Below are 258,478 nucleotides of genomic sequence, written 5' to 3' on the forward strand. Positions count from 1 at the left end.
TGGGGGTGTCCACCCGCCTGGACACTGGGGAACCTCTCCCCTCGGCCCCTCTCCCCATCCCTCGATCACGAGGCTCACAGGGGAGCTGGCTCGGCGTGGGGGGGATCTCCTTGGGGCAAGAGATGGCCTAGTTCAGGGGCTGCTGAAAACCCCTGGGGGGGCAATCACTGCAGGCCAGGCACAGCTCCCTGCCCCTCTCACCAGGACAGCTCAATGCCCTCTACCCTGCGCCGGGGCTCGCTGCGAAGGGGGCAGCTTCGGGCATCGCAGGTGCCCTGGTCAGATCCAGTCCGATGCCCTCAAGAACTGGCCGGGGGGCCCCAGTCCCTGGCGGTGGAGATGAGGGGGTTGAAATGAAGGCTGGTACCATCCTGGTGAGGGACGGGTGTGGGAGCTGGAGGGCTCGTCCCCCCAGTCGCCAGCACCCTTCCCCCCCGTGCTCATGGTTATGCAGCGGCTTGTCTCCGCGCCGACCCAGCTCGCGGCTCTCGGGTTGGCCCAGCTCGAGTGGAGGATGGGACTTTGCAGCCTTCAGTCTCCCCCCTTCCTCAGGATCAGCTGCAGTGCCAGTAGGAGCCCAAGGGCCTGGGGGTGTCAGAGCAGACGGACCTGGGGGTGCGTCCGTCCGGCACCAGATGGCATAGCCTTGAGGATGAGTCTTGTCCCTGCTCCTGCTATCCCTCCTGCCCCAGGACAGACCCCAGCTGCTCTCGCCCCACCCCACACCCTGTCCTGTGGGGCCAGGCCCCTCTGGCTGGAGCCATTCTGCCCCAGTCCCCTTTGTTTGCACCTCTCAAGGGTCATTACTGCTTCCCGCCCAAAGTCTGGGCCCCTCCTCCAGCCTGTCTCCCCTTCCTACGGGAGACTGCACCAGGGCTATCACATGCCCATCACCATGGTATCCAGGGGCTCTCTGGACCTTCCTCGCAGCTTAGCACCCCCAGCCCTGCTGTCTCTATTGCACCGCGTGCATGGCCCAGCTCTTCTGGTGGGCTGGGGGCCCCCATACCCGCCATGGCCCAAGCTCCTGCAGCACCAAGCCCGGATGGGAACTGGGGAATGACGACGAGAAAGACAATGGCTGCGGCAGCTCAGGGCAGCGCCACCAAACAGCTGGAGGAAGAAGACAGTTACCCGTTCCGTAACGTATTCTCATGTCCATTCCACGCTAGGTGTGCGCTCGCCACATGCACCGGTGCTGGACGTTTTTCCCTCCGCGCTGTCCATAGGGGACCAGCTCTGGTGCCCTCTGGAGCCCGCTGGCTCCCCACACCCTCAGTTCCTTCTTGCTGGGAACTCCAACAGAGGGGCAGGAGGGCAGGTCGTGGAATGGACATGAGCAGCACATCTCGAAGAGCACCAGTTACAGAACAGGTAACTGTCTTTTCTTCTTCCAGTGCTTGCTCATGTCTATTGTAAGCGACTCCCAAGCAGTGCCACCAGAGGCGGGAAGGCGTTCCCCGTTGCAGTCCTGCAGATGGTCCTGGATTGTGACGTGCGCCAGGAAGGCCACCGAGGACACTTGAGCCCTGGTCCAGCGGCCCTTCGCTATAGGCATCAGGTCCAGATGCAGGTGGAGATCCAAATCGAGATCCTCTGCGAGGACACCGGGAGGCCGTCATCTTTTCCACTGTCAATGAAGAACTGGGTCGGCTGTGGACGGGCTTGGTGCACTCCAGAACACATGGGCGCACTGGACATCCAAGGTGTGCAGCCGCCACGGTGGAGTGCAGCTTCAGACAGAACACAAGGACTCATAGACTTTAGGGTCAGAAGGGACCAACATGATCATCTAGTCTGACCTCCTGCACAAAGCAGGCCACAGAACCCTACCCATCCACTTCTATAACAAACCCCTAACCTATGTCTGAGTTATTGAAGTCTTCAAATTATGGTTTGAAGACCTCAAGCTACAGAGAATCCACCAGCAAGTGACCCATGCCCCATGCTGCAGAGGAAGGCGAAAAACCTCCAGGGCCTCTGCCAATCTGCCCTGGAGGAAAATTCCTTCCCGACCCAAATATGGTGATCAGCTAAACCCTGAGCATGTGGGCAAGACTCACCAGCCAGCACTCAGGAAAGAATTCTCTGCAGTAACTCAGATCCCATCCCATCCAACATCCCATCACAGACAATAATAGATAATCAAAGATCAATTGCCAAAATTAAGCTATCCCATCATACCATCCCTTCCATAAACTTATCAAGCTTAGTCTTAAAGCCAGATATGTCTTTTGCCCCCACTACTCCCCTTGGAAGGCTGTTCCAGAACTTCACTCCTCTAATGGTTAGAAACCTTTGTCTAATTTCAAGTCTAAACTTCCTAGTGTCCAGTTTATACTCATTTGTTTTTGTGTCTACATTGGTACTAAGCTTAAATAATTCCTCTCCCTCCCTAATATTAATCCCTCTGATATATTTATAAAAAGCAAGCATATCCCCCCTCAGCCTTCTTTTGGCTAGGCTAAACAAGCCAAGCTCTTTGAGTCTCCTTTCATAAGGCAGGTTTTCCATTCCTCAGATCATCCTAGTAGCCCATCTCTGAACCTGTTCCAGTTTGAATTCATCCTTCTTAAACATGGGAGACCAGAACTGCACACAGTATTCCAGATGAGGTCTCATCAGTGCCTTATATAACGGTACTAACACCTCCTTATCTTTGCTGGAAATACCTCGCCTGATGCATTCTAAAACTGGAAGATATCCTGGTTGACATGAAAAGGGGACACCACCTTTGACAGGAAGGCTGGATGGGGCTGCAGCTGGACCTTGTCCTTGTAGAATACCATATACGGTGGCTCCGAAGAGAGGACCTTAATCTCGGCTACGCGCCTTGCAGAGATAATAGCTACAAGGAAAGCCACTTCCCATGACGGATGGGAAATGGAACAAGAAGCCATAGGATCAAAGGGTGGGCCCGTGAGCCTAGAGAGGACCAGGTTGGGGTCCCATTGGGGAACTGGGTCCCGGACCGGTGGGAAGAGCTGCTCCAGGTCCTTTAGGAACCAGATAGACATCTCATGCGAGAACACCGATTTACCTGGACACGCGGGTGGAAGGCTGATATGGCTGCCAAGTGCACCTCGATGGCTGAAAGCACGAGGCCTTGGTGCTTTAGCTGGAGCAGGTAATCCAGGATGGGCTGCAGAGACGACTGGTCGGGGAGATGCTACACTTCGATGCCCAGCAGCAGAACTGCTTCCACTTTGCCAGGTAAGTCGCTCTGGTGGGGGACTTCCTGCTTTCCAAGAGAATCTGCTGTACATGGCTAGAGCAGGCCTGTTCCTCCAGGTTCAAGCCGTGAGGTGAAGAGAGGGAAGGTTCGGGTGCAGGTACCAACTGTGGTCCTGCAAAAGCTGGTCCGGGCGGCTGGGCAGTGGCCAGGTCCATGAGCGTGTCAAACCAGTGCTGGTGAGGCCATGCCAGGGTGATCATAATGACTCACGTCTTGTCCCTTTTGATTTTCAATAGGACCCTGCTGATCAGCGGAATCGGCAGGAATGCCCACCCCCAACAGGAGACAGGCATCGGAGAGGATGCTCCTGCCGAGGCCTTGGAGACCGCAGAACTGATGACGCTACCTGTTCTGTCTGGTGGCGAACAGGTCCACTCGGGAGCCCCCTGCTTCTGGAAGAGCATCCGGGCAACCTCCGAGTGGAGCAACCACTCATGGTGAGAGGAAAAGGACCTGCTAAGGTGATCTCCCAGCATGTTGCGGCCACCGGGGAGATGCAAAGATTCCAAGTGGATCACGTGCTGGATGCAAAAGTCCCACAGGCATAGGGCCTCCTGGCAGAGCACCGACGAGCATGCTGCCCCACCTGTTGACATAGAACATCGAGGCCATGTTGTTCATCAACACCTGCACTACCCGACCGGACAGCTGGAGAAGGAAGACACTGCAGGCTAGGCGGATGGCCCTGAACTTCCTGACGTTTATATGTAACACCGGCTCCTCTGGAGACCATGTCCCCTGGTCCGCAGCATACTGAGATGTGCTTCCAACCGAGGATGGAGGCATCCGATATCAGGGAGACCATGAGCGGTGGACTCTGGAACGGCACTCCTTCTGGCACCACCCCTGCAGAGAGGGAAGTACCTTTGGCGGGATCGTGATAACTATGTCCAGGTGATCCTGGGACGGGGAATAGTCTGTGGCTAGTCACAGTTAAAGGGGCCGCAGTCTGAGCCTCGCATGGCAGACGACCTAAGTGCACGCTGCCATGTGACCCAATAATCTGAGGCCGACCTGGGCCGTGGTGAGCGGGTGAGATGAGATGCTGGCAATGCAATCTGACATCATCCTGAACCTGGCCTGTGGCAGAAACACCCTGGCTTGGGTAGAGTCAAGCACCGCTCCAATAAACTCTGTCCTTTGGACCGGTATTAACGTTGATTTTTGCTCATTTATCAACTGGCCCAGAGTGTGGCACGTGGTTTGCAGCACGGTGACTCTGTGCTGGAACTGGGTCCTGCAGTGGCCCTTGATGAGCCAGTCATCGAGGTACGGGGAAATCTGGATACCCCGATGTCTGAGATAAGCCACCACCACCGACATGCACTTGGTAAACACCCTCGGTGCTGCTGCTAGGCCGAACGGGAGCACTGCAAACTGGTAGTGGGAGGTCCCCACCGTGAAGCACAGAAAATATCTGTGTCCGTGGAATATCGAAACATGAAAGTAGGCATCCTTCAAATAGAGGGCGGCGTACCAGTCTCCCAAATCCAGGGAAGGGATGATGAAGGCCAGGGAGACCGTGTGAAACCACTTCTTGAGATATCTGTTGAGGCCTGGCAGGTCTAGGATGGGCCGCAGACCCACCTTGGTCTTTGGGATTAAAAAATAGCAGGAGTAAAACTGTGCCGAAGTGGGAATGTTCTAGCTGTGATCTGTGAATGCTGAGTGGGGAGTATTGACCTGGGAAGGTTGCAGGGGAGTTGTGCTGGGACTGGCTGCCTTGGGAAAGGGAGGATACCTGAGCATGTAACCTGAGAGCCCAGATTGGGGGTTGGAGGCCAGGAGACACCTCTGCCCTGACACTGAACAAAGGACACACAGGCTGGGAGAGGAGCCGGGGAAAGGCCAGAAAGGAGATAGCTGAAGGGAGTTTCAGTCTGGAGCTGGCTGGGAAATAAAGAAGGGCTCCCCAACCAACAGGGCTGTTGCCTCCCTGGGGCCCCCAGATGGACCTAACTAAAGGAGGTCCTGTTGTCTGTAACGGCAAGACCTGCCTTGGACTGTGATCCTGTCATCTAAATAAACCTCTGCTTTACTGGCTGGCTGAGTCACGGTGAATAGCAGGAAGCCGGGGGTGCAGGACCTTGATTCCCCCACACTCTGTGACAAAAACCCCTTGCACCTTAAATACAGCAGGACTCCTCCCATGGGTCCTGCCTGCAGGAGGGTTTGCACCTCCTGAGCGAGCAGACGCTCATGAGACAGGTCCCTGAAGATGGATGGGGGTGGGTGGGTGTAGAAACAAACTGGAGGACATGCCCCCACTCCACCCCCCTGCTACTGTGCTGAGGACCCATTGGTCTGACGCTATAAAGGCCCAGGCAGGGAGGAAGGGGGCAGGAGGCTGGAGAATAACAGGGGAGCAGGATCCAGGACACAGTCTGGAAGGTTGCCCTTGAGCACTGTCACAGAGCATGGGGGAGTCCGGCCCTGCACCCCTCTTCCTGGAACTCACAGTGACTCTCAGCCAGCCAGTAAAACAGAAGGTTTATTGGACAACAGGAATGCAGGTTACAGCAGAGCTTGGAGGCACAACCAGGACCCCTCAATCAAGTCCTGCTGGGGCTCAGGAAGCTTAGTCCCCAGCTTGAGATTCCTTGAATTCCAACCACCCAGCCCAAAACCGAAACTAAACTCCACTCCCTCCAGCCGGCTCCTTCCTTTGTCCAGCTTCCCGGCAAAGGTGCTGACACACCTCCCTGCTCCCTGGCTCAGGTTACAGCCTTAGGGCTTGTCTACATCACAAAGTTGCAGCGCTGGTGAGGGGGTTACAGCGCTGCAACTTAGGAGGTGTACACATCTGCAGGGCATCACCAGCGCTGCAACTCCCTGTTTGCAGCGCTGGCCGTACTCCCGTTTTGTCTCGGGTGTAGAGGATCCAGCGCTGGTGATCCAGCACTGGTAATCAAGTGTAGACACTTACCAGCGCTTTTCTTGACCTCCGTGGAATAAGCAGGTATCGCAGCATACCTGAGGATACCTCTCTGGTAATCAAGCAGGTCTCCTTCCCCACGGTTTGCTCCTGTGTTCTCCAAATCCCCCCCCAAGCGGGTCTCCTTCCCCGCGGTTTGCAGGGGGGTTCGGGGAACGCGAGAGCAAACCGCGGGGAAGCAGGTCTCCTTCCCTGAGGTTTGCTCTCGCGTTCCCCGAACCCCCGTGCAAGCAGGTCTCCTTCCCCGCGGTTTGCAGGGGGGTTCGGGGAACGCGGGAGCAAACCGTGGGGAAGGAGACCTGCTTGCACGGGGGTTCGGGGAACGCAAGAGCAAACCGCGGGGAAGGAGATCTGCTTGCAGGGGGGTTCGGGGAACACTGGATTAAACCGGGGAAGGAGACCTGCTTCCCGGTAGGTTTGCTCTCGCGTTCCCCGAACCCCCCTTGAAGCTGCCCAACAGCGCTGCAGTGTGGCCACATCTAACACCACTTGCAGTGCTGGTTGCTGTAAGTGTGGCCACTCTGCAGTGCTGGCCCTATACAGCTGTACTAATACAGCTGTAACAACCAGCGCTGCAAAATTGTAGATGTAGACATACCCTCAGGTCCTAGTCTCTCACCTAAAGACATCCCCGGCTCTCCCATCCCCCACACAGACAGGCCTACTCCATCACATCTCTCCCACCTTTGAGACTGAACTGAGTGGGGTCACTCTGCCCAGTGACCTGGGGAAGTTCAGGGCCCCCCCTCCGGGACAACGCGTCCGCTATCAGGTTGGCACTTCCTTTCACATGGACCAGGTCCATGTCATAGTCCTGCAGGAGCAGGCTCCACCTCAGGAGCTTGGCGTTGGCTCCTTTCATCTGGTGCAGCCAGGTCAGGGGAGAGTGGTTAGTGTACACGGTGAAGTGTCGCCCAAAGAGATATGGCTCCAGTTTCTTAAGGGCCCACACCATGGCCAGGCATTCCTTCTCGATGGCCACATAGTTCTGCTCCCGGGGTAGCAACTTCTTGCTCAGGTACACGATGGGGTGTGTCTCCCCCTTTTCATCCTCCTGCATAAACACCGCCCCCAGTCCCGTGTCTGAGGCGTCAGTGAACACCATAAAGGGCTTGTCAAAATCTGGGTTTGCCAGAACTGGGCCACTAACCAGAGCCTCCTTCAGCACCCGGAGAGCCTGCTGGCACTGCTTGGTCCAGATCACCTTGTCTGGCTTCCACTTCTTGCACAGCTCAGTGATGGGGGCGGCTACGGCACTAAAGTGGGGCACGAACCTTCGCTAGTACCCCGCCATCCCAATAAAGGCCTGGACCTGCTTTTTGGTTTGGGGAACGGGCCAGTCTCTGATCACCTCCACCTTGGCTGGTTCCGGCTTTAGGCAGCTGCTCCCCACCCGATGGCCCAGGTAAGATACTTCAGCCATCCCCACCTTGCACTTCTCAGCCTTTACGGTTAACCCAGCCTCCTGGAGTCGGTCCCGCACCTGTTTAACCTGGGACACGTGGTCCTCCCAGGTCCGGCTAAAGACGCAGATGTCGTCAATATACGCCAGGGCAAAACTCTCCATCCCCCTCAGTAGCTGATCCACCAGGCGCTGGAAGGTGGCCGGCGCTCCCTTGAGGCCGAAGGGCAGGGTCAGAAACTCGTAGAGCCCCAGAGGGGTGATAAAGGCCGATTTCAGCCTGGCATCTGCGTCCAGCGGCACTTGCCAGTAGCCTTTGGTAAGATCCATAGTGGTGAGGTACCGTGCACCTCCCAGCTTGTCTAGGAGCTCGTCAGGCCTGGGCATGGGGTAGGCATCAGATACGGTGATGGCATTGAGCTTTCGATAGTTCACACAGAACCGGATCGACCCATCCCTTTTGGGGACCAGCACCACTGGCGAGGCCCAAGGGCTGGAAGATGGCTGGATCACCCCCAAAGCCAGCATGTCCCTGACCTCTCTTTCAAGATCCTGGGCAGTTTTACCAGTGACCCGAAAAGGGGAGCATCTTATAGGGGGATGTGACCCGGTCTCCACGCGGTGGACAGTCAAATTAGTGCGTCCAGGCTGGTTGGAAAACAGCTGTCGGTACAGATGCAGCACCCCTGTGAGGGCTGGTCCACACTAGGGGGGGGAAATCGATCTTAGCTACGCAACTTCAGCTACGTGAATAACCTAGCTGAGTCGAATATCTAAGACCGGATTACTCACCCGTCCACACGGCGCGGGATCGATGTCCGCGGCTCTCCGTGTCGATTCCGGAGCTCCGTTGGGGTTGATGGAGTTCCGGAATCGATATAAGGGCGCTTGGGGATCGATATATCGTGTCTAGATTAGACGCGATATATCGATCCCCGAGCAATCGATTTTAACCCGCCGATACGGCGGGTAGTCTGGACGTGGCCTGATTTCAGCGTGCTGGGCCAGGGTCAGCTGATCAGAGAGGGGAATCGCCTCCAGCGGGGACCCAGCTTTTGTCCCAGGGAATAGATCTACTAAAGGGTCAATCTCCCTGCTCCTCCCAGTGTCCACACACGGCCAACACCACATTCCCCCTGTCATAGTATGGTTTCATCATGTTCACATGGTACACCCGACGGTGATGTGCCCGGTTTGACAGCTCCACCACATAGTTTACCTCATTTAGTTGCTTGACAACCTTGAAGGGCCCTTCCCAGGCAGCCTGGAGTTTGTTTCTCCTCACGGGGATGAGAACCATCACCTGATCCCTGGTGGCGAAGGCGCGGGCCCGTGCCATGCAGTCATACCAGATCTTCTGCTTCGTCTGGGCTCCGGCTAGATTCTCCCTGGCCAGGCCCATGAGCTCAGCAAGTCTTTCCCGGAAGGTCAGGACATACTCCACCACCGACTCTCCATCAGGAGTGGCCTTCCCCTCCCATTCATCTCTCATCAGGTCCAGGGGCCCCCTTACCCATCTTCCATATAACAATTCGAAAGGCGAAAACCCAGTAGACTCCTGGGGTACCTCCCTGTACGTGAACAGCAGGTGAGGTAAGTACTTGACCCAATCCTGCGGGTGCTGGTTCATAAATGTTTTTAGCATCATCTTCAGCGTCCCGTTGAACCTTTCCACCAGCCCGTTGGACTCAGGGTGATACGCTGAGGCCCAGTTGCGCCGGATCCCACATTTCTCCCACAAGCACTGGAGCAGGGTCAACATGAAGTTGGACCCCTGGTCCATTAAGACCTCCTTGGGGAACCCCACCTGGCTGAAAATTGTCAGCAGCGCAGCTGCCACGGTGTCTGCTTCGGTAGAGGACAAGGCCACCGCCTTGGAGTAGTGAGTGGTGAAATCCACCACCACCAGGATGTATTTCTTCCCCGACCAGGTCGTCTTGCTGAGGGGTCCCACTATGTCGATGGCCACCTTCTGGAAAGGCTCTTCTATGATGGGTAAAGGCCTCAAAGCCGCTTTTGCCTTGTCCCGGGCCTTCCCCACCCTCTGGCAGGGGTCACAGGATTGACAGTACTGTCGGACATGGGTAAAGACCCCAGGCTAGTAAAAGTTCTGTAGCAGCCTCTGCCTGGTGCGCCGGATTCCCTGGTGCCCTGCGAGAGGGATGTCATGGGCCAGGTACAGCAGCTTGTGGCGAAACTTCTGGGGAATCACCAGCTGCCTCCTGATCCCCCATGACTCTACTTCCCCTGGGGGAGCCCATTCTCGGTACAGGAACCCCTTCTCCCACATGGCCTGTACTGCACTGAGGTCAGCCCGGTCCCTGGGCTTCCACAAGGATGGATCTTTCTGCAATTCGGCCTGGAACTCAGCAGCTGGGACAGGGATGGGGACCTGCTCTCTCTCGCTGGCTGGGTCTGAGGCCGCAGCCTCTCTGAACCGTGCCCCTGGGCGTTCCCTCCCCACCAGGTTAGGGTCCTGCGCCTCAGGCAAGGTACCTTCCCCGTTGTCAGGGCGCAGTGCCCCTCGCCGACTCTGACTACGAGTCACAACCAGGGCACCCCGGGCGTTACTTGGCCAGTCCTCCAGGTCCCCCCCCATTAACATTTCTGTGGGCAAATGTGGGTGTACCCCCATGTCCTTGGGGCCCTCCTTGGCCCCCCACTTCAGGTGTACCCTTGCCACGGGTACCTTGAATGGGGTCCCATCCACGCCCCGGCACCATCCGATCTGAGGCCACCACCTCAGGCCGGGCCAGTGTCACCTCTGCGCCCGTGTCCCAGTACCCAGTGACCTTCCTCCCATCTACCTCCAGGGAAACAAGGCACTCTCTCCAGAGGGGCAGCCCCGCACCCACCCTGTAAACCAAAAATTCGGAGCCTGGAGCATCCAGCCCCCCAGAGGAGTTTACCTGGGGCCCTGCTCCCTCCTTCGCAGGTGGTACGCGGCCAGCCCCCCTTTCCTGCGAACGCTGCCCCTCGCCCACTGGGTCTCTACCAAGTTAACCCGGTGTGGGATCGGTCTGCTCAGTCTGTCCTTGAGCCTGGGGCACTGGGACCGTATGTGGCCCCTCTGGCCACACTGATAGCAGCTCATGTCCCATTGGTCCCCTTGAACTGATCGGTTGTCCCTGACGCTGGGCATTCCTCTTGGGAGGGGGTTCTCCCTATTCCTCCTTTGGGAGGTCCTAGGATGACTCTCTCTCTGCATCGCGGTGGGCCTGTTCCTTTGAGACTCCTCCCTGCCACCCCCCGACCGGCTCTTCACAAAGTCATCGGCCAGCCGCCCTGCATGTCGCGGGTTCTCTGGCTTTTGGTCCCTCAACCACAGCCTCAGGTCGGATGGGCACCGCTCACACAGTTGCTCCAGTACCAGCAGTTTAACTACGTCCCCTTCGTCTGGGCCCCATCTGCCCACTTGCTGGCATATCCCTCCATGCAGACGGCTAGCTGCAGATATGAGACCTCAGGGTTTTTTTACTGACTCCGGAACCTCTCCCGGTACATCTCAAGAATCAGTCCAAACTCGCGCAGCAGGGCCTGCTTGAATAGTTCGTAGTTCCCTTTCTCCTCCTCTTCCAGCTGGCGGTACAATGCCACGGCCTTGGGGTCCAGTAAGGGGGTGAGAACCCGGAGCCTGTCTGCCGGAGCTACCTGGTGCAGCTCACAGGCCGTCTCAAAGGCATCCAGGAAGTCATCCATGTCCTCCCCCTCCTTTTGCTGGGCCAGGATGCACTTCTCAAAGCTTCGTGCAGTCCTGGGCCCACCCTCACTCATCGCAGCTGGGGGCCCGCTGCCCCTCAGCCTCACCAGTTTCAGCTCATGATGACGCTGTCGTTCTTTCTCCTCCAGCTCCCGCTGTCTTTGTCTCTCCTCATGTTCTCTCTGTCTCTCTTTCTCCTCCCGGACATGTTCTCTCTGTCTCTCACGATCCTCCAGCTCTCTCAGTTTTAGTTCTCTCTCCCATTCCAGCCACTTCTGCTCCATGGATGCCGAGCATCGCTGGGAGGATCCTCTGCTGGCCGGGGGGGTCATGGTGTCCTCGGTATACACTGGGCTCCTCCCCGCCCTTCCCCTAGGCCTAGGAAAGGGGGGTCTTGGGAAGCCCTCAGCCGCTGGCTGACCACTCCCAGTAGGGACAGACACTGGTGCCTGCGCTGCATCTGCCAGGCTGCTTCCCTCAGAGACAGGGCTCCGTTCATTCATGCGGTCTCCCTGCTCCAGCTGGGCAATCAGCTGGTCCTTGCTGAGCCTCCCTGGGCGCAGCCCCCTCTGCTTGCACAGCTCCAGCAGGTCACACTTGCGCCGCTTGGCATACATCTTCCTGCTGGCCACTCACAGGCCGGGGTGCTCGCCGCTCCCCACAGTTTCCAGGGGGACCCCTAGTGCACCAGCCCTTCTTGAGGTCACCACCTCTCTGCCAGGATCGAGCTGCAGACTCCTCCGCCCCTGGGACCACTCGCTGCAATCCCCCGGGGGACCCTGTTACTGCAAAGTCCTTCTCACTGGGCACACACTCCCAGGGGTTAATCACCCCTAAAATCATCCCTTCGTTTTACTGCTCTGTCATAAACAGATAGTTAAGGGTTAATGTCTCTTTTACCTGTAAAGGGTTAACAAACAGGGAACCAGACACCTGACCAGGGGACCAATCAGAAGACAAGATACTTTCAAATCTCGGGGGAGGGAAGTCTTTGTTTTGTGTTGTTTGTTTGGCTGTTGTTCTCTCTGGGTTCTGAGAGTAACCAGACGTACCTACAGGCTCTCTAATTTTCTGTTCAAATAGTAAGTACAAGTAGAAGGCAGTTTAGTCTTTTTGATTGTTTTCTTTATTTGCAAATGTGTATTTTGCTGGAATGATTTTAATGTGTATTTGTGCTGGGGGGAAGGCTTCTCTCTAGTGTCTATAAGCTGAAAGACCCTGTAACCTTTACCATCTTAATTACAGAGACAACTTTTACTTTTTTCTTTCTTTTATTAAAAACTTTTCTTTTTTAAGACCTGATTGATTTTTTCCCCTTGTTGAGGCTCAGGGGAATTGAGTCTGTACTCACCAGGGAATTGGTGGGAGACAGGGAGAGAGAAGGGAGGGGGAAAGGTGGAATCCCTCTGTTTTAGATTCACGGAGCTTGAATCTGTATTACCTCTTTGGGGATGGGAAAAGAGGAGGGGGGAAGGTGCATTTCCCTTTGTTTTAAGATTCAAGGAGTTTGAATCACAGTGATCTTCCAGGGTAACCCAGGGAGGGAAAGCCTGGGAGAGGCAATGGTGGGTGGAAAGGGTTTACTTTCCTTGTGTAAGATCCAGGGGGTCTGGGTTTTGGGGTCCTCTGAGAAGGTTTTGTGGGGACCAGAGTGTACCAGGCACTGGAATTCCTGGTTGGTGGCAGCGCTACAGGTTCTAAGCTGGTAATTAAGCTTAGGGGGATGCATGCTGGTACCCCATCTTTTGGATGCTAAGGTTCAGAGTGGGGGTTATACCATGACATGCTCCCCAGTCCCTTACTGCAGGAAGCGCCATCCACGGGGTGCAGTATCTCCTGCCGCTGCCACCAGTTGTCCCGGAGTGTGGGGAGTCCGGCCCTGCACCCATCTTCCTGGGACCCACAGTGACTCTCAGCCAGCCAGTAAAACAGAAGATTTATTGGACAACAGGAATGCAGGTTACAGCAGAGCTTGTGGGCACAACCAGGACCCCTCAATCAAGTCCTTCTGGGGGTTCAGAAAGCTTAGTCCCCTGAATTCCAACCACCCAGCCCAAAACCGAAACTAAACTCAATTCCCTCCAGCCGGCCCCTTCCTTTGTCCAGCTTCCCGGGCAAAGGAGCTGACACCCCTCCCTGCTCCCTGGCTCAGGATACAGCCTTAGGTCCTAGTCCCTCACCAAAAGTCCTCCCCGGCTCTCCCATCCCCCACACAGACAGTCCCTACTGCATCACAAGTGCACCCTCAAAATGCCTGCTTCCCCCGTTGACTGCAGGTGGAGCTCGAATGAGCAGAGGAGGCCGACTGGTGACCTTGCCGGCACTTACAGCTCTTGCTCTTCTTACAGTTGGGCTGCGGCCAACGTTGGCTACCAAACCTCTGGCTCTGTCGCAGCTTGAATCGCTTCCTTGCCAGCCCAGGGTGCGCAGGGCTGCCCTGGAGTCTTTCCGACCAGGCCGTTTTGTGTCTGTTTGCTCAAGGAGCAGTGCCAGGCTGTTGAAGGGGAGGTCCTGGATCGACTGCTGAACCTCCGCTGAAAGGCCCAACGACTGAAACCAGGACACCCGCCTCACGGAGATGGCCGAGGCCTGGGCTCGGGCTGCAGAGTCTCTGCATCTGAGGCCGCTGGGAGGGCTGCCCTGGCCACCACTCTGCCCTCATCCAGGGTGGCCAGGAATTCCTTCCTGGGCTCCTCTGGCAGCGAGTCCGAGAACGTGGCCATGGACTGCCAGAGTTAAAGTCAGAGCAGCCCAGCAAGGCCTGCTGGTTGCCACTTGCAATTGGAGGCTGGAAGCTGAATAAACTTTTCTTCCAAAATAATCGAACCTCTTTGCCTCTTTGGTTTGGGTGTCGGGTTGGCCCTGCCTGTCACGCTGCTTGACTGCGGACACAACGGGAGAGCCTGGGGCAGGATGCGTGTACAAATATTGGCACCCCTTAGCGGGGACATAGTATTTACACTCTGCCCGCTTGGAGATGGGGGGCAGTGACAAAGGCGCCTGCCACGGGGTTTTTCTGACCTTTGCCACCCCCTCATGTACCGGCAATGCCACCCTGGCTAGGGCTGCCGACCTTAAAACATCAAAGAGGGAGGCCAGGGGCTCCGCCAACTCCTCGGCCTCCAGCCCCAGTTTGAGGTGACCCTCTGTGAGCCTTGGCATCAGCCTGGGGGACCGGATGAGAGGACCCCGTTATCACCTCATCAGGCGAAGATGACGATGAGGCGGATATCAACCAGTCTGTCACCTCTGCAGCCTCCATTATGGTAGCCTCAGGCGAGGCTGGGAGACCCTGAGAAGCCCGCTCTATACCCACATCCGAGTCGGGGTGGGGGGGTGGGAGACTGTCCTCGACCTCTTGTCGGATGCACCCAAAGCCGATCTATGTCCCTGCGATGGCTGGGGAAACCCCAGGGGTTCGAGATGCCCTGGGACCGGCTGCTGCCTGAAGACCATGCTACCCCCGCTGGTCCTGCGGGGAATGCCGGTGCCCCTGGATGGGTGGTCCTGGCCCATGGGCAGGCTCTCTTCGCTGCTGGAGCCTGAGGAGGGGGATACGTGTCTGGGGGAGCTGGCCGGTGCTGAGGCCGCCTGCTCACCTCGGTCTTGTTGGTGCCGACCCCAGACCTCCGCTGAGGATCTGAGCGAGGGTGATGACTCTTAATGCTGCAATCCTGGTGACTGGCGGTGGCATTCGGCGAATCAGCGATGGTAACCCAGCAATCTACGCCTGCCGGGTAATGAGCGGTGCAAGACAACTGCTGTGTGGGGGATTGAAGGTGCGCCCAGGACGACCCATAACAACGCTCCAGCGACCGGCGGTGGGGCTCCAGGGCTTGGGCGCTCCCCGTACTGAGGCTGTAGGGACAGGTGCTGCCCTTCCACAGGTCGGTTCCCACCCACTGCTGATCGTTGCCTTGAGCCCGAGGACCATTGCCTGGAGTCTGGGAACCGACACTGGGATCTCTGGCCTGTGGGCCGACATGTGTCAGTGTCTGGTAGCTCTGCGCAGGCGAGCGCTGGTGGGACACTCCCTGAGATGAGGAGTGGTGCCACACTCATGGGACCGTTGGAAGGGCCCTGAGGCAGGTTTACCCCTCGAGCAGGGCACCTCATGGCCGGCGTGGGTGGTACCGGTAGGGACAGGATGGCCTTTGCGGCCTGAAAGGCCTCTGGTGTGGACTGCACCATGGGGTGTCGGGCGCTTCCAGGCAAGGTGGGCGGGTCAGGGTATGGGCTCACCCACTCAACAGGATCTGGGGCCCAACCGCTGTCTGGAGAGGAAAAGCTGCCCCTCGTGGGTCTTTGCTGTCCTCCTGCCCTCTCCTTCCCTTTGTGGGACGCAGGAGAACGTCCCCTCCCGGCCTTTCTTTTGCTTTCCAGCCAGTGCTGGGGTTGATGCCGGTGCCATGCTCCACACCGAGGTCACAATGCTGGGGTGGAGTCTGACCTGGTCGTCCCCAGGGCCGGCACAAGGGCTGACTCCATAAAGAGCCCCCAGAGACGAGTGTCCCGCTCCTTGTCGGTCCGCGGTTTGAAATATTCACAGATATGACTTGTCGCTAACGTGAGTTTCCCCCCGAGCACTTCAAACAGCTCTTGTGGGGGTCCCCGACTGGCGGGGGCTTCTTGAAACAGTCACAAGGTTTGAAGCCTGGGGATCAGGGCATGCCCCATTCCTAGGCTAAGTCCCGTCCGGGAGTGCAAACTAACACGAAACCACACTGAGGGACCTAAAAAACTAACAACTATAAACAGTGATGTTCGCAACGAGCAGTTGAGAGGCGGAAGCTTGCCGAGGGAAGGCAGCGTTTCAGCGCCGACACTGGTGGTAAGAAGGAACTGGTGGCGGGGGAGCTGGCGGCGCCCCTCACACCGGCGCATCCACGCGTCACTCGAGGGTGCCAGAGCCGGTCCCCTACGGACAGCGCTGAGGGGACAGCGTCCGGCACCGGTGCGTGCAGCAAGCGCACACCTAACATGGAATGGACGCGAGCAAACGCACAAGGAAGCGGATGTGCTGGCCACTGGCACCGCTAACCCTCCCGGCTCACCCAGGTGGGCGGCTATGCTGAGGGGCATGGTTCCTTGGCAGCCAGGCACGTGAGCCAGCAGCAGGCCCCAGCCTCTCGGCAGTCGGAGCAGCCTGCCTGCCGTGCTGGCTCCTGCACGGGCGCATTTCCCGGCACGCACCACAATCACCGTTCTCGGCACAGGGCGGGTGGAAGATGGAGATCCAGGGGACGGGCAGCCTCCTGATGTGCTGGCAACCAGGCTGGGCAGGCCCAGAGCTGTTTGATCCTTCAAGGCAGGTGTGGCACCCCCAGCACAGAGGGGCCCTGTCCCCATCAGACCGTACCCAGGTTCCCGCTTCTGCTCAGAGCGTCTGCACTAGTCCACCTGCCTGTTTGGCTGCTGCTAGCTCTGCTCCTGCAGGCAGCTGGGTGGATTCAACTCCATGTGCCCCACCCCATGTGCCCGGCCCATCCTGGGCCCAGCCAGACATGCCAACCCCTCTGCCTGCCCTGGCTTGCAGCAGGTCAGGGCTTGTGCTGGTGCAGACAATTCTCCTGGAGCAACCCTCCCATGGTGCTGGCTCCCTATAACCTCTCCCTCCCTCTCCCCTTCCACCAAGGCTTCCAGGAAGGCCCTTCCATGTAGATACGGCCCTGCCCTCATCAGCATCTGCTCTGAGGCGGTCGCAGGGCTCTCCTGCCAGTTACCCGCTGCTGGACATGAAGTCTGGCTGCCCGCTGGTCCGCGGTGGGCACCAGGCCTGACCAAGGGGAGAGGGTCTGGCCCCAGCTGAACTCCACAATGGGCAGTGCCTTGGGCTGTGCCTGCACGTCCAGGCCGTGCTCCCATGGGCGAGCAGTGCAGGCCCCAAGCCAAAAGCCCACTCTGTTATTTGCCTGAGGTGGGAAGGCTGAGCTGTCCCCTCTGCCCGGAGATGGGGGGGCCCTGCCAGCCCAAGGCACCCCGCGATGGTGGAGGGCAGCGAGCATCACCCCTGCACCGCAGAAGGGCCTGGGCTGTGGGGGGCACCAGGAGCAAGGATGGTCTGCAATCGCTGGTGTTACATAGAGACACAAACCTTAAAAAGCTGCTGCCCGTAGCGATGAAGCCAGCAAGTGAAGCAGCCATGGGCACGTGCCCACTGGCACTCCCTGTGCGTGGGTGGCTGGGGGATTGCAGTGCAGAGCGGGAGAGGTGCCAGTCTGCAGGAAGTGCCGGAGTGGCCCAGTGAAGGCGAAGGGCTGGCTCAGCACAACACCCTGCAGCCCACGGAACCTGACCCACAGCCCCAACGGCTCTGGGGCCGGGGCAGACGCAGACCCTCGGCCCTGGGGTTGGGGTTTGGGTTCTCAGGGGGCTATTTGTCATGCCTGGCGCTGCCGGACGGATGCTGTAGCGGGGCTGTGTCGCTCAGGGGCACGCTGAGCTGTGATCCCTGCAGCACAGCCAGGCAGGTGCCGCTACTGCAAAGCTGGGCGTTCATGGGGGTCGCTGGGGGGAGCTGCTGGTCTAGCTGCAGCCAGGCTGGCGCAGCCCCTGCCGAGACACCGCCCTCCCTGGGGCTGAGGATCCCGTCCCTGTACGGCCACCGGTCCTCCCGCAGCGTGCCTGCCCCGGGCCATGGCACCTGGCAAGGCTTGGGCAGAATGCGAGGCCAAGCCATTTCCACGGCACAAGCTGGAGCTGCCATGTCCCTGCCGGAGCCAGACGCCAGCAGCTCGCTGAGCCTCCAGTGAATGTTGTAACCGGCCCAGCCCTTCTCCAGGGTGCAGTCCCTCCAGCCCCACACGCCCCCAGAGCTGGGGGAATCCCAGCGGACAGTCTCCTCAGGGAAATGGGGTCGAGCGGGTGCAGCCCGTCACTGCTTCGGGGGGCTATGTACAGCAGGAGAGCGCTCCAGGCGATGGGTCCACATGGAGGGCATGGATGAGAGTAGCAAGGCACCAGGCAAGGCATTTCAGGGGGCTCCCTGGCTGGGTGCAGAACAGGAGCCCGAGAGGAAAAAGCTGCTTCTTAATCCTGCGCGCGGGGCCAGGCCCTCAGCTGGAGTCGATGTGCAAACTGGGCTCGTTAACAAGGCCGGGACGTCTGGCTACCGCTCAGCAGTGCCGGAGGCAGGGTAACCCGATAAGGGGGATGTGCCACCCCGGGCAGGCCACAGAGCAGGGTCTGTGGGGGACACCTGCCTCCGGAGCTGAGCGGCTTTTGGAAAGAACAGCCCAGGACAGCCTCAAATGAAAGTCGTTTTTATTGGTACCGTACATGGCCCCAAAATGGCATAAACGAGGAAAAAGAAAAGAAAAGAAAAGAAGGCAGGATTAGAGTGTGCCATATTATGGTGCCCGGGGTGAGGCGGGGCAGGGCGGGGGTTCATTACGACTGCCCAGGAGTGAATGGGGCAGGCGGCACATTACGGCTGCCCAGGGGGTGATGCGGGGGACACATTGTGGTGCCCAGGGTGAGGCAGGGCAGGGCGGGGGGCTCATTACTGCTGCCCAGGGGGTGATGCAGGGGGCACACGTCACCATTTCATGCCAAGCCACAGCAATGGGGAGGTGAGAGATCCCCCACTCACCCATTTCCCTCCCCAGCCTCTGTGGACAGGCTGGTCCCAATGCTCGAGAGCCGCCCCCCCCCCCCCCCCCCAAAGCGTCCAGGCCTCCTGCTTCTCTCTCAGCCTCCCACAGGCCAAGGGAACACTGACCTGGGGCGGCCCCAGGCAGAGGCGCTAGCCGGGCACCTCGGTGGGGACATGCGCCGGAAGGACACCAGGGCTGCCTGGAGTCTAAGCCAGGTGCCCCGAAGGGGGGGCTTTCCAGTGACCCCACCCCAGACAGAGAGCTAGTCTGGGCCGTCAGATGGGAGAGGAAGTGGGGCCCAGGATGGGGGAGGGACGGTGCCACCCTCTGAAGGACACTGTTCCCACGCGAGGGGCAGCAGTACAAGCAGTGTCGACGGGGCTCAGATCTGCCCCGGGCCTTTAGCGGCAGGAGTCCCCGGCTTGGGACAGTGCAGGAGCCGGGCTGGGGACGCGCAGAGGAGGAGACCCCGGCACCAGGGCCCTCCTGTCCCCAGCCTGCCAGTTCTAGGCCCCCAGCAGGCGGGAAGTGACCCGAGAGCAGCCCGAGGGGGCAGGAGACGCTGAGCCCCCATCCCCAAAGGGGGCAACCGAAGGGACCCACAGTGGCCGGCCCCCTGTCTGGGTGACCCGAGAACAGGGACCGGGGGGGCACTGCCACCTGGTGTGGTGCAGGGGCGCCCCCTGGTGGTCACTGGGACCCGAACACTGCAGGTTGGGCAGGGAAAGTCACTGACTCCGTCTCCCAGCCCGGAGCTGGGGCCTGAAACCAGCCTTTGGCCAGTGGCTGGCACCAGGGCATGGGGGCACCTTGGGCTGTTACAGACCTGCTGCCACGCTCCCCAGCCCAGCCCGCAGGGCACCCCTCGATGGCACCTGCTCTACCACGCTCTGTGCAGGGAGGGGTGGGAGCAGAGAACACCCACTCCACCCCCCTGCCCACCCATTCGTGGCCCCCCAGGCTCAGCGGCCCTGCTGTAGCTGATCTGCCCTGACCCCAGCCCGGCCGGGTGCCCAGTAATGCACCTGGCCATACAGAGCTGTCCCACCGCAGGAGTGTGGGCGGCCATCACCTCCCCTGTGCAGAGTGCTGGGTAACCACCCCGAATCGCCTGTCCCCAGCCCCCACCAACGCCCCGGGGGTGAACTGGTAATGGCATCCCCTTCCCCCTGCCTGTCCCCACCCCCTGGCCCAGCCCTGACACCCACGAACACCCCGGGGTGAACTGGTGACAGCGCCCCTTTCCCCTGCCTGTCCCCACCCGACGCCCGCGAACGCCCTGCGTGTGAACTGGTGACGGCGCTCCCTTCCCCCCGCCTGCCTGCTCGGAAGAAGCCGGGGAAGGATTTTCCTTTTAAAAATCATCATTATTCTTCTGGTTTCCCCTAACATCAAAGGAGGCAGCTGCTCTAGTAAGAACACATTGAAAGAACAGGATCATACACCGTCTACAGCGCGGAAATGTACAAGCACAAGGTACACAAACCGGGGGGTGGGGACTACAGCACACAAGATTTACATGGAGGGGGTGGGGGCTCCCCCCGCCCCTGGAGGGATTGGAAAGGAAGTCTGCAAAGTCTCTCCTGGGTCTGAAGCTCTCTGAACGGTATAAAACACAACTCCCAAGGGATCTAGAGGCCTGTACAAAAATCAGGGCAGGTCATGGGGGGGGTGTCAGGGTGAAGGAGTGTGGGGGAGGGGGGACTTTTTTTTAAACTTACAATTTTAATATTATTTTTAAAAAAACAGTTGGGGGGGCCCAGGAGCCCGGGGCCGGGCCAGGGCCCAGGCCGACGCACACAGAGCGAGAGGAACAGCAAGGAAACGGCGTGGACTTGGGGTGCTTTTCCATTTCGGCCTCTGACCCCTCCTCCCTTCCCAGCCCCAGGTTTAAGGGGATTCCTCTCCATGGCAGGTTTCTATATACACAACGCTCCACCTCGGCCTGAGGGAAAAACCTCTCCCAGCCCTGCCTGACTGCCACCTCCCCAGCGGCCAGAGGGGGGCACGACAGGGACGAGCCTCCCGAATGGCTACCTGCCCCAAAGCCCAATCAACCAGCCCCGCGTAGGGGATGCTTGCAGGCTGCACCGGGCCAGCTCAGAGGGGGACGGGAGAAGCAGCCGCTTCGTGGGTTGTGGGGCTGGAGCAACGCACTCACTTCGCTCCACATCGCACCCTGCCTCAGTGTACCGCGACTCGGGGAGCCCCAACCCTGCTCCTCGGGCGCTCGCCGGCTGCTGGTTTCCCTATCGAAGGAGGGGGTCAGGTGGTAACGGGCGGGAGCTACGGAAGCAAACCCCCCTCTCCCCAGGGCCGGGCTCCCCCATTTGGCAAGGGCAGGCCAGGGAACATGGGCTGGGGGGTGGATACAATGGCCCCAGCCCTGTGTGGGGGAGAGCGGGGGCCCCATGGGAAGGCAGGAGTGCAGAGAGCGGGGGTTGGGTGGCTGGCAGGGCCGGGGGCCCCATGCCCTGGTACCAGGCGGCACCGATCCGCTTCCCAGTCCCTTTCCTTGGCAACCGTCCGGGTGGCTGGGCCTGGCCAGCGTGGGCTGGGCGGCGGGCGGGCGTTACTGGGAGGCCTGCGACGTGGGGTTCTCCGACTTGCTCTCCTGGCTGGAGGGCGGCTTGCTGTTCCAGGGGCTGTTGGCGCCCAGCGCGGGCGAGTTGTTGAAGCTGTCCTCGTCGTCGATGCCGTTGGCGGCGTCGAACTGTGTGTTCTCCAGCCGGGTGATGAGCCGCTCGTCCTCGTCCCCGAACTCGCCCCCCATCAGCGTGGGCTCGCCCACCACCATCACATCCTGAGAGGGGAGACGGTCCCGAAACATAATCGAGGCGGAGGCAGCCCCGGCCATTGGCCCGCTCCCCTGGGCCCCCCACTGCCCCTTGTCCCATGCCGGGCGTTACCTGCTGGGCCGTATGACCTCCCCCCTCCCAGGTCACTGCTCCGCTGCGGGCCGGGATCCCCATGCAAAGTGGAATCGCTGCACATCAGCAGGACCGGCCCAGGACCAGCCTGAGATCCCACGTGGCCACGGCAGGACGGGAGCTCTGCTCAGCGCGTCCCCCAGCTCAGGCCTGATGTGGGGGAACTGCCCAGCGGGGGCCGGGACCTGGCCGGTCCCTGCACATTCAGCCCCCTGGAGCTGAAGCCAGGGCTCTCCGGGCCCGGCCTGGGCGAGGGCTCTGGGGGCGACTCGGCTGGGCGAGGGCTCTCTGGGGGCAGCTCGGCTGGGCGAGGGCTCTCTGGGGGCGGCTGGGTGAGGGCTCTCGGGGCCCGGCCTGGGCGAGGGCTCTGGGGGCGGCTCGGCTGGGCGAGGGCTCTGGGGGCGGCTCGGCTGGGCGAGGGCTCTCTGGGGGCGGCTCGGCTGGGCGAGGGCTCTCTGGGGGCGGCTCGGCTGGGCGAGGGCTCTCTGGGGGCGGCTCGGCGAGGGCTCTCTGGGGGCGGCTCGGCGGGGCGGGGCGGGGAAGAGAAATGCAAACGGGATGCTTACAGGTACCTGACTGGACAGGGCGAAGGTGCTGGCCGGACTCTTCTTCTTGCTGTTGCTGTTGTTCGCGTTGCCGCCGCTGGAGCTCATGGTGCTGCCCCCCGACATCTTCCGTTTCCGGCGCTTGCTGGGCTGCTGCCGCGCCGGCTCAGCTGGGGGGGAGGGGGCTGTTAACCAGGCTGGGCTGGAGTGGTAGGGGGGCCCCGGCCCTCCCCTTCGCTGGCTCCCCTGCCCAGCCCCACTGCCCAGGGAAGGGACGCCCAGCCAGGGGGGGCCACAGAGCGAACCGGCCCCCCTCCCTCCCAGGTGCTACGGGCCCCGGGGTCTCACCTGGCGGCGCCACCATCCGCTGCCACTTCTGGAACAAGCAGGTCTTGAGGCAGTCGCGGGGGCTGAGGCTGTAGGTCTTGTGCCGCGACATCAGCTCCTGCATCGGCTCCAGGATGACGCAGAGCTGGGGGGGGGGCGGGAACTCAGCATCCACTGCACAGCGCGATGCCACCACAGCGGCTGAGCCCGCGCCCCCCGGGACCCTGGGCACAGCCACAGAACCACCCCCCCACCGTCACACAGTACCCCACCCGCACCCCCTGCCCTGCCCCAGCCCCACGTATCCCCTCCGCCAGACCCCCCAGGCAGGAGCTCCGGACCGTCCCCCAGTCGGGTGGGACCCCCCCAGGGCAATAACAGGCCACCAAACACTGGGGGGGGTCCTGGTAGGCATGACAGTGTCCTACAATGTGCACAGCTCATGAATATGCATTCCATATTTGCATAAATACTCCCCCACCCCTCCAGGTCCTCCTCTCCCCAGCCAGCACCCGTCTGCCACCGTGGTGTCTGGGCTGGGGACTCCGCTCTCCAGGCAGGACTCCCAGGGTCGCGGGGCAGAGCCCTAGAGCCGCCCCCCAGGGCGATAACCACAGAGCCCTCAGGCAGGAAGAGTCTTGAGCCCCCTGACAGAGCCGCCCCCCCCCCCCCCCCCCGCGCTCCGCACACACGTACCCGGAGGTAGTTGAGGGTGGAGTTGGACAGCCCGCAGCGGGTGATGTTCTTGGACAGCTGGTCCAGCATCTGGGGGTCCTGTGCCTAGAGAGCAGGGGGACAGGGACACCTCAGCCGCGCTCGGGCTGGGAACAGCCCTCAGACAGCACAGCCTCCCGCCCCTCGAATTCTGGTCAGCCCAGCCTGGTCCCCTGCAGATTCGCATGGCGAAGAGACGGCTGAGCAAGCAGCGTCACAGCACCCGCGCCCACGGCCTGGGGTGTGTGTGTGTGTGGGTGTGTGTGTGTGTGTGAGGAGAGAGCCGCACCCCCTGGCCCCAGGGACTCCTGCCCCCGGCCATGCCGCAGCCCTGCTGAGGCCCTGGGCTCAGCTGCACGCCCTTGGCACAGACCCAGGCACTCACATGCATGGCGAGGATGCTGCGGGGAATGAGCTCCCGATGCTGCCGGATGCTGAAGTGCCACGTCTTTATCCTCATCATGTCGTCGAACATGAACTCCAGGTAGAGCCGCCCCTCCACGCACACCTGGGGGGGCAGGACGTCAAACCCAAACACCCCGAGAGCCGGCTGAGTTCCCTCGACCCCTCCCGGCTCTGATCTGCTATCCCCCTCCCCGTGGATAAACCGCACCTGGGCTCCCACCCGGCGAGGGCCGGTCAAGCCTCCTCGCCCATGGTGCCAGCAGACAGGCCTCCGGCTCTGCCAGCCTGCAGCCCCAGACAGACTCCAGTGCCCTGAGCCCATGCGGCTGGCAGCTGCTGGCCCCCCTTGCACAGCGCCCACCTCCCCTTCGCCCGAACACGCTCTGACCTGCCAACACCTCAGGCTGCAGGGCAGGCAGGGGCAGGCACAGCCACACGGGGTGCCCAGGCTGGTACCTCGGCGGCTCCCAGGAACCCCCGATACCCTCCTGCACTGGTAAGTACTCGGTGGCTGATCGTCTCCCGAGGGCCAGCACCGCCGCGGTGCCCAGGGCCACGCCCTGGAATGGGCTCTCCAGCCCTGCAGTACCTGCGTGAACATGGGCTTGCCGTGCTGGGTCACCATGGTGCACTGGTCGCAGTCCAGCGAGACGAAGTTGTTGTGGAAGGACTCCTTGGGGTGCTTGAGGACGTAGTACAGCTCCGTGGCCCCCCCCTCAAAGATGCTGCGGAAGTAACGGGGAATCAGAGTCCGGCCGATGGCTGCAGTGGGGAGGGGAGAGAGGGAGGAAGAGAGTCAGAGCCCGGCTTCCCTGGAGCCCCAGCTGGCCAGGCGCCCCCGGCTACCGCCCTGCCACCCCCCGGCCTCCGGCGCAATGGGCCAGGAGCCAGGCACTGAGGAACCCAGCTCACACAGCAGCCGTGGGGCACAGGGGAGCTGCTCTGAGAGGTGTGGGGCGGGCAGCCTACAGGACGAGACAGCCCTGTGGCAAGAAGCCACCCTAGGCTCCCCGCCACTGGTGCCACTTTGCCCCTGTCCCTGAGGTCATACAGGCAGGGTCCTCGCCCCCCATTCATGGGACTGGGGAGGTGCCCATCACTGTGGTATCGGGGTCTGACAGAGAGCTCAGCTCTACCCCAGAGCCAAGCCCAGAACCAGCCCCAGAGAAGCTCGATACAGACCCAGTGCAGCCGCTCGGGGCCCCCAGCCCAAGGACCCGTCCAGCCCGTCCAGAACTCGGCATTGCAGATCGGCTGTAAGCCCGTCCCCAGCTTCGTCGGGGCGGGGTCCCAGCAGTGCCCAGGGAGCCCGGCCCACAGCCACTCACTGTATCTCTTTGGTCCATCCTCCAGGCAGAAGGTGATCGTTAGCATAGCGTCGTCCTCGAAGAACTCTGTGGTGAAGGCGTCCCACCAGAGATTGTCACATTCCTGGGGGCGGGAAACGGCGCAGGGTCACGGAGAGGGGAGAGAACCCGCCCCGCCGGGGGGCCTGGGACCCTCCATCCTGGCCGGGCTGAGACAGGGAGCTGTAAGGCCCCCGGGCCCTGGCCAGTCACTCACGGGGTCTCTGCCAGCGTAGACACAGGCTGTGTGGCCACGGCCAGCAGGCAACACTCCACCCTGAGCCAGCCCCCAGCAGGAGGGAGCAGGGCCAGTGCAGAGGGGCCGGGAGCGGGCGTGAGGCTACCCAGGAGCACCCAGGGATCCCACACTCCCCCTCCCCAGCCCCGTCACACACCTCTGTCCAGTTCTGCAGCCGCTTGTTCAGCTCGAATATCCTGTAGTCGGTCTGGTTCCCGTATGGCGTGTGCCTCCTGCCAAGCAAGTGCAGCACGGCCAATCAGCGGGGCACGGCCACGCCCAGCCCGCCCCTGCGCTCCCACCCCGCACTCCCAGCCCCTGCCCCGCCCGCCCCTGCGCTCCCACCCCGCGCTCCCAGCCCCGGCCCCACCTAGCCACCGCGCTCCCCGTCCAGTCCACCCCACCCTCATGTTCCCGGCCCCGGCCCAGCCCGCCCCTGCACTCCCGCCCCGCGCTCCCAGCCCCTGCCCCGCCTCGCCCCCGCGCTCCTGGCCCCGGCCCCGCCTCGCCCCCGCGCTCCCCGCCCAGTCCACCCCACCCTCATGTTCCCGGCCCCGGCCCAGCCCGCCCCTGCGCTCCCGCCCCGCGCTCCCGGCCCCGGCCCCGCCTCACCCCCGCGCTCCCGGCCCCGCCTCGCCCCCGCGCTCCCGCTCCGCGCTCCCAGCCCCGGCGCTCCCCGCCCAGTCCACCCCACCCCCATGCTCCCAGCCCCGGCCCAGCCCGCCCCTGCGCTCCCAGCCCCGGCCCCGCCTCACCCCCGCGCTCCCGCTCCGCGCTCCCAGCCCCGGCGCTCCCCGCCCAGTCCACCCCCACCCCCATGCTCCCGGCCCCGGCCCAGCCCGCCCCTGCCTCACCCCCGCGCTCCCCGCCCAGTCCACCCCACCCCCATGCTCCCAGCCCCGGCCCCGCCTCGCCCCCGCACTCCCAGCCCCAGCCCCACCCCACCCCTGCGCTCCCGCCCCGCGCTCCCAGCCCCGGCCCCGCCTCGCCCCTGTGCTCCCGGCCCCTGCGCTCCCGCCCCGGCCCACCCCACCCCCCATGCTCCCGGCCCCGGCCCAGCCCGCCCCTGCGCTCCCGCCCCACGCTCCCAGCCCCGGCCCCGCCTCACCCCCGCGCTCCCTGCCCAGCCCACCTCACCCCCATGCTCCCGGCCCCGGCCCAGCCCGGCCCTGCGCTCCCAGCCCCGGCCCCGCCCCAGCCCAGCCCGCCCAGCGCTCCCTGCCCCGGCCCAGCCCGCCCCTGTGCTCTCTACCCCCAAGCTTCCCGCCCCAGCCCCGCCTTTCCCCCGCGCTCCCAGCCCTGGCCCCGCCCCACCCCCGCGCTCCCCGCCCCCGCACTCTCAGCCCCGGCCTAGCCCTCCCATGCACTCCCCACCCCCATGCTTCCTGCCCCAACACCAGCCCCGCCCCAGCCCCACCCCGTGGTCCCCGTCCTGCACTCCCTGCCTCACCCCCGCACTCCTGGCCCCAGCCCCACCCCCACGCTGCCCGCCCTGGTCCCAGCCCGCCCCCATGGTCCCCGCCTCAGCTCACCCCCATGCTCCCTGCCCCGGCCCTGGCCCCAGCCGGCCCTGGCCCCAGTCTGCCCTATGCTCCCCACCCAGCCCCTGCGCTCCCCGCCCCCATGCTCCCTGCCCCAGCCCGCCCCATGCTCCCCACCCCCTGCCCGCCCCCACACTCCCCACCCCATCCCCACACTCCCTGTCCCCATGCTTCCTGCCCCAGCCCGCCCCATGCTCCCCACCCCACCCCCAACACTCCCTGTCCCCATGCTCCCCGCTCCTGCCCCAGCCCGCCCTGCGCTGAGTGCTCCCGTGCAAGGAGGGCAGAACCGGGCCTTGGGGCACAGCCTGCCCCAGGGTGGCCCCTACGCTGCTCAACCCCTGAGCGGGCACTGATGTCCCACAGCTCGTTTAGCCCAGGGGGCTGCATGGGGCTACAAGCCAGCTCTCCCCTCTCGGCCCCAGGTTGGGCGGCACTGACAGGACTCCTGCTGCCTCCCACCCCCAGGCGGGAGCCCCTCCAGCGTGAGCAGTGACCCCCGGCCCCCGGCACGGAAGCTCTTACCCTATCCCGGGTTCCAGGTACGTTGGCGGGTACATCGGGGTAGGTCTGCGGAGAGAGGCACCGACAGGCAGTTAGGGCAGGTCCCCATGGAGCCTCAGACATAGTCTGTGTTGTCACCACAGCCCCTGCCCCCCGAGTGACAGGCTGCCCGGGGCGCTCTGCCCCCAGCCTGAGCTGGCAGCTCTCTCTGCAATGGGGTAGATTCCCCCCACACAGGGACCCCGAGACCGGCCCGGAGCAGAGAGCAGGCTGGAGGCACCTCCTGCCCCAGGTGCCCACGGGAGGTTCCCTCCAGTGATCAGGTGCCATGGGAGCCACCTGGCCAGAGCGCGGCGAGGGAAACCCAGGCCCGGCCGGGGGCAGGGCAACAAATGGACCCCGAGGATGAACCCCAAACACACTGTGTGACCCCCATCGGGGGGCAGGGGAGGTCGGACCTGCCCGGACCCACTGCTGCTTTACACCAGGAGCTGGGAGCCAGGGAGGAGGTGCTGGGGCATAAGTGCCAATGGCTGCCCCATTGCATTGTGGGGAGTAACCCACCCCGGTGCTGCCCTTCGGCTGAGCCTCCTCAGCTCCCCCCAGAGCCCAGGGGAGTCGAGGACACCTCAAGGATCACTGGGTCTTCCAGGCCATTCATCCACCTCTCAGGGTGTGACGTTATTGATATAAACTGGAACCATATAGAACATGGTTTGCAATCAAGGTCCTGTAGTGGCACCAAATCCTATGTAAAGGGGGTCATATAAGGTGTCTAAGACCAGGTTATGGGTTGCTGGTTATGATTATGCTGTCTGTATGTCTGTATCATTATGTAGTTGAAGTTATAAGTATTGGCTGTATACTGTCTGTATTTCAAATTGGTGCTGCAGTTCTGGAAAACACCCCAGACAAGTTGGTGTTAGCTCTGCTCAGTCTGCTTGATGGCCCATTAAGGACCATCAGCTACACAATTGACCCATTGAGAGGAGGCAGATACGCCTTGTGACTCAGCAGGGTGTGCAGGGACTTGCCCATGTGACTCCAAACTCCATTTTGCTGTAATTTTCCACAGTAAGAACAAAGAAGTGTTCTTACACCTGGAAAAGCCTATATAAGGCTGATGCCTCATCTCCATCTTGTCTTCAATCCTGCTTCTTAACCTCTGGAGGGACTTTGCTACAAACTGAAGCTCTACACAAAGGACTGATGACCCATCCCAGCGGGGGATGTTCTCCAGACTTGATTTGAACCTGCAGTTTACTCCATCATTGCTACAAGCCTGAACTAAGAACTTTGCCATCACTGTATGGAATTGATTCCATGTAACCAATTCTAGCTCTCAGCTCTACCTTTTTCCCTTTATAAATAAACGTTTAGATTTTAGATTCTAAAGGATTGGCAACAGCGTGATTTGTGGGTAAGATCTGATGTGTATATTGACCTGGGTCTGGGGCTTCGTCCTTTGGGATCGAGAGAACCTTTTTCTTTTACTGGGGTGTTGGTTTTCATAACCATTCATCCCCAGGACGGGTGACACTGGTGGTGATACTGGGAGACTGGAGTGTCTAAGGAAATTGCTTGTGTGACTTGTGGTTGGCCAGTGGGGTGAAACTGAAGTCATTTTTGTCTGGCTGGTTTGGTGCCTTAGAGCTGGAAAAACCCCAGCCTAGGGCTGTGACTGCCCTGTTTGAGCAATTGGTCCTGAATTGGCACTCTCAGTTGGATCCTGCCAGAACCATGTTCTATATGGTTCCAGTTTATATCAATAACGTCACACAGGGCTATTAACCCCCCGCCTGCTGCCCGGCACCTCAGCCTGCGTGTTCCTGGCTGCGCCACATCGGCCCTGCTGCTTCGAAGGACGGGGGAGGCCCTGAACCCGGCAGATAACTGGCCCCACCGCTGTCACTCACCCCACATCTCGATCCAGCATGGTGCCCGGGTGGAAAGGGGGGAAGGCGTTGCCGTTGGGGGGCTCCTTTGGCGAGTACAGCTTGAATGACTTAGAGGAACAGCCTGGTGGGAGAGACAGAGAGAGGGGGGAGCAGGTCAGTGGGATCCACAGCCCCCAGCGCTCGGCATGGGACAGAGTGAGCAGTGCATATTGCAGCTGGGCCCCGGCAGGATCGGGCCCATCCAGCTAGGCACACCCCCCCCTCCCCCCCGGCACTCTGAGCCCTGCCGGCGGTGCAGCCGGGAGGGGCTGAGGGACTGGAAGGAGCCCGCTCGGAGCCAGGGGCCAAGGACACGGGTCTCCTCAGCTGCCCTCCGGTCCTGGGAGCTCACGGACCCAGCCGTGTTTGGGGAACCTCATCCTACTCTGGGGGCAGCTTCGCCACCTCTGCAAACTGCCCCAGAGCTGGGCATCATCTCTGCACAGTCCTCGGCTGAGGGGGCGCTGAGCCATGGCACACTGGAGGCATAATGATGGCACCAGAGCGGGAGCCCAGGGCTGGGCTAGCAGGGGCTGCGGGTCAGGACTGAGGGGAACCGGCAGAGCTGGGCAGGGGGGAAGCAGGGGGCTGCAGGTCGGGAGTGAGGGGCTCCGACAGAGCTGGGGAGAGGGGGGGAAAATAGCAGGGGGCTGCAGTTGGGATTTTTGTTCCCTTTCCAATCCCCTCAAGGGCCCTGCGTCACAGCAGCCCCAGAGGGCCAGGCACTGCTCCCCACACCGCACTGACACTGTGGGTCCAGCAGGGGTCACTGGCGAGCCCAGCTCACAGCCTAGGCTCTGGCCGGTCCAAAAGAACCAGCCCCCATTCGGTGCCGCCAGGCTGGGGTGGGGCACAAGGGCCAGGATCTCCCCCCCCACCACCCTGCTCCGACAGGAATGTGAGCAATGCAGGGCAGCGTGGGGCACGCCCGCCCCTCCGGTCCCTGTCTGGCAGCAGGCAGAGACAGACCAGTTTGGAGGGGAGGGGAGAGGTGGGGAGGCTGATCCTGCCCTGCCTGCCCTGGAGCCAGCGTGTCTGGGGCCTGGCTGGACCTGAGACTCCCAGCTCCCTTATGAACACCTGGTGCCGGGCCCCGGACAGGCTCAGGGCAGAGACAGCAGAGATCAGTGGGTGACCACAAACTCAGAGGGGTCTTTGCATCTGCACAGCATTGGGGGCAAAGGGGGGCCAGGCCGATCTTGGGCCATGCTGGCTCCTCTGGTGGGCAGGGCCAGGGTGGTTCTGGGACGGACAAGGGGGAGCTGGGGGGGGTCCGTGCAGGGCTTGTTGGTCTGGCTCGGAAGCTCATGGGTTCCAGACACCGGGTCAGTAACTACTTAACTACCTCCTGCCCCCGACTGATGAAAATCCTGTGCCTTGCTCTTTGCCTGGTACCCGATTCCTGGGTGAGGGGCTGCCAGAGCTTTGCCCCACATGGACTGGCCCAGCCAACATTCCCAGAGATCCCTCTGCCCCCTCCAGCCATGGGCGCTGGGGGGATGGGCTGGGCTCTCTGGCCATTCCCACACTGATACCAGCACCCTCTGTCACCTGGCCGGTCGGCAACCCCACACGCCAGCTCCGCCGACAACCCGGCCTGGTGCCCACTCAACCAGGGCCAGCCTGGCCTCGCCCAGCACCCCCAGGGCAGGGGCTGGCAGGGCCACGTGTCCGATAGACCCAGGTAATTCATCCTATCAAAGCTGAGCACCACTGGGATCCAGCCTTGGCCAGCGTGGGGAGCCCCACCAGGCCGTCCTGCCTGGATTGCGGGATCAATGCCAGAGTGGTCTCTGCCCGCTGCCACTCCTGCAGCCCCAGCAGGACCTGATCCCTGGCCCAGCGCCGGGCTCGGCACGCCTGCTCCCCCAGGAGCAGCTGGAGCCAAGGAGGCATGTGATGTGGGGAGGGAATTCTCCCTGGCCCCGTCACTCCCATCCTTGGCTCCCTCTGCATGCCGCAAGTCAGCAACTCCACCCCCGCAGCCTCTCCCCTGGGCACAGAGCCAGTGGCATGGATGGGAGCTGGGAACAGCCAGGCAGACCCGGCAACCTCCATCCGCACAGGATCATCCTGCCCCCTGGAACTGCCGGGGCCACAACCTCCATTGGGGCTGCTCCCAAGAACCCTCCTTGCTGCCTGAACGACCAACAGCGGGGCTGTGAAAGCTTGGGGAGCAGCACGGGGGTGTCGGAGCTGCTGGAGGGCCCATCAGGCTCCCCCAGTGTGAGATCAGCCACTGACAAGTCCCGCAGTCGCCTCTGACCACGAACGCTGCAGGAGACGGCACCGCAGAGCGATGCAAAGACGGAGCTGCTCCAAACAGAGAAGTGCCCTCGTCGCAGGGCTGCACTGAGAACGGAGCCTGAAACTCCTGGACCAAAACAGGGGTGTTGGAAATATGAATGGTGCATTTGCCAAGTTGCCAAGCAGCCAAGGTCTCTGTACCCAAATTGCCCAGTGATTGCCCAGTGCTGGACCATATCACCACTAACATCTTCAAGGCGAGATTCTTCCCATTGCACTTCCCAGTCCACTATCCATGTTCAAATCAGACACTCCTGCAGCCACAAGCGCCCATCTCACCCCGCTGGCCAATCACCCTGTTAACTCTGGTGCTTACTGGAGGCCAAACAACGCAGAAAGCCACATGCCAGCGCCCCCGTCTCCAGCCTGCTCCACTCCTGCATCTTCACTGCCTCCTAACCCCTCGGCTCTGTGCGTGCATGAGAGAGCGAGACCCCCACGCCCCAATCACTCCGTCATCCTTACTGACCGCTCTCCTCCTTCGGAAAGCCCTCGGCCACTAAAGCCCCTAGGCTCTGAGACCCACAGCGACGGTTCCATCCCCCCGTTTCACTACAGAGCTGTGGATGCTAAAACAAAAGCACTTGGCCTGCGATGAATCACGACACCTCGTGGTATTTCCTCTCCCCACAACAACAGCACAGTTCCTGGCTGCTGCTGCCTGCGTCTGCAGGAGCGCAGAAAGGATCGTGTCTGGATCAGGGCCCCTCCGTGCTGGATGCCAGACTCACACGAGGGAGACGTGGCCCAAGGAGAAGTGCTCAGTCACGTTTAGTCAAACACCACAACACTCTCTCAAACTGCAGACACACGCGTGGTATCTCACCAGGGTTTTGCCCTCATGCACTTACACTATTTCTGCTCTCATCGTGGTCTGGTGCCTTGTGGCTGATTCAGACTTTTCCCTTGGCAAAGTCCCAGGCACGGATTTTAATAACTGTCATCGTCTTTACACGTTCTCTTTTCAATTTGCAGCACAGACTCCGGAGGTGCAGTCTGGGGACGAGGCAGGTAACTTAGCTGGAAACAAGGGCAGCCCGTACACACCAGCATGTTTCCCCTTCCCTTGAATCTGTACTTAATCTGTAGTAAATGACGCAAGAAAAGTTCACATATGTGACTTACAAGGATTGTGCAGGGCACACAGGACCTAATCCCAAATCCATGAAGCCAGTGATTCCCCCTGACTTCAATGGGCTATGGACCAGATCCACACAGAGCCGTATGCAGCACCAGAGGATGCAAACCGTGCATCCGAAGTTGCAGAAGAAAATGTAATAGATGCAGCATTCTTGTAGACTGCACATGTACAAGGGGGCAGAGTTAAGGGTGCGTCTGCAACGTCAACTCTTGCCTTTCCTGACTTTGATGTGCCTAGCTGTGCAGTTGTCAGGTTAATTACACCACTGAGTTTGCGGCAATATTTTGCTTCTTTATAATCTATAAGCAAGACCTGAAACCTGGGGGCTTTTCCACCTTAGAAATCCCTGGAGCATCAGGTCCCCCCTTCTCCCTGCAGTTCATTCGGACCCATGGAGAGGGAGCTCCCTCCGGACCAGACGACATGAAGGGATTTGCACTAGGGTAACAAACGGCTGTGAAACTGAAGGAAAGAGTTCCACCCGTGCCAGCCCCTATTGAAACCTGGGTTTTAAACCAGTTTGAACCTCACTGGTATCACTGGAGTGTAAGTTAGGCCTGGTCTAACCTTTAAAAATTAGATCAAAGCAGACACGTAGCTTAGGGGTGTGAAAAATTCACACCCCGAGCGCTGTCATGAGGCTGTCCCAACCCTGGGTGCAGATGCAGAGAGGCTGACGGAAGAATTCTTCTGCAGAGCAGATACGGCCTCACGAATTTCCTTTGATTCAAAGAAATATCCACTCAGTCTCTATTTATCCCTTTAAACTTTCCATCTCTTTAACAAGATCCATGCTCCAAGTCTTGGCCGATGGTAGCCGCAAGAACCCTATTAGACACCCCCCTCGAAGAGTCTGAGAGTTCTCACACCCCGTTCCACCCCGCGCGCCTCGCTGAGCCCTCTCCGAACCAGAGTGCTTGGGACAGGATCCTGTTGACCATTCAGCACCACGCACGGCTACAGAGCTGAACCAATAACACTGTTGTGCTGTTACACACTCGAAAAATGCCCTCGCCAGCAGCCAGTGAGAAAACCTTCCGGGGAGCGGGCAGCTTTCCTCTTAAGAAAGGGGTTTTCACCTTCGTGGCAGCAAAGAAAACCTTCCCTGGGTGACCTGACCCAGCACTGCCCTCCTGAGTCTGCCACCAGCACATCTCCGCAGAGCAGCAGAGTACGATTAGCAAGACTTCGGCCGCGTTCCCTGCTGCTGTTTTGAGAGTCCCCGGCTGGCACCAGCAGGGAGGCTGTGAAGAATTGCATGGCTGCTGCTGCCTGGGGATGGCTGGAGCATCGTTGGGAGCAGAACCCAGAACCCCTAGGCTGGGGTGGCGGCACGAGGGAGACTCTTCTCCCCATCAGGGGGCTCTGCATAGGGGAGATGAGAGAGCCGGGGGCGTGTGGATTCCGTCAAACCCCCACCAGCTGGATACGGACACCCCAGAACAGGCACAAGGGCGGCACCTGTTGGGAGCCATCCGAGCACTTTCTTCTGACCCCAGCAGCTGGGGGGTTGGGCTGGATCAGCAGGGCATTGCTCACTCTCCTCCCACTTTGTCTGGCGTCCTGGTCTCTGGCTAGTGGGGGTCAGGCCTGCCTGAGTGTGCTAGTGGACTGCACCATTCAGAACTGGCTGGAAAGGCAGAGAGATCTGCCCAGCATCTTCTCCCCAGCTGGGTCTGGAAACACCAGCCTGCTGGCAAGTCCAGCTGGGCACCCGCCCAGCCCATGGAGATTGCAGATCCCAGCATGCAGTGCTCCAGTTTGAGCCAAGCAGTTTTTATTTGCAGCAGGGCAGGGTGTTGCATGCTGGGACATGTAGTCTCCAGGAGCCACCTCGAGGACAGCTGCCCAAGCGCCAGCGCTGTCTTCCTATCAGGGTGACGCTTCAGCCCCTCGCCGTGAGCTCTCGGTGAGCGGAACTGATGGAGCCGGTACGCACCCGGTATGCACCGCCTACTGCGCCGAGATGGGACATCGCTGGACGTCCTGAGACTCAGAGCGCTTGGACAAAGCTGCAGGTCGGGGCACAGGGTGAGCTGCAGAACGGGACAGCACGGACTTCTTCAACAACCCGACCCTTTCATCTCACAGCGATGTTTGCTCCAGGAGCCCCGGCCCCGACTCGGCAACACCAAACAGAATCCAGAGCACAGAGTTCAGATTCCACTTCCAGGAGCAATGCTTACTTGGTGGGAGTGACAAAAATGACAGGGCACCCTATGGCCGATGTGTGCAACTGCACGTTCCTATCTCACTCTCCGCTTCTCTGTTACACTGCTTTGGGTCTTGTCTACATGCAGAAGTGGTGTCAGTTTAACTTAATTTGTTCCTGACCCACTCTGGATTATTCCAGGTTAGCTTCAGACCATTAGGAATCAGTGTAAACTAAACTGAAATCAGCCGCTCTTGAACAGAAATCAGAGTGCGCACGCAGGGGTGTGCACTGGGTAACTCAATCGTTACAAGTCACACTAGACCTTAAATCACTGCAGCTCGCCTGGCACTGCATCTGTCCAGCCCTGCCCAACGGGGCCCTGGGCTTGACTGGTGCCTCTGGGTGCTACTTTGACACAAGCAACAGTTTGGGGGCTTCTGCTTTCAACAGAACACAGAGCAGCTTCCTTCGACGTCCACGTAGCCAGGGCAGAATGACTCCTGGGGCGTCGCTCCCACATACAGGACGCTCAGGGGGTCACGACCATGGCTGAGGGACAGAATGTTAGCCCCACATATTACTCAGCCACAGGCATTCTCTCAAAGCTCAATGTGTGCCATGACAATCCCTGACCATCCCTCTCCCCAGGGCCTGGAAGGGCCCGTGAACAACACCTGCCTGGTGGGTTTCCTCGCTGACCTAACACCTCTGGGATGCTGCTGCTCGGACAGCGTCATTTCATTCACAACACAGGACTGTGATTATTAATTACTGGTGTTACGGTAGCACCCAGGAGCCCTACTTCCCATCTTGTGTGCAGACCCTGGCTGCTCCCTGGATACAAAGGCCACTGTTGGAGCAGGTGCATAGAACTTACGGGATACTCTAGCTACCAAGCTACCACAGGATACACAGGCCAGCCGGATAGAGAAACCAGGTGTTGCTCCTCAAGGCATCCTGGTCAGCACAGCCTTCAGAGCTCCCCGGGGACAGCCAGCACTGGAGCCCGCAGCACTGCTATTCTCTGCAAGTGCTCCTGTAATATGCTGCGCTGTGCATGCACAGAGATAATGTGGTCCCTGCCCGGAAGAGCTTACAGGCTCCTGCAACTTCCTCCGATGGGCGTGAGGACCGACTGCAAGAGAAAGGGGCTTGTCACAGGATAGTGGGTCCCTGGGGCAGACCGGGCCCAGCTCCGGGTCAGAGCCAATGAAAGGAGGCAGGGGACTCCTGGGGCTAGAGCGGCCTATCAGAGGGCAGGAAGAGGCGGTGCGAGTGGGGCAGGCTGCGCCAGGCGGGAGGAACCACAGAGCAGTGGTGGGTCTCCAGAACAAGGAGCCAGATGCTCGGGAAGCAGCCCTGGGGCTGGGGATCCAGCTGAACCAGCGGTAAGAAGGGAGCTGGCAGGACTGGGAAGTTGCAAGAAGCAGGATTACCAGAGATCCCAGGAGGGACGCTGAGAAGCCCCAGACCAAAGTGTGAGCTGAGGGCCAGTTTTGTCTGTTATCTGCTTGTCTGGAAAAATAAACTGACTTAATGGAGAGCAGGCGTGGCAGCGAGGGCTTGTTACGCTGGGGAGAAGCCCTGCCGGGCTGCACACAGCGCAGAACGTGGGAACTGCAGTCAGCCCTGATCCCACAGGAGACAAGGTGGCTCTCTGGTGCCCGGGGAAGAGGGGGGAAACAGAGGCATGGTGCCACAGAGCGACCTCTGACAACGAGGGGGTGCTCCCGTACTCCAGGGATGAAGAAGGGAACCCAGAGGGTGAACAGGGATGCATTCTGGTCTAAACAATCTGCTCCTCTGATCTCCTGCACAACACCACACGCTCCCCGCTCCTGCGCAACGGAACAAGCCCCTTGACAGAGAGAGACAGAGACATGTGGTCCATAAAGCTGAGCTCGGGACTCGAAGCCAAGGACGTCAGCGTTTAATTCCTGTCTTTGCCAGGCATTCAGCATGTGGCCTTAATCAAGTCACTTCACCTCCGTGCGCCGCTTTCCCCACCTGTGAGTCAGGCTGCCCAAATCATGAGATTTCTTTCAAAATCTTTTCATTTGCTTTCGAGTTTCTGAGCCTTTATGGTCACACTTGGGTCACAGCCTCAGGACGTCCTCTGCCCGTTCCCACAAGGCCTAGTAATTTACTGTAACAAAAGCCAAGGTTTGCCCAGAATCTCCTGACTCCAAGAGCTGGGCCTGAGAAAACCACCAGAAGTGCCAGACTCGAATCAGATGAAGAAAGCTGACAACCCCGGGAAACTGACCCGCTCTGCAGGAGAAGCAGCAAAGACTCTCACAAAGCAAACAAACTAGAAAAAACAGCCACTTGCTCCTCTGCCCTCTCCACTCCAGGCAGGGTCTGTTGAGGGGACCCTAGCTTGTACAGTGCTTTGATTGGGAGATGCACAGATCTGGGGAAGGGCGAGCGAGGAGAGCAAAGATCAAATGGAAGAGGTTACAAATTTCCCACCCAGGCCCCAAACGCTGGCTGGCAAGAGCAGCTCTGGCTCAGAAGGCAGAGCAAAGAAAGTCTCCCCAGCAGGGACAGCAGGAATCTACGAACAGTCCAACAAGCAGGGGAGCTCCCGGTCTGGGTCCCAGAGAGAGACCCACTGAAACTACAGGGCCAAGTCACAAGTCAATCACACAAGCACTGAGGCAACCCAAATACTGTGGGTTATCTCCCCACCCCATATATCTGTAGCACTTTCCATCTACCAAGTCCTGGACAAATATTAACCAGCCCTCACACCTCGCTGCCAGGGAGCTAAGTATCTCGGGGATTTGTAGGCACCTCTCGCTTCACTGCTGCACACAGGAGAGTCAGAATTACCCAGTAAAAGTAACAATAGAACTCAGGACTTCCTACTCCAAAGGGACCTGAGACTCTCCTTCAGCTACCTGCAGTACTGGGCCCATGACACACAGCAAGGCAGGTATCTCTGTGCAGTAGAGTGCAGTGGTGACACAGGCACCTCAGCTGGGTCATGGTGATGTTATTCCCATCTCACAGGTGCAGATCGGACACAGGGCAACTCCCCCAAGGACATACACCCAGGGACTGAACCCAGATCCCTCAGTCCATGGCCTGACCCATAAGACAGCCTCCCTCCCTCCCACCCTGACTCCGAAGGGATGAAGAGAGACCTGTATCCCCGGCGTTCACAAGCTGTGGATCCACAATGCACTTCGTCCCACCCCCACTATTTTAATTCCCAACACACTGCAGCTTTGGGGGCTTAATCTGAAACAGATTTTTTCCAGGAATGATCCCAGCTACACACAAAGACCCCCACTTCTGTGGGCGGGGGGAGGGGCAGATCACAAAATGGGTTTGCTATTTTAAATCAGAAAACTAGCTCCAGCGCCCAGGGCTCAGCCTGCCCCACACAGGGTGCAGTACCCTGGCAGAGCAGGTATTAGAGACTGCACTCGTTACACAGGACGAAGTAACAAACATCCTAGCTCCCACTAGAAGGCGCGAGAAGACAAGTTATAAGAATATGACAGGGGAAGTAGCATGAACTGGGTTCGGGAGCCAGATCCCCACGTGGGATCCTGGGCAAGTCACTTAATCTCCCGTGCCTCAGTTTCCCATAATCCCATAATTGTCTAGGCTGGGAGCTCTGCGGAGTAGAGACTCGCTCTTACTGGGTCTGTCTACGCGGCAGTGCAAGCCCTGGGTTAGCAGAGCTCGAGGGAGCAGACCCTGGGTTTGTTAACCTGGGGCGTGAGCAGCTTCACTCCTCTGTAACCCCAGGTGTGGAACTGTTGAGCCCAGACCCCAGCCTGGGGCTCCAGCGTCTACACAGCGTTATGCAGGGACAAGTCTAACCACCCACATCCCAGATTTCCCAGCACCCTCCCAGAATGGGGCCACTCGAGCCCTTTGTGCGTGGGGCAGCGCGGGAACACAGCTGGCCCGAGGACAAAGGGAGTCGGCCCAGGGCATTGTGGGATACTTTCAGCAAACTCCCAGAGCACGGGTCCAGTGGGGCTGCGTCTGCACTGCAAAGCAACAGGGCTTGAACCCTGGGTCCCGGCTTGACTTGGGGTCGGACTCGCCGCCCCCATGAGGCCCTGGGTCCGAGCCTGGGTTAGTGTGACTGGCGTGTAGGCGGAAGAGGAGCTCGGTTTGAGGCTGAGTTTGAATCCGGAGCTTATGCTGCAGTGTGGACGTGCCTGTTGTGCATAGGTACAGAGCCTCCACATGCTGCTGTGAGAAGGGAACACCGGCTCACCTCTCAGGAGGGTCATCTCCAACCTTCATCCCTTTGCTACCGGTCGCCTGAGCTGCGCGCTGATTGTTGCAATGGGGGTATTTCAGGGGAGACTGTCCGCACCGCACAGCTCACATCACCCATACTGTGGTACAGCCCCGGGGCCCAGACCCAGACCACGACCTCAGCGCGCCGGGCGCTGGACAGACACAAGAGCAAACAGACCCTGCCCCCCAGACTTTACAGTTGAAGCTATGCTAGACAACTGGCCAAGACCTGAGACCACTGCTTAACACGCTGGCCCATCCTTTCTCATTGTTTTCCTCTCCTCTCCGGTCTGCCTGCACCCACCTGTTGTCTCCAGTCACAGGCCGTACAGGCGTCGGAGCAGAAACCATCCTGTGGGGTCCCACTCCACGAATCCAGCACCCAGGCGTTATGGCTACGCAGTCAATACAGGATTGGAGGGCAGGATGTTAGAGGGCGTTAGCTAATGTGTTCAAACTCGCCCACACGTGCTAGCTGGCAAGCCTGGGAGGAGTGGGGGGTTCACATTCAACTCCACCTACTTGGCATGCAACGCTACACAATCTGCTCCACACTGGAGAGTTACAACACTAGCTGGAATTCGGCAGCTAGCACCTAGCGGGATTCACCTGGAGTGCAACTCCCTGCTACAGTGCAGTGTCTTCCCCACCCAGGCAGCTGCTCCGTGGGGGTGCCCTGGGCGAGACTGTTCAGGGAGCACCCTGGGGCTGCGGTACCGTATCCAGGGCTGTCACAACGGGTGCTCAGACAGAACGCCACCAGCCTAACATTCCCACACATGTTCATTTCACAGCAACAGATGTAGGATGATTAGACTCTGCACCGTGGTAGCACCAGTGAGCCCCCATCCCGGAGCAGAACCCCACATGCTGAACAACCACAGAACAAAAAGACAGTCCCTGCCCCAGAACTTCCCGTGTAACCAGCGAGCAGGATTTCCAGCTCAGTGTGGAGTTTCTGGGGCTTGGCCGGCATCAACGGTGGGTTGCCAAACACCCCTTCCAGCCCTGGCCGCAAACAGCGGAACCGTCATCTCACATCAGGTCAATGCTTCGTCTATTTATTATCAGTACAGTGGTAGCCCCTGGGCCTCCTGCCATGTCTGATCCAGCCACTGGTCCATCTAGTCTGGGATCCTGTCTCTGACAGCGGGTGCTTCAGAACCGAGAGTGAAACCCCTTTAAGGGAGGATTCTACAGTAACATGGCTCTGGGGCCAACAGGTGGATGGCACGAAGCCTGGACCCAGGGGTTTCTATCCCTGACACATTGTACTTGATAGTCCCTGTGGACACTGGGCCACCATATCGCAAGGCCTGCCCCATCCCCGCACACATGGGGAACAGGGGAACCCTGCAATGTCCTGTACCAAAGGGCGGGGGGAATGGGGGGGCCCTGACAAAGCCACAGGGCGAGCAGGAGGGGAGTAGCAAAGGGGGCAGCCGGCCAGGAGGAAGGAGCCCAGAGGGGTACACGCGCGGGATAGCAGCTGGGGGGTACAGCAGATGGGGACTGAGGGGGGCTGAACAGGACAGCCCTTGTCCCCACAGGAGGCCAGGGAGCTGCTGTCAGTCCCTCTCCCCTGAGCCCTATAATTCACTTCAGAATTTAAAACACAAAGACGGGGGGGAGGGAGCAGGGGATGCCCCCCTCCAGGCAGGGGGCTCAGCACAGAGAAACCCCAGAGAACAGCCACTGTCCCACCTCCAAACTTTGCAGAACTGAAGGGGGGGGACCCCGGGGCCCAGGAACACGGAGCAAGTGGGGACACGGGGGGGGGGGGTCTCCGGGACATGGACCCCCGGACTTAGCGGTAGATCTGCGCCATGGAGGAGTTCCCGGGGCTCGGCCGGCCCACGTACGGCGGGGCCACGGACTCGCCACGCCGGCCCCGGAGCCCAAAGGCTGCACTTGGCCAGAACCGTCCCGGGGCCCCCGGCTTTCCGAAGCGGGACGCTGCAGCCCACGGGGCCGCTCGCCCGTGGGCCCGGCCCGCGCCAGCCCGACTTACCCAGGAGAAGAGCCGGGCTCCCGCCGGGGGGGTGGAGCGCAGGGACCGGGAGAAACTTAGCGCGCCCCGGCCCCGGGCCCGCCCGCCCCGCCGCCCATCGGCTGCCAAGTTCCCCGGGCCGGAGCCGAGCGCGCAGGGCTGCCCACGGAGGGCCGCGGGCGCGAGTGGGGCCGGCCGCGTGGGGCGCCGGGCCGAGCCTGCCCCTTCCTTTGTTCGCGAGCTTCCCCGGGAACAATGGCTGCTGCCGCGGCTCGCCTGCCAGGCCCTCGGCGGGGGGATGGAGCCGCCTCCGAGCTCCGCACACGCACAGACCCACCCCCTCCCCGAGCCCTCCCGAGAGAGGCCCCGCCGCCGCCCGGGAGGCGGGGCGCGCCGGGCCGGGCCGGGCCGGGCCGAGCAAACAAAGGGCAGAGCCGGCCCGGGGCTGGGCACCCCCCTGATGCGGGACCAGCCCCCCCCACTGCCAGCAGCTAGCCCTAGCCCGGGCGCGGGGGGCTCATGCCAGGCAGGGCCAAACCAAGAGCCAGACGGCCCCAAAACCCAGGCACCCGGCTTAAAAAAATCACCCGGCTTTTCAAAAAGAAGAAACACGGGGCTCGGGTCTCCAGCCCGTGTGCCCTGCCCTTTTCCAGCGGCTCTGGGGGGCGGGCCAGGACCTGGTTCTCTCCTTTTTAAAGGCGAGCGGAGGGTCTCCCTCATTCCCGTGCCTCCGGGAGCTAGGGCTTTACGCCACCCACAAAACACCACCAGAGGCGGCACTGCTGGCTGGGTTCTGGCCTGGGAGCCAAGGATCATGCTCAACGCAAGCAGGGGCCAGATCCGGCCAGCCAGGGCTCCAGGGACATTCCAAGGATGGTCTGTTTGTGGTTGCCCCAGTGACATGCCAGGTGCTTCCCACCAAGATGGAAACAAGTTGCCCCATTGTACCGCTGTGCCTGCCTCCCCGGGGGGTGGCACCAGTGTAACTATCGGTTTACATCGGTACAAACCCGGCTCGTAGCCCAGGCCGAAGGGGAGAGAGGCAGGGAGACGCCGGGCATGACTGGAATCACAGGGAAAGTGGGGCTTTAGGAGAAGGCAGGATCTTGGTGTATGGGCCCAGGGAGGGCTCCCCCGCCTCCCCTCAACTGCTATCAGTCTGGAGCAGCCACATTTACATAAAAAATAAATAAATAAAGTGAGGGCTTTCGGAAGCTTTTCTGAGATGCGGGTGGTTTGGGGATTGAATAGAAAAGGCCTTGAGAAAATAACAATCAATCTGATCACATACTAACCGGCACACGCGGCCTGCCGCTCTGGGACAAAGCTGGGACGGAGGCTGAGGAGGATCGGGGGTGGGAGAGGAGTAGCCCCTTTAATCTGTGCTACTAATATGGATTTTTAACAAGGGAGGGGCCTGGGCTGTGAAATTCAGAGCCGGGCTCCCCCAGCTGCAGGGGTGTTCAGCAGGGTTGTTATAACAAGAGCAACAAGCTGGGAACAGGCTTTGGCTCCCCACCTTATGCAGGGTGATGGGCTGGACCCATCGCTGTTGGTCCCTGGAAGACCCACTCATGTACCTGAATTTCCTGCTCTGTGCAGGAGCTCAGATGAGTGGATTCCTTCCCCTCTCCATCCTGCTCCTGCAGCACCTCCATTTCTGTCCCGCTCCACACACCAAGAGGGGCTGGAATGGCTGGGCTGCAGAGATGCAAAGCACTAGGAAAGAGCAGTCTCCAAAAGAACCACCCCGTTCACTTCCTAACCCTATTTCGCGTCAGCCAAGTCAGTCTGGCTGCATGTGGCAATTTTACACGGTTAGAAGCAGCTGCCATTTTATGAGGCAGGGCAGATGTGGTATGATCCAGAGGAGACGCACACACTGTGCTCTCTCCTGGAGACTTTGCTTTTGTTCTTTCTTCTTTGCCTCCCCCCCCCCCCCCCACTACATGGAAGAGTCATTCATACTGTGCTGCTCCAGAAAACAAATAGACACAGCCAACCGCCAGCACTTAAAAGAAATTAAGTCAGGCAGTAAAAATCATGAGATTGGCTTATAAATCATGATTTTAAAAGTAATGCGTTTTGCGTCTTTTATTTGCCTTTGAGGTTCTGAGCATTTAGGGGTCTTTATTACAAGCTCTTCTCTGCAACCAGGAGGGCCAGGAACTTCCTCCTAACAAAGAAAGACAACTGAGGTTCTCACATCACAGTGTGACTCCTCATTTCTCTGGGCGTCTGCACGAAGCAGGGACACTGGCTGCATGAAGTGGCCAGTGGCTCATTTGTCCCTGCACCAGTATAACCCCTCCCCGCAGCAAACCTGTTTCTGACAAAGCCACAGTCACGCCCAGCACACCTGCCAACCATGGCTGCGCTGGGGTATTCTGGGGTACCTCTCCCATCGTGCCCTGTGTAGGAGCCGGGCCAGACACTGAATGGAGGGAAGGAGCGGGGGGGGACAGAAATGCAGTAACTAAATGCGCCTAGCTGCCTGCACATATTAAAGAGAAGCCACCGATCATGGTGGCGAAGCTCAGGACCCCGCACCAAGCGCTGCAACCAGCTGATACAACCCAGGCCTGGGAACTGCTGCTCTGAGGCGATAAGACACTCCCGCCCCCTCGGTGACATGGCTGAGCCGGGCCGGGCGGGGCAGGGGAGTGTCACTGTGGCGAAGACAGTTGCACACTGAGCACAGCTGGCTGGGAAATGGTTGTGGGGTTTTCCCCCCAGAGAAAAAGGAAAATTTTTTTATTGTTTCATTTTTTTCTTAAGTATCAGAGGGGTAGCTGTGTTAGTCTGGATCTCGAAAAGCAGCAAAGAGTCCTGTGGCACCTTATAGACTAACAGACGTCCTGGAGCATGAGCTTTCGTGGGTGAATACCCACTTCGTGGGATGCCGGATGTATTCACCCACGAATGCTCATGCTCCAGGACGTCTGTTAGTCTATAAGGTGCCACAGGACTCTTTGCTGCTTTTTTTTCTTAGATTTTTTTCAGCTTTCCGCAACCAGAAATCACATTTTTTTCCTATTTGAAATTTTAAAAAGTTGGTTTGTGGTTTCTAAAACCCCAAATATTTCCAGTTTCTTGACAAACATCTCTTTTTATTTTTTCAATGGGAGTTTTCATGAAAAAACTCCATTTGGTCAAATATGCAATTTCATTTTGAAAAACACACATTTGAATGGAACTTTTTCAGCCACCCCAGTGCTGAGCTGGGTTATGACGCTGGGGATGGGGCTCAGTGAATGTGAATGGGAGCTCTGTGCTGTACAGTATTTTGGCTTGTGGTACTGTGAGACCCCAGCCCAGGTTGTCTTAGCCTCCCTCAGGGCCATGCTGAGCCAGGCACTTTGCAATCTAGAAGGCCAGGTCCCTGCCCCACGGAGCTCACAGCCCAGATGGACAAGATGTAGGCAGGAGAACATACCATCCCTGGTGTCTTGCTAATGGCACACGTATTGTACTGAGTCTCTCCCCCCGAAATCCCCACATCTGTACTGCTGCTGCTTCACGGAAGGGGTGCCAGCACAGCGGCAGGCTGTTAAGACATCTGTCTGTCTACAGTACTTCTGGCAGGCTCATCACTGAAGTGTTGTCCACCTCAGGCAATGCAGGTGGTAGGAAACAGCAACCCTCCAGTGGAAAGCACGTGCACAAACCAACCCCCTATCACACATCAACAATCCTGCTGTTGCACACACACGCCCTGATGTTATCAGCTTCACCCAGCTCCCTGTGTTATGTCACAGCCACCAGCTGGGCTGACACCCAGGCCCTCTGAATCAGCACCGTAACAAAGGCGAGGCAAAAGAGGCACTTGCCTCGGGTGCGCAAAGCGGAGGGGCGCAGCTCTACCGCGATCAGCCACAGCTCTACCGCCACCACTTTTTTGGCGATGATTTGGTGGCAGGTCCTTCCCTCCAACAGGGACTCAGGGACCCACCACCGAATTGCCGCTGAAGACCCTGGAGCCGGCCCTTGCCTTGGGTGCAAAAATTCCTTCTAACGGCTCTGCTCTGGACTCGAAACATGAGTCTGCACAGCCAGAGCTAAAGATCTCAGCTCCTCACCTGGGGGCCAGAACACCCCTCATGCTCTGCCCTCTGACCCCAGCATCCTTCTGGAGTGTGGGCAATAGGGCCCCCTCCTCCCCCAAGAGGCTGGAGCAGCAGCATCGGGGCGCCTTGTCCTCCCAGGAATGGTAATTGGGTGCCACTCCCATAGGTCGCAAATGGGGTCCCTTCTCTTCTGCAGGGAGATAGCACTGGGGGACCCCAGTTCTTTCACATACATGCCAGCATGCTGCAGCACCTCACACTTCTCTGTCCACCTGTGTTCCTCCCCGCCCCAAGGCAGGCACGAAACAACGCATGACCCCATGCGTGCAAATGCAGCCAGCCAGGCCCTCTCCAAGTAACACATCTCTGCCGTGGTACCCACAGGAGACGCACGACTAACCCCATGATGCAGATGGGTTGCTCGGTGCATCCTCACCAGCCTGCCTCTGGAATTAACGCCCCTCGTGGCCAGCCAACTCGGGTTCACAGGGACTGGGTGGTGGGGCTGTATAACTAGGACCCTGCGAGGGGGGAGGGTACCACAGCTCAGGCTCCAGCCGAGCCCAGATGTCTACTCAGCTCTTCAGACCCTGCCAGCCGGAGTCAGGCCAGCCGCGGTGGTTTAACTGCAGCATAGACGTACCCACACAGCCCACTCCCACTAAGCCGGTGAGATTCCTCACATGGGCCCAGGACCACCCCTCTGGCACAGCCACCCCATGACTATCCCACTGAGCCCCATGCAGAGCCAGCCAGAAAGTGGAGGCAGTATGGGGGACTCCCTGCCAGGAGCCGGAGGAGGCTATCTTCCCGGAGGACATCAGCCAGGGCAGGGCTTTCTCTGCATCTGTGAGATGCCCAGCACAAGGGGGCCCTGACCTTCGCAGCTACACACTTCCACAGCACACACACCCAGTAACAACAATGGGTAGGGGAAGGCAGATAAGTATTCAAACTCATCTCCCATTTGTTCCCACGTGTTTACACGCTCTTTGTGCTAAGTGGGGATGCGGACGTAGACACCTGAGCTCACCCACAGCTTGGCTGCTGTTGTATTTTCAAATATTTCAAAATTGGGCAATTTCCCCTCTTATAAGATCTAGCCGGGCACCAGAGACTCCAGCGCCCGTGTGACGATCACACGGCGCAGAGAGACGTGCACGGCACATGCGCAAATGTTCGCACACCGAGCTCGTGAAGGCCGGTGCCCCAGGCTACCCAGAGGGAGCATATCCCTGTGATTCCCCCAAAGGCTCCGCTGCCAGTTCCGCGGCCTTGGTGGCTGCTCACGTGGTCCTGCCCAGCTCTGACGACAGCGGGTCCACGTGGCTGCAGCAGCCCCAGCTGTTTATGGTTATAGCTGAGTTAATAATTAACTAGGCGCTGGCTGGAGAGGGAAGGCTGGGATGCAGCTGGGGAGGGGCGTGTCCATTCCCTGCCTCCTGGGGCCCCTTCTTGCATTTACAGGGTGCAGCCCAGCAGGGCCCCTTCACTGTGAATCCCCCCCATCTCTGGGGCCCTGATCCCACTTTTGTCTGCGACCCCCCAGATCCCTCCACAGATTGGCTCTGCCCTGAGCCTTCTGGGTGTGCGGGGATGAGGGGAAGGGTCTCCGAGCCGGCGGTGTGGGGCTTACGGCTACTGAGCAGCCCAAGTGGCACCCAGGCCCAGTCTGGGGCTGAGAGACAGGCAGCAGCTGGCAGGGGCATGTCGCACACACCGGCCCAGGGAAGACCCCATAGAACACGTCAGGTGGCCAGCTGGGGGGACTCAGGCCTGTTTCCAATCCCGAGGCCAGCGTGTAACAGCCCTGGGAAGCAAATGCCTCCGTGTATCTCCACCGCTGCCCAGCCCTGCCCCAGAAGGGCCCTGCTCTTGTGGGGTCTCCTTGGCCTCGCCAGTGAGCAGCCAGCCGAGGCCCCAGGCAGCTTCAGTCAGGGGCTTCTTGTGATCTGGTAGGAACTGAGCTGAGACCCACCAAACCCACTGTACACGTGGCCCGGCTCAGCCAGCCAGCTACTGGCAGCTCCCTGGCACTGCTGGGTGGGGAAGGGCGAGCCGGAGGCACAGGGCTGACTCGCTGGGCAGCATTACAAATTCTGACCCTGTTGTCTGGGGTAGTTTGTGTCTTCCAGCCCAGGGAATCCTGGGTGGCACTCGTTCCCAGGGGCTGCTCCCCCTCACAGCCAGACCTGAGGGGGACTACCCCCCAGCAGCATGGGATCTCCCTAGTCCTATGGAGTCCTGCCAGGCCCTGACCTCTGTTCTGCTGCACCCTGCCAGGCCTTAGTACAGGCAGAGCAAAGCCAGCTCTGTCCAGGTCCTGCCCTGCAGCCCCCCGCTATTCCAGCCCCCGATCCCCCAGGAGGAACTGGAAGTGCCCCTGCATGCAGCACCCTCTCCCCTCGCACACCAGCCGTGTTGCACGCACAGAACAGGGCAGCCTGTCAGCTGTCGCCCTGCAGAGTCCCTGCCCTGGGGACAGCCAGGGGGCCAGGGAGTGGAGAACAAAGTCCCATCCAGCAGACCCCAGGGGGCCAGAGAGGGGGACTATGGACACCCATGTAGGAGCTGGCCCAGCCTCCTGCCCCTCCAATGGGCCACGACCCGGCCCGATACAGTACAGGGCCCCCCCTCACACTTCGCTCAGGGCTCGTCTCACAGGGAGTAACCACCTATCACAGGTGTATGACGCCTCTCAGGCCAAAGCCCTTCACAAACCCTACACACGCAGCACTGCTGAAATGCAGCCACCTCTGGGGTGGTGCACAGCGAGCAGCTGCCACCAGCAGGCTGCATGAGTGGGGCTATTCTGATGAAGGAAAACCCCTGCTCCTCCCAAAAAGCACCGCCAGGATTTTCCAGCCCCAGGCAGAGCAGACAGGGCTTTGGTTATACCCACACTGCAAAGCCCCAGGCACCAGCCTGCACCAGGCACGGTCCTTAGGCTGGAACGTCAGCAGCTGACCGCCGTGTAATGCCAGCTGTGCGTGACTCCGGCCCAGCCCCGTGGGGCTAACAGCTGGCTGCTCACTACTGGCCACAGGGTCTCTGGTGTGTGGGGCCAAAGTGGCCCCCTTGGGCTGGGAGCTGCGCAGATGGAGCCAAGCCCCAGCCTCTGCCCCCGCAGTCAAATACAGTAATCAAAGGCCTGGCGTCCTTGCTGGTACTGGGTGGGGGAAATGAGGGAGCCTGGCGGAGAGCTCAGCCTGGGACTCCAGGGACTTCAGCTAGTCCAAAGCCTGATGCTCCGGATTCCCAGCAGTCCCCTGCAGCCATTAAGGCAAGTAAATTAATACGGGAAAATACCCCACCCCGAGCATTACAGTCCATCAATGCCTGCAGCTGCTTCCCCGCCTCGGCTCTAAACACAGGCCTGGGGATTTATCGATCGAGTCCCAGCACATTCGCATCATGAAACTCCTTTGGCTGAACTAAAGAACTCAGCCCCAACCCCAATCACTCCGCCACCCCGGCCATCGGGGGCCCCAAACAGCCAGGGCAGCGAAACGCCCCTTCCAACGGGACTGGCCTGGACAGCCTGTCCTCTCCAGCCAGGCACAGCCCCAGACACGGTGACCCGCACGTCCACCGCTACCGCCAGGATCAGTGAGCCTAGGAACGAAGCTGCCACGCGCCCTGGGCTAGCACCACCTGGGCCAGGCCTCAGCACCGTACTGCCCAGCATCCCAGGGCCCCCTCGCTGCACAGTTCCCAGCATGCAGTGCAAGGTATCTGGTGTGAGGGCAGGCCCTGGCTCCTCTGAGACGCCCCGTCCTCCCCCACTGTGTGAGAACAACCTCCCGCCACTGCTGTCCCCCACCAGACCAGGGACACCATTGACCGTCAGGAAAGGTACATGAGCATGGGAGACAGAACTGTTACAGAGCCAGGGACAATGGAACTCACTGCCACAAGAGAGAGGAGATACTGGGCCTCACGACGCTCAGAGCGGGACTGAGATTCTTCACACACACACGCGCACACACACACACACCCCCTGCAAGGACACACAACACATGGCACAGGCACACACAGACATTCAACACACAAACCTCACTCACATTAAAAAAAAAAATCTTCCTCCATGACTCCCCCAAGCAGAGAGATTGCTCTGTGGGGAGGGGGCTCAGATACTGCAGGGCCTGGGATCACATAACGCACCTAGACAAACGTGTCGCTGCGAGCCACCCCGGCAAGCAAAGCACATTGGGCTCACCAAGCTGTTAGAATTCTTGGAGGGGGTCAACATGCATGTGGTCAAGGGGGATCCAGTGGACATAGCGTACTTAGATTTTCAGAAAGCCTTTGACAAGGTCCCTCACCAAAGGCTCTTAAGCCCAGTAAGCTGCCATGGGATAAGAGGGACAGGGCTCTCATGGATTGGTAACTGGTCAAAGGGTTGGAATAAGCAGTTTTCACAGTGGAGCAGGGTCTCCCAAGTACCTGTACTGAGACCAGTGCTGTTCAACACGTTCATAAACAATCTGGGAAAAGGAGTAAACAGCGAGGGGAGCAAAGTTTGCAGATGATACAAAACTATTCCAGATAGTTAAGTCCCAGGCAGACGGCGAAGAGCTACAAAGGGATCTCACAAAACTGGGTGACTGGGCAGCAAAATGGCAGATGAAATTCAATGTTGATAAATGCAAAGTAATGTGCATTGGAAAACACAGTGTCAATTACACATACAAAATGACGGGGTCTAAAATAGCTCAGGAAAGAGATCTTGGAGTCACCATGGACAGTTCTCTGAAAACATCCGCTCAATGGGCAGCCTCAGTCAACCAAGCGAACAGAATGTTGGAACCATTAGGAAAGGGAGAGATCAGAGAGAAAATATCATAATGCCACTATATAAATCTATGGTACATCCACACCGTGAACACTGCGTGCAGTTCTGGTCACCCCATCTCAAAAAAAGATATATTCGAACTGGAAAAAGTACAGAGAAGGGCAACAGAAATGAAGAAGGGTATGGAACAGCTTCCATAGGAGGAGAGATTGAAAGTCTGGGACTGTTTAGAAAAAGAGACGACTAAGAGGGGATATGATAGAGGGCTATAAAATCATGACTGGTGTGGGGGAAGATAACACACGAACCAGGGGTCACTCAATGAAATTAATAGGCAGTAGGTTGAAAACACACACAAGGAAATTCTTTACACAGTGCACAGCCAACCTGGGGAACTCCTCGCCAGGGGATGTTGTGAAGGCCAAAATATAACTGGGTTCAGAAAAGAACTAGATCAGTTCACAGAAGACAGGCCCAGCAATGGCTATTAGCCAAGATGGTCAGAGATGCAACCCCATGATCTGGGTGTCTCGAAATCTCTGTTTGCCAGAAGCTGGGAATGGGCAACAGGGAATGGATCACCTGATGATTCCCTGTTCTGTTTACTCCCTCTGGGGCACCTGGCATTGGCCACTGTCGGCAGACAGGACACTGGGCTAGATGGACCTTTGGTCTGACCCAGTCTGGCCGTTCTTGTGGCTTCACATCGTGCTCTGCAGATCATCAGACTCAGACTGTGTCAAACCAACGGCGGGACCAAGCTGCAGGGCTGAGGGCTCTCAGCTGAGAATTTCCATCCCCCAACGTTCAGAGGAAGGGTCTGTGAACTCCCTTTGGCCTCTGCCATGGGGGTGGGTGGGGGGGAGCTGCTGTTAGAAGCTGGGGAGGAGGGAATGGAGCCTTTTTATGATCATCTATTTGTATTATGAAAGCCCCCAGGAGCCGCAGGCCATGCCAGGCACTGCACAGACACACACAAAGACAGTGTTTCTCACAGAGAATGACTCATTCACCCTGAAAATATCCCACCTCTCGCTGGATCATCAGGCCAAGGCGGCTGGGCTGTGCCTGCGAACCCAACATTTGTGCACAGAAATGAGTCATTGCGGACATCAGATCCTGCTGGGCTCCTGCAATTAGCCCTTTGGGTCCAGTCTTGGAGTCTGAATGGGGAAAAAAAATCACTCCAAGCAGCCAGGGCAAAACTCTGGGATGTGCAGCGAAAATGGCTGGAGGACGGTGAGGTTCCCAAAGCCATCACTGCTAGGACAGTGCTTATTGATCCACCCGCTGTAGGGTGCCCAGAGCCAATGGGTACCCAGCTGGGAGGAGCTGCAAAGGGCAGGGAGCACAGAGAGATGACCGGGGGAATCCAGAGAGACCTGACAAATAGCGACAGAGAGACTTGGCTGGGAAACGGACAAGTAAATCCCCAAGGGCGGGGGGGTATAACCCCAGCCCTAGAGCCAGCCAGCGGCGAAAACTGGGGACAGGGTGACAGCAGGCAGCGAGGAGTTTGCAATCTGAGACAGCTGCAGGAGAGACCAGACCCTCGCACACGATGGGAGGCTCTGGTGTAACCACAGTGGCTATGTTACATTCACTCCCACGCACCACATTTTCAGACAGGGAAAGTGGGGGAGCTCAGCACAGAGCAGCAGAAATAGAGAGACTCCTTCTTTAGCTGGGGGAGTCCTCTCGGCTCGCCCTCTGGGGAGACAGACCCTGCCTTCCACCCCCACCCCTGCCTCTCTTTGGCTGTTTGCACAGCGAGCGCTGCCAAGCAAGGACTGGTTCTGATTATATACCCGGCACAGTGGGGCCCGGATCTCGGTCAGAGGCTCTAGGTGCCGTACCTGGCACATGGGACCCTGATCTCTGTCGGGGGTGGGGGTCAGTGCTGCACCCTGCACAGCAGGGCCCAGATCTTGGTCGGGGGCTCTAGGTGCTGCTGTCACCCACATCGCTAGGAACTGGGGAGCTCAAGGAACTGGGCCGTGGGGCAAGGTGCAGTTGCAGGATGTGCCTAGCGTGGCCAGGTGGCAGGTGCGTGGAGCCAGCACGGCATCCTGCAGGAGTGGCTGGGCATGTAGGCAGGAGCAAGGGGAAGAAATGAGGAAAGGAACTTGTCAGACACCCCCAGCCAGGGAGCTGGATCAGGCTGGGTGATCAGCTCTCCAGGAACGGGGGAGGGAGGAAGCCCTCAGACTCAGAACAATGCTCCTGGTGGGAGGGGAGGGGCTGGAACTGCTGGGAGCTGTACCCTAGGGCCAGCTCCATCCCTCAGCCTCCAGCCAGGTGTTTTCTGCTAAATCTGGGCTCCCCCGACTCCAGCTGCTTTGTCTTCTGTCCCCTGGGCCACCCAGCAGCTGCAGAAGGGGGGAGGGGGTCTTTGCTATGCGTCCCCCGACACAGCCTCTGCCTTTGGATCCAGAGCTTCCCCCCTTGGCCGTGAGGCCAGAGTGAAACCGAGTTGATGCCGGACAGTTTCCCTGCCCAGCACCCTGCCTTGCAGAGCTGCCTGAAACTGACTGGAGCCTGGTGAATTTCACTCCCCCTTTGGCAGAGCAGCAACAGGGCTGGGAGGTCTTGTCTGCAGTCTCAGGCAGGTATCGCTGCACTGTTACGCCACTCGCCCACGGGGACAGCCGCCCCCAAAACACCAAGGCCCAAAACGTTGGGGTTTTGAAAAACATTAAAAGTCAGATTCTGCAGAAATCAATGGCTCAGCCCCCTGTGGCGAGTGGGTCTTTTGATACCCCACAGCAGGTCTTTGCCATCTCTAGCTGCTCGGGATTTCTGACTCACGCCAGGCACTGCACGCTGGGCCTGTGAGCGGGATAGAGGCGCCTGCCCATTTTGTGGCTGCAGCTCAGCTGCCCACGGCCCAGGCGAGTCAGCCAGAACCTCGGGGTTTGACAGCTCCTGACCTGGATTTTCTCAGGTTACAGAAACGTTTTGGTTTCTGGCCAGTCTCCCTCCTGAAACTCTGCTCTGGCTATCTCCGCACAGAAAGGTGGCCTGGCTGGGCCCGTGCACGTTTCCCCCTCATTTATGTTGGTTTCTCTGGGAGCTTTTTGGTCACGTCAGCCCAGGAGCCGCACATAGATGGGAACAGACCCAGGCCTCCTGCAAACCCAGCACAACTTTCACCTCAGGCCATCAGCATCCACCTGCTAATCCTCACGCCCCTCACACCGCCAGGCTACACAAGGGAAATCTGAGCCACATCACTCGCCCAGAGTCACACTGCCTGTCAGGGCCAGAGCCAGGAACCCGACTGCCAGTTCTCTGCTCTGCCCTACTCCCCTGCCAGAGCTGGGAATAGAACCCAGGAGTCCTGGCTCTCAGCCCCCCCATTTCTAAGCCACTCCCGTCCCAGAGACAGAACCCAGGAGTCCTGGCTCCCAGTCACCCGGCTCAAACCACTGGAGAATGTTAACTCCAGGAACTATAAATATTTATTTTAAAATCAGCTTTCCCATCCCCCTCCAAGGGAACGCGGGGTTCAGTGTTTCCCCAGGCCATTCACCGCCTGCGGTTGGTTATATGCCTGTCTCCCCTGCTCAGTGCCGGGCAGCTGAGCGCTCCAGAGCTGCTCTCCGAATATAGCAGCAGAAAACGGCCCCATCAATAATGTATCGTTTCTGTTTCCTTTTGCTGCTTCTTTCCTGTTACTACTGATACGTGTGTCCTTCCTGTGGAACAGCCGCCCCAGTTCTGCCAGCTGGGCCGAAGGCAACCTGCTGCCACAGCCGGGAGCTCCTCACCAGCGCCCTCCAAACCGATGGCCACCCCAACCGCAGACTCTGCCCGGCCTGGGGGGCGGGGTTGCAGGGCGGGAAATATCCCCTAGCCCAGTGGTTCTCAACCTTTTGTCATTTTCATTTTGAATGCAGGTGCGGCCCCCTCTGCAAATCTACTGTCTGTTTATAGTTCAGTTCTGTTGCATCAGTTTTCAGTCTAAGTCTTTCGCGAGCCCCTTAGACATAGTCCGCAGACCCACGGGGGCTTGGAACCCCTGCCCTGGCCCCACACGCCAGGGCCAAGTGACACCCAGGGCCTCAACAGAGTTCCAAGGGGGGGAAGGACAATTAAAGCCATTGCCAAGTGCAACCTGTCCCAGCAAATGCACCGATGGAGACAGCAAATGGAATCAGGATACGAAGGGAGCCAGGCACAACTCGGAGATTAGGTGCGCGCAAAACCAGCACGGCTAGGCGCGTGTGTACTGACGGAGGGGAAACCAACAAGCTTCTCGGGGACCCTGTGATTTCAAAACACCCTCAGTCCTGGTCCACAGCCCCCTGCTAGCCCAGCCCCCCACCCCAATCTCTGCTGGTGCCCCTCAGTCCTGATCCACAACCCTCTGCTAGCCCACCCCGCAATCTCTGCCAGTGCCCCTCAGTCTCTACCCACAGCCCCCTGCTAGCCCAGCCCTGGGCTCCCCCCACCCCATCTCTGCTGGTGCCCCTCAGTCCCGACCCGCAGCCCCCGGCTAGCCCAGCCCTGGGCTCTGCCCACCCCATCTCTGCTGGTGCCCCTCAGGCCCAACCCACAGCCCCCTGCTAGCCCAGCCCTGGGCTCCCCCCACCCCATCTCTGCTGGTGCCCCTCAGTCCCAACCCGCAGCCCCGTGCTAGCCCAGCCCTGGGCTCCCCCCACCCCATCTCTGCTGGTGCCCCTCAGTCCTGACCTGCAGCTCCTGGCAAGTCCAACCCTGGGCTTCCCCCACCCCATCTCTGCTGGTGCCCCTCAGTCCCAACCCACAGCCCCGTGCTAGCCCAGCCCTGGGCTCCCCCCACCCCATCTCTGCTGGTGCCCCTCAGTTCTGACCTGCAGCCTCTGGCTAGCCCAGCCCTGGGCTCCCCCCACCCCATCTCTGCTGGTGCCCCTCAGTTCTGACCTGCAGCTCCTGGCAAGCCCAACCTTGGGCTTCCCCCACCCCATCTCTGCTGGTGCCTCTCTGTCCCAACCTCCAGCCCCGTTAACCCAGCCCTGGGCTCCTGATCACACCCGCTCTGCCAGTGAACCACAGCAGTCCTGATGCACCCACCTCCCAGGGGAAAGCTTGACACTGTTTTGCTTCTGCCTGTCCCTCTGCAGAGCAGAGCTTCCCTCAGGGCATTCTGCCCCCCCTCCCCACGTGAGGCTGAGGACAAGGGCCCCCACCACAATGTTCACAGGCTGCCCCAGAGACCCCACAGGCCCTAGCGCGGATGGCTCCTAAGAGACACTAACTCACACCTGCGAGCTGCAATGGTTCTGAGGCCCAGAGCTGCCCTGCAGCAGTCCCCAATGGGGTAAGGCCCCGCCAGCCCTGCCCCTAGCTTGCCCCTGAGCCCCAGCCTGTCCCGCGGCCTGGGCCACACTCCACCCCTCTCCCACGCCCAGCGGGAAGGCTGGGCCTGGGACCCCTGTGGAGGGGGTGTGCACTCCTGGTGTGAGAGAGCCAGCTGCAGCCCCCCACCCCGGCAGGGGGAGTGATGTGCACTGGGGAGAGGAGCCATCCACTGCCAGCATTCGGGGCAGGTTGGGGGCAGTGAGGCAGCTGTAGCCATTGCTGAGCTTTGCCTGCAGCCTCTCCTCCTTCCACAGAGCCTGGAGCTGGGACTGGGCTGCTGCACTGGCAGGCGATTCTCTGGGGCTTGGAGCAACGTGCGCCAGGCGGGCCCTACAGCGGTGAGAGCCGCGCTGGAAATCCTGTGCCATGCGACCTCCCTCCGAGCCGCGTGCTGCCTGTGAGAACTGCTGCGCTGGGAGCTTCCCCCCAGCAGTGCCCTGGCACGGCTAGCCAGCCTGCACCGGGAGCCACTCGGCCACAGCCAGCTCAGACACAACCAGATCCTATGCTGCAGTGTGCTCTGGGCCCCTTCCAAGGGGCGATGCCAGCTCCCCGCCCTGCAGAGCCTGAGCCAAGGGCCTCCCCACATGATTCACACCTGCCCAGGATACAGTTTCACTAGGGATTCCTCATGCCAGTGCCCGCAGCACAAGGGGAAGGTGAGGCACCGTCCTGGCCGACACCTCAGCACTGAAGGGGGCCTCCAAAGCCGAAAGCACAAGTCCCTACAGCTGGAGCTAAAAAGCCAGGCCCGGGGTCTGGCTGCACCAGACTCATGGTCTGTGGATCAGATCCCCCAGGGGGACACGTAACACACTGACCTGGGGGCTCCGAGGCACGTGGCCCGCACACCTCTCCCCACACTGTCCTCACCAATCACACCACGCTTCACAGCCACAGGCCGGGGAGAGCGCTGAGCCTCCAACAACACAGGCCCCTGCACTCAGGGAGAATCCCCACGAGCTGCGTGCAGTGAAGTGTCTATGACACACAGCTGGGCACTTCTGATTCCGCCCACTGGCCAGCCCAGGACAATACGCTGGGTTCCCAGTTCGAAGAATCCTCCATCAAGGCTGCTGCTCAACCCCGTCCCTGCCCCCTCCAGGGCCCGGCAAACCCCATGCAGAAGTTTGACCCCACTTTGCTCTGGCCCCCTGCCATTGGCTTCTACTCTGCCCTGAGCCTGGGCCAGCTGAGCCCCCAGCCAGGGCGCCCTGGCATTTCTGGCTCCTTTCCCTGGCAGAGGCAAGGGAGGCGTGAAATCAAGCAGAACATTTCACCTAAGTGCTTGGGACAGGGATTGTCTCTCTGTCCCATTTGTACAGCGCCTGGCGCAGAGGGAGCCTGGGCCTTGGCTGGGCTCTTGGGCACTGCCGCCATCAGATAACAAATCACATCTGTAAAACAAGCCGAGAGTCCCCCATGTCGCAGCTTCTGCCACCAAGCTCCTGGCATTCCTCCAGCCTCCAAGCTCCCTGGGCACCAGACTCGCATCCCCCTTGGGGTCAGGGAATGCCTGCAACAACCCCCCCCCCACATGCCAAGGTCTGTGTGTGCCCCCACTGCCCCCTCCCACACCAGGGGCTCTGTGCCCCACCCCCAAGTCCTTCTGCTGACCTTGCACCCAGCCCTGGGGGCTGCGGGACTCCCCCTCCCATGCCAGGGCCCTGGGTAGGCAGCCCTAAGGGAGGGGCAGGCTGTTATCTGTGGTCACTGGCGGAGCCCCAGAGGGGTGGGGCTGGCGGCTGGGACACTTGGAGATCAAACCCTCCCCAACGGTCCCTCTTGTTTTGATCCAGGCCCAGCAGCTTGGGGGAGGCGGAGTGGAAAACTCCAGGTTCTGCTTAGAAAGAGAGACCCAGAGACAGCAGGGAGCTGGGTTCGGGGACCAGGAGTGTGGGGGCCCAGCCCTGCCATCTTCCCACAGACACTGTCCCCTGGGACACATGCCAGGGACTCTGCAGCCAACAGGATACAGGTCTGAGAGCCCTGGTGTGTGTGTGTGGGGGGGGGGGGGCGTATGTACAGTCGCATGTGCATAACCCTGTCCCCCAGGGAGCCCCTCGGGCATGCAGGACCCTGTGCTGCCATCAGGGGCTCCCTCCCCCCCAGCAGCGGCAGGAAACCACAGCCACACCCTGCAGGCAGACTGATAGCCCCCCCCCACAGACACACACACACACATCAGGAGCTGGGGGCTATCACATTCTCCTGCCAAAGCCCCCAGCATGCCAGGGGGCTGCCCCAGTGCCACCCAGGGTCCCTGCCGCAGCTCTCCAGCTGCACGCCGGCCCCACTGGCACTGGGCAGGGGGACCTGGTGGGCTAACCCTGATGCTAGGGCCAAGTGGAGACCCCCTGCCTCCTCCCAGCGCTGACCCTCCCGGATCACTAGACCTGCCTGGGCTCAGCACACAGGGCAGGCAAAGCGCAGCCCACGGGCCAATACAGAGAGGCTGGCCCTGGAGGCGACAGACTCCTCTTGACCAGAGCAGAAGCCAGGACATGCCGTACAGGGACCTCTGTGGACTCCCCCCACCCCAGGACAGGGAGACACATACTGCAGCGTATCTGTGCAAAACTGCCCACCACTGGGGAGAAATCAGCCTTGCTTGGCTGTGTGCCATAAGCCCTATACTGCTAACGGAGAGTCTCCAGTAACTGCATTTCGGAAGCAGGAGGCTCTGGCTCTGTCCTGCCGCGGCTGTGAAATGCCCGTGGCCAATGTGTATAGCCTCGTGACGGCTGTGCAGGGCCGCTGGCACACAGGCATGTTTATATTTACTTGTGTGTGGCTGTGGGGGACCCTTGGCCTGGGCAGTGCAACGTGCGTGTCACCCACAGGGGCGAGGTGAATCAGTGTGGAGCCGAGCGAAGCCACCCGGGTGCTGTGAGCAGCCGCTGCAATGTGCATTACGCTGCCCGCTGCCGGGACACCCCTCCAGTGACGGAGCACGCAATGACCTAACACAGCACCTTTCCTCCAGCCCCTGGGCTCCAGCCCGGCCTGCTGCCTCCACCAAAATGTGCAGACACCCTCGCCGCCTGGCTGGTGTCCGTGTGCACCGCTGCCGCTCGCTGGGCTGTGCTAGCAGGCCCACCCCGCCAGAGCAGAGCGCCCCCGCGGCTGGGGAGCAATGCAGCCCTGGGGGACGGAGTGACCCCCGCTCAGCAGGCACTGTGGGAAGGGAGAGGAGCAGCTTTTTCTTCAGAGTCGCAGCCACAGAAAACCCAGCCGGACCCTCCTCCCCCACAGAGGGTAACGCCGATTGCCAGGGTGCGGGTTTCCCTGATGGAGCATCACCAGGGACCCCAGTGGGGACTCCATCCCCCTAACCCCCCCGGGAGCTGAGCAGGATCGCCCATTGGGGGCATCTCCCAGTCAGTGTCCCAGGCTCTCAGCGGCCTTCGCCCTCCCCACCCGGGTTCGGGATTAACAGTCCCATCGGCGCTGACAGTGCAGCTCAACTCTGGGGCTCCCCAGGGGAGGGAGACATGGCACATCCTTTGGGAAACCTGCCCCACAGCCAGCCCTGCTGCACTCCCCACAGGTGCCCCCAGAGCTCCACACCAGACACAGCCTGGGGGGCAGGACTCGGTGAGGAAAGCGGCGTCCCTGGCTACACGTGGGTGCTGCGTGGGAGCCACCTGGAGCCTGGAGGGCTTCCCGGACAGGGAGGCAGGGCCTGGCAGCTGCCCGCCTCGTGTCCCCGGGCCAGCTCCGGCCTGACGGGTTTTCAGACACGGATGCGGAGTCCGGGGGCTCCCAGCGCCTGATTTGCAGCGTCGCTGGACACGTACAGCTCGCTGCAGTCAGTGCCAGACACCCCGTCTGCTCCCCCAAACCACCCCAGTACCCTCCCTCAGAGACACCCCCACATCCCCAGACTCCTGCCTGCTCCCCCAACCACCCCAGTACCCTCCCTCAGACACCTCCACGCACCCCCTTGCCCAAACACACCTTGCCTGCTCCCCCAATCGCCCCAGTATCCTCCCTCAGACACCCCCCACATCCCCAAACACCCCGCCTGCTCCCCAAACCACCCCAGTAGCCTCTCAGAGACACCCCCACATCCCCAGACACCCTGCCTGCTCCCCCAAACACCCCAGATCCCCTCCCTCAGACACCCCCACGCCCCCAGACACCCCACCTGCTCCCCCAAACAGTCCAGCTCCCCTCCCTCAGACACCCCCATGCCCCCAGACACCCTGCCTGCTCCCCCAAACACCCCAGCTCCCCTCCCTCAGACACCCCCATGCCCCCAGACACCCCACCTGCTCCCCCAAACACCCCAGCTCCCCTCCCTCAGACACCCCCACACCACCAGACACCCCACCTGCTCCCCAAACCACCCCACTATCCTTTCTCAGAGGCACCCCCACATCCCCAGACACCCCGCCTGCTCCCCCAACCATACCAGTACCCTCCCTCAGACACCCCCACATACCCAGACCCCCTGCTGGCTCCCCCAAACACCCAGACCCCCTCCCTCAGAGACACCCCCACATCCCTAGACACCCCATCTGCTCCCCCAAACCACCCCAGGCCCCCTCAAGACACCCCCACGCTCTCCGTTTTGCTGTGCAAGAGGAGGAGGCCAAACAAGAGGCACTGAGGGGCTGATGTACGGCAGCTGCCAGGGGTGCCCAGCGCGCCGGAGGAAGGAGGGCTGGTGGTTAGAGCAGAAGCCTGCACGTCAGGACACCTGGGTTCTCTCCCTGGCTCTGCTACTAGGTCCCTGCGTTAGCAAGTCACTTCCCCTCTGCAGAGTGGCTGAGCGAGGTCCTGGCCTGCAGGCAGGGCAGGGCAGGGCAGGGCGAGCAACTCTGCTCACTGCCCCCCTCCCGGGGCCTGTGACTCAGCTACCATGGGACGAGCGGGGGAGCACTATGGAAACTGCTGCCCCCAGGGGTCTGAGCTCAGCCCAGCTCTGGCTCCAGCAGCTGCCAGACTCCCCCGCCCCCCAAGGTCTGCGATTCAGCACAAGGCAGGGCCCCTAGTGGGGTCTGTTCCCTTCTCCTGCTGTCTCTCCATTGCTTGAGCGTGGGGCACGCATACACTCACCCCCTAACCTCACCCCCCTGCGGGCTCAGCACAAAGGGGAACTGGGGCAAGCACCCGATGCACAGGTATCCACAGTGCCAGCAGGCACAGAGCTCTGACCCCCCTGCTCCACAAAGCAACCCTCCCCAGCCACCTGAGCAGCAGGAGAATCCCCACCCCCCTTTAGCAACAGAGGGCCTATGATCCCCATGCAACGCAGCGGAGCTGCTCCAATCCCACCAGGCCAAAAGCAGCGCTCAGGCCTTGGCACTGCCCCACTCGTTACACTGCACCGGCCCCCAGGCTCTGTTCTCTCACCCGGGTGCAGAGTCGGGGGAAGGGGGGAATTGCTGATGCAAGATCTGGGGGTGCAGGAAGGGGATGAGTGGTACCGCTCCCTCCAGGGGACAAGGTATCTGCCCTCTCCCCGTTGCTTTTTAGCCCCTAACAGAGCAGAGGGAGAGGGGTGGGCATGGACCCCAGTTCTCTCCATGGGGTGAGAGCTTCCTCGGCAAAGGGGGGGAACAGCAGACCCCCAATGGCCAATCCCAAGCAGGAAACTCCTCCAAGTTAACGCAGCCCCAGAGCGCAGCCTGGGCCCAGCAGCTCATTAAATGTTTCTGGCTGGCTGGCGGCCAGAGGCAGAGGTTGCTTGTTCTATATTCCCATAAACAGCCCAGGCAGGGCGGGGGGCCGGGGAGGCGGCTGGCAGGGAAATCTCTGGCTGCATTTTGAGCCCTGCGTGGGGAGGGAGGCAGGGACAGATAACGCGCACACACACACGCACGTGTATGCACCCCCGGCTGTTTCCCCTGGGCAGTAACACACGCACCCCAGTCGGGGAGGAGGAGACGTGTGGGGAGGTGCTCTGGGAGCCCTAGGGAAGGATTACCGCTGCCCTTGCAAGGGGTGGGGGACGGGCCAGACTCAGTGACCCCACAGGGCTCTGCACCGCCTGAGGCCCTGCCTGTCACCACTGCTGTGCCATGCAGCAGGCACTGCCCCCAACACAACTCCTGGCACAGCTGGGTGGGGGCCGGTGCCACACCCCAGCTGCAGCAGAAGCCAGGCTGCCCGGCGGAACCGCCTCAGGTCACAGGGCCCCCCCCGCACCACAGGCAAGAGGGTGCAGGCCCTGTGGGACAGCGCCGGGCTGGGGGGCGCCTGCTGGGGCTGGCCCTTTAAAGACTGGCGTGGCGGCTCACGTGATTTTCTGCTCGAGGAAGCAGCGCTCTGGCTCTGGCAGCTTCCACGGGAGCTGGGGGAGGCGGGTGGGGGAAGGGGCCGCTGAACCAGTGTGGGGGAGGGGCAGCCGGACAGGCACCGCAGGGCCCCCGCCCCGAATGGAGTGGGAGCCGGATGGGGGGCTGGGCCCAGGGACTGCACAGCCTGCACTGTGCCCTGCTGGGGGAGCCGGCCCCACGGCGGGGGAGCCAGGCAGGCCCCTGTGCTCGGGCTCTCGACCCACCCCCGAGCACACCTGCTCCCCCCACGCACAGCACAGCACTACCAGCAGCCCCCGGGGCAATCGCATGGCCACACGCAACACTCTCCTTGTACCTGCCCCACGAGGCAGCCATGGACGGCAGAGAAACTGAGGCACAGGGCTGAGTGACTCACCCAAGGTCACACAAGGAGTCTGTGGCAGAGCAGGGACTTGAATCCAGGTTGCCTAGTGCCTGGGCCCCTGAGCCGCCACCCCCCACCCCAAGCCTGCACAGGACCCACAGATGATAGCATCCGCCCCAGCCAAACCCTTCCCGGTCAGGGGAAGGGCAGCCCTGAGACCCCCAGCTGGCCCTGCCAAAGGCTGCTCAGAGACAGCTTCCAGGCACACCAAAGACAAGAGCTTTCAGGCCAGGCTCAGGGGGCATCAGCTAACGTCCCACGTGAGAAAGGGTCTCACCCCACACACCCCAGTGCCTGCCGGCCCTGCCAGCCAGCCAGACCCCCCACAGCCTCCACTGCCTGTCAGACCTGCCAATGTGATCCGGCACACCCCCCCCCGCCCGCCAGACCCTGCACCCCCCACTGCCCACCAGACCCCCCCCCAGCCTGCCAGACCTGCCAATCCGATCCGGCACCCCCCCACTGCCTGCCAGACCCCCCCCCCAGCCTGCCAGACCTGCCAACCCGATCCGGCACCCCCCCCACTGCCCACCAGACCCACCCCCCAGCCTGCCAGACCTGCCAATCCGATCCGGCACCCCCCCACTGCCCGCCAGACCCCCCCCCCCAGCCTGCCAGACCTGCCAACCCGATCCGGCACCCCCCCCACTGCCCGCCAGACCCCCCCCCCCAGCCTGCCAGACCTGCCAACCCGATCCGGCACCCCCCCCACTGCCCGCCAGACCCCCCCCCAGCCTGCCAGACCTGCCAACCCGATCCGGCACCCCCCCCACTGCCCGCCAGACCCCCCCCTCAGCCTGCCAGACCTGCCAACCCGATCCGGCACCCCCCCACTGCCCGCCAGACCCCCCCCTCAGCCTGCCAGACCTGCCAACCCGATCCAGCACCCCCCCCCACTGCCCGCCAGACCCCCCCCCCAGCCTGCCAGACCTGCCAACCCGATCCGGCACCCCCCCCACTGCCCGCCAGACCCCCCCCCAGCCCGCCAGACCCCCCCCCAGCCCAAACCCATCAGTACTCTCCCCCCACAGTCTGCTGTGCCCTGCAGGTCCCCAAATGGCTTTGGGCAGAGGAATGGAGTGAGGGAACGGGAGGGAATGAACAACATCTCCCCACTGCCCCCACACACCTGAACCAGCACTGCCCAGTTCCCAGCGACTCCACACCCGCCCCAACTCTCGGCCTTGCCCCGGCCAGCTCACAGCACCCCTGCACAGGGCCCGTGGGGCAGAGACCTGCTGCTCCTCCCAGCCTGGGGCAGCCGCTGCACTGTTCCAGGAGACCCGCTATCGCCCCAGGTGCCCCCACTGCTTGGCAAGGCTGAAGGGCCCCTCGGAGCCCAGACACACTCCTCACGGGCCATTTCGGGGCAGCCTCCCTGCAGGGCAAGGCCCCGAGGCTGGGAAAGGGGCCAAAGGCCTGGCTGGGACAAAACTGAGGCCTTACCACCTCATCACACTTCTCCCCACCCACTCCCCCAGCTGCTGCCTACACCCAGCTTGTGCCCTGACCCTGCCCAGGCCGCCCCTCCGAGCGCTTCCAGGGGCTGCCGGGGGGATGGGGAAGAGTGGCCGGCTGCCCCTCAAGAGCCAGGTGGTTACAACCGTTTCCTCTCTCAGTTATTGCTGGCGGATGCCCACCTCCAATGCCAGTCCAGCACATCCTGCACGGTGCCCTGAGACCCCCAAGCCGGGCCAAGGGGCACCAGCACCCTGCCCCCACTCCGGCACATCCTTCACGGTGCCCCGACCCCTCCAAGCCGGGCCAAGGGGCACCACCACCCTGCCCCTACTCCGGCACATCCTGCACGGTGCCCTGAGACCCCCAAGCCGGGCCGGGGGGCACCAGCACCCTGACCCCACTCCGGCACATCCTGCACGGTGCCCTGAGACCCCCAAGCCAGGCCGGGGGGCACCAGCACCCTGACCCCACTCCGGCACATCCTGCACGGTGCCCCGACCCCTCCAAGCCGGGCCAAGGGGCACCAGCACCCTGCCCCCACTCCCCACACCCGTCACGGTGCCCCGATCCCCCCAAGCCGAGCCAAGGGGCACCACCACCCTGCCCTCACTCCAGCACATCCTGCACGGTGCCCTGAGACCCCCAAGCCGAGCCAAGGGGCACCGCCACCCTGCCCCCACTCCGGCACATCCTGCACGGTGCCCCGACCCCTCCAAGCCGGGCCGGGGAGCACCGCCACCCTGCCCCACTCCCCACACCCGTCACGTTTCCCCGAGCCCCCCAGTCCAGGCCGGGGGGCACCGCCGCCCACTAGATGCAACCAGCCTCTGTGGGTCCGTCTCCCCTTGTGCTCCAGCAGCCCGGGTGAAAACCCAGCCCGCCACGGACCCCTCGGTCCCCCCCGGCCCCACGGAGAGGCGGGATTCCTGCGCCCACCCAGGCCCGCGTCCTCCGTGGGTGCCCAGTGCCGGGCTCTGCCCTAGGGGGTGGCGAAGGGGACCGGCCGGAGCCACTCACCAGGGCATGCGCACCCCACTGACATCTTCACATGCCCGGCCGGGCCCGGCGAGCTTCGAGGCGCCCCCGCGGCGGGACACGAGTGGGGCCCCCCCGGCGCAGGGGCTCCCCGCGGCGCTGCTCCCACGCGCTGGCCGCCCCGGGGGGAGTCACGGGCGCGTGACGCAGCGCGGAAAAAACCGGGCCGGAGCCGAAATCTCTGACATGGTGATTGTGCTGCTGCGCGCGTGCGTGCGCGTGTCTGTGTGAGTGTGCGTGTGCGTGTGCGTGTGCGCGGCGGGGGCAGGGCCAGCGTGCGTGCGTGTGCGGCTGCGGCTGGGGTGCGCGTGTGCACAAACGTGCGGGTCCGCGGCTGGGTGTGTGACTGTGGATGTGCGCGTAGTGCATGTGTGACCATGTATGCGTGTGTGTGCGTGTACATGCATGTGTGACTGCCTATGTGTGCATGTGCACATACACGTGTGCACGCCGTGTCCTTGCCGTCCCTGGCGCAGCACAGGGGTGAGGACACCCCGCATTGCCGGGTGCAGCAGCCCTTTCCCGTGGGGATCGGACCGGCTGACCCCCCTGGCCTGGGCCCGCAGCTCACGGAGCAGCACACAGGGGCTGGACCGAACGGAGCCGTGGGGCCCCATGGGCTGCCTGGTGTAACATGAGCCACTCGGAGCTGGGGGGGGGGGGGGGTGGGAGGTCGAGGAGGAAGAGGGGGCGGGGGCTGGGAGCAAGGGGGACAGGGAGGGGAAGGGAAGGCGGACAGTGGGATCAGGGAGGGACAGGCCGTGAGGGGGTGCAGGGCAGTAGAGGGGGCTGGGCTAGGGCCAAGTTGCCTGTTTTTAATTCACAGGCAGTCACTGGTCTATGGCTGCCTATCCAGCCCCTCGGTGCCCACCTCACTGCCATGGCCAGAGGTGCCCATGTGCCTCTGAAATGCCAGTTCAGCCCAGCAAAGAACCACTGAGACCCACCTGCACAGTGCCCGGGGTGCGGGGAGGTGAGCCCCGCCTGGATCCCGTGCCCCATGCAGTGCCCTGGGGGGATGAGCCCCGCCTGGATCCCTGTGGCCCCACACAGTGCCCTGGGGGGATGAGCCCCGCCTGGATCCCTGTGCCCCACGCAGTGCCCTGGGGGGATGAGCCCCACCTGGATCCCTGTGCCCCACGCAGTGCCCTGGGGGATGAGCCCCGCCTGGATCCCTGTGCCCCACGCAGTGCCTGGGGGGATGAGCCCTGCCTGGATCCCTGTGCCCTGCGCAGTGCCTGTGGGGGGAACGAGCCCCGCCTGGATCCCTGTGCCCTGCGCCTGTGCCCCACACAGTGCCCGGGGGGGACGAGCCCCACCTGGATCCCTGTGCCCCGTGCAGTGCGCTGGGGGATGAGCCCCGCCTGGATCCCTGTGCCCCGTGCAGTGCGCTGGGGGGATGAGCCCTGCCTGGATCCCTGTGCCCCACGCAGTGCCCAGGGGGGATGAGCCCCGCCTGGATCCCTGTGCCCCGTGCAGTGCACTGGGGGGATGAGCCCCATCTGGACCCCTGTGGCTCCACGCAGTGCCCTGGGGGGATGAGCCCCGCCTGGATCCCAGTGCCCCGTGCAGTGCCTGGGGGGACGAGCCCCGCCTGGATCCCTGTGCCCCACGCAGTGCCCGGGGGGGGACGAGCCCCGCCTGGATCCCTGTGCCCCATGCAGTGCCCTGGGGGGAGGAGCCCCGCCTGGATCCCTGTGCCCCGCGCAGTTCCTGGGGGGACGAGCCCCACCTGGATCCCTGTGCCCCATGCAGTGCCTGGGGGGAGACAAGACCCACCTGGATCCCTGTGCCCCGTGCAGTACCTAGGGGGGGGACGAGCCCCGCCTGGATCCCTGTGCCCCATGCAGTGCCCTGGGGGGAGGAGCCCCGCCTGGATCCCTGTGCCCCACGCAGTGCCCAGGGGGGACAAGCCCCACCTGGATCCCTGTGCCCTGCGCAGTGCCCGGGGGAGACAAGCCCCACCTGGATCCCTGCCCTGCACAGTGCCTGAGGGGACGAGCCCCATCGGGATCCCTGTGCCCCATGCAGTGCCTGGGGGGGGACAAGACACACCTGGATCCCTGTGCCCTGTACATTGCCTGGGGGGACGAGCCCCACCTGGATCCCTGTGCCCCGTGCAGTGCCTGGGGGGACGAGCCCCACCTGGATCCCTGTGCCCCGTGCAGTACCTGGGGGGGGACGAGCCCCGCCTGGATCCCTGTGCCCCGTGCAGTGCCCGGGGGGATGAGCCCCGCCTGGATCCCTGTGCCCCGCAATAGAGCCAGCATGCAGTGCCCCAGGGGTGAGGAAGAAGCAGAACTGGAGGGCCCCAGGGATCCGGCTCCTTTCTCCCTGGGAGGGGCGTGCTGTCCCCAGGGTCCGTTATCCCAGTGACCTCGGAGATCCGGCTCTGGCTCTTCTGCTGGGGGACTGCCCCTGAGTCCTAGCCCCTAGCCCCCCAGTGCCTTGCAGGGATCATGCCCCCTGGAAACCAGCTTTGCGTTTGCTTCCCCACGCAGTGGGGCCTGGTGGCAGCGGGGCAAGGAGCCCCGCGAAAGCCCTAGGTTTGTCTCCCGGGGCAGACAGACAGAGGGGCCAGGGAGAGGGACAGACACACAGAGGGACAGGCCGTAGCGGGGAAGGAGGCCGCTGGAGCATCCCCCTCCCTGCCACTTCTGGGCCACTTCCTCTGCTTGGCACCAGGCCAGCGCAGGCATCGGGGGAGCGAGGGGAGGGGAGTTTGAGCTACACCCTCCCCCCAACCCCTAACGACAGGCCGAGCCTGCCCTGAGACAGCAGCTGGGACTGGTGCCAGGGGGCAGAAAGGGGGGACCCCGCCTCTGTCCTGGGGCTGCCAGCCCCCCCTTAGATGTCTCGGAATTGCCAGATCAGGGACTGGATCCGCTAGGGGCTGCCAGGGGAAGGTGTATGATGCCCCTGATGGGCACTTGGAGAATATCTGGCCCTGGGGAGAGTTTCTCCCTGGCTGTGGCAGTCAGGGGCTGGCTCATGCCCTGGGGCAGGAGGGTTTGGGGCCCTTCCACGTCCCCTGTAATGTCACTTGGGACACCCACTCGTTAGCCACAGGAAACAACTGGCCGTTTTGGGGAACCTGCTGAGCTTTTGGCCTCTGTGGTTCCTTGTGGCAGTGAGTTCCTCAGGCTAACAGTGAATTTCCTTCTCTCAGCTGTTGGCCTTTTGCCCTTTCATTCCAGTGGGCTCCCCCACAGGGGCACTGGAGCAGACCCTAACCCGGGGTGGGCAAACTTTTTGGCCACATCTGGATATGGAAATTGTATGGTGGGCTGGTTCCCGGCCAGTCGAGCTGTGGGGGTGGCACTTGGGGCAGGGGCAGTGTGTGGAGCCTTCTGGCTGCCCCTCCGTGTAGGAGCCGGAGAGAGGACATGCTGCGGCTCCCAGAGCTCTAAACCGTTCCCTTCACCCCAGCCCCCACTCACCACCCCTGCAGCCCCAGCAGCACCCAAGTGTGGGCAGGGAAAGGGCAGGTGTCCAGCCGTCAGCATGCAAAGGGGTGGCTGTGTGCACGCCAGCGAGGGTTTGGGTGTGGGCACGCCAGCGAGGGGGTGGGCATGCACAGAGGTGGGGGCGCACCGGCGAGGGGGTGGGCATGCACGGAGGGGGCGGGGGTGCGTGCTAGTACAGTGGGGGCATGCACAGAGGCAGTGGGGGTCAGTCACAAGGGGGTGGGCATGCATAGAGGGGTGTGTGCTGGCGAGGGGGGTTGCGTGCTGGTGAGGGGGTGGGCATGCATGTGAGGGTGCCAGCGAGGGGGGGTGCGGACTGGTGGGGGGGGTGCCGGCGAGGGGGTGGGCATGCACGGATCAGGCAGGAGTGTGCACCGGGGAGGGGGGGGCATGCACAGAGGGGGCAGGGAGGCACGCCAGCGAGGGAGGGCACACATGGGGGGGCGGGATCTGCTGCCGGCCCTGCCCTGCCCCAGCAACTGCTGGCCGGAGCCCAGCAAGGCAAAGGGTCGGTCCCTGAGAGGGATGAGCCCAAGGGCAGCACTTGCTGGGCCCCTCCCTTCCCCTCCCCGTTCCCCAGAGAAGGCCCGTGCAGGATCAGGCCCACACGAGGCTGTTGCTAGGATGCTCTGGAGGGGCCCGGGATTTGTGTGGGGCACTCAGCGGGCAGCAGCTTCCTTGCCCCCCTGCTGGGAGCAGGGCTCCTGTCTTGGGCCGTGAGCACTTGGGGAACAGCTTGACTCAGGAATCCAGGCACTGCTGGCTCAGCGCTGAGACGTCCGGGGCACCCTTGCGGGCGAGGTCAGCCTGTGCCAGCTTGGGGGGCCCACAAGACAAAGGCCATGGCTGTCTCTGGCTCTGTGCTGCCCCCATCTCACAGGCATGGGCCCTCCAGCCCACCCCCACGGCCGCCCCCAGGCCATGAGCACCCCGTGCCCCATAGCTGCCTGCTGCCCCCACTGCTGCACGGGCAGGCTGGGGGCGCAGCCTCGCCCTGGCAGAACTCAGTCTGGGGGGCTCTGGAGCAGCAGGGAAGAGGTATTATGGGGGGTGCCTTTAGCAGGGCACACTTGGGGGGTGTATTGGGGTGGGGGTACATGGCAGCTTACAGGGAGCTCGTGCTCTCTGGGATGCCCATTCCAGTATCACACCACTGACACTATGGCGAGGGGGAGACTGGGGCATTGCTCAGGGAGTCCTCCCCCTGCCCCCCCACCTCCCTGGGGTGGAGTATGCAGCTTCCTCAGCCCAGCCCTCCAGCACTGAGAACCACCCCCCAACGAGCAGAGCCTGAGTAGCGTTACCACCTTTGACCTGCAAAAAGAACCAGGATGCAAGGCAAACCTGCTGCCACCCTAACCACAAGGCAACTTAGCAACCCCCCCACCCACACCCCCTAAAAAACCAGCCACTTCCAGTACCCAGCGAGAGCACAGACAGACAACATTGCACATCTCCTCACATGCACGGGACTCAGCCCCTCTCTTGCACACGGGTGGGGCCCTTGCGGGGCTGTGGGCAGGCAGCTGCTGCATTTTCACCAGTTTGGATTGGTTCTCAGTTGCACTGCGGAAGCAGGAAAGCTGCAGCAGCTTCGGTCCGACACCGAAACTTTTACCACGAGCCAGCCCCGTGCGTTGGAAGAACAATGCAAATCCTTAGACCCACATAAAGAAACCGGCAGATTAAATTATTTTTCTGGCAAATTGATAAATCACTGGCCAGGCTGGTCAAATACCGGCCAGATGGGAACCCACTTGGCACAGAGGAGGCACATACAGGCCTGACCGAAGTAGCAGGCTGTCCAGCGAGGGGCTGCCAGGACCACGGGGTGCTCAGGGCCTCCGGGAGCTGGGCCAGCTGATCCTGGTCCCCTGGCCATGGCTCGTTGCCTGCCACAGGGTCCCCATAGGCGGAGCACGCCGCCTCTGCAGCCTCCCCAGCCCCTGCCGCAGGGACCTGCTGAGCCAGAAGTCAGAGACCTGGCTCCAGCCATGCAGCGGAGCTTCTTAGGGGGCAGCACAGGTGCCTCCTGGCCTCCCGGGGCTCCCAGCAGGGTCCTGGGCCGGGCATGCCAGGGACCCCCGTGCGCTGAGGCCTAGGACCGCAGTGCCCTCCTGGGATCCTGTGTCCAGTTCTGGTGCCCACAATTCAAGAAGGATGTCGCTGAACGGGAGAGGGGTCAGAGAAGAGCCGTGAGAATGATGAACAGGTTGGCAAACAGCTGCATCGATTGAACTTCTCTTTGGGAGGCTACAGGTGATGCTCACCGTCTGGAAGTACCTATAGCTCTGCTGTCTAGCAGAGCGCTAACACCCTCCAATGGTTGGGGGCAGAAGCGAGACACATTCAGACAGGAAATGAAGGCGGATGTTTTAACGGTGAGAGTAATTAGCCATCGGAGCAGGTCCCCAAGGGCCGTGGTGGATCCTCCATCATGGACAACTTTTATCTCGAGACTGGCTGCGTTTTCAAAGGGGAACGTGGAGCAGGTCTCTGGCCTGCGTGGTGCAGCATGATCACTACCGGCCCCTCTGCCCTTGCAATCCCTGCCTGGGGCTGTGACTCGCCCCCTTCCCCCCCGTGGCCCCACCCCGCAGGGCCAGGAAGGGTGACTGCAGCAAGGTCAACCCATATGAGTAAAGCAGATGCATTCTTCCCCAGCTGCAGGAGGAGAGAGGCTGCCCATGGGTGCCTCTGCTGCCTGGACATGCAGGGGCTAATGGGACCCCCACACAGTGCAGCAAATCCCCTCAGTCAGGCCTAGAACCATAGATTTAGCCTCCCCGTGAGGCCGCTTGGTGGCAGAAACCACCAGCTCAGCAGCCTTGGGGCTGGGTTTAGGGCACAGCTAGCACCGGAGACATTAGCCTACGTCCCAAATCTCAGCATGGGCAGTTGGCCATGGCTTCCCGAAACTCAGCCTGTGGTTTCAGTTGGAAACTCAATGCTGTGTCTGTCACCTGCCACTGTAATGCAGCCACCTCTGGGGTGCGGCGTGGCTGCTGCACAGCATGCCAGCATAGTGCAGGAAGGGAAGTGGGCATTGTATCAGATTGATGTGGCAGGGCTGGGGAGGAGTGGAATTTGGCCAGGAGGCGGGGATCAGGCCCCTGCTCCTGTTAAATCCCAGCAGCCAAGGCCCCCTGGTGTGGACATCCTCCCTCCTCCCCCCGCAGCCCTTCACCCTGAGTTGTGGCTGCAGAGCTTTTGTTTGCCACCAAGGTGCCTGGTGGGAAGCACAAAGCAGGAGAAGAGCTGGAGCCATCAGGTGAGCACTCACAGGCTCCTCCTGGGACGGACCTTCCCCCCCCACCCCCCTGTTCTCCCCGCCCAGTGCTCTCCCCAAGCCCTGGGGGAGGTGTATTAAAGACCCAGGCAACCCCATCTGCAGGGGTGGCATGTGGGGAAGAGAGGCTCCCGCTCAGATCCTGCCAGCTAGACAGGCTGCGGCTTCCTGGCTTCCCCAGCATCGGCCTGGCTGTGACTCCAGCCCAAAGGCCTGGCACCCTCCTGGCCAGCACCCACTGCTCCATGAGCAGGAGGGGAAAGGGGTCCCAGGAAGGGGTTACCCTGTCCCCATCTCCTCCAGCCAGCACCCCTCCCTCTGGGGCAGGCCCAGCCCCCAAGCCATCTGCCTAGGCTCAGCTCGCCCGCCATGTGCTCCAGGTGCTCTCAGCCCCGGCTTGGCACGGCTTGGGGAAGGCAGGCGTGTCCATGTGGCTGCTGCAGAGAGCCCCTTCCCACCTCCCCTCTGGCCCCGGGTGCCCCGAGGGGCTGGCTGCGTCTGAGTGAGCAGCCCCACGTGGCAGGAAGGGCCCAACCGCTCTCTAAGGCTCACGCATCCTGTGGGCACCAGCTGAGCCTGGCCCCAAACCCATCATCTGGGGAGGCAGCTGAAACTTGGCCCAGGTGAGGCCGAGTCTCATTCCCTAACAGGGCCGGTTCCTCTAGGATCTGCCCCTCCCTGACCCCTGCCTGTCTCCGGGCCAGCCTGTCAGGCCCACCTTGCTGCCTGCAGTCCCACCAGCTCCCCACTGCCATGGGGCTGGGAAGGGCCCCGCGTCGCTCTTGGAAAGGGGAGAGCCACTCCTGGTTCACGCCATGCTAACCGGTTCCTGGAGGGCCAGCTGTGGGAAGGGGTGGGGAGCAGGAGGAAGACGGCTACACCTGGGAGACTGCTGAGTGTTGCAGGCTTCCCCGACCCGGAGCCTGCCTGGACCTGAAGCCGGGTGCCCCGAGAAGAGAGAAGGACGGCAGACCCTAATTAATGGCACTCTCGCAGCTGACGAGCCAGGCTGCCTAAGAGACCGCCCACCCGCCAGGATCCTGTCACCTCCTGCAGGCGAGGCAGAGACAATGCGAGGGACCCAGGAGACCAAGACCCTGCCAGCTAGCGCTGGGCGGGCACCTCTTCCGGTCAGTATTGTGCGATACCACGGGGGGTCTCAACCTTTTTCTTTCTGAGGCCCCCCCCCAACATACTAGAAAAACTCCACAACCCGTCCGTGCCACAACAACTGTTTTTCTGTATATAAAAGCCAGGGCCAATGTTAGGGGGTAGCAAGCAGGGCAGCTGCCTGGGGCCCCACGCCACAGGAGCCCCTGTGAAGCCACATTGCTCAGGCTTCAGCTTCAGCCCAGAGTGGCGGGGTCAGGGACCTGGGCTTTGTAGCCCACAGGATTACTTTGCTAGCTATTATACCCTACAAATCCAGCCACCTGTATCAAATAATCTGCTTCTCTTTCTGAACTGATCCATTTCATATCTGATTCTTATATTTTATCAGTGTTAATTCCTATGAAATTAGGATGTGTTGAGGTATAAGATACGTGTTTCCTAATAATTATACATAGAATAAGTTTTGCTGAAATGCAAAAAGCCTACGGGCCTGTATCCGGTAAGATCCGCTAAATAGCAAGAAGGATGATCCATGAAGAGTAAGTCAGCATAAAAGCTGGCAACCTTTGGCATGGATAGAAATGGTCCCTGAACTTTGGGGAACCGAAGGGAGGAACTACACACAACACTGAACAGGTTTATCCGGCGCTGATAACCGCAGGGCACACCACAAACCTGGAAGTTGCCAAGAGAGCTAGGCTGGCAGATTTTGGAGTGAGAGAATCCTTATTAATATGTAGGGAGTAAGTGTATAGGAGAAAGGTACCCATAAATGTCTGAGGGTACAGAAATAAGATTGAGGTATAGGAGGTTGGGTCTGAATTACATAGCATCAGGATCCTATAAAACACCGTGTAAGGATATCATAGGGTGCTTTTTCTTTTCTTTGTTCCCCTATATTCTATAGACTATCAGTTTATCTTCCATCACGCTATCAGCTCAGCTTGTGCTGTACAGCAGAACTACTCAGCATCCCTAACCTTTGGGGAAGCCAGCACCATCCTGTCATCGCGTGTGCCAGGAGTGAGGCTGGTCACCTCCTATTACCAGGTCCTCAAGGAAAGCCATGAGTTTGTTAGGTTAAGGTACTTACAATAGGAAAGTTACCACCAGGGGTTCTGGGATTCTTTTCCTGTTTTGCACTCATAAGTTTCATAGTATTTATTAGTCTTTTGTTAATCTCAATAAAGGTTTTATCAAATTGGTATTGTCCTCACTGTAAGTGCTTTTGCCAAGCACCCCGAGAGTCCTCCCCCGAAATAGAGCTCTGAGGTCTCAGACCCTGTGCTCTGAATTGGACAAGAACCTATAAATGTTCTGCTCGGAGGCGATCAGTGGTGAACTAGAACAACTAGCCCATAACGTTCAGGTCAACAGCTTCGGCCCCAAGCAACGGGACTTCAGCTTTCTGCCGAGAGCCCCAGTGAGTCTAATGCTGGCCCTACGTGGCAGACCCCTGAAACCTGGTCACGGCCCCACATAAACCAACCCCAACTACATAATCCCAGTCAGGGCCTTGTCAAGCCTGACCTTAAAAACCTCTAAGGATGATGATTCTACCACCTCCTTATGTAACCCATTCCAGTGCTTCACTACCTGCCTAGTGAAATAGTTTTTCCTAATATCCAGCCTAGACCTCCCCCACTGCAACTTGAGACCATTGCTCCTTGTTCTGTCACCTGCCCCCACTGAGAACAGCCAAGCTCCATCCTCTTTGGAACCCCCACTTCAGGTAGTTGCAGGCAGCTATCAAATCCCCCCTCATCCTTCTCTTCTGCAGACTAAACAATCCCAGTTCCCTCAGCCTCTCCTCATAAGTCATGTGCCCCAGTCCCCTGATCATTTTCATTGCCCTCTGCTGGACTCTCCAATTTGTCCACATCCCGTCTGTAGTGGGGGGCCCAAAACTGGACACAGTACTCCAGGTGTGGCCTCACCAGTGCCGAATAGAGGGGAATGATCACATTCCTCGATCTGCTTGCAATGCCCCTAATGCAGCCCAATATGCCGTTGGCCTTCCTGGCAACAAGGGCACACTGCTGACTCATATCCAGCTTCTCATCCACTGTAACCCCAGGTCCTTTTCTACAGAACTGCCACTTAGCCAGTCAGCAGGGTGGCGAGTTATATGGGCCCGTGGTGCCTGGGCTTCAGGAATATTCAGTGCCCGGCCGCCCCAATTTTCAGGGCTGGGTCTCTCTCTCAGCCCTGCCTGCTGCCCTTGGGCAATTTAAAAGGTCCTGGGGGCCCCTGCTGCCACCACTGGCAGCATGGCCCTGTGGCCCCTGGTGGGTGGGGGAGTCTCCATGCGCTGCCCCCTGCAAGTACTGACTCTGCCATTGGAACTGCAGCCAATGGGAGCAACAGGGGTGGTGCCTGCAGGCAGTGGAGATCCCCCGCAATCCCTGCCTAGGAGCCACTGCCAGAAGGGGGGTGGGTTCCTTTCGGGAGGTGCCTAAGGTAAGCACTGCATCCCTCACCCCATCCCGCAGCCCGACCCCCTGCCCCAGTCCTGAGCCTGCACCCAAACTCCCCCACAGAGCCTTAGGCATGGGGGGGGGGCAGGACTTGGACCTGTTCAGGGCACCACCAAAAATTATACAAACCTGCCGCCCCTGCCAGTCAGTCTCTGGCCTGTAGCGGTGCCTGGGGTTCTTCCTTCCTAAGTGCAGGACTCTGCACTTGTCCTTGTTGAACCTCATCAGGTTTCTTTTGGCCCAATCCTCCAATTTGTCTAGGTCACTCTGGACCCCTATCCCCACCCTACAGTGTATCTACCTCTCCCCCCAGCTTAGTGTCATCTGCGAACTTGCTGAGAGCGCAGTCCACGCCATCGTCCAGATCATTAATGAAGATGTTGAACAAAACCGGCCCCAGGACTGACCCCTGGGGCACTCCACTTGATACTGGCTGCCAACTAAACATGGAGCCGTTGATCACTGCCCGTTGAGCCCCACGATCTAGCCAGCGTTCTATCCACCTTATAGTCCATTCATCCAGCCCATACTTCTTTAACTTGCTGGCAAGAATACTGTGGGAGACCGTGTCAAAAACTTTGCTAAAGTCAAGGAATAACACATCCACTGCTTTCCCCTCATCCACAGAGCCAGTTATCTCCTCATAGAAGGCAATTAAGTTAGTCAGGCATGACTTGCCCTTGGTGAATCCATGCTGTCTGTTCCTGATCACTTTCCTCTCCTCTAAGTGCTTCAGAATTGATTTATTGAGGACCTGCTCCATGAGTTTTCCAGGGACTGGGGTGAGGCTGACTGGCCTGTAGTTCCCCAGATCCTCCTTCCCTTTTTTAAAGACAGGCACTACATTAGCCTTTTTCCAGTCATCTGGGACCTCCCCCGATCGCCATGAGTTTTCAGAGATCATGGCCAATGGCTCTGCAATCACATCCACCAACTCCTTTAGCACCCTCGGATGCAGGGCATCCTGCCCCATGGACTTGTGCTCGTTCAGTTTTTCTAAATAGTCCCGAACCACTTCTTTCTCCACAGAGGGCTGGTCACCTCCTCCCCATGCTGTGCTGCCCAGTGCAGCAGTCTGGAAGTTTACCTTGTTCGTGAAGACAGAGGCAAAAAAAATCATTGAGTTCATTAGCTTTTTCCACATTCTCTGTCACTAGGTTGCCTCCCTCTTTCAGTGAGGGGCCCACACTTTCCTTGACTTTCTTCTTGTTGCTAACATACCTGTAGAAAACCTTCTTGTTACCCTTCACATCTCTTGCTAGGTGCAACTCCACTGTGTTTTGGCCTTCCTGATTACACCCCTGCATGCTCAAGCCATATGGTTAAGAACCACAGACAGCTGCAGCGGCACAGGAGCCAGCAAACCGAGCTGTAAACAGGGGGGTCTGAGTGGGAGTTTACAGGGGGAGTTTGGGGGAAGACCAAGAGAGGCAGGCAGAGGAACACACCAGCTACTGAAGGGAGTGTGCAGTGTTGTAGCAGTGCCTTGGTGCTTGTTGGGGGTTTGTTTTGCTGTGGGTGGTGGTGTTTTGGGTTGGTTTGTGTTTCCCAGATTTTCAGGATTTAGGTGGGAAGCCTATGACAGGTACAGAGGCAGCAGTGGCAGTGACCCAAGCAGTGGGAGACACAATGAGGATGACTGGACGTGGAAGCTGTGCCATGTACATGATCCTGGAGGGGGTACCCGAAAACAGGGTCATCTGCATGAAGTGCCGCCTGATAGAGCTGATGGAAGAAAAGATCCGAGGGCTGGAGATGCAGGTGGAAACTCTGGTCGAGTTCAGAAGGGGCTTCGAGCGGATGATGGAGCACAGACAGGTGGTCAAGGGGAGAAGCTCAGACTTGCAGATGGAAGCAGGACCAAAGAACTCTGAGGGGAGGCTGCTGGGTGAGGAACATGGACGGTGGAAGCATGTGACTAGGAGAACCAGGCAGAGGAAAAGACGGGCCAGTGAAGGAGAAATAGAGCTCAGGAACAGGTCTGCAGAGTTGGAACATGAAGAAGGGGCACAGCAGGTGGTCGCTGAAGGTGAGAGGGCAGGAAGAAGAGAAGAGCAGCTAGTCCTATGGGAAGAGGCAATGGAGACAACACCGAATATGAGCTGCAGGAGGATACGGGACGGGTTGCGGAGGATTGCAAGGGTGAATAGGAATCGAGAGGACTTGCGGCCAGAGGGAACAGGGGATAGACGGGAGAATTGCACCGTCACCAGGAAAAGGCAGATCTACGTGATTGGAGAATCCTTACAGAGAAGAATAGACAGGCCTGTAACTAGAGCTGATCCGGAGAACAGAAGGGTGTGCTGTCTGCCAGGGGCGAAGATACGGGATGTAGACCGAAGGCTGAAGAGGACTCTAACGGGAGCGGGAAAGAATCTGCTGATTGTCCTTCATGTGGGAACGAGTGATACGGCTAGATTCTTGCTGGAACGTATCAAGGCAGACTATGCCAGGCTGGGGAAGACGCTTAAGGAAATCGAGGCTCAGGTGATCTTCAGTGGGATTCTGCCTGTTCCTAGAGAAGGGCAACAAAGGTGTGACAGGATTATGGTGATCAACAGATGGCTCAGGCAGTGGTGCTTTAAGGAGGGCTTGGGGATGTACGGCCACTGGGAAGCATTCATGGACAGAGGACTGTTCTCTCAGGATGGACTTCACCTGAATAAGGAAGGAAATAGACTTCCAGGATGGAGGCTGGCACAACTGATTCAGAGAGCTTTAAACTAGGAATTTGGGGGAGCTGGTCGGGAGATGTCCAGCTAATCTCCACGCCGGATTTTAACATCGAGAGGGAAGAAAACAAAGTAAGAAAGGGTACAGCCGTGGGCAGAAGAATGGAGGAAGGGGAGTGGAGATACCAGTCTAACAGGTGATGCTGGTGGTAGAATGTCTGGGCCTAGCTGGATAAAGAATGTCAGGGAAGCCAAACGGCAAGAATTAAAATGTCTGTACACTAATGGGAGGAGCCTAGGAAACAAAATGGAGGAACTGGAGCTACTGGTGCAGGAAGTGAAACCGGATATTATAGGGATAACAGAAACCTGGTGGAATAGTAGTCATGGCTGGAGTACAGGTATTGAAGGCTATGTGCTGTTCAGGAAAGACAGAAATAAAGGCAAAGGTGGTGGAGTAGCAGCATTGTACATCAATGATGAGATTAACTGTAAAGAAATACGAAGTGATGGAAAGGACAAGACAGAGTCTGTCTGGGCAAAACTCACACTGGGGAAGCAAGCTACTAGAGCCTCCCCTGAGATAGTGCTTGGGGTGTGCTACAGACCGCCGGGATCTGATTTGGATATGGATAGAGACCTCTTTAATGTTTTTAATGAAGTAAACACTAATGGGAATTGTGTGATCATGGGAGACTTTAACTTCCCAGATATAGACTGGAGGACAAGGGCTAGTAACAATAATAGGGCTCAGATTTTCCTGGATGTGATAGCTGATGGATTTCTTCACCAAGTAATTGCTGAACCAACAAGAGGGGATGCCATTTTAGATTTGGTTTTGGTGAGTAGTGAGGACCTCATAGAAGAAATGGTTCTAGGGGACAACCTTGGTTCGAGTGATCATGAGCTAATTCAGTTCAAACTAGATGGAAGGATAAACAAAAATAGATCTGGGACTGGGGTTTTTTATTTCAAAAGGGCTAACTTTAAAGAATTAAGGAAATTAGTTAGGGAAGTGGATTGGACTGAAGAACTTGGGGATCTAAAGGCGGAGGAGATCTGGAATTACTTCAATTCAAAGTTGCAGAAACTATCGGAAGCCTGCATCCCAAGAAAGGGGAAAAAAACCATAGGCAGGAGTTGTAGACCAAGCTGCATGAGCAAGCATCTCAGAGAAGTGATTAACAAAAAGCAGAAAGCCTACAAGGAATGGAAGATGGGAGTGATCAGCAAGGAAAGCTACTTTATTGAGGTCAGAACATGTAGGGATAAAGTGAGAAAGGCCAAAAGCCATGTATAGTTGAACCTTGCAAAGGGAATTAAAACCAATAGTAAAAGGTTCTATAGCCATATAAATAAGAAGAAAACAAAGAAAGAAGAAGTAGAACCACTAAACACTGAGGATGGAATGGAGGTTAAGGATAACCTAGGCATGGCCCAATATCTAAACAAATACTTTGCCTCAGTCTTTAATGAAGCTAATGAGGATCTTGGGGATAATGGTAGGATGACAAATAGGAATGAGGCTATGGAGGTAGATATTACCACATCCGAGGTAGAAGCCAAACTCAAACAGTTTAATGGGACGAAATCAGGGGGCCCAGATAACCTTCATCCAAGAATATTAAAGGAACTGGCACATGAAATTGCGAGCCCATTAGCAAGAATTTTTAATGAATTGGTAAACTCAGGGGTTGTACCGTACGACTGGAGAATTGTTAACATAGTTCCTATCTTTAAGAAAGGGGAAAAAGGTGATCTGGGCAACTACAGGCCTGTCAGTTTGACATCTGTAGCATGCAAGGCCTTGGAAAAAATTTTGAAGGAAAAAGTAGTCAAGGACATTGAGGTCAATGGTAACTGGGACAAGATACAACATGGCTTTACAAAAGGTAGATCGTGCCAAACCAACCTGATCTCCTTCTTTGAGAAGGTAACAGATTTTGTAGACAAAGGAAACGCAGTGGATCTAATTTACCTCGATTTCAGTAAGGCATTTGACACAGTACCACATGGGGAATTATTAGTTAAATTGGAAAAGACGGGAATCAATATGAAAACTGAAAGGCGGATAAGGAACTGGTTAAAGGGGAGACTCCAACGGGTCGTACTGAAGGGTGAACTGTCAGGCTGGAAGGAGGTTACTAGTGGAGTTCCTCAGGGATCGGTTTTGGGACCAATCTTATTTAATCTTTTTATTACTGACCTTGGCACAAAAAGTGGGAATGTGCTAATAAAGTTTGTGGATGACACAAAGCTGGGAGGTATTGCTAACACAGAGAAGGACCGGGATATCCTACAGGAAGATCTGGATGACTTTGTAAACTGGAGTAATAGTAATAGGATGAAATTTAATAGTGAAAAGTGCAAGGTCATGCATTTAGAGATTAATAACAAGAACTATTGTGATAAACTGGGGAGGCATCAGTTGGAAGTAACAGAGGAGAATAAGGACCTCGGAGTATTGGTTGATCACAGGATGACTACGAGCCATCAAACTAATGCGATCTTGGGATGCATTAGGTGAGGTATTTCCAGTAGAGATAAGGAGGTGTTAGTACCGTTATACAAGGCACTGGTGAGACCTCATCTGGAATATTGTGTGCAGTTCTGGTCTCCCATGTTTAAGAAGGATGAATTCAAACTGGAACAGGTTCAGAGAAGGGCTACTAGGATGATCCGATGAAAGGAGACTCAAAGAGGTTGACTTGTTTAGCCTAACCAAAAGAAGGCTGAGGGGAGATATGATTGCTCTCTATAAATATATCAGAGGAATAAATACCAGGGAGGGAGAGGAATTATTTAAGCTCAGTACCAATGTGGACACAAGAACAAATGGATATAAACTGGCCATCAGGAAGTTTAGACTTGAAATTAGACAAAGGTTTCTAACCATCAGAAGAGTGAGGTTCTGGAACAGCCTTCCAAGGGGAGTAGTGGGGGCAAAAGACATATCTGGCTTCAAGACTAAGCTTGATAAGTTTATAGAGGGGAGGGGATGATGGGACAGTCTAATTTTGGCAATTAATTGATCTTTGAGTATTAGCAGTAAATATGTCAAATGGCCTGTGATGGGATGTTAGATGGGGTGGGATCTGAGTTACTACAGAGAATTCTTTTCCACATGCTCAGGGTTTAGCTGATCCCCATATTTGAGGTCGGGAAGAACTTTTCCTCCAGGGCAGACTGGCAGAGGCCCTGGGGGGTTTTCGCCTTCCTCTGCAGCGTGAGGCACGGGTCACTTGCTGGAGGATTCTCTGCACCTTGAAGTCTTTAAACCACAAGTTGAGGACTTCAGTAGCTCAGACATACGTCAGGGGTTTGTTACAGGCGTGGGTGGATGAGATTCTGTGTCCTGCAGTGTGCAGGAGGTCAGACTAGATGATCATAATGGTCCCTTCTGACCTTAACGTCTATGAACTCTTTGAGCCACTGTGATATCACAATGCAACAGTACAGGGAGATTTAACCAGTGCTGCCTGGGTCCTGCCAGGGCATCACTATGTGTAGCCACCCTTAGCATCTAGCCCATCCCTCTCAGCCTGCTTAAAATGGCAGCCACGGAAATATCAAATCCCACAACCATTGGCCAACATCCCCCTCCACCACCATGTGCTTGCTGCCAGCCGCCCTGCTCAGATGGTTGCACTGCATGGCTGAGGTGTCAAACCAAGCTCTTTGTAGCTGCAGGCACAGAACGGGAAAAGCGCGAGATGAAGCACTCGGGCACAGTTCATTCGCCCCCTCAGCGTCTAGCTACACCGAGGTTTTAATGAGGGAAGTCGCTCGCCTCAAGCTGGAGAGACCTTTCCAAAGGCCCAGAGATTGCACTGCGCTGCCAGGCAATCATGGCTCCCTGGCACCCATGGGTGCGGAGCCGTTACTGCCTTGTTCTGTGCAGAGTTCACAATGATCTGTGGGCATCGGAAAAGAGAACAGAGGCAAAGGCAGCGCTCTGGTTTGGGATGCACACTGCACAAGAAGCTTTCCCCACCGATCCTGGAGCTTGGCGTTGCCTTTTCCACCAGCTGGGTGCGCTGGCCTGGTAAACTGCCTTGCTGCAAATCATTGTGATTTGAAAGAGATCCTTCTCCGCCTTTGGGGGAAGTACTCCAGGGGAATAGCCCTGTTGGTGTCACTCTGGCATAACCCTAGGTAACTCGGAAAGGTGATAGACCACAAGTGTCAATGAAGCCCTTCTGCTGTAGGCCTTAATGAACCAATGTTCCTCCATGTTAAACACTTTGTGTAACCTAGTGTAACCTAATGTACTAATAGCTGCAAAAATGTAGTATTAGCAGTTAGCTTTTGATTGTAATAGCCAGTTCTCTGCTGTAACACATTGAAGCTAGGCTAGAGCATGTTCAAGGTCGTTTTAAGATACTATATACATGTCTCAGCAGCAGAGCGGGGGAAGTCAAAAGATTGACTGAAAAAGGATACTGCAGCTGGATGGGAAAGTACAGGGGAGTGAAAGATCAGCTAGTCAGCAAGAAAGTTTTGTAGTAAACAACTGGGATATAAAAGGAAGAAACTGCTTGTTTTAGGGGTGCAGGATCTGAGATTGTTATTTCTCCCTGGCACCTTATTTGAGCTCAAATAAATTTGGTTGTTTGCTTCTCCACCCTAATGTGTTTATTGGCGCGTAAGCACTCTAGGCAACGAACCACTGTTGCTTGCCTCTGGCACTGCTGTGTCTGCAACAGCCCTGACGCGAGCACTGCCTGCAGGGTGCCCGTGCAATCCCTAACCTGCCCCTCCAGACCCCCATCCTGCCAGCTCACCCCAACTGGGAACAAGCAATGTGGAGGAAAAGCAATGCTGGATCATTGTTGGCCTGGAGACTGTAGCCAGGACAATAACTATTGCTTGTGCTCGTGTCCCGTCTCCTCCCCCAGCACCTGACACAGCATGGCCCCCACAGCAGGGGCCCTGTTGCTGGGTGAACACCCAGCATAGCCCTGGGGCAGAGAAAGGGGAGGAGGGACGCGTCAGGCTGAAGACACACGGGCGAAAGCTTTTGCCTGAAAGCGGCAAAGGGAGCAGATAATCGGTGAGGGCCACAGCTGCTGGGGATCCTGGAGAGGCGAGAGCCTGGGCCCAAGCCAAGCACCCTCGGGTGCTGCCCAGTCTGGCACACCCCTCAACTGCCGAGTGTCCTGCTGCTGGGAACCTCTGCCCATGGGCTGCTTCGAGCCGCCTGGTCCCCAGCAGCACAGGCCATCTCCTCCCACGGCTCTGCCGCTGTCCCCCTCCGCCCCCCATGGGCACAGCACGCAGCCGGGGGCGCTGTGATCCCGCTACAGCCCAGAGCAGAGCTGGGACGGACACACCCCTTCCTTCACGGGGGCTCTGTCTGCCCTCGCTGGCCATAGTGACGGCCCAGGACCCCCAGCTTCCAGTCATGCCCCCATGTCTTGCCCTCAAACCAGCCCCCTGTCGAGCTACCTTGGCCTGGGCTTGGCCAGAGCCCCCCAGCTGGGCTCTGTCACAGACTCACTTGGCCCCATGCGATCCCTGGGGGGAACCCCCTCCAGTGTGACAGCCCTTCACGGGGGTCCACTCTCTCCCGGGGTCCAGCCCCTCCACCTCCTGAGCCGCAGCTCTCTGAGCCTCAGCATGTCTTTCTCTGCCGTGGGCCCCCTCTGGGAGTCCCCTCGCTCTGGACCCCCCGGGGCCTCCACTCCCAGAGGGAATAATGCCCCCCCCACACACACTGTTCTCTAGCCCGGAGTGACTCTCAGCCAGCGTAACACAGGAGGGTTTATTGAGCATTGAACTCAGCACAGGAAACTCTCAGAGACTCAGGCCTGGCCTCCCTCAGCCCAGCACATCCCAGTCTCCCTGCATCCAGGGGGGCTCTGCCTGCTCCCCCTCCAGCCCAGAGCCTCCCTGCTGGGCAGCTGATATCCCCGGCCTCATGCCCCCTCTGTCCATTGTCTTCTCTCCAGGGAAACAGGGTGGCCTGGGCCTCCTCTGGCCCCTCTGGCTGGTCAGGTCACCGGGGTCCTCTCCCCGCAGCCCATTGTCCTCCCACTGGCCAGAACCGGCTGGGACTCCTGAGCTGGGTCTCCCGGTCCCCAGGTCACCAGTCGCTGGGGTCTCCACCTCCAGGCCATCGGCCGGGGTCCCGAGTTCCCTCTCCGGTCCTGTGTGCCAACAAACCCCCTCTTCCCTCCCCTGTTAAACCAGTAACACCCGGGGACACTGAGTCCCACCCCCTCTGCATGCAACCCACTGGAACACACAGAAACCCCCCCACTTCATCACAGGCTCTACCCCTGCAAACGCTCCAGCCACTGCTCTGGTCACATGGCAACTGCCCAAGCCATGCCCAGCTGCTGGTACGTGTGTGTGTGTGTGTGTGTGACACCGCCCCCGGCAGGCTGGGAGGACGGGTGTGTGCGTGTGTGTGTGACACCACCCCTGGCAGGCTGGGAGGAGGTGTGTGTGTGTGTGTGTGTGTGTGTGTCACACCACCTCCAGCAGGCTGGGAGGAGGGGTGTGTGTGTGACACCACCCCTGGCAGACTGGGAGGAGGGGTGTGTGTGTGTGTGTGTGTGTTTCACACTGCCCCTGGCAGGCTGGGAGGAGGGGTGTGTGTGTGTGTGACACCGCCCCTGGCAGGCTGGGAGGAGGGGTGTGTGTGTGAGACACCGCCCCCGGCAGGCTGGGAGGAGAGGTGTGTGTGTGACACCGCCCTTGGCAGGCTGGGAGGGTGTGTGTGTGTGTGTGTGTGTGTGTTTCACACTGCCCCTGGCAGGCTGGGAGAAGAGGTGTGAGTGTGTGTGACACCGCCCCCAGCAGGCTGGGAGGAGGGGAGTGTGTGTGTGTGTGTGTGTGTGTGTGTGTGTGTGTGTGTGTGTGTGTGTTTCACACCGCCCCTGGCAGCCTGGGAGGAGGCTGCACACTCTGGTTTGGGGGCGAAAGTGCAGAATCGCCACTTACAGGCAGCACTGGGGAGCCACAGCACAGGGTCTTTCCCCCCCAGCCTGGCAGGCACCCCGGCGGGGGAGCTCTGTCAATGGATGCCCCCCAAGGCGGAGGGCTGCAGAGTTGGCAGAACGAGGCCCGGGCCCCCTTGGGCAGTGATAGTGCTCGTCTCTAGCCCTCCGGCTGCCCCTCTCACAGACCCTGTTCTGTGCCGGGGAAGGAGGCCTGAGCGGTTAACACAAGATGGCTGGGTTCTACTCTCAGCTCTGCCACGGACTTGCTGTGTGACACTGGCCCTGCATTGTGCCTCAGTTTGCCCACCTGTGAAATGGGAGCAATGATAAGGTGATGCCTTATACCTCACGCAACACCACGAACGGTGCTTTGAGATCCACGTCTGGATGGCACTGGGGCAGGGAGAGCGTAGGCCAGCGTGCCCCTTACAAACAGCCGTAAACACCCCCCGCCGCAGGACTCGAGCCAACCACTAACAGGTAAGGACAAAGCCTTCCCCACGGCTGGGTCAATGCAGCAGTGTCCGCTGCCTGGGAGATGTTCAGCGCCTGCCTCTGATGCAGCAGGTCCTGGCCCCTGGGGGAACTGAGACGGGGGCCTGGACCCAGGGCCCTTCATCCCCTTCTGTGACCTGATGCTGCCCATCTGCTGTGTTCGGGGAGGGTGGTGGTGATGGTGGTCAGATTCCTCTTCACTGAGCTTTAGCTGAGACGTGTCAAACCTGGCATGCTGGGAGGTGCCAGCCATGCCCACCAGCCCAAAGGAGCCGGTAGGGACGGATCAGACCCTTCCTTTGGGGGGCGGGTTTTAGCCGTTCCCTGGGACTTGATCAGGTTGTGTTTAAAAATGCAAAAACCAGAAGAAAATCATTAAACAAATAAAAGGAAGGGCAGTGGACAGGGATGCCCTGTACTCAGAGGGCTGGTGGACAGGGATGCCCAGTACTTAGTGGGGCTGGGATGCCCGTGTGATGGTGCTGCCTGTGGGAGCCAGCTGAGGTTACTCAATTAGGGTGAACTGCAAACAGACCGGGCAGACAAACCCCAAACGCTGCTGGATCTTCCAATACTGAGATTTACCAACCAGCACAGAACAGCTTCTGTAGCACCTCACTGGTTACTCAGACAACGCAGTTCCCTTAAAGTGCCCAGCCTCAGGCCTCCATCCAAATATATGTCAGATATGATGATGGTCACTGAAAATCTTCTCTCATCATATAAAAGAAAAGGTTCTTCCACCCCCAAAGGATCAGCCACACACCCAGGTCCAATTATAACTTCGCTTTTACCCAAATTACACACTATAGCCGACTCTTATTAACTAAGCTAGAATTTATTAAAACAGGAGAGAGAGAGAGAGAGAGAGAGAGAGTTGGTTCAAAGATCAATATACAGACAGACTTGAATTCAATTCTTGAGGTTCAGGTACACAGCAGGGATGAGCTTGTAGTTGCCAAAAGTCCTTTTAGAAATAGTCCAGAGGTTACAATCCAATGTCCATATTCAGGGTGACTCCAATCAGTGATTGGGGAATCTCAATCCTTGTGGCTTAAGGTTTCCCCCTCTTGAAACCCAAAGCAGATCTGAGATGAAGCAGGATCGTGTCCCAGGGTTTTAATACATTTCCAGCAGCCTTTCGGCCTGAGAAAACAATAAGCTTAACTCTCCTTCTCCCAAACATCCTGGCAATTAGCACAGGGGAATTTACCCATTAAACAGTTCAGATACAGGTTACCACAACCTTCAAAGAGACTCACACAGACAATAATACTATTTCACTCAAGTATCTTCCTAAATGTTAATATTCCTTTTTTGATCTTTGAATCAAAGCTCTAGGAATAGACAAGACTTGTTTGCTGACATCCCAAGCCCTGAGCAAACACCTCCCCTTCTACCTCTAACAATGCCGGCTGCATCTCAAAGCTCTGTTCATTTACAGATCTTCCTAACCAGTCTCTAAAGTTCGGCCATGGGGCCGGTCAGTCTGGGAGGTAATTAACTCTTTCTGGCCCTGTCACCCTCTAATGAAATATTATATCACACTCACAACATCACAGCCCGGTATTCAGGGGGCCAAGGGGCAGGGATGCCCAGTGCTCAGGGGTGCTGGTACTCAGAGGGGGCAGGACACGGGGGTGGGGCTGTCTGGTACTCATGGATGTCAGGGCACCCAGTACTCACAGGGGTACTCGGGGCAGAGGTGGGGGGTGCTCGATACTCCCTGGGGGCTGTCTGATACTCGGAGGGGGATACACACCATGTAGCAGTAGAGAAGCCTCGGAGCACTGAGGCAGGTGCAGCCTTGTGCTCCCTGTGGGCCGGTCAGTGTTGGGTGGGTGATCACGGCTGCTGGGACCAGGCTCCCTGCTCGTCTTGCTCTCCCACTGCGCAGAGAAAGCAGGTGGGGTGGCAGTGAAGGGCTGGACAAGCCCCTGTCTGACCTCAGCCCTTCAGCACGACCTCTCACTTCCTTTGCAAAACCTGCCTGGAGCTCACCAGGGCCAAGCTTGGGGTGCACAGGGAGAAACCCCAACACTGGCAGGTTTAGTCCAGGAGCCTGGAGGGGAAAATCGGTCAATACCAATAACAAAGGGCCTGATCCTGCAAACCTCGACATGTGCCGAACTGGCAGGTGCCAGTCCAGCTTCCTTGCTCCAGTTCTGCCCACGCCCAGCCATCAGCCCTGACCCCTGAATCCCCTTCCTGTTCTAATCTGGTCCCTTTCACCTCAACCTCAACCTGCAGCCCCTGCTAGCCCAGCCCTGGGCTCTCCCCCACCCCTGCTCTGCCAGTGCCCTTCAATCCTGACCTGCAGCTCCGTTAGCCCAGCCCTGGACTCTCCCCCACCCCTGCTCTGCCGGTGCCCCTCAATCCTGACCTGCAGCTCCTGCTAGCCTAGTGCTGGGCTCTCCCCCACCCCTGCTCTGCCAGTGCCCCTCAATCCTGACCTGCAGCCCCCTGCTTGCCTAGCGCTGGGCTCTCTCCCACCCCTGCTCTGCCGGTGCCCCTCAATCCTGACCTGCAGCTTCGTTACCCCAGTCCTCCACTCCCTACTCTGCCAAAACTCTGCCAATGTCCCTCAGTCCAAAACCTGCAGCATCCCCCCGCTTTTCCAGTCCTGGGCTCTCCCCCCTCTTCTCTGCTAGTGCCTGGCCTGCTCAACCCCGATCTCAGGCACAGGGACCTAAGGTGTTTGTGTAAGAAGCTGCCGAGACAAATGGGAGCATGAGGGTGGGGCAGGGGCAAGGCAGCGTGAGATGAAGGCAGTCGGGAGGGGCAGCGTTTTTGGGTTGTTGAATGTGATGTGACATTTACAAAGGGCCAGAAAGGCAGGTGGGGGGGGGGCCACCTGATCAAATCAGTGGGAGGACAGGTTTGTTGCTACTTGGGCAGTGAGCAGGTGTTTTCCCTTTACAGAAGTGTTGTCATTCCCCCGGCCATAACGCAGTTTGCCTTGTGCAGGGGTGCGAGCACCCCAGGCTGCAGCCTGGCGCAGGGCGGCCTGGGCCGTAACACAGCTCTCCCCGGTCAGGCAGGGCTCTAAGAACTCAGCACCACCAGGCTCGGGGTGCAGACCCCCTCTCCTGCGAGCCAAGCCCGGCGTACGGCCCAGGCCGGCGTATGGCGCTGGCCGCCCAGCGCTGCGACCGACAGAGAGCGTCTCCCCCCGGCTGCGCGCACTGGCCCCTGCTCCGAGCGGGGGAGCGCTGCCCACAGCCCTGAGGGACCCGCAGAGCCCGGGCACTTGGCGACAGACTCGTGGTGCCTCCTGCTCGCTAGAGGCAGCCCCAGGTGCGGCCCGCGGGTGATCCCGGGGGGCAGGGCCGCTGCTCAGGGGCCCCGGGCCAGGCCCGGCACCGCAGCCCACGTGGAGGGAAGCGCAGCTGGCAGGGGGCGGAGCCCGCCCTCCATCCGCGGGAAAAGCGGCTGGCGGGGGATGACGTGGCGCTGATTGGCGCCTTGCACCAGTGACGTCAGCAGCTCACCCCCCCATCCCCCGCCCGGAAGGGGCGGTCCTATGGGTGGGGCTGGGTTTGTGCCGGCGCTGCCCGCAACAAATATGGCAGCGAAGTCAGCCCCGCCCCCAGTGCCCTCTCTCAGAACGTCCCCTCCTCCGCCCCCCGCAGGGCTGGCTCCTTGCCCAGGCGCAGAGGCACGGACACAGCCAGCGACCCGCAGTGCGCCCTGGCACGTGGCAAGCCCCGCTGCTGGGCCAGGCCTGCGCCCCCAGGCTCACCCCTCGCTTTCTGCACCGCGCCTCCCGCTGGAGCCCCACGCGCAGCAGAGGAACGCGGTGGACTCAGCCCCATTTTACAGATCAGGAAACTGAGGCACAGGCCACCCAGCAGCCCAGTGGTGAAGCCAGGAACAAAATCCAGGTCTCCGGAGTCCCCGGCCAGTGCTCTGCGCACGGGACCGTCCCAGGTCCAGATCCCGAACCCTGCCCCACGCGCTCCGGGCTCCGACCCGGCGAGGGTTGGTAGCGCGGCGGGCTGCGGAGGAACTACACTTCCCATGACGCCCCGCGGAACCCGCCTCCCAGCATGCCACGCGAACCAGCCCCTCCCGGCCGAGGCGGCGCCGCGCGGCCTGCTGGGAGCTGTAGTTCCGCGCGCACCGCCCCTCCCCGCCCATCACGTGGCCTGGAGCGAGCGAGTCGCCGGCTCAGGGCGCGCGGGGAGCTGAGCACCAAGATGGCGGCGCTGTGGGGCGCCGGGCGAGCGGCCCGGGCTCGGGGAACCCGCCGGGGCCGGGGGGGCGGCAGCGGCCCGGAGCTGCCCCCGCCCCCCGCCAGCCCCCCGCAGGTAGGCGCGGCCCGGGTGGGGCGGGGCGGGGCGGGGGTAGCGGGGCCGGGCCGGGCCGGGCCGCGCCGCCGGTGACACGTGGAGGCTGCGGGCCGGGGCCGGGCGGGGCTCGCGGACTCGCTGCTGCTGCTGCGCCGGCCCCACGCGGGCTGCGGGCCCCGGGCTGGAGCCGCGGGACCCCCCCGGGTGCGGCGAGCTCGGCCCGGCGCCCTGCAGCTCCCGGGGCCCGGCCGGCGGGGGACGCGCACGTGGGTGGGGGCTGTAACCCCCCCGGCCCGCTGGGGGCTGCTGCTCACGTCTCATCCGGCAGCAGGCGGGGCAGTCTGGAGCGACCCCTCGGTGCCTGCCGCCGGCATCCTGGGGGGTGGGTCCATACCCCCCCCGGCCCGGGCGTGACAGCGCCCCCTCCCCGTCCCCCCCCCGGCCCCGGCCCGGGCGTGACAGCGCCCCCTCCCCGTCCCCCCCCCCCGGCCCCGGCGTGACAGCGCCCCCTCCCCGTCCCCCCCCCCGGCCCCGGCCCGGGCGTGACAGCGCCCCCTCCCCGTCCCCCCCCCCCGGCCCCGGCCCGGGCGTGACAGCGCCCCCTCCCCGTCCCCTCTCCCCGTCCCCCCCCCGGCCCCGGCCCGGGCGTGACAGCGCCCCCTCCCCGTCCCCCCCCCGGCCCCGGCCCGGGCGTGACAGCGCCCCCTCCCCGGCCCCCGGCCCCGGCCCGGGCGTGACAGCGCCCCCTCCCCGTTCCCCCCCCGGCCCCGGCCCGGGCGTGACAACCTCCCCTCCCCGTTCCCCCCCCGGCCCCGGCCCGGGCGTGACTGCGCCCCCTCCCCGTTCCCCCCCCGGCCCCGGCCCGGGCGTGACAGCGCCCCCTCCCCGTTCCCCCCCCGGCCCCGGCCCGGGCGTGACAACCTCCCCTCCCCGTTCCCCCCCCGGCCCCGGCCCGGGCGTGACTGCGCCCCCTCCCCGTCCCCCCCCCGGCCCCGGCCCGGGCGTGACTGCGCCCCCTCCCCGTCCCCCCCCCCCCGGCCCTCGGCCCGGGCGTGACTGCGCCCCCTCGCCGTCCCCTCCCCGGCCCCCGGCCCCGGCCCGGGCGTGACAGCGCCCCGTCCCCCGGCCCGGGCGTGACAGCGCCCCCTCCCCGTCCCCCCCCGGCCCGGGCGTGACAGTTGAAGTCCAGAGAAGGTGGTTGAAGAACTAGCCAGGGTGGGGCTGCTCGTCGCAGACCACAGCAGAGCTGCTTTCTTGGGGATCCTTCTAGTCTGCAGGGCTTGAGATGAGCATCGGTGTCTGGCCGGCTGTCACCCTCAAACTGCCCTGCCCTGGGTGTCCTGGCTGCCTGGGGCTGGGGACTGTTTGCTCTTGCATTAAAAAGGCAGTGGGAATGTGACTTTCTCCAGCCGCAGGGCTGATGCCCAGCTGCCAGCCACCTGTATCCTGCCTGAAATAATCCATGGAGCGGTTTCGCTTCGTAGCACTATCAAACTCCTCTGGGAAGCTGATTATCCACACAACTAGTTTTGCTTCTGGCCTATCTCCTCCCCTCACAGCACGGTGGGCTTCTCTAGGGGGGAAAACACATCTTCAGTGCTCTGTGGGGTGTGTGCGTGTGGAGAAGACTTGTGTATCCTATTGCCATAGGGGGGTGCGAGGTGACACTGGGTCAAGCTGGAGCAGGAGTCACAAATTAATCTTTGTGGCCGGCTCACGCCCAGTATAGACAGCTGCCCTGTGTTAGCAAGGAGCTGCTGTAGTGTCACCCAGGGGTGCCGGGTCCCCCCACCTTCTCCTTGGCAAGACCTGTGTCATTCCTGCAGTGATTGTGCCCTTGTTCCTCTTACTACAGTACCTGGGAGCAGGCAGCGGCCGATTAGGGAATGGGACGCTTAAGCCTGAGTCTCCCCCTTTCCGGGCTCCCATGCTTGGACTTCCGGACTAGGGCTTAGATACCCCAACAATAGGCCTGTTAAAGATACCTTGGCTATGTTGGACACCATGGGATGCAGTGTGGGTCTAGTGGATGGAGCACTGGGCCAGATGTCAGGAGTCCTCCATTCAGTTTCTTGCTCTGCCCCTAACGTGCAGAGTGTCTTTGAGCAAGCCACTCCCTAGCCCCTTGCCTCAGTTTCTCCATATTTACAATGGAGGTGGTGATACTGGCTTCCTGTGTAAAGTGCTTTGAGCTGTATGGATGAGAAGTGCTAGATGCAGAGAACAGATTCTGGTTTTCTAGCTTCTCTTGAGATTTATGGGCGCTGTAGAGGACTTGATTTCGTTTTTGCTTTGCGTAGCAGGCACTTGCTGTGTGCTCTCTGGGAGGATGGACGGGGCTGGCCCTGATTTCATGGAGGATCTGACGTTCTGAAATGGCTTTGGCCTGAATCAGCTCCTCTCTCACCAGCAGAATTTGGGCCAAGAAAAACGCTTCCCTCACGCACCTTGTCACTCTTGTTCTGGGAAAAGCATTGATTTTGTTCATCTTTTACAAAGCAAATGTGTTCCCGTGTCTGCCTGGAAGTCAGTTCCTGGACCTCGTCAGGCTGTCCTGTTTAACTGCATCCCAGGAGATGCCTTGGCTGACTGGTAGGCAGCAGCTCTTGCCTTGTGGAAGCGTGGCTGCAGCTTGAGTTGTGTGGGAGTTTAGCTGACTAGACAGGGAGCTGTCCTGGAGGCATTCGGTGATTGAGGCAAAAGTGAATGTAAGAGCCCTCCCAAGTATTTGCTGTGTGATGTCACATCTTTGTATTGGGATCCTCTTTCTGCTGGCACAGAGCACAGCGACGTCAGGTCCTTGGATGTGCCAGGACTGGGGCTGTCTGGGGAGAGGAGCTTTCATGCAAGTTGTGTTGAAAACTTGTTCCCTGGCTGCTTTTGAGCCTGTTCTGCCCATTGCTTAGACCTGCCCCCGGGGCTTGTCCTGCTCTAGAGCCCTAGGATGGGCCAGGTTCTCTGGTCCAGCCGCCGGGGCCCAGTCAGCTTGCACTGGTGGTGGTGCCCATGTGCCTTTGGAAACCTTGCGGCCCCTCTGGGAGCTGTTTGTCCGCTGGGAACCTTCCATTCAAGGGTGGCCAGCTTTGCCCAGGCAAGGCCGGGCTGGCAGCTCATCAGGAGATCGGACTTCGAAGTGAAGCAGATGGATGCGCTTCAGTACAGAGGTGGGCCCTGCGTCCCAGCACGCCGTGTGCCTGTGGAGCCAGGTGGCCTCCGCACAGCTCCATAGAGGCTCCTTTGGCTTTCAGTGGGAGACTTGATTCTCGGCTTCTGCTGGTCTGCAGCTGCCGCTGAGAGCCCTCGCTAGCAACCGTGGGGGCAGCGGTTCCTCCTCTTGCTCACCCACCAGTGGGGCTGCTGGCAAATTTCCCTTCCTGCTACCAGTGACCACGTGGGCTCACAGCTTGGATTTCTAACGAGGGCTGATGTCCAGGGCCCAGAGAGCTCGGGGGCTGCCTGGGCACAGCAAAGGAAAGTGTCTTTGAATGGTCCCCTCCGGAGCCTGGGAGCCCTGCTGCAGCCACCTCAAACGCTCAAGCTGCAGTGTTTCTGTCTGCTTTGGTGCCCCCACTCTGGGGAGGGAGAGAGGTTGTAGAGGACACAACAAAACCCTGTTAGGTGGTGGGGTTAGAGAAGGGGAAAAGTCAAGGCAGTAAAAGAGCTGTAACTCCATGAATGGGGTAGCACCCTCGGGGGATGAACTGTGACCCGGTCTGTGAACAGGAGGAGGTGGAAAGAACTGAAAAGGCACCACATTTAAAATGGCTCCAAGGGGATCTTTTGGGGAACATGGTCTCATTAGCTAATGACTCCCCCAACCTGTGGAACTCATTGCTGCAGGATACTGAGGCAAACAAGTTAGTAAGTTCTCTGAAGACAGCTCGACATTTTGCCCCAACAGCAGGGGCCGGGATGCTGCCTGTACGAGCAAAGGCTCTGGGGGTAACCTCTGCACCAGGGTGAGTCTTTCCTCCGAGCCATAGCAACGCACAGTGAGGTGATGCGGGAGAACTGACCCCTTTCTTTGAAGCATCCAGCGTTGGCCACGCACATCTAGGGCAATGGACTAGACAGACCACTGATATGTTCCCATGTGGGTGTTGGGCTTCTCAGGCTTGCAGGAGGCACTCTCCCCTCCCACGGGAAATCGATTTTCTAACCCTCGTTAAACTTCTGAAAGCGTCTTTTTATTGTGACGCGTTTGTAACAATGAAGTGGCCTGGATGCTGCAATAGCAAAGCATCAGGGCGGGGTTCCTCGCGAACTGGACTGCAAATGCAGACGCTGTATGAGCTGGTGACTGGTCTGCTGGCAGTGATTCCGACTCCTGCTCAACCGCGTGGCTCCACCCTGGGGTGAGATGCGCCTGCTTGTTACCACTGACTCCCAAGCTCTGCAGTAGCTGCTGGGCTACTGGGCGTGTTAGCACTGCATGCGTCCCAGCACATTTGATCATTCCTGATATCTCCAGAATGATTCACCAGAGACTCTGCTCTAAAATGAGGTGGCCTGGGCTCTGGAGCGGAATGCTGGGCATGGGGTTATGCTGGGTTTTACATGTTCCTTTCTCACTGTGGAGTGGAGTAATACGAGAGAATGAATCATGGCAGCATAATTCATACCTAACACTTGTCTTCTGCGTGAGAGCGGAGAGTGATCTCATTCCTGTACAGGACCCAGATCTGCAGCCTGTGTCACGCAATCCAGTGCAAACAAGCTGCAGATCACAACAGCTCTGTCTTTAGTTCACTTTGTAGGGGACTTTGCCTCAACAATATTTATGCTTCAGCATTAGAGAAAGGATCAGTGCCCACAGCAGCAGTGGCCCTGGGGAATTTGCTTTTGGCAGCATAGAAGTTCTTCATGCTGTCCTGACGGAGGGGCTGGTCATGTGACACGGATTCCAGCCCCTTCCTGTGGTGTTTGACTGCAGAACTGATGCTTTCAGTATAAGATGCCTGAGCCTGGATTTCTAAGTTCAGCTCCTAGGCCAGAGGTGGAGATGAGCTGCTGATGCTCCCAGCGACTCCAGCCAGAGTGGGGGGTCACCTTTAAGTAGCAGCAGAACTTCAGGGGCACAGATTGGAAAATTGGGGCTTAAATTCGTAGCCCTTCTGGGGGCTAAGAAAACCTGCTGAAAGTGCCCCTCAGGGGATGGTGCCTTCTTGAGTCTCAGCTGCGCTGAGAGGCAAGAGTTGCCCCGTTCATCTCGGAGGGGGCGTGCCTGTTCAGACTGGAGTTCCAGGACACTGGAGACCTCTGCACATCACTCAGCGCTCCAATCTGCACACTCCTTGTTCACACAGACATCAAAGTAACCAGGTTATACCAGGCCAGTGTAAGGGCTCCGCAGCACTGCGTCCTGGGCCTCACAGACGGAATCGACCTAGGTACATCACTCAGGGCTTTGAATATTGCATGCCCCGTGTGCCATGGTTAGGTTGCTCTCACCCTGTGTAGATGCGGCTGGCTAGCCAGTGCCTCTCGGAGAGGAGGGCTAAGTACATCAATGGAAAAACCTCTTGTGTCGATGTAGAAAGTGTCAGTGGCACAGCCAGAGCACTGGAGCTGTGCCGCTGGAAGGTTGTAGTGTACCCACACCCTTGCAAGAGGAGGAGGATGCAGGAGTGACTTTACCCCTCTCCCCCTCCGAGGCAGCTGATGCCTGGGAGCATTTCTGCCCCAAGCCATGACTCACATGGGCACGGTGGCTACATTAAACCAAGTACATAAAACCTGTGGGGTTTGCTAATTCTTAACCCAAGGTGCCGAGTGGTATGTGCATTGGGGAGCAGGGTTAGGTCTCATGGGACTTCTGTCCCCCTTGTCCAAGGATTTGGGGCAGACTCTGGTCTCCTGGCCAGATCCCAGCATGTGGTGTTCCCTCTGCAGTTTCATTGCTAGTTGGGGGGTGGGCCCAGGGGGATTTAGTCCAACATCCCTGTGACCCTGTTGTGCTAAGTCTCCTGGTGAACTAGTCCTCTAACCTGTAATTCTTCACTGCACACTCACGACCCATGTTAACTCTGAAACTTATTGTCAACAACAACTCAATGCTGTTTCGCTGCTCATCATTTAAAGGAGCAGCAGTGGGCTGAAGTGCTTCTCCTTGGCTGATGGATGCATGAGCTTTGCAATACTTGGTGGTGCTCTTAAAGCCACAGCTCCTGGAGCCCGGTGATTCAGACAGTCTATCTCCTCTCTCATTGAAAAAATAAAATAAAATTCTGGCCTGCATGGTTGTGGAGAGAAGTCTGAAACTGTGACACCTCCCTCTCCAAGGGCTAGGAGGCTAAGTGGCAAATAGAGCCCTGAAGCCAGCTGCCTTGTATTTTTTTAGCACAGCGCCCTGGGACCCTAGTCGTCCCAGATGAAATTTCGCGGATGAAATTATATGTTGATAAATGCGAAGTAATGCACATTGGAAAACATAATCCGAACTATACATATAAAATGATGGGGTCTAAATTAACTGTTATCACTCAAGAAAGATTTTGGAGTCATTGTGGGTAGTTCTCTGAAAACATCCACTCACGGTGCAGCAACCATCAAAAAAGCGAACAGAATATTGGGAGTTATTAAGAAAGAGAGATAAGAAGACAGAAAATATCGTATTGCCTCTGTATAAATGCATGAGATGCCCACATCTTCAATACTGCAGGTAGATGTGGTCACCCCATCTCAAAAAAGATATACTGCAGTTGGAAAAGGTACAGAAAAAGGCAACAAAAATGGTTAGGGGTATGGAACGGCTGCTGTATGAGGAGAGATTAAGTACTCTGGGACTTTTCAGCTTGGAAAAGAGGCGAATAAGGCGGGATATGATAGAGCAGGGCCCTATTGTGCAGAACAGAACGGGGGCTGTAGCCCAGCGAGCACTGGCTTCTCCCCCGCAACCTGTCTCCTTGCTCCTTTCTAGTGCTTCTCTCTGGAGGAAGATGAGCTGAGCCGGCACTTGGTTCCCACCTGCAGCGATGCCATCCTGGAGGCCGAAGGGATCCTGGGAACGATGCAGAGCTACCTGGACTCCTCCGTGATCTCTATCATTGAGGACTTCGGCACCCTGACCGAGGTAACGGGCTGCCCGCAGAGAGGCAGGGGACACAGCCGGGCCGTGGCCTTCTGCAGGCGAGATGGGGGACCTGCCACAGCCCTGGATCCAAAGCTGCCTGGGGCATCTCCAGTCCCGTGACCGTGAGAGTGGAGGGGGGAGCAGGTCTGGGAATCTCCGTCCCTTGCCTGGTTTGGCCCCTCTGTTTGCTGCTTTCCCTGCCAGACACTGTCCCGCTTCGCTGGGCGTGAGGGCAGCGCCAGGACTCAGTCCCTGGTCCAGCTCGCTCCTGTCGTTCCTCTTCCCCTCCTTTTCTTCTGTCTTTGCCAAGGACTTCTGCCAGCCCCGCGCCAGCTAGCCTGCTCCTAATTCCCCTGCCTCAGCCTCATGGCAGTGCTAATCCTGGGCTGTGTGTCTCTGGCACCTCCCTGCCTCGGTTCTGAGCCAAGCGCCATGCCGGTTAATGGGAGCGTTCCAGTCCTGGGGGCACCTCCCTAGCAGGGCCCTGCTCCGAGGACGTTTGGGGCAGAGGCAGAGCCCCTCTCAGTGGGCACCCACATATCTGAGACTCCGTGTTGCTGACAAGGGACAGGTGTGAAGGGAGGGGAAGACGTCGAGTGGCTAGAGCATGTCATGAGAGTGGCAGGGCGGGTTGGTATCTGGCTGTGCCCCTGATGCGAGGGCCTTCTCCTCTCACCAGAACAAGACCTGCCTGGATGCTCCAAATGAGCTGTCCCTGCTGACGGCCATCACCGAGATCCTGGACAGCACGGATGACGAGACGCTGTCTCCGTTTGACACCACCTTGGATTCCGAATTGCTGGCACTGCCCCGAGAACGCGAACGTTCTTCGGTATGAGCTGCTCTCTGCCCGTCTTAGCTGCCCTTCCCTGGAGGTGCCTAGACCAGGCACTTCTGCTGCCCATAGCCCCTGGCTAGTGGCAGCAGCCAGACCGTGCACAGCACACGCGTAGACTCGGTAACCCACCTGCCTCTGGGGCTGCTCAGCTCCCCTTCAGGGCTCTGGGAAAGGAGGCTCCAGATCCCGATGCCACTGAAATGGAAAACGCCCCCCCCATCCCTGAGCCGTGCTGGTCACTGGTGAAATCACTGCACGGCCTTGGCAGGCTGCAGGGTGCCCCCGGCGGTCACCTGCATCACCAGCTGCGCTGCCTCTGAAGTGAGGTGTAGGAACTGCCCTGGGGGAAACCAGGGGGAGCGGGGGTGGGGGTGGGACAAGCCTGAGTTTGCTGTTGGCTACAGACCAGCAGAGGCGCTCAAAGTGACGTGGCCTGCGCATCCCACCATGGCTTGTGAGTGGCCCGGTCCGCTCATGCTTTGGTGAGCTGGGCACTAGATTCCAGCTCTGGGATCCTGCGGTGGCTGGGGTGTACCCTGGAGTCGTGAGGGTGGTTGCCATGCTGGGCACGTGGTGAGGAGGGAGAGGCTGGTGTGAGAAGGCTGCTGGCCATGCGGCTTCACCCCACACCTGACTCGGCTCCGACTGGCAGGTCTGTGTTTTCCACCTTCTCGTTCTGCTTCCTTCCCATCAGTTTCAGAAGTTTCTCAGCTTGTCCCGGGCCTCCCCTGAACACAGAGTTCCTACCCTAGATGATCCATGGGGCCTCAGCGGCCCAGCCGCCATCGGCAAGGTGAGAGGGCAGCTCCTCGGCGAGAGCCTGAGGCTGGGGCAACCACGGCTGTTTAGGGAAGCCAGCAGCAGGATCGGCTGTCCTGGGTGGTGGTGGGTCGCTGGATGTGCAGGGCGACTCCTGCTGGCCTTTGCCTGCGCTCCAATATCTCCCTGGTTTCTGGGCCGCTGCGGAGCTGGGGAGGGGCAGAATCAGGGCGTGGCCCGGCCAGCTAAGCAGGGCAGCGCCAGGACTCACATCTTCATGCTTGTAGCCAGCCTTTCCCCTCCCGCTGGCGTGGTTCTGCAGAGCTGGGAGCAGCGCCAGGCCGGGCTGGGCCAGGCAGTTACCGAGCCTCTCCGCAGACCTGGCCAGCCGGAACCCCAGCACTGGGCTGCAGAGTGACTAAATCCTCGAGCCCTTGTCCCCTGCAGCGTGGGGAATGCTCTCTGCCAGGTGGCAAACTCCTGGGCAGTGAGGGTTGATGTAACTCGGGAGCCTGTCAGGGTGCAGGCAGGGCAGCAGCCGTGTGGGGCTGTTGTAAATCAGTGGGGCTCAAAGTGTGCAGTTTGGGGCTGGTCCCTGCCAGTCCACGCGCCTCACGAGGAGAGGGCGTTGCTCTGGCTGCTAGCAGGGGCGGCTGAGCCCACTGGCAGTCACCTCCTAGGTTATGTGAGGTGCACTGCTCTGCCGCCGCGGGGCAGCGCCATCACCTGCCTCTTCCCCTGTCCCTGCCAGGTGGAGACGGGCCCGGTGGATCTGCCCTGGAACCGTCCACTGAGCTGCCTTGAAGAGCCAGCAACACTAAAGCCGCGCCCCAGCAGAGCGCCTTGGGCGGAGCGGAAGCTCCCCAGGCCCCAGCCCCTCCCGCAGCGCAGCGATGGGGAGGAGGAGGAGGACGCTGCTAGCCCTGGGCAGCACAGTGGTGTGGCAGCGACAGGGGGTCTGCGGGAGAGCCCCATGGATTTGTGCGCCGAGGCTGGGGGTGAGGAGGCGGCATGGCTGGAAGACACTGACACTCCCTGCATCATTAGCACAGGGGCCGGGTCCCTTAGTGAGCTGGTGAAGTCCATGCACCCGTACTGCCTGCCCACGCTCACCGTGTGCCTGGACCCTGCCAGCGAGCCAGTGGCAAAGGAGTTCTTATCTGGCCCGCTCCTGCTGGAGATCGTGCCGGGTGAAGGTGAGAGCCTGGAGATCCCCGTGGTCCTGCAGCAGCTGGGCCCAGGAGTCCAGCTCCCAGCTGAAGGGGAGGGAGCCAGCGGTTGCCTGCCTAGTGAGAGGGGTGGTGCCCTGGAGCCGTTGCTGACGGATGGTGTGGTGCCAGTGGGAATGCCTGCCCATGGGTGCGAGACTGGGGGCCCCGTCAGGGCCCCCCAAGAGGAGCCTCCCAGCCCAACCCAGGCAAGAGAGTCCCCCCGGGGGATTGACCCCGAAGTGAAGGACGAGGTGAGGCAAAGAGACCAGGATCTGGAGAGCAGCTCTCGGCGCAGCACAGAGGCGCCAGTGGGCCGGAAGCATCAGGGCACCGAAAAGGGCCGAGGGCGCGAGAGGGCCAGGAAAAGTCGGAAAAAGAAAAGGGAGGAATCGCAGAAGGGCCAGGCCAAGCCACATGGGGACTGCGTGGTGCGCAGGCTCCGCTCCACGTCCACGGTGCAGCCGCCAGCCCCCCAGCGCTCCCCCAGCTGGGCAGCCCGGCCCTCTGTGCAAGTGTCCACCTTCCTGGCAAAGCAACTGGAGCAGGCCAAGAAGGAAGGGCAGATGGAGCTGCGGTCGGCCAGAGGGAGCCCTAGGGCGGCAGCAGCAGCCGGGGGCGGCCTGCAGAGGAAGGGGTGCCCTGCGATGCAGAAGCAGCTGGAGGCGGAGAAGACCAACACGCAGCCAGCGGGGCAGAGTGCCGAGACCTCCGGGCCCTTGGAGCAGGCCGTGCACAGCCCCGGGGAGCAGGGAGAGGTAGCTCCTGGGTGCAGTGAGGGGAGCCAGCCTGCACCCCCCACAGGGAGCACCCCCCCGCACCGGGACCTCAGTGCTGAAGGGGAGGCTCCCTGGAGCCTGCAGGAAGCGGAGCGGGCTGGGACTGAGGCTGCTGGCTGGCCGTCCAAGCCCAAGGCGCTCAGCCTGACCGAGTACCGGCTGCGGATGCTGCGCCGCCAGCCCCGCAGAGCCGATGGGAAGGAGGAGGAGAAGCAGGCAGCAAGCAAGTGGCCCAGCGTCCCCGAGCCCCCCACGGAGCTGGCCGAGATCCCATGCCTAATGGTGCCCGTCCGCCCCCCTCCCACACAGCCTGCCCAGCCCGTGGAGATGCCCAGCTCCCAGAGGGGCCCGGAGACACCTGCCAGCCCCCCTGCCACCTCTCCTCTGGCCAGAAAGACACCTGCGGGGCCCCCCCAGCCTGAGCCGGCTCTAGTGCCCCCGGGGCTACAGCTGCCTGTCCCTCCACCGGCTCTGGGGGCTGCTGGTGCAGTGACGCCACTGGCCTCCCCGGCATCCTATGGCCTCTACCCACCGGTGCCTTCCTGGCCTTGCTTTGGGCCTCCGCCTGCCAGCTACCCCAGTCTGCCTCCACCACCGGCCGCAGGCGGGTCACCCAATGCCTTTCACCTGGTGCCTGGCCTGCCCCCGCCAGCCGTGGCCTGGCCCCCCCCTGCCCTGCCACTCCCTCCCTTCGGCCCAGGCGCGCCGTGTGCCCCCATGGGCTGGCCCCTGGGCCTCCAGCCGCCCTATTGGCCCGGGATCCCCCTGCCGCCTCCCATGGTGTACAGTGATCCAGGGGCCGCTCTGCTCAGCCCAGGGGCAAACCCCTTCCCAGGTAGCCCAGCCGCCCTGGCACCGAGCTGCCAAGAGCCCTCAGCTTTCACAGTACAGCCAACGAAGCCAGTGCTGGCCAGCCAGGCCACCACTGCTGCCAAGCATGAGGTGCCAGCCCAGCCCCTGCAGCGCAGTGCACAGCCCTCCGGCCGGGCATCTGATCCCAGGAGGCAGAGCCGGCCTGTGGGCGAGTCACCTGCCCCCCAGCCTGTAGGGCAGCCCCCTATTGCCACCACCCAGACCGTGGGAGAGTCAGCCGCTGCCTGGCCTGTGGGGCAGCCCCCTGCCCCTTGGCCTGTAGGGCAGCCCCCTATTGCCACCGCCCAGACCGTGGGGGAGTCAACCACTGCCTGGCCTGTGGGGCAGCCCCCTGCCCCTCCGCCTGTGGGGCAGCCCCCTGCCCCTCCGCCTGTGGGGAAGTCGTCTGCTGCCCAGCACCCTATTGTCACTGCCCAGCCCATGGGGGAGTCTGTTCCTGCTGCTGCCCCTTGGCCCGTGGGGGAGTCAACCACTGCCCAGCCTGTGGGGGAGCCCCCTGCCCAATCTACAAGGGAGCCCCCTGCCCCTCGGCCTGTGGGGGAGCCCCCTGCCCCTCGGCCTGTGGGGGAGCCCCCTGCCCAATCTACAAGGGAGCCCCCTGCCCCTCGGCCTGTGGGGGAGCCCCCTGCCCAATCTACAAGGGAGCCCCCTGCCCCTCGGCCTGTGGGGGAGCCCCCTGCCCAATCTACAAGGGAGCCCCCTGCTCCTCGGCCTGTGGGGGAGCTCCCTGATACCTGCCCCAGGGCAGCGGCTGCAGCTCCAGCAAGGGTCTCAGTGCCCAGCCTGCTAGAGGGGGCCCAGCCAGACCCCAAGGGAGCTGTCCTGCAAGAGCCCCGGCCGCCTGGGCACACGTCCATCCCCGGGAAAGCGGGGGCACTGCTGAGAGCGCGTGAGGAGAGCCAGCCCACCAAGCCGGCCCCTGCCCGGCCATGGAGACACCGACCCCTCATCGGCCCGGCCCAGCCTGGCGCCAGCAAGGACATCGTGCAGGCCTTCATCAGCGAAATCGGTGAGGGGCCACGCCGGGGGCAGTGGGGCACTGAGGGGGGCGGAGGTGGGCGTCATGGAGGGGTGCCGAGGAGGGAGCAGCGAGGATGATGGTGGGCACTGAGGAGGAGGCAGTAGTGCTGAGGAGGGGGCGGGGGGGCACTGAGGAGGGAGCAGTGAGGATGATGGGGGTGGGCACTGAGGAGGAGGCAGTGGGGTGCTGAGGAGGGGGCGGGGGGGCACTGAGGAGGAGGCAGTGGGGTGCTGAGGAGGGGGCAGGGGGACGTCGAGGGAGCAGCGAGGATGATGGGCGTGAGCACTGAGGAGGCGGCAGTGGGGTGCTGAGAAGGGGGTGGGGGGGCACCGAGGAAGGAGCAGCGAGGATGATGGGGGTGGGCACCGAGGAGGAGGCAGTGGGGTGCTGAGGAGGGGGCGGGGGGGCTGATGGAGGTGGGCACCGAGGAGGAGGCAGTGGGGTGCTGAGGAGGGGGCGGGGGGCGTTGGGGGGGAGCAAGGATGATGGGGGTGGGCACTGAGGGAGCTCATTGGGGGGGGCGCTGAGGAGGAGCGGGGGGTGCCATGTCGCAGGCTTGGTTTGGGGGGAGTAGCAGCGAATCTGAACCTGTCTAAGGCAGAGCCGTTCCCCTGGGGTCGGGGGGCTCGGCCCAGGCTGGCCAGTCCAGATCTCTGGGGCTGCACTGAATGGGGATCCAGCCTGAGAGATCCCTGCTGCCTGGGGTCCCCTGGGAGGAACCTCTCCTCCCCAAGCCCCCTTCCTGCTCACGGGGAAGGCTGCCCTGCGTTTGTCGGGACATGGCAAGGCCCCCGGCTCTCCGCGGGTCTCTCCCCTCCCGCTGCTCTCTGCCCCAGAGCCCTGGCTTGTGAGAGTCCCAGCCAGACCGGACGCGAGGGTGTTGATCCAGATCTGGCCCCATGGCAGCAGCGTGGCCATCCATGGTGCCAGCGAGTGTCCCTCGGCACTGCTGCTACTGGAGGGGGCTCGTCAGCCTGAGCCCCTCTGCCCCAGCTCAGGACCCCAGCCCAGAAGTGACCTCATAAGCCGTATCTCTCCCGCTGCAGGAATTGAAGCCTCTGACCTGTCCAGCCTACTGGAGCAGTTTGAGAAGACTGAAGGTGAGTGGCTGGCCTGCCCTTATCGGCCATCCCCCCTGCCTGCCCCCAGGCTCTGCGGGGCTGGGATGTGCCTGACCCGGCCCCTAGCCCCACAGGCCTGTTGCAGTCCCACGTCCAGGGCGGTGCCGGCCTGGCCGATGCTCTGTCCTGAGCTCGGCAAGTGTCCTGTTTCTGGCTTGTAGAAGGGACTGCTGTCCCCAGCCTGGGCGGGGCAGCCCCACGGCAGAGGCTGTGGGTCAGCAGATGTTCCTGGGTTAGCTGAACAATGGGTCAGCCTGGCATATATCGGAGCAGCCTGAAGGCTGCTAGTGCACAAATGTTACTGCAGTGAAGGGCAAACCGGGCCAATTTCCCCACCTCTGCCCCATACGTTAACTGGGCCATTGGGGGTGCCAGATGAGGCCCAGAGGGAGGAGACCCCAGCAGAGGTGTTGTGTTGTTGTGCAGGGGCGAGGAGGACCAGGCCCCCTCTCCCAGCTAGTGGGCCCTGAAGTGGGGATGTTGGCCCCCCCGCCCCTCCCCCCCCCGTGGTAGCATCTCCCTCAGCCATCCCTGCATTCGCTCTCGTTTCAGCCACGAAAGAGGAGCTGCACGTGCGATGCCCTAGGGACAGGCTGGTGCTGAGGAATGCTGGGTGAGTCTGGAGGTGCCCACGGTGCCACCCAGCCCCGAGGCTCCTGGCCCGAGGGAGGGGTGCGGGCAGAGCTCGGGCAGCCGGGGATGGGTTGGTGCTGTCTTTGTGCTGCTGTGAGCTGGACACCGAGTGACCCTGGGGCATGCTCTCCTGCCTGGGCACCCAGGCCTGTGCCATCTGTGCCCTGGGCTGCAGTGATGGGCACTTTGGGTGGCACGGGGGCCCCGTCGGCCAGCACTCCCCAGTGAGGTGGAGGTGTAAGAGGCCTTGGCCATTGCCGCTTCTAGCAATGACTCCTCTCTCCCTTCAGCAGGTCGGAGAGCCACCAGGACAAGAACCCGCCAGACAGCCTGCAGGCCCCGGAGCTGGCCAACGTCGCCGGTAAAGCCCTGAGGCTCGGGGAGGGGTAGGAGGGGGATCTGCCATCTGTCTGGCAAGCGCTGCCCAGGTTTGGCTCCTCACTCCAGGGCTGGGAGAGCCACAGAGCAGAGAGGCGAGGGGGCACTGAGCACCTGAGGGGGGCATGGCTGGCAGCTGCCATGGGGAATGCTGAGGGGGGGGCAAAGGGGGTGCACATCTGGCCTGGTGGAGGGGGACCCAGGCCACAGAATGCTGCTTGCCGTTGGGGCGCACGCCGTGTCGTGGGGGCCCCCCCTGAATGCCCTCCTTACCTGACAGGCCTCACCCCGCCGGCGACACCACCCCACCAGCTCTGGAAGCCCCTGGCTGCCGTCTCGCTGCTGGGGAAGCCTGGGGCCGCCCCCCAGGAGGGCAGCCAGAGAACTGCCAAGTTCATGGAGGCCAAGCCACTGCCCCAGAGCAAACCTCGGGGGAAGGGCCAGCTCCCCACGACCTGCGGCCCACCCCCTAGGCATGTGGGCTCCGGAGACCATGACTACTGCGTCCGTGGCCCTGCCCAGCCAGAGGAGGGCTCCAGGCTCCCTGGCACACCAGCCCCGTCAGAGCTGGGCTCCCGCTGGAACGTGAAGCATCACCAGGATATCACCATCAAGCTGCCCTCCTCCCTCCCCACACGGACGCTGGCCTGGCCTGGGCTCAGCCCCAAGCCTGGCACTGCCCCTGGTTCCGGCACTGCCCCTGGTTCCAGCGAGCAGCTGGATCACCGGACTAGTGCCCAAACCCAAGTTGTCGCTGACCGGAGCAGCCCCCGCCCCTCGGTCCTGCTGTCTCCGGACACGTCCCCCTGCCGGGACGAGGAGCCGCGGACTCGGGACCCGCAGCTGAAGCAGCTGGCTGCCAAGAGGTCCCTGCGCTGCTACGGGAGACGTGGGTCATCGCCAAGCCCCCGGGCCCGCGCCAGCCGCTCTTTCAGCTCCACGTCCAGCGGGGCCAGCGCCTCTTCGTCGTCCTCCTCCTCCTCCTCCTCCCGGTCTCGGTCCCGGTCGCTGTCTCCCCCACCAAAGCGGTGGCGAAGGTAAGTGGCAAGTTCACCGTCCCTCTGCTGCGGCTGGATCTCCCCATGGAGTCTTGCAGAGTGCCATGGGATCTTCGGAGGATGGGCTGGGGCAGAATGGCCCCTGTGATGGCTTTTGCTGGGCGCGTGGAGGGTGCAGTGGCGCCCCAGGGCTGCGGGACCCGCCTGCGCTGAGCCAGACTTGCTCAGCCAGGGGGTGACTCTGCATTTGGATCCCCCACTCGTGGCCATGCTTGGGGGGCAGCTTCATTCCCTGACTCTGGCCATGTGTGCCCCCCTCCAAGCTGGCGGGTAGCTCTGGGGGGTGCTCTGACTCCCTGGTCGAAGGGAGTTTTCACAAAACTCAGAGCCCAAGCTCTCCTCTGCACCTGCTCAGCCGAGTGGGAAGCCTCCGGTGCAGCACGCCATAGGAACGTGGTTACCGCGTGGGCTGGTTGCAGCCACACCGTGCCACAGGGCCTAGGGGCTGCCACGTCATAGCCATGTCGAGGGGCACCGGGCCGGCCGTGGAGTGAGCAGAGCTGTGTCTGCCCAGGCAGAGCCAGGCCCTTGTTCAGCAGGGCTGCCCCTGAGCCGGAGGCCTTGGCACAGGCAGGACGTCAGCGCCGCCCCCAGGGCTCACACTCTGCAGGGCTGGCGCCCGGCCCAGCCCACGCGGGTCGGACCAAGTCACACTGCTGGCGGAGTGCCCAGCTCGCCTGCTGCTGCTGATAGCCAGAGGGGCCTGGAGCTACGTGGGAGGCACCGAACAGCTCTGCCTCCTGGCTCTTTCCCCAGGAGTGTGCCCAGGGGCTTGGCGCTGCCCTCCGGAGCTGGGCGTCGCAGAGCAACAGGGGGCTGCCCAGTCCCTTCAGCCAAGGCACGATCACCTCAGCTCTCCCAGCACCAGTCCCAGTCTGGAATGGCTGGAGCCATGCCATGGCTGAGGGCGCTCCCCACCATCCAGTGTGTACCCCTCGATCCCATTGTCCTTGTGCCCTGCCCAGCTCTGCTGGCACTCTGCCAGGCGGTGGGGTGTTCCTGGGCCCTGTGGGTCAGGCTGCTCAGCCCCACATCCCGCTGTGCAGCCTGGGGGAGCCTCTCCTCTCCATACAGCCAGGCCGGCTCTGCTCCTCCTCAGCACAGGCCAGCGGGCGCCACGGCTGCCTCGAGGCGCTGTGAGCCACCCCCCACCAGGCCCAAACGTTCGGTCTTCGTTGCACCCCTTGGCTAGCGGCCAGGCTGGCACGCAGCCTCAGAGAGACTGTCCTCCCCAGGGCAAGAGGCACTGGATGGTGCTGGGCTCCCCGCCCCCATCAGTCGTAGGGAACCGCTCCTTGCCCCCCTCCCCATGCGCCCGTCAGCAGCAGGGCAGGAGGCTCTTCAAGAGGGTCTGTGCCTCTCCTGCCCCTCGCCCACTGGGCTCAGCTCCTCTCGGCCAACCCGGACATGGCTGTGGTCAGATCAGCCCCTTTGCTCCCCGAGAGGGCCCAGCCCAGCCTGGAACCGCTGAGCGTGCACTCGTGTGTCTGTCTGCTCCGCAGGCAACCAGCGAGCGGGGCTGTCCCACCTGTGTCCCGGGCTGCCCGCCCTGCTCCCTTCCCTGTCCAGCCCTGCAGGCAGATCCAGTGCCTGGTGCCGAAGGCTGCATGCTCCTGCTGTTCAGTGACGGCGAGTGTGGGCCAGGCCACGAGCAGCTCGTTAGGTTTCAGAGTCGATGCCATACCGTAATGAGCACGGCCATTGCCGAGAGCCTGAGCCAGACCACACAGGTGCTGTTTTGAAGGCTTTCCTGGTACCCCGGAGGTTCAGGAGGCCTGCTTGGGCACGTAGCTGTCCCCTGGAGTGCCCCAGGCAGCGATGACTGTCCTGTGCGTGGGGGGTCTGGGGAGCACCTCGCGGCCTCGATGCTTTGAGGATAGGAGGAAGCCTCAGGCTGGGGTGGGCAGTGAGGGGCTATGGCCCACCGGTGGTGGGAGTGCCGGGGCTCACGGGGTGATGTGCTTGTTTGGCAGGTATCGTTCCAGACGCTCCCGTAGCTCCCACTCCTCCTCCCGCTCTAGCTGCGGGTCGTGCGGACGGTCCCGGGGGAGGTCGTCGTCCTCATCCTACTCGTCCAGATCCTCCTCGGCTTCCCACAGCCGCTCCCCGTCCCCCCGCAGGAGGAGTAACCGGAGGAGAAGGTAAGGACACCCTGGGGCCTCGCTGGTCCCTCCCCACCCCAGGCCCTGCTGGCTCAGACTCTGCTGCACTGTTTGGGCCCTCGCTGCCTATGCTGCACTTCTGAGGCAACAGGTCCCACCCCCGCTCTGCTGGCCCGCTGCTGCCCCGAGATGCTCCGAGTGTCTCCAGTCTGGGAGGGTCCCGTGCCTGCCCCCCTTGTTCCCTACCTGGGGAAGCAGCAGCCTCCCTTGACTCCCCAGCCCTGTCTTTTGGGGCTGGGGAATGTCTGGCCCATCTCCTGGGGAGGGCTGTTCTCTAGGGCACGTGAGGGACTGGCCTGGGGCTCTCCACAGTCTGCTTCCCCCCCCCCCCCCCCCCCCCCACGCCCTGGCTCCGTCGGCCTGGTGTGTGCCCGGGCGTGGCCACCAGAGCCAGGGGTGGCTGTGGCCTCACGCTGGGCTTGAGGGCACATGCCCAAGGCCCTTGGCAAGCCTGTGGCCTCCCCTGGGCGCCAGCCACAAAGCCAGGAACAGCTTCAGGGGCCTGTCGGGGCAGCGGCTGGTGTCTTGGCTCTCCCAGCTCCCAACAGCCCTGATTGTGTCCTGCCAGATATGATTACTGCGACCCTCCGGATCGCTGCCAGCACCAGAAAGTCCTCTACAAGGAACGTGCAATAGTAAGTGAGGGCGTGCACCGAGCAGTGGGGGGTCCCTGGGAGCTACTGGCTGGGCATGGGGGGAGGTGTCTGGTCCCTGGGAAGTATGGGATGGGCGTGTACTGGTGCAATGACAGGGGGTAGGGGGGGAGACGATGCCTGGGAGCTACGGGTTGGGCGTGTGCTGGTGCGAGGGGGGGAGCGATGCTGGGGAGGCGTGTGCTGGTGTAAGGGCGGGAGAAGCAGTCCCTGGGACCTATGGGCCAGGTGCGTGCTGGTGTAAGTCGGGGGGGGGGTGTTCGGTCCCTGGGAGCTCAAGGACAGGGTGGGATGTGGTGTGGGGAGCCCAGCTGACCAGGTCTCTGCTCCCTACAGGGCCGGCCTCTCCCACACCAGGGCGCAGAGCTGAGGCCCCCCAGGCAGAGAAAGGGGACGCCCTATGTGAGTGTCCGGCCCGTCTCCCTGCTTCCCCAGGGGGCTCGGAGCCCCTCTGGCTGGGGGGCCTTGCCAGGTGTGAATGCTGCTCACCCGTGCTCTTCCCTGCCCCCTCCGACTCGCTGAGCAGGGGGCAGGGTCCCTGCCTTAGGGCCCCTTTGGGCGCGAAGTGGCACTGGCCGGCAGCTGGGGTCACGCGGCAGAGTCTAATGGCGGGTTTTCGGGGTGAGCTGGGCGAGCGTGTGCCGAACGGCGGGGCTGGGAGCGCCTGGCCCTGCACCCAGCTCATTGCCTTGCACCGTGCTCCCTGCAGGAGGAGAGGAGAGTCGTCTTCATCGGCAAGATCCCCAGCAGGATGACGCGGGCAGAGCTCCGGCACCGCTTCTCCGTGTTTGGGGACATCGAGGAGTGCACCCTCCACTTCCGGGCTGAGGGGTGAGGCTGGGCCCTGCCCTGGGGAGGGGGATTGCTGGGGCTCTCTAGGGAATGCCAGGGTAGCTCCTGGCACCCCGTCCTTGCCCAGAGCAGGCTGTGCCCCTGCCCAGGTGGGCACGGCCGTGCCCATGCGCCTCAGCCTTGGGAAGCCTCTGCCAGTGGCCAGGCCCCGTGGGAGGGGACACAGCCAGTCACCGGCTCTTCCTCTCCCCCCAGGGACAACTATGGCTTCGTCACCTACCGCTACGCCAAGGAGGCCTTTGCCGCCATCGAGAGCGGCCACAAGCTGCGGCGCCCAGACGAGCAGCCCTTCGACCTGTGCTTCGGGGGCCGGCGCCAGTTCTGCAGGAGGAACTACGCGGACCTGGGTGAGTCAGGGAGCCCGAGAGGGAGCTGGGGCCTGGGCTGCCCTGGGAGTCTGCCAAGCTCCTTCCCTGCGCAGCGCAAGGCTGCAGAGCTCTCCCCTTCCCCTGGGGTCCCAGGTCCGGCACTGCCTTGGGGTGGGTTCACCCCCCCGTGGTGCCTTACCACCCCAGCGCCTTGCCGCTCACTGCAGCCTTGTGTCCTCCAGATTCCAACCGGGAAGATTTCGACCCTGCCCCCATCAAGAGCAAGTTTGACTCCCTCGACTTTGACACCTTGTTGAAGCAGGCGCAGCGCAAGCTGCGAAGGTAGCACTGGACCCGTGGCGGCTGTGCCCGGTGCCTGCAGGAGGTGCCAGCCGGCGCCCCGGCCTGGCTGCAGCCCAGTAGGGCTTTGCAGAGAAACGCAAAAGACAAAAAAAAAGTGTCAAACCAGATTTTTTAAACAATTTGTTTTTATAACAAATATTTAAGGCCGATGAATTGTCTCTGTTAACTGAGGGGCTGCCCCAGCCCAGTCGCTCCGGTTAATAAACCCAGCTCCAACCCAGTCCTGGCTTGTCTCCCTCCTTCAGTTGCTCAGGCCTGGCACCCCCTGGGTGAAGGCGGCTCTGCTGAGATGAGCCTTGGGAGTGAGTCTCTGGGCAGCTCTGGCACCGGGCAGCAGTGCCCAGCTGGGGTCCAGCATGCCCCCCCCCGCCCCCGCTGAGCCTGCACTGCAGCTGCCTGCGAGAGCCGGTGCCTGGCCCAGAGATGTCCCACCCCTTGGCCTCCCTGGGGGGAGTGGAATGCATGTTAGCCGGAGCTGTGCATCTGACCTCTGTGGGGCGGTTCAACACAGAGAACTTGCCTTCTCTCTGCCCCAGGCCAGGTTGCCGGGGGTACAGGGACACGACATCATGTTTCTCCCCCAGCATGACCGACCTGCGTCCCATGGCTGACACCCAAGGGGCATGCGCCTCTGCAGTCACCGTCCTGGCATCATCTCATCCAGTTCTGCTGGGCACTTCCCCAGAGCAAGAGCAGAGAGAGAACCTTGTAACCGGCAGGGCCGTGGCTCTGAACCCCGAGACTGCGGGAGGGTGGGGCCAGGCCTGGAGCAGCTAAAGTGACTGGGCCCATGTCCCAAGACGTAAGGGGGGAAAAAACGGTTAATTGTTCCATGGGGCCTGCAGGGCTCAGGACAGAGAGATTCCTGAGCTAGGACAGAGCTGGAGCTGGCCCCCGAGAGCTCTGCAGCAGCCACAGGGGTGAGATCACTGGTTCTGTAGTGGGGCAGACAGGGCTAGAACCTGCCTCTTGGCTGTCCCTGGCTTTAGCACTCGCGGGTTTGGTGCCTGACAGGCCCGGGCGCAGCCCCTGTGTACCCCGACCGCAGGGCAGTTGTGGGGAGCTGAGGATCAGCAGGGCTGGGATGGCTCTGGGAAGAGGGGATCATGGTTTGTTGACCCCTGTCTGGGTCCTTAGTAGGGCCAGTTACTGCCCTGGGCCCCAGCCGGCTCCACCAGTACAGAGCAGGCAGCTGGGCAGAGTGGCTTAGGAGGGCCAAGGCAGGGCCACCTGCACAGAGCCTCAGAGGTGGGGCAGGAGGAGGCCGATCTGTGGGGTGGAGCTGAAGGAGCCGAGGTCTGGGGTGGGGCTGAGCAGTTTTGCCTCCAGGAAGGGGTGGAGTTTCTGCGACACTTGGGAGGTAGAGATGGGGCTGGTGGGGACGAGTCCGTGTGTCCCTGCCCCTAGCTCTGGGCCTGTGGGCTGGGTTGGAGGATGGTGGGGCCCCGTCTCTGCTGGAGCTGGTGCACTGTGTCCAGCAGGGGATGGCACACAGCATGTGGCTGGGCTCTGCCTGCGCCAGGCCGTGCATAACGCGGGTGCCCTAGGCATACCGGGCAGGGGCATGCACTCTGCCCCCTTGGCTGGGGCGCTGTCTGCCCCCCTTCCCGCCTGGGGGTGGCTGTGAGCTAATACCAGCAATTCTCCAGTAGCCCAAGGGCAGAGCAAAGAGCCATGGGGGCCAGGACCCCCCCTTTCGCTTGCTGCTGCTGAAGGGGCCCTTGGGTGAGCTGCAGTTCTGATGTGCACCACAGGGTGGCACTGCGTGTACCCTGCGCCCGGGCCAAGGGCTCAGTGCACAGGCCGGACTGGAGCCCGTTCGCGGCTGCCAGGGTTGAGCCTTGGCCAGTGAGGGCAGGGGCAGGAGCGCTGTGGTGGGAGCCCTTGGCGCTGCCCGGGGAGCAGGGTTTGTGCCGGACACAGGGGCCAGCGTGGCTGCGGGCAGGGCTTGGGCTCTGGGCTGTTCACAGGCCGGACTTGGCTGCAGGGAAAGCTGCCCCTCACCCCGCTGTGGGCTGCGGAGTCCTGCCCACCCTCTGGAAATGCAAAATCAGCAGGAGGGGCTGGCCCTGAATCCCTCCTCCCGTGTGTAGGCCACTGCTTCCCGCAGGAGTTCCCTAGTCCCCGCCTGCCCTGCCCACACCGAGGGGGGGCACTGGACTCTGCGGGGTCACAGGGCAGACCGGCTGCCTACAGAGGCACTTCGCCCTCCTGGCCTGGGGGATGCTGGCAGCTGCCCGGGCTGTACGCACTGCTGCTCAGTCACTCTCATGGGCACCTGATAGCAGCCCTGCCCGAGGGGCTCTGTGGCATGGATGGCAAAGGGCACAAGTGGGGGCAGGGGTAAGGAATGTAACTCACCAGCTCGCTCCCTTTGCTGACAGCTCTGCAGGGCAGGCGCTCTCTCTGGCCGGGCAGTGCCCGGTGCCAGACTGGGTCCTCTGCCTGCTGCTGCCATGCAGACAGTAGGTAACAAGGGCTAACCAGCTTGGCATCGCACTCAGCAGGGGAAGGGTTAATGGTGCCGTTAGCCCTGCAGCCCCCTGCCCCTCCTTGACTGAGACACGGGGGTTGTGCCTCCGCTCCTTGTTCCAGCTGTTGGGCTGAAGGCTCAGCACTGGGCTGCTGCTGGCCCTGCCCCAGCGCTTTGCAAGCAAAAGAGCTTGAAACTGCTTAAAAACCAAGGGAAGGAAGGGGAGCTTCAGGACGTCGGCTGAGAAACCAGACTGGAGGTGTCTGGGTGTCCTGGCCAGCTTTGGGAACGTGCCATCCTGGTGCGGGGGGGCTGGGCCCTGTTTCATGCTGCAGGATAGGATGCTATGGTGACCTGTTCGGGTTCAGACAGTGAGGTGTCATTCATACCCAGGTCTCCAGCCTGCCCTGAGAGCAAACAGCCCTTTTCCCACTCTGGGTTGCCATATGAAATATAGGGGAAACTGAGGCACACATACGATTCCTAAAACTATTTCAGAAAATTCCCACGTGGTCACACTTGGCTCGTCTGACGGCCTGTGTTAGCACGGTGTATCTTTCTAGTGCCTCCTACCTCCAAGAAGTTTGCAATCTGGGCAGCCAGCTCTGGGATGGACCAAGTGGCTCTTGAACAATCCCCAGCAGTGTGATATAGCAGTCTAGGCCAGGAAGTGAAAGATCCCACACAGTGCCGAGGGGGGGACTGGAATTTAACCACCCTGTGGGAGCTCTAATGCCCATCAAGCCCTCAGTTTTATGCTTTAACCCGAGTCCAGCACCTCCTGCAGTCCTGGCCCTAGCACTGGGCTAGGCCATTGGGCACCTGCCATGATGAACAGGACTTTTGTGAGGGTGACTCTTGGAGTGAGGTTGTTGTCTGTAGCGTGTGTTTGTGGTGGGCTTGCTGCTCAACTGACATATACAATGTGCTCTGTGTGTCGGGGCTGCGTGCTGAGCCCAGCGGCCTGTTCGGCAAGGCTGAGAGCTTCTTAAGGAGGCTTTGAGGCCAAAGGCCTTTAGCACCCATCAACCCTTAGCCAGCGGCGGGGCTACCAGGGCTTTAAAAAGCACATCCCTAAGTGACCAGAGGAGCTAGCGAACGGGACTTCTGCGAGGGAGCGGGGGGGGGGCACATACACGTAATATTCTTTAAACTTAAGGCAATTAACACCGATAAAAACAAAACCTCACCAAGGGAACCAGCGGCAGGAGTAGAGAGACTGCAGGCAGAGCCCAGCACAGATGGGCGCTACCCCATTTATTGCACCCAATGCAGCGTGTCTGATTACCTGCCCTATGGGCAGGGGCGTACGTGTGCACTCGGTGCAAGGAGCTCCTGCCCTCAGAGACCGTGTACGGACTTTGGAGACCAGGGTGGCTGAAGGTGGAGGAGCCAAGGGAGACAGAGCGGTGCAGAGATGAGACTTTCTGGGACCCAGTAGAATGGTCCCACCCCCAGTCTGACAGGCTCTGTGCCGGTGGGGAGGATAAAAGTCTCAGGGAAGGAGAACATCCAACTGGAGCAGAGGGAAATGATCCCATAGTTGGGATGAGGGCAGGATCTATTAATGGAGATTTGCTATGTCCTAGTAAGGGGGAGAGGATGGAAGATGATAAAATATGGGTAGGATCTGATGAGAAAGAGTCAAGTGAAAAAGTCCCATGCAATTCCATCCCGTAATGGCAGAGAGCTAAAAAGTGACCATTTTTTTTTAAGCGCTGATATACAAATGCTTGAAGTCTAAATAATAAGATGAGTGAACTAGAGTGCCTCGGATTGATTGATATAATGGGCATCACAGAAACCTGGTGGAATGAGGATAATCAATGGGACACAGTAATACTGGAAAGAATCCTGTGGCACCTTATAGACTAACAGACGTTTTGGAGCATGAGCTTTCGTGGGTGAATACCCACTTCATCGGACGCAAAAATTATCTTTGTAAATTTAAGATGGAATATGTTACAGGGTCTTTCAGCTACAGACACTGGGAATACCCTCCCAGCCTAAGTCTACAAGTACAAATTAAAATCCTTTCAGCAAAATACAAATTTGAACTCCTTCCAGCCAAATACACATTTGCAAATAAAGAAAACAAACATAAGCCTAACTCGCCTTATCACCTAGTACTCACTATTCTGAATCTATAAGAGCCTGTATCAGAGAGATTGGAGAGAAACCTGGTTGCACGTCTGATCCCTCTGAGCCCCCAGAGTGAACAACAACCAAAACTAACAGCACAGCACACAAACTTCCCTCCCTCAAGATTTGAAAGTATCCTGTCCTCTGATTGGTCCTCTGGTCAGGTGACAGCCAGGCTTACTAAACTTGTTAACCCTTTACAGGCAAAGAGATATAAAGTACTTCTGTGCTATTAACTTTTCTTATCTGTTTATGACAGGGCCCCCATGAAAAAAATGTTTCCAGCCCCCCAGCAAGAGCGGACCAGCTAAACAGGGCTGACGAAGCTGGGCCCAGGCCCCCTTCCAGACCGCTGGGCCCTGGTAATTTGTACTGACTTCCCCCCAGCTCACTCTCAAAATGTAATAGTAATTGGGGACAACATCAGCAAGTGGGTGTGCTGCCCATGGGGTCCCCCAGGGATCAATTCTTGGCCCCAGGCTATTTAACATTTTTATCGATGGCCTGGAAGAAAGCACGTCATCACTGATAAAGTTTGCAGATGACACACAAACTGGGGGGAGTGGTAAATAATGAAGAGGATGGGTTGCTGATACAGAGAGATCTGGTTTGTTGGCCACAAGCAAACAATATGTGTTTTAATGCAGCTAAATGTAAATGTACATATCTAGGAACAAAGAACTTTGGCCATACTTACATGATGGGGGACTCTATCCTGGGAAGCAGTGAGTCTGAAAAAGACTCGGGAGTAGTGGTGCATAATCAGCTGAACGTGAACTCCCAGTGGATGCTGTGGCCAAAAGGAGCTAATGCGATCCTGAGATGTATACATTAGACTATCAAGTAGGAATGGGAAGGTTATATTACTTCAGTATTTGGCACTGGTGTGACCGCTGTTGGAATCCTGTGTTCAGTTCTGGTGGTCCACGCTTCAAGAAGGTTGTTGATAAATTGGAGAAGATTCAGAAAAGAGCCATGGGAATGATTTAAGGCTTGGAAAACCTGCCTTATAGTGACAGATTCAAGGATCTGTTTAGCTTAATCAAGAAAAGCTTAAGGGGTGACTTGATCACAGTCTAAAAGTATCTAAACAGGGAACGCAGCTTTGACAGAGGGTTCTTCAGTCTAAAAGAGAGAGATCTAACCGGAGCCAACGGCTGGAAGTTGAAGCTACACACATCGAGACTGGAAATAAAGCGCACATTTTTAACAGTGAGAGTACTTAACCATTAAAACAACTTACCACAGGCTGTGGTGGAGTATCCATCTAATCAAGATGGGATGCTTTTTTCTAAAAGTGCTGCTCTGGTTCAAACAGGAATTATTCTGGGGACAGTTCTCTGGCCATGTTATCCAGGAGGCCAGACTAGATGATCACAATGGTCCCTTTTTGCCTTGTAATTGATGGATCTGTGACCCATTCTGCCTTGTAACTCATGAATCTGTGACCCACTCTCTGGTCTGTTTTGCCGGTAACTTCCTTTAAAGATAACAAGAACTGGCCCTGAGGATCTCCAGAGAATTAGGTTATTTACTCATTCGCTCAAAGACTAATGCACCTCTCTTTAAGCTCAGCACTGAATTTTGGAAGCACTAAATGGCTTTTTAAATGGCTACGGGAGAGATTACTTCCTCCTCACTCCTCTCCGGCTCCAGAGTGACAAGGGAGCAGGGGCCCAGACCTTCCCAGCTAGAGGAGCAAATATAAAGGTTGCCTGAATGCACAGAGATGGTGAAATGTTTGTCTGAGCATTCGTTCCATCTCAACACATCATGACTTATAACAGCTCAGCTACTCTGGGGTGGACTCTTCGGTATCTGTGAGTTTGCACAGGTTCAGCTAAGCGGAATTTAGTTAATTGGTGCTACACACAAAGAAGAGTCCAGTGTTGGTTCTGCATGGCTCAGAGGAGTAAAGTCATTCACTCCTCTAGAGCCAGCAGCTCTGATACTACTACATGTTGATGTGCTCATTAAAGTGCCATTTTCAGAGCCACTTTTTGGAATGGACCGTGCTGCGTGCACAGACTGCATGAGACCTGCAATCAGACTCCTGCAGATTTGCCATTCACAGGCCATCTGTTCTTACTGCCCCTGACTCAGCCCAGCAGGTGCACCACAGAGGTAGGCAATTCCCATCTGGGTGAAATCCTGGCCTCACTGAAGTCAACAGGAAAACTCCCATTGACTTCAATGGAGCCAGGATTTCACTCTGGACTTTTCCCACCTCTGGCATCTCAGGGGCCCCACATCCTAATGCTGAGTGTAAGAGAATGCAGGTTCCTGCTGCTAGAGCCTTTCCGTGCATTTTCCATTCCTGTGGCAAAGCATATGTTGGAATGACTCGCTGGACAATCCGCCTGGAAATTCTTACCTTTAAGATGCTGGGTGCTCCTTGGTGCTAAGTGAAATTGTCTGTGTCTCATTAACATCAAAGAGTTTTCTTCTGTAGTCCGGGCAGTGGGAGACCAACCAGCAGATGAGCTGGGGAACTGCTAGTCTCCACTAATGTGGCCTGCAACCAATTAGCATCAAAGGGGAGCCACTAGAATGCGTGAAACAGGGAAGGAGGGCAGCAGCAATGGTAAATCGCACCAACTGGGGAGAAAGGAGCAATGCTAAAGTTTCAGCTCAAATTGTGACCCCACCCAAAGACAGTCTGAATCCTGTGCCGGGGAGTTCTACCTAGTGCTGGTGGGTTCCTCTGCAATCTCCACACCCCTCTGTACTGGCTGTGGTGGGTCCTGCCTTCATCATCCTGGCTGGACTGCAACTCTATCTTGGGGCTTGTCTAGCCTGACACTTTACAGCGCTGCAACTTTCTCACTCAGGGGTGTGAAAAAACACCCCCCTGAGCGCTACAAGTTTCAGTGTCGTAACGTGCCAGTGTAGACACTGCACCAAGAAACTCACAAAGAAGCTACCACTGGTGCTCAGCACAACAGCAGTCTGTAAGTACTTAGGTGGGGAGAAGAGTTCTACATAAGAATGGCCAATTTGGGTCAGACTAACGGTCCATTTAGTTTGGTATCCTGTCTTCTGATGCTTCCGTGGGAATGAACAGAACAAGGCAATTATCAAGAGATCCATCCCCTGTCATCCAGAACCAGCTTTTGGCAATCAGAGGCTAGGGACACCCAGAGTAGGGTGACCAGACAGCAAGTGTGAAAAAAAGGGATGGGGTGGGGGGTAATAGGAGCCTATATAAGAAAAAGACCCCAAAATCGGGACTATCCCTATAAAATTGGGACATCTGGTCACCCTAACCCAGAGCATGGAGTTGCATCCCTGACAATCTTTGCTAATGGCCTTTGATGGATGGCTGCTACTCTGAAACGTGTCACTATCCTCCATGAGTTTATCTAATTCTTTTTTGAACCCTGTTATACTTTTGGCCTTCACAACATCCCGACAAGGAGTTCCACAGGTTGATTGTGCATTGTGTGAAGAAATACTTCCTTATGTTTGTTCTAACCCTCCTCTCTATTAATTTCATTCAGTGATCCCTGGTTCTTGTGTTATGTGAAGGGGTAAATAACACTTCCTTTTCCACACCAGTCATGATTTCATAGACATCTATCATACCCCCCTCCACCTCTCAGTTATCTCTTTTCTAAGCTGAACAGTCCCAGTCTTTTTAATTTCTCCACATATGGAAGCTGTTCCATCCCCTAATTACTTTTGTTGCCCTTCTCTGTACTTTTTCCATTTTTAATATATCTTTTTTTGAGATGGGGCCACCAGAACTGCATGCAGTATTCACGGTGTGAGTATGCCATGGTAGCATTATATTTTTTTTCTTACCTATTTCTTTCCTAAGGGTTCCTAACATTGTTAGCTTTTTTGACTGCTGCTGCACATTGAGTGGATGTTTTCAGAGAACTATCCATGATGACCCTAAGAACTTTTCTTGAGTGGTAACAGCTAATTCAGATTGCATCATTTTGGATGTACAGTTGGGATTGTTTTCCAACGTGCATTGCTTTGCATTTATCAACAATAAATTTCATCTGTCATTTTGCTGCCCAGTCACCTAGTTTTGTGAGATCCCTTTCTAAATATTTGCAGTCAGCTTTGGACTAGCTTGAGTAATTTTGTATCACCTGCAAATTTTGCCATCTCATTGTTTACCCCCTTTTCCAGATCTTCTATGAATATGTTATACAGCACAGATCCTGATACAGATCCTTTGGGAACCTTACTATTTACCTCTCTCCACTGTGAAAACTGACCATTTATTCTTACCCTTTGTTTCCTATCTTTTAACCTGTCACTGATCAATGAGAGGACCTTTCTTCTTATCACGTCTGCTTAATTTGCATAAGAGCTTTTGGAGAGGAACCTTGTCAAAGGCTTTCTGAAGGTCCAAGTACACTATATCCACTGGATCACCCTTGGCCATGTTTGTTGACCCCCTCAAAGAACTCTAATAGATTGTGAGGCATGATTTCCCTTTACAAAAGCTGTATTGACTCTTCCTCAACACAGTATGTTCATATATATGCCTGGTAATTCTGTTCTTTACTGTAGTATCAACCAGTTTTTCCAGCACTAAAGTTAGGCTTACTGGTCTGTAATTGCCAGGATTACTACTGGAGCCTTTTTTAAAAAACTGGCCTTACATTAGCTATCTTCCATTCATCTGGTACAGAGGGTGACTTCAGCGATAAGTTACATACCCCAGTTAATTGTTCTGACATTTCATATTTGAGTTGCTTCAGAACTCTTGGGTGAATCCCATCCGGTCCTGGTGACGTATTACTGTTTAATTTATCAGTTTGTTCCAAAACCTCCTCTACTGACACCTCAGTCTGGGACAGTTTCTCAGGTTTGCCAGCTAGAAAGAATGGCTCAAGTGTGGGAATTTCCCTCACATCATCTGCAGGGAAGACCAATGCAAATAATTCATTTATCTTTTCTGCAATGGTCTTATTTTCGTTGAGTGCTACTTTAGCACCGTAATCACTCAGTGGCCCCACTGATTAATTTGGCAGGCTTCCTGCTTCTGAGGTACTTAAAAAATATTTGCTTTCAGTTTGTGTCTTTTGCTAGCTGTTCTTCAAATTATTTTTTGGCCTGCCTAATTATACTTTTACACATGACTTGCCAGTGTTTATGTTCCTATCCTCTTTTCCTCAGGAGGCTTTGACTTCCAGTTTTTAAAAGGTGCCGTTTTGTCTCTAGCTACATCTTTTACTCTATTATTTAGTCATGGTGCCATTTTTTTGTTCCTCTTATTGTTTTGTTATTTGTTTTATTTGGGGTGTACATTTAGTTTGAGCCTTTACTATGGTGTTTTTAAAAAGTTTCCATGCAGTCTTGTGACTGTTCCTTTTAATTTCTGTTTAAATAGCTTCTTTATTTTGTGTGTAGTTCCCCTTTTTGAAGTTAAATGCTACTGTGATGGTTTTCTCTACAAGGATATTAAATTTAATTACATTATGGTTGCTATTATCGAGCAGTTCAGCTATATTCACCCCTTGGACCAATTCCTGTGCCCCATTTAGGATGAAATCAATAATTACCTCTTCCTTTGTGGGTTCAAGGACTAGCTGCTCCAAGAATCAGTCATTAATGGTGTCATAAACAGATAAGTAAGAGTTAATAGAACAGAAGTACTTCATGTCTCTTTTGCCTGTAAAGGGTTAACAAGATCAGTGAGCCTGGCTGTCACTTGACCAGAGGACCAATCAGGGGACAGGACACTTTCAAATCTTGAGGGAGGGAAGTTTTTGTGTGTGCTGTTAGTCTTTGGTTGTTGTTCACTCTGGGTTCTGAGAGTGACCAGACGTGCAACCAGGTTTCTCTCCAATCTCCCTGATACAGGCTCTTATAGATTCAAAATAGTGAGTACTAGGTGATAAGGCGAGTTAGGCTTATGTTTGTTTTCTTTATATGCAAATGTGTATTTGGCTAGAAGAAGTTCAAATTTGTATTTTGCTGAAAGGATTTTACTTTGTACTTGTATACTTAGGCTGGGAGGGTATTCCCAGTGTCTATAGCTGAAAGACCCTGTACCTATTCCATCTTAAATTTACAAAGATAATTTTTACTGGTTTTTCTTTCTTTTAATTAAAAGCTTTTCTTGTTTAAGAACCTGATTGTTTTTTATTCTGGTGAGACCCCAGGGGATGGGGTCTGGATCCACCAGGGAATTGGTGGGGAGAAAGGAGGGAAGGGGGAGAGAGAGGTTATTTTCTCTCTGTGTTAGGATTACTTTCTCTCTCAGGGAGAGTCTGGGAGAGGGAGAGAGAAGGAGGGGGGAAGGTGGATTTTCCTCTCTGTTTTAAGATTCAAGGAGTTTGAATCACAGTGATCTTCCAGGGTAACCCAGGGAGCGGAAGCCTGGGAGAGGCAACGGTGAGGGAAAGGGTTTACTTTCCTTGTGTTAAGATCCAGAGGGACCGGGTCTTGGGGGTCCCCGGGCCAGGTTTTGGGGGGACCAGAGTGTACCAGGCACTGGAATTCCTGGTTGGTGGCAGTGCTACAAGTACTAAGCTGGTAATTGAGCTTAGAGGAATTCATGCTGGTACCCCATCTTTTGGATGCTAAGGTTCAGAGTGGGGATTAAACCATGACAAATGGTGTTTAGGAAATGTTATCTCTCCATCCCATTTTCAGGTGACATGTTCCCAGTCAATATAGGGATAGTTGAAATCCAACTAATTTCTAAATTACTGTAATTATTATTATTTATTTACACTACCATACTGACTAGGAGCCCTAGTCATGAACCAGGACTCCATGGTGTGAGGAACTGTACAGACACAGAACAAAGAGATGGTCCCTGACCCAACTCTCTTACAATTCAAGTATATGACAGGAGACTAAAGATGGATACAGACAGATGGTGGGATGGGAGGAAGTACAAGGAAACAAGACAGGATTGATCAGCATGACAGGCAGTGGTCTGAGCACACCAGGGGCCTAACCAATGTCATGTTTTTTTGTAGGCCTCATGGAAAAGGAGAATTTTGAGGACAGATTTGAAGGAGGAGAATCTCATAGACAGCAGCATAGTGAGATCCCATGGTTGAAAGCTGAAATTAGACAAACTCAGACTAGAAATAAGATGCAGAATTTTAATAGGAAGGGTAATTAATCATTGGAACAACTTAGCTAGGGATATGCTGGATTCTCCCTCTCCTGAAGTTTTCAAATGAAGTCTAGATATCTTTTTCTAAAAATTATGCTATACATCAACCAGAAATTATGGGTCTGATGCAGATTCCTCAATGGATGAGATTCTCTGGCCTTTGTTGTGCACAAAGTCAGAATAGATGATCACAAATGGAATCTTCTAGCCTTAAAATCTATGAATCTAAGGCCTTGTCTACATTAAAGTTTTGCAGTGGCATAGTCCCATCAGGGCAATTAGAGCTGGTTGAACAATTTTCTGTTGGGAAATGCATTTTCATTTTTTAGGAACGTGTCAATTTCAATGAAATTTTGGACAGGAAAAAGTCACGATGAGTCACTTCAACTTTCTTGTTTAGTTTAAATAATTTTTTTCATTTGATAAAGTAAAAACTTTTTTTGACCTTTTAATTTCAACTATAACAGAAAATGAATCAAAACAAGAAAGCTGAAATGAAATATTTTTATTTTATATTGATATATTTAATATTGTAATATAAAAGTCTAAACAAAATGAATTGACGTTATTGAAATTAAACATTTCAGCGGAGGCACAATTTTTGTTCTACAGGAAATTGTGAAATTTTGACCTCTCGGGCTGAATTGGAACAAAACCTTCTTTGGAATATCCCATGGAATGGAAATTCTGGTTTCAGACCAACTCTAGTTATATTAGTGGCTAAAATCTTAATTTACACAAGGCCTGAGTGAAAGGAGTGGAGAGACAGCATATTGTCTGTGCTCCAACAGCCTGCATTTGCTTCTCATACAATACACAGTCTGACACACCTAGATCATCTCTCCTTGTGGGACCCTTCATAGCAGCTATTAGAGTGTAGCACTCTACATTTGTGCAAACCCACATATAGACTGAAGGAGCAGGAGGGAGGTCTCAGGCCTCTGGCAATCTACTAAAGAAACCCAAGGAAGTGTCCTCGCCTCACCATCGTCAAGTCACACCATAAGCTTCCTCTCTTCACTATCACATTCCTCAAAGAGCCAGAGCCGAAGATGATTCAGTGGAGTGGTCAAAACAGCCAAAATTCATCCTAGAGCAGTGTGAAGGATTGGCTGTGCTTAGAGTGAGGTTCCAGTTACACCCAGCATAGGGAGAACAAATCCACCATCTCTTCCTCCCACCACCAAAACCAAAACTGTGGCTACACAGAACCAAATGCTCCAAGATAGAACTTTCCTTTCGGTGCCCCAGTACGTTCTGTGTTGTCCGTCAGTTTACATTGTGTCCTCCTTGGGGCCAGGGATGGTTTCTTCTGCATTTTGCATAGTGCCCAGCAGACTTTTGCACTGGGTCTAGCAAAAGAGGTTAATGATATGTGATGCCACCAGGAGAGAAGGAAGTGAATGAGGTTACCTACCAATGCGAGGATGTTTCACTTTCTGCTTGAGTCATTTCTTTCTCCTTTCGTATCAAGTCTGGATTCTTGTCTTCATCTTCAAGGCTCTGCATGACTCAGTTCACATGTACACCTTTGATATTGTTTCCCCTTGCTCTCCCTTACTGCTCTCTATGCTCCACCACAATTTTTCTCCTACATGCTCCATTAGTATCCTTTCCCCATTGACCTCTAACCTTCTTGCTCCAGGTTGCTTTCAACATCTGGAATGTCCTCCCTTATATATCAAACTACCTCCCCTCTGAATCATTGCTTGAGGCACGAGGCTTCCATGCAGGGCTTTGGAGCTGTGCTCTGGCTCCACTCCAGTTTCAGGCAAAAACCTGCAGCTCCACTGCTCTGGAGCTGCTCCGGGCTCTGCTCCAAAGCCCTGCTTCCATGAGAGCTTTCATCAAAGACAAAAATGTAGAAAGTAGCTCTAATAAAAATACAGAAACAAACTGCTTGAAGTTTGGTCCTTCAGCCAAGGTACTAGGTAACACAGATGAGTGTTCAGTGTACTGCTTTAACCAGTACACTGCTGAATTCCCTAGGTATTGGTACCACATACAAATAACAGCTTAGTTTGGAACCAGTTCCTCCCCATTCTGTCTCAGCAATTCTCAGATGCTGTGAATCCAACCTGATGAAAGTCCTGTCAGGTCCATGCAGTATAGCCCCACTAAATTGCGCCTTGTATAACCAAAACCCTCAAGGAACCAAACTGAAATATCCCCCGGGGTTCGGCTTCCTGGACTCTTGTTCACCAAGGCAAGGGCACAGTGAAGGAAGGCCAGGCTAGCTGACAGCACATTGATCAGCTCCAGTGGGATACTGTCATTTGGAGAGCAGCCAAAAGTTCCATGCTAGCTAACATCTTGGGGCCCTTTGCAAAATCCAGAGGGCAGAAAGCATGTGGAACAGGTGCACGTGGAGTGGGCTAGCCAGCAGGCAGTTTTGGGTGATACCCCTTTAGCCAGGGCATGTGGTGGGCTGTTGGAACAAGAAAGTTCTATGGCAGCTGGGATACAGGAAGTCTGAGGTGACCAGTTGGAAGCAGGCAGGCTGGAGAGTGGAGATTGCAAGAAGCAGATTGGGAGTTGCAGATAGAACTGGGCAATTTGGGGTTGGGATTGGCAGTTTGAACAGGGAGGGGAGTGACAGTTGGGACTGGCAGAGGGGGTGAGGGAATGACAGTTGGGATTGCCAGTTTGAACTGGGTGACGAGTGACAGTCGGGATTAGCAGATGGGATGAGGTGGGTGACAGTTGGGATTGGCAGTTTGATCAGGACGGGGAGTGGCAGTTGGGATTGACAGATGGGGTTGGGTATGACAGGATGGGCAGCTGGGGTGAGGGGATGACAGTTGGGATTGACATCGGGTTAGGGGAGCGACAATTGGGACTGGCAATTGGAATAAAGGGGATGACAGTTGGGATTGTCTGATGGGTGAGGGGAATGACAGGTGGGACTGGCAGTTCAAATTGGATGGGGAGTGACAGTTGGGATTGGCAGTTGGGATGAGGGAGATGACAGTTGGGATTGACAGATGGGGTGAGGGGACGACAGTTGGGACTGTCAGTTTGATCTGGACTGGGAGTGACAGTTGGGATGAGGGGATAACAGCTGGGGTTGACATATGGGGTTAGGGGATGACAGTTGGGACTGGCAGTTGGGATAAGGGGGGGCACGTTGGGATTGTCTGATGGGTGAGGGGTGTGACAGTTGGGACTGGCAGTTGTGATGAGGGGAGTGACATTTGGAACTGACATGGGGTTAGGGGATAACAGTTGGGATTGGCAGTTGAGATGAAGGGAGTGACAGTTGGGATTGGCAGATGACGTGAGGGGATGGCAGTTGGGACTGTCAGTTTGATCTGGATGGGGAGTGACAGTTGGAATGAGGGAGATGACAGCTGGGATTGACAGCTGGGATGAGGGGGATAACAATTGGGATTGGCAATTGGGATGAGGGGAGTGACAGTTGGGATTGGCAGTTAGGATGGGGCAGGTTAGGAGTAGGAGTGGCAACTGGACATGGTAGGTGGGATTGGGTGAGGAGTGACAGTTGTTGGGAATGGCCATTGGAATGGGGTGGCAGTGGCACTTGGGTGTAACAGTTGTGAGGAATGGCAGTTGATGTGGAGGGAGAAGTGACAGTTGAGAATGTCAGTTTGAATTGGGCATGCTAGGAGGGGTGACTGGAGTGGGGGTTAAGAGTATGAAGGGGGTAGGCTAGGAGGAGTATGACAGTTTAAACTGGGCAGACTGGCATGGAGAGAGACCAGTGGTTTGAACAGAGCAGGTTTGAGGGGGAGTGACGGTTAGGAAGGACTGGATTTGACAGGTTCAGCAGAGGTGACTGATGATTTTAAATAATTGTGCAAGGGGCTAGTCCCAAGTGAGGAACCAGCTAGTCATGACATTTTGGACAGTGATGGAGGAATGGATTTGAATTAGACAGTTTGGAAGGGGCTGTTTGACCTTGGGAGGCAACAGAGGGATGAGAAGCAGATTGGATTTAGGCAGTTAGAGGATCAGAAAACAGCAGAGGAGGTTACTAAGAAGCAGGTAAAATATATGAGAACTATTCCCTCTTCCTCACTGAGTAAACTCTACTTGCTAAAGTAGTGATTAGTCATGGTGTGAGGTAGTAGCACCGGTTCTTGTCTGTAGTATTCCATTTGTGGTGCACCTGCACTCGAGATGAGAATCCTTTGGCCAGCAGTGTCTTGTGTTCCATGCCTCCCCCCTGCATGCCCTCATGCCCCCACCTACCCAAGGGCAGAAAGGTCAGAGCGAGGCCAGCTGACCCTCAGTTCCTTCTTACTACCCATGGCTGAAAGACACAATGTTGAGCAGTGTTTCTGTCTCTTGCACTTATGATCTAGTTAAGGTTTTTGTATATACAGGTAGCTGCCCTAGGAAAGGTTTTTTTTTTTATGAGTCTTAGCTGGGTGACTTTTTTTTACCTTGTTTCTATTTTGTTCACCTGGTATGGGGAATTCAGTCTTATGACTGACCAGAAATCCCTTGGTTTTAAGCATTATCTATCATGTGAGGCTGCAATTCCTCTTAATGATGGATACTCATTCTCCAAGCAGTCCCTGAAAGTGACAGATTTTTGCTTAAAATGTTTCTATAAGACATGTCCATGAGTTCTGCCTCTGACCCAAGAAAACAAGACCAGATGAGTTCTGCAAATTCCTTTTCTAAAAGCATCACAGCAGGCACTATTTTTGCATCATCCTTTAGTGCTTTGAGGCACTCCCGTGCTGCTGTGCCTGTAAAGTCTTTCCCTGTGTCTGAAAAGGGTAGGTCACAGCACCCCTCCCCTAAGGAACACAGATGTGGGTCTCCATTCCAAAGACGATATAAGACAGCAAGGGATTAAATCCCCTCTCTTTACTTTGAAAGGACAGCTCAGGGATGATCCATGTCGCACTGGCACTCCCTGTTAGTAAAACTCCGGTACTGCCTAATGTTCACTCTGACTTTGGTATGGAGTCCCCAGTATGGTCACATACTCTTGTGGTAACCAATTACGGAATTTTCTGTAGCAATGCCAACATTTCTGGTGCTATCCGCTGTCTTGAACCTCTTACTACTGGTACCAAGATTTACCGCAGTGGTGGATTTAACTGTCTTAGCTCTCCCTGATTCTCTCTTATCTTCTTCTGTGAAAATTACGGCATTGGTAGTGTCAGCTTCTGTACCGACCTTCCTAGAACAATTGTGAAGGAAATAATTACATTAATGGAGGTAAACAGTACAGGGGATGTAATACAATATGGGTTTTCCAAAGGTAAATCATGCCAGACTAACCTGATTTCCTTCTTTGAGAAAATATCTGATTTGTTTAGATAAGGGAAGTGCAGTAAATCTACTATACTTGGACATCAACAAAGCATTTGACATGGTTCCACATGGGAAATTTTGAGTTAAATTAAAGAAGATAGTGATTGGTAAGCACTGTAAATTGGCCAAGGAACTGGCTAAAAGGGAGAAGGCAACGGGGGGAGGGATAGCTCAGTGGTTTGAGCATTGGCCTGCTAAACCCAGGCTTGTGAGTTCAATCCTTGAGGGGGCCACCTAGGGATCTGGGGCAAAATCAGTACTTGGTCGTGCTAGTGAAGGCAGGGGGCTAGACTCCATGACCTTTCAAGGTCCCTTCCAGTGCTAGGAGATTGGTGTATATCTCCAATTATTGCCTATCTGCTCAAAGGTGAACTATCTGACAGGAGGAAGATTACTAGTGGAGTTCCTCAAGGATCAGTCTTGGGACCAATCTTATTAAATATTTTTATGAATGACCTTGGCACAAACAGTAGGAGTGTGCTAATGAAATTCACTGATGATACAAAGGCAGGGGGCATTGTCAATACAGAGAAAGATCAGAATATTACACAGGAAGATCTCGATGATCTTGAAGACAGGAGTAACAGAAATGGGATGAAATTCAATAGCAGAAAGTGTAAAGTCAGGCACCTAGTTCTAATAAGAAGAATTTCTACTACAACATGGAAGCTCATCAGTTGGAAGCAACAGAGGAGAGAGACCTGGGTATGTGGGTTGATCACAGGATGAAGCTGAGCTGCCAATGTGATGCGGCTGTGAAAAAGGCAAATGCGATCCTAGGATGTATTAGGTGACATTTCCAGTAGAGAGAAAAGTATTAGTGGCACCCTGTACAGCCACTGGTAAGACCTAATTTGGAATACTGTGTACATTTCTGGTACATATTCAAGAAAGATTAATTCAGGATGGAACAGGTGCAGAGAAAGCTACTCGAAAGTTCAGAGGAATGGAGGTCCTATCTTATGAGAGGAGACTGGAAGAGCTTGGTGTGTTGAGCGTAGCAAAAAGACAGCTGAGAGAGGAGATGATTGCTCTCTACATTGGGGTGAAAGCACCAGGGAGCTTGAAGAGCTATTTTAAGCTAAAGGATAATGGTGGCAAAAGATCAAATCAGTACAAACTGGTCATGAACTAATTCAGGCTAGAAATCAGAAGATTTCTAACCATCAGAGGGGTGAGGTTCTAGAACAGCCTTTCAAGAGGAGTTGTGATTGCAAAGAACTAAATTTGTTTTAAGACAGAAGGGGACATATATATGAGTGAAATTGTATGACAGGGTTGTTTGTGATGGTAGAGGGCAAGGCTCAGCAGTCCTGGGGCTCACTTCTGGTTTATGTCTTGTGTTCCTAAAAGATCATGCTTCAACGCTTCATCCAGCCAACTGCAGGGGTCAGGAAGGGATTCCTCTCCATCCCAATGTATTGTTTATGTTTGTTTGTGTCTGCTTCCTCTGAAACTTGAGAGATGGCCACAGCTGGAGCTGGGACACTGGATGTGACGAAGTGGGACTGTTCTTAATGTTTCCCCTGAATACTGTGTGGGTGCCTCAGTTTCTGGCCAACTCTCTGTCGCCTAGCAACCAATGGCCAGGCCCTTTCCCCCTGCAAGGGGATGCTAAAGGTGTGGGAGAACAAAGAGGTCAGGTGACCTCCTGGCCTGGGAAAGGAACTCAGCAGAGGAGGAGGTGCTGGAGGGGGTGCCAGTTTGGGGCTGGCTGGGGATGAGGAGTGAAGGCAGATGTGGGTGTCTGGCTCACTGGGCCCCAGAATGGACCTGGCTGAGGGGTCTGGTTCTCTGTACCTACAAGCTCTGTTTTAGACCCTGTTCCTGTCATTGAATAAACCTCTGTGTGACTGGCTGGCTGAGAGTCACGTCTGACTGCGAAGTGGGGGTGCAGGACCCTGTGGCTTCCCAGGACTCGCCGGGGCGGCCTTGCTGTGGGAAGCGCATGGAGGGGCAGAGGATGCTGAATGCTCCAAGGAGAGACCTAGGATGTGAAGCTGTGTGAGCTTCTTGCCCTGGAGACAGTCTGCTCCAAGGGAGAGGAGGCTCCCCAAAGTCCTGTCTGGCTTTGTGGGGAGCAGTTCCAGAGCATCGCCTGAGAACTCCCTGACACTGGAGATAGGGAGGGCAGTTGCTCTGAGGTGGTGCTGAGCATTCTCTCTCTCAGGTGCTTGGCTGGCTGCTTCTTGCTCACATACTCAGGATCTGACTGATTCCCATATGTAGAGTCAGGAAGGCATTTTCCCCCCGTTGAGACTGGCAGTGACTTTGTTTTTTTTTCACCTTCCTCTACAGTGTGGGGTGCTGGCCACTTGCCAGGATTATCTGGATACCACTTAATTATTTCCCTGCCATTGCAGGGGCCTTGGGCACTAGTGTACCTTGGTCCCTCCTCTTCTCTCTGTGTGGCACATAACGGTTTCTCATAGCTGCAAGCTGTAATATTTGGTCTATTTTCAGTTGTTGGGTTTAGGATATGGGTTTTGGGTTATGTGGGTGGCCTATGAGATACAGGAGATTCCTTCAGGTCCTAAACTCTGTGACTCAGCACTGATCAGGTTCCATGATGCCAGAACCCTCAGATTCCCAGCAGATAAACTTCTTTCTCCTGGAGGGTGGGAAAAATTAATTCCCCTCCTCTGCCTCAGAGCATAGTGCAGGGGATTCTCCCACATACTATCCTAGATCACAACACTATGATCCCTATTTCTCAGATAGAGATTCCAGGCATAGGAGTCATAGTAAGCACAGGGACTTCAGACAGGACCCCTTGGTTTGGAACCACATGCCCTGGCCACCTGCTAATTATCTGTATGGTTCCCACTCATGGCCATACTGGTTACCACGGAAAGTACAACATGCTAGGAAACTTGGCTCCCCTGTGCCATTTAGAGTTAGTTTAGTACCACAGGAGTTTATTAGGTCTCACTTTGAATATCCCCACTCAACACATCTGCACCTATTTCCACTAATACAAGATCTTCCACCCCTTGGGACCGAAACACTGTCCTCAAGGGGTTAACTACTTGCTCGTTATTACCTCTATCTATGAAGACATCTTTTCTAGTAGCGATCACTTCAGCCCATAGGGTACAGGCCTTTGTAGTGCAACCTCCACACACCACTTTTCATAAGGATATGGTCACACACACACGGACCACATCATACATTTCTACCAAAAGTTGTTTAAGATTTTCATGTATGTAATACATGGAGCAGTATATTCCCCTAAATTGCATTCCTCCACAGGGCAGGCTGCACTCCACTCGTTAGACATCTTTAGGACCTGTCCTACGTGCATGAAACAAAGCCATTTAGAGTCTCCTCAAGGCTCTTCATTGCTTTTGATGAAGAATCCATAGATCAAGGGATTTCAACCCAAAGATTACCTAACTGGGACTCAGATGGTATTAAATTTTGCTACAAAATAGCTAGTCAAGGATTACTGGTAAGGTTAGGGCTCATTCCACCAGAGTGTAGGCAGCTTCCACATCTTCTTTCAGAAGTGTCCCTATAATTGACATGTATAGGGCAGTTAAATGGAACAAGTCTCATACTTTTACTAGATGTTAGTTGGTAGTAGAGGCATCTCATTCTCATGCCAGATTTGGCAGGGCTGTGCTGAAGTCTATTTAGTTAGCTTCCTACCACCTGCCTCCTTTTGTCAGGTTCCTTGGGAATCACCAGAAGCAGAAACACATGGACAAGCACTCAAAGAAGGAAGAAGTTACTTAGCTGTACAGTAAGGAGTTCTTCAAGACATGTTGTCCAGTTGTATTCCATGACTCACTCTCCTTCCCTGCTACTATGAAATCTAATACCATCTGGACTCTATACTAGCAAAGGAACTGAGGGTCAGTCGCCTTGCTCCTCACTTTATGTCCTCAGCTGGGGGTGCGGAATGAGGGTAGGCAGAGCACAGGCGCAGACCAATGGACTCTGCTGCCGAAAGATTCTGATCTGGAGCGCATGGGGCAGACGTGCACCCAAACCGGAATACATACAGGCCTTGTCTACACTGCCACTTCCAGCGCTGAAACCTTGGCTCAGGGGCGTGTCCCCCCCCCCGGAGTGAAGAAATGTCCAGTGCTGGAAGTGGCAGTGCAGACTGCGCTACGGCGCTGGGAGCTATCCCCCCGGCGGAGGTGGTTTCATTCCAGCGCTGGGCGAGCCCCCAGACCCACAGAACTCAGGTACTGCACAGGAATGTCCCTCTTACCCAACCGAGTGGAGGCGTCCGAGCTGCGGGAGCCGGGGGCAGCCTGCCTCCCACGCCCCGGGATGGCGGCGAAGAGCAGTGGGCAGGGGGTGTTCTCGGCTAGGAGCCGCTGCCCCGACGGGCGGAAGCCGGGAGCTGGGAGGCTCGGAGCTCGCTGGGGCCGCCTGAAAAGGGGAGTGACGCCGTGTCACCGCGGCTACTGGCCTGCGGCTGGCCCGCAGCCGAGCCCCCTGCCCTGCCCTGCCCTGGCTATCGCTGGAGGCAGCTCTCCGCTGTCCCCCGGGGGCTGCCAGGCCGGCCCGGCGGCGGGGCTCAGCGCTGCACGGGCCCAGGCGCCTCCACAGCGCGGCCCTGCCGGTGGGGCAAGGCGCCGCGCTCCGTCTCCATGGCAGCGGGGGCGCGCGTGAGCACGTGGCCTCCGGGTGCCCTCCCCCCTCTCAGGCCGGGCGCGACGCGATGCCGTGACGCCGCGCTGCGTGGCGCGATGACGTGACCAGCGGCGGCCGTGGGCGTGCCGGTGCGGGGCCCTCCCCCAGAAGATGGCGAGTCCGTGCGGGCGGCAGGAATGCTCCATTGAGAGGCGCGGCTTCCGCCACCAGCTCGACTCGTGGCGACACAGGCTCCTTCACTGTGTAGGTGAGGGCTGGCGCGGGGAGGGGGAGCCCCCGGCCGCTCCCCCCGCCGCGCGGCGCCCCTCCCCCCACCGCTCGGGGACACAGCGCGCCCCTCCCCCCGCGGCCTCTCCCGCCCGGATTAGCTCCGTGCGCTGCCCGCCCCCTCCTTCACCCGGGGCCGCCCGCGCAGCCTGCGTCCGGGGGCGCGGCCTCTCTGCTCCTCAGCCCCCGCCGCCCACACCTCGGGTTCCGCAGGCCCGGCCCGGCGCCAGGCCGGGGCCTTCCCAGCCGCCGTTTCCCGGACCCCTTTGTCGAGCAGGGGCCGGTGCGGGGAGGCCTAGGGCGCCGCTCGCCGCTGCAGCTAACGCCCCCACGGGGTTCCGGCCGCAGCCAGGCGAAGCCCTTTGGCTGCCCTTCCTCCCTCGCCCGTGCAGCCCGAAGCTCGCTCGCACGTGTTCTCCCGGGCTTGATCCCCCCTTCGGGAAGAGCTGGAGCGGGCTCCTTACCTCGGCTCCCCCGCCCTCCCTGCGATCGGCTTGCTCACGGGACCAGGACACTCATTTTTGTTATGGTCCCCTCGGGTGTGCTGCTCCCGTGCACCCTCCTGCGGACCGCACCCAGTGTTTGGGGGGCAGCTGAAGGCTGAAATGTTTCTTTTGGCATGGAGAAAAAAACCCTCAGAATGTGTGTTGCTCTTGGAGCTTGTAAAACCTTGGTCTCGAACTTGATTGCCGCCTTACCCCGAATTGTAGTGAGTTCCTTCAGAGTTCTGTGGGGAGACATCATTACTTGTTTGCAAGAAATAGAGGAGCCATTGAATTAAAAATCGGAGGAACTTCCAGTTTTGCTAAATCTGAAGACCAGCTCTAGCCTAGAAGAAACAGCTCTTCTGTCATTTTTCAATTTGTCTTCAATCTGCTTTGACTCTGCTACCTGTCTTATTCATTCCAATCGCATTGCGTCCCTTGCTTAATATAAATTACTGGGCAGTGGATACAGTTCCTGGTGTATGTGAAGCTCAGTGTTAGACAATTGCACAAGGGACCCTTTTGAAATTTGAAAAGTAGAGTGAAAATGACTTCAGAATTAACATTAGAGCCCTGCAACTGTGTGTCTGATGCAGAATCCTTGTCTAATTTGCCTATCTGTCATTGCACCATAATACTAGTCCTGTTTCATGCTGGTTTTGATTGAATTCCTGAAATTTAACTGCCAAATGTATCTTATGTAGAGATAGTGACTTCAGCATATTGCAAACTGCATATGTTACAACAAAATGTTTTAATTTTTATTCTGAGTTCAGGTAGTTCAGCATCCTAGTTCAGTTTCTGGGCTTTGAAACATCAGTGTGTGTTACACTAAAAATCCTGACAAAGCTGTTTGGTATATACCTGCTCACCGACTCCATGTGTGAGTGTATTTTATGTAAATAAAATGTTCAGAGCTCAAGAATATACCAGATCCTATTAACTAGCGGCTAGTACAAATGATTAAATTGGGAGGTCCAAGGTTCATTAGCTGCTGACAAAGTCACCTCTACTTCTAACTACTGGAACAGGGGGATGTTTGGATTTCTACCAGAATGATGTCTCTAGATCCTGCTTAGGAGCTTTCTTTTGGATCAGTCCCTGGATAACATCTGTCATTTGATGACCACCTTGCTGAAGTTCTATGGCCTTTGTTATATAGGTCAGACTTAATCATCATAGTGGTCCCTTTTGGCCTAGAATCTATGAATCTCTGACCCACCTCTGTCTCCTTCAACTGGGTGTGTTCTGCCTTCTCCCTTTGCCTCAGAACTGCCTGGCTTCTGGGGGTCCATTATACTCTTCCTTCCTGGCTGCACCATGTATGAGGGAGTGCAGTGCTTTCCTCTCCTTATCTTAATTTTTTTGGATCATCCGTGACTATCTTCAGTGCTGCTCTCCGGTGCTTCTCAGAGCTTTCCTTAACAGCTGCATAGTGAAACTAAGAAATGTCTAGTATCAGAGGAGTAGCCGTGTTACTCTGGATCTGTAAAAGCAGTGGAGTGTCCTGAGGCACCTTATAGACTAACAGATGTATTGGAGTATGAGCTTTCATGGGTGAATACCCACTTGGTTGGAAATGTCTGGGCAATTCTATTGCTGCAGTTCCAAATCTTATGGGTTTCAACGAGACTGCTGAAAATCGTGCCTGTTTCATTCTGCTGCTGCTTGGGAAAGCTATGAGAAGTCAGAAGCAATGGAGCTGTCTGCAGACTCAAAGAAAACATAACATTGGGTCACATTTAGAATGTTCTTAGCAATCATAAGTGGTAGAAACTTTTTAAAAAAATAAGCACTTAAATTCTCCAGGGATTGATAATATAGGTTCCTTTCAGTCTCCTCTTGGTCCTCCCTCACCTTTTATGAATTGATAGGTGTGGTTTGGTTTGTTTTTTTTTTTCCAGTCCCTGTGACTGTTTACAAGAGAGGCTATGGAGGAAATGGTTAATTACTAAGTTAACACATTTTTTGGAGCTAAAGTACAAAAAACATTTTGTAAAAAGTCCAAAGTATAACAGTGTGAAGTGGCTTTTATCTTGATGGCAGTATGCCAGAAATAGTTTGAACCTCAAATTGATCAGTTTTATGAGACCTCAGACCTGCCCTTTTCCTAACGTGCCTAGCATAATTTCTGTCAGTTCATGTGAATAGAAATTGTAATTCCTTTATTTTTCCTTCTTACAAGTGTTGAAGGCCTCACTGCTGTTCATGATATCCAACTGAAACTGCACTGGAGGTATAAAACCCAACTTTAAATACATAAATACAATTGGGGTAACTTATCAACCATAAATGGGCTGTATACAGCCTGTGTTCAGAAGCTGATCTCTTAAGTGACACAATCTTATTCTGCTTTGATAATTCCATGATAATCTTAATATTATAATCTTTATAGAAACTAAGTGCTTTATCGAAGGAAAAAAAGAGTTTCTGAAGCACCTGTCACCTTGGTAGCTGAGTGACTCTTATGTGGACTAGTGTTCTGTTATCAGCATCAGTCCAAAAAGAGAGAAGTTTAATAACAGTCCACAGAGCTTGACGTCCAGAAAGCACTACAAGGCTACCAATGCATTTGGCCCCCCTATTGAGTACTAAGTTGTAATTCAGTCAAGGAGTCAGTCTGTAAGAGTGCTGCTATACAAGGCTTGAAATAGATAGAAAACCCACTAGTTCTGTTTAAAGTTATCTACATACATTCTGCTTAAGCAGTGGTCTTACATTGGTAACCTGAAAGAAACGCTTTCAATTATAACAATAATTGATCTGGAATTTATGATGTGGAAGTATCTTGCCTTGTGTATGTGTTTCAGTGTTGAAAGCAAACTTAGCTGTGTGGATTCTAAACTCGTATGCTAAATTGAATTTACTCCTATTTTTATTGTTGGGGAAAGTGCTGCAACCTAAGTTCCTTTATAATTCCTACATATTAATATGATTGCATAGCAGTAGACATTTGGAAGTTTAGCTGCTTAAGATGTAAGCACGGGTTTTATGAGGTGTGTATTACATGCTCCTTCTATTATACAGCAGAAAGCATTAAAAGCCAATAGTACTAATAAAGAGAAAGTATACAATCTCTGAAACAATTCTTACGGCTTCTTGTCTTGCCTGTCATTGAGATATTTGGTTTTTGTGTCTATATGTGATATCACAACTGATAGGGATGAACTGCTGCTTCAAAGTATAGGACAGTTGGACGCATCTTAAGATTTTTATGCAGTTTAGAAAGTAATTTGACTCACACAGTGTTAGTGCAGTTCCAGTACAAGTGAAGCAAAATTGCAGCTTATTTTTTAGTGAAGAATTATATTAGTTATATCACTGGTAGTGATGGAAAATTCATGGAATAACTTGCTTTTAATCTACAGCTGGAATATGGGTAAGAATAAAGTGTAAACTTAGGGTTTGCCTACATTTTGTCATCTGCTCCTCCCCACCCCACAATGCAGGGCCAGCTTTAGGCCGCCTCCCTTGATTCCCCGGAATCGGGCCCCGTGCCTAAGGTGCCTTTTTAATTGTTTTTCTCACCTAGTGGCACTTTGGCGGGGGGGTCCTTCCGTCGCTCTGGGTCTTCAGCATTTCAGCGGCAGGGGGTCCGCAGAAGGCCTGGAGCAAGGGAAGGATACCTCCTGCCCGCCCCTGCCACCAAAGACCCGGGCCACTGCTGGGTATTCAAATCAGACCCTGCAGTTCCTAAAGCCGTCCCTGCACAGTGTACACAGTCCATCTATACTTCCTTTGAACTAGGGCAGGGGTTCTCAAACTTTATTGCTCTGCGACCCCTTCTGACAGCAAAAGTTACTACATGACCCCAGGAGTGTGGACTGAAGTCTGAGGCAATGCAAGCCCCACTGCCCCGGGCAGGGGGGCCAAAGCTGAAGCACAAGTCCCACTGCCCAGGGTTGAAGCCCTGGGGTTTTGGCTCTGGGTGGTGGGGCTCAGGCATCTGCTTTGGTCCTTGGCCCCAGCAAGTCTAATGCTAGCCCTGGCAACCCCATTAAACCAGGGTTGCGACTTACTGTTTGAGAACCGCTGGACTAGGGGAACCCAGACTAGTGCAAATCACTTTGTACACCAGTGCAATGCATGTACACTAACAGTTTGCATTAGTGCAGATACACCAGTAATCCTCCCTCCCTTTAAAAAAAAAAAAAAAGAAAGAAAGAAAAAAAAAAAAAGCCCCACTGTAGGCAAGTCCATGGCTATCACTTGGTATAAAGGCAGAACTTAGTTTGATTAGTTGCTGAAATGATCACTGTGTTCAGGTATGAAGTATATGTTAACCTTCAGAATTTCTCTAATGCTGTGCTTTGGTTCAGAATGTTTATTAATTGTAATTAGGATACTTTTTTAGTTCTAGTTTACAGAGAATATTAAGTGGGGAGGTTTATAGCACCTCTGTTTTTGGCGCTGGTGCAATTGCTACTGAAATACTGTCTAGGTGTGGCATATACAATTCAAGAAAGATGTTGAAAAATTAGAAGGTTCAGAGAAGACTACCAAGAATGATTAAAGAGTTAGAAAACTTGCCTTGAGAGACATAAGGACCTCAGTTTGTTTAGTTTAACAACAAGAAGTCTATAAGTATCTGTATGGGGAACAAAAAATTGCTAATGGGCTTTTCAATTTAGCAGAAAAAGGTATATTAAGATATAACAGCTGGAAGTTGAAGCTAGACAACTTCAGGCTAGAAATAAGGGATGAATGTTTGATGGTGAGGGTAATGAATCACTGGAACAACTAACCAAGAGTTGTGGTAGGTTCACCCTCACTGGTTGTTTTTCTGAAAGATCTGCTTTAGTTCAAACGGGAATTAATTGAGGGAAGTCCTGTGGCCTGTGTTATACCAGAAGTCAGATAGAGATGATCACAGTGATCGTCTGCCTTATAATCAGAGTTTGATGTACTGTACCTACTTCTTTTTGTGAAATGTATGGCAGACTGATCTAAAATTATTCATATTTCATCAGACTCTTAAGAAGTGGAGTTAGTGGAAAAATCTTGCTATCTAGCTGTTTTAACCTTCAGCGTGACTGGAAGAATGTGAACTAAGGAACAGGACTGGGAGTTAGAATTAGGAATGAAACCCAGATCTACTACAAATTTGCTTTATGATTCTGGATAAATTGCTTCAGCTCTGTGTATCCATTCCCTCATCTGCAAAATGAAGGCAAGTTCTTGCCTCTCAGCGATGCTGAAACTTAATTTGCTAACCTATATAACATAAGGTAGAAGGCATTCTCAGTGGAAATTATTTATTTTCTTCAGAAGTGCCCTCTTCAACCCACGCTGGCCTCACAACTGTATTTCAAACATGAAAAATCACTCAACGGGTCAAAACATGTTTACAGCAAGATACCTTGAGCTGGTTTAAAACCTCTCACACAGGTGGTCTGCTTCTTGAGTCCTGTGGTGATTGCCCCACATTCCTGGCTGTTGCAAGTCCTGAAATTCACCCCAGTTCATGGACCAGGTCAAATAACTTGCTTTATTAAATATTAACAAAACCTATATCTTAAGTCAAGTAACTGTTTCATACATGTTGTTGCTGTAATTTGGGAGGTGTTCTGGGGCTGGAAAAGGATTGCATTGCAGGACATAAAGCTTTGTCTCAGGTTTAATTTTAACTAGGGGTTGGTGAAATATAAATTTCATCCACGTTTACTATAGAATTTCCAAAATAATCACATTATTCTATTTTTATACACCTTGGAAAAATATTCTAAAAATTAGGTAGTATCTTGCCCTGCTCTTCCATACCAGTCGTACAGTAAAGATTTACAAGACTGTGAGCAGCTGCTATACACTTCTAAATGAACAGCTACAACAAGAAACATGGAATGTTCTGATTTTTAAAGACATCCTTTGGTGGGATTTTTTACTAAGAAATAGCAGTGTTAATCCCAACACCTATTATGTATAGAAATATAATCTTCTGATTTAATTAGTAAGTTTGCTATAACTAAAAATGGATGATTAATCCCCTATTCTGGTCCTTGTAGTTATCTTTAAATCCCCACTGCACATTAGTTAAATATGGTGGCTTTAGTAGTAATGTTCTGCGACCTTAAAATACTTTGTAGCAAGACAAATACAATCTTGGGTCTTGTCTATACTGAGAACTTTAGTGTCCCCCATCCCCACCGCCCCATAGTAGACTAATGATGGGAGTAGCATTCCCTGAAATTTTTATTCTAGACAAGGCCTTAAAAAGACAAGAATTTAGCGTGGTTTTAAGAAATGTAGCTCTATTTTTTACATTTATATGAAACGATACAGTAGGTAATTACATTTCTTTTATGTGAGTTTTCAGTCCTTGCTTTTGTCTTCCAGTTTTAATTGGTTCCCTTTTTTCCTCTGTCCCTTCATCTTATTTTCATTTCCCTTACTCTGTACTTTCATGCTTATTGTGTGCTGAACAGTTTTAACAAGTTTTTGCTGGCATGCTGAATTATAAGTACATGTGGTAGGTAGGATTTTTTTATAAATACCATGGTGATAAATGTTAGCTACCAAATTATAATCCCTATTTTAAATTGGTGACAACATTATTGATTAAAAAATAGTCCTGGGTTAAAACTTCCTGTATTTCCCTTCAGGTCAAAGGTAAATTTAAATAAAAAGCCGAGTTACAGCTTCAGTAGTTGGGAGAAGAAGAGTGGTAATAGTAGGACACTGTTTTGAATTTTTAAGGAAGTGTCTAGTGCTTAGAGCACAGGAGTTGAGGGCTCTGTTTCCAGCTATCTAAAGTACTTCAGGATCTCTGAAGAGTAAAGGTTTTGTGGGATTAAAGTTACAAAACACTTTCCCTAATCACCTGTTTTCAGATGCTCACAACTCTGACAAAAAATGAAGCACCTTTTTCCTTTTACATTTTAGGCTGAGGTTTGAAAGTTACAATCTGGTGTGCAAGTAGTCCTCTGGGGACCTGTGCAGAGTCCTGTTCCAGAGGAAACTAGTTTGAATTTGGGAATTATGGGAGTCTGACAATTACGTACTGATCATCAGGGCTCAAAACACTCAATATCTTCTCACCTGAAGAGGAAGCCTGCTAGTCTGGGTAAAATGTAACTGTTTTTCCATGAGCCCTCTTTTGCCCTCAGACCTATTAAACTTACATAATCATAGCTTCACTTCTTCCCCAGTCTTTTCTGCCTTTCTATGTTAAGTCATTCTTGACATACTCTTGTTAATAAATTCTATTTCCCTTCTAAGTACACAGATTTGAATTCTCCCCATCCCGCTAAATACATGTATTTGGGGGTGTCCTCTTGTCTCCCTCCTAATGCTAATGAATCCTCTTCCATTCTCTTCTCCCTCTCCCTTGCAAATTTTGGGATACCTCTCGATTCTCAGCAGTGAATGAATACTGGGCTCTTCAGTAACCCACTGCGTATAAATTAACGCTAGTCCTCTAGGACATCGGAAAGTCCTGCCTTTTAGCAACTGTTCTCTGCATGGGCCACTTTGCTCCTGGCTCCCCCTCTTCTCTGGGAGTAGCAGCAAGAAGTTTCCTACTTTCCTCTTCAGAGAAGTGCGTGTGTCTGCTACTTCATTTCTGTATTTTTCTATAAAAGGGCAGCAGTTCCTGCTACTCTGCTCTCTGCATATTGACTCTCCACTCCCAGAAAAACAAGCAGTTTAGGGCTTCTCTGCTTCCTGCCTGTTTCCTGCTGATCAAGCAACAGTGGCTTGGGCTGCTCCACTCCTTACTTTCTCGCTCCCATCCCGAAAGTGGCTTCTTGGCCCAGTTAAGCTCACCCTGAGGTAAAATTTCTGCTTGTCCTGTGGCTTTATCTACACTTGAAAAATGGGTGTGTTTTATATAACGATGAAGCTAACACATGATAGTTAACATGGTAAATTTCAAGTGTAGATAGGCCACGTCTTAGGGTTCACTGTGACCAGCTACTTTGAGGTAAAACTACAATTTGTCCTGCTTACACTGTGGTGTTACAACTTATTAAATCTCACTGTAAAAACACCAGCTTTTCCTAGTGTAGTCAGGGCCTGAGAATCAGTTTTGCAAGCCCTACTGAGCATACACATCAGGAATTTTTTGCAGAATTTGGTAAGCACACATTAAGGATGCACTGACTGTGTTTGTTGCTGGTTTCAGAGTAGCAGCCGTGTTAGTCTGTATCCACAAAAAGAACAGGAGTACTTGTGGCATCTTAGAGACCAACAAATTTATTTGAGCATAAGCATCTGAAGAAGTGGGCTGTAGCTTATGCTCAAATTTGTTAGTCTCTAAGGTGCCACAAGTACTCCTGTTCTTTTTGCGTTTGTAGCAAACATAGCCTTGTTGTGAACTGGGCAGTACTCCTCAGTACTGAATTGGGCTGGACAAAGCTTAAAATAGTCTAGAGTCTGGCAAAAGGTCCCCTTCTGCTTTCCTCACCAAGTTGCTGTTAGTGACTGTACTAGGTTTGGAGCCACAAGGTCCTGAGTTCTTATTTTCACTACTGACTTTGTCTTCCTTAAGTGCAAATCTAGGCAAGGGGCTGGTTCAGGTCTCCATCTTCAAGACAGAGGAGTCAAGTTCTGTGTAGTTCACTGAAGACGTTTCATTCTGTATCTTACAAACTGAATCTTGGTTGGTTGTGTGGACATTGGAGTCTGTGATGAGGTGTTTTCAAAGAGCAGGGTTGGCCCTGATGTTATTACCCAGCTGCTGTTATGAAGAATATACACCATTTTAACTGTTGCCCTTCACCTCAATTTGCTTTAGTTAGCTGGTGCTGTGTGGAATATATCAAGTGCTTTGTGATGAAAGGTGTGACATAAAGTTCAACTGTTACAAAGTATATTCATGTGCAGGTGAAGTATTCTACCTCACTAGTCATCAGTTTATTGGGATTTTTTTCTGGAACATCAGTTTAGCATAAAGGTAGTCAATAATGATTATTGTTGCTTAATTGGTACTAGCTGAATTTGTTAGTGTGCCAAGTGACTTGATGGTGGACGATCACGTTACATATTATCATTCTATTGTGTTTAATACACATGATGGCAATAAAGATTGAGGAAGTAGATCTTCCTTAGTGCTCAAAAGGCCTTTCTCAAGGTTGGCTGGATTCAAGTGCATTTTTTGAGCTGACACAAATTTCTCCATTCCAGCCCAGCAACCTTCTCGCTGATAGCATGTTTCCCGAGTTTAAGAAGAACAGTTTCTTAGCCAGGTTTCAGAGTGGTAGCCGTGTTAGTCTGTATCCCCAAAAAGAACGAGGAGTACTTGTGGCACCTTAGAGACTAACCAATTTATTTGAGCATAAGCTTTCGTGGGCTAAAGTGGATTTTAGCCCACGAAAGCTTATGCTCAAATAAATTGGTTGGTCTTTAAGGTGCCACAAGTACTCCTCGTTCTAGTTTTTTTAGCCAATGATCTGAGGCCTCCAGGCTTCTAGCATACTGGGAGATCTACAAATTGAAGTAGAAAAAACAATGGTGTTGTGCAATTGGGCCCAATTGGATTCCTTTATATGCACATAACAAACTGCTTGCCTAGCTTCTTAGTCTGGGTTAATCCGGACAAGTTTATTTGGCAGCTATTGCCTGTCATGAACTAGCTGAATGTTGGTGAGTCTGTCTTCTGTCTCAGGGTATGGCTACCCTTGCAGCCATACAGCGCTGCCGCGGGAGCGCTCCCGCAGCAGCACTTTGAAGTGCGAGTGTGGTCGCAGCGCCAGCACTGGGAGAGAAGTCTCCCAGCGCTGCAGGTACTCCACCTCCCCGTGGGGATTAGCTTACAGTGCTGGGAGCCGTGTTTACACTGGCGCTTTGCAGCACTGTAACTTGCTGTGCTCACGGGTGTGTTTTTTCACACCCCTGAGCAAGAAAGTTGCAGCGCTGTAAAGCGCCAGTGTAGCCACCTCAAGTTCAGGTGATGCTTGGCACTCTTGAACCTCTCTCATTAGAAAGCCGTATATTAATATGATCCTGATAAAACTGAAGAAATCTTCTTTTCAACCTCTTTAGATGCAATCTCAAATTTCTTAAATGAGAAGATTTTCAGAAATGACTTGAGTTGCATTTTGCTTTTTGCTTCTCTCCTCTTCCCCCTCCCCCCCCGCTTTGGCATAACTAAGGAAGCTAAAGATGAACTGCAGTCGCTTTTTATCTTTACATCTGTTTTTATGATTTATAAAGATACTCCTAATCTTTCTGAACAGACAAGCCTATTTTTCCCAACCTTACTAGAAACCAGAATAGTGATGTCACCTGATCTCTGGCTCTCCCTCCCCAATCTGGAGAGGGGCACTGCTGGAACTTGGATCACATGTCTTTAACATCACTTGTGAGATCCTTTTAAGAAAGATCTTTGTAGAATCATCGGAAAAGAGAAGTGAACCTAATAATTTAAGTTGGAGTTTTCTTGCTTGTGGTTCTTCTTCGGAAAACATCTACAGCTTTCTTTTGGCAATCTTAGTTTATAAGATCTGATCACTAGCATCTTTCCTGATATTTATTCTAAGATTTATCTTGGTCATTTTGTTCCTATTTCTCCTAATTATCCACCCTTATACTACTTTTTAATCCCTCTTCCTTGGGGTTGCAGTCTTTAGGTACTTTAAATCGAATGGGTATGAGTGGGTTCTTACACCACAGCCACGTCTGGTATCTCCTTCAACTTAATTGTTCAACCAAGTTCTGAATCATTCGGTACGATAACGTATGCTTTACAGAATATAGGGAGCATGAAAGAGCTGAGGGTCTGAAAAGGAGCATAGTAAGAAATCATGACTGAGATGTGGGCAGTGTCAGAGCTATGCAGTTCTTTAAAGACAAGTCTTAGGGAATTTGATGTGTGAGGTCAGCCAGCTATATAGGATCGCTGTGACAATGAAGTATCTTAAGACTATTGGAAAAAATACAGTGGTATACTCCAAGTAGCATGCAAATATGTTAAAACTGTTGTAACATATGCTTGAGGGAGCAGAGTTAAAGTAGTACGCACAACATTTTATTGATTGAGTGCTTAGGTGTGCTTGCTACCTTAGCATTAAGGTATATCGATTTTTGATGGAATTTAATGGAATTCCATAATTTGATGGAATATTAGGTTTTGATGGAATTTCCTGTGTTCTCTGGGGGGAGGGAATCCATAATGTGGAGCTATATCATAGAATCATAGGATTAGAAGGGACCGCAAGGGTCATCTAGTCTACCCCCCTGCTGAGATGTGGGATTTGTGGTGTCTGTCATCCAAGACAGATTCCTATCCAACCTCCTTTTGAAAATCTCGAGGGAAGGAGCTTCCACAAGTTCCCCACGGCAGTCTATTCCACTGTCCTACTCTTATTACAGTTAGGAAATTTTTCCTGAGATTAAATCTAAATCTGCTGTGCTGTAGTTTGAACCCATTGCCTCTTGTCCTGCCCTGCGTGACAGGAGAGAGCAACTTTTCTCCATCTTTTTGATGGCAGCCTTTTAAGTATTTGAAGGCAGATCTCATGTTCCCTTTGATAATCTTCATCGCTCGCGTTTGGCTCCTTTCTAGTTTCTCTGCATCCTTTCTATATATTGGTGACCAAAATTGGACACAATTCTCCAGCTGAGGCCTGACCAGAGTGGAGTGGTACTGTCACCTCCTGTAACTTGCATGCTACGCCTCTGTTAATGCAAGCTGAGATTGCATTTGCTTTTAAATTTCACATTGCTGACTCATGTTGAGGTTGTGATCCACCACAACTCCCAGATCCTTCTCAGCAGTGCTGCTGCCAAGCCAGTTATCCTCCATTCTGTATTTGTGCATTTGGTTTTTCTTCCCTAAGGGTAGCACCTTACATTTGTCTTTGAATTTTATTTTGTTGTCCATAGCCCAGTTCTTCAATTTATCAAGATCATCCCTCTGAATGTTAGTTCTATCCCCCAAAGTATTGGCAACCCTCTCCCTTTTCCTAATTTTTGTCATCTGGAAATGTGATCCGTATGCTCTCTTCCTACATCCAGGTCGTTAATAAAGATGTTTAACAACACTGGACCCAGAACAGATCACTGTGGAACCCCACTTAAGACCTTCCTCCAATCTGACATCATTCCATGAATAGTTACTTTTTGTTTGCGGTTGTTTAACTAATTCTGTATGCACTTAATGGTAGTTCCGTCAAGACTGCATTTCTCCAGCTTATTTATCAGAATGTCCTGGGACACTGTCAAAAGCCTTGCCGAAGTCCAAGTATATGATGTCTACTGCATTCCCCTTATCCACCAAACCAGTTACCTTGTCAAAGAAATATGGTAAGAAGTTATGGGAATCAGCGTCCCAAAGACCTCACTGGTGCATCTCTTGAACATGTTAGGAAGTCCAGTGGAGAGAGACCCTCTCCTGTGAACCTGTTGTAGCTTTTATATTACAAGATGCACAGTGAGTCAGGCAAAAGTTCCTTTCTCTTTCATTCCACAGTAAAAACTTTTCTTGTCTTAGCTAATGCAGGCTATGCTGTGTCTTTCTATCTCACTTTCTTAGCTGTGCACTTTGAACTCTAAGAACTCTATACAGAAAGCACTGAACACTTATAGAATGTTTCCTTAACAAGTCATAACTGTCAAAATGAAACCAATTTTCACCAGAACACTCAATGAGGGCTATTTCCATGCCAAATTTAAACTTTCTAGCCACAGCTGTTATGGAGCGGTTTTTACTTAATTTTTTTAAAAATAAAAATGGACATTTTAAAATAGGGGATAAGCACATCCCATTTTCCTTGTATTTTAACAGCTGAACTACTTATGAGCAAACTTTGCAGTAAAAGTCACCTTTTTGGGTAGAGACCAACTGTGGAGAACTTAATTTCTGAAAGTTTCACCTTTCAAATGACTCATAGGTTAGAATGGAAGTATTTATGTAACCATAAGTACTTTGATCAGTGCTGTACTCTCTGTAATGAGGACCTCGTGTATTCCATGTGAAACTTTCCATGGCATCCACCCCTTGCCATGGAATTATGCTCTTGAATCTAAAGCTTTCATTAAAACTTATCCCTTATGGTTGCAAAGAAAACCTGAGCTGAGTCTAAACCAATGAAGTGTCATCACTTTGTTTTAAACTACCTCCAGATGCAATGGCTCGACAAAGGGATATTGACTTTCTAACCTAAAGATGATTTTAAATGTTGCCGTTTCACAGATGGTTTTAGCAGAGATATCCAGTTAGTTTGCGATTGTGGAATAGATACTATTGTACTACCATATGTCAAAAGCCCAATTACCCAAACTTCCAGCTTCACTCTGACAACTTCTGCAGCACACTTACGCATTGTTCTACATTCTAAAAGGAGCATAGGGTGATTGTATCGAATGACTTAATCAGTTTCATATTTGATTAAAAGATGCTTTTATTTTAAATTTAAATTAGACTTTCAGAATTGAAGTCCAGCTTGTGACGGTGCATATGGGTCTCTGACTATGATGAACAGATTAAGGACTACTGCCTCAAATTTGCTCATCTTTCTGCTATTAATGTACCCTGAATTGAATTCCCTATTCAGAATAAGAGGAGAGTACAGCGGACTTGAAGATTACTCAACGCTACTAGTTAGGGTAAAAGATACCTATGCTACACTTCAGTGCACCTTCTGCTCCTGGATCTTTCCATCCCCAGCCACACTGCAGCAAAGCTACATCTCTTACAGTGTAAAGGCATACGATACTGCTTACATGACTGACATGTTAGTTTTAAAAGAAGTTCATTTAATTGTATTAAATAAATATAACTTGGACCTCTTCTACTACTCTTCCCTCCCTGGCTTCACTCCACTTCTTTATATATAAGAAGCTGATGTATCTCTTCCTGAATTGTCTTCAGCCTCTCTCTGCCTTTATCTCCATTTCCTACACTGTGTTCTCTACTTCCTCCTTTCTTCTTCTGTCCCCCTCCCTAAAAAAAAACAAACCAAAAACCTTTCTCTCAATACAGTATTTTTCTACCATTCTTTCACTTCCTGTCAATGCACACCTCCCTCACTCTCCCATCTACTTGCACTAAGCACTGGGTCTACAATAAAATGTTCCTTTGGATGTGATTGTGAATAATGAAGCTAGCTGATACAATGCTGACCATGACCTAAGTCATTGCAGACCAGGACGACCTGCGTTCTAACCAGTCCATAAAAAAGCTTTGAAGAACAGAAGCTGTCCTCGCTTTCCCACTCAAAGGGCAGAGCCATCAGGCTGCAGTAAAAGGCTCCCAGCCTGCATGCAGTTGAGGAGGTTGATTGAGCAGGTTGCATGGGAATTTCCTTTGGTGAGACCACACCAGCGTGAGTGATATGGAACTACAGCCATAAGCCCTTCCCCCGGCCTCTTCTACAGATATTGGGACTCCTTTTCCCACAGCTTGCAGAGCAAGCAGGAAAGTTTCACTGAATCACTCCTGAATCTCAGGGAGAGGCACGGTACCCCCATAGCAACCAGGAGGAAGAAATTCTTGTTCTCAGCCAGCAGCTGGACAAGATCCATGCTGAGACAGTTGACAGAGGATCCCACTATTTACTTGTGAGCTCCTACAACCTTTCTGTTACAAATTGTCTCCAGTGGCTCCAGCTTCTCATTCTGTGTGTCCAGTCCTCACTCAGCCAGGACCCAGCAGCAGGGAATATGGGGTAAAGTGATTGAGTCTCTCAGGGGCAGGAATCAATCTCCCCTTCCAATCTCGGGGGTCCTGAAGGAGACACTAAAGAGTTCACTTTTTTTTTTCCTTAAAGGAAGACATACCTGCAGACAGTCTTTTCAATCTCCTTGGTAACTCTCACTACCCATCCCAGGGCTCTCTACCCTTTTCTCTTAGGAGTTTGGCCTAAGGACTGGTGAAGGATATTGTTCACAATTACTCTTAAAGAGACTTAAGCTCTTAAACCTCTCCTCTAGATTCTCTGAAAAGGAGATCTCTTCAGCTGCAGCATTGAGAGCATTACCATAGACTCTCAACTGAGCTACCCAGAAAAGTGCAAAGTGTGTGTATATATATAATATAAAAAATGAATCGCCAAAAAATAAAACTAGCAAAGTTGAAGAGCTGCTTAATTCTTCCTCCCTTGGTTTGAGGGTGTAATTAAGGTGGAGTGGGAATTTCCCTTGCCGGCCCATTTAATCGCTGCATGTAACCCCACAGCGAGTGTGGATATAGTGTGCTTTTCACTAACTAGCTACATGTACCCTACATGCTGCTGCAAGTATAGGCAAAGTCTCAGAGGAAAGTGACAGATGTCTCTTTCACCTGAGGTTTAGATATTAGAATTATAAAGGACACACATTAGGGCAAAGTCAGCTGAAGCAAAAGGCAGTCTAATGGCTTTTTAACAAGATGGGCTAACCATGGGCCTCAGGGCCAACGCTTTTTGCAGAAACAAGTCAGTGAGTGCAGATATATTGCTCTGTAAGAAACCCACACAACTGTTACTTAATGGATTCTTGAGGCCTGCCACTCTTAGTCCTCTGACAGTACTCAAGGTCTGGTCATGACCTTGATTGATGGGCTACAAATCCTAATGAACCTCCTTTCAGTTTCACAACTGTAGGTCTCTTCCTTTTTTCTCTGAAAGTATCTTGCCTACTTGCCACCTCCTTGCCCAAGAGGGTTTTGGGGCATAGACTGCTCTCAATTAAAACCTCTGTTATGTGTCTGTCAGCTGTGGTAATAGTGTGAATTAACTGGGCCTCCATCCTTAAGGACACCAGTCGTCTTCATACAGTGGGTGGTATTCTTCTGGTTGAATCCAAATATCCTAAGGAAATAAAAATGCACAGATTAGATGTGAACAGCTCCCTCTTCCTTCGATGCTCCTGTTTGTGGGCAAACCCGCCTCAGTTCCTTCTCCACAGTCCCTGGCTAGAGACAGAGCTTTAGCTGTCCCTTAGCCGTTGGTTAGCCTCTGTAGAATTGTTAATCTTTAGCTACCTGTTAAAGCTGCTTTTCTTCATTTATCTTTTATGTGGCTGCCTTAAAAAATAAATAAAATAAAAAGAGAGAGATTTTTTTTCTTTCTTGGACCCCCTGTCTAAACAAGGTATCAGAATATGCTAAGCTCCCCAAGGGTTCAAGAAATGTCTCAGTTGCAAGAAATCTATCCTAGTGACTAATGGGCATGCTCAGTGCATCTGCTGCTTGGGAGAAAAACACATTCCATAGAAGTGTGGTTTGTGTCAGCTACTGGAGCCCAGATCCAGAAAGCCTGGAGAACTGAGGCTCAAACTCCTACTTATGGAGGCAGGCTTTCAATTATCTGAGCTGCCTCAAGATCCTGGTCAGTGGGAAACCTCACCCCAACTCTCTACTAAGGGAAGTGAGCCCTAAAAGATCTCCACACGCCAGTCATGTAGGCTGCTAATAAAGGGGCTGTGAGTGCCCACAGGAAGCCCCAATTGAGCTGAAAACAGTCTCTGGCTTGATCAGTATCATCGGTACCCACGGCACTGAAGCTGTTTAAATCTGGTATCCCAGGCTTTTGTGGTACCATCCCAACAGAGCGTGTTGGGTTGCCTAAGGACACAGTGGGAACAGGCAAGGAACCATTGGTACTGTCTAGGCATGAAAAACAGAGAAAATCTGCCCCAAAGAAGGCTCCTGTGGTACAGATGTTGACATTGGTACAGCTTGTGGCATTCCAGACACTAACAGACCATACTGTCAGTTCCACATCATGGACTCCTTTGGCACAGGCATCTCTGCACCAGAAACCACTGCCGGTATGGACGCCTCTGCCGCCGCCGGATTTCCGGTATGCGACGGATCTCTCTATCTGACACGCCGGATTCGCCTCTGCTCAGTACTGGGGCCCCGATACCGAGTTCACCTGGAGATCCTGACTCACCAGCAACCTCTTGTGAACCAACTTCTTAATTCTCCAAGTTAGAAAGTGAGGAAGAGGACATGGTCTCCCATCACTCTTCTCACCCTCCATCTGGTGCCCAATTCTGCTGTGATCCACAACCATACTGTCCACATGGTCTGGGCAGCCATGGTAACAATCACCGGGCCCCTTCCCACCCTCACAGTGGCCCTATCAGGCTCAGAGAACATGCCTTCCAAAGCTCTACTGTGGCCTACCAGCAACCAAGGAGCCATCCTTCTTCAGCTGCTGCTTTGAGGGCATCTGAACTCCACCTCAACAGATGAAGGAGGAACAAGAGGCTGAAGTTGAGGAGGAAGTTACCCCTCAGGCTCACGTCTCATCCTCACCAGATGAGACGGTGATGCCCCCTCTGCCATTGATGGTAGGTAACTTTAAACTATTTCAAGAACTGGCATTGCGGTTGTCAGAGGCACTACAGATACCACTAGAGGAAGTGACCAAGTCATACCACAAGCTAGAGGACGTATTACATTTTTCTACCTTGTCCAGTACAGCCTTCCCTGTTAATGAGGCACTCTTGGATGCTGCCAAAATCACGTGGCAGACCCAGCATCAGCCCCACCAACATGTAAGCAGAGTGACAAAAAATATTATGTGCTGGTGATAGACAAGGAGCAATTCAAGGCCATTGTCACTGAAGGCCAATGGGAGATGAAGACATCTTTCCAGTCTGCAGGCGCCACCTTTGACATGGCAGCACATTCCATCTCTACTGCCTTCGTGATGAGACGAGCCTCGTGGCTGCACCTATCTGGCTTCCCAAAAGAGGTTCAAACAACTGCGGAGGATCTTCTTTTTGAAGGGACAAAACTGTTTTGTTGAAAGGACAGACTCTTCCCTCCACACCTTAAGACTCCAGGATCCACAAATCTCCGGTATAAGAGAAAATATAGCCCTCAGACATCATTCAAACCCTGATCCTCGCAAATATCCATCATAAGTTGTATGAACCTCAGAGAAAGAAGTCCAGATTTCCCAGATGGAAACATTTGGGATCTCAACCTACGTCCTTAAAGCTACAGTTTTTGACAGGTTCGCCGAGGCTGCACCCAACCGTGACACAGTGCAAGGACCGGGTCTTCTCCAGAAACATCCCAGGGCCCCTGCCCCTCTATGCCAGGTGCACCAGGTGTGGGCAGGCAGGCTCAGCAAGGCAGGATCCAAGGGTGGAGAGGCTTAGTGTGGGAGGATCCAGGTGCGGGTTGAGAGTTCTGTGTGGGGCAATCTGGGTGCAGACAGCTCAGTGGGGGATCCGGATCTGGATGCACAGGGGTGGGGATGGAGGTGTAACTGGTTGGGGCTTGGTGGGGTGGGGAGGGGATTCAGATAGCAGATGGCTCATCAGGGTGGTGCAGGGCAGGGGAAGTGGGACTCATTGGGGGGTTCTGAGTGGGGGGGGGGAGGCTTGGCAGGAGGGTCTGGGTATGTGGGGGTCTGGATGCAGGCGGGTTGGGTGGATAGGGAAGTGGCTCCCTGTACAGGCATACCTCCTCCTGCAGCTGGGGAACGATGGGTGCAGGAAGCAGGGGAGGGGGAGACAGATTTCTGCAGCTGGAGGAGAAATCGGGGGGGGGGGTGAGTTTGACCCTGGCCCAGATGCCCTGTAGGGGAAGAAGTCCCGTTCTCCCCAGCCCAGACTAGTATCTGAGCCCAGTGCAGGATAGGAGCCACTATCCAGGTCTTCCCCAGTCCCACCTCGTACCCCACAGTGATTTACCTCTCTGCCAGCTGCCTTGGGCACCTGAAACATGCTGCTGGGGAGGGTCGCATGAATGCTCTTGTGGCTTCCCTTTGCTTCCCCATCAGTCATTTTTCCGTGGGGAAGCAAAGAAATCTGAGGGGGACATAAATTCTGTGCATATGCAGTGGTGCAAAATTCCCCTAGGAGTATAGCTCATGCCAGACTGCACATGGGATGCCTCCAAGCATGGTTTGGTTCAGTTTAAAGACTAAACAGAGACAACATAAACTACTATCGATGCCCACCAAGATTAAACAATCCTTTATTTGGTGGAAAGACCCAATAAATGTCTGCACGAGAATCCCATTTGTTCAGCCTTCCCCATCACTACTCCTGATCTCGTAGGATGGGGCTCACATCTCAACGATCTCACAGTGCAGGGCAAATGGTCTCCATCCAAGACATGCCTTCACATCAACCTGCTCAAACTCAGAGTGGTCAGAAATGTGCGTGCTCACTTCTTCCCGCTTACCAGAGGTGCACACACACAAGTCATGGACAATATGGCCTGCATGTATTACAAACCGACAAGGAGGTGCCAGATCACACTTCTTGTGCATGGAAGCACTAAAGTTCTGGAACTGGTGCATTCTCACAATATCAGGAGCCTATCTACCAAGGGTGCACAACCCGATAGTCAGCAGTCTCACCCGCAAATTCTTGCATGACAACAAATAGGAGATAGATTCAGTGATACTCCCCGACCTATTTAGAAAATGTTTGCCACTTACCAGAATAAGAAATTTCCACTGTACTGCTCCAGAGTGGGGATTGGATGACATTCCATGATGGATGCTCTCCTCTTATGGGACTGGGGTCGTCTTTACACCTTTTTCCCCCATTCCCTCTATTGCTGAAAGTCCTGTTGAAAATAAAAAGGAAAAAACAAATGTAATACTGATTTGCTCCCACGTGGCCCAGACAGACTTAGTATCCTTACCTGTCACAGCTGAGGCTGTGTCCACCGATGACTCTTCCAACTACTACTTACCGCTTCTCGCAGAACAGGAGAGACACTCTTCATCCCAGCCTGCAGACGCTGCAGTGCACAGCCTGATTCCTTCATAGCTCTAGCACGAGACATCTTGCTCTGAGGAGATACAGGAACGGTTATCGCACAGTAGAAAAGTAGCTACCCACTGTACCAACCTACAAAAGTGGACTAGATTTTTTTTGAATCTGGTGCCAACCCAGATGTATCACCCCGGATACAGATGCTCTGCCAGTAAGCCTAGATGACCTATTGACTCTCCCAGAAACTGGAAAACTATTAGCTCGTAAAAGTCCACTTAGCACAATTGCAACCTTCCACCAGCAGGTTGAAGGGTACTTCGTTTTCTCCCACTCGACTATGAAGAGAGTTTTTCAAAGGTATAGTGAACCTCTTTCCTCAATGCAATCTTCCTACTTAACAATGGGATCTCAACCTAGTACTAAAAGGACTGACTAGACTGCTATTTGACCCCATGGCCATGTGTCCTTTAACTCACCTCTCCATGAAGGTGGTGTTCCTGGTTGTCATTACCTTGGCTAGAAGGATAGAGGTGATACCAGTGCATCTCCCCCCCGCCCCCCAAGTGTTCTTCCCTGGCAAAGTCACGCTTAGACCATATCTGAACTTCACCCCCAACCTGACTTCCACATTTCATGTGAACTAGCTCATCCACCTTCCAACCTTTTATTCCAAACTTCATCAGGATAATAGGGAAGCCATACATTCCAGGTAAGGAGAGCCTTGGCCTTCTATTGGGCAAGACAAGAGTTTTTAAAAAAAATATCCGAGTCACTTCCTCTCCATGTCAGATGGGTCAAAAGGCACTGCTATTTCAGTTAAGACTCTTCAAATGGGTCTTGAACTGTATCAAACTCTTATCAATTTGCAATTTAACTCCCCCATATTCAATACTCTCTCACTCTGAGATGGGTCTCCTTGTCTGCCGCCTTCTCCAAGGGTATCCCTCTTATCAGAAATCTGCAGAGCAGCTACCTGAGCATCTGCACATACCTTTGTAGAGCACTATGCCATCCTAGGGGACACTACTTGAAGAAGTAGTTATTCACCTTGTGCAGTAATTATGAGTCTTTTGCGATGTGTCCGTAAAGGTGCCCCATGACTCACCACCTCCCCTTTACTTCGGAGTTCTTGTTAATAACTCTGTGGTAGAGAGAGAACTGAAGCGGGTTGGCCTGTGCAAGGCTGGTTAGTCTCTTGGTAAAGCACAAGGGGGAAGCCGTGCATGCACAGGCTGAACGGATGCTGCTACCAAAGTTCTCAGATCAGCAGCACAGGGATGCATCTACAGTTGAGCTCCCATAGAGGGACACGTCTCGAAGAATTTTCCCTTTTTCATGGCAAGAAAGCTGCTTGAAAGAGCCACCACAAAGTGGTCTCTAGGGGACTCTAGGACTGAAATTTCCTCGTCCTTGTCTATCCGAGGAGGATCAAGGGAAATATAAGAAAAAAGTCTCTGATGTTCAGCTCTCTTTTTAATTGCTGCAACAAAAAGCACACAAGCCTTTGTACTCTGGACCAACCATCTTCCTCACTGTCATTGCTCTGAGACTTCTGGAAAAGAGAGTAAGATGAGAGGCAAAGAGGAGCCAAGTGAAATATGCTTCCCATGAGTGGCATGATTCCAATACACTTCTTGGGAGGAAGGCTAGCTCTCTGATTCTGACCCAGATCAGAAAAGAGATTTAGGATAAGCATTTTCCTTCTGATCTGTTTTAGCACTATGCTTGTAAAGGCCAACATCTTTACTAGATATGCCTCTAGAGGAACTCCCTATGAAGGAGAAAAGGAAAAGCCTGTCTGATAAAGTGAGATTGCTGGGTGATAGTACTTCTGTAGTTCCAAGGTAGAACTGTATATTCCTGTAAATCTTCCCTTTTCAGAACATTATCAAGGAGGAGTGGGAGCTTCCAGACAAGGCCAAAAGACGAGCAGGGTGGCTAAATAGTGCTACAGATGTCCACCCAATCAAAATCAAATCTGGCCTCCTTTCTAAAGGTGGCTGAAGACCTGCCTCTCTAGTTAAGGACACCGCCATTCCTGTAGAGGATCCCATAGTTAAGGACACCGCCATTCCTGTAGAGGATTCCACAGATAGGAGGATTGAATTGGCAACACATTTCTGGAGCTTGAGCTGTTCCCACTTGTTTTGCCAGAGCAATCCAGACATGGGTTTACAATGTGGCCGACAGTACCTCTAAAGCACAGGAAGCCTGTTAAACTGGACATGTCTCTCTAAAAGGATGTCCTTTGCTGCATTTGTATCCGACTCCTCCCTGGATGCCCTCAGATATTAAGCTTGGGCCAGGGGCTGCAAGGTGGTAGCACGCTGACATATGGCTTCAGGGCTGGAAGGCAGGCTTACAGGCTAAACTGCTTTTAGCCACTTCCACAGATTGCAAGCTGCTCAGCAATACCTTGAATCAAGTTGGAGAGCCACTAGTAGGAAAAATGAGACCTTTGCCCCCAGCAAACAATATAGGAGAGACAACAGACCGTAGTCCAAAGCTGGGAGTCCTTCCGTGTAGGCCAGTATAGAAAATCTTACTGGAAAGGACCCAACTACACCAAAAGAAAATAGAACAGATGTGGGGAGGGTAATGTGGCAGTGCAGGTAAATTCTCCAGTCAGATCTCAGGTTCCTCAAAGCAAACATGACTTGCAGGCAGCATGGTCTGGGGTGGAGCTCCAGTGGTAGTTTTCAGTTAGCAATGTTTTGGTCTCTTGTGACCTTGCTCAGTTGGGTTTTGGAAGTTGTTCAGTGGGGATACCTTTTGGATCTCTTAGCATATGTCCATGCCCTGAATAGCTGATCTCTCATGTCTGTGGATCCTTAGACAAGACAGGGCATGTAGCCATCTATCCTACATCTCCCTTCTTACAGACTGGCTGAGAGTACATAGCCCAACTTGGCAGTTTCACAGATGCTTTCTACGCTTTGCTTTCCTAGGAAAACACTACCAGTACAGTTTACTGCCCTTTGGTTTAACAACAGCACCAAGTGTTTCTGAAATGCTGCTAGTACTAATAGCAGCTCTCAGGAGGTCATCCAGGTCTTCCCCTTCATGGCAGCCGTCTTTTTTGGGATCAGTGGCCTCCTGGGTGGATGGTCTTCAGTGGGCCTGTGGTTCCATGGGGCCACTACAAAGCTTCCTCCTATTCCTGTCCCAATAGTGTTCTCTGCATCTGAGAGGACACTTTGACTCATTCACCATCTGAATGATCCATCAGATGTGAATCAGGCTTCCCAATATGTGAGCTAGTCAGGGAAGTTATTGCTATAGATACTGTCTTAGAGGGATTGGGTGCTCATGGAGGGTCAAGGACTGTCTATGGCAGTGGCTCTCAAACTTTTGTACTGGTGACCTCTTTCACATAGCAAACCTCTGAGTGCGACACCCCACCGTAAATTAAAAACACTTGTTTATATATTTAACACCTTTATAAATGCTGGCGGCAAAGCAGGGTTTGGGGTGGAGGCTGACAGCTCACAACCCCCCATGTAATAACCTCATGACCCCCTGAGGGGTCTTAACACCCAGTTTGAGAACCCCTGGTCTATGGGATCTGATCCAAACAAAAATAGACATAGCATAAACTGGCTAGAGAGCAGTCTGATACGGTCTCAAGGCTCTGAACCATATCTGGATTCCCCTCATGCATTGATCATGACAGACAACCCCTCAGTCATCCCATATTTTGATTGTTACTCCCACTCCTTTCTAAGTCCACAATCCTTCAAAGACAAACTTCTCTCCTGAAGATTTGAGTAGAGGAGAATCTGCTGCCAATCTGCTCCCTTAACATTCCAGGGAGAATGAATGTTAAGACTGGCTCAGCAGGCAAGAAAGAACATTCAGAGGGTTCCATCTCCTGGTAAAGGAATTTCCTCTCCCAGCAATAGATTTGGGCCTCCCACCTGAAACATACAGCTCCAGGGTTCTTTTCTTGTCAGCAGGATTACAAAGCCGAGGCCCTGTTGACCAAGTGGCCAAAGGGATTTCTATATGCATTTTCTGGTAGCCCATTCTGGCCAAGGAGGCCTTGGTTCTCCAACCTCCTCGATGTAGCACAAAGACCTTCCATCAGCTTTCTATCCAGAAGGAATCTGCTTTAAAAGCAGATTCCATAATGCATAAGAATCTGGACAGACTGGGGGTGCCTTGCTCTTGAATAGTCTCAAGTCAAGAGGTAATATCCTTGCTTCTAGCTTCCAGAAAGAATTCTTCTAAGTCAGCGTATTCATGAGCTTGGCTGAGGTTTTCCCCATAGCTGGCAGGACAAGGATCTCTTCCCAGTCCTGTCCCATCCCCCAATATCTGCATCAGTACCATAGATTCTTGACTTCAAATTGGACTCAGGCCAGTCGTGGTCATTCAGACATTCAGAGGTCAAGTAGCTGCTTTTGTCTAGTGGCCTTCATGCAGCAGGCAAGATGTGGATTTAATCTTATCCAGATTTCCAATGTTGTATTTGGAAAGAAGTCTCTTCTGCATCTGGTCCTGAAATACACAAGAGTTTTTCCATGGCCTGTACATCTGGTTCTCAGTGCTTTACTGGCTCTCCATTTGAACCAGTCAGGAAAGTGTCTCTCAATACTTCCTAATCAATTGAAGTGGCATTTTTTTAAAGCAGTCTCTTCAGCTTGAAGGTTCTGAGTTAGAAGCTCTCTCTACAGGGATTCTCTAATACAGTATCTTCCGTAAAGATAGAGGCATTCAGAACTAACTTCCTTCATACCAAATATTATCTTGAGGTTCCATAGAGCTCAGGAAACTGTCCTTCAACAGAGCTCTCAAAATATAAATTCATAGATTCTAGGACTGAAAGGGACCTCAGGAGGTCATCAAGTCCAGTCCCCTGCCCTCATGGCAGGACCAAATACTGTCTAGACCATCTCTGATAGACATTTATCTAACCTACTCTTAAATATCTCCAGAGGTGGAGATTTCACAACCTTCCTAAGCAATTTATTCCAGTGTTTAACCACTCTGACAGTTAGGAACTTTTTTCTAATGTCCAACCTAAACTTCCCTTGCTGCAGTTTAAGCCCATTGCTTCTTGTTCTATCCTTAGAGGCTAAGGTGAACAAGTTTTCTCCCTCCTCCTGATGACACCCTTTTAGATACCTGAAAACTGCTATCATGTCCCCTCTGTCTTCTCTTTTCCAAACTAAACAAACCCATTTCTTCCAGCCTTCCTTCATAGGTCATGTTCTCAAGACCTTTAATCATTCTTGTTGCTCTTCTCTGGACCCTCTCCAGTTTCTCCACATCTTTCTTGAAATGCAGTGCCAAGAACTGGACACAATACTCCAGTTGAGGCCTAACCAGCGCAGAGTAGAGCAGAAGAACGATTTCTCATGTCTTGCTCACAACACACCTGTTAATGCATCCCAGAATCACTTTTGCTTTTTTTGCAACGGCATCACACTGTTGACTCATATTTAGCTTGTGGTCCACTATAACCCATGTTATGGATCCATGGATCACATTACTTCAAGGAAGGAAACTTTCAGGCAAGGTGCAGAGACATTATCCTATTCTCCCCTGTAAATCGCTGAAGTACCTACTTTAGTTGCTGCTCAGAGCTTTCCCCAAAAGCAGCTGTTAAAGCTGATGTGGTTCTTGCTAGTTTAACAGGTGTCCTCAGAGTGCTGAATAGCTGCCATGAAACTGACCAATCTTGTTAATTTCACTCTGCTGCTAGTTAAAGCTAAGCGGCACTGGAGGACCCCGCTTCATTGAGTAGTGCTCACCCTTACAAATGCAGACTATCTTCAGAATCATAATAGCTAGCAATTTAATCAGTTCCTCAGAACACGATGGTGTTTGTTGAGGAAAGCTTTTTTTTTGCTGTGGGTGAGTGAATTTTTCGATCCCTGGTGTGGTGCAAGTTGATGGCTTTAGTGGCTCAATGGTCACGTAAGGAAGAATTTTCACTTCCGTGCTCTTTTTTGATGCCTCTGTACTTCAAAATCCTCTTGCAATGCCTGTATCCAACTAGCTGTGTACTGTCACTCCTAGGTTTCTTTCAGCTTACTCCTTTCCACTCTGTATCCCTATTGTGGAATGTTTCTGATTATTTTTCTCATGTATTTACACTGTCCATACTGTTTTCCTGCTGTATCTATAACCTCTCTAGGTCCATTTGTATTTTTGTCCTCACTAATGTTTGCAGCCTCTCCTCATGTAGTGTCATCTGTGAATTTAACTAACATGCTGTTTACCCTTTCTTCCAGATCCAGTTTCTGATCCTACTTCCACATTTGGGAGTATGCAAGGGACAAACACATCTCCTTGCGTAGCTTGACTGGATATCCCAAGACTAGGATGTTAGTATACCTATACAATTTTATTTGCTTAAAAATGTTGCCAGTTTATTTGCACATGGGTTGTTAAATTGTAATTGGCTACATGAGCATTGTACAAGTTTAGAATGCTCACCGTGAAGCAGCAATGAGTTTGTAGAGCTCTAATAGCATAGCCAGGATTTTCAAAAACAGTTGCCTAAAGCTATGCTTCTAAATATTTTTGGTCTCTCTTTAAAAATACTAAGTATCCTGAGCTGCTACAATGGTGGATGCTTTAGGCACTTTTTTCTTTTTTTGAAAAATCTTAGCCCTTTGTTTTGAGTACAGTCAACTATAGATTAATCCAAGATCATCCAAAATCTTCGGATTGTGTTCAGGATACTTTTACAAATCATTTTAAACATCTAAATGCATGGATATGCATGAGGTTTTGGTCTGTAGAGACTTCAGATATTTTAAATTGTGAAATGTTTTATGGACATATTGGCATCTAGTTTTTAGCATGATTTCAGCTAGTTCTAAACTAATTATGTATGTTAGAGCTTATTCTGCACACCTCTGCAGTTCATGGCAGTATATTGTTCCATCTTTTTAAAAGAAATACCTTTCTAATCACTGTTCTAGCCTAAGCTATAACTTGTGCCTTATCAAACTACAGCAGTGGCTTGTAAATTCTTCTAAATTGTGTTCTGAGTTGTGTTATCTTCTTTGCAATAAGTACCAAGAATAACCACATCATCTGCTATGAAAGCAGTTGGCTGACAACTGAGTCACTGGATGTGCAAATCTAAAGGTCAATGTTAAGGTTGAAATTCCTACTATGCTAAAATGAGCATTCAGCATCTAGTCACTTTTTGGAGTATCATGTTAGTAAATGGTGTATGAAACTTTTTTTTTTCTTGCTGCTGAGATTGCTAACAAAGATGCACATTTTTTTATTCATTAGTAACTAGGTTTAGCCCCATCCTAAAACTTTACACTTTCCATTGAACAGCCATACATGGGTAATGAGTTTGGTAAAATTGTGGTTAAGTTGAGGAGGGTCTGCAACATCCATTGCAGCTCCTCATGCATCAGCATTCCTCAAGGACTTGGGCTAGAAAATCCATAATGATCCTGGATGTGAGTGTCTCCTGCTACATTCTTTGCAGGGAATAGACACACCCTTTCTAGTGTCCTTGTTGCTGTTGCTTCCTTTGTCCTTGTGGAAAACCAGGATATATATATATATATATATATATATATATATATATATATATAGAGAGAGAGCGAGCGAGAGAGAGAGAGCCAGCCAGCCAGCCAGCCAGCCAGCCAGCCAGCCAGCCCTCTCACTACAGAACTATGCATGGAAGGCTCCTTGGGCCTTCCTGATTTGGAGCTCATTGGGGATAGACAGTCTAGCTCTTTTGTTACCAAAGTCTGATAGACAGACTAGAACACCTGGGTACTGGTTCAGAGGTATTAAACCGAGTTTTTGAAACTCTTGTTAACAATAGTTACAAATTACTTAGTAAAAGTTAGCGTAGCCTAAACTGCCCTGTATTATGTCCCGTAGTTTACAAAATAAATCTTTTAGCACTGAGAACAGTGAGTCAGGTGGTGCTGTGTAAGCTTGTTGTACAAACTTACCTATATTGTCTTTTAAAATTCAAAATTCTGTGCCAGTATTGATTCAGTAGGTGTGCAGGGCATTTTATGGAGAGCTTGACATGGTCCTCTCCCGAAGAGCTTACTCTGTTAAGAATTGTATTAGGGAGAAATGACCAACATATATGTGGGTGCAAGGAAAAGAAGGCTTACATAAAGTCAAGGGCATTTTTGCACATATACATAGTGGTAATATTATCACTTGTGTCTGACTAGGCAAGGGGTGGCAGTGGTACTTCAGCCTCTACCATTTGTAGGTCCAGCTGCTTGAGTCTGTTTCTTCCACCCTGTGTTGTGCTGCTGACTGTCTCCCATTCTATTATGCACATTCTGATTTGCAATAGATCTTGTAAGGCTCCTGTAATTGTGCTGGGGGCTAGTGTGCAGAGTGTTGTGGAGACAGGAAGTAGCATTGCACCGGGTCTCAAACAAGCTTTTCTTGCATAGTACAACTCAGTGGCTATAGTGCTCACTACTGGCTCAGTCATACACAGGCAGTTTCAGTGGAAGTTGAGCCTTCCAGTGCTCAGTGGTAGCTCCTGCGTCACATTTATAGGATACACTCTTCAGAGGGAAAGGTCAGGGAAAATCTAAAATTCAAACTTCAAGCCAAAAGGTCTGTGTCAAGCAGACTTTAACGGAGGGCTTGGGCAGTGTTTGTTACCTTGCTGATACCTTCCTGGCAAGGAAGGAGAAAATCCTGCTGTTCGGTTTTGGGCCCACTAACCCTCAGTGCTCCTTCAGTCTCCAAGGAACATCTGGGGCAAAACCAGTTCTGCTGATTAGTAGTAAGCCCTCTTTCTGAGGTACCAGCCAGTTGTTTTTTTTTTCTCCACTTTGACAGCTGTGTCAGAAGGCTCAAGAGCTGTGAGCACTTGTCTTCCTAATAGTTTTAAGTTCCCAGATGGGGAGAGTTACGTGCTTGGCTTTGATAAAACATTTGAGACCCTGCGGCAGCTAATCATGCTCCACCATGATGAGGCAAATGTGACAAGGTAACCCTAAAAGAAACCTAACGCTATATAGCAGTCTTCTGTTCTGTACCATCCCTGTCCAGAGCTGCTTCCAGGGAGAGTGCTCCTACCAGACTCAAAATGGGACTACTTCCAGGGGAAAGTATGGGCTCCACCCAAGCAAAGTAGGACTGACTGGTCACTTTTCAGGGCTTCAGAGGGTTAATTGTATGTACCCAGGGCATTTATAGTATGTCTGGTGTGAACTGTTCTCCCCCTTCTTTATCTCATGAAGTGATAACCTGTAAGTTAATTACTTAGACTTACAAAAGGGTACCTAGCAGGTAAATGAGTGGAGATGCAAGTTGAGTAATGTACACTGGAAGGTATAATTTGAACTGCACAGATACGGTGATTCTAAATTAACTGTCCTAGGCATAATTTGACGTTAATAAAAACATGTACACCGTGTACACACATGGTCAAATTAAACAATGTATAAAGAATGGGGTAGAAAATACTGAGTTTGCAAATGGGTACATCACCTTGAATATGGTCTTCAGTTCTGATCACCACCTCTTAAATATAGTGATTTGCAGGCAAGTGCTTTGGCTGTACGTAGACAAAAGTATGAGGTGAGTTTGAATAAAAGTGGGACTTTTTAGTTGGAGGAAAATAAGAGATACACAAAATAAACAAGGTGAAAGTAAATTGGATGCCTTTTCATTTATACTCCTAACAAATGACATCTAGTGAAATTAAAACAACAGATTTCAGCCTGTTAATGAGGGTTCTTTTATCCTCAGAATAATGGAGTGGCTTATACAGCAGTTGATTAATGAAGTATTAAAGGAGGGTAATATGAAGGAAAATCAACATGGGTTTATAGAGAATAGATTGTGATATTTTTGAAGAGAGTTCTTTTGGGTGAGAAAGATACTAGTATTGATGTAATAAATTTAGGCTTCTGAACAGCATTTGACTTGGTTCCACATGATTTTGGTTTAAAAAACCTAGAATGATACGAAATCAACATGGCACACATTAAATGGAATAAGAGCCAGCTGACTGACAGGTCTCAAGCTGTAATTGTAAACAAGGAATTGTAATGAAACAGGTATTTTTAATGGGGGTCTTGCAGGGATCGGTTCTTGGCCCTATGCTATTTAACATTTTTATCAATGACCTGGAAGAAAACACAATGTCATCACTGATAACATTTGCAGGTGATCCAAAAATTGGGGAAATGGTAAATAATGAGGAGGATAACTCACTGATTCAGTGTGATCTGGATCACGTGGTAAACTGGGTGCAAGCAAACACGCACACACACTCTCTTATGCAGGCCCTGCTTACAGGGTGGGGGACTCTATTCTGGGAAGCAGTGACTCTGAAAAGATTGGGAATGCATAGGTAACCAGCTAAATGAGCTCCCAGTGTGCTAAGAGAGCTAATGTGATCCTGAGATGGATAAACAGGGAAATCTTTGAGTAAGACTAGAGAGGTTATTCTAGTCGTGTGAGTGATACTGGAAAATTTCATCCAGTTCTGATGTCCATAGTTCAAGAACGATGTTGATAAATTGGAGAGGGTTCAGAGAAGAGCCTGATGAATGATTGAAGGACTAGAAAGCCTACCTTATAATGATAGACTTGAGGAACTCAATCTGTTTTGCTTAGCAAAGAGAAGACTAAACAGACAACTTAATTACAGTCTACATAAGTACCAACATGGATAACAAATATTTGATGATGTGCTCTTTAGTCTACCAGACAAAGGTATAATGTCTCATAGACTCATAGACTCCAGGACTGGAAGGGACCTCGAGAGGTCATCGAGTCCAGTCCCCTGCCCTCATGGCAGGACCAAATATTGTCTAGACCATCCCTAATAGCCATTTATCTAACCTACTCTTAAATATCTCCAGAGATGGAGATTCCACAACTTCCCTAGGCAATCTATTCCAGTGTTTAACTACCCTGACAGTTAGGAACTTTTTCCTAATGTCCAACCTAAATCTCCCTTGCTGCAGTTTTTGCCCATTGCTTCTTGTTCTATCATTGGAGGCCAAGGTGAACAAGTTTTTTCCCTCCTCCTGATGACACCCTTTTAGATACCTGAAAACTGCTATCATGTCCCCTCTCAGTCTTCTCTTTTCCAAACTAAACAAACCCAATTCCTTCAGCCTTCCTTCATAGGTCATGTTCTCAAGACCTTTAATCATTCTTGTTGCTGTTCTCTGGACCCTCTCCAATTTCTCCACATCTTTCTTGAAATGCAGTGCCCAGAACTGGACACAATACTCCAGCTGAGGCCTGACCAGTGCAGAGTAAAGCAGAAGAATGACTTCTCGTGTCTTGTTTACAACACACCTGTTAATGCATCCCAGAATCACGTTTGCTTTTTTTGCAACAGTATCACACTGTTGACTCATATTAAGCTTGTGGTCCACTATGACCCCTAGATCCCTTTCTGCCATACTCCTTCCTAGACAGTCTCTTCCCATTCTGTATGTGTGAAACTGATTGTTCCTTCCTAAGTGGAGCACTTTGCATTTATCTTTATTGAACTTCATCCTGTTTACCTCAGACCATTTCATGTGGGCAAGACTCACCAGCCAGCACCCAAGAAGGAATTCTCTGCAGTAACTCAGTTCCCATCCCATCCAACATCTCCCCGCAGACCATTGAGCAGACTTATCTGGTGATAATCCAAGATCAATTGCCCCAATTAAACTATCCTATCGTAACATCCCCTCCATATACTTATCAAGCTTAGTCTTAAAGCCAGAAAAGTCTTTTGCCCCCACTACTTCCCTTGGAAGGCTATTCCAGAACTTCACTCCCCTAATGGTTAGAAACCTTCATCTAATTTCAAGTCTAAACTTCCTTATATCCAGTTTGTACCCATTCGTCCTCGTGCCTACATTAGTACTAAACTTAAATAATTCCTCTACCTCCCTAACGTTAACCCCCCTGATATATTTATATAGAGCAAGCATATCCCCCCGCAGCCGCCTTTTGGCCAGGCTAAACAAGCCAAGCTCTTTGAGTCTGCTTTCATAAGGCAGGTTTTCCATTCCTCGGATCATCCTAGTAGCCCGTCTCTGGACCTGTTCCAGTTTGAATTCATCCTTCTTGAACATGGGACACCAGAACTGCACACAGTATTCCAGATGGGGTCTCACCAGCGCCTTATATAACGGTACTAACACCTCCTTATCCTTGCTGGAAATACCTCGCCTGATGCATCCTAAAATCGCATTTGCTTTTTTAACAGCCGTATCGCATTGGCGGCTCATAGTCATCCTGCTATCAACCAATACCCCAAGGTCCTTCTCCTCCTCTGTCGCTTCCAACTGATGCGTCCCCAACGTATATCTAAAATTCTTATTATTAATCCCTAAGTGCATGACCTTGCACTTTTCACTATTGTATTTCATCCTATTACTATTACTCCAGTTTACAAGGTGGTCCAGATCTTCCTGAATAGTATCCCTGTCCTTCTCCGTGTTAGCAATACCCCCCAGCTTTGTGTCATCCGCAAACTTTATTAGCACATTCCTGCTCTTTGTGCCAAGGTCAGTAATAAAAAGGTTAAATAAGCTCGGTCTTAAAACCGATCCTTGAGGGACTCCACTAGTGACCTCCTTCCAGCCTGACAGTTCACCTTTCAATAAGACCCACTGGAATCTCCCCTTTAACCAGTTCTTTATCCACCTTACAACTTTCATATTCATCCCCATCTTTTCCAATTTAACTAACAGTTCCCCATGTGGAACCGTGTCAAACGCCTTACTGAAATCGAGGTAAATTATATCTACCGCATTTCCTTTATCTAAGTAATCCGTCACCTTCTCAGAGAAGGAGATCAGATTGGTTTGGCACGATCTACCTTTAGTAAATCCATGTTGCAATTCGTCCCAATTACCATTGACCTCTATGTCCTTAACTACTTTCTCCCTTAAAATTTTTTCCAAGACCTTACATACTACAGACGTCAAGCTAACAGGCCTGTAATTACCCGGATCACTTTTTTTCCCTTTCTTAAAAATAGGAACTACGTTAGCAATCCTCCAGTCGTACGGCACAACCCCCGAGTTTATCGATTGCTTAAAAATTCTCGCTAACGGGCTCGCAATTTCATGCGCCAGTTCCTTTAATATCCTCAGATGGAGATTGTCCGGGCCCTCCGATTTTGTCCCATTAAGCTGTTCAAGTTTGGCCTCTACCTCAGTTGCGGTAATATCCACCTCCATATCCACATTCCCGTTTATCATCCCTCCATCATCGCTAAACTCCTCACTAGTCTTATTAAAAACTGAGGCAAAGTACTTATTTAAATATTGGGCCATGCCTAGGTTATCCTTAACCTCCATTCCATCCTCAGTGTATAGTGGCCCCACTTCTTCTTTCTTTGTTTTCTTCTTATTTATGTGGCTGTAGAACCTTTTACTATTGGTTTTGATTCCCTTTGCAAGGTCCAGTTCAATGCGGCTTTTAGCCTTCCTCACTTTATCCCTACATGTTCTGACCTCACCAAGGTAGCTTCCCTTGCTAATCCCGCCTTTCTTCCACTCCCTGTAAGCTTTCTGCTTTTTTCTAATCCCCTCTTTGAGTTGCTTGCTCATCCAGCTTGGCCTACAACTCCTGCCCATGGTTTTTTCCCCCTTTCTTGGGATGCAGGCTTCCAACAATTTCCCCAGCTGCGACTTAAAGTAATTCCAGGCCTCCTCCGCATTTAAATCCACAAGTTCCTCCGTCCAATCCACTTCCCTAACTAATTTCCTTAACTCTTTAAAATTAGCCCTCGAGAAGTCGAAAACCCTAATCCCAGATCTACATTTGTTTATCCTTCCATCTAGTTTGAACTGAATCAGCTCATGATCACTCGAACCAAGGTTGTCCCCTACCACCATTTCTTCTACGAGGTCCTCACTGCTCACCAAAACCAAATCTAAAATGGCATCCCCTCTCGTAGGTCTTCAACTACTTGATGAAGAAATCCATCCGCTATCACATCCAGAAAAATCTGACCCCTATTATTCTTGCAAGCACTCGTCCTCCAGTCTATATCCGGGAAGTTGAAGTCTCCCATAATCACACATTTCCCATTAGTGTTTACTTCATTAAAGACATTAAAGAGGTCTCTATCCATATCCAAATCAGATCCCGGTGGTCTATAGCAAACCCCAAGCACTATCTCAGGGGAAGCTCTAGTTGCTTTTTTACCCAGTGTGATTTTTGCCCAGACAGACTCTGTCTTATCCATTCCATCGCTTCTTATTTCATTACAGTTAATCTCATCATTGATGTACAAGGCTACTCCACCACCTTTGCCTTTCTTCCTGTCTTTTCTAAACAGCACATAGCCTTCAATACCTGTACTCCAGTCATGAGTACTATTCCACCAGGTTTCTGTTATCCCTATAATATCCGGTTTCACTTCCTGCACCAGTAGCTCCAGTTCCTCCATCTTGTTACCTAGGCTCCTCGCATTAGTGTACAGACATTTTAATTTTTGGCGTTTGGCGTCAGTGACATTCTTTCCCCCGTCGTGCACAGACCTTCTACCACCAGCATCACCCGTTACTCTGGTTTCTACCCCACCATTCCTCCTTGGATCAATTCTTTGGTCCGCAAGGGTATCCCCTCTCACTTTGTTTACTTCCCTCTCCAGGTTATATTCCGGTGTGGAGATCTCCTGAGCATCTCCCAACCATCTCCCCCAACTTCCTAGTTTAAAGCTCTCTTGATGAGGTCGGCGAGCCTCCATCCTAGAATTCTGTTTCCCTCCTTACTTAGATGAAGTCCATCCTGAGCGAACAGTTGTCTATCCGTAAACGCTTCCCAATGACCGTACATCCCAAAGCCCTCCTTATAACACCAATGCCTGAGCCATCTGTTGATCGCCATAATCTTGTCACTCCTTCGTCGCCCTGCTCTAGGAACTGGCAGAATCCCACTGAAGATCACCTGAGCCTCGATTTCTTTGAGCGTCTTCCCCAGTCTGGCATAGTCCTCCTTGATACAGTCCAGCGAGTAACTAGCCGTATCATTCGTTCCCACATGAAGGACAATCAACGGATTCTTTCCCGCTCCCGCTAGGATCCTATTCAGCCTCAGGTCCACATCCTGTATCTTAGCCCCTGGCAGACAGCACACCCTTCTGTTCTCCCGATCAGGTCTAGTTACAGGCCTGTCTATTCTTCTCAGTAAAGAGTCTCCAATCACGTAGACTTGCCTTTTCCTGGTGACAGTGTGATTTACATTCCTTAACATGTTTTGGATGTCTTTAAATTTAACCCCAACTGTGAATTTCCTGGATATAGAATGCTTAGTTTTGAAATAATTATAACATCCCTGTAATATAGTTTACCTTAAATTACCAATATGTACTTTCAAACTTAACTCCACTGTAATGTAGTTTTTATTTGGGAATTTAATAATAGCACCTCAGACATGTGCTGTGTTTCTTGGATCTCTCCCAGATGCAGTACATATCCTTGGTGTTCCTGCTGTTGCCAAAGGGCAGTTCCAGTCTGTATCTAGTCATGCACCCAAATTCAGCATAGCCACACTGTTAGTTTGGAAATGGAATCATTAGCAAAGGTGCTGTCTTCTAGAGTTATCAAGATATTTAGCTACTTGTCAAAAATTCAGTAGCAAAATGGCATTTGGAACTAATGCAGATATTGCTTTCACAAGGTGTGTGTCAAACACTCTAGAATGTCTTTTGGTTAGGTTCTGTCTCAGATGGAAAGTAGTCATACTGAAGAAACACATTTCTATAAAAGCGAGCATTGTAGGAAATCTTAAAGCAGGCTTCAATTCCTCTTGCCAACACATAGGTTCTTGTTGGCGGCTTTCTAGGAGGTTCTGTTTTTTTTTTTCTAGTACATCTGAAGTTATATCTTGTGAGTTCTGGCCTCAGCTTACATCTGTATAATGCAATACTAAAAATCAAACCCTACTTTCATTTCAAAGTGTAATACACATTCTTCTTCCAGTGCTTGTTCATGTTGATTCCAATCAGGTGTGTGTGCATGCAGATGCACAATGACCAGAAGATTTTTCCCTTAGCAGCATCTGTCAGGTCAGCCTGGGCGCCCCCTGGAGTTGCGCCCTCGTGGTGCCTTATATAGCCCTGCTGACCCACCACCCCTTCAGTTCCTTCTGACCGCCAGTGACGGTGGCTGGTGCTTCCCTTGGCTCTTGCTCTGCAAGTTTCTTCATTATTTTGTGTATATAGTTAGTTAGTTGTTAGTAGTACTACAGTTATAGTATAGTACAAGGGTTGGCAACCTACAGCATGTGTGCCGATTTTTGATGGCATGCAGCGGCGGGCTGAACGGCTCAGCCCACCGCCGCTCGGGGGTTCCGGCTGCTGTCCTGTTGCCAGCCAGGGTCCCGGCCACTGGCCCCACTCAGCACCTGCTGCTGGCCTGGGGACCCTCAGGGAACCCCAGGCTGGCAGTGGGCTGAGCAGGCTGGCAGCTGAGACCCCGGCTGGCAGGAGCCGGCAGCCGGAACCCCAGAGCGGTGGTGGGCCGACCTCACTCAGCCTCCTGCCGGCCTGGGCGAATAGAACCCCAGGTTGGTAGCGGGCTGAGGGGGGCTGGTGGCCAGGATCCCGGGTGACATGAGCTGGCAGACGGAACCCCAGACTGGCAGTGGGCTGAGCAGGGCCTGGGATCCTTGTCTGGGGTTCTAGCCACCAGCCCTGCTCAGCCTGCTGCTGGTCTGGGATGCAGCTGCTGGCCCTGCTCAGCCTGCTGGCAGCATTCATCAGGGCCACCTTCGAGAATCTGGGCCTCCTGCTGAACAAGACAAAAATCAACTCTATCCTCTGGACCAGGAACAGAGTTTATAGGGGCAGTTCTGGTTCCCAAGCCAGAGCATTCTTCCCGCAGGCAAGATTCCAGGCCCTCGATGCCATGATCCAGGGTCTCAGGCAGTTCCCCAACACCACCACGAGAAATTGTCTCAGACTTCTCGGCCACATGGCAGCCTGTACATATGTGGTTCAGCACACCAGACTCAGGCTTTAGCCGCTTCAGTCGTGGCTTGCATCAGTGTACAGACCTGCCAGGGACAGCTTGGACAGGACTGTGACCCTGCCTTACTCTATCCTCAACTCACTCCTGTGGTGGACGGACACTCAGCAGGTATGCTGAGGAGTCCCCTTCGCTGCCCCACAACCATCCCTGATGCTAGTGATGGACGTGTCAGACTTGGGGTGGGGAGCTTATCTGGGGGACCACAAGACGCAGGGCTTCTGGTCACAGACAGATTTCCGTCTTCAGATCAGTGTCAGGGAGCTCAGAGCAGTACACCTAGTGTCAGTCATTCCGCCTGTATCTAGCGGGTTGATGTGTATCGGTCATGATGGACAATACAACCATGATGTTCTATATCAACAAACGGGATGCACGCTCCTCTCCCCTGTGCCAGGAAGCCCTCAAGTTATGGGACTTTTGTATAGAGCACTCTGTCCATCTACAGGTGTTGTACCTTCTGGGGTCCAGAACGAGCTGGTGGACTGCCTCAGCAGGTCTTTTCACAGACACGAGTGGTCTCTTCATCTGGACATCACATCTGCGCTCTTCCAGAGGTGGGGCTGTCCCCTGATGGACCTGTTCGCCATGCGACGCAACAGGAAGTATCAGCAGTTCTGCTCCTTCCAGCATCATAGTCTGGGCTCCACAGGGGATGCATTCCTCCTCCACTGGGGGGAGGGCTTCTGTATGCCTTTCCACCCATACCACTTGTCCACAAGGTCCTGCTCAAGATCTGCAGAAACTGGGCTTGGGTCATTCTCATTGCATCAGCCTGGCCCCTCCAGCATTGGCACACCTCTCCCCTAGACATGTCAGTTGGATCCCCGATTACCTTGCTGCTCTTCCCAGATCTTCTCATGCAGGATCACAGGTGGCTCCAGCACCTGAGCCTGCAGTCGCCGCATCTCACAGCCTGGAGGCTCCATGGCTGAATATGTTCTGAACAGGAGAGCTCGAACAAGTCAGACAGGTTCTCTTGGGCAGTAGGAAACCCTCCACTAGGGCCACGTACCTGGCCAAGTGGAAGAGATTTTCAATCTGGTCAGCTCAGAGCGACTTTCCCCCGGTGCTAGCCTCAGTGCCCCAGATTTTGGATTGCCTTTTCTACCTAAAGCAGGAAGGGCTCTCCTGGTCTTCTATAAGGGTACACCTGGCTGCCATCTTGGCTTTCCAACTGAGGGTACAAGGCCAATCGGTTTTTGCTAACCCCCTGGTCAGTTGCTTCCTGAAGGGCCTCGACAGGTTGTACCCACATGTCTGGAAACCGATTCCTGCTTGGGACCGTAAATTGATCTTCCCTAGGCTCTGGGGCATCCCTTTGAGCCTCTGGCAACATGCTCCCTGCTCTACCTCTCCTACAAGGTCACGTTCCTGGTGGCAATATCTTCAGCCCAGAGGGTGTCTGAGCTCAGAGCTCTAATGTCTGAACCGCCCTACACCAAGTGTTTAAGGACAAGGTTCAGCTCTGGCCCCATCCCGCCTTTCTCCCAAAGGTGGTATCATAGTTCCACCTCAACCAGGACATTTTCCTCCTGGTTTTCTACCCCAGGTCTCATGCAAGTAACAGGGAGAAGAGACTCCACACTCGACGTCATTGAAAGGACAAAACTGTTCAGGAAGTCGGTACAGCTTTGTCACAGTAGCAGTCAGGATGAAGGGCCAGCTTGTTTCGACACAGCACATATCATGGACTGTGGCCTGCATTACCAAGTGCTACAGTCTAGCAGGAATCCCAGCACCCCCAATAATGGCGCACACTAAGAGGGTGCAAGCTTCATCAGCAGTTTTCCTGGCTCAAGTCCCCACCCACGAAATCTGCAAGGCGGCCATGTGGTCATCGATGCACACTTTTGCCACACTGTGCAATTACTAGGAGGCCAGAGATGATGTGGCCTTTGGTAGAGCAGTACTCCAGTCAGTGGACAGCTCTGACCCCACCTCCTAAATTTGTTTGGGAGTCACCTGATTGGAATTGACATGAACAAGCACTCAAAGAAAAAACTGTTACTCACCTTCTTGTAACTATTGTTCTTAGAGATGTGTTGTTCATGTCCATTCCAATACCAACCCTCCTACCCCTCTGTCGGAGTAGCCGGCAAGAAAGAACTGAAGGGATGGCGGGTCAACAGGGCTATGTATTAGGCGCTATGAGGGTGTGACTCCAGGGGGCCCCCAGGCCGACTCGGTGGATGCTGCTAAGGGAAAAATCTTCTGGCAATCGTGCTTGTGTGTGTGCACATACCTGATTGGAATGGACATGAACACCACATCTCGAAGAACAGCAGTTACGAGAGGGTGACTTTTTTTTTTTAAACCAACCGTCTTCCCCCAAGATGGAATGACCCATTTAAAGGTAAAAAAGATTTACATGTAGTAAATAGACAGTTACAGAAAATCTCTGCTGTTTTCATTCTTTACCATCCTGTGGTTTTGGGGGTTGGTGTGAGGGAACAGCTAAGAAGAAGGTCCCAAAGTCTGGTCAGTGGAGCACTACCTGATGCTGGTTGGTCACATGGGGCCAGCTTGTCTTGGTTTCCAGATGCTAAGATGGATTACATTAGATAAAATGTCACTTTCCTAATACTGCGTTTCCAAGTAAACAATTGCTGCAAAGATGTTATGTCCTCATGAGTGGAAGAGAAGGGTCACAAAGGAAGGGGAGGTATGTGGTCCATACTATTAAAAGCTTTGCGAAATCCTGATACAAAGCATCAGCAGCAAGGCAGATTAAAAAGAGAGGTAACATATAAAGTCAGACTCTCCTTCCTACCCCCATCCTCTCCAAACTCCTAGAATATTTAAGCTCAGTCAGCCAGAGCAATTGCCACTTCATGAGAAGATTATGAGGTAACTGCCACTTTGACACAATCCTTGGATATTTTTTTATTTCTATCAGGTTTTTCATCTGGAGATGGCATGGAGACTACATGGTGTTGACTAGTGGTTGAGTCTCCTCTAGACAAAACTGTCCAGACTTAAGAATCTACCCATAGTCTTTGACACTATTAGTGCCACCTTGGGAGTCAATTCTACTGTGGATTCTAGCAGAATTGATGAGTTCACACTGGATCGTATGCGTTTTCTGCCTGGACAGGAAGGCTAGCTAGTAGTTATGGTGCTGGGATTTAGGAGACTTAGGTTTGAGTCCTTGCTCTGTCACAGGCTCCCGTAGTCACTTAGTGTCTCTGGGCCTTAGTTACCCATCTGTAAGGTGTGGCTTGTGGTGCTTCCATTCCTCATGGGCTGTTGTGAAGATATGCACGTTAGATTATGAGGCATTCAGATACTGTTGTAATGGGGGCCATATAAGTACCTAATATGTCTAGATTCTAGAGAGTTGTACTGAGTAATTGCCTATCCACCTCCCGGGGGGGATTCTGCAGGAGGTTTCTGTGATGTATGTTAGGGTGTTGGAGACATTGAGGGTTGTAGCGCTATTGGCATGAGAGAGTACCTGGCTGTCGTGGAATCATAGAAGTATTAGACTGGAAGGGATCTCAATAGGTCATTTAGTCCAGAGTTCTTTTTCATTCTGAGGCCCCCTCAATGTGCTATAAGAACTGTGCTCCACCTGTTCCACAACAACTGGTTTTGTGCATATAAAAGCCAGTGCTAGGGGATAGCAAGCAGGGCAGTTGGCTCAGACTACATGCCACAGGAGGCCCCGCAAAGTTAAGTTGCTCAGGCCTTGGCTTCAGGCCCAGGTGGCAGGACTCAGGGTGCTGGGCATCAGCCTTGCATGGCAAGGCTTCGTCTTCCTGCCCTGAGCCCTGGTGAGTCTATCCCCTATAACCTCCTTGTGTCCCCTCTGAGGGCCCCACATCCCTGGTTGAGAACTGCTGATCTAGTCCAGTCCTCTGCACTCAAGGCAGGAGGAGGTAATAACTAGACCATCCCTGACAAGTGTTTGTCTAACCTGTTCTTAAAAACCTTCAATCACAACCTCCCTGGGCAATTTATTCCAGTGCTTAACTACCCTGACAGCTAGGAAGTTTTTCCTAATGTCTGTCCTAATGTTCTAACCTCCCCAGCATTCCAAAATTTACTAAAAAATTAACAGTCCAGTGAGCTCCTCATCCAGCTTGTTAAATACTCTTGCATCCAAGTTATCCAAACCAGGTGATTTGAAGCTGTCTTACTTGAGTAGCTGTTTAGCATCCTCCTTAGTTACTGGGAAGAGTCCATCATTATTGTATTGGGCCAACCCCAGAAGTGTCATTAAAGGGAGCACAAAACCAAACACAAGCACTTTGAGTAGAACCCGAAAAGTGTTCAGTTAATTTTTAAAACTTTCTGCAGGTTTGGTTTTTTACAGCGGTATAGTTTGTTTGTATTGGGTTAACGTAGCGGCCTACTCAATGTTCTGGTTGCAATATAAAACAATATAACATGTGGGAAGAGTTGGGGGAGGAGAGATCAGATCATTCAGTGACCAAAAAAAATACAACATAATCTGATATGATACATAATCCTGCTTTTTTCTATATATAGAACAGAAATTATTGAACATTTTTTTTCTGTTATTGACAGTTCTACTCTTTGCATATAGTAATGGATTCTACACACGCGTATAATATTTTATAGCTGCTATCACTTCCCCTGTAAGCCAGGTTGGTGGTGTTATCAGCACAGCCCTTTCTGGATTGGGGCTTTCTGGGCATTTAGTAAAATGATCTTTAAGAGTTCCCAATCATCATTCAGATCTTTCTGTTTAAGTTCTTTCTCCCAACTGAATTTGGCTCATCATTGCTTTCAGTTTTATGAAATTGGCCCTTTTTAAAGCACCAATTATATATTTTACTGGTCTGGACTTTATTCTGTTTGCACATAGAATATCAGGGTTGGAAGGGACCTCAGGAGGTATCTAGTCTAATCCCCTGCTCAAAGCAGGACCAATCCCCAACTAAATCATCTCAGCCAGGGCTTTGTCAAGCCAGGCCTTAAAAACCTCTAAGGATGGAGATTCCACCACCTCCCTAGGGAACCCATTCCAGTGCTTCACCACCCTCCTAGTGAAATAGTGTTTCCTAATATCCCACTGCAACTTGAGACCATTACTCCTTGTTCTGTCATCAGGTACCATTGAGAACAGTCTAGATCCATCCTCCTTGGAACCTTCTTTCAGGTAGTTGAAAGCAGCTATCAAATCCCCCCTCACTCTTCTCTTCTGCAGACTAAACAATCCCAGTTCCCTCAGCCTCTCCTCATAAATCATGTGCTCCAGCCCCCTAATCATTTTTGTTGCCCTCCGCTGGACTCTTTCCAGTTTTTCCACATTCTCCTTGTAGTATGGGGCCCAAAACTGGACACAGTACTCCAGATGAGGCCTCACCAATGTCGAATAGAGGGGAATGATCACATCCCTCGATCTGCTGGCAATGCCTCTACTTATACAGCCCAAAATGCCATTAGCCTTCTTGGCAACAAGGGCACACTGTTGACTCATATCCAGCTTCTCGTCCACTGTAACCCCTAGGTCCTTTTCTGCAGAACTGCTGCCTAGCCGTTCGGTCCCTAGTCTGTAACAGTGAATAGGATTCTTCCTTCTTAAGTGCAGGACTCTGCACTTGTCCTTGTTGAACCTCATCAGGTTTCTTTTGGCCCAGTCCTCTAATTTGTCTAGGTCCCTCTGTATCCTATCCCTACCCTCCAGCATATCTACCACTCCTCCAAGTTTAGTGTCATCTGCAAACTTGCTGAGAGTGCAGTCCACGCCATCGTCCAGATCATTAATGAAGATACTGAACAGAACCAGTCCCAGGACCGACCCTTGGGGCACTCCACTTGAAACCGGCTGCCAGCTAGACATGGAGCCGTTGATCACTACCCGTTGAGCCCCACGATCTAGCCAGCTTTCTGTCCACCTTATAGTCCAATCATCCAGCCCATACTACTATAATTTGCTGGCAAGAATACCGTGGGAGACCATGTCAAAAGCTTTGCTAAAGTCGAGGAATAACACATCCACTGCTTTCCCCTCATCCACAGGCCTGATCTACACTACGCGTTTATACCGATTTTAGCAGCGTTAAACCAATTTAACGCTGCACCCATCCACACAACGAGGCCCTTTATATCAATTTAAAGGGCTCTTTAAACCGGTTTCTGTACTACTCCCCGACGAGAGTAGCAGCACTGAAATCGGTATTACCATATCGGATTAGGGTTAGTGTGGCCGCAAATCGATGGTATTGGCCTCCGGGCAGTATCCCACAGTGCACCACTGTGACCGCTCTGGAAAGCAATCTGAACTTGGATGCACTGGCTAGGTAGACAGGAAAAGCCCCGCGAACTTTTGAATTGCATTTCCTGTTTGCCCAGCGTGGAGCTCTGAGCAGCACGGGTGGCGATGCAGTCCCAAATCCAAAAAGAGCTCCAGATGAATCGTACGGGAGATACTGGATCTGATCGCTGTATGGGGAGACAAATCTGTTCTATCAGAGCTCTGTTACAGAAGACGAAATGCCAAAGCATTTGAAAAAAATCTTCAGGCTATGATAGAGAGTTCACCGTACAGTGCTGTATGATGAGCGTAATGGAAAGCCAAAGAATCAAATGGACGCTCATGGAGGAAAGGAGGGGGGACTGAGGACTCCAGCTATCCCACAGTCCCTGCAGTCTCCGAAAAACATTTGCATTCTTGGCTGAGCTCCCAATACCTGTAGGGTCAAACACATTGTCCGGGGTGTTTCAGGGTATATCTTGTCAATTTACTTCCTCTCTGACCTCCATGAAAGAAAAGGGAAAAAAATTGTTTCTTGACTTTTTCAATGTCACCGTATGTCTACTGCATGCTGCTGGTAGACACGGTGCTGGGACAATGAACAGCAGCATCCCCTCCCCTTCCTTCCCCGGTGGCAGACGGTACAGTGCAGTAGGACTGGTAGCCGTCCTCGTCATCAGCCTGTGAGTGCTCCTGGCTGGCCTCAGGTGAGGTCGGCCGGGGGCGCCTGGGTAAAAATAGGAATGACTCCTGGTCATTCCAGGTAGATGGTACGGAACGGCTGGTAACTGTCCTCATCGTAGCTCCCCCCCCCACTTCATGTCTAAAGAAGAGATTCTGTCCTGCCTGGACTATCATAGCAGCTGGAGGCTGCCTCCCCCTCATTTTATCTCACTAAAAAGTCAGTGTTTCTTATTCCTGCATTCTTTATTACTTCATCACACAAATGGGGGACACTGCCACGGTAGCCCAGGAAGGTTTGGGGAGGAGGGAAGCAACGGGTGGGGTTGTTGCAGGGGCACCCCCTAGAATGGCATGCAGCTCATCATTTCTGCGGGATCTGACACGGAGCAGCTGTGCTCTCTGGTTCTCTGATACACTGGTTCTCTAGCACACTTGCCCCATATTCTAGGCAGGACTGACTATTTTTAGATAAACCATAAAAGAGGGATTGACTCGGGGAGTCAGTCCCATTTTTGTCTTTGCACCCCCGGCCGACCTCAGCTAAGGCCAGCCAGGAGCACCCATGACAGCAGCAGACGGTACAGAACAACTGATAACCATCATCTCATCGCCAATTTACAATGGCACAGCAGACGGTACAGAACGACTGGTAACCCTCTCTGCTACCTTGCAATAGCATATGAATGCTGCTGTGTAGCACTGCAGTACTGGCTCTGTCAGCGGCATCCAGTACATATACGGTGACAGTGACAAAAGGCAAAACGGGCTCCATGGTTGCCATGCTATAGCGTCTGCCAGGGCAATCCAGGGAAAAAGGGCGCAAAATGATTGTTTGCCGTTGCTTTCACGGAGGAAGGAATGAGTGATGACATTTACCCAGAATCACCCGCGACACTGTTTTTGCACCATCATGCATTGGGATCTCAACCCAGAATTCCAATGGGCGGGGGAGACTGCAGGAACTATGGGATAGCTACGGGATAGCTACCCACAGTGCAACACTCCAGAAATCGACGCTAGCCTTGGTACATGGACGCACACCGCCGAATTAATGTGCTTAGTGTGGCCGCGTGCACTCGACTTTATACAGTCTGTTTTACAAAACCGGTTTATGTAAAATCGGAATAATCCTGTAGTGTAGACGTACCCACAGATCCAGTTATCTCCTCATAGAAGGCAATTGGGTTAGTCAGGCATGACTTGCCCTTGGTGAATCCGTGCTGACTGTTCCTGATCACTTTCCTCTCCTCTAAGTGCTTCAGAATTGATTCCTTGAGGACCTGCTCCATGAGTTTTCCAGGGACTGAGGTGAGGCTGACTGGCCTGTAGTTCCTCGGATCCTCCTCCTTCCCTTTTTAAAAGATGGGCACTACATTAGTCTTTTTCAGTCATCCAGGACCTCCCCCGTTCGCCATGAGTTTTCAAAGATAATGGCCAATGGCTCTGAAATCACTTGTACCTAAACTGCCATTTAGTTCTAGGATCAATGCTTCATCTGTGGAGATGAAATGTAATATAAAATTCCCCCGTCTTGGCTGTAACACTTTTTGAATTAGGAAATTGTTATCTGTAATGAGTGAGAGTGAACGGGTTGTAAAAGGAAGTGAACTGCTGATACAGTTCAGCAACTGTGGGGTTGGCAGTGGAAAAGGTATACATGTTAACGGGCTAGTGGAGCATTGCTGAAGGTGGGCAGAGTTAAGGTTACATGGCCAACATTAACTGCTTTTCCTGATTTTCAGAAGTTTGAGTTTTGCTCAACATCAAGGAGATGACATACCACCGCACAACCGTAACTCTTCATTAACTGTTTTTGGTCATTGAATGATCTGATCTCTCCTTCCCCAACTCTTCCCACATGTTACATTGTTTTATATTGAAACCAGACCATTGAGTAGGCCGCTGCATTAACCCAATATAAATAAAATATACTACTTTAAAAAAACCTGCAGAAAGTTACAAAAAAAAAAATCAACTAAGAAACACTTTTTGGGTTCTACCCAAAGTGCTTGTGTGTGTGTTTTGTGCTCCCTTTGGTGGCACTTCAGCAGCTGGCCCAATACAATAATGATGGACTCTTCCCAAATGCCTGAAACAAAGGTTTAGGGTACCTGTAAATAAATGGTGGGTGCATTCCTATCATTTGGGTCCTTTGTAAGGTTTTGTTTTTAACTAAAGTGTTATTATAATTCAGACTGGAACAAAGTTCCTTTCTTAGAGTAGTTTGATGTGTTATTGTTTTTCTTAAAATCCCTAAGCTGTTCCAGGCAAAAACTTGCTCGGCTAAGCAGCGAGAAGATGTTTCTTGTGTACCTATGTTAAACAGTGAAGTGAGACCCAAACCTTGCAGTTATCAGTCTTCTCCATGGTACACAATTAAGGAAAGTAGCAGTTTTAAGAAGGCTGGTTGTCTTGGTTGTTTGACTTTGTAAGGGTGCATGAGACTCACCGCTGCAGCCCCTCCTGATAGTCATCCAGGGAAGTAGCTTTCTATCCTCCAGAGCGCCCTCTGTCGGCTGGTGTCTTGCCTTTTGCTGGCTGCCATTTCCCTCCCAGACCCCAGTGCTGCTTTCTCTTGGGGGCTGACCCCTGGCAGTACTCCCCACAGTTTCTGGGTCTCCCCATCCAGGGGAACCCCCACCTACTATCCCTGCCTTGCCTCAGTATAAGGCTTCTGCCAGTCACTATCTAGCCCCTGTTCACTGGGGCAGACTGCAGTATACAAGCCACTCATCACAGGCAATGGGGTTTGGATCTGCTGCCTCCGCCTACCCTTGGGCTGCCCACTGCAACCCCACTACCTGTTTGGCCTTGCACAAGGCCAGCAGTCTGGGGAGTGGCCAGGCAGGCACTCCCCAGTCCTGCTGCACCTCAGGTACACTCCACAGCTAGAGGAGACTGGCTCACAGCCTTTTTATAAGGACTAGCTGAGGTCTGTTTGGGGCGTGTCCGCAGCTGTGCCTGCTTCCCCAATCAGCCTGGGAGCTGCTTGCCCCCAGCCATGGCCCCCTCCAGGTAGGAGCGGGTGACTACCCCGCTACAGACTTGCATTGTTACTTCTGTCATAACTGTATACACAGTGCTCTACACGTTAATTAAATGTGATGTCCTTGATCCAGTGCCCAGTGTTTGCCTTAAAATAATCACAGGCTTCAATCCTGCAACCTGCATGAGTGAATCCCTGTGCCCAGGTAGAGCCCTATTTATTGACTTTAGTGGGAGTCCTTGTGATTTGTAAGGGCGTGAGAATGAGATCATTGGGCTGAAGTCTGAGTGATCTTGTCTGCACCTGGGTTAGTGACCAACCTTGGGGGAGCAGGAGTAGGAGGAGGAGAGGAGAAATGGCCACAGCCAAAACAGTATGCAGTTTCTGAGTTTGGTGAGGCTCTCCCCCTTTTACCGGCCTCACTAATATTTTTTTCATCATTAATATTTTAAGCAGCCTTATTATTGGTTAAGCGCTGCAAATGTTATTTGCTATTGGATCTAAAAGAAGACCTGAGGTGTTTACACCCTAATTAGATCTTTTGCAAAGCTTGAAGTATTGAGCCACTATTTTGCTGAATATGGGCTAGGAAACCTGTTTGTAGCATCATTGCTCCATAATACCTCTTTGCCAGCTCATATGTTTGGGGGGGGACAAAGTGTCCATTCTCTTTTTACAGTTGCAAAGGCACTCTGGTACTATGTGAACATGGTATGAAAACCTGGATAATCAACCTGCTTTATTGAGCCTGCTACTGTTAGCGGGTAAATGGCACATCCAGATTTTGAAGCCAGCACTTCATGAAGGTGAACATAGTTGTGGAGAAGAGAATTCACACTCTTTTCCAAGGCTGGGGTAATGAGGCAGCAGCTTGTTGGTGTATGTTGGGCAGGGTCTCAGGGATGACCTGCAAAAGTTTGTTTTTGTTTTAATTGGGATTTTTACCTATAGTTTCTTTATGATTGACAAAGAAGGCCTGACATGCATATGTGTGTGGGTTTTTTTTAACCTCACAGACAAACACCAGGAAGGTCAATGTGAAGTCTCCTCTCCCCAGGTTTTGCTAGGGACTTCTTGGAGGACGTGTTGTTAACTCTTGCGCCTAAAGTACTATTTTTTAGGTATTGAGGGAAATGGGTGTTAACAATATTGAAAACTATTTAATAGTCTGAGTATAGAAATACATTCCCCTGTCAGTGGTTACAGTTTTGAGGTTTTTGACTGATTCTCCAGACACCATAGAGCCTTCTAGAATGAACAAGGTCCAACTTCAAATGTGCAAGCAAAAAAAAATCCTCCCAACCCCCTAAAAACCCCCCAGCACTTCTTTGAGCATTATTATTACATTGTAAAGAATAAAAAGACAAATTCTGTTTGTTTTTCCCTATCTTCTCTCTGCAGGTCACTTTTAACAATAGACAAAGCTTTAAACAGTATAGAAGCTTAGATTCTGTGGAACTGTGCGGAAAATGTTAAAAACTGCAGAACCCTCCAAAGTCATGTGATCTTCGTTCCCCTCCCTCTCCTCTCATTGTCTGTGACTTCTGTGATTTTTCCACTGGCCCTGCTCTTTAGCTGCTGTGAACTATAAATACTGAGGTAGATGATGAAAGTATATACACAAGGAATTTAACAAAGGCAGCCATGTTAATTTTTATTCCATTTGAAATGCAGGGAAAATACCATCTTCCAAATGGAAAAGGACAAAATCGGTGGGAAAAGAAATGTTCTTTTCAAGCTTCTAAGAGCAGTGACAATGGAGAGAAAAAATACTATAAAAAGTAGGCAGTTCCTTTTTCAAAATTTTGTTTTTAGTGTATTATGCATGATTCATTCTGCACAAATGCTTTTTTTGAAGTCCTAAGTGATTGAACATAACATGGCAAGTCTTATTCCACTTTTGCTATGTTGCATTCTACATTTTTTATTTTTGTTGTTGTTGTTGGGCTACATGGCTCTTCTGCCAGGTCCTTAGTATAATTTTTGAATACATTCATTCTTCCCTGATTTGCCATTTTTAATGTCAAGCATTGCACATAAGATGTTCTGCCGTTGCTATGCAACTGCTAAATCCAATATTTAATATTAATAAAAACTGAGTGGCATTAACATCAGTAAGAACAGTGGGCTAGCAAGCTACGATTGTACGATATCCAGGCTGTAAAACTCGACAGTGATTTCAATATGCTGTTGCATGCATGACAAACTGGGGCATGAGTCATCATCAGTTGCTATTTTAAGAATGGTGAGTTTGAGTTAAATCTCTGTGCTCCATTGATTTTTTTAACAACAAAAAAGTTAAAAGATGTGAGGTTGATTGGCCATATGATTTAGGGTTTATTTCAGAAGTGAATTGTTATGGGTCGTTGTCCCATCAATAATAGTAAAGGGGTCAAAATTTGGAACATAAGAGTCAATACTCTGATTCTTCCATTTTTCTTCTCTTAAGATAAGTTGGGTCTGCCCTTCCCCATTGTTTCTGCCACTTCCTGAAGCCTGAATTGGCCTTTTTGGAGGCAGTGCTGCTTGTCTGCCTGACAAAGTGCTGTTTGATGGGATCTTTTTCCTTTATCTCCTCTGCCTTTTTTTTTTTTTTTTTTTTTTTTTTTAAATAATCCTTCCTCTTATGTTCTCTCATCTCTTCCCTCTTCCTCTTCACGGTTGCCATTTTTTCACTTTGGCTCTCCTCCCCAGCTCGTCTAGCATTAAATATTAACATCAGTCCCCATGTTCATGCTAGATGTACTATTGCCATTGAGATCACACCTTGGCAGTGCTTTTAGCATCTAAATGGCATTAAATGCTAGAAGTGCTTCCAGGGTCTTAGATCTGATGTCTAATGTTGTTAATGCTTCTTGTGTTGCACAAGAACTGTAGCTAGCATCAAACAGGGGATAGTGCTGTTTGTTGTCTCCACTGACACACCGACCATGCTGTCCAAAGGATAAGACGTGTGACATCAGGTCAGGATTCTGTACGCACAGGGAACAGTGCTGCCTTCCGAAATAACTCTGCTATTTTCCAATATTAAGCTTGGTTTCTTTAAAGGGTTACCATCAACTTGAATTCTAGCCAGTTTAAAAACAAAACTGAAAGTAGTTTCAGGCCTGAAACCCCCTGCCAGTTTCTTTGGTTTTACAATCACATTTTCTCCTCTGTAGCAAAAATGATTCTCTCTCTTTTTTCTATTGCTGTGTTTGAAAGACCCACAGGAGAAACTGATGAACAGGAGTTCATCAAACTGATGAACTGCCTATACAGGAAGTGCTATCAAATGCATAGAGTAGCCATACTTAGATAAATATTTTTTCTTTGTTTTTTTTTTTTTCCTGTTATAATCTCAGGTCACTTCTGGCAGCAGTAGGCAAAACATTTTCATACAGAAATAGGATTGAGTTGACAGTGTCCCTTTTTAACTGTCTTTGCCCTTTCCGTATTCACTCACTTTTAACTTGTCTTCTGGTCAATATTGGGTAGTTAATGCCTCTGAAGATTTTGCTGCTAGATAGGATTTAGATTAATATTGACTTTGCATAATGGCACTAATTTCGGAGGGAGGGTTAATCTTTTTCTGAGGGAGCTAAAATTAATTAGCATTTAAGGGAGGCATAGAACATTGCATGAGGGTAAATTGAACTATACATATAAGATGTAGGCCTCTGACATTGAATATATAATTATTTTAATTTGTTTCTTATGTGGTATAGGATTGCTGAAATTCTCTTCCTTTTAGGATTCCTCCTCCCCAAGGAGTTATGAGGGGGAAGTTTGAAAATTGACTCTAGCCTATGTTGAAATTCAGAATGTTGAGATTTAGAACAAAATCATTTGTGATGAAGCAGCCAAATGACTTTTCACTGGGAAAAGATACATCCTTTGAAACTGAATTTTGTTGCTTAAGGAATGAATATTTTGGGAAAGTGGCTTGAATTCAGAGGTACCTTGTAGAAACTAAAACTTCACATTATCTTTCCAAAATCATTTCCATTATATCTAACATGGTTCTATATTATAATCCAATTATCTGTAAAAGTACCATAATGAAACTGGACTCTAGGTTCTGTTATGATATTTTTGGTAGTTCAGTCATTTCAATTGGCCTATAGATCTTGGGAATACTAGGAGAAAACACATTCACATCTGTTCTTGGAATAGAACTGCTATTGTAAATATTCTGGTAGTGACGTACTTAATCTAGAAAGCTAACAATTCTTTTCTTTCCTTTTAGGGTTTGAAAGTATTCTAGAAGGGCTGTTTGGACCTGGATTATTAAAAGATCTCAGTTTGTTTAAAGGTATTCAGTCTTTATTTTTGTGTCTTGTTCTGCATTTCTAACCACAGAAGCAATTTCAGCTCTGCCTCTAGAAAATGTGTGTTACCGTGGTGATTTGTGCTTTTTTTCCCTCCCCCCAGGCAGTGCTCACAGTTAGTTTCATATTGGCTAAAATTACTAATGAATGTGCATTCATCTTTATGTGGCTGGCAGTGTGTTTGGCATTGCTTAGAAAAAAACTGGTTCATTGTGCGTAGATCAACTGTATATAGTTTTGTAATATTCTGGGATTTAAAACATGTCAGAAACCAAATCTGCATCTGCAGAATCTAGGGAAGAATGTTGTGAAACAGGTATTTATTGGTTTGTCTTTTGACACCAGCAAGTTGTGGTTTATGAATATGAAGTAATTTGCTATTCCTCTGATTTACAGACTGTGAGCCCGAAGGTGTTTCTGATTGGTCTTTTGATGAAAATTGTCTTTTCTGCTGCTTGAGAAGAGAAAAAGTGAAGGTAACAATGCAGATGTGTAAAGCTAGTAGGTTGTGCTTTTTTCCCACTTGTCTCAGTTATGTAGAAATATAATTATGTAACTGGAGGAGGATCTGTCATTCCCCTAACACTTCCCTTTCCCTCTTAATTTTTTTCTCCATTGGTAAACCTAATACAAGTTAATGGGCAAAGATTTCTCTCTTCTGGGTAACTTCTCTCTGTGTGTGGTGTATGTTGTGTGGTGTTTTGTTTGTTTTTGTTTTAAAGGACTATTAGGAAAGAAAGTATGGTTCACATGCTCCGTTGTAAGTGCTGCGGCTTGCACATCTACACTGCAGTCAGTGACTGCCCTCTTCTTTAGCATGGAGATGCAGAGCCCCAGCATGCAGTCTTGTTCCATATCCTGGGACTTGTTTTTTTCTCTGAATAAAAACGCTCATCTACATAGTAGTTTTTTTGGTAACATTTGTAACCAAGTCACAGCCTGGATGTGGAGGAGCACAGTTGTGTCCACACTCAAGTTTTGTAACCAGACTGTAGCCATGCTTACAACAAGTGCTAGCACATGGTCACTGCTCAGTCCCTGTGCAGAAATGTGGTTCTGTAATGTAGGCAGAAAGGCTTAACTGCCTCAGTGAAATCTGGCTAGCTGGTCCTCTCGGCTCCGACTTCTTTCTGCAGGAAGTGATCACATAATGTAATATACCACGTAGTCTATTAGCAGGTTCTCCCAGCACACTTTAAAAAAAAAATGACAGAGCCTTCTTTGCAACAGCTCAAGGCAATGTGGTTTGTGCAAATAGGAAGTGCCTTACTGTTGTATGTTGCTGGCTCCTAGCTGCTGTTAGCCACAATGCGCATTACATTGCCACCTTCCACTTATTTTTATATTAAGGTTTTTATTAAGGCTCTCGGGGGGTGGGGGGGAGAGAAGGGGGAGAACAGCTGCAGAACTGTTTTGCGAGGGGTACCTTGTCTTCCTTTAGCAGACCCCCTGACCAGCACAGTGAGTTCTGACTATGATCTGCTTTGTTAGAGTAATGCTGTACTGTTGTGCTAGCTGCTATTATAAGAACAGTATCTGGCCATACTGGGTCAGATCAATGGTCCATCTAGCTTCAGAGGGAGTGAACTGCACAGGGCAAATATTGAGTGATCCATCCTCTGTCATCCAGTCCTGGCTTCTAGCAGTTAAAGGTTTAGGGATACCCTGAGCATTGGATTGCAACCCTGTCCGTCGTGGCTTGTAGTCATTGATGGCCCTATCTTTCATGAATTTATCTAATTCTTTTTTGAACCCAGTTATTTTTTTTGCCCTTCACAATATCCCCTGGCAATGAGTTCCACAGGTTAACTGTGTGTTGCGTGAAGAAGTACTTCCTTATGTTTGTTTCAAACTGCTGCCTATTAATTTCATTGGGTGACCCCTAGTTTTGGTGCTATGTCGAGGAGTAAATAACATTTCCATATTCATTTTCTCCACACCAGTCAAGATGTTATAGACCTCTCTATTGCCCTTCAGTCATCTCTTTTCCAGGCTGAACAGTCCCAGTCTTTTTAATCTGACCTCAGGTGGAAGCTGTTCCATACTCCTCATTTTTGTTGTCCTTCTCTGTCCCTTTTCCAATTCTAATATATCTTTTTTTTAAGAACATAAGAGTGGCCAGACTGGGTAAGACAAAAGGTCCATCTAGCCCAGTATCCTGTCTTCTGAGTGTGGCCAATGCCAAGGGCCCCAGAGGGAATGAACAGAACAGGAAATCATGAAGTGATCCTTCCCTCATCGCCCATTCCCAGCCTCTGGCAAACAGAGGCTAGGGACACCATCCCTGCCCTTCCTGGCTAATAGCCATTGATGGACCTATCCTGCATGAACTTATCCAGTTCCTTTTTGAGATGGGGTGACCAGAACTGTACTCAGAATTCAAGGTGTGAGTGTACTGTAGATTTCTGTAGGGGCATTTATGATATTTTCTCTTTTATTATCTATCCCTTTGCTACTGGTCACTAACATTCTGTTTGCTTTTTTGACTGTTGCTGCATGTTAGTAGATGTTTTTAGAGAACTATCCACAATGACTCCCAGACATCTTTCTTGAGTGGTTACAGCTAATTTAGACCCCATCATTTTGTATGTATAGTTGGGATTATGTTTTCCAATTTGCATTACTTTGTATTTATTAACATTGACTTTCATCTCCCATTTTCTTGCCCAGTCACCTGGTTTTGTGAGATTCCTTTGTAACTGTTCACAGTCTGCTTTGGACTTAACTATCTTGAGTAATTTTGTATCATCTGCAAATTTTGCCCTCTCACTGTTTATCCCTTTTTCCAGATCATTGAACAGAAACTGGCTTCAGTATAGATTTTGGGGGACCTTGCTATTTATTGCTCTCCACTGTGAAAACAGACCATTTATTCCTACTCTTTGTTTCCTATCTTTTAACCAGTCACTGATCCGTGAGAGGACCATCCCTCTTATCCCATGACTCCTTACTTTGATTAAGAGCCTTTGGTGAGGGATCATGTTAAAGGCTTTCTGAAAGTCCAAGTACACCTTATCCACTGGATCTCCCTTGTCCACATGCTTGTTGATTTCCCTCCCACCCTCCCCCCAGGATTCTAATAGATTGAGGCATAATTTCCCTTTACAAAAGTATCAGAGGGTAGCCGTGTTAGTCTGGATCTGTAAAAGCAGCAAAGAATCCTGTGGCACCTTATAGACTAACAGACGTTTTGGAGCATGAGCTTTCGTGGGTGTCCCTGTGGAGGGTCCGCCAGTCCCGCGGTTCCGGTGGAGCATCCGCAGGTGTGCCTGTGGGAGGTCCACCAGAGCCGCAGGACCAGCGGACCCTCCGCAGGGACGCCTGCGGGAGATCCACTGGAGCTGCGGGATTTGCAAGCTGCAGAGCGCCCCCTGCGGCGTGCCGCCGTGCTTGGGGCCGCGAAATGGCTAGAGCCGGCCCTGACCATATATATTATGTTACTTCAAGTAAAAACTCCCTGGAGATTACATTTGTAATTAAATTTTAAAGGATGCCATTTCAGTGGCACATGTGTATGTCTTCAGTACAAGGACAGTTTAATTATGAATAGTACTGGCTTGTTTGAACTCTCTTCCTTCTAATAAACTACTGCAACTGTATCTTTATCTGGCTTCTTTTAGGAAGTTCTGGGTTACAATTTCCATAACAGTGCTGTAATTATTCTGTACTTCTATCACAGATATGAGATTTCAGTCAGCTTGAATGCTCCCTGTACTGCCTGACTGCTTTACACAGTAGTTCTATTCCTTCAGTTCACATCTTTCCTTTTGACGGTGTTAGGAAGGGAGCTGGGCAGCACAGTGTGGATTCAGTTGGTGCTGTTTTGGTGTAGTTACAGAATTAGAGTTGTGTAATTGAAATTGCAGCCTGGAGGAAACAATTGCAAACACTGTCCAGCTTGACGGTGTTGGTCAGTACCGTCTTCCCTTTTCGAAGCCCTCACTCATCTCCCATCATCATGGTTCCTCACTGTTTATGTCTAGGGGACTAGATAGGACAATGAGTTGATGCACTTCCAGAGATGTAATTTTGAACCCTGATGAGATCAGAAGTAAAAATGGTTTTAGTCGTCTGATCCTAATCCTCTTTTGTCCAATCAGTCACCACATAGGTCAGCATGACCAGCAGAAGGCGCTCAAGGAAAGCTCAGGATTGGGATGACAGTGGGAGGTGCAGGTCAAGATTGAGGTGCCTTAGCAGAGCTATTTAGGGGAAATGCCACCCTTGCTCTTGGCTCTAGTCTGTGCTGAGTGTCTTGCTTTCACAAGCAGTCAGATTCACACACATGTTTTAAAAGGAGAGAAAACAATCTTTCTAACTGAAGTATACTGAAAAGTTTAATGTTTTTGTAGCAGTTGCTTTGGAGGATGGAGTGAGGAGTACGCTACAGAAATTTGAGAATTACATGATGTTCATAGGGGGATAGCAAATGCATTGTATGAGAACATTCAAAAATAAAACAATCTTGTTAAATTGGAAAAATGGCCTGAAATAATGAAATGTACAAATGAGTCATTTGGAAGGAATAAGGAAATACACAAATATAATAATACCTAGCTTGTACATAGCACAGTTCATCAGTAGATCTCAAAGTACTTTACAAAGGAAGTCAGTATCTTATTCCCATTTTACAGAGTGGGAAACTGAAGCACACAGAGATGAAGTGATTTGCCTAAAGTACCCAGCAGGCCAGTGGCAGACCTGGGACTGGAACCCAGGTCTCCAGAGTGCCACACCAGTGCTCTATCCACTAAGCTGCACTGCCTCTCTTGTTTAAAGTGCCTTTGTATATAGTGGGAGATAACTGGGAAAGGTCTGCCAAAATCTGTGGCAGTGGCAGCTTCCCAGAATCCAAAGAGTTGCATCTAATTTTTATAGCACTTCACGCTTTTTTAAATGAATTTGTCATAACACCTTCCTTGCACCAAACAATGTAAAATATAACATGAACAAATATCAACTCAAATTTACAATCTGCAAAACTGACATTTAAAAAGAGCTACCCTGCTGTCTTGTACACGCCACGCACACGGATGTACACAAAAGGGAATACGCCTTTCCAACTCAACCAATCTACTCAGAGACAAAGTAAATAGAGAACATTATTATTTATAGGAGAACCTAGCTAATTCCTACTTTGCTAAACTGAAAACCTGGTATTTGCAAAATCCAGTGGTCTCCACCCATTTTATAGCAAAGATTTAATAGACAGTGTGTGACTATACTACATTACAACTGATATAATTAAGATTTGCCAAATAATTCATAGCAACTGCGCTTTTAAAAATAAATGAACAAATACACGTCTGGACTTTTGACTTTAGGTTTTCTACAGTTTTCTATTTATTTTTTTTAATAACAATTGTAGTGACATGTGCACACCCCCTCTCTCTCTATCGTAATGAAGCTTTTTGTTTTGGAATGTTCTTGAAACCAACCAGTTGCTCTCAGTTGAGCTGTAAGAAGGATTTCAAGAGCTTGCGATTCTTCTGTTCATTCCAGCTTTATGGCAATATTGTGAATCTAGAAGGTTATTCTCCATTTAAAAGTTGGTGTTATGTGTCTTGCAGCAGACAGTGCTCAGTCCGTGCTCAGTTTGCCTGGAAGCTGTGCAAAATGTGGGGGTGGGATGAGAATTATTTTCTGTGTATTGTATCATCTTATATTTCATAGAGAACTAAAAGTCCTCAATGAAGATTAAGAGTTTGAAGCCAATTTCTTGGCCAAATGCAAAGTGAAATATTCAGCCTTTTCTCCTTCCAAGGTATCCTCATTTCTGCTACTGCTGTCATACTGGGAAAAGCACTAGTTACCTGCTAGGTTTATATTTAATATTTTGACCTTTCCAACATTCTGCATTTCATGTTTTTGGTGTTGTTGATGTGACTTAAGATTTAAACCTTAATTATCAAGATGAGTCTATGGAGTAGGCAGTCATGGCATAACTAAAAGTTTTTGTTGAAAAACCTCTTTTTATAATGGTGCTGGTTTAAAGAGTGCTTGATAGCTGTGAGTGATTTATTAATGTGGTGGTTTGGGGGGAGAGTGTACAAACATTTCATTTCATTACTTTTTTTTTCAGGAACATCTACTCAGTCTGGATGAGCCAGCTTCAGAAGCTGGGCAAGAAGCTCTACTCAGACAAGAGCAAGCAAAAATCATTCGGTTTGAGAGGCAAGCAGAAGAGTTCCTCAATGCGGTCTTTTACAGAAAAGGTTGGTCTTAGTGAAAGAATGGCACCTCCGACCTGGCCCTTTGCATGCAGTACCAGTGTCTCAAAGACGGGCTGTACATTCATTCAGTGTTTTCAGTTACTTTACGCCTTTAATGTGTTTCATTTTAGAAAGAGGTAAAGAGAAAACTGTCTTCTCTCTGAAGGGCTGTGAGAGACACCTGTTACAAGCTGTAAAGCCACCCTGGCAGGAGCACTGAGTTGTTTTTGGGTTTTTTGTGTTTTGAGGGAGCTGTGTTCAATATTTGCCCAATGCCAGGGTGAGTGGGGAGTTTGATGGAAAATAAGTGGTCATTAGATCCATTCTAGTGCTGTCTCTGTTCTGCAGTCAGCATTGTTAAAGCAGTGGTTCTCTAACTGTGGTCTGTGGTGACCTTCCCAGGGATCCACAGTATTAAATGCTTTGAGAACCGTGTAGTGATCAGCACAGTAAGAGATGAAGAATCACTGTGGTAAAAGAGGTATTCAGATTATGCTGTTCTCCCTGGAAGGCTGGAAACTCATTTCCACATCCTCTGCCAACCTGGGAAATAGGAGGCCAGAAGGTGCCTCTAAAGATATCTTGAATGTACTTCTCAGCATAACCCATGTGTGCAAATATCTGCCAAATCAATAATTCCACATTGGCTCTGGGTAGCTGACAATACAAGGCCTATGTTTAAAATAACCAAATTAGAAATTACTGTCGCCAGTCAACATCCTACCCTTCTATTAACCATCTGTTTAAGGCGTCTGAAATAGATAACTGTATTTTAGCCCCTCTTTTATGACTGTTACCAAAGATGAATAAATATGAATTGTATATAATGATCTATCGCATAAAATACAGAAGTCTTGTAGGATGATATGAAGGTTGGCTATTGCATTGCTAAAGTCACAGTTGAGATAAAGTTTTAATTCCAAGCTCCTCTTTTCAGTGGCTTTGACTATTTTGTTAAAGGCAAAAATTGCTTTTTGGGTTTAAATTTCTCATGTTCATTCTCAATCCAGAAATAATTTAAAAAAATTAGCCTGGAGGAAACCTATTAACCCCCTTCTGAGTTATACCGGGGTGGAAACAGGTATTTTTTCAAATGCTTTGCACTTAGATAAGTAAGATTGAATTGAAAACTTCAAATGTGGCATGCACATAGGTCTCAGTGAAGAATGAGCACCCTCCTAATTTTGAAAAAATGATTGGCTAATACAATAAAATATTAGCCACTGAAAATAATGTGCTCTGTATGTGCAATACATTTTTTTTTTTTGGTAACAGATTTAAATAGGCAGAGTGTGAATATCCAAATAGACATGTGAAAGTTTCCATTGAGATGTATTTACTGATAGAGGGCTTAGTTCTTCCCTGCATCTGCCCTGTCGTTCTCTGATGCTGAACTGCCAAGTCCTAGTAACATTGCCAGAGGGGCTGCTCTAACTTACACCACTTCCATAGGCTACCATTGGACCTCCGCACTAGTGGAGGAGAGGTGTGGCAGAGCTTTTAGCACCTGGGCTCCCCTATACTGAGGAGAGAGAGAGAGAGAGAGTTCCCCTGTGCAAAGAGAATTTTCCACAGTCAACTTGTAGCTCAAGGAGATTGAAGAATGCAGCTCATTGTCTGTCTTGGCCTTTGTTTAGTGTTTCTTTGTGTTTGGTTTGTTCAACTACATGACAGTAACAGCATGCTTCCCTGTCTGGCAGTGTCCTGGCTTGGCGGGGGCTGCAGCCGGGGCCATGTGCCCCAGCCCCACGGTGTCCCAGGCTTGGTGGGCGCTGCAGCCAGGGCTGAATGCCAGGGGCTGTAGCTGGGGCTGCACACCTTAACCCCGCAGCTTCTGCTGGGGGCTGTAGCAGGGACCATCCATCCCTGCGTGGCAGCGTCCTGGGCTTGGCGGGGGCTGCAGCTGGGCCATGTGCCCTAGCCCCATGGTGTTCTGGGTTTGGCAGGGGCTGCAACAGGGGCTGCTCCCCACCCCGCAGCATCTTGGACTTGGTGGGGTTTGCAGCAGGGGCCATGCATTCCAGCCCCGCGGCTTTTGCCAAGGGCTGCAGCTGAGGCCACACACCCCTGCCTGACAGCTGCACTGGGGGCCATGTGCCCCCCTTGCAGCTTCCCAGGGTCATATGCCCTCCTGCCGTGGCTGAGGCTTAGTGGGGACTGTAGTTGGGATCATGCACCCCTGTCCCACAACTGCGGCCAGTTCTGGAATGGGGGCTGTGTGCCCTTTGTGGCTTCACCCCTGCTGCGGCTACTGGAGCTGGGGCTGTCAGTTCCCCCGCTGCTCCCAAGGGGACTACATTCCTCCCCCTACCTAGCCCTGCCCCCTGCTTATTTTTAGTAAAGTCACGGACATGTCACAGGCGCCGTGAATGTTTGTTTATTGACCGTGATCTGTTCGTGACTTTTACTAAAAATAACCATGTTAAAAACTTAGCCTTACTTGTGGACTATGCTTTAGACCATTTATGTAGTCCACCAGGCTATAGCATTTTTCTTTCTATTTCAGAACATTCTAAGCTTTTGTTAGAGGTGTACTTTTATTGTAAAAAATTATTTAATTTTCTGATTGTTAACCAATGGTACCCAAGAGAAGTGTCTATTTGGCTTCAAGAGACGGTGCAGCTGCATCAGCAAGACTTCTGCTGCTTGCTGTTATGCTCAATGCTATTCTTTGTTAGTGTTGAAATTTGAGAATTGTTTGTAGAATGCTTTGAATATTTAAAGTGCTGTATAATTGCTGAGTATTTTATTTGTATTTATCATTTATATTCAGTAGTTTGTGCTCTTCTTTATTGTGAGTTAATGAGATTATCTTGAGCCAGTCTATCTTGGAAGGCACATGACAGTATCTGTGCCTTTAAAGTCGCAGAGTGCAGTGATGTGTGACTGCAGGTGTATATTCTGTGTCTTCTCTCCTAATCTGGAAACGTTAATTGGTCCAGCTATAAGCTATACCACATGTTGTGGGCACTCTCTATCTGCATGTAATCCACCTCGTGTGAAATTTCCCCAGGCAGTTTTAATGTTTTTGAAGAGTTCTGCATCCTCCCATGTATACCTTGAGGGGATGTGTCAAAACATTGGGTGCCAGTGTCTGGGTCTGAGATCTAGGCTTCAAGTACCTTGCCTCTTTTTATTCTTTTTAGACCTATCTTGCACATTCTTCAACAGGCCTTAATAAAACCTTGAGGAAAAGGAAGATCTCACCTTATGTGAAAAGAGCGTTTATACGTTCTCTGTGTTACAGTGTAAGCCTCATGAATCTATCTTGTCTGTTGCCTGTATATTATGTACCTAAAATCTTAGGTACAACTCAGCCCACGATAAACTCTTGTTGTGCCCTGCCCTTAACAGGAAAACTTCCATGAAGGGCTAGTATAATGTACAGAAATACGTTAAATATTTACATAAATCTTTCAGAAGTTTAAGACTATTATACCAGTATAAGATTGTGAAATGTGATTGTATAGTGAACTAAACTTCACAGGGAGTAAGATGTTGTTGGTATTATTTATTTAGGGTTAGATTGTGGCTTGCTATGTGCATCATAGAATATCAGGGTTGGAAGGGACTTCAGGAGGTCATCTAGTCCAACCCCCTGCTCAAAGCAGGACCAATCCCCAACTAAATCATCCCAGCCAGGGCTTTGTCAAGCCTGACCTTAAAAACCTCTAAAGAAGGAGATTTAAATTATTATTTAAATCACTAGTCAGGAAGACTTGATTTAATCATGGATTTCTACATAAAAGTGCATTCTTGTTTGTTGTTATAACCTTAATACATATTTTTCACAACTCAGAAGTCGATGTAGGTTTCATTTTTAGAAGGTACACACTATACATTTTTAAAGTGATTTATTTTGAAAACTTTTCAGATTAGTTTTACAGCTGTGTCAGAAAATGAATGATTGTTTGGTTATTTCATTTACCAAAGGTAATTGAAGCAGATACTTATGAAGTCATTGGGAGGTAAACTATCTCCAGTTCAACAGGTTAATCATTAATATTTGGAGGATTTTCTTGCCATGTTGTATTAGGAGGAGAACATCACCAGACAGACATTTAAATTGTTTTATTTAACTAAAACAACAACATTATGTATTGTGGATTTTTTTCCTCAACTGCAGCCTTATAATCGGGACCGGCGCTAGGGTTTTGAGCGCCCTAGGTGGATGGCAATTTCGCTGCCCCGCGCGCTGGTCCCGCGGCTCCGGTGGAGCTGCCGCAGTGGTGTCTGCGGGAGGTCCACCGGAGCCGCGCGAGCAGCCGACCGTCCACAGGCACGACTACGGCAGCTCCACGGGAGCTGCCTGCCGCCCCCTCCAGACACCCTGGACTGAAGGCTGCCACAGTGGCGCCCTGACCCGGGGTCAGTGCATCTCCGCGGCAGCCGGCAGCCCGGTGTTTCCCTGGGCTGCGGGCTGCCGCAGAGGCGCCCTGACCCAGGGGACACCATGGACTGCGGGCTGCCACGGCGGCACCCTGACCCAGGGGACACCCTGGGCTGCCGGCTGCTGTTGGCAGCTCAGACTCCCTCTCTTTCCCAGCAGCAGCGGATGCTCAACCATTAAAAAAAAAAATTGGGGGGCACTTTTTGGTGCTCTCAAATCTCGGCGCCCTAGGCAACCGCCTAGTCCGCCTAAATGGTTGCACCGGCCCTGCTTATAATATTTTAATAAAACAAGCATAGGAATTTTTGAATTTAGTTAAACATTCAAGTTTTTTAAAATCAAGTTTGTTTTGTTAAAATTGTTTTTAATTAAAATAGTTAAATGAACTATTAAAAAAAATTTAAATCGATGATTTCAGCCAGGTCAACATGAGAAACTTAAAATATTGGTTTCTGCAGCTAACTCAGTCGTCCTCGCCTTCATTTTCCTGTTTATTCATAATCTGGAAAAGAAAAACAAGCTTTCCTGCTTTTTCAGGTCCCAAACGATTTCTCAGTTTGGAATGAAATTGTCTAAAGGAAGAAAATATTCTTTCTATATCGGCAGAAGAAGCTATTGCTGTTAAAAGTGAGATTATCACTTCAACAGTCTCTGAATCCAAGTGCTTAAATGACTTCCACCAGGTCACTGGTGTGACTTTCTTTAAAACATCATCAGCAAACATAAGTTTCTTGAATGGTTCACCCTTAGCTCTGAAGTTTATTATAGTTGGCATTATGGAGGGGTGGTTACTGGATGTCCATGTCATAGTCAACTCCTCTTCTTCAGAAGTTAAGATTTGACCCTGGTGTGGAGTATTGAGAATATTTTCAAGAAAAGGAGCTGGAGATAGTGCTTGTCCCATTCGTTATTTTAATGCTTGTAATTTAACTCTCTCATTGCATATTTCTCTTTTTAACATCTCACTCAGTTCCTTCCAAATTTCAACAGCATCAGCAATAAAACAGCTATTTCCCTGCATTTTGTTCAAGGCTACAGAAACAGGCTTCAGGGTACTCAGCATGTGTTCAACTTTTCTCTTAAGCCCAATGTTGAGAACTTTGGCTGTGACAGTGCCATCTATTTTTTCACAATTTTGTTCACAAATTGTCATCAGATTAGGCTAGTTCTTGATATAGTGCTCAAAACAGTCCACTACTGAGTTCCATCGCACGCCTTGTGGGAGAGTTAGCTTGGTTCCTCCCACTTTTTTTCAGAGCAGCTGCTGCAAAGTGGTTGTTATAGAAGTATTTTGCAATTTCAACATTAGTCTTTATTTCTGGAACACTGAAGTCTTTGACCAGAAGGTGCATCAGATGAGCACTGCAACCGTATGCTATTAGCTTGGGACTCTCTTCTCAATCATTTCTTCTCATCTTGGATACATTTGTGCACTAGACATTTGATTTTTTTTCACAATTTGTTATAGCTTTTACTGCTACTTCTTGTCAGTATTCTGCTGCATGTGCATTTCCTGATGTATCAGTTGTTTCTGTAAGGAAGACATTGCCTTCTTCTCTTGTCACACAAGCACACACAACAGGATCATTGTGGACACTGCTCCACCCATCAAGACTCAGGTTAACAATTTCACCCTCTAGACCTTTTGCACATTGCTCAATTTCTCTTTCATACACTTTATCCAGCAATTTGCCTGTGACACCTGCTCTGTTGGGTGGACTGTATCCTGGTCTGAATGACTGAGCCATGTTAATGAAGTGTGGGTTCTCAATCATACGGAAAGGAGAATTTGTTGCATAAACAAACCAGGCAATTTTTTCATCAATTGCCTCATTTTGTAATATGCTGGTTCTTATCACAAACTTATGTTGTTTCTGGATGATGGAGATTTTTTTCCTTTTTGCTACGGGTGATATACTGTGGCTATGTGACACATACATGATGTGACTGAAACTCTTATCATTGGCAGATAACTCTGAAACTATAGAAAATGATGGTGATCTTGAAGGTGGATGGTCTTCAGAATTCTGTTTATTGAGGATGGATTCTCATAAACAAAATAAGTCACTGCAGTTATTTATTATTATTACCATACTGCTCATTTAGTATCACTCAATGCATTCCCTGACACTCAGTACTACTTTAAAGGTGAAATTGTAAAAGGAAGATCTGTCTATTTCAGCTGTTTATTTTTTCTCACAACTTTAATCTAAAATGATAGTACCATAGAGTAACAACTATATTTTTTGCTCAAACATGAGAATTCAAGAATAGTCCAGAAGGAAGACGCGCAATCCTTAAGAAAGAAGTATGAAATAAAAAAGTTTATCAACCTGAAGATCCTGCATGTTCAGACATGTTCCTTTCATCATCTTCAAGCAGCTTCCTCCTGGGAAAGAACACTTCTCATGATGTTATTTCATTCGGGCAACCAGGCCTTGCATTTCTTTGTTGCACTGTTTGCAGTTTGCACGCATTACTGTCTTACATAGTAGAGGAACTTCATTAAAATATTCCCAAACTGGGTCTCTTTTATGGCCTTTTGCCATTATAGATTTTCACTTCTAGTGAGAGAACGGTATAGTAGATCTCAAATCAATGAAGGCTACACTCAGAAAGACCTCAAGACTTTTGGAATATGCTGCTCAAACAGTTTCACTTTTGTTTCTACTGCCTGTCCCTCCCTTCTCACATTTATCCCCAGACGACTTCTCCTTGTCCAGATCTATTCCACCCCCCAACGATCTTCTATTCAGTTAACTTTTTGAAACTTTGCACTTTTAGAGAAGGTAAGGGATTGACTCTGTGTACACAAATGTGCAAAGGGACAATAGGTGTGAAGTCTGTTATTTTTCACCTCTATATATTATTTATTTATTTATTTAAAAACATTTTTGCTGTTAACAAGCATGTTACTTCTGGAGACACAAATCCACAGTTTGAGAACTGCAAAATTAAGCATCTCTGATGGTATCTTCTAGACCAGAGGTTCTCAGACTTCTGTACTGGTGACCCCTTTCACACAGCAAGTCTCTGAGTGTGACTCCCCCCCTTATACATTTAAAAACACTTTTTTCATATATTTCACACCATTATAAATGCTGGAGGCAAAGCAAGGTTTGGGGTGGAGGCTGACGGCTTGCAATCTCCCATGAAATAACCTCACGGCCCCTTGAGGGGTCCCGACCCCCAGTTTGAGAACCCATGTTCTAGACTGAGCACTGAGTCCCATTGAGTGGATAGAGAGATTAACCTAAATAATCGATACAGAAGCCCCTGGAACCCCATAAGATTGGGTCCCTAATCCATCAACTATTGGAACTCGTTTGCAAAACTTTTCTTAAACATGACATGAATATATTGTCTCAGACTATACAACTAGAATTTATAATCCCTATTCCGTGATGAGATATCTTTTGCGCTATAATGAGCTATCTTAATTCGAACTATCTTTAGATAGGTTTTTTTCCTCAAAAAGCATTTTATCAAAAAAAATCCGATTTAAATTTGAAAAAAAATCATGTATTTATTTTTTAAATCAATGATTTTTATCCACCCTGGTTCAAGTCCACATTCTGGTATTTTACAGACAAATAAAATGGCAGGTTCTTGCCCCATGAATCTTTTATTGTTAATACAAGAGATGATAAAAAAAGGCAGTGGGAGAGGAAAGCTTGCAACAGTCTATCCATTGAAATATGCAGCACATAATATTACCCCCCTCTCCTTTTTCTCTGGAACCAAAACATTTTAACCTAGGCAGACAGCTAAAACAGATTGCAGCTATTGAGGGGAAATGAGCACTTACTGTTTTATTTTTATTTTTTTCTCCATTTGAAGATTCATTACATTGGCTACAAGTAGCCCTTTTTGAAGTTTTAAAAACTTGTTTTTTCTATTGCACAGGCTTATCTGAATATTACATACGATAATATAATGAAAATCAAGTCTTAAAAGCTTCAGAAATCACCAGGAGTACTTGTTCTGTGGCCAAATTAAACACAAGGGTGTGTCTGCGAGCTGGTGTAGCAGGACTTCTTAGTTGGTCTGATGCAGTAGTTGTGGATCTGTGCCTGTCCACAAAGCATGATTAATCTAAAACAATAATAATATTTTAAAATGTATCAGTATTGAACTAGTCCGCAAACCCCCAGACAGAACTGGGGCTTTGTTGTGATATGCCCTGTACAAACACTAGTGTGTTTTAATATAAATAAATAAAATGTATTCCTGATTTTCCCCATATCACATTCCTTATTAGTTGCTTAGCACCTATTTTAAAAACAGTGTTTAGTTTTTATTCAGCACCTTTCGTATTAGAGGACTTCACTCAGTATTGAACCTCATGCTGCGGTGATGGTAGGAAGGGGTGGAAAGGATTCCTAGAACTTCGCTTGGCTTTTTAGATGAATCCCTTTGGAGTCTGTGGCTCAGAGAAATAGGGCCCCACTCATGGGGATATTTATTGGGTACCACTGTGCTTTTGGGGAAGTTACTCTGTTAGAGGGCTTTCCCTTCACCCTCTCCCCTGGTTCTTGTCATGCAGACAGAAAGCAGAAGACTAGAAGTGTGAAGTGCAAACAATGCATGTTTGGAAACTAACCCCAATAAACAAGCATATTCCAAAGCCCTTCACACCAGTCGGGCTTATCTCTATATGCTGATAGGGTCTGTTCCCCGGTGTCCCCTTCCCGACTGTAACGCCGCAGAGCGTTTACCCACATGCCCCTTCCCGGCTCCGACACCGCAGAGTGTTTACCACACGTCCCTCTCCCCAGCTCCGACGCCACAGAGCGTTTACCCCGTGTCCCCCTTTCCGGCCGTGACGCCGCAGAGCATTTACCCTGCGTCCCCCTCCCCGGCTCCGATGCCACAGAGCTTTTATCCTATGTCCCCCTTCCCGACCGTGACGCCGCAGAGCCTTTATCCCGAGTCCCCCTTCCCGCCCGTGATGCCGCAGAGCGTTTACCCCGCGTCCCCCTGCCCGGCTCCGACGCCACAGAGCGTTTACCCGCATCCCCCTGCCCGGCTCCGACGCCACAGAGCGTTTACCCCGCGTCCCCCTTCCCGGCCGTGACGCCACAGAGCGTTTACTTTGCATCACCCTTCCCGGCCGTGACACCGCAGAACGTTTACCCTCGTCCCCCTTCCCGGCCGTGACGCCGCAGAGTGTTTACCCACGTCCCCCTCCCCGGCTCCGATGCCACAGAGCGTTTACGCCGCGTCCCCCTTCCCGGCCGTGACACCACGGAACCTTTACCCCGAGTCCCCCTTGCCGACTCCTACGCCGCAGAATGCTTACACCGCGTCCCCCTTCCTGGCCGTGACGCCGCAGAGCGTTTACCGCACGTCCCCCTTCCTGGCTCCGACACCACAGAGTGTTTACCCCGCGTTCCCGTGCCCGGCTCCAACGCCGCAGAGCATTTACCCGGCGTCCCCCTGCCCAGCTCCGACGCCGCAGAGCGTTTAACCTGTGTCCCCCTTCCCGGCCGTGATGCCACAGAGCGTTTACCCCGCGTCCCCCTGCCTAGCTCCGACACTGCAGGGCGTTTACCCCGCGTCCCCCTGCCCAGCTCCGACGCCGCAGAGCATTTACCCCGCGTCCCCTTTCCCGGCTCCGACGCCGCAGAGCGTTTACCCTGCTTCCCCCTTCCTGGCCGTGATGCCGCAGAGCGTTTACCCCATGTCCCCCTGCCCGGCTCCGATGCCACAGAGCGTTTACCCCGCGTCTCCGTGCGTGGCCATGACGCTGCAGAACGTTTACCCTGCGTCCCCCTGCCCGGCTCTGACGCCGCAGAGCCTTGCCTGTGTCCCTGTTCCCGTTTTCCCCCCCCCCCCCCAGCAAACATGATTCCAATTTCCCTTCCCCCCACTTCCTGTTTGACCCCAGTTTATATAGTAATATTCTCAGCTGTACCTTAACCAATAATTTTACTGAAATTTAACTAGACAATCCTAATGTAACATAAATCTCTAACCATTTATATCCCACTACCTTAATTAACTTACACCTAGAAAAATTAATTATACAGCAGACAGAAACAATTAGCGAACCAGACAGATTAACAATAGAAAAGTGGGGGCCATAAAGATAAAACATACAGAAATGAGGGTTTCACAACCACTAATAAGTGATTTCTTGCCAGACAAGCTGCTATCAAACTAGGTTTTCTTTAACCATCCTCAGATCTGTTTCTTTATCTGGTGATGATTGGCACTATCAGGACAGGATTGTTTTCTAACAGCCTAACCCCACCTTATTTCAGTGTGAGGGGTTTGGGATGTGAGAATGTGACCATTGGCTTCCCAGTTTATGGCTGCCCCTGCTGCTTAGCCTAAGAACAAGGCCTCAGACTCTCCTAGTGAGAGAAGGCCCAGACACAGGCAGAGTGTGATTTTGATTCCTTGTTTTTATACCCCTGTAACTAGCTAAGTGATAAAAATACACCTAAGTTCTTAAAGTATAGATCTGTACAGGCAGGCCTGAATATCTGTATTCTAACATACTCCAGGTAACCAGGTAAGTTACTCCACTCTTCCACTGTAAACCTGTTCTGTTTTTTGTAACAAACTTCTGTTTAAAATTATTACTGAACATTTTCCTTCATGATTCTTGTTCTCCTTCCACCCCCAAGCCCTCTCAAAGGTCCGTGGGATAAACGTATTGGAAAAAAAAGTTTAGGAAATATTACTTAAATCTTGTAGGAATGTTGTTATATTAAGGATCTATGTTATAAATAGCAACACTTTTTGTTATGTAGGTATCTTAAGAATAAGTTGTGTCTCCTTGAAGGAAGTATTGCATCGTTAAGAAAATCTAGAGAATGAAATGTAATGTTTTGATTTCAAAGTTTTACTTGTAAAATTCTTCCTTTAAAAAAGTCTCTAATGTTTACAGACAGTCCTGGGGTCTCTGACCCCAATATTCCCCTAGTGGCCCGGGAGATCATGCAGCGAATGATCCGACAGTTTGCTGCTGAATATACCTCAAAAAATAGCTCTACTCAGGACTCCAGCCAGCCCAATAGCACAAAGAACCAAAGCCTGCTGAAAGCATCTCTGGTCGCCTCCTCTCCCTCGGCTGCAACTGCTCAGAACCCTGTGCTCAGCAAACTTCTCATGGCTGACCAAGACTCACCTCTGGACCTTACTGTCAGAAAGTCTCAGTCAGAACCTAGTGAACAAGGTATGACTATTACCAAAAGTATCTTGCATTCAGTTCCAATATGCTAGAGGCATTGTTGGCACAAAGCAGGGAAGAATTAGAAGTGTAAACTATTAAATGAAACACAGAATGGCAAAGTTGTAGACCCCATAATGCAGTGCATAATGTAGTGACTGATTGGATGTGATGGGGTGGGAAAAGGAAGTTGCTGAAAAATTGGAGGCTATAAAAATCTATGTGCGTTTAATGCAAGAGGAGGAGAGGAGTTGACAAGGCTCCCAACTGTCTCTAGCAACAAGAGTACTGTTACAAGGAGAGCTATGCTATGAACATGTGTAGTGTGTTTGTTTATGTACCTGCTGATAAGGCAAGATCAGAGAGTTAGGAAGCTTTATGTATAATGTTATCTTATTTTATTTGGTCAGAACAGTAGTCCTGAATTGTGTTTGGCTTGGATTAGAAGCAGTATTTTTTTGAAATGCTAGTTACTGTATGGCACGTTGCTTGGTGAATGCAGGATTTAAAAAATGGAACCCCTGAATTATACAATAGTTTCCTTGTTTATATATTTAGCAGAAGTTTATTTTTGTACATAAAAAATACTTTGCAGAGTACAGACTGAATATCATCTATAGTGCAGTGCTGCAGAGCTTGTGCTAAATGGATAACCTTGCTTTCTGTCAAACTGCTTTTAAAGAACAAATTCTCCGAACAGCATTGTAGTATCTGAACATTTTGTCTCTTCATTCCTGAAACAGTATTGAATAGAGGGGATCATTGTGTCCAATGCAGAGGAGCTTTTAAGAGGACTGATATGATTCACAGTAACCCTTTGAATTTCGTGAGAATGTGTTAATGAAAGATGTCTGAAATGATCGCATGAAAAATAGAGTGGGTCTGGGTACCCCATATTGGGAAAGGTTATTTTGAAAATCACTGTCTTTAAATACACCTGCTATCAAGGATTCATGTTTAAAGCCTTTAGCTATTTTTATGTACAATTAATTTTGGGTACTGCAGACGTCTTTCTAATATTCATTGGGAGAGAGACATTTATGGAGGTTTTGGTAAGAAGGTTAAAACAAAACACATCCTGGAAACAGTGTCGTGAACAAATACCATTAATGTCACTTACTGTAAATGATAATGTCACTTCTTAAGTTAAACATGGCAGCAAAGAGCTGCTGTAACGAAGATTGTGGTAGTGTCAGTACATTGTAACTCAGCCAACAGAAGTTTGCTCTGGGCTAAATTTGGTATAAAAATCTTAATCACGTGGATGGATCTTCTTGCAAAATTATAGAGAAATGAGTTCAACTATTCAGGTCATTACAAGGTCTGTTTTTCCTCCTAGTGCCTCTCCTAAAAGACTGTTACAGAGGGTTTTTGTCTTAGCCCTTTTAATTACAGAAATGTGTGCTGAAAAACAAAAGTATTTATTGATAGGTTGTTCAGAAAATGGATGAATTGTTTTTGTTGTTTTTATCTGCCAAGATATAGAAAAACTTCAAGTGAATTTATAAATGTTCATAATGCTTTTACTGGGTGCATGCGTGTTGTCATTCCATAATTATTTGCAGTTACGTGATTAATCCGTACAAGTATGTATTATAGTTTACATTGCTACATGACAGATAATGAATGTGGCAAAAAACCCTGTTGTAATGATGTATTTAACAGACTCTTGGAGCAGTTCCAGTGGTGCCATTTTGGTATATCTTTGTTTTGAAGGAGTGTAGGGGGAAATTAGATTATTCATTGCTATCCTCCTGTGGCTATTGAAGGGGAACACTCTGAAGGATCCCCCTCACTCTCAAAGGCTCTTCATGTCGTGGTGACCGTCCTGACAGAGGGGGGTTGGATGTGGCTTCCTTTGAAGCAGTCATGCTCCATGACTACTCTTAAAACATGACAGTGGTGTAGCTGCAATGTTGTAGCACTTCAGTGTAGACACTAATTACACCAATGGGAGGGTTCTCCTGTCATTGCTGGGAAGCCACTTCCCCAAGAGGTGGTAGCTAATAATTCTTCCATCGACCTAGCACTGCCTACACCAGGGGATAGATCAGTATAGCTACATCTCTCTTGGGGGGTGGGAGGGGATTTTTCACACCCCTGAGAAACGCAGTTATGCCAATGTAAATTCCCAGCGTAGACCAGTCTGTAGTATATTTGCTTGAGGAGGGAATGCTGTTTCACTATATTAGTGTACTTCTATAAACACATTGTGTCTGGGTATTGCTGCATTTAAAACTAGAAGCCTGTTTACTTAAATTTGGATTATGCTACATTTCCAAGCAGAGTGTATAGAACAGTGTGCTGAAAGAGGGGAGTTTGGCAAATAAAACAAAATACATATATGTCGCATGGGCAGTTTGAGACAACCTGAGAACTCCCCTGCATTTTAATATGTTTCATCATGAACATAAGAATTGATGGTACTTATTCAAGCTAGACATAGCATGGGCAAGTAGCTGTGGTAACTCTCCTCTTTACCTTGCCCATAAACCCCATTTTTCAGAGTTACCAGTAATCTCAGGCATCTGGGCTTGTCTCACAAAAAGTTGTTTTTATTACAAATGGCCATAGTCTCCCATTGTTTCCAATGGGATTGAGGTCAGGCTTTCCTTCGCAAAGATGGCTTCCCCATTCTCTGTGGTCTGGGAACTGGTCAGGAAACTTGTTAATGTTAGGAAATGCGTATGTGAAGTGGGGAAACAGAGAGGGAGATTGAGGTGGGAGGGACAAGAGATTATGGAGGGAGGCATGGGAGTGGAAAGGAAGAAGAATGTGATCGTAGCAGGAGACTGTTCTGGGGCATGGAGCATGTGGAGGGAGAGGTTGACAGCTTCCCCACTGGGACACTTCATCATGGAGTAGGAGAGAAAGGTAAAGTTGCATTCGTAGCAGTGGAACAGGGAGCTTGCATTTCTGGGTGTTCATTTGAGATTGAATTATCACATGCAAATTCCCCATGGGCCTGGAAATCCAGAGTCAGACCAAAAAGCAAAGAATTTTTTAACTTTTATTTTGAAGCCGATATCATGATTTTTTGGGAGTCTTATTCTTGATTTTGGAACCTTTTGTGTTTGGTGATGCTGCAGTATGCATCTGACTTTTAACATTATCTGGTGCTCTAGTCCTTTTCCTCTCCTAGCAAAGAGAAGTCAATTCTGCCAGACTCTGCCAGTCTGTGTAGTGACTGCGATGAGGACTAAAAGGAAGCCATCATGTGTAAACAAATTGGGAAGTGACTGCAATCCTCCAGTGATGAAAAGCCAGTGTGTTAAGCCACTGGACCATCTAGTTCCCCAACATGTTTCTTTTACCTAAGAGAAATCACAGTTTGCTGCTGTTTCTTTTCCTCCTCAAGTGATTCTTATGTCTCTGCAGACGGAGTGCTTGATCTGTCCACTAAGAAAAGTCCTTGTGCCGGCAGCACCTCTCTGAGCCATTCTCCAGCCAGCTCCAGTACTGCAGGGAATGGGTAAGGGAAAACAACGTACTACCATTGTTTAAAATAATTGATTTTATTTGATTTAGCATAAATTTATACCAGTTGCCTCCTGGTAACTGCTACCGATTAATTTTGGTTTTAACCTTTTGGAGTAACGAGTATTTTATTATGGGCCTTGTGCAAAAAAAAAACCTTCTTCCCACCTGCCAAATAAAAGCTTGATTGTTAACCAGGACAGGTTTAAAAAAAATTTAATTTTATAATTCAGTACTGCTGGTTCTTTGGGCCAATTTAATATCTGACAAAAGATTTCCTCTCACCTTCCTGTTGGGTTCAGTGGCTAGCAGTGTGAGTGTAGATGCAAACTCACTCTCCCCTGAAGCTATGAAGAATCTGCATTTTTGCAGTCTAATTTAGGGATTGGAGCTTTTAACACAACAACCTTCAAAGGGTTTTTTTTTGCGGGAGTGGGGGTTGGATAGTGAATGAAACTGAACTTTATTAGACAAGACTTACTACATTGTTCTTTTTTTTTGGTACTTTCTTCTAGCACAAATTGCTGTCACAGCACTAAAATGTTTAGCAGTTTAGAAGACATAAATTGTGGGTCATTAGTTATTGTCGATACATCTTATGGAGAGGTAACTTGTAACTGCCTTATAGTATGAGAGAGACGAGCTGGATGAGGCAATATCTTTTGTTGGACAAACTTCTGTTGGTGAAAGAGACTTGCTTTTGAATGACACACAACTTTTCTTCAGGTCTAGGAAAGGTCCTCCGAGGAGTGGCAGCTAAATACAAAATGGAAGGGATTGTTTAGCACAAGTAGTTAACACACATTCTAAGAGGCCATTCAAGGTGAAGTGGCCTGTTAACACCTCTGCTGTCATAGGACAAAAAAAGTGGGGTTAGTGGGTCACAGTGTCTTTATTAAAACCATGATTTTTGGTGTCTAAAAAAGTTATGAATTTAAGCTCCCAAGCTCATCTTTTGAAGGTGTAGTTTAGGTTTCCTCTGAGGACGAGGACTGAGAGGTGAGTTATGGAGAGATGGTTTTGTGAAAAGTGTTTGCCCACACGTGATGGGGTGTTTCTGTTTTTATCATTTTTCTGTGTAATTTCATTGGAGAGCATTGTAATTGTCTGGTTTCATGCACATAGTTGTTGTTGGGGGTATTGATCATAAAAGCAGTGGAGGTATGTCTGCAAGTGTTTCATCTGTTGTTCTGGCAGGGTCTGGTGCTGCTGTGGAGTTGGTGTCTCCTGGTCTGTGAGGAGCTTGCTTCTGATGATGATCGTTCCTTTGGTGAGGTTGGGGGCATTGCTTGAAGGCCAGAAGAGGGGATTTGGGAAAGATTTCTCTCAGGGAGTGGTCCCCATGAAGTGTGGGTTTTAATTGTTTAATGGGATACTTCACCTTAAATGGTCTCTTAGAATATGTTAACGACTTATGCTAAACAATCTGTTCTGTCTTGTATTTAGCTATGACACTCTGAGTACCTTTCTCAGACCTGAAGAAGAGCTGTGCGTAGCTCAAAAGCTTGTCTCTTTCCCCAGCAGAAGTTTGTCAATAAAAGCTATGACCTCACCCACCTGGTCTCTCTGATATCCTGAGACCAAACAGGGCTACAACGCTGCTAGCATTAGCGCAGTTTACATGAGGACACACAGAAAGTCAGTTTAAACAGCACTCTTGCAGAAATTAGTTCTAGATACCAGAAAATATTCTATCAGCAAATCTAGTTTTAAACTCCAGATTTTTCATGATTATGTCTGTATATGTCTAGTGACCCTGTATGCTCAGATAGGAACCAGGCACTTGCACTAGGTGGTAGGCTGCGAGTCAAAGCGGGGATTCAGAGTGTTAACAATGGGATTTTGCCTCGAGAACTTGCCATGAGCAGGGAACACTTACATAGTGGAATATAAAAACAAATATTTTAGCCAGTTTGCCTAAAGAATACTTAATTGTTGGATTTAGCTTTATGAAAGTTGCTGGATTTTTAATTACTAAAAAAAACTAGTACTGGCAGCCATCGTCGTGACTAACCTCCTAAACTGTGTCATTCGATGAAGGTTGCGTTTATAGTGTTTCCTCTTAAAGACTTAATACTAGGTATTAAAAGGAATAATCTCAAGTACTTGTTTGTATAGTTCCCCATTTACCATGTTAGTAGTTTTAAACTTTTTTCTAACTCTAAAAGAAATCTCTCCCAGCAACTCGTGTGTTTCAATTCAGAAAAGATTATTTCAGTCTCTGTTTTCCTATTTTGAAGGCATCAGAAGCCAATATGGCTCTGACCGCCTGCTTCCTTGTTTGTGCTTCAGGATAGCCAGAATACAGCATGTGGAGACTATAGGCCCCAACATCCCATGCTGTGTCCTGGTCAGAGCTATTGGAATCAAGAAGAAGCTTTGCATACTGACGCCTATAGTTTCCTGCACGTTTGTGTTGCAAATGAGGGTGACTGCAGTCTGCATTGTTTAATGCAAATTAGCTCTGTCTCCCTAACAAGCTGCCAATGCTTTCTTAACTTTGAGGCATCTTCAGGGTTGGTTTACTACTAGTTCATTGCTACAGAGCCAGTAGGGAGCACATGTTGCTTATCTGAAGGTCCATCAGAAATAGTAGCTGTATCTTCTTCAGTCCTTTGAGTGATGGATTTTACTCAGAATCCATGTGGACTATTGTTTCCTGATTATAATTTTTAAGGCCTGTCAGATTCTGGAGGGAGATTAGCAGTATACCTTTTAAGCACCATGTGGGTTGCAATTGTCAGCTAAAAGGAAATAACAGAAGAGATATTTAGAGTAAGAACAATCTAAAATGCAACGTTCCAAAAGTATTAGTGCAGCTTTTCTATAGAATTTCCTATCCTTGAATAAGCCATTCTTGCTCTGAACCTGGATGGCTTCACACCACATTAATATCCCAGAGCTTCCAAATGTAATTGCTTCCTCCTGACATGCTTTTGCAGTCTCTTGTTTCAACTAATATCTGTCTTGAATATGAAAAGGTTTTAGGGTTTGTGTATTTGTTTAGCTACTTTATTGTGGACCAGTATTCTAAAAATGACCTTAAATAAGCATTCCTTGCTACAGGAATGCTCTTTGAAAAAAAGCATTTAAAAACAAAAACAAATGTTTTGATTTGATATTCTAAATTAACACATTTATATTTTAAAAACACTGATTTTCCTATCACTGACCCCTGATCTGGACTAAAATTTGTAGAACATGAACCTGAATAACTGTTCTGGAGGTAAGAAAGACCATTTCTTCTAGCCTTGATGTATATCAAACAGAGAATCAGGAACATGTATTTATGCAACAAGTTGTACTCCTTTACCATGATATAACGCAACCCGATATAACATGAATTTGGATACAACGCGGTAAAGCAGTGCTCGGGGGGACGGGGCTGCGCTCTCCGGCGGATCAAAGCAAGTTCGATATAACGCGGTAAGATTTTTTGGCTCCTGAGGACAGCGTTGTATCGAGGTAGAGGTGTATTTAAAAGGAATCGGTGTGGTAAGTCTGGTGTAATGTAGGGTTTTTCTTTGTGATCTGCAATATCCCAGTTCTTACATTTAGTGTTTACTGCAAGTTAAGCAAATTCCTTGGAGTCCTGCTAAGCGTTTTTACATTGAGCAGCTACTCTTGTTTGTGTGTGTTGTAAGCAAACAACTTCCAAGGTTCCTCCAAGTGTAGATACTGCAGGTGGCTGTGGTTTGTGTGTGTTGAATATGTTGCATTTGATATCACTTTTGTATCACTCTTTTATTACTGTACTTGTTTAGCGGTAACGTCACAATAGTAACACAGTCGTGTATAGATCTGTGAAGACTGACTATTACTTTGTAATTTATAATTAAGGTGCTATTTTCAGACGCTTGCGCGCGAAGCCTTTTCTACTCCGAGAATTTGTGAACCCAACCAGAGACCAGGCAGCAGCTTTCATTTTTCTTTGCCCAAAAAGCTTCTCTTTTTTTGCGAACAAGTTTTAAAACTGACTGATGCTGAGACTTAAAAAAAAAAAAAAATAGAGACAAAAATAAATAACACAAAAAGTGATGTTACCCAAGCAAGGCCTTCTAATAAAGGAGTGGCCCCCTCACCCATCCCTCCCTACCTGTGCAAGTCCTGCTCACATCAGTTTCCTTCCATCCAATTAGGCGCCCTGGGAGAGCCAGCCAGCACCATCCAGAGGGACTTCGGAGTGGTGATGGGGTACCTCCAAGAAGCTTGCAAGATGGAACCAGGGAAGCTTATGGCCACTCCACATCTCTTAAAGTTCCACTGGCTCGATCACTACAGATTAGCGAAGAACTGCTGAGCAGAAACCAGTTTTCTACAGCTGCCAGCCATGGGCCATCTGGACTGCAGAATCATGGGCAGCACTTAATATTATCCAGGGAGGCTTCTTGGGCAAAACCACACTATGAATTTAATTTCAGCCGCATGAAATTCAGGGGAAATGGTGCACTCAACAACATCAGTGACCTTCCTTTTCTTACAGAAAACTCTGCCTTTCAAAAAATGGCACTCCATACTAAACAGGATGGGAAAAAGGATGTGAGCCATTCATCTCCTGTGGATTTAAAGATACCACAAGTTCGAGGCATGGACCTTTCATGGGAGTCCCGCACTGGTGACCAGTACAGCTATAGCTCTTTGGTAATGGGTTCACAAACGGAGAGCGTACTTAGTAAAAAGTTAAGGGCTATCCTTCCAAAACAAAACAGGAGAAGTTTGCTGGATGCTGGACCAGATTCCTGGGGCTCAGATGCTGAGCAGTCTACCTCTGGACAGCCATATCCCACCTCTGATCAAGAGGGAGATCCTGGCTCCAAGCAACCTAGGAAGAAAAGAGGGAGATACAGACAGTACAACAGCGAGATACTGGAGGAAGCAATCTCTGTGGTTATGAGTGGGAAAATGAGTGTTTCCAAAGCTCAGAGTATTTATGGGATTCCCCACAGTACACTGGAGTACAAAGTGAAAGAGAGGCTGGGCACTTTGAAAAACCCTCCAAAGAAAAAAATGAAATTAATGAGGTCGGAGGGGCAGGATGTTTCAATAAAGATGGAATTAGAACCCCAGGGAGAGGCAGCACAAAGTGCGAATGAATCAAAAGATGAGTAGGGGTGTTATAGAGTGCCAATTACTTTACGGACTGGGTGAGCACTACTGCATTGTTCAGCTACTACTGAGTGCACCTGACTCCCCTCTGGTTACTGTGATACTTGCTCCTTTGCAGTTTAGCATAAGACTCTTGTGGGCGCAGGTGAAAGGTGTGCTCTGAATATTGCATAGTTGTAAATTTTCTGGCCCAGTATGGCTCAGATCTTTTTTTCTTTCTTTCTTTCTTCCTTTTGCATGTTTCGCTATTGTTCATGGAGAATTGAGTTACCTCACAAAGAATGCAGTAGACTCCTTGCCTGTGGAGCCTGGACTTTTTTTTTTTCCTTCATATTTTCCTTTCAAAACCAAGTCCACTTTGTGAAACTGATTCTTTCTAATGCCAGACATTTTTGAATGAGAATCAAACTATTTTTTATAATAATTTGAAAAGCTTCACAAATTCTTGAGAACTCTTTTTTCCCCCTTCTTGGATCCAGTTGATTGAAGGATTAAACTAACACAAGCTCTTTAGGAATGGCAAATCTCTTGAACTTGGAGATGGGTAATCAATTGGGTCTAATAAGCCTTTTGCCATTTTCTTTCTAAATTAATTTAGGATTAGAAGTCTGCTTAGTGCTCACCCAGAGGGGAGGGATGGGGAAACTTACATACACTACCTTCAGAATACTCTGGTTAACCACTTTGTAACACTACCTTCGCTGTAATTTTGTTTCATATTTTACAAAGGTGAGATTTAGACTCACCTGTTTGAGGATGTAGCCTTATCTCACGGAAGACAAGCTCCTTTTAGTCGGGAGCAGTCAGGGTACACTAAATGATGTATTGGGGTATGCCTCATTTTAACAAAACTATGGTTCTTTGTAACCTGTCACTTTTTACAGACTTGATTCTGAGTTTACTAAACTGCAGTTCCAACAACTAGGTTAAATGACTCTAAACTGGGGAGTGGGGGTACATGTAACAAATTATTGTGATCTTGCGTAAAACAAAACAGTGATCTCATGAACTTTACAACCTCTCTAGTCTGCCCAAATATCCACATTAATGAAGGATCTGTGTTAATGTTCAGGGAAGAAATAAAAACACACAGGTAGCCTGATCTGATTTAGGCTCCACATCATATCTAGCTGTAATACTGTCAGGGTTGAACACCCAGTGAGTATTTCCTTTTTAAATACTACAGTTGCCAGTAGCAGGAAATGTTCTCTCATGTCCTGCATTTCTTTGTTTTACTTTTACCTGGTCTTGATTGATAGTGGTTTAGCACACACTAGTGTTAGCAGTTAAACCTCATATAAACACTCCATAAACCACAAGTCCAATCATTTTTATTATGGTGATTTTTTATCATTATATAGATTCAGGATACGTTTTGTACAATACTCTTGTCTTTGATCATTTCTGCTGGAGTGATCAGTCACCAGATAAAGCTCACTGGACTTATTACAATTTGACAAAATCAGAATTGCTGGTTTTTCAGGTGGAAACAATTTAGTCTTAATTTAAACTTGTGCAAAAGGTTTGTAGGACCGCCATTTCCCCAGTTGCACAACCAAAAGAAGTGTTGGAATTTGTGTGTGAGAGAGCATTAAGCACTGTTATTGATTTAAATTGGATACTAAAAGTTCATGGGAAGATGGCCTCCGTAGCCCCAGGGCTACTGAATGAATTCTGGAGCAGTTAATTCAATTAGCCTTCTTTTGTTTATATATATTTTTTTCCAGCAACCTATGCTGTTCAAAGGTTAGGCACACCATTGCTGTCATTTGAAATATGCACTGCTCGTTCTTGAGATGGGCTGGGCTTTTGGCCCAGCTGTGCTCTGTTTTTGTTTTTCACTTAATGTCAAAACTCAAAAGTCTGGTTCCTCATAGAGATCTAGCTGCCATCTCACCATTTAAAGCAGTTGTAAGCTCAGTAGCAGTATATAAACTCTGCAATATAGTCCAGTTAATCTGGGGATTGCAATAAAAGTGCACTGTTAAATGTGTGATTTCATCTGCTGTTGGAGGTTATAGTGGAAGGTTTGCTGCAAGCTAAAAATGTTACTCTTGCATAGAGTTTTACTGTTCAGAGAGGTTTAACCTTTTGCGGTTTGTCTTTATTTAAGTGGTGTATGAGTTGAGTTTTATTGCAGTGCACATGGAGTGCTCATTTACTCACCTCAATATTTTGTGTGTGTCTGTTTAAGTGGATGACAATCGTGCAGCAGAAGAATGGTGTGCCTACCCTTGAATGCTGCAGTTTAAAAAGAGAACTTGTCTTGCATCAGTTCAGACTGTAGGCTAAGAATTGTAAATAGATAGTGAAAAGTGAAGTACTCTTATTATTTACTTTGGTTAGAAAGTGAATTTTAAAAAACAAACCAAACGCTTATCTTTCTCAGATTAAATGTCCTGAGACCTGAAGATTGTAATATTCATGTCTGCGAAGCTTTTAAACATTACACTTGAGATCTGTGATCATTTAATATTCAGGTAATCTTTCTTTTCTGAGAAGCTTTTGAACAACCATATTTCCTCCAAAGGTCTCTGTTTAAAAAGAAAAAAGGAAAAAAAAAAGTGTAGATTATTTTTTAAGCACTAATTGCATTACATTGGTAACTGCAATATAAAATAGCCATTATCGTTTTGTGAAGCATGGTTGAGATTAGTTAGTGGTCCCTTTTAAAATTTCATGAGCCTCTCAAAAAAATAAAAACAACTAAAAAAAAAGCTGCTGAATATTCAAAAGATATATATTTTACCTTATTGTAGGTTTTGTAAATTTAGTCTGTAATATTCAGGTGCACCTTTTAATGTTAAATTTTGTTTCAAAGTCCCATCTAACGTATTTTCTCTGAGGTGATTGATCACATGACTGGTATCGCTCTAGTGCTGCAGTGATCCACTGATGTTCAATTTCTTTCCTTCACTACATATTCTTTACAGGCGCTTTCAGTGTAGCTATCTTCGTAGTATTTGGGATCATTTAAAATATGTAATTGGAATTAATGTTTGTCCATTAGCATGCTTAATTTTCTGCTGACTAGCAGTTTGCATGGCCAGAATTCCCAGTTGACCATATTTTGGTGTGGGAAGATGTGGTGGTTCACTGCTGTCTTTATAACAAAGACTTTGTTTCTCATGTTATTTCTGATAAGTGGATGCTTATGTTATTTGGCTCAGTTGGACAGGAGATAGGGCTTAGACCTTGTTCCTCCTGGTGCTTTTGTGGGAGCACAATGTTAACTGAACACAGACAAACTGCTACCCTGTGAAAATCAGGGTGTCTGTAGGAGGCGGCCTTTCAGGTATTTTCAGTCACTAGTTTTCTCTTGTTCCCAAGGGTAACCATCAGATATAGTCATTGGATTCAGCAGTATTGTTGTATAGCACACTGATGATGTAGTTTTCACTTAGCTGAAAGAGGCTGATGACAGCAAGAAACTGTGAATCATATCTGTGGCAGTCTCTGAAAACTAGTTTTTCAGTCCAACTATCATGAAGGAGAATCCCTCTCCCTATTCCCATCCTAGAAAAGTAATGTTATATTTTGTGTGTATAAAGTTTTAAGAATCAGTTTTCATATTGTACTGAAGTTTAGATGTTGCTTGGTAAATCTTTGCTGCAGCATATAATGAAGATGTGGTAGGGGTCCTGGTGTGGAGTTAATTATCGTACAGTTCTGATGAGCAAGCCCGACATGTATGAAATGTATCCGTTTTTTATTTGGACCTGTAAAATGTAAAAGTGCTTTTTTAGAACTGTAGTGACCTATTACAAATTATTACCTCACTTTCAGCCCGTTGGATCCTCGTTCCACAATGTAGTAGGCATTCTTATTGTGGCTGTTACACTTGACTCCAGCTATAAAGAATGGAACATTCCAATTATATATTGTAGGGGCATGTAGTATTTGGGCTTATTTTATTTCTGGTCTAGAGAGAAGGTCCTCAGAGCCCCATGCAGTCCATTAAAAGCTCAAGTCACAGCTTTCTTTGGAATCACTCCTTGTTAATTCTGCATTAGTCAGATGAAGTTCCTAAATAGCAACACACAAATTGTGCTCTTCTCACTGGCCCCAGGACCCAAACTTTGACTGGCCCATGCTACCTGCCACTAGACCTGAAGTCCAGCCCTGATATTTCCCATTTCAGAACAGAAATGATTCTTAATAAATGTATATGATTGGTGCCTCTTGCGTGGTAACAAATTCAGCTGCTCAGTCTTGATGTAACTATTATGTACCCTTTTGTTAGTGGGTCTTTCCTGTGTCACATGCCTGAGGACACTCCTGTCACACAAGAGGTAGCTGCACATATACATTTAGATTGTTCAGGAGCAGACAAAGTGACTTTTGCCAGTGGTCCTGAAACAGTTTTTATGGTAGGGGTGCTGAACATGGAAACCATGTATTTGGGCTCTTATCACTACTGCAAGCCAGGGGGTGTGGCTGCACCCCGAAACCCTTAGTTCCAGCGCTTATGGTTTGTGCTGTGTTTCATGGCAGATCTGCATTTAAAAGAGTCTGTAAACATTTCCTTCAGGGGAGTGCTAAAGAGTAGGTTGGCTTCCTAAAGAAATTGTTTAGGGTTTTGTGAAGATAACTGTCAAAATGATCCCCGAGTCCTGGGGTTTACTAAACTCTGTACAAGCCGTAATAACTTATTTGTTCATATCAAATTGTTTTTCAAACTGTACTGAAAAGGATAGTTATACTTGTGTCAGGTGGAGGGCAAATTCCCAAGTCTTTCTCTTCAGTTTCTTTAGGATTAAGTCTCTCTTCTTGGCTGTCTTCGAGTTTTAGGAGTGGTAGATGAATGTGGCCTGTGAGTGAAGGGAATGCTGTGCAATTCCTTTGTCTTACCCAAAATGCAGTGTTACCAGAACTATAACATGGAGCGGTCTTTGTTTTGTTTAAATAAAGACAGACGCTTAATGCTTTGGTTTAAAGATGATGTACACTAGCTGCAAGTCCAAACTGTATGAAGGAGAATTTATTACACTGTACAGAGAGCTTTATTTGTCACAAAATGAGTTTTGTTTTAAATTCTCTGCCAAAACATAGTGGTAACATTGGTATGTTGCCTGCATTTTCATGAGGATCAGGAATATCTATCCTTAATAGAAATTTCAGCAGTGAGATTTATGCTGGTTTAAGTAAACCCACCTTTTTTTCCCCAAATAAGATTATATTGACTAATGCTACTATACAAATTATATCTATCAACTTCTCTTTCTGTGACTAGTTTTGGTACTGTTAAGGTTTCCACTGCTTTCGAATTGTACTGAAAACTTGAAGTTAGATCCTGCAGAATCTTAAACGTATGCACTGTTAGTTAGTTGCAAGTTCATTTGGAACTATCATATATTGTAATCATTATATTTACTCTTTAAGTATGTAATATATAATTGAATTTTTCATCATATCTTGATGATCGCTAAACAGAAATATTGTAGACACAAAAAATGATCCACAGGTACACTACACATATACCAAAAAAACCCACAAGCAGTCACATGCATACATTCCAACATCTGTCTTTCACAGATTCGGGGTTTGACTTAGGCAAAATCTGTGTACCAGTATCACAGCCGTCTTGGTTTTCATGTCCTACAAAATTATACCCATACTCAGGTAATGTCCTGAAAACATTCATTTTAAAATAGCCTTATAGTAGCCTCGTGAAAATTGCCTAACCCAGTTGCAAAATCGATTTCCCCACCCTTTTTACAACAATTAAGGATTTTTTAAAATTCTGTCCAGAAAATTTCATTCTCTTTCTAAAAATATATTTTACTTGTCCATATTGAATGGGTGAGTAGAATTTAGCAAAATTCTTAAGATAATATATTTGCAGATATGTCTGTCTGGGTGAATATGATGATGGCTGGGGTTAGGATACAGACAGATCCATCAGAAGAGAATTTTCTGTGGTCACTGGCCAAATGAAATCAGATCTAGATATTTTATCCGCCCTAAAATAATGAAGACACCACTAGAGTTACTAATACAGTTTATCAAATACTTGGTGCTACATCTCAAATGTTTTTGCAGGTGATATTTTTATGCTTGGTGGACGCAAATACAGTAAACTTTACAGTCATTCTAAAAGCACTTGTCTGACCTATTGTACAATACCGGAAAAGGGATACTTCAGCACTTTTTTGTGTTATAATACTAAAGTCTTAATTTATCTGGTCTTCAGAGTCTTAGATACTGTAAATGTTACAATCTAGGATTATTATTAACCACTTTTCATGTCAGATCACAAGTTCTCTTGAGATATTAATCTGTCTTTAAATAATCCTACTACAATATTTTATAATGTTCAGGCAACTTCTAAATGTACATGCTTGATATTTTAACAAATCATTTCCACAGATCATTTCAGGGCTTGAGATTTGGAATCTGGGGTAATGGAGAGGGAGGAGGGAAATTTCCCAAAACGAAAAATCATTTTAAACCATTTGTGTAGTGTTTAGTTTGAAAAATATATCACTAGAAAAATGGGTAGGGATTCGTTCTCCCTTACACCTTCAGGGAATGAGCAGTGTTTAGAATCTTTTGGCTGAAATTCAAGCCTTTTTACCATGTAAATTTTTAATATAAACTCACTAACATGATTTTTACGTCTGAGGACTGAAAGTGGATCTTAATGTTTAAGTTGTGGAATGGTCTATTTCTTAAATGAAGGAGGAACATTTTAAAAAAACTAACTAGGTTAGAATACCAGCATTTGTGTGCTTAAGGAATTTTAGTATGTAATAGCAAAGTATTTGATTAAAAATCTAATCTTGAATTGCTAGTCTGTAATTAGGTGCATTCTAATTTAGCAGTTGACTATTCTTTACTTATTGATATGTGATGGGCTTTTTGCAAATAGAAACCTTTATCTGAGTCCCATGTGTTGCTTGTACTGATGGGATGTATGCTTACAGCAGCTTACTGCTGTTTTAAAAAATGTATCAAATATGTTTGGAGTGTTTGCTCATAACTCTTTCTAACCTTCACTTGTTAAATTGTCAGACGTTGGTATTTGATCAGTCCGCAATGTAAGTTAAACTAATGTTCTTAGGAATCCAGCTTGTACACACTGTTTAAAAACCCTCAGGGACAGTTTACACACTATCCTCACTCAATTCAGGTACTTGTACTCTATTCTTAAACCTAGCAGTGACTTGTATTTTGTTTTGCTTTTCTTTTGACGTGCTGATAGCACATCTTTGATGAATGTCAACTTAAAACTCAGTTCAGGTATCCAGGTATAACTCAGCCAAACGGATTTTAAAGCTGCATATTACTCTCCAGCACACAGTGCCTCAGACACTTATAGTGGCATTCTGTATATTCAGTTACTACTGAGCAGATCGCATGGGGGTTCCTGTTAACAATGTATTGTAAGAAATTTCTCTCTATATTATATAATATGTATTATATTCTATACATATATATTATATATGTAATCTTAGACATATGTATTTTAAAATGCCACTACTAGCCAGTGCAGCTAAAGTAAAATACATTCCCAGCTGCTTCTGTAAACTCTGCAGAAGCATTTCCTTAATGTGGCTCTTGCTGCTCTTTCACCATAACTACTTCTAAATTCAAGCACCGGCCCTTGGGTGTCTGACCTCTACATTCTAGTTATGCAATGTCTTTAGAGAATTCTGTGCACTGGCCACTGTGATGGAAACCAGCGGGCCAGAAGTGCTTTGAGTTTATTAGTAATTGTTCTGCCAAAGTCGGTGTTGTATGACAAGCATGTAAACCTGTCAGATAATCAGCAGAGGTACAAGTCTATAATAGTCTGTCTAATCACTACCGCATAATTGGAAAGACTAAGCCCCTGACAGGTGTTTCTTTTCTAATGCTGAGCACTAACTCAGAATGTGTCGGCACTTAACAGCTGTAGTGATGGGCCTGTCTGCTGTATCTGCACCGGGGGGGGGGGGGGGGTGGAATTTTAAGAAAAAAATCTGCTTCTCTGCACCTGTAGTAATCTGTCTGCAGTTGCAAGTCAGCAACACCTCTGCTTTATTATTTGATACTTTACATCTGAAAAGAGTTCTCTTTCTATTTATGTGACCCGTCGTCTTTGACGAGTATGGAAAATGGCATTTCTCTCTGACTTCTAGAAGTTCAAGTGTCATGGGAAAAAAAACAGGAACCCCCCCTTTACTCTTATGGACCTCATTTCAATATACTGTTTACAGTTTGACGGAATTGTATAATTTAATAGTTCTCTTGTACTGTAGTTTATATTTATTTACAGATTTTTTGTACTGTGTGATTTGAACTTTTGTTCCTTGCTATGATCAACGTTTATGTAGTAGAGCACTTATGATCACAAATTAAGGGTTTTGGTTTGATTGCACTACATTAATTTTTTTTAATGCAGTTCTGATTTTTTGACTGGACTAAATAAGCTGTGTCTTAATGTATGTGATAAGTACTTTTAAATTTTTAATTCATGTGGTCCATTTATTTTTTTTGCATTGTATGTCAGAAGCGCTAATTCTCTTGTTGTGCATGTGTAAGATTTAAAGGCTCCATTGTATTATTTGACCATGTCATTTTGGAAACACATTCCCAGCTGTAATGTTGTGTATGGTAGTTTTCACTGGATGCTAGACTTTTCAAAACCACTATTCTTCTAATAAATTTTGTTGTGAAAAACTTTCAAAGGGTTGTAATTCTGTTGTTTCTAGTGTGTATTTAAAAGTATCACAATTACAACCTATGATGTTGTAAAATGTAAATTAACAAGAAGAAAGAGATGCAGAGGGGAAATCAAAATGTAAAGTAAATAAATACTGGTCGAGGGATCAAGGTTTGGAGTCTCCATCTGTTTTCAGTAGTAAATAGGATTCCTGATGATACCTTTTTAGCAGTTGAGTAGAGGATGCATGTGAAAGCTGAAATGCAATCTTGCAGGAATGTCTATTCCCATGATCTCCCTTATTCTAACTAGCTCTCCCGCATGGGTCATCTTAATTTTCTTTCGTTGTAAATAATTTATCTAGTGAAGGGAGAGAGTAGTCTCTTTGCAAAATGATGCAGCTGTGCTTATTGAGGATTTACTAATGAATTAGGAGCAGACACCATGGTCGTAAATGCCTAGCTATAAATACCTGTTTTCTGCTTGTGTGGTTTGACGTGGCTTGTGTACAGTTATGCAGTGGTGCTGATGTGTCTTTGTTGTGTCACTGGATTGCTTGTCAGATGGAATTGGACCAAGAGAATTGTGGTTTGCTGGACGATTTGCTGTGCAGAAGTCAGCGTTAGTGTTGCTCTCATCCTCTGAGCAGATATTGCTCCATAGAAGAAGAATGTCAACAACTCTGATTAATACACGGAAAGCTTCCAATAACAGTAACTGTGTGCTCGCGGGCATCTTGCTCCATTTGGTCCTGAGTAACATTCAATATAGTGGCACCCTGCTTCAGCTGTTCCTGACTTTAGACCCAAATTTACCTTCTTTTACCCATACGTCGTGTGTCCCAATTTTAATGTTATACATTATTGATATTGGAAATGCTCCCTCGTGAAAAGTAGGTTACTGCACAAGTTGTACAAAGAGGTGGAACCCACATAATTTCAAGCTGTTTCTGCTAAAATTCCTTATTTGGACCTAGATTGGTTGAAGGCAACAGATAGTAGGAATCTCCCTGTTGCGGAGAAATTCTGTTAGTGCTATGGAAAATGTGATGTCCTGCATTTGTTTTCTGCCCCTTATCAACCAGAAGTTTCTTATTTATAGTTCATGCTAGCTAAACTTGGATACATGAGGGCCCACATTTGGTAACTTTGCATTCAATTCACAGTTAAAAATCCTGGAAAAGGATCTGCTAAAATGTGCACAATAGCCTGCCCTCAATGTTTTACTAACCCTGGTACTATGAAGTAACAGAATTCTCTGTATGTATAAATATCTCCTGTCTGTGTGTTCCATTCTATGCATCCGAAAAAGTGAGCTGTAGCTCACGAAAGCTCATGCTGAAATAAATTTGTTAGTCTCTAAGATGCCACAAGTACTCCTGTTCTTTTTGAGAAAATGCAAAGGTTATTTGACCATGTTAGACTAGCAGTTACTTTCCAAATAATCCTTTCACAATAAAATCAAAGTGCTTTTGATTGGAGGTGACACTTCATTTCAAGCCAGCAATCAGCCTCTTTATATTTATATAATTTAGAAGTATCAGTTTCTCTGTGCCTTGAAAACTAATATTTTCCATATCTTTATGCATGACTAGAGCACCCAGCACTGTAAAATGTAGGTGTCCGGCCTTTTAAAGGTGATACGTATGTCCCCTTTTTGGGTTCTTTAAAATGTGTAAAGGGTTGAAAGGTTTTCATCATTTTTTTAATTAAATAAACTTTTCTGCTGTAGGACTATCAGGAATGTCAAGCCTTGTTTTGCTGGAGAACACACTGGGAGTCTCAGAGATGTGGATTGAGAGGTTTTGTAGCCTTTAATTAAGAGTGAGGTGTAGACTCTTTAATGAAGGCTATTTATTATTATTAATGTACTTATACAACAACAGTGACCAAAGTATGCCAGGCACTTAGTAAAACTTAGGCAGACACCATCTATGCCCTAAACTGGTTATATTGTAAAACTACAAGAGGAGAATACAAAGCATATTAAATAAATGGCCAACTCCCAGTGGCCTCTGTACCTAGCTATATTTAACCAACTCCTTTCATGCAGGCATCATGCTAGAAATGGGTCATCAGGAGCAGGGCTTTGGAGCTGTGCTCCAGCTCCGCTCCAGCTCCAGACAAAAACCTGCAGCTCCACTGCTCTGGAGCTGCTCCGGGCTCTGCTCCAAAGCTCTGTTCAGGAGGAAGTTAGGCCCTGTTCACCCAGGTACTTAAGTATTTGGCTCCCTTTAACCCATTAAGTTCAAAGGGAGCACTCTGTGTGTGTTAGCACATGCCTAAGGTTGGGTACCTTGCTAAACTGTGGCACTAATGAGCAGAGAGGAGCAGCCCCCAGACAAGCTGAGGAATGGCATTTTATGCTCCGAGGGGCAGCATGTAAGAAAGTGCAGCGATGATTTGGGAGAAGTGGGCAATGTTTTGAGACAAACAAAAGGAAGTATTTCTTCACGCAACGCACAGTCAACCTGTGGAACTCCTTGCCAGAGGATGTTGTGAAGGCCAAGATTATAACAGGGTTCATAAAAGAACTAGATACATTCCTGGAGGGTAGGTCCATCAGTGGCTATTAGTAGGGCCCTACCAAATCCATAGCCATGAAAAATGCATCACGGACCTTGAAATCTGGTCTTTGGTGTGCTTTTACCCTATACTATTCAGATTTAACAGGGGAGACCAGCATTTCTCAAATTGGGGGCCTGACCCAAAAGGGAGTTGGGTTACAAGGTTATTTTAGGGGGGGTCATGGTATTGCCACCCTTCCTTCTGTCCTGCCTTCAGAGCTGGGTGGCTGGAGAGCGATGGCTGCTGGCCAGGTACTGAGCTCTGAAGGCAGCACCCCGCCAGCAGCAGCACAGAAGTAAGTGTGTCAATGCCATACCAGGCCACCCTGACCTCTGTGCTGCTGTCTACAGAGCTGGGCGGCTGGAGAGTGGCAGCTGCTGACTGAGGGCCCAGCTCGGCAGGCAGCTGCACAGAAGCAAGGGTGGCCATGCCATACCAGGCCATCCTTCTTTCTGCGCTGCTGCTGGCGGCAGCTCTGCCTTCAGAGCTGGGCTCCTGGCCAGCAGCCACCACTCTCCAGCCAACCAGCTCCAAAGGCAGCGCCACCGCCAGCAGCAGCACAGAAGTAAGGGTGACAATACCGCAACCCTCCCTGCAATAACCTTCCAAACCCCTCCTTTTTGGGTCAGGCCACCTACAATTGCAACATTGAAATTTCAGATATAAATAGCTGAAATCATGAAATATATGATTTTTAAAATCCTATGACTGTGAAATTGACTAAAATGGGCCATAACTTTGGTAGGGCCCTAGCTATTAGCCAGGATGGGCAGGGATGGTGTCTCTAGCCTCTGTTTGCCAGAAGCTGGGAATGGGCATGGGATGGATCACTTGATGATTCCCTGTTCTGTTCACTCCCTCTGGGGCACCTGGCATTGGCCACTGTCGGCAGACAGGACACCTGGCTAGATGGACCTTTCCTCTGAGCCAGTCTGGCAGTTCTTACGGTGCCTGGGCAGTGCCAGATCACGCACTGATGCTGGGGCACTTCGCACTGCGGAACCCAGGCCAAGTGCCTGGCAGTCTGGGGCTAGTGGTTGTGCAGCCTCCATGAGCAGCTGCTTAAGACGAAAGTCCTTCGTAGTGCGTGGTTTGAAGGCCTTACAGATCTTGCAGCGCTCGGCCTGATGAACCTCTCCCAGACACCGGAGACAGGAGTCATGGGGGTCGCTCTTAGGCATAGACTTGTGGCACGTGGTGAAACCCTGGGCTTGCAGCATGCCCTGCAGCACAAGGCTGGTGCTGGAGCTAGCTTCCAGACACCTGCATACAATGGTATGTCACTATCGAAGAACAACTCTAACTTGAAGACTGAATAGCTAAGGGCTCGTGAGTGAGCGAGAGAGAACGTTTCCACACCGTCACGGATGGTAAGAAGGAACTGAAGGGGGTTTGCGCCAGCAGGGTTCTATATATGCCACTATAAGAGCCCCCCTCTAGGGGGCTCCCCTGCATTCCCGACAGGAGCTGCTAAGGGGAAAAGTTGCCGACGTCCGTGCGCGCAACGCACACACACCTAATTGGGATGGATGTGAACAATCACTTGAAGAAGAATGGAGCCTTCCAGCTGCTGCCATTGCAGGGTGGCGAGGGATGCTGCAGCTGCAGCTGGCGAGGGCGGATACGTGAGGTAGGGCGAAGTATGTGGCTCCTTCAAGGCGAATCCAAGAAAGTTGAAATGGATGCAGTGGAAAAGGAGGAGGGATTAAAACTGAGGAGTGACATCTTTTCAGCTAACAGTTTCCCCCAGCATTTCAAGTAAAGAGGTGTTAGGCTGACAGAGGAACTGGAACAAGGCCTGGTATTAAACAGTCTGACTCAAAATCACTTCTCTCAAGCTGGTGTCCAAACGTCAGAACTAAGGCTTCGTTTTAGTCACGGGTATTTTGAGTAAAAGTCATGAACAGGTCAAAGGCAGTAAACAAAAATTCACAGCCCGTGACTTGTCCATGACTTTTACTAAAAATGCCTGTGACTAAAACTTGGGTGGGGGGCCTCTGGGTGCTGGGGGAGGTGGCCCGGGCCCCCTGCTGGTGCTGGGGTGTGTGTGGGGGGTGCTGGGGAGTGGGACCCTGCAGATGCTGGAGTGGTGTGTGGCCCAGAACCTATGCGGGGGGCATGGCCTGGGCCCCCCGCTGATGGGGGTGGGGGGGACCAGGATGTGGTGCATGGCCCGGGACTCCTGCATGTGCTGAGTGGGGGGCTGGCAGGGGCTCCCTACTCAGCTCTGTGTCCCTGCAGCGCCTAGGCCGCTGAGGGGCCGGGGCAGAGCGTGCTGCTCACCCACCACAAGCACCGCCTGCACGGCTCCCATTGGCAGGAACCACAGCCAATGGGAGCTGCGGCGGTGGCCTGCGGATGCGGGCAGCATGCGGAGCCCCCTGGCTCCTCCACCGCCTCGGAGCTTCAGGGCCATGGCAGTGGGAGCTGGGGAGCCCCCAACCCCGAGGTAAGTGCTCCCCCGCACTTCCCAACCCCCTCCCCCCTAGCCCTGAGCCCCCATCCCACACACCCAAACTGCTGCTGCTGGCCCAGGGGCTGCCAGAGTTGAGCAGCCCCTGAACTAGCACTGGCTGCTGTAGAAGTCACGGAAAGTCACAGACTCACAGCCTTAGTCATAACCTTACCAAGTTCTCTGTTGTCCATAGTCTTACACGAAAAAATTGAGTCGACAAGACCTGAATTTCTAGTATTGGAGAATAGCATCTCACCCTTTTATTCTGAAGGAACAAAGGAAAAATTCTAACTTTTTGAAGCTGCCTTTGTCCATAACAAAGCATCAGAAAAGTGCAAACTCTATTTTCCTTCTTTGCAGGCCTACTTCAGCTTGATAGAAATTTTATAGGGATACTCAGTACACAGGAGCATTTGATGAAATAAAAATCACTAGCAGTGTTCCACTAAAATGATTTCTTCAATCTCTTAGAATTTCCTTTTCTTCCCTATTTCCCCATGTGCTGTTCAAAAAGTCTCTAGGGTGCTTACTTTATAAGTGTCTGTTCTCCCCTAGCTGGACTCTTCTTCTTTCTTGGGGAACAATTTTGAAAATAACTTTTTAAAAGCAAAGAATTATTAAACAGGTTTATGGAAGGTGACAGGACTTGGCATTCAAGCTACTGATAGTTTTACCCATCTCAAGGAATTGGCACTAAAACATTTCTTCAGCTCAAGCAATTACATTAAAAATAGCAAAAGGACGTGATAGCTCTTGAAAAAATACATAAAGCACAGCAGTTGTTCCCAAAAATTAAAGGTGAGAGTTGGTGTCTGAAGTGCAGAGAATGTTTAGCGGCATAGAGGATTTCAGTTGGGTTGCTTTTTCTAGCCTCCCGGAATCAACAACACAGACAAACTGAAGAAAATGTTGAACACATTTTTTTCAAAGCTAAGTTACATAAATGCCATTTCCTCAAAGTTCAAAGATTGTGGGCATTAAAATGCAGCTCTGCATCTTCCCAAAGGACTGGCCAGAGTCTCAGTGACTGGACTGCCTTAATTTGTTTCAGAATGAAATCTCTGGATTCTGAAGCTGCCTTTTTTGAAAGAATTGCTTTCTCTCTAAACCCAGAGCATTAATGCTTTACTTCAGCAATGCCGAGCAGTTCATGAAGGAGGTTTTGACATTAATTGTTAAATTTTAATAGTGGGTTGTGTGAGGAGAGGATTGAGTCTGTCAGATGCAGGTCAGCCAGCCATTTTCTCCTGTGACTAATGCACGTGCGATGCAGTTTTAAGATGTGGTGCTTGTGTATCTGATGAATTCTCCTGCTAGGAACCTTGTTGTAACCTGAATCTAAAATGCTTCTGTACAGGATCAAATAATGCAACTGTAGTTTAGAATCCTGATGGGTTTTTCTTTGGCTGCACAATAAAACAGAAATGGTGACAATGTTCTTGAATTTAGTGTCTCTCTGCCCTCTGTAATTTAGCTATACATTGAATTTTTATTTGTTACTTATACTGTTCTTCCAAGGGGAGTGCATGGTGAGGTTTTCCTATCACACTGATTGGAAATATTGTCCTGTACAATCCAGCAGCAACTTTACAGTTGTTATATCCACTAACAAAACCCCACTATGGTGCTTGATAGAATGGTGACAGTGGAAGAGGCAGGTGAGACAGTTATGGCCAAGGTAGTGAGGTGATTTCACTTCCCTTTTTGACCTGTTTCTAAAGCTCTGCATTGCTCTATCCTCAAGCTGCACATACCAGAAAGGCGTTTCCAGTTCCTGCAACAGGTGAACTCCAGACTGGAGTTTTGGCCCCTCCTACATTAGTCGTATGCTGTTGTGGGTGGACATCTCATTTGTTCTCTTCAGCTGTTTATACTGTCACCCTGGTTCCTGAGTGTGGTTACTTCTGAATCTTTGAGGAGTGTAACCACTTGTGAGATATTGGCAGTGTTTTAAAATGCGCTTTAACATTGAAAACTCTCTGTGTAAAATGGTGTTGGGGATTCCGTTTCTGTGTAATTTCCACAGCAAATGCACTCTGGTTTTGGGATTTCTCGCCCTTCAATCTCAGCCGAGGATTTGAAAATCAAGCTAGGTTTTTCTATAGCAACCTTATTCATCAGTGATAAACTTTCCATAAGGCAAATCAGATTCTTGGATACACATGTATAACCCCATTGCTGGCAGTAGGTTTGCACTGCTGTAACTCTGTAAACAATTCTCTTAATGCACAGAAAGTAATAGAACAGTTTACAGAATATTTAGCTATGTTAGATGTATTCAAGTTGGCAGGGCCTGGTGAAATTTCACCCTACGGTACTTAAGGAACTAGCTGAAGCAATCTCCGAACTGTTAGTGATTTATCTTTGAGAACTCAGGCAGGACGGGTGAGGTCCCAGAGGACTGAAGAAGGGCAAACTCAGTACCTATCTTTAAAAGGTGGAACAAAGAGGACCCAGGGAATTATAGACCAGTCAGCCTAACTTCAATACCTGGGGGCTCCCCGGAAGCGGCAAGATCCCCCTCGCTCAGCTGCTATGTAGAGGCGTGGCCAGGCAGCTCTGCCTGCAGGCACCGCTCCCACAGCTCCCACGGGCCACAGTTCAAGGCCAATGGGAGCTGCAAAGCCAGCGTTCTGGGCGGAGGCAGTGCGAGAGCTGCCTGGCCACGCCTCTGCCTAGCAGCTGAGTGAGGGGAATGTTGCCGCTTCCGGGGAGCCCCTAGGTAAGCGCTGCCCAGAGCCTGCCTCACCCCATCCTGTGCCCCAACCCCCTGCCCCTCCTACACCCAAACTCTGCTGGGGGGTGGGAGGGCGTAGTGGCCCAAGACTGCCCCAGAAACAGCCAGTGCAGGGGCTGCCTGAGCTGCCCATGAGCCAGGTGCACTGGCCACTGCAGAAGTCACGGAGGTCACGGAAAGCCACAGAATCGGTGGCCTCCATGACAAACTCGCAGGCTTACTCATAAGCAAACTATTGAACAGGGTTATGGAAGGTGACAGGATTTGGCATTCAAGCTACTGATAGTTTTACCCAGCTCAAGGAACTGACACTAAAACATTTCTTCAGCTCAGGCAATCATATTAAAAATAGCAAAAGGACGTGGTAGCTCTTGAAAAAATATATAAAGCACAGCAGTTGATCACAGGTGAAGTTACTATATGGTGGTTGCGCAACTGGTTGAAAAACCATACTGACTTGGATAACTGAGTAGAGAGGACATAAACTGGTTGGTCAACAAGTTTAGGTTTGAAATTAGATGAAGGTTTCTAACTACCAGAGGAGTGAAGTTTTGGAACAGCCTCCCAAGGGGAGCAGTGTGGGGCAGAAAACCTAAGTGGCTTTAAGACTGAACTTGCTTGCTGAGTTTGAGGGGATGGTATGATGAGACCACCTACAATGGCAATGAGCTGATATGCGACTGTTAGTAATCAATATCCCCCAATGACCTGTGATGGGGCACTACACGGGGAGGCCTCTGAGCTACTACAGTGAATTCTTTCCCAGGTGTCTGGCTTCTGGGTCTTGCCCACATACCCAGGGTCTAACTGATGGCCATATGTGGGGACAGAAATTTGGCAGAGACGCTGGGGGGTTTTCACCTTATTCACCATGAGGCACGGGTCACTTGCAGGTTTAAACTAGCGTCAGTGGTGAATTCTCTGTAACTTGAAGTCTTTAAACAATGATTTGAGGACGGCAGTAGCTTAGCAGAGGTTAGGGGTCTATCACAGGAGCGGGTGGGTGAGGTTCTGTGGCCTGCAATGTGCAGCAGGTCAGACTAGACCAGGCCTGCACAACTCGTAAAGCAGCGAGGGCCATATTACTCCAAAGAAAACAGCCGAGGGCTGAACCCCCCTGACCCTGCTGACCCCTCCCCCCCACACCGCCAAGCCCCCCCAAAACTCAACATCCCCTCCAGTGCTGCCCAGCCCCCATGAAATACTCTCCCCCCCTCCCCAGCACCGCCCGCCACGTGGAAACAAACCCTCCTTCCACCGCGCTGCCCCACCGAAACAGCGGTATTGAACCTTGGTCAGTGTTATAGCGGGCCCCTAAGGCAGTGTAATTAAGGTAAAAGAAAAATGTCTTTTTACTAGAAGTAGAATAAGCTCTTCCCCCACCTTGTGATCAATTCCCTGCTGAATGAGCGAGGTGGGACTGGGGAAGGCAGCACCTCCGGCCGGCGGCTACCCTTGGAGAGGGGATGGGAGCCAGCCCAGATCAGTAGAACTCCTCGCTCGCCTCCTCGGCCCCCCGACCCCCCTGGCTCGCCTCCTCAGCCCCCCACCTCCCCAACTTGCCCACTCGCCTCCTCAGCCCCCCACCTCCCCGACTCGCCCATTTGCCTCTTCAGCCCCCCGGCTCGCCGCCTCCACCCTGCCACTGCCCGCCCGCCTCTTCAGCCCCCCACCCCCCCCGGCTCGCCTCCTCATCCCCCGCCACTGCCCATCCACCTCCTCAGCCCCCCACCCCCCGGCTCGCCTCCTTGCCCCCTGCCACTGCCCACCCCCTCCGGCTTGCCTCCTCAGCTCCCCACCCCCCGGCTCGCCTCCTCACCCCCTGCCACTGCCCACCCACTCGCCTCCTCAGCTCCCCACCCCCCGGCTCGCCTCCTCACCCCCTGCCACTGCCCGCCCACTCGCCTCCTCAGCCCCCCACCCTCCGTCTCGCCTTCTCACCCCCTGCCACTGCCCACCCACTCGCCTCCTCAGCTCCCCACCCCCCGGCTCGCCTCCTCACCCCCTGCCACTGCCCGCCCACTCGCCTCCTCAGCTCCCCACCCCCCGGCTCGCCTCCTCACCCCCTGCCACTGCCCGCCCACTCGCCTCCTCAGCCGCCCACCCCCCTGACTCGCCCACTCGCCTCCTCAGCCCCCCACCCTCCATCTTGCCTTCTCACCCCCCGCCACTGCCCACTCACTCGCCTCCTCAGTCCCCCACCCTCCGTCTCGCCTTCTCACCCCCCGCCACTGCCTGCCCACTTGCCTCCTCACCCCCCGCCCCCCGGCTCGCCTCCTCAGCCCCCGCCACTGCCCGCCCACTCGCCTCCTCAGCCCCCCACCTCCCCGGCTTGCCTCCTCACCCCCCGCCACTGCCCGCCCGCTCGCCTCCTCACCCCCCCTCCCTCACCCACTGCTTGCCTAGTCACCTCCCGTGGGCCACAGGTCCCTTCCAGCCCTACATTTCTATGACTCCAGCTCCCATTTCTGCAGCTGTGTCGGCTTTACAGAGCACACAGGATTAAAAAGCAGTTAAACATAAGCTTTGCCTACATACAAACTTGCCCTGGTTGAACTGTACCATTTTAATTCAACCGGGACTCATGCCTCTGGGGACGCCCCTAGTTTGGTTTAAGAGTGACTTATTGTGTTTTATCTTAAACTTGATTCCTGAGTGACTTGAGCCCAGCTGAAATAAGCTTGGTGTGACGGGTTCCCCCCGGGGTGCCACTGAGCCCACCTGTCCATCAGCCTGGGCTCCCTCACACCGTCCTGCTGAGCCAGGCCTCAAGCCTCCTCCAGCACACACAGGTAGGGACACGCCCAGCTGCAGACAGACAGACACTGAGATCAGCTCTGCCTGGGAAGCCTTCAGCACTCAGTGCTCACCCCCTCTGGGCTGTAAACCCCAAATTGTGTTGTCTTGCAGAGAACTACACAGCGTAAGCTCATGAAATCCGCCCCCTCCCTCAGGGTGGAGGAAGATCTGCACAGCTTTTCACCCCCTAGTTATGAATTCCACAAACTGGTTTTAGGGAAAACAAAAAGAAGTTTCACAACTACAGAAGATAGATTGTAAGTGATTATAAAGGTTAGCAAACAGACCAAAGCCGATTACCCAGCAACTGAAACAAACACCCAAACCAAACTTACTACTGAAGAGGCTGGTTACAAGTAGCAGTTCATCCTAATGTTGTTTTAGGCAGATTGCAAAGGTTCTTGAAGGCCAGCTGCTCTTACTTGCAGCTTAAAACTCCAGGTATTTCTGTCACAGGCCAGATCCCTTCCCAGCCTGGGCTCAGTCCTTCTCCCCTCATTTGTCTTTATTTCTTAGATGTTCGCCGCAGTCATTCTGAGTGGGGATTCAGTGAAGAACCCTGATTATGTCCCTCCTCTGTCTTACAAGTTTTAGATATGGCAGGAAGCCTTTGTTTTCCACTGTGGCACACCCCTTTCCCCCCACTACTCCCAGTGGAAAAATGCTGGTATTCTATCATGGAGTTCAGTACCAGGTGACTTAATCACATGATCCTGCAGTGTCAAAGCAGCCATGAGTCAGAGGTTGGTTGTAGCATCTCAGGACAGCTTCTCAGGAAGGTAGGAGATTGGCATCTTCAAAGACCAATTGTTCTCTCTAACGGTTCATTGACTTGTCCCTAGCTAGCTAGCCAGACTGATTGCATTCTGTCTGGGTTTGGGCGTTCCCCAGGTGCAGACACTTTTGTAGTACAGATGTACAGTTGATATTCCTAACCTTAGATACAAAAATGATACAAATGGGATAATCATATTCAGTACATCATAACCTCTCCAATGATATCTCACATGCCTTAACTTGCACAAAATGTATCAGTTATGCTTTAAGCGTATTATAACAATATTTCTATGAAGAATATGGGGCATAGTGTCACACTTGGTTTAATCCAAACAAACATGTCCACACAATCTCTTACAACAGTTTAACATAATCGGTTAAAAGTCACAATTTCAGTTAGAAATGGCTGTAACGCTGCCTGTAGACTAGCCATAGAGACAGCTCGGACTCTGAACAACGGCATGGTCTTTGGAAGTGTGAGTGACAGCTTCAAAACTCAGCTTCTTCTGGTGGCAGAGGGAGGAGAGTTGTAGGAGTTGGGGAATAAAATGGTGTTTGATTGTGAGAGTCACTAATGATGGCAGGGCTTTGTGCAAGAGCCGGGGCCGGCTCCAGGGGTTTTGCCGCCCCAACCAGCCCAAAAAAAATATAAAGCCGCGATCACGATCTGCGGCATTTCAGCGGGAGGTCATTTGCTCTGACCGGGAGTGAGGGACCCTCCGCCACATTGCCGCTGAATAGCTAGACCTACCACCCCTCTCCGGAGTGGCCACCCCAAGCACCTGCTTGCTAAGCTGGTGCCTGGAGCTGGCCCTGGCAAGAGCAAGGCTTTGCTATGTCCTAAAGATGGTCAGACTCTGGAGCACCTGATCTGAAGTTAGACCACAGTAGTCAAAATGCAGGTGCCCTGTAAAGACTAGAGCTGGCACAGTGTTGTCAGCAATTAGTGACATATGGGTCCAGGGCCAGCTCTAGCCATTTCGCCGCCCCAAGCACGGCGGCACGCCACGGGGGACGCTCTGCTGCTCGCTGGTCCCGTGGCTCCGGTGGATCTCCCGCAGGCGTCCCTGCGGAGGGTCCGCCGGTCCCGCGGCTCCGGTGGAGCATCCGCAGGCACGCCTGTGGTAGGTCCACCGGAGCCACGGGACCGGTGGACCCTCTGCAGGGATGCCTGCGGGAGATCCACTGGAGCTGCCTGCCGCCCTCCCGGCAACCGGCAGAGCGCCCCCCGCGGCATGCCGCCCCAAGCACGCGCTTGGCGCGCTGGGGCCTGGAGCCGGCCCTGTATGGGTCCTAATCGCTCTAGCAGAGACAGGGCCTTCAGGGTTTGGAATTCCCACTAAGGAGTTACAAACACCTTTGGCAGAAGAGACCCACGAGCATTTGATGATCAGCCTGTGCTAACTGGCTGTCGTAGGCTTTGTCTGCAGTGAGAAGGGTGGGGAATGTTTTCCTAGTTGGTAGCACCAGTGGAACTGCATGGTGAGAGAATCTCTGAAAATGTGTCTAGGAAATGCAGCCTTGGTGTTATTTTGGCTTCTTTGTCTTTACCCTTGGGTGTCAAGTGGCTGGTCATATTCACTTCTCTGAGAGTTCAGTTCCCCTCAAGGTACAAGTTAGTGGGAATGAATTCTGACTTATTTTTTACGGCAAACAGGCAACTGATGTTTTTCTGACTCAGGTTTTTTTGTAAATTTTAAACTGAACTGTTTTCTTGCTTAAATGAAAACTGCACCGAAATATAAAATATATTCTAACCACAACATCTAATTACAAAGAGTAAGTTGCTAAAATCTATTATTATTTATTGGTATTACCATGGCACTGAGGAGCCCTAGCCATGGAGCACAAGAAAACAACAAGATGATATTGGTCAGCGTCATAGGCACTGGCTGGAGTTTGCGTGCTTTAAATATAATGAAGAGTTGTTTAAGTGGTGACAGCATGGTCAGTACTGTTAAAAACACAGTTCATGCTTTAAATAGCTTACAGTCGGATTCACAGATCATGCCCACTCTTGGCTCCGTGCGGTCTGTGGCGGGGGGGTGCCTCTTTCAGTGAGACAACCCCCACTTCGTCACACAGTCTACCCAGGCAAAAACTGGACGCTGAAACACCCTGGGAGACTTGGGGTGAAGTGCTTACTTAGAGGGATGGGAGATGGCATTTTCTGGACAAGGATTGGGGTTTGTGAGCCTTGCGCTAGCATTGAATTTTGTCCAGAGATATGACTGGAGAGTGCAGGTGCTCTTCGGCCAGTGAGCTGAGAAGGAAACTTCAGGGACAGGGGAGCAAAATCTGTAAGATGTAAGGATGAGCGTAGGGAGCTAAAGAAGAGATATAGGGAGTAATAAGAAACAAGAACAAAGATGTAGGTAGGATGAAGATGTGCAGAGCTTTGAAGGTGAGGATAAGAAGCTTCTCTTAATAGGGAACGAGGTATGCTAGGACACAGGAAATGTCCCTCTTCATTGGAATGCATGAGAAATTCAAAGATTTCCTATTAATTTTTTTGTTTTAACAGTTGTCTGTCTACTGCAAAATTAACCTGTATCATTTAATAGCAGTCGAACAACAGCTAAATTAACCCACATTAAAAATAGAACTTACTTTAGCCATCAACTTTGAGTCAGTCTTATTCCCCAGGCATTCTAATGATGAAATGCATTTTCCTTGTCTTAACCTACTTCCCAACCAGCAGGCCTTCTGATGGACTATTAGCAAAAAGTCAATTGCCAATTGAAGGACAACAGTTAGCTGGAGATACTGACATATTTCTGAAACGGGTCATTCATATTTCAAAATATATTCTTAGGCAGTAAATTTCAGCATTTGTCGGTAGAGAATGCTAAGGCTGAGGTTACAAAAGTGTTTCTGTTACAGTACAGCCTTGTCTGTCCAACGCTCAGTTATCTAAACTCCCTGTTTTCTGAAATGGGGTCACATTCCCAAATGTCAGATAATTACACCGAAGTTTCCCACTATTCTCCGATCTTATTCAGCATGTCCCTCCTGACATTTGGATAATTGCGATTCTGCTGCTTGTATATTTAGCAGTCTAAGGTGCTATAGCTAATTGCTGCATCTGATCCTTTACATCTTCAGAGCAAAAAACCCTGCCTCACTTTTGCCTGTTTCTGCAAGATTCATGAGACTAAAACCCTTGAAGGTTCCCTGTGTTGGACGGTGGCAGTGCTTAGTGCTAGGGCTCCAGGACTGGGTTCAGGAATGACTCTGGGGTTGTTTGCACTAGAGATGTTTACACGCAGCAGCATAAAGTGAGGGTCTCGTCCATGAGATGTACCCTGGCGTAAGCCCTGTGTGACCCTAGTGCAGAGCATCTCCGGTGAGGGTTTGTGCTGGGATAGCTACAGCGGTGCAAAAATCCCTAATCAACACAAGCCATAAGGTCCCCATCCTGCAGCTGAGCCCCTACTGACTTCTGTGTCTGGGCATAGGGATCTGATTACAGGATCTGGGCCTTAGAGCTGCAGTTCCTGATTTACCAGAGCCCAGACCAGGTAGCAGCAATGATGTGTTCGGAGACGGGGAGTAGAGGTGTCTACACAATACCCTCCTATGGGGAGATTCAGATGCCACTTGCCTCTTTTGTGTTCATGGAATCATTCAATCGGACAGTGCATCCTCTTGCTTAGCAATGGGACTGTTCCCTGCATGTCCTTCTCTAATGTTGTGTCCAGGTGCTTTTACATTTAAAAAATGTGCTGTGCTTTGAAAGACCTTTGAAGAGCTCTGCACGGCTGGTGTGGTTTGCCAGCTGTCTTCTGGCTTTATAATATGCACCTCAGTGTAGTAGCTAGGTACATCATCTTCCATAATGCCATGCTCAGCGCTGATGCTGTTCGAACCATCACACACAGGAGCACTCATGCTGATTTCTTTTTCCACCTCTTAAAAGAAAAATCTTGGTAATTAGAGAAATTAGTCAGGACAATTGTGAAAAGCCCTTGAAAGCCAGTACATGGGGCAATGTTTGCAGGTTGATAAATTTCCCCTGGTTTTAAAGACATGGGCTGGATGGCAAGGTTTTTAATTAGCCCCAGCGAGGCTAATGTTAGATGTGTCACAACTGGTGATAAACCCCTGTACAGGAGTGGGGTGGAAGCGAACAGAGACAGGAACACTGCAGAAACAAGACTGTATTATGGATTGTGTTTGGTTTTAATTGTGTATAAGCTACACTGACCTTTCCTGGCTTTGTTTGGATACAGGTGGGGAAGAAGGTTGCTTTAAATGTGTAATCCCTCTACAGAATGAATACTCTGAAGGGTTAAAAGTTTGAACCAGGGCTGGATGCCTGCTGTTTATCTGAGCCAGTTGATATATTGTACATCCCGAGTAAATTGATGGACAAGTGCACTTTGCAAAAAATCCCTATAACTTTTTATCTTTGTGCTTTTAGTTTAAACGCACGCTTTATAAATCCCCAAAGCAGGTCATCAGGGACAACAGAAATCCAGGGGCCTTGAAAATTCAGTGGGCCTGTGGTCTTTTTCTGGAGCTGTTTTGCTTGTGCTATGCAGCACTTAAGCTTTCATTTTAAGTTAAGAAAACATTCTCTCATTTCTAGTTGTTGCACTGAATTTCTCCTTGGTCTGCACTGCTCGTCTCTTTCCTCTGCAGTCAGACAGAATCACTGCAGCACCAACAGAGCTGTAAACTACTCTGTTCTTCTACTGGGGAGTATTACGTTCAAAGCATATGCTGAGCACTGAAATGTGTTACAACTAAACTGGTTCATCCAAACCACACTTAATTACTGAGGCCTTGTATACACTAGAAAAGCTATACCAAAAAGCCCGCCTGGTGGAGATGCAGCTTATACTGGGTGCAAAAGAATTCTTTTGTTGGTAGAACATATGCCAGTTTCCTGAACGAAATAAGCTATACTCGCAAAAGGGCTTCTTGTGGTGGTGTAACTGCATGTACACTAGGGCTTTTGCCAGCATAGCTCTGTTGGTTAGCAGGGTTTTGTTTTGTTTTTTTCACACTCCTAACTGCCGTAGCTATGGGGGCAAAACATTTAAACATAGACCAAACCGGAATCTCAACACAGATCACAATGACAATACTTGTACATTAACGTGTCTTGGATTGACATATTGCTAGAGAAATATTCAGGTCAGATATAGAGAGTAGTACTCATGAGTCCTGAAAAATGTCACCTGTTCCATTAATTGTGTTCGAAAGGCGAAAGTGCCTGCACAACTCAGGTACAAAGCAGGGCTCCAATTTGAAGTAGCTTTCTGTTGCCCCCTCGGTTTGATTGTTTGGATGCGCTCCCCTCCCTGCCTTGGCAGGGCGTAGTACATTGTGCGCTCCTGCCCATCAAAGTCATCTGCATGATGGCAGAAGAGGGAGGGGGAAGGTCTGCCCAGTACAATACTCAGTTGGATTTTATAAGTTTATAGCTATGTTTTGTTTCTTTTCAGGAACTATATAATCGTGGTGCTTAGAGTGGTCTGAAAGGAACAGAAACACTTAGCCTTGAACTTCTGTTCTGCTGCTGCTTCTTGTGCCTCTGAGGTACAAAACGTATCTGTAAACTTATAATCTATCAAACTGATGTTCAGGGGCTTAAAAAAAAGAGACCCAGGCTTCACACTCAGTAGAGAGACTCTAGGGGTGGGGAAACGGGCACCACACTATTCCGATGGATAGGTTTTTGGAGACCAGCGTTCCAGGTAGGTTGGTGTGAAACAGTCACACTCTCCCTTTCCCCCACTGCCTGTCCCCAGAAGACACACACGGGATCCTGGGCTCGATCAGCAAGAGGCTGCCCAGAGTGATGTGCACCAACCCTGAGGAGCAGGGTAACTCCATAAACAGTAATGGCAGGGGCAAAATGAGTTAAAGGCAGAGCCCACTGAGCTCCCACTTGCACTGCAGATAATCTGGTGGTTCCTCCCAGCTCTGCACTGCCGTGCCCCATACCCAGGCAGTCTCTGGTTCTTACTGAGAAATAAATAAGTGCCTTTTATGGGCTAGATCACTTATGTCTGCTCAGCCTTTGTAAGAGCCCCTGGATTTTGTGAGAGCTGGGGAAGGAATGATTGTGAACTCTACAAAACAGTGGAGGCTCAATGCAAACAAATGGATTACAGCATCCAGCTATGCAAATAGCTTCAGAGCCCAGCCCATTTTGCAGAGCATTAAGTGCTACACCAGGACTGTTGCATAGCAACAGCTGCATTTGTACAGCTGACAGCTACTGCCCCTGAATTTCTCTGCCAACCTTAGTGACAAATTTGAAAAGAAGGGGGCTGTCCCCGGAAAAGCTAGTAGGTGCTAAGAGCACCTGTGTCAGGCCAGGGAATCTACCTGGGCTGCCCAGGGTACACATGAAATTGTGTACTCAGCAGTGGAACTGGAGTCGCGTGTGTGGCTGGGACATAGGGCAAGGCGGGGATTGAGGTGGTGTAGACCAGTCAACTAGTGGAGTATGTGCAAGAAGGGGTCATTAAAACACCTAGTTATACCTCAGCGTGAGTGGCTTCAAAGCTGGAATGACTGACAGCAAGGACCTGCGCAACACAGGTACTGTGGTAACTTTCTGGACTGAGACTAGCAATCTTAGTGCTGGAGCAGCCCTTCTTCCAAGGAGTAAATCTCGCTGAAGATCCCCTTATTGAGTTCCTGACCAGGCCCCCAAACCTGGGTGATGCTCACAGATCTACATGAAGCTCCCGTGTTCCCAGCAGATACTCAGCCCCCCTGTACTCTGGTAGCACAACTGCGTTAGCAGGGAGTCTCCCTGGCCATAGCTTCTCCAGAGACCGCCCTGATAGGGTGATAGATTCTTTGGGTGCATCCAAGTAAGAAACCCCTGAGCTCCATCCCCAGGGAAAGAGGACAAGTGGGGAAAGAGACTGGAAAGCAGATCATAGAGGTTAAGGACAGCAGGAACCATTAGATCATCTAATCTGACCTCCTGTATAACACAGGCCATTACAATCTGCCTCGTTACCCATGTGTTAAGCCCATTAACTTGTTTGGCCAATGCATGTCTTCCAGAGAGTGATCAGTCTGGGTCTGAAGCCACCAAGAGGTGGAGAATCTGCTACTTCCCTTGGGAGTTCGTTCCACTGTTAAAAATGTGGGTTGGATTCTTAATTGTGCTGGGCTCCAGCTTCCAGCTCCTGGCTCTTGTTCTACCTTTCTCTGCTAGATGAAAGAGCCCTCTGATACCCCCAGGAAGGTATTTATACACTGTACACAAGTCACCCCTCCCTCTTCTTTTTTATAAACTACGCAGGTGAATGATTTCTAGGCAGTAATCTACATAATCTGTAGGGAACCCTGCCTAAAGGACACTGGGTGCCTTAAAGAGCCCCCCAACATGATTTATCCCAGAGCGAGCCACATGCACAGTCTGTTTCTTGCACCATCCACGGTTCACAGTACTGCCAAAACAGACAAATTGGTGAGGAATGCTAGCTACCGAGAGCCGCTGTCCCCAGTAGACCTGAGAATGGAAGCAATTAGCAGCCTGCAACTCATATGCACCATAACACCCATAACCCTGCACTCCGCACTGAAAACTACAGGGGAACCCAAAAGCCCAGGTTACTCTGATAGATGTGCTCTAAGGAAGAGAAGAATGTTGCTGCAGGTAATGGAGAAATCTCTACCCTGAGGTCACTCTGCAGCCCAGGGAGATGAGGCACAGCCAGAGGCAGGACTACCGTTTCCAGCTGACGAGGGGATGGGTCAGCTGGAGATGAGATATTGAAATAAATCCCCAGGACTGAAAGTGTTAAACCAGAGAGTTCCGAACAAAGGATGCCCCGAAACAGCTGAGTGGCTCTGGGTCGCTTGTGGGGAGGGTGTCAGTTTATTGATGATAACCCCTCCCCTTTGTTTCCTTTACAAAATGCAAACTTTTTCCTCCCTTGTAAATCTTCAAGTTAATGGAGCTGAGAGTGAACCCTGCTTGTGCCAGCTGAGTTATGGTAAATGAGATCAGAATCAGGCCCCCGGCCTGCACACCAAGAATAAATTAAACTACGCACAAGCAGAAGAGACATGCCCCGCAAGCTGTTAAGAATGGGAGCTTGGTGTCATCTTAGTGATGCAAGTGGAACGTGGGCTCTGTGGACTTGCTGCTTCCCTGTCCTAGAGCCCAGAGAGTTATTCACACCTGTGCAAAGGGGATTTACAGTGCCACCCCCTGCCTTGCATACTCGCTACACAGGTCCAGGTTACCGTAAAGCGGGGGAGAGTCACCACCTTTCCTTTCCCAGGATTGGGGCCCCCAGATTTGGTCTTTGAGGACTGATAACCTCGTCCCTGGCAAGAAACTGTGCAGACCACAACATGCTTTTCCTTATACCAGGCAGATCCAAATAAATCCTGTACCTGCCTAGGGGCTGCCTTCACAACCCCCATTGCTTTAAACCTCCCAGACCAGCCCTGACAAGGAAGAAGTTCATTGTTTTGCCATCGTAACCACTTCCTGATCCGCCATCATTCCAGCATTCCTTTGAGCCTACTTGGCTAATTCCACAGTAGGCAAAGGAGTGTGTCACACAGGTGGGGGCTAGTCAGTAGCCACACCCCTGAGTGTGCTATAAATTCAGGCCAGATTGCTGGCCAACTGCTTGAAAATGGCTGCCATCCTCAGAAACTGGGCTTCCAAACAGGTAAAAGAACCCACGCCTCTCCCTTGTGAAAATGGCACTAGCCTTCAGTTAGAGTAAGTACAGCTGAGCCCCGTCTCTTTGAGCAGTCAGGCTGAAACCCACCCTCTCCTCTCTCTAATGGGGTTTAAGGCTTGTTTTCTCCATTGTTACTCTGCAGACTGGGGGAGGGACAAGACTGCGTAAGGGATTTGCTCTGACATGCAGTGAAAACAGTTACTATACAGAGCCATGGAGAGATGCCAGCGTTGTACCTGTGTCTCAGGAATTCCAAGCTGTCTCTCAGCAGTCTCAGCAAACACCTTTCAGACACTCGCTGGAGATAGAATGATAAAGGAGAGTAAAACAGTGTGTAGTAAAATGATATCACTGGCTTTTGTAAGGGGAAATGGTGCCTCTCTAACCTGTTAGATATTTTCTGAAGGAGCTAAAGCAGTGGCTGAAGGAGACCCACTAAGTGTCATGTACTCACTCTTTCAAAAGTCTTTGCTAAAGCCCTACACCAAACCCTGGTAGGGACCCTTTGTAACCAGAGTGTGAGATAGTCTTGTTATGAATTCAAAGCTGGCGGAGAAATGGGAAGTAAAAAGTAGCCAGTGGTTAATACTGGGGTGCCCAGGCATCAGTTGTTTGAAAAATATTGCAGAGCTGGAAGAAGGAGTGAGGAGAGATTAAAAAGACTACGATGGTTCAGCTAGGAAAGGAGACGACTAAGGGGGGATTTGACAGAGGGCTATAAAATCATGGCTGGTGTGGAGAAAGTGAACAGGGAAGTGTTATTTACTCCTCCTCATAACACAAGAACCAGGAATCACCTAATGACATTAATAGGCAGCACGTTTAAAATAAACACAAGGAAGTACTTCTCCACACAGCGCACAGCCAACCGGTGGAACTCTCTGTCAGGGGATGTTGTGAAGGCCAAAAGTATAAGTGGATTCAAAAAAGAACCAGATAAGTTCCTGGAGGACAGGTCCATCAATGGCTATTAGCCAGAATGAGCAGGGATGCAGCCCCATGCTCTGACTGCCAGAAGTTGGGAATGAGCGACAGGGGCTGGATCACTTGATGATTCCCTGTTCTGTTCACTCCCTCTGGGGCACCTGGCATTGGCCACTGTCAGAAGACAGGACACTGGGATGGATGAACCATTGGCCTGGCCCAGTCTCTCCGTTCTTATGTTCTTAAGGGATGGTTGTAAGATGCTGAACTTGTAAACGAAATGATTCTGAGGGGTAGCTGAGACTAGGGAGGAGAGCAAGGAGCTTCAGAAGAATCTAACAAAGTGAGATAACTAGGAAACATGATGGCAGATGAAATCCAGCCTAGCCCAGTGCAGAGTCATGCATTCTGGGAAGAGTAGTGTGAGCAGCTTGCACATGGATTGGCCTCAGTATAACATCTCGAGGGATGGGAATGCAAATACCCAAACAGGCTTTGAATCCAGCACTTGCAGTCCATTGGGACTGTTTGCACAGACTCGAGTGGGTTTCAGATCAGATCCTATGGGTCCCTGGGGAGAGATCACTGAAGACACCAACCCAGTGTTTAGTAGCTTTAGAAAAGGGACTAGGAACCCACAAGTAATTGTGTGATACTAACTGGGGAGTGCTCTCTAGTGCTCTCACAGACCAGACACTCATTGTGTCAGCAATACACTCGATTTTCTAACATGTCCAGTTACTAGCTTGACCTCTTTCCCCTTTGTCCTACCTTTGTCTGTCTGTAAGCTCTCTGGTTCAGGAGCATTGCCTTCTTGTATATCGGGAAGAAGCCAAGGGCATTGTGGGTGTTACTGAAAATATAATAACGGCAATAGAATGCTAGGATGTATTACGGGAAACATGTATGAATCATAGGACTGGAAGGGACCTTGAGAGGTCATCTAGTCTAGTCCCCTGCACTCATGGCAGGATTAAGTATTATCTAGACCAGGGGTTCTCAGACTTTTGTACTGGTGACCCCTTTCACACAGTAAGCCTCTGAGTGTGACCCCCTTTATACATTAAAAACACTTTTTCATATATTTAACGTCATTATAAATGCTGGAGGCAAAGCAAGGTTTGGGGTGGAGACTGACAGCTTGTGACCCCCGATATAATAACCTCATGACCCCCTGAGGGGTCCTGACCCCCAGTTTGAGAACCCTTGATCTAGACCATCCCTGACAAGTGTTTGTCTAACCTGCTCTTAAAAACCTCCAATGATGGGGATTCCACAACCTCCCTGGGCAATTTATTCCAGTGTTTAACCACCCTGACAGGTAGGTAGTTTTTCCTAATGGCCAACCTAAACCTCCCTTGCTGCAATTTAAGATAATTGCTTCTTGTCCTGTCCTCAGAGGTTAACGAGAACCATTTACCTCCCTCCTCCTTGTAACAACCTTTTATGTACTTGAAAACTGTTCTCATGTCCCCTCAGTCTTCTCTCCTCCAGACTAAACAAACCCAATTCTTTCAATCTTCCCTCATAGCTCATGTTTTCTAGATCTTTCATCATTTGTGTTGCTCTTCTCTGGACTCTCTCCAGATAAGCCATTATTACTGTTCTCTGCCCTTCTCTCAAATCCCACAGTGAGTGGTAACCACTCAGCCCAAAACAGGATCCAGCAGAAAGAGAGAAGAGCTGGGAATGGTAACGAAATAATGAACGGTATGGGGGAGAGGGGCTTCTAAACAGAGGATCAAAAAGAGCAAGGTTATTTATTTAACATGAAAAGGGAGTGAGGAGGAAGAGAGAAGCTACAGGCATTATTATTGTTCATTTTCATTACTGTGGAACCAGAGCCTGCCCCTGTCTAATAACACTGTGTGGTGCATTATACAGGACTGACTTATGCAGCCTTCTCTGCTCTGAGACCCAGCCACGGTCTAGCAGCCACACAACCTGATTGTTTCAGACAGGAGGTGGCAAAGAGCCTGGATCCATCTGAAATTGTTGGTGGAACTTGCGGAGTGACTTGGCCAGGGCTTGGCGGACTTGGCCAGCCATTTCCCATGGGTTGTTAACAATCCCGGGCGGTTGAGACTCCAAGTCCAAGTGTGGCACGGGGAAGTTAGTCTGTAGTGACTGCCTTCTGTCACCAGCCTCGCTTCAGCATTCCCTTAGCGCTCTCCCGTGCAAGGGTTAACCCAGGCGCTCTCAGCTCACAGGCCTGTGTGATTTGGTTGTAGCTTGGACCATGGGGACGGAAGGGGGTTAAATGTGGGGAATCCAGGATAACAACACACCTTGCCCTCCAAACAGTCAGGGGCTGATCGAGAGAGGCCAGGGCTAGCCTGGCATCAGTGGCCCTGAGTCACGTCCTAGCTGGGCCAGTCACTTGGTGTCTCTGTAACACAGGGAGCCCCGTAGAGGTGTTACCCATTACACCCTGTGGCACTCAGCTCCGCCTTGCAGCCACGTGAAGAGCCTTTGAGGGAGTGAAAAGAGCTCAGTGTCCAGTGGCACAGCTGTGGGATCTTCCCCAGCAAAGACACCAGGGCACGGCAGGTGTGCTGAGTGGAATCCAGCACTTCCCTCTTCCCAGGGCTTGCAGGGGGGACCCAGCCCTGGAGGGGTTGGGGGGAGCACAGGAACATAGGCAGATGGAAGCAGACCCCAGGTCTCTCTAGCCCAGTATCATGTCTGTGACAGTGGCCAGCACAGCTGCTGCGGGGGAAGGTGTGAGATCTTCTGGGGGTGGGAGGGGGAGCAGGGAGGGGAGGCGTAATCTGCTCCTCACATTAGGTGTGATCCTGATTTCTAAAATGAGATACTGAAACATGGTGGGCTAAGGAGCCAAAGGGTCTAACTGTATATACTAGGGAGCCATGTGACTAGGGCCATGTGCATGGAGCGACAGTCAGCCCTCTGTTTAGTCTGGGACAGGTCAGTTAGCATAGGGGGTAACGTATGTCAGTGCTGGAGAACAGCTGGAGCTATATCCATGCAGCATTGCCTAGTGGTTGAAGCCCTGAAACCTGGTTCTCCTCCCAGCTCTGCCAAGGCTTGCTGTGCTGCAGACAGAACCTACTAGCTCTGCAGCATGAGAGAGGGGACTGAGCCAGGCCCCAGGGAGGATGTGAGAGCAAGCGTTCCAGAGCCGTTCTCGCTGGGACCGGAGAGCAGGTGCAGAGACGTCAGAGGGGCATTAGTGCAGGGAGGACCAAAGGGGTTAGGAGGTTTGTAGCCCCCCCTTGGATTGCGCCCACCAAATTATCATCCAGCCCAGACAGTTAATACTCGAATGTAAGGGGATTGCGGAGGATGCGGTGCCTCGATTAGCGCATGTGGCACATCTGTCCTTGGTGTCCGACTGGCTGGCAGAAGGCTTGGGGGAGACTTGTTACTTCCAGCTTTTAAAGGGGAGAAAGATGTTAACAAAGAAACTACAGGCCACTTCCCCTCGCTTCTGACCCCAGAGATATGCTGGAGACCAGTCTGCAGGCTCGGTCGAAGGAAATTCGGGTGGAAATTCAAAGAGCTGTAATTGGGAACTAGCATAGTTTTAATAATACACTGCCAAAGACGAGGACAAACATTAATAAGCCCTTAACCTCATCCCTGGTTAATCCAGCTAGTGGCCTCTGTGCAGCAGATAAGTATGGTCACCCCTACCTTCGAGCTGGCTAGAGACAAGAGGAGTGTGTCTAGCCATAGGGTCCCAGAAGCCCGTGGCTGGGCTTGGACGGCAGCCCTGTCAGTGGCACAGCAGGGGTTGTCAGTGGCAGTGAGCTGCAGTGGAGAACTCGCTTGTGAGGCCCGGTGTCTCGGAGGCTGATATTTGTCGGTTTGTGCAGGGCCTTGTCCAGGCATCCTCCTGCCGAATGGCTACAACTTGAAATCTTCCCTTTCCGATTATGGGTGTGTGTGTGGGGGGGGGGGGGGATTCCCAGCTGATGGACAAAAGTGAAATGCTCGTCTGGGTCTAAACGTGCATAGAAGATAAGTGCCAATCTCCACGAGGCGCTGAGAGGGAGGTGCCAAACGTGGCGATAGGCCCCTTGCTCTGGCAAATGGATAACACTTTGCCTTCCTGGGTGGATTGCTTTATGTGTGCCCCGGCTGAGTATCAAGGGTGCTAAGACCAGTTGCCATTTGAGAAGATATACTGCTAAGGGGGAGGAGGAGGGTTTCTGTAGCTTTTACAACTTAAATTCTCTGTCCTCTGCTTTACTGACTGTTTCTCTCTTTGTCTCTCTAGTGAGGATACAGCGGAGACAATAGCAATAGAGCCTAACAATCAGCCGAAGTCTCCCCTGGAAAAGTTTATGGTCAGACTGTGTACACATCACCAGAAGCAATTCATTCGTGTGCTAAACGACATATACACGGAAGTACAGCCAGGCTGCGAGGGCCGGCCATTACCTGAATCCGAAAACATGGATGCAGCTACTTGCAGCTCTGGTTGTAGCCAGCAAAGCACTGAAAATTGGAAGAAGTCTGCTCCCTGTTCTGAATTGAAGCCCCTTACTTCCTCAGACTCAGACAGAGACCCAGTGGGTCTTCATAGCCCTCTGCGTGCTGCAGGGCAACCCTTGGAGCAGCACGCAGAGGTGAAATCCATGAACAGGATGGAGAACTTCAGTACTGCTTTCAAAAGAGACTTCTCTGAACTCTCCGCTACTAGAAGTAGTTCTGTTAGTCCAAAGGATAGTTCCACCCAAGGATACCTCACCACTTCGAACTCTTCCTCACTTCACTTCCATCCTGGCACCAGGAGCCCAGAAGGACAAACCACTGGACAGGAGCAAGAGGCTGGTGTCAGAAAGTGTGAGGATGGCAAAGACCAGATCCAAGGCAAGACCTTAGCAGACGGCTACATTGCTGTCAAAGTGGCCCATGTGAACGGCAGCGAGGACAACTCGGACAGCTGCCTGGGGTCTCAGAAGAACTCTTTCAAAGCTTTACCAGAAGAGGGTTGGGATTCAGGGTTTCCAGTGAACTCTCCTAGAAGAGCTGACAAGGAGAACGCTTTACAGTGCAGCTCCAAAGCCTCTTTGCACCAGGATTTAGAAATAAACGAAGAAGATGCAAGACCAAAGCAAGAAAACCATCTCCATGCCCTGGGAAAGACTAAGGGGGGTTACCACCTGCATCCTGGTGACAAGAATCCACGTGAGCATTCCAAAGATGGATGGGTGGCCTCTGCACCAGTGCCAGTGACGCACAAAGCCTCCAGTGGGCGCTCACGAGCTAAGGCAGGGTCCTCATCCGTCAGAACAGCTCGGAAGAACAAAAGGGCATCGGGGCTGAGAATAAACGACTATGACAACCAATGTGATGTTGTCTACATCAGCCAGCCAATAACTGAATGCCACCTGGAGAGCCAGCGGTCAGTGTCATCCCGGAGGACAGCTCGGAAGAGCACGCGCGGGTATTACTTCAACGGTGAGTGCTGCGAGCTGCCAACTGTCCGCACGCTGGTGAAAAGTTCCCGAGTGGGGGAGAGAGGACATGGGCCGGCACTGAGGACGGAAGTGTTACTGAGTGCTAAGCAGAGCCCAGCGCACTCCGGAGGCGAGCCTTCGGGGGCAGCCCTAGCTGTGGGGAAAGAGGCTGACAAAAGAGCTTCCCTCAGGCTCCTGTCCAAAGGGGCTCCTCCCAGCAGAGAAGCTAACGAGAGAGCCGAAAAGGAGCCCAGCGAGGGCGGCTCGCTGAAGTCAAGAGAATCTGCTTATGCTGAGCCACTGCTGGCTCTCTCTGCTCCCCCCTGCCCTGACAATGCACCAGAAGGCGGCTCGACCCCCACACAGCCTCTAGCCGTCGGCCCCTCTGCTGCTGAAGAAAGTGAGGAGAGGATGTGCCAGCTGCTGGAAGAGGTGGAGGCAAATGTTCTCCAGCAAGCTAGCAGCAGTGCTGACTTCTCTGGGGACTGTGAGCCCACAGAAGACAGCAGCAAGGAGGCTGCAGATTCGACACCTGTTTCTCCGCCAGAAGCTGCTAGTAGGGAGGAAAGTTCTCCATGCTCAGAAATACAAGCTATTCCGGCACCTCCTGCCGGCCTGGACCCGGTGCCTCCTGCCGGCCTGGACCCGGTGCCTCCTGTCGGCCTGGATCCAGCTCCTCCTTCGCAGCTTCCCACCACCATGGACCTAGCGCTTCCTACCAGTGCAGACCTGGTGCACCATGCAGAGCCTCCTGCCAGCATGGACCCTGAGCCTCCTGCTGGAGTAGACCCGGAGCTGGCTGGGGCACTTCCTGGAGAGCCCCCAACTAGTACAGACCTGGAGCTTCCTGCCATGCCCCCTGCCAGCGTGGACCTGGAGACTCCTGTGCATTCCCCTGCGAGCTTGGAGACTGAGCCCCTGGTTAGCTTGCAGTCTGCCAATGTGACCAAAAGCATTCCTGCTGACCCAGAAGCTGACGTAAGGAAGGTGCAGGAAAGCCCACCTGAGCCAGGGGAGGCCATGCCGACTCTTGCAGAGCTCAGTGAAATCTTGGCAGGCGAGACTGCCCCAGAAAGCAGCAGGCTGTGTGAGAGAGAGAACAGCGATGGTGAAATGCCACCAGGACCTGACACTTCAGAAACGGATGGTAAAGGGACAGTCTTGTCCAAAGAAAGCCCAGAGAAGAAGCAAAAGAAAGGTAGGAGAGCGCTCGTAGCATCAGACCGGCGTCTCCGCAGCCAGCAATCCCAACCACCCACAGAAGGCAGTGCTGAAAAGTCTGGTTCTTCCACCTCTCTGCAGCTTCCCTGTCTTCAGATTAAGCTTTCTAAAAGTCCCGGTGCAAAGCGTTTTAGGAGGGAGGTGCACCTTGATGGAGCAGCATCCGTGTGCTTCCCAAAGGATTGTTTCCACAAAACACTGCTGAAGAACATCCAGGGCCCAGGCACCGGGAGTGCCCTTGAGAGAGAGCCCGTGCAGCGGGGAGGAGATGAAAATGGCATTACTACTAGGCAAACCTATAAAAGCATGTTGGCAAAAGAGGGTGCAGCAGAGAGTGAAGGGTCATCAAAAGATAGCCCCCCTGCTAACGCCAGCCACAGTAAGTCAGGGGAGATGCTCGAGATCTGTGTAGAGGCTAATTCTGATAAGAGAAGTGTTCTCCTTCCTAGGGAAAGTGGAACAGGTGTACAGGATGCAGAGCGATCGGATGAGAAAGCAGGTGATGTGGAGAACCCAGACAATGCTGTAGATGCCGGAAAGGTGCAGTATAAAGATCTGACTGATTCACCTACAGGTCCCAGTAGCAAAAGTGGAAGCAAACACGTCCCATCCAAGACTTGGAAGCATAAAAAGTTGACCCTACCAGTTTACAACTTGAGACACACCCCTACACCTGTGGATGCTGCAAAAAAGAATCTTCCAGGGAAGGAAGTTCTGCAAGCAAATCCAAGCCAGAAGGAAGAACGCAGTTCAGGGAACAAAGACACCGTAGATTTGAAGGAGGTGGACACAGTGGCTGAGGACAAACCAAAGTTTGTGGAGTGGTGTGCTGAGGAAGAGAATCAGGAGCTTATTGCTGACTTTAATGCCCAGTATATGAAAGTTCAGAAAGGCTGGATTCAGTTGGAAAAAGAAGTACAGCCAGCCCCCAAAGTAAAGAACAAAGCTGACAAGCTGAAAGAGATTTGGAAAAGCAAGAAAAGAACCCGGAAATGCAGAGCGTCTCTCGAAGTTCAGAAGCTTTCCCCTGTCCAGATGCTGTTTATGAAGGCCTTCAAGTTATCCAACATTTGCCGTTGGTTCTTGGAGACAACTGAAACCAGGTCGCTAGTCATTGTTAAAAAACTCAATACCCGTCTCCCCGGAGATGTCCCCCCCATCAAGCTCCCCCTGCAGAAGTATTGTTCTTCCAGCCTGTATCCCAGCTCACTGCAAGCGGAACGCTTGAAAAAACACCTCAAGAAATTTGCTGCAACTACCCCTGCTAAAAATAACTTGAAGAATCAAAAGTTATGGGCCAGGCTTCGGGAGAACGCTGACAGTACGGAGCCCGGGGAAGCCCCCAGTCCCAACCAGATGTCTCCCTGTGAGACGAGCTCAGAAGAAGCTGGTGAAGACAGAAACGTGCAGCCCCCTCCAAGTCTGCCAACGCAGGCCAGCACTAGGATTCTGCGGAAATACTCCAATCTGAGGGGCAAATTGCGAGCCCAGCACTGCCTGGCAAAGAATGAGAGAAAGGGGGAGAGTGCAGCTGATCATCCCTCCGTGGAAAGTAAGCAAAGCCGGAAGAGCGTCTGCATCAACCCGCTGATGTCTCCAAAGCTGGCCTTGCAAGTCAAAGCAGATGTGTTTCCTACTAAGTCCATGCGTGCAGAAGCAGCGGTAAAGGGAAGAAAAGGGAAAAGCAGGTCTCAGGAGGACTCCTTGCCCAAAGCTGACCCTCAGCCAGGCAGAAAGAAGAGAACGCTGCGGGAGAGCAGCGCTGTGCCAGAGCCGTCTCGCTCCTCCAGTAAAGACAGGCTGCCAGCTAAGAAGGGCAGCAAAGTAAAACACTTCGAGGTTCCTCCGAAAGCTCCTGCTACCAGAAAGCAGGCTGCCATGGAAAGAAACAGTAAGCTCGAGAAAAAGGTGTCTTTGAAAGAGAAGAGGGTCCCAAAAAGGCAGCTTGGCAAAGGCAGACTCCCCATCCCGAAAGTCAGAGAGAACCCCACCAAAAGAGCTGCAGCCCCGCCCAGCCAGGAAGGGCTCACAAAATCCGCAAAGCCGAAGCCCGCGGGGGAGCCCTCTACCAGGTCACAGAAAGCAGCCGATAAGAAGCCCAGCAGTGGGAAAACTCTGACCAGGTCTATGAAGAAAATTCAAGAGAGCAGCACGTCCCAGGGCAAGAGAAAGTTAAGGGCAAAAGTTGACTGTTCACACAGCAAGCGAACACGACTGGATGCAAAATAACCAAGAGAATGGTAGCCATGGAAAAACTGTTGTATAGTAGTAACCCTTGATCATGCATTAACTGAAGCTGCTTTTATAAGCTGTAGCAAGCCTTCAAAAATCCACAGCTAAAGGATTACACCCAGGATTTTAGGCATCGGAAGGTGTGTCTCAGACAGAGAGGAGAGCCATCTGTCTCTACTGTTGAGGGAAGTTACTGCAATTTGAATGTTCCTTGGATTTTAAGCTTGGAACCAGGCAGTTTTAGTTAAAAGTACAGTGCCTTATTTATCATTTTTAAACGAATAAAGAAAGAAGCTAGTCTGTGTGATTTAAAGGCTTGCATTTTATACTTGATGCACAAGCACTTGTACTGTAGCAGAAAGGAAACCACCTTCATGCACATAAAGTAGCTTTCAGCAGCCTTTTGAGGGGCGTGCACACAAACCCTTCCCTTTGCATTAAACATCCTGACTGTGTGTTTGTGAGTGACATTGGAAGCAAAACCAAAAGCATTTTTCTTGTAGCCAGAGAGGGAAGGGGTAATTGGTCATTACTCCGTTCATTAGCAGCAGGTGGTGGGCAGGTAACTGTTTAAAGATATTAATTGTTGGCCACTTGCGTGTAATTTATGGTCTTTAAGGTTAGACAGCGATTTCTGCTCTGCTGCTTCTTAAGCCTTGAGGTAGTGTGGTCTGATCTAAACCGCCGTGGCAAAGGGGTCACTGCTTGAAATATTGCCGCTAGTTCTGTAGCATCTACAGCTGTTTGCAGGCACAGTGGGCTAAGCTTATCCTTGGGGCTCTCTGGTACGTCAGGGATGAATTGGTCCCACGGTGCCTTACTGTTGGGCAATCAGCGTTTTGTTTCATAGCACCTGGATCCATATTGATTTCTGCTTTCTTGGACAGTAGCTTTTCACTAATAATCGGGTATTTTCCTTCCTGTGAAAAGCCAGGGCAGATTTCCACTCGTTATTTAGTCAGTCTGTGTGAAAGGGACATTTTTACCCTCCCCACGTTGTCTTCCCCCACCCGCACAGAACACCTGTATTTTAAGGCAAAATTTTTAATGTCGTCTTTGAATAATGCTGAGATCTAAAGTCTCTGATTTTTTTTTTAAATTAATTTCAATCTCATTTTAAAATAAAGTGAAGCTGTTTTGGTTCCAGCCAGCATTGTGGTGTGCTGTGGAGTCTAGGATTGGGTAGTTCCCTTCATCGTCAGAGCAGCCCAGGCAGTCTGTACACCCTGCCTTGCAAACATATCCTTGAAAGTCTAATCAACACAAACCATGCACTGCTCAAAGGTCAAGCAATAGTTTCCAGTGGAGAACCACGAAGAGTAACAGCTGATACACACAGGAAAACCTGTTAGAAATTCACATAATCATATTCCCACCACAGACACTGGCGGTGAAGCTAATTGGGATGGGGTGGGGAGTTTTATACTGAACATTTCCACCCACCCCTTGTGTAAGCAGCTGTAAGATGGTGGTGTCAGCTCCCACTCTGTGCCCAAGTTTAAAAGCTCATGGCCACCCATTTTATTTCAAAAGCTCCTCTCTGAGCCAGTACAAAAGAAGGGCTGTTTGCGTGAGTTTCTAAGCAAACTTCCTTCCATTCACTAGGTTCACCACCTGAAATCTGATTGTGAAGGCTCTGAAATTTCCTGACCTTTGGGGAATAGCTTCCAGCCGCCATTGTCCTGGCGCGATCGGAACATACATGCAGATCTGTGTTATACCAACCAGCTTAAACTCGGCTCTCCCCTCTGAGAGCGTTACAGGAGCATGCCTCTTGGGGTGTAGAGAGGGCGGCCTTGCAGAGGAATTGATTTTCACGGTTAGCGTTGAACCTCAGATACCAAAGCTCATTCTTGGAGGTAGAAAGTGGATAATTAATTGTCTTCAATCTCCTGCTGGATCCGTTTAGCGCAGGGGATGAAACTAAGCTTTGGAGACTCCACAGCACTCTCCCCAGTGCAGTAGTTTGCTCCCCGTGTTCTGGAGAGTGTCGTGTGCTGAGACAGGCAGGCACCCGCACCGGGGGTGCTACAGCCAGAGCCCAGGGGCAGGGGGACTTGGAAATCACTGATCTTTAAAGAGCTGTTATTTTTAATCATGCTGAATAAAGTAAATGCTGGACAGTTGTTTTGTGGCTGCCAGGCCTGTCGGCCCTGTACAGGTTAATATGAAGTTATCTATTACTTTAATTGTGCTGTGCAAGCATTCCACCAAAACAGATCTGAAGGCATTTAAAGAGCGGGGGCTGTACCTGCCGGTGGAGGATTGGTCCTCAGATGTTAAAAGGAAAAGCTGGATCTTTTTTTTAATTCTGATCTAGAATATTCTTGTTTCCTGTAGTCTGGGCTGCTTTCATAAATAGTGTGTATGTGTGTGCACACGTGTGCAAGGACCTTTGCTGTCTCTGAATGGTGCCCCTATCCCAACATCAAGCCAATAAAACCTTTACCCCACTCACCCCATCGTTTTTTGTGTGTATGCCAGAGTGGAAAGAAAAGCTGTTCGGTTTCTGTGGGGTTTTTAGAATTTCAAAGCTTTCTCCTAGGACTGTTTGTCCTTCACAACCTGCAAGGAACCGGGGGCTATTTTAATGTCCAGCTTCAGGCTGGGGAGTGACAGAAATCTGAGAATAACCGTGAGCTGAAATAGCAGTTCTGGGCAGCTGAGTGCTGCAGATTGCCTGCTAGGTCTCCAGGGCTAGCGGCACATAGTTGTGGCAGGGCCATGACAGGTGGGCTCTAGGGCCTGGCTCTCGCCCTGACGGGTCCTGCGTAGCTCGTTGCTCGCAGTCTGCCCTGCCTTTGGAGCCAGTGTCCCTTTCTCCGGGCGAAGGGAGCATTTGCACAGCAGACTGTTGGGGGTGCTGCATGATGTCACCCAGGGGCTACCACGTTACTCATGGCACATCTGGATCAGAGTCTGACTGGGGTGAGAGATTGGCCAGTGTGCCCATCCTGGAAATGGGGCAACCATGCCCACCTGCCAGTGGTGCCAGCTAGGACACAGTCACTGGAAATGGGAGACTCTCTTCCCAGGAGGCTACATTAAGAAAAGAAAATCTTCCTCTCCCCCCTGCAGGTCCCCGCCTGTGTCCTTTCACCTCCCACTCTCGTGAGCCTGGGGAGTGTGTGTGTTTGTTCACTGCTGAGAAGTCAGAGCACTAAGCCGAGCCAGAGAACGCGGCACTCAGCTGTGGAGATGCCGCTGGGCAGCTGCTGAGCCGTGCATCACCGGGCAGGGCACGTGCTGCAGTGGGCAGGCGGGTCAGACACACGCACTCAGCACAGGCTGGGAGTACAGGGGTTGGCACCTGGGTCCCAGCAGCTCCTAGAGCTAGAACCTGTGTCAGAAGTGTTGGTGTCCCCCAGTAGCTGTGAAGTGCTCAAAGGAGGGGCCCGATCCAGCGCCCAGGGGCGGCAGGGGAAAGACACCCATTGCTTTTAGTGGGAGCTGGGTTGAGCAGGAGTTGAGTGTGTGAGTGTCTGGCTCTAGCCTATCGGGACAGCATAGGGGAAGGGAGGGGAGGGCTGGTGGACTGGGTCGGGGGGAGAGTACACACGGTTGTGGTTGTAGAAATCAGAGGAGGGATGCAATTCAGGTCTTTCCGCTGCAAAGCAAACCCCATGTATTTATTGATTGATGTGAGCGTGAGACTGGCCCGCGGTGGGTCAAACACTGCGTATGGGCAGTGAGACTCGGACCGGGACAGGCTGCTGTGCATCCTGCGGGGCCCAAGACTGCTCCACGCCTTCGGGGAGGGGCCAGGCTGCACCGTTCCAGTACTGATGTCTCCGTCCTGGTGCCTCTCCTATGGAAGCACCTGTCCCCGTGGCAGTCAGGGCCCGCAGCTGGCTTTCTCACTGTTTTAACCCTACCCACGCTGCCCTCATTTGAGGGGCCCGGGGACGACGACGCCATTTGCCACAGCCACCCCATGCAGGTTAATTTGGGAGCTTTCGCTCGCTTGGGTAACCTCAGTGCTGACTGTGAGAGAATAGGAACCCCCTCCCCAGAGGGAGGTGCTGTGTCTCCAGCCCCTGCTCGCTCACTCCCAGCACATCTGCGCCGCGATGCAGCTCCCACTCCGGCTGTGCCGCCTGGAGCCTGGGCGCTCTCGTGCTGTGTTATGGGGCAGCCCCTTCATCCTCTCCGCTCTCACCCAGCTCAAAGGGCAGGAGCTGCTTTGCTGGCTCAGCACACCCCCTAAGCTGTCCCCCTTGGCCCTGGCTGGAGGGGCTAGTCCCCCGGACTGAGCTGGGCATGTCTGCGGAGTGGGTGTCTGGAGCAGCACATGCTTGTGGAAGGGAAGGCCAACGAAACCTTGGGCTGATGGCCAGGATGGGTTATGGGGGGACCTGGCCTGTCAGGAAGTGGCTATGATGGCTACAGGCCACCCAACGCTGTGGGTTAGCAGTTAGCCTTTGGGCCAGACAGCAGCATCCCCTTGCTGGTCCCTGAGCTGCAGACAGTCCTCTTAACTGGCACAGTCGCTGGGCTCTTGGGGCAGGAAACACCTGCAGGGCATCCTCCAACCCATTGCCGTGAACTCCTGCTATGGCTCAGTGCTCTGGGGGGAGCCATGCTCCCCGTCCACCTCTGCTGCGTGGCTACATTACACCTGTAGCCACCACGGCTTCCAAAGTGCAGGGTGGAGCTCGTCATCCGGCAGGCACTGGGCTCCTTGCTGATTCCAGGGAAGGGATGAATTAGAAACCACAGGGTCTGTTTTACCCTGTGTGCCACCTGTGGGGCCTGACTGCACGTGGCTGGGCCACCAGCTCCAAATTCCTGCCGCATTCACAGAGTGAAGACACAAGGCGGCTGGAGCGGGTGGCAGCTAATGGAAGATGAGAAGCAGTGTGTTTTACTGCCTTCGTTCCTGGCCTGGCCTGGCCTGCGGCTCTGCGCTTTCCTCTCCCATCTGCTCTAGGGCCACTCTCGGCTCTCCAGCCTGGCTGGACTCCTCATCTTTGCGGCCTGCTCTCCCATCTTCCCCAAGCCCCGAAAGCTGCGGCTGCCACAAGGCCACGTCACCCCCATCTTCAGACACCACCCTGACTCTCTCAGGATCCATCATTCAATTGCCATCCTAGGGTTCACCAACAAACACCCTCCTCGGCTGGCCCCAGACCTTCTCCTGGACCTTTCTGTTAGTGAGCACTGGCCTCCCTCACTTCCCAGCTCCCTTCAGATAGCACTTCTCTGCAACCCCATCCATCTGGAACAGCCTCCCGGGATGTTTCCACCACATCAACTGGCCAGTTTGGGTCAAATCTCTTTAAATCCCTCTTCTCTGGCTAGCCCTCCCATGGGTCTCCCTTTCCAATTGGGGTCAGTTTATTCAGCCCCGCTGCATCTGTAACGTAGCGTCTCACAGGTAACTCTGCGAGCGGCTGGTTTGCCGTGCGTGAGATATGCACTGGGTCGAATTCAAGTGAGATTTGTCCTGCATGTTAACATCAGACCCGAAAGTGCAGCTAGAGCTCTGAACTGCTTTCAGCAGCTGCTCCTAGCTGGGAGATGGTCCGTGGGAGGGAGTTTCTCTCCCAGCGGGGATGGGGGATCTGTGTGTGCACCCCTCCCCCCCCACTTGTACCCACTGCTCTAAGGTTAGTTTTACGGTGTTAAGACGGTATTGCTCTGTGCAGACACCTCCCCCCAGGTAGCACGGATTTACCAGGAATTTTGGGGAAGAGCTGCCGGTTGTGTGTTCACTGTTAGGAACAAACTTTCCCAACTGCCGTGTTTTGTCCTGGAAACCCCCCTAGAGAGAATCTTCTTTTCCTGCTGTTCCCTGGCTGTTAAACGTTCGACGGGATGGAGATTGTCTTTGCACCCTTGGCAGGTGAACAAGGCCTTCAGCTCTTTGGCCCAGTAGATTGAACGACTGGAATTACTGTCAGTTCTGAGCGCTGAGAGCTCTGTCGCCAGCACTAGGTGGAGCTGTGAGGAAGTAAAACAATCAGAAAAGGGGGGGGGGGACCTCATTTGTGCTGGGCTGTTTTTATCTCTGGTAGTGACAGGTCCAGCACCCCCCAGAGCCAGTCCCACACGGGGCAGAGAATGGGTCACTGCCCCATTGAGCTACATTCCTCTTGTCACTGGCCCCTCCCAGTCCGATTTACTGATTGCATAGGCGTGAGTGCGCACTCACACCTACATGTCCATAATGGGCTGGATTCAGCTGCCTTCGATGCCAGCGTGTCTGCACATAGCACACCCGAACACTTGTCTGCACACCTGAACGCAGGCATCTGCACACCCGAACGCAGGCATTCACACACCGCACACCTGAACACTTGTCTGCACACCCGAACGCAGGCATCTGCACACCCGAACGCAGGCATTCACACACCGCACACCCGAACACTTGTCTGCACACCTGAACGCAGGCATCTGCACACCCGAACGCAGGCATTCACACACCGCACACCCGAACACTTGTCTGCACACCCGAACGCAGGCATCTGCACACCCGAACGCAGGCATTCACACACCGCACACCCGAACACTTGTCTGCACACCCGAACGCAGGCATCTGCACACCCGAACGCATTCACACACCGCACACCCGAACGCAGGCATCTGCACACCCGAACGCAGGCATTCACACACCGCACACCCGAACACTTGTCTGCACACCTGAACGCAGGCATCTGCACACCCGAACACAGGCATTCACACACCGCACACCCGAACACTTGTCTGCACACCTGAATGCAGGCATCTGCACACCCGAATGCAGGCATTCACACACCGCACACCCGAACACTTGTCTGCACACCTGAACGTAGGCATCTGCACACCCAAACGCAGGCATTCACACACTGCACACCCGAACGCAGGCATCTGCACACCCGAACGCAGGCATTCACACACTGCACACCCAAACACAGGCGTCTGCACACCCGAATGCACGCATTCACACACCGCACACCCGAACGCAGGTGTCTGCACACCCAAATGCAGGCATTCACACACTGCACACCCAAACACAGGCATCTGCACACCCGAACGCACGCATTCACACACCACACACCTGAACGTGCAGGTCTGTAGAAAGTCTTGGGTTTGTGCAGCTCAGAGCTCTGCAAACCAGGGACGGTTAGCTGGGCCCAACTCCTTGGCTCAGCATGATGTCCATCCGGGCTAAGGTGTTCTCAGGAGCCGTAATCTGCATTGTGATCATCCCTAGGCTTGGAAAAAGTCATGGTCTCCCCCTCCTCACCATATTGGTCTTACCCTCATCAGGAGCACATCCGTCGCCTTCCCTTTAGGACGGGGGGCAGGGTGTCGGGCATGTCTCTGGGCACGTTGGCAGCTTCCAGGCCTGGCATTCTGAGAACTTGAGTTGCAAGGTTTTGATGGCCTCTGTTGACCCTTTCAGCACATGTGGTTGGTTTTTAAGCATCTGTGTGTAAGAGTACCACACTCTGTGGGCACTGGGGAGGGTAGCCAGGGGCTAGCCATTGAAATGCAGATCTCCTTAATAAGCTTTCTGGGCAGGCTGAGGCATTTCCTCCCACTTGGCGTTCACCGAAGCTAAGCTTGTAAATAGTTTTGATATTTATTTTGTGTACTTTCTGCAGCTCAGTGGGTGGGTGGCCGCGTTTGCCTCACGTTGGACACAGCTCAAGGCAAGCACCAGGCCAGTGGCCTGTTCTGGTGGGATGATTTTTTTTTAATGACGCAACATTAAAAGTTGAAGCATTAAATATTTTTCTTCATCTCATCTTCTTAAAGCTGGTCGGAGCTAGTCGGCAAGACCTGGTTGCCTCCATTGGCCCTGGCACCGTAAGCAATAAGATTTGTAGTAATAAGGTCCAAGTCAGTAAAACTGAGTCTTCAGGGCCCATGGAGGGGGTGGGGGATCTCACTGCAGATTAGTTTGCCTTTGCATAGGGACCTAGTAGCTTAGAACTACCATTTATGGGTCTGTGCGCTCTTATGTCTCCTTACGACAGGAAATCACGGACCCGATGGCAGGGCTGGACCTGACACCCTCTTGGGAGTCTGGGGAGGAAGGATGCCAACGGGCTTATATTCCAGTGCGCATCTGACTGGGGCAAAGCCCGATTAATTTAGGAATCCCCTAAAATGGCCAGGATGGACCAAGCTACTTATTAGCCTGTTGCAACTTAGGACCTTTTAACTAATGTCCCCATCGTGTGTCTGCTCTTCTGGTTGTGGAAAACATAATTCCACAGCCACAGAGGAGGTGACCTACCCGCTGGGTTCTTGCACTGATGCTCTTAAGGCATTTAGCCAGACTTCCTCGGGACCTGCCCAGGATGGCTCCCAAATGCTCTCTGGCTCTTTGCTTGGAGCTTGCTAGGATTTCGGTCTAGGGTTTGTGTATTTATAAAGGTGTTCAGAATTTTTTTACTTTTTGTGCTTGATGCGTGTCTTGGTTCTAGCCCTCAGGAAGAGCAAACCTAGCCCCGAGCTGTCTGCGTTGGAACGTCTTGTGCTTCTATTCCTTTAACTTCTGATTTTTAGCCAGTGGAATCTTTTGTTTCCTGATATTGGTTTTCATGGTCACATAGGACTCTCCCCTGCACCTCTCAAACTTCCTCCTTTGGGACATTGTAGAAACCAGTAATTTTCTCTTTTAAAGTGTCAACTTTTCAATGGTAGTTCCTTTTTAATAACAAAAAGGTTTTTCTGCATCTACATCTGCTGCCCTTGGAGAACTTTGTAGTTTCCCCGTGACACTGATCTGAGAAGCCCAGGACCACATGAGTCCCCTGCCACCCCGTCTGGTACTGTATATATGAGCCTAACCAATGTGAACTTTAGAGAGAGCTATGAGGCCTGTAGGCTGGTGCCCATATAGGTTGGAGGATCTGGCTTTGATCTGCATTTCCGTTCTGTTCTGGGTATTAGGAACTACTTCAGTGTGACTGGAGAAAATGAAATGTCTGCTGTGAATTGCGGGTCGGAGTGTTGAACAAGGTTTTCATTCGCTAATGTTTACATACCTCACCTGAAGGACCTTGGAAAGTGTATATAACAAAATAAAATTATATTGAGTTGCTTTAAAACAATACGTGTAACTGTAAGAGCTGGAGTGACCTGAACTGTGTCTCAAGTCTCTGAATAGTGACGTTGTGAACTCTGTGCTCCTGTGTTTTATTCCTGTTAGACTCTGGGAGAAGTTGTGTTCTTGTTACTGGTTAACTCCTGCAGGATTGCCACCACCTTGTTTTCTTTTGTTCCTTAGACATTGATAACGACCCAACGAGCTTTCTAAAAGTCCTGATTTTACTGCAGCTTATTAAACTTCCCTTTGATATCGAAGTCTGCTTGGTGTGGTAACTGGGGGCGAGTGAATGGGCCTGGTGGGTGTTTAAAATCGCTGACGTTGCTGACTCCTAGCAGGTCTCCTGCTCTCACCGCCCCTCAGCCACGTGTCCCCCCTGGGAGTGGTGCTGGTTCCCTGAGCAAATGGCCCGGGAAGTACCTGGGGCCAGCACAGGCCGCAGCAATGGCAGGCTGCTTGGCAGACGATCCTTGGATCGCCAGCAGTGTCCAATGTAACCCCTGTGGGAGCGGGGCCTCCCTCCTGAGGACGTGCCAGGCCCCTGCCAGCAGGGCACGAAGGGAGAACATTGCAGCTTCTCAGTAAAGCGCTCAGGGCCCGAGCGCTGGGGTTTTTAAACACACGTGAGCGGAAGGGTCCCTCTGCCATCAGCGAGCAGAGCGTCTCTCGAATCCTGCTCCAGCCCTACCCTGAGCAGGCTTTGCTCTCAGCCTGAGCCTCCGGTGCTGGCTCTGAGCTGACATGGGGTGGGAGCTGGGAGTGTCCAACCAGGGACAGGATGGGTTCCCAAGGGAGGTGGTGGAATCTTCCTTAGAGATTTTTAAGGTCAGGCTTGACAAAGCCCTGGCTGGGATGATTTAGTTGGGGATTGGTCCTGCTTTGAGCAGGGGGTTGGACTAGATGACCCCTGAGGTCCCTTCCAACCCTGAGATTCTATGCAGCTGTGAACAACCCCCTGCAAACAGCGCGGCCCAGCCTGCGGGGTTCTCTATGGGGCGATAGGGCCCAGCACAGGTAGGTGCTGCAGACCCACAGCCATTGGCATTCGCACTAGGCCCTGGCCAGGTCACAGTTGGCCGCTGGGAGTTTCAGGGCCCAGGCTCCTGCTCCCAGCTTGGCGCTGCACCTGGGGCGGGGGGGGATGTCTCTGCAGGGCCCAGCTCCAGTGCCCACCTTCAATGACTGGGGCTGTCCTGGGGGGAGCCTGCAGGGTGCTCCCGTGGGTCATCTTCCCATGGCCCCTTCTGTGCCTTACTCCAGTGCCTCGCCTCATCCTCTGCCCCCAGCTCCCCTCCCACTTCATCAGGCTCTGGCTCCCGAGGCTTGGACCCCCCCCCACCCTTGGCACCTACGCGGCTCGCCCTTGCCCTTCCTGAATGGGCACTGGCTCACCTCAGCTACTCCAGCCTCGTGCTGCTGCCCTTGACTTCTGCTCCCAGCCCCCCGTTTGCCCTCGGCCACCCACCCCTTGGGACAGGGGCTGTTTTGTGACCTGTGTCCCTGGAGCCTTCTGACTCCAGGTGCGTGCGGCTCTGGAGGTCCCTTTTCCTCTCACCCCAGCCCCATGTGCGAGTGGGACCCGTGTCTGGGCTGCCCCGCCATGTGCACACCCACTGCGTGCCGAGGACGTGGCCCGTGGGAAGTGGGCAGCGTTCCGCATGGAGCAGGGGCCGTCCTGCTGGCTGCCACGGGACAGGTCCTGCGTGGGGATCCCAGCATCAGGGCACGCCCCTTGTGGGGCCCTGGGGGTGTCCTAGGAAAGGGGCCAGGCCCCATGCTGCTAGCAGGAAAGATGAGACCAGCCCAGCACCTCGAATGAATCAATGTCATGTTCACGTGCAAGACAAAGCGACACGACCACACAGCTTCTAAAACAACAGCTAGACACCGGCCACGCATGGCGCCTCCCCGGCCCGGCGCTACCAGCACCTCGCCGCGCGAAAAACCAACAGGCAAACGAAGCCCTTGTCCTTCGCTGCGGCACCGCGGCTGCAACCCAACCGAACCAGCTGCGGGCTTGCCCTGAACGTATAAAAAT

The 258,478-nt window shown here is 52.1% G+C and overlaps 5 protein-coding genes across 11 annotated transcripts; 3 read left to right on the plus strand and 2 right to left on the minus strand.

Moving 5' to 3' along the window:
* Nucleotides 1-20,213: 20,213 nt before the first annotated feature.
* LDB1 (LIM domain binding 1) lies at nt 20,214-64,802 on the minus strand. 3 transcript variants are annotated; one of them, XM_050958200.1, is made up of 11 exons: nt 64,572-64,802; nt 29,334-29,436; nt 27,439-27,483; nt 25,530-25,605; nt 25,117-25,219; nt 24,378-24,550; nt 23,769-23,891; nt 23,366-23,449; nt 22,691-22,814; nt 22,370-22,512; nt 20,214-21,670 (listed from the first exon to the last, which is right to left on the minus strand). In XM_050958200.1, exons 1-11 carry the CDS (start codon nt 64,594-64,596, stop codon nt 21,440-21,442), a joined length of 1,230 nt encoding a protein of 409 aa, XP_050814157.1. In that variant the 5' UTR covers nt 64,597-64,802; the 3' UTR covers nt 20,214-21,439. The 3 variants fall into 3 exon arrangements, with proteins under 3 accessions (XP_050814157.1, XP_050814156.1, XP_050814158.1); XM_050958199.1 differs by having other exon boundaries at nt 22,364-22,512; nt 64,572-64,800; XM_050958201.1 differs by lacking the exon at nt 64,572-64,802 and adding an exon at nt 41,238-41,354 and having other exon boundaries at nt 22,364-22,512.
* LOC127054542 (collagen alpha-2(I) chain-like) lies at nt 64,721-67,276 on the minus strand. Its single transcript, XM_050960778.1, has 6 exons — nt 66,761-67,276; nt 66,424-66,623; nt 65,909-66,296; nt 65,537-65,801; nt 65,052-65,238; nt 64,721-64,886 (listed from the first exon to the last, which is right to left on the minus strand). The coding sequence occupies exons 1-6, from the start codon at nt 66,857-66,859 to the stop codon at nt 64,721-64,723; spliced, it is 1,305 nt and encodes a 434-aa protein (XP_050816735.1). The 5' UTR covers nt 66,860-67,276.
* Nucleotides 67,277-89,252: 21,976 nt separating this feature from the next.
* PPRC1 (PPARG related coactivator 1) lies at nt 89,253-109,639 on the plus strand. 3 transcript variants are annotated; one of them, XM_050957968.1, is made up of 14 exons: nt 89,253-89,359; nt 96,261-96,413; nt 97,093-97,245; nt 97,946-98,044; nt 98,762-101,879; nt 102,938-102,991; nt 103,565-103,625; nt 103,936-104,006; nt 104,304-105,060; nt 107,055-107,222; nt 107,812-107,878; nt 108,606-108,727; nt 108,944-109,095; nt 109,299-109,639. In XM_050957968.1, the coding sequence occupies exons 2-14, from the start codon at nt 96,351-96,353 to the stop codon at nt 109,400-109,402; spliced, it is 4,989 nt and encodes a 1,662-aa protein (XP_050813925.1). In that variant the 5' UTR covers nt 89,253-89,359; nt 96,261-96,350; the 3' UTR covers nt 109,403-109,639. The 3 variants fall into 3 exon arrangements, with proteins under 3 accessions (XP_050813925.1, XP_050813923.1, XP_050813924.1); XM_050957966.1 differs by lacking the exon at nt 89,253-89,359 and adding an exon at nt 91,880-92,505; XM_050957967.1 differs by lacking the exon at nt 89,253-89,359 and adding an exon at nt 91,880-92,505 and having other exon boundaries at nt 103,939-104,006.
* A 21,546-nt stretch (nt 109,640-131,185) lies between these two features.
* Nucleotides 131,186-217,603, plus strand: LCOR (ligand dependent nuclear receptor corepressor). 2 transcript variants are annotated; one of them, XM_050958116.1, is made up of 9 exons: nt 131,186-131,276; nt 157,633-157,725; nt 179,931-180,037; nt 182,485-182,550; nt 182,963-183,042; nt 188,649-188,781; nt 200,067-200,354; nt 203,727-203,820; nt 207,965-217,603. In XM_050958116.1, coding segments are annotated over exons 2-9 (1,740 nt in total). In that variant the 5' UTR covers nt 131,186-131,276; nt 157,633-157,723; the 3' UTR covers nt 208,935-217,603. The 2 variants fall into 2 exon arrangements, with proteins under 2 accessions (XP_050814073.1, XP_050814074.1); XM_050958117.1 differs by lacking the exon at nt 207,965-217,603 and adding an exon at nt 205,023-205,738.
* A 17,597-nt stretch (nt 217,604-235,200) lies between these two features.
* On the plus strand, nt 235,201-256,697 carry LOC127053385 (uncharacterized). 2 transcript variants are annotated; one of them, XM_050957969.1, is made up of 3 exons: nt 235,201-235,471; nt 242,759-253,698; nt 254,294-256,697. In XM_050957969.1, the coding sequence occupies exon 2, from the start codon at nt 242,826-242,828 to the stop codon at nt 247,392-247,394; it is 4,569 nt and encodes a 1,522-aa protein (XP_050813926.1). In that variant the 5' UTR covers nt 235,201-235,471; nt 242,759-242,825; the 3' UTR covers nt 247,395-253,698; nt 254,294-256,697. The 2 variants fall into 2 exon arrangements, with proteins under 2 accessions (XP_050813926.1, XP_050813928.1); XM_050957971.1 differs by lacking the exon at nt 235,201-235,471 and adding an exon at nt 237,551-237,576.
* The last annotated feature ends 1,781 nt before the right edge of the window (nt 256,698-258,478 follow it).

Source organism: Gopherus flavomarginatus, chromosome 6, assembly GCF_025201925.1.
Source record: "Gopherus flavomarginatus isolate rGopFla2 chromosome 6, rGopFla2.mat.asm, whole genome shotgun sequence".
In the NCBI taxonomy this organism is placed as follows: domain Eukaryota; kingdom Metazoa; phylum Chordata; order Testudines; family Testudinidae; genus Gopherus; species Gopherus flavomarginatus.

Excerpts from the sequence above, each read along its gene's own strand:
- LDB1 (XM_050958199.1), bottom strand. The coding sequence starts at position 64,596 with ATGTCAGTGGGGTGCGCATGCCCTG. Across the intron at positions 24,551-25,116 it reads GGATGGACCAAAGAGATACA|CCATCGGCCGGACTCTGATT; the intron begins GTGAGTGGCTGT and ends TCCCCACTGCAG. Across the intron at positions 23,450-23,768 it reads GCAGCATCCTCGCCATGCAT|GCACAGGACCCCCAGATGCT; the intron begins GTGAGTGCCTGG and ends CCTGCTCTCTAG.
- LOC127054542 (XM_050960778.1), bottom strand. The coding sequence starts at position 66,859 with ATGCTGGCTCTATTGCGGGGCACAGGGATCCAGGCGGGGCTCATCCCC. Across the intron at positions 66,624-66,760 it reads CGGGGCTCGTCCCCCCCCAG|GCACTGCATGGGGCACAGGG; the intron begins GTACTGCACGGG and ends GTCCCCCCCCAG. Across the intron at positions 65,802-65,908 it reads CACGGGGCACAGGGATCCAG|GCAGGGCTCATCCCCCCAGG; the intron begins GTGGGGCTCGTC and ends ACAGGGATCCAG.
- PPRC1 (XM_050957966.1), top strand. Across the intron at positions 96,414-97,092 it reads ACTTCGGCACCCTGACCGAG|AACAAGACCTGCCTGGATGC; the intron begins GTAACGGGCTGC and ends TCCTCTCACCAG. Across the intron at positions 105,061-107,054 it reads CCACCAAAGCGGTGGCGAAG|GTATCGTTCCAGACGCTCCC; the intron begins GTAAGTGGCAAG and ends CTTGTTTGGCAG.
- LCOR (XM_050958116.1), top strand. Across the intron at positions 180,038-182,484 it reads GAGAAAAAATACTATAAAAA|GGTTTGAAAGTATTCTAGAA; the intron begins GTAGGCAGTTCC and ends CTTTCCTTTTAG. Across the intron at positions 200,355-203,726 it reads GTCAGAACCTAGTGAACAAG|ACGGAGTGCTTGATCTGTCC; the intron begins GTATGACTATTA and ends ATGTCTCTGCAG.
- LOC127053385 (XM_050957969.1), top strand. The coding sequence starts at position 242,826 with ATGGTCAGACTGTGTACACATCACCAGAAGCAATTCATTCGTGTGCTA.